Source organism: Oryctolagus cuniculus, chromosome 10, assembly GCF_964237555.1.
Source record: "Oryctolagus cuniculus chromosome 10, mOryCun1.1, whole genome shotgun sequence".
NCBI lineage: Eukaryota > Metazoa > Chordata > Mammalia > Lagomorpha > Leporidae > Oryctolagus > Oryctolagus cuniculus.
Genome location: NC_091441.1, coordinates 98,800,083 through 99,016,300, shown reverse-complemented (window position 1 = coordinate 99,016,300; position 216,218 = coordinate 98,800,083). Strand labels below are relative to the sequence as shown.

The window sequence follows — 216,218 nt, the reverse complement described above, 5'->3', positions numbered from 1 at the left end:
GAAGTCCAGGATAATTGAGTCTCCTGACAAAACTTACTTGGGGCTTGTTCTAGGATCCTGTTCATACGCTCAACTTTTCCTGAACTCTGAGGCTAGTAAGTTCCGTTTAATTGGTAGGACCTTTGCCAGTTCTTGTGTGATCTCAGCCACGAAGGCAGGTCCACTATCTGACTCGATAGAGATCAGTATCCCATACCTGGGGGAAGTCTCAGCCAGCAGAATCCTAGCAACTTCTCTGGCTTTCTCGGTTCTGGTGGGGAATGCCCCTGCCCAACCCGAGTGTGTGTAAGCCATAACCAACAGGTATCCGTACCCTCTGCTGGGCAGTAGTTCAGCAAAGCCTACCTCTAAGTCTTCAAACCGGCTTTGTCTGGTTCTTTGTATTCCTGGCAGCTGGGAGGGCCCCTGTTTGGCATCTCTGAGTTATATTTCTGCAAAGTCTGGAGAGTTTGGTTACGAAATAATACCAACTTACCAGAGCTTTTAACTTTGCTTTTCCCGTGTGAGTGTTTTCATGAAGCTGAGAAACCATGGGGTAGGCCAGGTGATCTGGGACGTGAAGGCATTTGTCAGAAAGAAGCCACCATTCCTCTGAACTGCTGACACCCATCTTTTTTCTGTTAGCCAGTTTGCTTCCTCTGAGACATACTCCGGGTGTTCAGGCAAGGCCGAGACAACCGGTATCTTGCCAGGAGAGACCTGAGGAGTTCTCGCCATGGCTGCCCGTTTTGCCTGAGTCTGCCCTCTGGTTTCTCTTGGTTATGGGGTCTTTTCCTTTATGATGTCCTTGGCAGTGGACAAAAGCAAGCAGCTGCAGGCTCCCAGACCGCTTCCGGTGCCGAATGACCGCAGTTCAGTCAGTTTTTAGTGGTCTTTCCCCTGTGGTGAGAAGTCGTCTTCAGTTTTGTAGATGTTTTCCTTTTGTCCCTGTTCAGTTTCCAGGGCTCTGATTAAGGCTAATACCTCTGCTGCTGGTGCTCACTAGCCCACTGCGAGGGCCCCTGACTCTTGTTTCTGTTAGCACTGCACACCCTGACAGGTGCTTACCGTTCAACAGGAAGTCCCTTTAGTTAACCAAGAGGAGTAGGATTGGTTCTTGTCTTTGCACAAGAAAGAATTCAGATGTGAGCTGGCGCTGCGGCTCAATAGGCTAATCCTCCGCCTTGCGGCGCCGGCACACCGGGTTCTAGTCCCGGTCAGGGCACCGGATTCTGTCCTGGTTGCCCCTCTTCCAGGCCAGCTCTCTGCTATGGCCTGGGAGTGCAGTGGAGGATGGCCCAAGTGCTTGGGCCCTGCACCCCATGGGAGACCAGGAGAAGCACCTGGCTCCTGCCTTCGGATCAGCACGGTGTGCTGGCCGCAGCGCGCTGGCCGCGGCAGCCATTGGAGGGTGAACCAACAGCAAAGGAAGACCTTTCTCTCTGTTTCTCTCTCTCACTGTCCACTCTGCCTGTCAAAAAAAGAAAAAAAAAAGAAAAAGAAATCAGCCCATGTGTCTCTGCTATGGCCTGGCAAAGCAGTAGAAGACAGCCAAAGTCCCTGGCCCCTGCGCCCATATGGGGAACCCGGAAGAGGCTCCTGACTCCAGATTGGCACATCTTGGGAGTGAAGAGCCCTCTCTCTCTCTGCCTTTCAAATAAACAAACAAATCTTAAAAAGAAAGAAAGAAATTAGCTTATGTGTATGAGAGGGGCCTGAGGAAAACCAGACACCTGCAGAAGCTCACTGGAAGCAGCTCAGCATTTTGCACTTTCCAGGTGGTCTCAGCCCTCCCCCTCCCCCTCCCCCTCCCCCTCCCCCTCAAGAGCTCCCAGGAGAACCCTCTCTGTTCAGCACCAAATGGGTCACCTGGCCTGGTAACACAGCACCTTCCCCCACCCCCAAGGCAGCTCCTCTGGCTGGCACCAGGTGGGCCCCGAGTCTGACAGCCCTCAGTAGTGAAGCCTTGGGGGGATTTCACTTAATTTACTCAGCAAATGCTTTGTCCTGGAGGAGGAAAAGGGAGAAGGAAAGGACGAACAGTGGGAAGAACCGGACCCCTTTCCCTTTTAAGCCCCAGTCTGACTATAGGGTGCACGCTCAGCTCTCCGCTCTCTCCTGAGCTGCCCGCCTGGCCTGTCACGTGCATTCTCTCCATTAAACCGTGTCAGCTTGCTTCTCCAGTCTGAGTGACTGGGCCCTCTCTCAGATTCTGTCCCATCCATTCTCACGGATCCCGACCCCAGTTAAGCTGTGCCGCCTTGCTTACCACTGCGGTCTCACATCTGAATGCTATCGTTTTTTTTTTGTTGTTGTTTTTTTTTTTTTTTTTTTTTTTTTTTTTTTTGACAGGCAGAGTGGACAGTGAGAGAGACAGAGAGGAGCCAGGTACTTCTCCTGGTCTCCCATGGGGTGCAGGGCTCAAGCACCTGGGCCATCCTCCACTGCACTCCCTGGCCAGAGCAGAGAGCTGGCCTGGAAGAGGGGCAACCGGGACAGAATCTGGCGCCCCGACCGGGACTAGAACCTGGTGTGCCGGCACCGCAGATGGAGAATTAGCCTAGTGAGCCGCGGCGCCGGACCACATGAGCTGATTTCTAACTTCCTACCTAACAGTTCGGTATCCAAATGTGACAGAAGCCTGTTGCCTCTGGAAACTCTGGACCTGTCTCTGGGTTTTCAGAGTTGGGAAGTCCCAGATAGCTTTTTTTTTTCTCCCCCATTCAGGTCCCAGGGCCTAACGTCCCTTTGAAACCCTGAGCACATGACCTTTTGATAAATCTGGGCCGTCTCGGGGGCGACGTGGTATCCAGCCCTTTGGAGCCGATCCAGCAGTGCTTCTGCTCCTGTTTCAGTCCTGCAGGCTTGTGCTTGCCGGGAGCAGGTCGTGCACATACTGCAGCAGTGCACACTTGACTTCTGCACCGGGGAGGTGGGCTGGGTCGTCTGCCGGAGCTTCTCAGAGCATTGTGAGGGAACCTTTGAGTTCTTGGGGCAGTGTAGTACGCGTTCATCGTTCCTTCGTGCTGGTAGTAGTGAAGTAGGCAGGCATATAGGTTACAATTGATGGGCCGGCGCCGCGGCTCACTAGGCTAATCCTCCGCCTTGCGGCGCCGGCACACCGGGTTCTAGTCCCGGTCGGGGCGCCGGATTCTGTCCCGGTTGCCCCTCTTCCAGGCCAGCCCTCTGCTGTGGCCAGGGAGTGCAGTGGAGGATGGCCCAGGTGCTTGGGCCCTGCACCCCATGGGAGACCAGGAAAAGCACCTGGCTCCTGGCTCCTGCCATCGGATCAGCGCGGTGTGCCGGCCGCAGCGCGCCGGCCGCGGCGGCCATTGGAGGGTGAACCAACGGCAAAGGAAGACCTTTCTCTCTGTCTCTCTCTCTCACTGTCCACTCTGCCTGTCAAAAAAAAAATAATAATAATAATAAATAAATAGGTTACAATTGATTAGGTTTGTGAGCTGGAAGACCACGCCTTCCCACGCCCCGTGTGACCTCACGCCCTACCTGATACCTTCACTACACCCTTGTGTGACCTCATGCCCCTACCTGGCCACACCTGGGTGCCCACCAGCCAATCAGGTTAATTAACCACACTCCTTTGGAAGTGGGTTAAAAGCCTGGGACAGGGTGTGTCCTGCCCTTCTCTTCCTTTCTCTGGCCTCTAGCCTGGAAGGGGCTGGCTGTAGCCTTGTGCCTCCAGGGCGTGTGGCCTTGGCCACCTGCCCTAGGCTTCCTGGCCTGGATGCTCCCACACGTGGCTGGTTCCCGATGCTCGGTATGAACCCAGATTTACCTCTCTCTCTGATGAAACTGTCACTCTTCTATGCATCTTTCTCACTAAATAAAGGCTTAAAATGTACCATGCTGCCTCATTTATCTGTGCTGGTATTTAGAATTCTTCTCTAAATATTAGGCAAGAACCCTCTCAGGCTTATTAATATTGGGGATTTATTAATAAGCGTATGGTGATATCATATGGCACCCCAAATTCCGGTAGCATGTGTGGCACCCCAGATGGCACTTCTGGGGAACTTTAAGGGGCCACATCTTTGTATAGATTTTGGGGGTCATCTCCAATATCACTCTGATTTGAAGGCAAGTAGGGGCTGGCTTGCAGGAGGCAGCCCAAGGCAGAAAACAGAATCCTTCAGGTTGAGACAGGTAAAGCATCAGGCCTCAGTGGATGTGAGGCCCAAGAGGCTGTTGGAGACCATGGGTGAGTGGTTCCTGTGGCCCTGTTGATGGCTTGCAGGTCCTGGACAGGTCTGTAGTCACCAGTGCCTGGCTTTTTTGCCCTCCCCCTTTTTTTCCTCAAGGAAGGAGGGCCCAAGCCTGAGTCTCGGCATTAAACTGGTGTGTTGGCAAGACATGCGCTACAACTCTGCTGCCGCCACAGCCTCCTATGGCTGTGTCTTAGGCTTCAGAGACAGGGGCTCCCTGTGCGTCATGGCTCTGGGTTGAGTGGAGACGTGCCTCTCTATCTGCTCAAGTTACTCAGGGTCTGGTGGGCGGTAAAACAGATGCTGTTGGACTTCAGTAGAGGAGGGGCCCCCTGTGCTTTCATTAGGTAGGACGTCAGAAATTTAGCCCACGTGTGTGAGACAGGCCTGAAGACCAGCACCTGCTACAGAAGCCCAACATTTTGCACTTCCAAGTCCTGCTCAGACCCTGATAACCTTCCAGGTGCTCCCAGCCTGGAGAAGATGGAGAGGTGGGTAAACAGACTCCCTTAAAAACCTAGGGAGTCCGAACAGACTGTGCGCTCAGTCCTCTGCCTCTCGGCTCAGCCACCCACCTGGCCTGCCCAGGTGTGTTCTCTCCATTCAACCACATAACCTCACTCTCCCCCAGTCCAAGTGACTGGGCACTCTTATCTGTCGCTTCCCAATAAAGCCTTATCGCTTCGCTCTCCATCTCACACCTGAAATCTTTGTCGTGTGAAGACAAGAACCCCATGGCTTCCAGGGCCTTTCCTCGGGTGACACTTTGACAGGGGGAGGTAGGGAGGCAGCGACGATGGGGGCTTTTTAGAGGGACTGTGGAGGTCTTGGAGGTCTCTCGACTGGAACTGAGTTCTGCCCATAAGGGTTTTGTTCTGACCCTGCCTGTCAGCACAGAACGTATCCAAGGGGGCTGAGTCAATGCAATTTGTAACCAGGAATTGTCTATTCCCGGGAACTAGTCTGGGTGGCCTCCCTATCTGCTTATCACCAGGTGCACCTTCAGTGTGACCTCTTGGGCTCCTGGGCGGGGCTCCCCCAGCATGGCAGCCCAGCAGACAGAGCAGCAATGTCACGGATCTGCTCATCTCTGCACTGCTGGGCTGGCAGGCGGCTCGGGCTCCCTGATGAGCGGGAGGGGCCATGTGCATCACAGGTGGCTGGGCACTGTGCCTACCTCCACAATGCCTGGCTCAGCACCCTAGGCCCCCAGCCTGCTGTCCAAGTGGCCTGGCCCTGCAGCCTGTGGCTGCTCACTCCTCTACACCCCAAGAAGGTTTCCCTGAAGAGCCATAGCTGCCCCCTTATATTACATGGGGAGTTGCCTCTGGCAGCTACTCTGTTAAAAGTTGGCCCTACCACTTTGCAGATTTATTTATTTATTTATTTATTGACAGGCAGAGTGCACAGTGAGAGAGAGAGAAAGGTCTTCCTTTTTCCATTGGTTCACCCTCCAATGGCTGCCGCAGCCGGTGCACTGCGGCTGGCGCACCACGCTGATCCGATGGCAGGAGCCAGGTGCTTCTCCTGGTCTCCCATGGGGTACAGGGCCCAAGCACCTGGGCCATCCTCCACTGCACTCCCTGGCCAGAGCAGAGAGCTGGCCTGGAAGAGGGGCAACCGGGACAGAATCCGGCGCCCCAACCAGGACTAGAACCTGGGGTGCCGGCACCGCAGGCAGAGGAGTAGCCTATTGAGCTGCGGCGCTGGCCAGATTTATTTATTTTTTAACGTTAAACCAAAATTTTTAATTTTGAAAATTCTACCTTAGAGACCCTAACAATAGAGCTCTGGGTACCCATTGTTATTTTGCTGAATCTGTTAAACCTGGTAACAAAACAAGTTTGGTAGATGATAAAACAACAATTTTAAAACAGTGACCTTTTTAGATGCAAAAGAGAAAATTTCTTAAACTCAGTGTCCAGTTTCATTTGCACCAACTTAGCACAGAAGCCTTTACTCTGGCATCTTTATGCGTGAGGCTGCTATTTATCAAGTGCGTCTCCCTAGATTTTCAACTGAATTTGAGCCTGGTCTTCAGACAAGTGCCTTGGGCCAACACCTAGTCAACAGTCAGATACCTGGGACTGTTGCAGAAACATACATGTGTTCAGGCAGCTGCAAGACAGGTCCCAAGGGTGACTGTGGGCCAGGAGACCATGTGTCATGGGGGAAAAGCCCACTGGGGATTGTTAACTTAGGTTCAGGGGACTTTTAAGTATCACTGCCCCAGGCTGCCGGGCAGCTGGCCTTCTCACCATTCTCAGCAAAGGGGTGGGGTTGATAGACCACAAACCCAAGAGAGGGAAAAAGTCCAAACTGCCTCTTCTTCCCCCCTCCCCTGCCACTGAACACATTTTTATGCTTGCGGCCCTGACAGTTTTAGAGCAGACGGTGAGTTTTAAATGGAGTTTTCCCATCGCTTGCCACCCCCTGGTCGGTATCACTGGGACAAGGGACAGGCCCAGATCCTGACTGTGATCACCTCGCCCACCTGGCCCTCTCCTTGTGGAGGAAACAGCCATGTGTTAGGACTCACTTGGATTCCAGGGCCACAGACATTCCCACTACACACACTCTCACACACTCTTCCGTTACAGGAGCCAGATGGGTACCTCCCTGTGAGGACCCAGCAGGAGCAATTGCTGGGCTCCTGTTTCCGCACAAAGAGGCAGACCTGAGTACTGGGCACCCCGGGGGCAGCTTACCAGGTCCAGGAGGATCGGCCTAGTCGGCTGTGGGGAGTCAGTCTGGAGGGCCTGCTAGGGCTTGGGAAGTTAGGATCCCAGATCAAAGCTCAAGGGGCCAGCCTTGTTTGAACACAGCAGGGGGTGCCCCAGCACTTGTTTATGGGCACAGCCAACCACCACATTGTTAAAAGACCTGGGGTGGGAAAACTTGCTTCAAACAGGCACCAGAGGCTACGGGCTCAGTGGGAATCCTCTCCTGAGACTGAGCCCTGAGTGTAAGTTTCTTCAAATATTGATAGATTCATCAGCATCTTACCTTAACGTTACAGTACAGACAGAACCTGAGAGAGAGTGCGCGGTTTACATTTAGGCCGGGTTTTTGTTTGTTTGTTTGTTTGTTTTTTGGCCCTGCGTAGTGTTTTATTTCGTGAAAGCAGCCATGCTGCGAACCTCGGAAACTCAGCCCCGCCCCCTGCACCGCGCCATCGCTGGGCTCCCTCAAGTCCACCTCTGCCCGGCTGCGTGGCCAGTGAGTGCTGGCCGGGGTTCAATATTGCATTTACTGTTGGCAGAGGGAGGGGGAGAGCCTGCCTCACTCTGTGCACAGGACGGCGACCCCGCGCTCCTACAAGCTGCGGGGATCTTCTTTCGTGGCAACTTCGAAGTCTACGGTGAAGATCAGGTCGGCGCGGGTGAAGTTCAGGTAGACGGGCAGGGTCACCACGCTCGCCTTCTTCTCGATGCTGGTCTGCTTAGCCCAGCGCAGCTGCGTCAGGGGCAGGGCGGTGGAGATGGCCTGGGACAGCGACAGCTTGCTGTCGCTGTACCTTAGGCCGGGGTTTTTAAGCGGATGGGTCTTGCCTTCCTGCCTCTTCTCCTTCTCCCCCTCCTGGAACAAAGGACTTTTTGGATGTAAATACGAAAACTTTGAGTTTTTCCCCTGAAGTTATCAGGCAGGGGGAAGCCTGGCTGGCATCGCACCCCTCCCCCTTAGAGGAAGGATGGTTAGCGGGTAGAAGGGGCAGGACCCCCTGGAAGGTCAGGATCCAGGCAGACACCGGGCTGCACCTGGAAGGTTATCGGGATGACCTTGAGATGCGGATGCTGGAGCTGGATGTCAATGCCTTCAGCCTTTGTCACACGCATATAAGCTCATTTCTGACTTCCTACCTAAGAAGGGAGAGATTGTTTGACAAACAATAATAAAGAAACATTGCCATGAAACAGCTGGTGGAGATAGAGTAAGAGAACCTGAGGTGTGGGTGTTGAGAGAGCTGGTCTTGAGGGTGGTTTTCTAGTATAGCAAGTGGAGTGGAGGACGAACTGGAAGAAAGAGAGGACAGTGCCACCCGATGGGCTGCCTGGTCTGCCCTGCAGTTACTGACCATGATGGCAGAATTCTCAGTCTAAGCAGCCCTACAGTGGACAAGTCTGAATTGTGTTGGGAGACAGGCTGCCTCGAGGGGAGGAGTTATGAAAGTAGCACTGGGGGCCGGTGCTGTGGCGTAGTGGGTAAAGCTGCCACCTGCAGTGCCAACATCCCATATGGGCACGGCCCCACTTCTGGTCCAGCTCTCTGCTATGGCCTGGGAAAGCAGGAGATAGGCCAAGTCCTTGAGCCCCTACACCCACGTGGGGGACATAGAAAAAGCTCCTGGCTTTGGATTGGCACAGCTCTGGCCACTGAAGCCATTTGGGGAGTGAACCAGTGGATGGAAGATCCGATGGCAGGAGCCAGGTGCCTCTACCTCTGCCTCTCTGTAACTCTTCCAAATAATAAAATAGCTAAATCTTAAAAAAAAAAAAAATGGAGATGGCTGTCTCCTTAGTAAGAAGGCCCCTTTCTTTCCAAATCACATAGTGGGATAGGAGAGTTTGGAAGGCGTATTTTGAGTCGGTATAGACAGCGATAGTTTCATTTTTTTGCCAGCACAAAGGCAAGGGTTAGGGCATGAGTTCAGCCTATTGATGAGTAGTATTGAAAGGGAGTGGTCCCACCTTACCTGTATCGGCGGTCGATGCCACAACATATCCTGCCTGTTTTATTCCCTCATGAAGGATGGAGCTGCCAGCTGTGAGCCAGACTAGAGTGGGGTTAACAAGGGGATGACCCTCTTGAATGTTTGAAGAATGAGGTAGTAAGGGTTCGATAGTCTCGGTGCAGGAGTGGACAGGAGCCGCATGATCTGGAGATGGAGATGGAGGGGGAGAGGGAAGGAGAGTTGCTAGGTTGAGGGGAGGACAAGGTTTAAGAGTGAGGGCAGGGTCCTCGATTACTGCCACCTGAAGGGCCAGAATGTGTGATGGTGGGAGAGACGGGGGGCCCTGTAAGAGAGATCTGATGGAGATCTGATGGATGGTGTGAGCAAAGACTGGTCAGCAGAGAGCCAAAGGTGAGTTTGTTTGACTCTTGTATGAGGTCCGCTGTTGAGGCTAGCATCTGCATCAGGGCGCCCAACCCTTGACTGTGGGGTCCAATGTTTTTGAATGAAAGGCTACAGGAGCAAAGGAGGGACCAAGCTGATGGCCAAGAACCCCCGAGGCTGTTCTTGGTTTTCAGTGACATAAATAAGGAAGGCCGGTGTGAGATCTGGTAAGTTAAGGCAGGGGCCTTAGAATAGCCTGTTGGAGCTTACAATGTTGGGAGGTGACGGGGGTTATGAGGGGCTCCTGGAGGGATCCCTTTGCATGTTCGTAGAGTGGCCGGGCTAGGAGGGAGAAACTTGGAATCCATGAGTGTAGGAATCCTGCCAGGCCTAGAAAGGGAAGAATCTCTTATTTGGTAGAAGGAGGTGGGAGGTTAGCTATGAGGCATTGTTTGTCAACAGTGATAGCCTTATGGGTGGGACCAAGATGTACCCTAAGATTGGTTAGCTCAGATAAGCACAACCGAAGGACACTTGATAACCTTTGGCATCTAGGAAGTTGAGAGCAGCAGTGTGTCACTGTCTTTATTTTTGAGGGGCTGCAAATGAGGAGGTTGTCGATGTACTGGAGAAGAAAGGAGGGGGATAGGTCCAGGGTACCTAGGTCATTGGCCAAACCTGACCAAACAGGATGGAGCTATTCTGGAACCCCTGGGGGAGTATGGTCCTGGTCAGTTGAGTGGACACTTGGTGTTGGGATCAGTTCAGGGGAAAGCCTAAGTGTCCTGAGAGTTAGGATGTAGAGGAATGGTGGCTAAAAAAAAATACATCTTTTAGATCCAGCATGGAGAAATGAATATGAATGCTGGAATAGAGGAGAGGAGGGTGTGTGGATTGGGGACCACCGGGCATATGGGTATTACCACTGCATTAATAAGGCAGAGGCCTTCTGCCAGATGGAAGGACCTGTTAAGGTGTTGTTGTTGTTGTTGTTGTTTTTTGACAGGCAGAGTGGACAGTGAGAGAGAGAGAGAGAGAGAAAGGTCTCCCTTTGTCTTTGGTTCACCCTCCAATGGCCACCGCGGCCAGCGCGCTGCTGCCAGTGCACCGCGCTGATCCGAAGGCAAGAGCCAGGTGCTTCTCCTGGTCTCCCATGGGGTGCAGGTCGAAGAAAGGGGTAGGGGTTTCGGCTCATCCGAAAAGTCGGATGATGAGATTGGGTTGCCAGTGGACAGGTGCCCTGAGGTAGGCAGGGTGGCTGGGATCAGGTTGTCTTGAGAGAGGAGTAGTCAAAAAGGAGGTGAGGGTGGGCTGGAGGACAAGGCCACTGGCCCGAGAGTGAAAACCTCCTGAGCGCCAAACTGATAGCGTATGTGTCTCGCCAAGAGGGTGGGTAGAACATCCAGGTGTAACGAGGAAAGAGTGAGAGGAGGATGTGGAGCAGATTGGGGGTCTGCAAAGGTCTAAGATTCTCCTTCCACTCCGACTCTGGAGGTTGAGGCAGCAGAAGTGGCCCCAGTACTGGGGAAGGACTGAGAAGGCTGCCCCTGTGGTGCCTACCCATCACCGTCCGTTAGCCCGGGCTCCTGTGGAGTGATGGCCGTAGTTGGGTGGCAGGCTTCTTCAGTCCTCAGTATCCAGCCCTGAAAGGTCCACCTGGGGCATAGGTGGGGTGCATGTTCTACAATGACTCGATGGACAAGAGGACAGTCCACTGCCCAGTGGCTCTTGTGACATTTAGGGCAAGGACCTGGTGGGTCTCTGGGGTTGGGACACATTCTGATCCAGTGGCCCATTGGGCCACATTTAAAGCATGAGCCTGGAGGAATCCTGTGGTTAGCATGGTTACTGGAGGCAGCAGGCTGCTGGAAAGCCTTGGCCAGCATTTGGAATTTTTCCTTTTGGGCTCTAATCCCTCCCATTATCTACTTTAAAGGCCACCTCTGGAATTCTGCCTGTGGAGTCAGTTGGCCCCTCTCAAGCTGTTATAACTTTGCCTTGAAAACTGGAAAACTTTGCCGGGAAAACTCTGAGCAAAGAAATGATTTGTGAGACCCTGTCGAGACTCGGGGTCTAAGTTGTTATATTGGAGGAGAGTTTGCGTTAGGTGGTGCTAAAAGGCAGAAGGACTTTCCTTTTTATCTTTAATAACTTCTCCCAGCTTATCATAATTTACAGCCTTTCTGGTGGGATTTTTTTGAGGCTAGCTAGTAAGCAGGTAACCAAGTGATTTCTGGCCGTTAGGAGAGTTGTAGTTCAATTGGGGATGGGCAGGGTCGGACTGATGGATCCCATCAGCGTGAGCTTGTCCCCAAACCCACTTGTTCCTCTGGGAGGAGGGTACTGGAGAGGATCATAAAGACATGGTGAAAAGTCGGATGATGAGATTGGGTTAAATAGCGAAACTACTTAATGGACGACATTGGGTTAGAGGTTAAGGAACCCAGTTTTCATTTGACTTGCGGAAGATCAGCAAGTGAGAAAGGAACATGGACCCTGATGATGCCCTCTGCCCCTGCCACTTCCCGCAGGGGTGACATGGAGGCCGGCTCCCTGGCTGCCATCCGAGAGCTAGTGACTCAGGGACTGGGCACGGGAGAAGGGAGGGGAAGGGCTTGAGGCAGTGGTGAGAGGGAGGGGGCAGAATGTCATTTTGGAATGCGAGAGGGCAAAGGTCGGAATGAAGATTGGGCTTGTGGTAAGGCAAAGGGCTTGGGGGGAGTAGACATGGGCAGGGAATGGTTTTGAGGAAAGGACAAGCAGGGAATTTGAGATGGGGTGCGGGGAGGTACAGTGAGAGCTGGGGTAGAGGCTAATGCCCCTCCTGGAGTTCCTGGGCAGGGGTGGGAGGGGCTGACGACAGCGAGGGCTGGTCCAGGGCGTGTGCTTGGCGGTTGTCCAGTGGGAGATTGATGGCACCAGGGCCTGAGCCCATGGGGCCCTGGGAAGCAGCTGAGCTGGTGCCTGTGGATCAGAGCAGCAAAATCAAAGGTCGAAGAAAGGGGTAGGGGTTTCGGCTCAGGCCCTGGACCTTTGGCGGGAACCTTGGAGGCCAAAAGGACCTGAGCTGGAGAACATGAGGTATAAGCAGAAGGCTTAGAGCAGAAGTAGAAAAAACCTTGAAAAAAGAAATGGAAAAAAAAAAGGCAAGAAAAAAAAGCTTGAATACATGGGATCTCCTTCCATTTTCCAGAATGCGCACAGAAGTGGTGGAGACCTTGAATGATGTTGGAGTCAGACGTGCTGTTGAGCAGCCATTTGGACTGGTTGTTGAGGTCACCCGTGGGCCACGCCTGATTACAAATTAAGAGGAGGCCACAGTGTTTGAGGTCTGGAGCCAGTTGCAGAGGAACTAAATTATTTAGGAGACAACCGAGAGGAGAATCAGACAGAACACAGGACGGAGAAGCTCCCCTGGCGACCCGTGGAGTCGGACTGGCAGATACTGGGCATCTCCGAGGTCACAGCCATCTGACGGACAGTATGGGAGCAGAAAGTGGGACCATCACCCGCACCCGCTGTAGCTCGAGGCTGTGGGAGTTGTGGTGCCTGCTACAGGACTTGGGGGTCAAAGTCCTGCAGAACCACAGCCCATAGAAAGTCGGGATGAGAGGATCCTCCGCCCGCCCAGTCTTACCTCAGGGGTTTGAAGGGCCAGTGTGTGGCTGGAGATTACGGTGCGTTCAGCGGTGTGGAAGGAGGTCCAGGGTCCTGAAGCAGCTCACACCCCCAAGGGGAGAGCAAGGTCGCCAGGAGAACCTGGTTCTGAGGCATAGGCACCAGTTTACGGCCACCACACAGCACACCAAATACTGGAGCAGGGGAAAGCGCTTACTGACGGAGGGAAATCTGACCGGCCAGAGGGAGAGGGCAAAAAAGGAGGCTGGGCCGGGAAACAGGCCTTGCTACAGACTCACAGGGAGGAGAATGGGAACAGTGAATCCTGTTAAGACTGGGGGTGGGGTTGATGCTTATGGGTGGACCATTTGGTCAACTGACTCCCAGTAAGCCAGGTTGGGTCCTGGAGAGGCCAAGATGGCATGGGGACTTGAGATGGCGCTTTTAGGTAAGATGGCACCATTCCACTAACAGTCTACGGCACCAAATGTCTGCCCTTGAAATGGGTATTTTAAAATGTATTTTAGGGGCAAGCATTTGGCACAGTAGTTCATACACCACTTGAGGTGTCCACGTCCTCTACTAGATTTAAATTTTAGCTCCACTTCCCCATCCAGCTTCCTGGTAATGAACACCCTGGGATGCAGCAGGTGATGGCTCAAGTTAGTTCAGTCTCTGCCACCCACAGGGGAGAGCCAGGTTGAGTTCTGGCTTTGGCTTGGTCCAGCCCTCACTGTTACAGGCATTTGGGGAGTAAACCAGCAGATGAGAGATCTCTCTCTGCCTTTCAAATTACATGTCTGTGTAAAAATATGAATAAAACCCACACTGGGTTCATTATTATATATGCAGTATTTATTTTGTCCTCTAATTAGAGAGTATTTTGTTGGCCCCTGAAAGCACTGTGGCCCTGGGCCCCAGCCTCCCGTAGTTGGGTAATGAGGTCCAGGCTCTGTGCCCACCCTTTGTGTATGTGCTGGGTCAGTGATTATGCCTTTTTTTTTTTTTTTTTTTTGACAGAGTTAGACAGTGAGAGAGACAGAAAGGTCTTCCTTTTTCCGTTGGTTTACTCCCAAATAGCTGGCGCACAGTGATGATCCGAAGCCAGAAGCCAGGTGCTTCCTCCTGGTCTCCCATGCGGGTGCAGGGCCCAAGCACTTGGGTCATCCTCCACTGCACTCCCGGGCTACAGCAGAGAGCTGGACTGGAAGAGGGGCAACCGGGACAGAATCCGGCGCCCCAACCAGGACTAGAACCCGGGGTGCTGGCGCTGCAGGTGGAGGATTAGCCAAGTGAGCCACAGCGCCAGCCAGTGATTGTCTTTGCGAGGCCCCAGTTGGGGGCGATCTGGGCTTCTGCAAATGGCAGTGGCATGTACACGTAAGTGTAGGACCTGCTGTCCTGTGACCATGGGACACCACGTTTGTTCCATTGAGCAGGGATTTAGCTGGGAGCACATGCTCCTTCACTCATCTGTAGTTGTGCTTTTTTTCTTCTTCTTCTTTCTGACTCAGAAGCTACCAATTGAGACCTGCTCGGTGCTCAGGCCCAGGCTTGCCTGCCAAGGTGGGGTGAAGGAAACACCATATCCCAGCCTGGGGAGAAAGTGGTGCCTGGGCCTGCAGCCGGCTGAGCCTGAGCCACTGAGCCTCCTGCCAGGGTGGCCCCTGGAGCAATTATACTCACAGTTGGCTGCCACTGGGGCTGGATCTTCCAGGCTGGCTCAGGGGGAGAAGCTGGCAGGACTGAAGGCAAGCAGGGTCCAGGTTGCTGAGGACTATGGGCACATCAACCAAGACGTGTGCATAGGACCAAGTCACACTGGAGCAGTGGCTGCTGGTTCTGTTCAGAAAGTGGCGTCTTGGTGATGCCCATGATGGCCCGGAGAGCTTGGCACAGCTCTAAAGGGCTGAGGGCACAGGAGAACAAGGGGCCCCAGGCTAGCCCTTGTTGCCCCTAGAAGGCCAGTGCTGTAGTTGGCAGAGTCCAGCTGGCTCCGTCCCAGGGAGAAGCTGTCACAGTGGGGACAGCAGGCGGAAGCCAAGGGGCCGGAAGGCCATCCGGCTGGTCTGCTGCTGCAGGGCCGCTGGATCTGTCCGAGTCGGGTGTGTGTCTGGGTGCCGTCCAGCTGGATGGTCCAGCCTTGCCTGCTCTGCCTGCCCTGCCTCGGGCCTGAGCCGCCTCACTCCCTGTCCGCTGCCCCCTTTACCCACAGGACAGTTCTGGCTGGCCCTGAGTTGTGCTTTCTCCAGGGCTGTCCACCGGGGGAAGTGATGTGAGATGGACACAGATACATATGGAGGGGTCGCAGCTTAATGGGCACAGGTCATAACTGTAGAATTCACAGCTGTGTGGGGTTACAGTAGGGGATCAAAGCTTGGCATGTAGTGAGGTTACAGGTACAGAGGGTCACAGCTAGGTGGGAGAGGTCAGAGGTGTGGGGTTGGGGATCACGGTGTTGAGGTTATAGGTTCAGGTCAGGGACTCCCGCCTGTGCGTAGGTTACATGTATGTGGGAGAGACAGAACAATGCATAGGTTACATGTATGTGGGGGAGACAGGGAACGACACTGCCTCCCTTGTCCTCCCTCCACTGCGCTCTGCTATGAGCTGTGCTACTGACCAGCACCCGAGTCTTCCCTCTGGCCTGCTGCTCTCCACTGTGGCCACGAGCATCTGGGACCCCACACTTCTGCGTCCACTTCCTCTTGTCTGGTGTGAACTTGCATTGGCCTCCTCTCCATTTTCGGCCAATTGCCAGCCAGAGGGGTTGAGTTGACATGAGTGTGGCTGGGCTGCTTTCTCCAGGATCTGCTTCGGTAGCCACACCATCCCCTGGCTGGCACTTCCCTCGGGAGCACCCTCCCGGGGCCGGTGTCTGTCTGGGCATCTGGTGACCTCCCTCTACTTCGTCACCCCCACGAGGACACGGGTCTGTGTTAGTGTGATTGGAGATTTGTCGGAGCCCAGCATATGCTACACTTGATGCTTGGTGTTTTACAGAACGGGTGACACGGTGACTGCTGTCAGAAGTCAGGCCTGACGTCACCCTGGGGCTGCCCTTCCTGCCTGTGCGTGCACTAGACGGCACGCCACACCCCAGCTGTGAACTGTGTCAGCCGGGTCCGCTTCCTCCAGCGTGCGTCCATGCTTTGTCCCTCAGCGTCCAGCTGCCCCTCCTGAAGCTCCGTGCGGGCAGCTTGCCCCGGAGGCCAGCTCCCTGAGCATGTGTGTCTGTCGCCCTCCACGCTCGGCCGGCCTTGAGTCTGCCCAGAGCCTGTGAGTCGCTGAGGGCAGGGCCGTGGGTGGGGGCCCTCAGTGACACAGAAGGGACCTCAGGTGCTGGCTGCCCAGCTAAGGGGAGGGTGAGGGAACTCCTGTCAGAGACAGGGAGCTGCCAGCAGTCTCTGCTATCCTGGCTGCTACTCCTCTGGGGCAGCTGTTGGCCCACGGCCAGGCTTGCCAAGCTGACCCATGCCCCTGTCCCCAGGAGCTCAGGGTGGCTCCCCCTGCCATGGCTCTCAGCTCCACAGTGGGACAGGGCCAGAAATTCAGTATTTAGATCTCAATCCCTCTCTTGCCTCCCACTCCTCTCCCCCACCAGACCCAAGGGAAGAGCGTGACCCAGACAGGGAGAGCCACGTACGCCGTGCTTAGGAGTGGGGAGCAGGGATGCCTCGGCCTGTGGAGACAGCAGGGACAGCACACAATGATTTCTTCATCCCTGGGTGGGTGAGGCAAGGAGGCTGTGACCAGCTGGCCAGGGACGCAAGGACAAGAAGCAAAAGCACGAAGCTGGACCCAACTCCCTTCGAATCGATCTGGGGAAAGTGAGGCCCTTGGTGCTGGGGTGGGACACGACTCCCTCCACTCCCAGCAGGACAGCTGCAGAGCAGGCACGTCTGGGCTGCCCAGATCCTGGTGAACACATTTTACCAAAGAGAAGGTTCACAGAGACGGAGCTGAGCGGGACCTCATGGGATACCCCAGAATCTGACAGGTCCTGACCCAGGTGCAGAGAAGTTCAAGCACAGACGCAGTTGTTTGTATTTAATTTATAAAAGAGACCCCAAAATAAAATATCCAGGGGCAGGGGAGCAGGGGCCTCCCAGGGGACTTCCCCTCCCCCTTAGAACAGGGGGGTGAGAGCTGGCATGGATGTCCTGGTAGGCATCCCTAGGGCTCTGCCCCTCCAGACTCCCAATCTGTATATCCCTACAGGCTCCTATGTGCCCAGGAGAGCCCTTGTGGCAGAGAGGTCAGCTCGCTTGGTAGCCAGGTGGGGGACCCCTGCTACGAGGTCCAGGTGAGGGTCAGGGCTGCCACGGCCAGCAGGCTGCTGAGGTAGGACCCAGCCCAGGCCTCACTGGCACCTCCAGCTGCCCGCCTGTTGTCCCACTGGCAATGCTCGCCACCCCAGCCCAAGTAGCACTGGCAGCGGAAGTGTGTCTGCAGGTGGTCAAGGTCAGCCCAGCTGAGCTTCCCCTCGGGTCGCAGCTGGGGCTCCCCAGGTTCATGGCCAGGCACCAGGCGGAAGCTGCTGGCACTGAGGTGCAGGAAGGTATTGGCGTTGGGGTTGCGGCGCAAGCAGCGCCCATGGCCGTGGCACTGGGTCCAGCTGCAATACTGGGTGGCCCAGGACACATTGACCACGTAGGGAACCAGCAGTCGTGTCAGGTAATCCTTGAGGTACTGGCAGGTCTCCTGGGGCAGAGGAAAGCAATCGGGTTAGCCCAGAGGTGAGGAAGGACGTTGTACCCACACCACAGTGACAGTACCTTTCTTTGACAAGACACACATGCACACACGCACACACGCACTGCCTGCTCCTCCTCACCCCAGCCGCGCAGGCAGGGAAGGGTGAAATGACAGCTGTTCACAGCATTTCCTCTTTGCTGAGAGCAGGGTGGGGTGCCCTCCTCCTCTGTCGGGACCAGGGATGTCTCATACGGGAACCCATTTGAGTGAAGGCGGAACACCCGGAGCGTCCGCCTGTCGCTGGACACTGGGCTCTGGCAGGCCGTGTGGCCCTCACTTACCGTGCTCGTGGTGTACCCTGCGTCGCCCCAGAGGATGACCCCGGCGGCACCCAGGGCCGCGCTCTCGCCGATGGTGGAGATGAGGTCCATCTGTGTGGGGAGGGCATGGTCACTGGGGGCTGAAACTGCAGGCAGAGGCTGAGTGGGCCCAGCCCCTTCTGCCTGCTGACCCCCAGCACAGGCCCCGCCCCTTCTGCCTCCAGGTAGAGACTCTCGCTTTCTGCTGAAGTGTGGAAGAAATCGCCTTGCACCTTGGGCCAAGCCGAGGGCACACCTGGGCCTCGGGCGTTTCTATCAGAATGGACTCCGAAGCCAGAGTCCCGGGGGAGGGTTGGGGGGTGTCCAAGTCTGCCCTGCCCTGGCTTAGCGGGAGAACCTGGACAGAGTGCTCAGCATCTCTGTGCCTCAACTCATCTGCAAGATGGGTACAGTGATGTCCTGCTTTTTCAGGGCCCTCGCGATGTAAGGGGCTGTGGGCCCCTGGTTCTCCGGCCCGCCGGCAGGAAGAAGGCGGGGCCCCGCAAGGCACATACCTCACTAAGCCCCGTGAGCCTGCGGCTGTAGGTGGGCCGTGTGAAGACGTAGACGGGGAGTGCATGGTTAGCGTGATGGGTGTGAGCCACGCGAAGGGCCTCCTGGACACGGAAACTGACAAAGTTGCGGCCGTGGACGGAGGAAGCCAGGGTCTCGTCCAGGTAGACGGAGGGGTAGAGGGCCGTGCTCTCGGCCCACAGCCAGACCAGCTGGTCGTTGCGGGCCACCTCCACGTCCGGGCAGCGGCCCGTGTAGCTCTCCCAGTTCTGCGTGTAATCGTGATTGTAGCAGTCGGGAAAGAGGTAGAAGCCCCAGAGGTGGTGAGGTCGCACCGCTTTGACGTAGCGTAGTGTCTCCAGCATGAACTGTCGCGCCGCGAACTCGAACTCGTACTGCGCCTGCTTGACGACGCAGTCCGCGGGCCAGTTGGGGTGACGCCCGGCCACCAGCTGGCGGGACGCCCGGCGGTACACGTCCTTGTCCTGCCAGTTGCGCACCCACACTGGCCGCCAGTCCTCCCAGTCGATGACGGCCAGTCCCGGAGGCTCCTGTGTCCGAATGTAGTGCTCCACATGCGGCTGCAGCATCTTCAGGTGTGCCCAGAGGCTGCCGTTCTGCGGCACGCCGCCGTGCACAGACTTCCCCGCTGCGTCGAAGCGCGGATACAGGCCCAGGCGGTCGTGGTAGAAGATGGTGATGTTCTGGTTCACAAAACCCTCGTTAGGGGACGCTTGTACGTCGAAGGCCTTGAGGTCCAATGGCACCTTGTGCCGTGGGCCACAATCCTGTGTGGGCACGTCCCATGCTACCACGAAGGGCCGGCCAGTGAAGATGGGTGGTGCTGTAGGCTTGAGCTCCATGGCCCATGCCACTGCCAGCACCAGGGCCAGTGTGCCGGTGGTGGGGCCGGGGCCCGCCCACATGCTGGGAGCTGCAGGGAGTGTCACCTGCCTGGCACCAGCTCAGGAACTGGAGGAAGGGTGGGGGAGAACAAGTTAGTTCAGAGAATCCTGTTGGTGCCCATCCACCATCCCAAGGCCCCTGCTGAGCAGGGCCTTGTGCCCTTGGCTGTTCAGACCACATGTCGCTGCAACAGGTTAGAAACCAGACCACTGAAGGGCAGGCCAGCACCCCTGGGACTAGCTGCCCGGAGTACAAGTCTCCTTCCTGGAGCAGGGAAGCCAACTGTCAGCTGGAATTTGATAGCTCTGCCGGCTCTGCGACCTGGATGAACCCAGCTGTCTGCATACCACGGGTACCAGGTTTCAGAGAACACTGAAGCCGTGAGGCCCACCCTGTACCCCGTGAGAAACCCTCGGGCAAGGCAGGGCATAGCCCGTCACAGACTAGAGTTGGCAGGGAAACAATGCCCGGCCGCAGACTAGGGCTGTCAGGACTCTGGTCTGGCGTGCGCGCGCTCAGCCTTGGTGGAGGCCCTGCGGGGACAAAGGGGCAGCGGACCTCCCACGGCGGCGCCGGCCCACAGACCCTCCCCTCCACCGCCACCGGGAACACGCGTGCTCCCGCCCGCTCCGGACCGGGAGAAACGCTGAGCCTGGCCTTTGTGTGGGACCCCGCCCCCGCCCCGCACGTGGGGCCTGAGCCCGGCCGAGTGGGGGTGGGGTTCCCGGCCCGCCTCTCTGGAAGCACCCCCGGGGCGTTCACAGCCCAGCCTGTCGGAGGGAGCCGCCGGGTTTGTGCCGCCCGCCCTCACCTCGCGCCGGGCGCCACCGGGACCCCCGCCAGGGCCACCGCCATCCCGGGTCTGGCCAGCTTAGCCCGCTCCGGCCGTTCGCCCAGGCACTGCCCCGGCTCGGCGCCTCTGCTGGCTCCGCCCTCAGGCTGCGGGCCCTTTAAGAATCCAGCGCGGAGGCGGGCCTGTGGCTGGACTTGCGACCCCGGCGGGAAGGTTCAGCCTTTTTTCGCTGCCGTGCCGCGTTTTGAGCTCGAGGACCCCCAGATCCTCGCAGAACAATATGATCACCCATTTGAGACCAAGAAGCCACCATGAACCCTGGTTTCTGTTGGCGTCCCAGCGGCGAACTCTAGTAAGCCAGAACTTTCCACCCCCACACGGTCGGCGGCCGGTGGTACAGTCCGCCTCGCTCGGCGGCGCCGCCAGCCTCTTAAAGGGACAGCATATAAGTGATGGAGGAGGGCGGGGGGTGGAACTAAAAGGAGGTGGCTTTCCCAGTCTAGGCCATGAGGCGGTGCTGTGGGACCCCTAGGCCTTGGCGGGGTGGCAGCGGATCAGGCCCTGCTTCCCCCAAAATCGACTTCAGCCCTGGGGCCCCTTTGTGTGGAAACAGGGACTTTGACCCGAACCGTAATGCCCCGCCTCTTACAAATCAGGGATCCCTTCCTCTTAGCGGTCTGAGGGGAAGCCCCGCCCCCTGCCAGTCAAGGGGAAGGGGCCCTGCACCGCCCCTTAACCCTCCTGGGACACAGCCAGAGGCAGCAGTTGTCCTGGCAACCCGTTCTGTGGGCTGCCGCGTGGCCCGGGGAAGCACGGCCGGGCCTGCGGTAGAACGCCCCCCACTCCCGACCAGCCTCGGGGGCCATCCTTTCCTGCCCAATCTCGGGGAAGGGCTGGTCGGGGTCCCCCGGGCTCCCTCTCAGCTCTAAGATGCGGCTCTTTGAGAGGTTCTCGCCCGACTTCGGAGAAAGCTGACAGGAGGGCCTTCCCGGATCTCCATCCGTATTCTAAGTCCTTTCTGAGAGGCTCCTGCCGAGGAGCAGGCTTGGATTTGGATCCAGAGGGCCGGGTGCTAGACCTCTGCTTTTCGTAGTTCTGCGGCCTCCTGGGGGACTCGGCTTTCCCAGAGGGGCCGCATCTATGTCGCCAGGCCCTTCCTTCCCCGTCTGGGTGCCTGTGGAGGGTGCAGGCGCAGACCAGCCGCGGGCGGTCTGTGCTCCACTCACCTGTGTGGGGAGTCCGTTGGCGGAATAGGTTGGCGGCCTCCCTTCTTCCTGGGGTGAGCCTCTTCGGCCAGACTGCGCCAGCTGCTACCCGCCGGGGACTTGATAAACCCCATTCCCTCCCATCCGCTCCAGCCTCCCCTCCTGGCCCTTTATCCTCACTTCCTGCTGCCCCTGCGAGGAAAGGGCCAGGCAGGGGGGGAGGAAGAGATTGCCTTGACCCTATTTCCCTCCGGCATGCCCTGCTGGCGGGCTGCCATCCCCTTAACAGGACCTGGCCCCACCAGCTGTGCCAGGTGACAAGCAGGCCATGGGACCACGCTCAGGTGCCAGATTCCCCCAAGTTCCCAGCTTGCTTAACACGGGGGACCGCTTCTCCCCCAGCTTCCCTTGGCTGGGGCCCAGCGGCAGGGCAGTGGAATGTCAGGGGAGGCCCTGGAGGTGGGGCTTTTTTGGGATAGCACTGCTTGGGGGGTTGTTCAGCTCACTATCCGTTACAGCAGGTGCCAAAGAAGGGAAGCAGCCCTAGGCAGAGGGCTGGGGGGACTTCCAGGGGCTGAGTCAACTTTTTCCACCGAGGGTGGAAGTATCCCAAGTGTGAGAGGACAGCGTATTGATGTGTGACTGTGTGGGTTCTGCAGGGCGCATTCCTGAGTGTACCTGGGTGTGTCTGCTGCTCCGCGTAGGGGGTGTGTTCCCGGGGCCAAGGGTCCTTAGGAGGCCAGCTCCCGTGACTGCAGCAGGGTTCCAGCAGCTCTTTCTAGAGTCAGCCGATCTGCCTACCCCTCGCCCTGGCTCAGGGGTGTTGTCCCAACAGCAGGCTGGGAGAGGCGGTGCACACCCGAGTCTGGCCCTGAGGACCGAGGAGTCCAGGCCATGGCAGGGGAGAATGCAGTGTCCCTTCTGTTACTGTGCTGGTGTCACAAGGGACACATTGGAAGCGCCCAGGGTGGGGACTCCTGGGAAAACAAAGGCAGGCCGGGCGACTGCGGCAGGGCAGGGACACTTCCTCAGGCCGTCAGCAGGAAGGAAGTGAGCACAGCCCAGCGGCATGGTGTAGGGAAGCACTGCCCTGATCCCCATTGTTTCCAGCCTCAGGGTCAGCGCCACAGGCCCAGCACAGGGAGTTCCCCCTTCTGGGATGTGGCGGCGGCGGTGGGCGATAGGGCGCCATCTAGCGGAGGAGAGCCCTGGCTTGGGTGGTTGCAGTGGGGGATGACAGGGCCCTAGCCTGGCATCTGAGGTGGGGGAAGGTACTCTGTAGAACTGGAAACCCAGGTTTCCCAGGCCGGTCCTGCTCTGGACTTGGTAAGTTTAAGCCTCTAAAAGATGAGCAGGCACCCCCTCCCCCCAGACTCAAAAACCCATGTCCTTGAACTTGCCACCCCCTCAGGTGGGAGCTAGGCCTGGCAGAGAACCGGCCTCACAGGAGGCCGTGAGGACAGGCAGACGGTCTCAAGGCAGCAGGGTGCGGGTGAGAAGAGAGGTGGCAGAGAGCCCGCCGGGGGTTGGTGTGGTGAACAGAGCGTTGCTTTAACATAACTGAGTGGTGCGGTCCTTCCTGAGGCTGTGGGGGGAGAGGGCTGCAGGACCTGGAAGCAGGCCAGGGGTGCGCCAGCACCCATTGGGCGGCTGCTCCTGTCACGCTGGGCCTTTGAAGTCCAGGCCGGGTTCTCACGTGAAGTCAGCTGGCAATGCTGAGAGGACAGCTATTCCAGAACTAGCAGTCTCCCACCGTCCACCTTAGGGCAGGCAGGTGCTGCCAATCCTGAGAGGACAGGCCAGGTCTTCCGACTCCACAGGGAATACAGAGCGCCCAACAGCAGAGGGCCCCGCCCATCTTGAGGGAACCTGCAAGGAAGTCTGTGAGGACACAGCCACCTGCTGGCCACAGCTGGGATGGCCACAGGCTGGGCTCAGGTTTGCCTTGGGTCCTTGCTGGAGACAGGGGACCTCCCAGGTGGTAGATACCCGGTGTCCCCGCCCCTGAGGACGCCATTCTCATGTGCAGGATCTACAAATAACTTTATTGAACTTGAACAAATAACACAACAGTCTTCCAATGCTGGGCGCCACCCTCCCCAAGTCATTTCCCACACTCTGGAAGCACAGAGCTCACACAGTAAGGAATTAAAAAAAAAAGTCATCTTTCTAGAGAAACCAGACTCTGCCCCAACATCGTTCTGGACTAGACTATTTACAAACCTTCACATTTTAAGTATTTCTTTGCGCGTTTCCCCTCCTTTCTATCCAGTACTTAGTCTTGCTGATCGTGAAGAGGTCCAGGGCTTCGAGGGGGTGGTGGGTTACTCACAGCTCTTGTACCAGGGATCAGCCCTAGGGATTTGTCCCTTACCACAGAGTAGTAAACAGCCCCCTCCCACTTGGGGGTCGGGGGGCTGCTGCAAAGGCAGAGGGGATGAGAATAGGTGGGTTGGGCAACTCCCCACAGGCACAGGTGCAGCCCCTCCTCACCCTGGCCTGTGCGCTCTCAGCTGGGGGCGGGGGGAAGGATCAGTCTCTATTCTTATCAACAGCCTGCAAACTCTCCGTTCATCGAGGGTGGGAACAAGTGGCAGGTAGGCAGGAAGAATCGGGCTGGTGCTGCCCCCAGTCTCTGTCCAACACAGGAGGAATCGAGGTAGCAAACGGCTGAAATGCTCCGACTAGAGGGAAGGGAAGTGCGGGGAAGGAAGCTCCCACTTGTGTAGCCCCCACAGCCCGGGGGCTGGAGGAAGGCAGATCTTGCTTATAAAGTGCTGTAGCTTCTAACAGGGCTGGGCCCTGGGCAAGCTTGGAAGAAAGCAGGCCAGGCAAGGAACCAGGCACCAGGCTTTCCTGATCAGTGGACGCCCTGCCATGCTTCCTGCAGGAGTGGCTGGGGAGGGTGGGCTGCTAACTCCACAAGTAGCCTTTGCCAGCCACCACCCACCTGCTCCACATACAACCCGATTTCCCAGTCAACACTGCACAGCCCTGCTCACAGCTGAAGGTGCTGGGCCAACAGTTTATTCAGGGCTGTGGCCCCACCTGGGCTCCTCACTGGAAGCTGCACCTTGAGCCTGGGGTGTCTTGCTGGGGCAGGGGTACTTGCGTCTGCTACTCCCCAGGCTCACACCTCATAGAGGATCACGGGGAAGTCCACGTGGATGCGAGGGGGGTCCAGCTTCACGAGGCCCTGCCGAGGAAACAGGCTGGTGAGGGGCAGCTCCGGGCTCCGCTCCAGAGAGCGTTTCTGTTCCTCCCACCTCCTCCCCCAGGAGCCCCATCTGGGTCTACCTCCACACACCTGATGGAGCTCCATGGCCCTGCCCAGCCCCTCACCTGAGGAATCAGATTCTTATGTACCCGCCTCAGCTTGGCCCGCTTCTGTCCATTCTTGGTGACGATTGTCTCCTCATAGAACTCGTGAGCCAGGTCCCCATCCTCATCGTAGAACATGGAGCTGGAAGGAGAGTGGAGGGGGCCGGCGGTTTGGCCTGATGGTTAACCTGCTGCCTGCAGCGCCAGCATCCCGTACGGGTGCCAATTTGAGTCCTGGCTGCTGCACTTCTGATCCTACTCCCGGCTAATGTGCCTGGGAAAGCAGCAGGACATAGCCCGAGTGCTTGGGCCCCTGCACCCAGGTGGGAGACCGGAAAACACTCCTGGTTTCTGGCTTCAAACTGGCCCAGCTCCAGCCATTGTGGCCCTTGCCTTCACGCGTGACTTCTAGGTAGGTGAGGTGGTGGCCTGGGCGTGTTGGTGTCACTCCAGAAAAGACTACTGGCTCAGTGCCAAGGGCTGAGCCAGCAGATGCCTGGGCTAGGAAGGAGTAGAAACGGGGGAAGCCTGCTGCCTGTTCCACCGAGTGGCTGATGCTTCCCAACGGCCACTGGTGTGTCCGTATCAGGGAGAATGGCCGTCTCCAGGAGCCAACTGGGGCCAGGCCCATCTGGTGTCCCTGTTTGGGCCCCTAAGGGAAGCGACAGGCCTAGGTCGGTGCTCTGTATCTGGAGAACGTAACCGGTGTCAATTTTTTCTTCCTCACCTTGACGCCCCAACACAAGTCCAGGCCTGCTTTCCCAGCCACTAACTACCCTTAGTAGTGCGTACCCACCCCTGCGGAAGGTACGCGGTCTAAACAGAAGGTCATTCTCCCTTGGAAGAACTGGGGGAGGGAGAGGCTAGGGGCTCTGAGCTTGCACGCTGAACTGGAAGGGATGAAAGGGAGAGGCCCTGAGGTCTCACAGAGGCCTTACTTCAGCTTTCCCGTGTGGACAGACCACGCAGAGCCAAGGCTCAAGCCTACGCTCCCCCAGGAAGAGCGGTCAGACCATTAGATTCTACTGGCCCGGCTTTCCCCACCCCTGGTTGGACGGGGGCCCGCAATTTGGGAGTTGTCCTGGTTTGGGTGTAGGGTGTTGTAGCGGAGGGCGTTCCCGCGTCGCAGAACGCCCGTCCCCCCCGGCCTGTCCCACCCCGGGTGGAACCCACGGCCTTACCCGCGGCGCGTGAATACGAAGGGCGGCACGGTTCGGCCTCGAGGCCGCACCAAAGCTTGCTCTGCACCCGCCGCTGCCACCTCCGGGCCGCCGCCCCCCGCCGCCGAGGCGAAGGGCCACAGCCCCCGAGCTTTGGAGCCGGTGGCGCCCATGTCAGGGCCGCCGGCGCATGGCGGACCCCGCGGCCGCTCAGCTCTCACAGTGCACTGGGAGCCACCATGCCCTGCCCCAGCCTCCGCTCGCAGGTGCCACCGCCGGCGCCGCCTTCCGCAGGCTCGGCTGTCTCCACGGAAACCTCACTTCCGTTTCCGCCGGCCACGCACGCTCCCTCTTCTGATTGGCTGCTGCGCCCATCCGTCCGTGGATTAGGGCCGCTGTCGGCTGGCTGGGGCTGGGCATCCCGGCATGCACTGCGAGACGCAGGTCCCAGCAGGCCGTGCTGTCTGCAGCAGGGGCTACTCCCTCCCAGGAAAGAGGCGGTGCTATGTGGCTCTGAAGACCCCTAGCGCTGCCCCGCGCCGCGCCGCACCGCGCGCTTAGATAGGAGAACCCGCTCAGACACGGAATCCCTTCCAGCTGCTCTAGGCGGGGCTGCAGGGTGCCTGGTTTTTGCCACCCCCACTGGCACAAAGGAAGAAACTGCTACACACTGAGGTCTAAAGAACTTGTGTTACTTCCCCAACCGCCAGCGTTCATTCTTTCGGAAAGCACTGTGCACCAGTGAGCTGGTCCACAGTAGCGGATCCGTACCTACTCGGATGCAGGGCTAGGCCAGTCTTCCTGCGCTTAGCATGCGTCCAGAAGCGATTTCCCTCAGCTCCAGGTGGAGCTGGTTTCAGCCCTCCTCCAACCGGGGGACCAAGTGAGGGCTGAGCACACACCCATGCTCACGAACCTTCATGGACTGGTCCCGTGTGACTTCTCAGAAGCTGCCCCGAGACAGTATATCCGCCGTGGCAGCTGCGGGCCCACAGTAAGACACCAAAATCGAGAGGATCCGCAAATCTTTATTCAGCCAATTCTCTCAGGCCGTGATGACGACTGTCCCCCACCCCATTCCCCACAGGAGGCATTCGGCTGAGGCCACCAAACATGACATACATTCACACACTCCATCGGAAATACCTGAAGGGGAGACCCCGGCTTTGACCTGCACACAGGTACGGTCCTGGCCCCGTGCCCACATTCACGCAGACCCTGCTCCAGGGCCAGCCTCCCGCGCGGAGGCACCGAGGCACTGTCACAGCACTGGGCGCCAGCACTCCCTGACCTCAGGTGTGGGAGGAGTCGGAAGGCCCCCCAGAAGGAACCGTGGACTCTTCCTGGATACCTGCTTTTTCTGAGCCCCCATAGATGAAGGCCCTCACCCCTGCAAACATGACCTTGTGTGGTCTGCAAGGTCCCCAAAAGTCTCATCTTTGAGACTCAAATTAAGGCAACTTCTGTCTGTTCCGCCCCTGCTACAAGCCTAGGGCAGCCCTGGCTCCCTCCAACCCAGTACAGGACGGGCTGAGGGCTGCAAAGCCAGGCCCCGCTAAACCCGCTGCTGGACACGGGGCCAGCCCCTCGGCTGTCGGCTCGGCTCCTTCTCCCCAGGGCAGGGCCTCCCCCCGCACTCACGCCTCAGGCCCCAGGGGCCCGGTCACACTCACACAGCACACGCTGGGCGCTGCCTACTCTCCTGCCATCCAGGGGTCACGGTCACCCCACGGGGCAGGCGTGCAGGGCCTCCTGGATCTTCTGCCGGCAGCGGGAGTACTTCTGCAGGATCCGGCGGAGGTGCTCCTCCTCCTCGCGCTGCAGGATGCGCAGGAAGTTGTGCAGCTCGGGCATGCTGAAGGCGTCCCACTGCAGAGGGCAGAGCACAGGCTCCAGCAGCTGCAGCCGCCCCAGGGAGGACCCGGACCCCGGGCCGCACCTGCTGGCATCAGGTGTTCCCCCAGGAGTCTCGTGCCCAAACAGCCTGCACGAGAAGCCCACCAGCTGTCAAACAGAAGCCAGACCTGACCAAACCGGCACCCAAGCAGGCTTTTCTCCATGGGCCCCAAACCTGGGAGCCATAAAGACTCCAGGCAAGCAGTCGTAACGCCTGAGGGATGGGTGGGGGGTGGGGGCTTCCTAGCTCCATCGGGTTTTCCACAGCACCAGGACAGCTCTTCCTGGCTCCTTGGGCTTGCCCTAGACCTTGGCCTGACAGGCCTGGAAGCCCTTCCTTTCGTTGCCCTGGGGAGGCTGTACAGGGCTTGTCTCTGTTCATTAAAAGCAGGAAACTGAGCAGGACTGGGTACTCACGTTCACCTCCCCGGAGTCATTTTCCTTCAGGATGAAGCTCAAGTCCTTCTCATTCGGTCCTGCCAGGAGCCGAAGCTGCAGGGGCTGTTCGTCATCCGCCAGCTTCCGGAAGTAGACTGCAGCCCAGGCCGGGGGAAAGAGGTGTGAGATCAGAGGTCCTGCTGCCTCCACTCCCGCAGGCACAGGGGCAGGCACAGGGGCAGGCACAGCCTAGAGGTCTTTAAAAAGCTCATGAAAAGACTGCTTCATTGGGACTGGTGCTGGGGCATCCCACATGGGTGCCGGTTCAAGTCCAGCTGCTCCACTTCCAATCCAGCTCTCTGCTGTGGCCTGGGAAAGCAGAAGAGAAACTCCCGGCTTCGGTTCGGCACAGATCTGGCCAACTGGGGAGTGAACCAGTGGATGAAGACTCTCTCTGCCTCTCCTCCTCTTTGTGTAACTTTCCAATAAATCTTTAAATCAAATCAAATAAAAAAAGTGGTTTTTGTTTGTTTGTTTGTTTTTTGTTTTTTTACAACAAAGTCTTCCAGCCGCTGGCTTACTCCCCAGATGGCCGCAACAGCCGGAGCTATGCCAAACCGAAGCCATGAGCTGCTTCCAGGTCTCCCACACGGATGCAGGGGCCTGAGGACTTGGGCCACCTTCTGCTGCTTTCCCAGGCCATAGCAGAGAGCTGGATCAGAAGCGGAGCAGGCCAGGGCGTTAACCCACTGCGCCAGCCCTGAGTTACCTTTTGAAAATACACAATGTGGGGGCCGGTGCTGTGGCGTAGCAGGTAAAGCTGCTGCCTGCAGTGCTGGCATCCCATATGGGCACCAGTTCAAGTCCCAGCTGCTCCCTTCCACTCCAGCTCTCTGCTGTGGCCTGGGAAAGCAGTGGAAGATGGCCCAAGTCCTTGGGCCCCGGCACCCATGTGGGAGACCTGGAAGAAGTTCCTGGCTTCAGATTGGCCACAACAGCTGGCCAACTGGGGTGTGAACTCTTCACTCTGCCTCTCAAATAATCAATTTTAAAAAAAAAATACATAGAGTGGTGCCTCAAGAAGCCCTCTTTTAGGGCCGGCGCCACAGCTCACTAGGCTAATCCTCCGCCTGCGGCGCCGGCACACCGGGTTCTAGTCCCGGTCAGGGTGCCGGATTCTGTCCCAGTTGCCCCTCTTCCAGGCCTGCTCTCTGCTCTGGCCAGGGAGTGCAATGGAGGATGACCCAAGTGCTTGGGCCCTGCACCCGCATGGGAGACCAGGAGAAGCACCTGGCTCCTGTCATCGGATCAGTGTGGTGCGCCAGCCGCAGCGGCCATTGGAGGGTGAACCAACAGCAAAGGAAGACCTTTCTATCATCCACTCTGTAAAAAAAAAAAAAAAAAAGCCCTCTTTTAAGCCTAGAGGGATTCGTTTTCCACTGTTTCTAATCACTAATGCCTCGATAAATTCGCTTTTTCTAAACTATACCTGGACTTCAAATCTCTTGTGTACCAACATAAGCCAAGCTTCTAATTCCCTTTTCCACAGACCTCCTGAAGCATCCTCACGGGGTGTGTGTCGGGGGGAAACACACCTTGGCCATGACGCTCGGCTCGCTCAAAGAGGGCGAACTTGCGGGGGTCGTCCACCACCAGGAACTTGCGGAGCAGGGCCTCGATGACCTCCCGGGCCCGGGTGTGAGACAGCACGTGTAGGTGCTTGACGGCGTCCTTGGGCAGGTAGAAGGAGGTGTGGCGCTTCACGGCTGTGCCCCGTGCTGGGCCCCGGCGAGCATCCTGCAAGGACGGGGGCTTCTTGCTGGAGGGCACGGACACGGGCCGGGCCAGTTTCAGCTGGACCTTGATGAAGCCGGTGTAGGAGCCATCCTTGTTCTAGAGAGAAACAAACTCAACCATGACCTAGCTGCCGGGAGACACGGAACACCCTAGGGCTAGGCTGGGTGTTGCCAAAGTGGCTGTCTGAGCCTACCACGGCTGCCCCTCCGCAGACCCCCGCCAGAGCACTGCACTCACCAGGCTCATGAAGAGGTTGCTGTTGATCTGGCCGTTGTACTCCTTGATCTTCTGCTCAACCTCAGCCTGAGAAAGATCAGGCTTCTCCCACTCCACGTGCTCGTCCTAAACAAACAGGCCAGGGGCAGGTGTTTGGTCTAGGGGCTAACATGCCAACTGCCCCCACCCGAGTGCCTGGATGCAAATCCAGGCTCTGTTCCCGATTTCAGATTCTTGCTAATGCAGACTCTGGGAGGCCGCAAGTGATGGCTCAAATACTTGGCTCCCTGACACCCATGTGGGAGACCTGCTTTGAGTTCTTGTCTCCTGACTTCAGCCTGGTCCATAGAGTGGGGAGTGAAATCAACAGATGAGGGATCTCTGTTTCTTAAATAAAAGTCAAACGGGCTGGTGCTGCGGCGTAGTGGGTAAAGCTGCCACCTGCAGTGCCGGCATCCCATATGGGTGCCAGTTCGAGTCTCGGCTGCCCCACTTCCAATCCAGCTCTCTGCTATGGCCTGGGAAGGCGGTGAAGATGGCCCAGGTCCTTGGGCCCCTGTACCCATGTGGGGAGACCCATAAGAGGCTCCCGGCTCCGGACTGGCGCGGCTCCAGCTACTGTGGCCAGCTGGGGAATGAACCAGCGGACGGAAGAGCTCGCTCTCTGTGCCTCTCCTTCTCTGACTTTCAAATAAATCACTCCTACAAAAAAAAAAAAAAAAGTCAAAAAGATGAGCACCATGGACACAGGACCCTTGAATACATGGCTTCTCTGAAAAATGCTCTTGGAAATTGACTTCCTGATGTACACAGATGCCCAGAATCAGCCATCCTGGCTGGCGCAGTGGCAAAGTAGGTTAAGCCTCCACCTGCAGCACCAGCATCCATATGGGTGCAGGTTTGAGTCCTGGCTGCTCCACTTTAAATCCTGAACTTGTCACTGTTTTTTTTTGACAGGCAGAGTGGACAGTTGGTTCACCCTCCAGTGGCTGCCGCAGCCGGCTCACCACGCTGATCCGAAGGCAGGAGCCAGGTGCTTCTCCTGGTTTCCCATGGGGTGCAGGGCCCAAGCACTTGGGCCGTCCTCCACTGCACTCCCTGGCCACGGCAGAGAGCAGGCCTGGAAGAGGGGCAACCGGGACAGAATCCGGCACCCTGACCGGGACTAGAACCCGGTGTGCCGGCACTGCCATGGCGCCGGCCACTCGTCACTGTTAAAAAAAAAAAAACTTTTAAAGATTTTATTTCATAGGCAGAGTTAGAGAGGTAGAGACAGACAGAAAGGTCTTCCATCCAACCAGTTCACTCCCCAGATAGCCGAAATGGCCAGAGCTGTGCCGCTCCAAAGCCAGGAACCAGGAGCTTCTTGCAGGTCTGCCACACAGTGCAGGGGCCCAAGCACTTGGGCCATCTTCTACTGCTTTCCCAGGCCGCAGCACAGAGCTGGATCGGAAGGGGAGCAGCTGGGATTTAAACCAGCGCCCATATGGGATGCGGGCACTGCGGGCTGGGGTTTTAACCCGCTGTGCTACAGTGGTCACTGCTCCTGATTCTGGACACTGTGAGTGAAGCCAGCAAAGGCGGAATCATGCGGCTGCTCTCCAGCACGCAACAGAGCTCCAGGGAAACCACAGAATCAGGGGCAGCTGAGGCCAGAGGCCAAGACGACGGAGGATTCCGAGGAGGGACGCCTGCCTCAACTGCATGGCCTACCCCAGGACTCTGGCTGGCTTGGCGTCAGGATGTTTTTGGAGATGGCAGCCCTTTTTTCCACTTTGCCCCAGCCAAGGGCCAGGACCCACTGTGACACAGGATGTGAGGGAACTGGTACAGTTCAGCGGCTCCACCACCAGCTGGCAGGACAGTTAGCGTCATCTCGCCATCAACACCGCTGCGGGGAGCTGGGGCCAGAGCTCGCATCTCACAGTGCTGCACGAAGGCTGCGGCAGGCCAGGCTCCGCGCTGCCCGATACACAGGCCAGTGTCTGAAGAGAGCCTGCCCCACAAATGCCAAGCAGGTGGGTTCTGTGCCTCCCCTGTTGTCTGAAGCTTAGCCCAAAGAACGCAGCCGCACTACGCACTGCCCTCCTCCCCTGCAGGGACGGGACTCCCATCAGAAGGGTGGAGCACCAACTCTCTCCTACCCAACTCCCTCGCTCCGCTGCTTCAGCTTTCCTTCCTGTTGACGTCACACTCGTCCCAGTCGGAACGGGAGTGTCACACACAGCTGAGATCACCACAGACCAATGCCGTGTCCCATGGGAACTGCCATCAGGTCTCTTCTAGAATGACTGTGTGCTCACTTAAGCACAGGGACAGCCAGGGTTTGACCTTTTGGAAAACTGGAGATCTGTAAGCTACTTTAACTAGCAGAGAAAAACTCGGGCCAGAGCTGTGCTGTGGTGGGTGAGGCTGCTGCCTGCAGTGCCAGCAAACCATATGGGCGCTGGTTTGTGTCCTGGCTTCTCCACTTCCGGTCCAGCTCCTGGCTAATGTGCCTGGGAAAGCAGCAGATGGCCCAGGTCCTTGGGCCCCTGCACTCCTGTGGGAGACCCAGAAGAAGCTCCTGGCTTTGGATCAGCCCAGCTCCGGCCGTTGCAGCCATCTGGGGAGTGAACCAGCAGACAGAAGACTTCTCTCTGCCTCTTCTATGTTAAACTCTTTCAAATAAATAAATAAAAAAACTGTCAAAAGGCTGAACCCCGCCACCTCTTGACTCTGCCTTTCAAGTAAATAAAATATTAAAACAAAAATAGAAACACTCTTCTAAAGCTGCTGGCCGGAAGAGGGTTCCAGCGGCGTTCCCGAGGGGTGAGAGCAGGGCCTGGGACTTGCCTTCCACACCACGGTGACGTGCACTGACCTATGGACTTCTTTTACACAGGAGCTGCGGCTCATTCTCCTTTTCCAGTCGGTAGTGTCTTGTGGTTCTCCCACCTTTCCACAATGGAAAATGGTTCAGGTCCCGGCTGCTCCACTTTCCATCCAGCTCCCTGCTAACTGCCCAGAAAAGCAGAGCAAGACGGCCCAAGTCCTTGTGCCCTGCACTCAACCTGGAAGCCCCCAGTGGAATTTCGGGCTCCTGTCTTCGGCCTGCCCCAGGCCCCCCATTGCGGCCACAGGGGGAGTGAACCAGCAGATGGAAGTTCACTCTCTCCTCCTCTTGCTGCAATTTTGCCTTTTTTTTTTTGCCATTTACTGTATGATTTATGTTTTCATTTTTTAAAAGACTTATTTATTTCAAAGTCAGAGTTACACAGAGAGAGGAGAAGGAGAGAGAGAGGGAGGGAGGGAGGGGTCTTCATCCGCTGGTTCACTCCCCAGTTGGCTGCAACGGCCGGATCTGCGCCGATCTGAAGCCAGGAGCCTGGAGCTTCCTCATGGTCCTACCATGCAGGTACAGGGGCCCAAGGACTTGGGCCATCTTCTACTGCTTTCCCAGGCCATAGCAGAGAGCTGGATAGGAAGTGGAGTAGCCAGGCCTCAAACTGGCACCAATATGGGATGCTGACAACACAGGTGGCCACAGCACCAGCCCCTGCAATTCTGCCTGTTGAATAAATCAATTTTTTTCCTAAAACTAAATTTTAAGAATTATTTTATTCATTTGAAATGTACAGTTAGAGATAGAGACAGAAGGAAAGACAGAGGGAGGGCTTCCATCTGCTGGTTACCTCCCCAAATCCTGGGCTGGACAAGGCCAAAGGCAGGGGCCAGCAGCTTCCTCCAGGTCTCCTACATGGGTGCAAGGACTTGGGCCATTCCCTACTGCTTTCCTAGGTGCATTAGCAGGGAGCTGCATTGGAAGTGGAGCAGCTGGGACTCGAACTGGCACCCATATGGGATGCTGTTGCTGCAGGTGGCAGCTTAACCCATTATGCCACAACTTGGGCCCCAAATAAACCTTTATGGTCTGGGAAGGCAGTAGAAGATGGCCCAAGTCCTTGGGCTCCTGCACTCGCGTGGGAGACCCGGAAGAAGCTCCTGGCTTTGGATCGGCGCAGTTCCGGCCATTGCAGCCAATTGGGGAGTGAATTATCGGATGGAAGACCTCTGTCTTGCTCTCTCTGCCTCTCCTCTCTCTGTGTTAACTCTTTCAAATAAATAAATAAATAAACTTTTAAACAAAGAAACAAAAAGAAACGTAATAAAACCTTGCACCTAAGCTCTGGGTTGAGATTCAGGGTACGGAGAGCATCACTTATTTGCTAAGAAACTTTGAAAAACTTCACCTAAAGCATCACTCCCAATGCCACTTTCTTGACTCCAATAAGCGATTTCCACCCCTTTGCTCCAAGGGACACTGAGCGCCACTGCCCCCACGGCTCTTTCCTGGTGCCCTGGCCCGGCTGCTCCCTGGAGGAATTCTGGAGATCTGAACCTGGTGGTTCCACCCGTGACACCCAGCACTGCGGTCTCCGATAATGAGGTCTCCCACGAGCCTACCAAAGATTCGGCTGCCCCGGTACCCCGCGCCTCACAGCTTTAATCACTCTTTTCACCTCTCTTGGGGCATTTTTCCAACCTGAACAGCCTCCCCTTCCCACCTCTTGGGAGAAACGCGCTCCTAAAAGCTTCTACAAGGCTTCCTTCACACCCACTCCACGTCCCTCCCTCCAGGTTCAGCCGGGGGAGGGGGAGACTAGGAGTCCTCCGCATTCTGGCAGCTGGTGACGGGCCAGGGCCGGGGGGCCTCAGCTAGCTCCATCCAGAAGAGCCGCCGGGAGAGGCCGGACTTCCCTTCGGCGCCTCCACCCCACCCCCCACCCCCCTTCTCAATTCCCGGCGAGGACTCCTCCCCTCCCACTTCCTCCTCCAGTTCCCCCGGGGAGGGAACGGGCGCGCGCAAACGCGGAATCCAGGTGCCTGTCTACACTGCACAGTCGGCTTGAGTCAGAGGTGGGGAATGCCGCTCTCCGCTCTGCCCCAAGCCACACAGCTGCTCCTCCCGGTTCTACCGGTCAGCGACGCAGCGAGCGCGCCTCGCACCCGGCACCGAGGCGCCGGAACCCACTTCTGACCCTAAGCCGAGAGCCCGACACACGGTGCCGCGCCACGCCGACGGGAAGCCGGGGTTGCCCACCCGCTCCCGCGGCGGCGGGTCGCCGGGGAGGGCGGCGTCCCAGGGGGTCAGCACCCGCGGCCCCCACCTGGTCCCGGCGCGGCCTGCGCGCCAGCGAGGTGCGCGCCGTGAAGTACTGCTCGAGCTCCGAGTCCGAGTCCTCTTGGCTGCAGTAGCCACTGCTTGTCGTGCTGCTCCAGGTCATCTCGAACGACGGGGTCTCCGCCTCGCCCATGGCCGCGCCAGCCCGGTGCCCCCGTCCCGCGCGTCCGTCCCCTCCAACCTCCGCCCGCGGCGCGTGCGTGCGTGTACGCGTGGGTCGGTGTGCGCTTGCGCCGTCCCCCGCGCCAGCTGCAACCGTTAAGACTGAAACGTAGACAGCTGGGCCCCAGCTCTTGTCTCATTGGGGGAGCAACGTGGAGGGGCGGCAACCGCTCGGGCGTCTCCGCCTAGAATGACCTCACCGCCCAGGCAGCTCCACTCAGCCCGGCCTCGGAGGCCCCACCTCCCACGGGAGCGCGTCCGCGTGTGTGCGCATGTGCACCAACGTCGCCTCGGGCCCGGAAGCGGGTGTGGGATGGTGTGCGGAGTGCGCGTGCGCTGAGCCTGGCGCGCCTCGGCGGCCGTGGGATGACTGCCCGCGGGGCCGCGCCGAGACCGGACCCCCGGGCCCCCCTCCAGGCCCACGCGCAGTTAGCCACTCTCTGGTGCCGGGCACTCGGCCATTAGAACGCTCGCGCTGGCCCTGGGGCTTCCTTGCCCGTCTGTGCTTCCCGCCATCCCGCCCCTTGCTCCCCTCGACCCCGCGCTCACCACGTTGGTGTCCCGCTCCAGCGCGGGTTCCCAGCCCAGGTCCCGGGGCCCGCAGCAGTCCAGGCACACGAGCGCGCGGCAGCGGTAGTGGCATGTGAACTTGCAGTCTGCGGGAGAGGGCCGGCGGTGAGGCTCCCGCCGTGGCTCCGGTACTGCAGAGGAGCCCGGGGCTGCGGGCCGTGGCCCGCCAGGCTCTGTGTACCCGGCCTCGCTACAGCCTCTAGGGTGGATCCCGTGCGTCTGAAAAGCTCCGGGCGGTTAGGGATGCAGGCCTGCTCAACGGCTGGGTCTGTAACGTCTAGCGCGGAGTCCCTCCTCCCACCACGCTCGCACTTCGAAGGAAAAACCTTTAACCCACGTCCCGTCTAGTACCAGCTGTCTCCTCGGACCGCAACACCCGTCCACACTAGCGTCTGGCCTTCCCCTCCCTTCTCTTACCCCTCCGGCCAGTCTTCCACTTCCCTGCAGCTCCCCTGCCGGTCTACGGTCGCCTGCCCCAGATCCAAGGTTCAGTCAGCACCAACCTCCCCCTGTGAGCCAGGACCTTCACAGACATCTCAGACACACACGGCCAATGTTTAACTCACTTGCCTCCTGGGTCTCCTACCTTTGCCAGGGTTCTTCAGTAAAAATAGCCACTGTTCCCCCAGCTGTTTCAGGCAAAACCCCGAATTCACCTATGGTCCCTCCCTTCTCTCTCCACACACAAACTATCCTGTTTCTCATCACGGTTGTCACTTGATTTCGCCTCCAGAGCAATGAAATATCCTCTCCCTTGTCCCCCACCCCCACCCAGAGCCTGCACTGAATTCCTGACAGGCACCTGTGCCCGGTGCGAGGCTCTCCACCTGCACACAGGCCTGAGCCCTGCCCCCACCCCCCAAGTTCCTAAATAGGCCTCAGCAGTGATTGTCAATCCAGGCTGCACATTGAATAACCTGGAGGCTTTTTAAAAGAAATTACTGATGCCTGGGCCGCTTCCAGCAGCTGAAGCAGGATCCAGCACAGGGGGTTGCAAAGCTGTAGAAGCTCCCTAGGCCATTTTAACTGGCGCACTGCCGGTGAGAAAGCAACCCCTACGTGAGGCCTGCGCAGGTGTAACGGGTTCCATGTTCACCTGGCTCACGGCCTGAAACAGGTGTTTGCTACAGACTGACTCAGGTCCCCCTGCTTGCGGCGGGGAGGGGGCTGCCCAAGTTCCCAACATTCTCCATCCCCTGTCCATTGCCTGGCACAGTTTCCTTTCACACCAGGGTTCTGGAGGGGGACCCGGCAAGTGAATCCCTGGGAAGAGACAGTCTGGGAGTGCGGGTTAGAGGACAGTAGGCACAGAGCCTTTCTCAAGAAGGGCCAGGGGCCTTAAAAGACAAGAAGCTTCCAGTCAGCATCCGTTACTCATGGACAGAGGTGGCTGCTCCCCTGTGCCCCAGCCGCGCGCGGGTGGACTGCCAAAAGGGGTAAACCAGCCCCTCTCCCCACCCCGCACTCTCTTTGGTGATGAGCAAAGGTAACGGACCCGGTCCGCGGGACCGTCCCCGCCAACCACCTCCACCGAGCCTGGACTCGCAAGCAGCTGCCCCTCGGGTACCCATTCTGCTCTCGCTGGTGTGCGGGGCCGCTACTCACGCGCGCACTGCAGGCCCTTGCGCACGACGCCCCAGATGAAGTCGCCGCAGAGGTCGCACCACGTGTGCGTGGCTGGGCCCGCGGGCTGGAAGCGGTGGCCGCGGCCGGGGACCAGCTGCCTAGCGGGGTTGCGCGCGGTGCCAGGCGCGATGCGCAGCGCATTGGCACGCTCCAGCCGGGTGCGGCCCGGGCCGGCCCGGCCGGCGGGTGCCAGCTCCCGCAGCTCAATGAGTTCAGGTTCCGCCGACATGGCCCAGTTGGGCCGGGGCTTCGGCCGGCTCTGGGCGCTAGCGATCTCGAGGCGGGCGGGGCTACAGGGCGGGCCGGGACTTCGGCGCCGCCCCTAGGATCCAGGCTGGGCGGCGGGAAAAAGTCGAGCAGAGCGGCGCAAGCGGCGCAATGGAAACCTGGGCTCGGGGACCGTACTGGCCCGCAGGCGGGGCGGGTCGGACGCTCTCACAGAGCTCCTGCCCTCTCTCTCTCTCTCTCCTCCCCTCCTTCACACCCGCTCAGGACGACAACGACGACCGCGACCGCAAAGCGTAACACCAAGACTGGCGTGTGCCTGGGGGCCAGCTTTATTGTGCTACAGGGAGAGGGTCCCCACATCCGGCTCCCTTCCAGTGTGCTGAGGCAGCGCCCTCCGCCTACCCGCGGGTGGGGCAGGAAGTGGGGGTGGGGGTGGGTCAGCAGATCTCTGCTGTGCGCACCAGCGGCAGGAGCCAGATGAGATCGTGAGGCTTGGGGTGGGTTGCCTTGGCCCGGGTGGTTGGCCGTTGTGCAGGCAGGCACAGCCCTCACTTGGCTCTGTCGCCCTGCCCAGCCAGGACACAAACCTTCCGGTGCTTCTCCCAGTGCTTGACTTGGCACTCCCTGTTGGCAGGGGGGCTGGTGAGGCTGGCAGTGTTTGTGGGGGACACAGGGGTGGGGTTCAGGGGTCCGCGGTCCCAGCAGACCTCACCTGCAGCAGTACCACTCATTCTGGCATCTCGAGCAGCGCTTCGAGGCCTCTGCGCTGCAGTAGGCACAGCGAGGTCGCTCCGGAGCCACCGCTTCGAGCACATCCAACCTGTACGTCTCAGCCCACCTGCCGGAGGGTCACGGGGCCTGGCTGGGCCTGGCAGGCGGGGGCCGGGGGCACCCCCGCTCACACCCATGCCTCTCGGCTCCCGTTGGCGCCCATCCCCGCTCAGCAGGCCTGACCTTGCTGCCTGCAGCCGCAGGTCGTGCTCCGAGGGGCTGAACACGTGTTGCAGCTGGTGCTTGGCGATGGCCTGCCACATGCCTTTGTTCTGCTGCTTCAGCCGCTCCCAGATTTCCGGGATCTAGGAAAGCGAAGCGGAGAGTAGCCGAGGAGGAGCTGGCAAAGTGGACCGTGGTCCCGAGCAGCGGGCTTCCCACGGCGGCCTACCTGTTCTAACACCAGGTCCTTCTTAGGGGTCTGGGGCTCGACCAGGGCCAAGTGGGCCAGGAAGTTCTTCAGGTCTGCCAGGTTGGGCAGCTGGTCCAGGAGGGTGTCTGTGAGAAAGGGCCGAAGCTGCAAGGGAATCCGGGGGAGGCCAGGGTGAAGCTGGTGCCGGCCAGGGGACCGGGGCCAGGGACCAGGGAAGGCCTGGGCTGGGCTGAGGGTACCTGCGGGGCCTGTGTCGCATTGGCTGTGTCACCTGAAGCTCAGGTCTGGAAGGAGGACTTGGGTGGGGGTGGGGAGGGGATGGGATGGGGAGGGGTGGCGCTGGGCTGGAGCAGCTGGTGCAGGGGAGCCCCCTACCTTGAGAAGCTGTCCCTTGGCAAAACTCGTGAGGCAGTAGCGGGCCCGGGCCTCAGAGCTCAGCAGCAGGTTGTACAGGGCGATCCACACCTGCCCATCCAGCTTGCTCAGCTTTTGCTGCTCCGAAGGGGCCACCGTATGCCAACGGCCGCCCTCAAATCGCTGCAGCTTGCCTGGGGAGAGGGGCGGGCAAAGCAGTCTCTGGGAGCGAGTCCGCTGTGCGGGCGGGGGAACTGACCGCTGCCTGGGCATGGTGGGAAAGCCTGGGCCCCCGTGCAAGGTGAGTCCTCAGTAGTGGACACATGGGCCCTGCCTGCTGCAGAGCCCAGCTCTAGGCCCACTTGGGATGAGGCATCCTGGTATCCTCTGTGAGCTAGGAGCAACGTTTGTGTGCAAACTGCCCACCTGCATCGGTCCTGAAGGGTGGCCTGGGAGCTGGGGCGGGTGGGGGGGGGGGCATCTTACCGCCTTCCCGCCGGCTCCAAGGACTGTGCTCCAGCAGCTGCACCAGGAGGCAGGGCAGGTTGTGCGTGCTGAGCATGCGGCTCAAGGTGCTCAGGGAAAGGCTAGGGGCCGGGGAGGGAGGAGGGAGGTGAGCGGAGGCTACAGGCGCCGCCAGCCACCTAGGCCCCCGAAGGCTGCCCACCTGTCCACGCAGTCTGTGATGTAGCGCAGCACCGACAGGGCTTTCAGTGTGATCTCAAACTCCATCAGCTCTGCCTGCTTCTGCAGCTCCTGCAGGGCCACACGGTGCTCCAGCTGTGTCGGCCCCACCCCGACCCCCTCCTGCACAGGCCTCGGGGAACCTGGACCTGTGCCTTGCCCGCTTCAGGGATTCTCAGCCCACCTGCATGGGGGTGCTGTCCTGGGACCCCTCCTCCTCCCGGAGACCACTCTGGCCACCCCGGGCCACCAGAAGAGCCAGTTTGCGGTGGCAGTAGTCCACCAGGTCCAAGACGGTGTCTTCTGCCGACTCACACACCTCCTGGGGGGCAGGCAGAGGGGCAACTTTCGGTCTCTGATGCCCTCCCCGCACAGACACAACGCCCCTCGGGCCAGGCCCCGGCCTGCACCTCACCCTGTGGAAGAACACTGTCTCAAGGAGGTTGATGATGGAGGCCTCGTGGTGTACCTGCCAGAGAGGACAAGGCCACCGGGGCTGCTGGGGAGGGGGGGGCGGGGACACCAGCTGTCCTCCCCAGTCCAGGGCCCTCCGACGGGGTGGGAAGAGGCGTGAGGTGGGGCCCAGCGCACCACCATGTATATGGGGAAGGTGTTCTGGGGCTTGAAGTCCTCCAGCTTGCACAGCACGGGCAACACTTTCTGCTTCCACATCTCCACGGTGATCAGCTCCTCCACCAGCGTCGGGATCTTCGGAGGGTGAGGGAAAGAACAAGGGTGGGCGGGCTGGCCTTAGCCTGGCAAGCTTCCCCGGTCTGCCTTGGCCCAGCTCAGCTCTTGCACTCCCCGGAGTCCCAGAGACTCCCAGGCTGCCAAAGGACACATCCCAGCATGTACCCTGTTTCCAGCTGCCGCCAGCACCTCAGTGGGGACACCCTCTGCCCCTGCAGCCGTAGCACCCCTCCCACACGCAGCCTCCATCCACTCTGTCCTCTGTCCCCTAGGGCCCTTCCCTCTCACTGTGCCCACTGCTACTGCTGGCAGAGGATCCCTTCTGCCAAGTGGCATTTCAGGTCATGTGCTGGGGCCACCCCTGGTCCACGCTCCAGCCGGGCATCGGCATGGGCTCCAACTCTCCCCTCTCGTGTTGGGGAGGCTGCCCCCGCCAATGCCAAAGTCCCACTCGCACTCCAGTGGGGAGCTCGTCAGGCCTTGCTGTCAATCCAGGGACGCCTTCAGCCCTGAGGGTGCGGTGGGAGAGGAGCGACGGGCAGCGGCCCGTCATACCTTCCCGTGGGTGACCAGCAGCTCCTGGATGGGCTCGCTCTGGCTCGCGGTGGCATCCAGGATGGCCTGCATGTTGAGCTTCTCCAGGCTCTCGTGCTGCCGCGTCCACCTGCCCCAGACGGGACGTGTGCGCATTTGGGTGCACAGGTGTGCCGTTACGTGAGGGCGGGGCTGCATCCTCCTGAATGCAGCCCGATTCTCAGGAGCGAGGGGGGCTCCGCAGCGACAAGCTTTAGCCTCCAAGATCTCTGCCTCCCGCCCGAGCCCCTGCGCACTGGGCGACCCCTTCCCCGAACGTCAAACCCAAGCTCTCCCCCACTCAAGGCCTGCCGCGGTGACTCGGTCTGACCCAGCCGCCTCACCCTTCAGTGCCCATCTCTCGCAGCGGGAAGCTGCGCAGACCCCGCACCAGCACATCAGCCTCCCCGGGCAGCAGCAGCTCCAGGTCGCCCATGTCGGGGCCAGGGTCCCCAGGCAGAGGCTGGGGAGCGGGGGGCGCTGACACACGTCAGGACGACGGACTGCAGCGGGGCCGAAGTCTGGCACAGGACGGTTGTGGGGCGGTTGCGGCGCGTGGGTCCTGGTCGCCATGTAAACGGGTGAGCCCGCGCCTGCGCAGTGCGGCCGCGGCTCCGCCCCGCCCCTGCTGTCGGCTTCGCTAGCTAGCGGAGCCCGCTGCCCTGGACAACCGCGCCTGGGCCGGACTCCGGCCGCGGCCAATACCTGGGGCCGGCACTGGGCTGGGGAATCCGGACTCCGCCAGTTCTGGCAGCCGTGCCATCCTGACCACCGGATGTCTCATCGTGGTTTCCCGCAGCCTGCTCTCCAGGTGCAGCCCAGGGCCGGCAGCGTTCTCTCCGGACCTGCTCCTGTCCCGGCCCCTCCGCCACAGCCGGGAGCCTGGAAGGTGCGCGTCACACACACGCCCTCCCTCGCACGGCGCCGCTCTGGGCTCGTCTCGGACCCTCAGAATCCAGGCCCAAGGCAGCTTCCTAGGGTCCCCCTTTCTCTCTCCTCACTCGGGACTTCGATTCTGCCGTCTCCCCTTTGCCTCCTAACCGTCTCCCCTTTGCCTCCTAACAGCCCCGAGGCTGGCCCGTGGGCTCCTTATACTCCCCAGAGTGGCTTTTGCCTTAAGTTCTGTTGTTAAGATTTACTTTATTAAAAAAAAGGATTTACTTAACTAACTTAGAGACAGAGAGATCTTCCTTTTTTTTTTTTTTTTTTTTTTTTTTTTTGACAGAGTGGATGATAGTGAGAGAGAGAGAAAGGTCTTACTTTTGCCATTGATTCACCCTCCAATGGCCGCCACAGCTAGTGCGCTGCGGCCGGCGCACCGCGCTGATCCGATGGCAGGAGCCAGGTGCTTCTCCTGGTCTCCCATGGGGTGCAGGGCCCAAGCACTTGGGCCATCCTCCACTGCCTTCCCGGGCCACAGCAGAGAGCTGGCCTGGAAGAAGGACAACCGGGACAGAATCCGGCGCCCCGACCGGGACTAGAACCCGGTGTGCTGGCGCCGCAAGGTGGAGGATTAGCCTAGTGAGCCGCTGCGCTGGCCGAGATCTTCTCTTTGCTGGTTCACTCCCCAAATGACTGCAACATCCAGAAACAGGCCAGGATGAAGCCAAGAACCCAGGTCTCCCACGTGGGTGGGTGGCAGGGGCCCAATCACTTGGGCCATCATTTACTGCCTTCCCAGGTGCATTAGCAGGGAGTTGGATCCAAAGTAGACTAGCTGAGGCCAGCGCTGTGGCACAGTAGGCTCAGCCTCCAACTCTGCACCAGCATCCCATAAGGGCACAGGTTCATGTCCAGGCTGCTCCACTTCCGATCCAGCTCTCTGTTGTGGCCTGGGAAAGCAGTAGTAGACAGCCCAAGTCCCTGGGCCCCTGCACCCACGTGGGAGACCCGGAAGAAGCTCCCGGCGGCTCCTGGCTTCAGATTGGCCCAGCTCTGGCTGTTGCAGCCATTTGGGGAGTGAACCAGCGGATGGAAGACCTCTCCCTCTCCCTTCTGTCTGTAACTCTGCCTCTCAACAGACAGTTAAAAAAAAAAAGGTGCAACAGCCGGCACTGGAACTGGCGCTCTGCTAAGGGATGCGGGCTCTCAGAGCAGCGGCTTAGCCAGCAGTGCCACAGTGCCCACCCTGCCGCAAACTTTTGCCCTTGTTTCCTCACTCGGTCCTTCGTTCGCGTTTCCGTTTGTCACCTCAGCCAGGCCTTTCTTGCCCAACTAGTCCAGAGAAGTCCCTGCTCCCACCTCATCTCATTCTTCACATCTCGGATGGTTTCTGGCCCTTTCTTTCCGTTTATAATGAGCAGGCACCTTTACTTGGCCAGCGTCGGTCCTGCCCACCAGAGGGCGCTCCAGGGCACCAACACCGTGGCGGCCGCATTCGCTGCTGTCTGGCTGGCTCAGGGGTAGGGTGAAGTGGATGACTTTATTGACAGGACTTTATTGACAGGACTGCAGGTCAATCAGATGGTAACGGACTGACCTACTGGTCTAGCCCCAGGCACCAGGCAGGGCTCAGCACCACGCAGCCACCACAGCCTCACTTCCAGCAGATGATGATGTTGGGGTCATTTTCCAGCCGCTCATCCAGCTCATGGTAACTCATGCCTGGGCGGGGTGGTGGAGGTGAGGCTGGGGCCTTGGCTCGGCCGCCCGGCCCTGACCCCACCCTGCCTGCCTCTACCTGTCTTGCAGCAGATCTCGTCGTAGCTATGGCAACCCGTGTAAAGCCGTGCCGGGTGGCTTCGCTCATCGTGAGACACTCGCACAGGGTACTTCTGTAGTCGCCGGATGAGGTTCTTCATGAGCCCAAACTGGATCAGCTTCCTGGGGTGAGAGCCGGGGTGCGGGTGATGCCCGGGCCAGGCTGGCCCCTTCCTTCCTGCAGTCCTCCCTGCAGGCTGCTGCAGTAGCCACACTGGCCTCCAAGCCCGTCACCTCCAGGAAGCCTGCCTGGACTGGCAGGGCCGTGTGATTCCGCTCACTGGGAGGCCTCTGCTTCCTCTCTGACCCAGGGCTCCTAAGAGACACCGGGGGTCTCCCTGTCCTCCACAACCCCCTCACACCCCGGGGAGTCCCCCTCTGACCGTTCATCGACATGCTGCAGCTGCTGGGGGTGGCGGCCGATGAGGTCTCGCACAGTTGTGCCAGGACTCAGGCTGCAGTACAGCTGGAACACATCCCGCAGGCTGGCCCTCTTGTGCCCTGTGGGTGCCAGGGGTCAGCTTGCCAGGAGCCCTGCTCTCCCAAGAGCTCCCTCCCCCAAGCCTGCAGTACCTTGCTTGGTCACATAGGACAGACATGCCTCCTGCAGCGACTTGTCATCTACCAGATCCTGGACCTTGGGCGTCGGGCAGTACACATTGGAGTACTAGCGGGGTAGCAGAAAGCAGGGGGGCTTGAGTGAGGGGCCTGGGAGGCTGCCAGCCTGGCTCTGGCACAGCCATAGGACCCACACCTCAGGGGACCGTACCGCAGACACCCACCTGCAGGATGGACACCAGTGTCACAACGCCATAGTACCTGCAAGAGGCGGTCGTGCTCAGCCTCCGAGCCCGCACTCAGGGCCCCTGGGCTGCTCCCCGCGGGTGGGCCCACAGCCAGCACTACTCACAGCAGGTTCTGGATGGCGATGCGCACCAGGTTGAGCTCCACGTCCGCCTCAGCCGAGATCTTCTGGACGTGCCGGAAGCCGTCTATGTAGGGCAGAATCTGGGCAGAGTAGGCAGTGTCAGAGCGGGTGGGAGAGAGGCCAGGACTGTGGCAAGTGCAGGATGACAGGCAGGGCGGGCTGGCGCACCTGTTGTGTGGTGAGGTCCCACTGCGAGTTACAGAAGTCCTCCTTGTCTTTGGTAAAGACAGGCACGTCGTACTCCTGGGCCACAGGGGGGTCCGGCCGCTGCTCAATCACCTTCAAGTGGATGGTGTTGGACTCATCTGCAGGGGACCCCCCCCCCAGACCCTCAGTCCTGTCTCCAGGAGACCCGCAATTACTTCCCGAGCCTCCCAGAATCCCTTGAGGCAGACAGGCAGCTGCGAGTACGGTCAACCTCACGGCTCCCCCTTCGTTTTAAAAACCAATTTTGTATGAAAGGCGGAGAGAGAGGGAGGCAGGCAGACAGACAGAAATTATCCATCTACCGATCCACCCCCCAAATGCCCCCGATTTGGGAAGTGAAACAAATCCGGGAGTTCAGAGCTCATTGTGGTCTCTCGCATGGGCGGCAGGGACCCAAGGACTTGAGCCATCATCTGCTGCCGCCCAGCGCATGAGCAGGAAGCTGGGTCGGAAGTGGAGGAGCCAGGACTTGAAACCCGCACTCAAATCTGACATGTTGGGGTCGCAGCGGTCTTAACTACTGCACCAAATGCCCAGCCCACTCTTCCCCTTTTATGGAACAAGAAACAGGTCCAGAGAGGGAAGGGATGTGCTCAAGGGACAGAGCGGGACACTCTCCTGTGCCCGCCCCCTGTCCCCAGTCCCACCATGTACTAGACCCTGAACACAATCACTCTTGCACACAGCTGTTCCCTGGCCACCACGCTACTCATGAGCCTTGACCTCCCCAGCGACTGGTCGCACCCTCCCCCGCCGCTCTCCCGTCCCTGCAGAGGCTGGGCCATACCAATGGGCAGAGTGCACCGGCCAGAGGCATTGAGCTCCTCCAGCAGGATGGTCATGATGGGAACCAGCTTCTGCTTGCTCTCCTCCGTGGACACGAAGCTGCTCTCCAACTGGACAGAGCAGGAACAGCATGGTGGGTACCCGCCCGGAACCCCGGCTGGCCGCCTGCCCTGTCTGGGTCCTCAGTCGGGTCTGGGGGCTTTGGAGACATAGGATCGTCCCCCCCGACTCTGCCTGCCCAAGCACCCGAGCCCATCTCGTGGCAGACCTCGAGCGTGGTCAGGTAGCCGGCCAGCTTCTTCACGATGGGCTCCAGGGCACAGGTCGTGGCCTGGGCATCGCACACAAAGCCCAGGTTGAAGAGGAGGGCATTGCGGCTGTACTTCTTGTGCTCGATGCACACGGGGCAACCAATGAGCTTCTTCTCCATGGCTGTGCTGGATGGGTGCAGCAGGATCAGGCCGGCCCTGAAGCCCGTCCCAACCTCCTGGGACCCTCGCCTCCACCCCCACCGCCACCCAGCTGGGGCCTCACACAGTGATGAGCTTGTTCTGCAGCTCTGGCTTGGTGATGATGTACACTTGGACCGTGTCAAACAGCTCTCGGGAGATGAAGTCCTCGGGGACCTGGGGGCGGGAAGATGTCCTCAGTGCACACGGAATGGGTGCAGTGCCCCGGGCTGACCGCCCGCCCCACAGTCCCAAGCCCTCTTCTCTAGCGGGGACCTCTCTGCAGCCACTCGGATCTCCTCCTCTGTGTTTCCAAACACCGCCTATGTTATCGTCCGCTTCCTGGCTTTTGCATCCGCCATGCCCTCCTGGCTGGAACACTCCCTCCTCTCTCACCACCCCCTTCCTAGACATCATTTGGGGGGGGTACTGCTGGGCACCTCCCCCTCTCGTGGGTTCTGAACTTTCTCTAGGACCCCAAAGCGTGATTTCTTGCAAACACTGTTGATGTGACATAGTATGTCTCCCCTGCACACCGGGGAGCCGGGTCTTGTTCTGAGTATCCTCCCGGTTCACGATTGTCGAAAATGAAGGAGTGGCATGCCTGCGCGCTGCACGGGCACCCAGCACCTTCCTGCAGCCGGCTGAACTCCTGAGAGCGTCCTCTATCCCCTCCAGTCCCGCGAGCCCCGGCGTCACCTGGTAAGTAATCTTGGGTCCCAGCGTGGGGTGGAACTCGCTGAAGAATATGCATTCGATGCGACAGCTGCTGCCCATGGTGCTAGCGGGGCCTGAGTCCGCGGTCCCTGTCCCTTGCGCGCGGAGGCGCCCCCACTACCGGGAACACCTGTCAGACACAGCAAGGAGGCCCTGGACCACCAGGTCGCGCCGGTTGCGCGCGCACACACACACCCCAGGAGAAGCCGTTTGCTCAACAGCGCCTGCGCAGCGCGACTCAGAGGCGTGGCCGGAGTGTGTGTGTGTGTCGGGGGGGGGGGTCGTTCCAGGAAGCCCCGATGGGTAGACGTCGCACCCGGAAGTGAAGCGGCTCCGCGACGGAGCGGCGGTGCGCACAGCAGGACCCAGAGCATCTAGGTTTCTTTGGAGAAAACTGCCTCGTCGGGTCGGCGCTGCGGGTGAGGCAGGCAAATGGCTGGTGTGGAGGGGCAGCATGCTGGCGGTACGTGGGGAGGCCCCGCGCGGAGGGATTCACGCTGTAAATGCAGCCGCAGCTGGGAACTACAACTTCCGTGGTGCTCCACGCCCGCTTAGCCTCCCCTCCCGCCCGCGTTGGCGTGGTGCACGCTGGGATTTGTAGTCTTAGAGGGCCTTGCTCCTCCTTACCTGGAAGGTGGGCCAGCCGCCTTTCAGATCCAGGTAGACGCAGACAGGCTGCCGGCCCTGGACTGGCGTGTTGTGACTATTCCTGGTGCCGGCCTTGGTACTGTACTGTTGCTGTCTGCCGTCACTTCTTGGAAGAGGGTGGCATTCCTCCCGTGCAAACCTGTCTCCTTTAAGGAGTGGCCAGTGGCACCGAGAGCCTTGCCCACGCTGCTATGCTTTCAGGCTACAGCCACAGGCCCGGCTGATCATGGCCCTTTCTGTGGAGACTGAGTCGCACATCTACCACGCTCTCCGCACTGCCTCTGGGGCTGCCGCCCACCTCGTGGCCCTGGGCTTCACCATCTTCGTGGCTGTGCTTGCCAGGCCCGGCTCCAGTAAGTAGAATTGCGAGTCGACTTTCGGGAAGGTAGGGTTGCTTCTGCTGAGAAGTCGGGACTGTAGGGAGCCTTGGGCCTGGCTGTCACGAAAGGCTTGGCTGGCTGCGGGATACTCTGTCCTGGAGAAAGGACGGGGGTGGAGCAGATGGGTGCTGGGCTTCTCCCTGACCGGGGCCCCACATGGCTGCCTCTTGGGGAGGTGGGGGGCTGCCAGAGCTTCTGCTCCGGGAGGGGGGCTCGGTGTGGGCTGCAGCCCCGCCTCAGTGATAGGTGCTGACATCCCTCAGCCTGTTGGGGTGGGCATGGCTGGTGCCGTGCCGCAGCGCCACGAGGCTTCCTCTTCTTGTTCCAGGCCTGTTTTCCTGGCACCCTGTGCTTATGTCTCTGGCCGTAAGTAGTGGGCCTGGGTGGCTCTTGGGGGTGGGAGCATGGGCATCCTTGGGGACACTGCTGTTGCCTGCTCTAACTCCTCCGTGGTAGACATCCCAGGCTGCAGCCAGTGTTTGCGACCCAGATGAACGCAGGGTTTGTCTGAGCACACATGGCGGCGTCACTGGCTTCAGGCAGGAAGCTGAGACGCTGCACTCGGGTGCACCTCTGCCCCCGTTTACTTTACTTTATGGTGCCAGTTCTAACCGTCCCTGCAGCAGCGCAGCCACACGCCGGGTCCTGCCGAGACACTGTATCCGGCCCCACGCAGGGAAGACACACCTTGTGAATCATTTATGACCGCTCTATCTCAGAGCTGTTTGCCGCAGCGGCAGAAGCCATTGCAGCGCGGCACCCGGGCAGAGAATGAGGAAGGGCAGTGGGCCCAGGCGCGCTCGGGCTGGGGGGTTCCCTGCAGGCGCCCGCGCTGTGGGACGGCGCCTCACTGACGCCTCCTGCCTGTCTCCACAGTTCTCCTTCCTGATGACCGAGGCGCTGCTGGTGTTCTCTCCGGAGAGTTCGCTGCTGCGCGCCTTCTCGCGGAAGGCCCGAGCGCGCTGCCACTGGGTGCTGCAGCTGCTGGCCCTGCTGTGCGCGCTGCTGGGCCTGGGCCTGGTCATCCTCCACAAAGAGCAGCTCGGCAAAGCGCACCTGGCCACGCGCCATGGGCAGGCGGGGCTGCTGGCTGTGCTGTGGGCGGGGCTGCAGTGCTCGGGGGGCGTGGCGCTGCTCTACCCGAAGCTGCTGCCCCGATGGCCCCTGGCGAAGCTCAAGCTGTACCACGCCACTTCTGGGCTGGTGGGCTACCTGCTGGGCAGTGCCAGCCTGCTGCTGGGCATGTGCTCACTGTGGTTCACGGCCACCGTCACGGGGGGGGCCTGGTACCTGGCTGTGCTGTGTCCCATCCTCACCAGCTTGGTCATCATGAACCAGGTGAGCAACGCCTACCTGTATCGCAAGAGGATCCAGCCGTGAGCTCTTCCAGCCTAGGCCAAGCCTGGATTTGCCCCTCAGTGCAGGGGCGAGGGCTGGGGCCCTCTTGGACGCGCTCAGCTGACTGCGTCAGTGGGACGTTACTGAAGTATTGGGAACCAGAGACCCACGTGTGACGTTTTTGCTACTCGTGCTAAGTGCCTCCCTGTCCCGTCTCAGCCAGCCTGGAGAAGCACACGGGTCCCGTGTCTGGATGAAGCTGGGCCTCCCCTGCACGGTGGCTCACATTTGTGCTGGCACGTCCAGAAATGACAGGCGAGAAAATAATAAAATGCCTGAAAAAGACTCATGGGAAGAGCAGCCCAGCCTTGGTGGTGCTTCTCTCACACCTTCAGCGTGAGCAGAGGGGAGCTGGGAGGCAGGGCCTCCCTGACCTCGGCCGCCGAGTCTCCCATGCCGCCCAGGCCGTGGCCGTGAGTGCCGTGCCCCGTCTGTCTCCGGCTGCCCCTGCACCAGGGTCTGCAGACTCGGACAAGCTGGGGCTGTCGCCATAGGTGTCAAGCACGAGTGCTGTGCACTGGGGGTGAACCATGGGGAACAGCAAATCCTCACCATGGAGGGGTCTCTGTCGTCGGGTCCCCTGGGTGCGGGTGGAGGGAGAGGAAAAGGAGTGACAGCCTGGAGAAGGCTGCCTACCAGCAGGTGTGTGGCGGCAGGGGGAAGGGAGGAGTGGTGGGCGTGCTCGCGCTCTGGGGTTGCCAGGGAGACACAGGTGGCCCGACGGAGCCCAGGAGTCAGACCTCAAAGAACTGCTTTATTGATACTGCGAGGCTGGGCCTGGCTGCCCACTCCAGTGGTCCTGTAGAAAATACCTGGGGCGTGGCTGGCTGGCTCCGAAGCAGTCAGCCACGGCAGAGGGCCACGAGGAGCCCTGACGCGAACATCGTCTTTCTGGGGGTGTGCAGGCACACGCAGCCCCTCGCCGGCTCCTGCACAACCTGTTTGGCAAATCCTCACCCGGACTCAGAACTCTCAGCGGCCAGTGTGAGACGTGAGGGGCAGCCGGGAGCTGTGGCACCGGTGTCCCTGCAGCCGCCCGCCTGCCTGGGCTGCTGATGCCTGGGGCCCCGCGCCTGGCACAGGGTCTGCAGTGGGACCAGGCAGGACTCCTGGGTAGTGTTGGTGAGAACCAGCCGAGGGCCGTGGAAACCCACGCGGAACCCCAGCAGGCCTTCTTCCCTCTCAGAGCAGTCGGTGCCACACTCCAGGCGCTCCGGTTACAGCTGCGGGGGAGCGGCCTCAAAGGTGATCAGACCGGATTCTGGGGCAGCCCCCTTCCCTGGGGGCCCAGAGGCTTTGTCTGAGGGCAGGGGGCTGTCCAGCTTGGCCCCCGCCTCCTCGTCATCGTCATCCATGCTGGGCCAGACGGACTGGTCCTCCACTCTCTTCAGCCGCTCGTTGAGGGCCTTCAGGGCCAGTTGCCTGGGGCCGGAGAAGAGAAGACAGATCACTCTGGGTCTGCCTGCCTCCTGCGATGCGCCCTTCCCAGCAGGCCGACTCCCCCCTCCCCCCCCACGCGGGGCCTGGGCCCCCCTCCAGAACGAGGACCCAGGGCTGCAGCGGCTTCCCTCTGCTGCTGGGCACTCCACACTGCTCCCAGGGCAGACGGGGAGAAGGGCAGGTCCCTGCAGATGCGGGTTCCTGCCTGGGCTCTCGCATCACTTGCAAGGAGAGGGTTAATCTTCCTCCTCTTCCTGGTTAGAGCCTCCTGGCTGGGGTCTGGGGGGGACGGCTGAAGTCAGCACCTCCCTTTGGCTCTCAGCCTAGGAAGCAGCACAGACGTCATCCTTCCCAGAATCCCCAAGACCACCAAGACCTGTGTTAGAGCAGAGCTCGGTGCAGTCCACATGGGCAGGGCCCAGGCCAGGCCCACTGTGGGGGGAGGCGGGAAGGCCCCCCAGGCAGTAATCCCCCGCCCTGGACTGCTGCCCACGCAGGGACAGCCTGTGCAGCCTTCCAGGCTCCAGCGGAGAACCAAAGCTCCCAGCAGGCCAGGCCTGGCACAGGCAGGGCGCCCTCCCTGTGCTACCTAGGCTCCATCCCAGGTGCCCGTGCCGGGCTGAGGCCTGCCGGCAGTCGCTTCCTCACAGGGTGGAAGAGGACGGAACCCTGCTTCCCCCTACTGGCAGCGCTCTGGTGGGAGTAACCCCCACCCCACGTCAGCCGACCAAAAGGCTGGGCTCAGAGCCCACCTTGACCCTGCCCCCCCGCCTCCTGTCTGCTTTCTGGTGTCCAGCGATCCTGGTAACCCAAGGTCTCTCCCTGGAGGAGGGCCGCCTGGCCCGGCCCCCCTTTAGAGCTCTGAGGGCAGCTCCCCTCCCAGCAGGCCCAGTGTCCTGGGCCCATCCCCACTGGAGAAGCTGAGCCGGACGGCTGTCTAGAGGCCTTGTCGCCCACAGCGACCCACGCTGCACGGCCCAGAGCTGGGCCCGGCGTGCCAGGTGTATTTCCAGCGCCCACCGGCTGGGCTCACAGTACTCTGGCCCGTGCCTGGCTGGAAGCGCACGGCGCCAGGTGAGAGAGGGCAGGGCCAACTCTTCAGCTCTGCTCACAGAGCTTCCTGCCAGACCCCACCTGACAGGGGGAGACGGGGAGCCCCTGACATTGCACCGGCACAAGGCCTGCCCTGGCTGCACCACTCAAGCAATTGCCTCCCAGTGACGCGGCGCTGATGACGCCCTGGGGAGAGCTGAATCAGAAAGCCAGCGGGTCACCCGGCGGGACTTGGTTTGCACCTGAGGAAAAGGGGGTTTCAGCCCTGGTGCGGGCAGCGGGCTCCCGAGGGGGTCAGGTGGCCTGTCCCCGGGCTGAGCAGCACAGCCTGCCGAGGGGGGGGGGGGAGAGTTGGCGATACCCCAGGCTGGCGAAGCAGAGTCCGGGTCAGGGGCCAGGGAGAGGCTGCAGGTCAGCACCCGGGGACTGGGCTGGCCCAGGCCAGCTCTTAGGGACCCGAGGCCTCCTTCCCTGACCCTCCCTCTCAGGGTGCAGGCCCGGGAGGCTGGCTGTGGCTCCCAGCGCGCCCACGTGGAGGACTCCGAGTCTCCCTGCCTTAGACTCGCACAGCACCTGCCGGAGCCCAGCCACCCACATGCTGATGTCCTCAACCCCAAAGACCGGCTCTCTCTCCGATCGGCTGCCCCGACACCGGCCTCGGCCCGGCACTCAGCTGGCAGGTGACTCGCGCAGCGCCCTCCTAGCCTGGCAAGGTGGGGGGAAGCTGTCACGGTACCTTCTCCGCTCGGCGTCCTGCGGGTCTGTGCCCGGGAGGCTGATGGTGATGGAGGACGGGGCGCCCACGTCGTAGCGCTTTACCGTCTTCTGGCAGACCCTGACTTTCACCAGGAGGCCGTGCACCACGTCCGCCAGCAGCCCCACCACGGGCTGCAGGATCTCGGGGAAGAAGGTGGCAAACGCGAAGTGGTCGGCCATGTCCCCTCGGCCCCGACTATGACGCTGGTAGAAACGCAGGTACACCCAGCTGGAGAGCAGGCCGAAGCCGTAGGAAGCCAGGGCCGGGCTCTGGAGCAGCGTGGCCAGCCGCAGCAGCAGCAGCAGCGCCAGCAGCAGCATGGGCACCACACTGACACGCACCTGGGGCACTCGCAGGACCACACAGTCCCCCATGGTTTGCTTGAGTGCCACCAGGACACCACCCAGGAAGCCCAGCGCGCCGTGGATGCGGATGGTGAACAGGTAGAACAAGTTGAAGGAAGCCATGTAGGTGAGGAGGTAGGCGAAGGCCCCCAGCAGCCCCACAGACACGTTCACCACTAAGAAGAAGATGAGCAGCTCCAAGGCACCCCAGAGGGGCTCCAGCAAGCGCCCGGCCACCACCACTGTGGCCAGGCTGATGGCCACGTCCCACACGTGCTGCTCCATCAGCCCGTGGGTGGCCAGGGTCCAAATCCAGAAGTTGGGCGGAAAGAGGTAGCCCGGGGTGACCGCCAGGCAGCGCGTGTCCACGGCGAAGGAGAGCAGGTAGAGGAAGAGCACCGCGGCGCACAGCGCCTTCACCACCACGCTGGCGCTGGCCAGGACGGCCCCCAGGTGCTGGCGAGCGCCAGGCAGGGCGCGCTGCATCTTCCCGGCGGGCGGCGGCCTGCAGGAACGGGGCTGGGGGCCTCCCCGGGGCTCGCCCTAGCCCGGCCCCGACGGGAGGCCCGGGTCCGGCCTAGTCACTGGTCTGTGTCCCTGGTGAAGGACCTGCTTCCGGTCGGAGAGGGCTGTGGTGCCCAGGGGCCGAACCGGGCCTTGTCGCCGGGCCGGAGCCTAGGCCCCTCGCCCAGGACCTGCGGGAAGGCCCCGGGCGGCTTCGGCGCGCCTGCCTGCCTGCCTGCCCTGTAGGCCGCGCGCCAGGCCAGCCGGGCTAGCGTTGATCTCAGGACTGCGCCTTCTCCATCCACTCCGGAGTCCTTTAGTCCGCGCAGGGCTGACGCCTTGCTCTGGGCCCGAGTCAAGCCGGGTCAGCTCCGGCTCGGCCTCGGTCTTGGCTTCGACCGTACCTCCTCCTTCTCAGGGGCCAACAAACAGGGGTGCCGCGCCTGCGCGCCCCCGGCGGCGGCGGGATGCCCTCCGCGCCTGCCTTCCGGCTCCTCGGCATGCTGGGATACTGAGTCCTTGGCCGCCGCCGGGGACGAGCGGAACGGGGTTCCTGGTGGAACTACAAGTCCCAGGAGGCTGTACGCGCGCACCATCCCCGTCGGTGATGAGAGCGTATGCTGGGAGTTGTAGTTCTGAAGACCATTTCCGCTGGTTATTGGAAAGTGGCAGGGGTAGGGTGGGGTGGGTGATGGAGTATTGCCAACCTCGGATAGCGGTGAGGCAGGTTCGGAGGCAGCACCGCCTCAGGCCACACACTTGCTGAATTGTCCGGGAAAAGTAGCTCCGTTTGTGTATGCACACCTGTCCTTGTGAGCAGGTGTGTGAACCAATGTGTGGGGACTATTGGAACCTCCGCGGTCTGGTCGATGGGCTTGGACCCAGGCTGGAATCCTTGCGCTGCTATTTGGCGGCTGTGTGACAGTGCCCGAGTTCCAGAACCTTTTTGAAACTCGAGGTCATGGGCTGTAAAATGCAGATGGTGGCAGAACCTTTCTACCCTAAGGATAAAAGGGAACAGGAGTGTAAAATGCCAGTCTACCTGGCTGCTTAGCGTGTGTGTGGCTCACGCTGCCCTGGACACAAGGAAGGTGGACCCTGAAGTGAACCCAGGACTCCCGCTCCCGAAGAGGTGAGGCTGGGCTGCCCTCCAGACTCTGCTCCCCACCAGAGGCTCCCCTACAAGCCTGGGCCCCCTACTCACGTCACAGGGGCTCCTGACAGTTTGTATCCTATGGTAGATATACGTCTCAGTTTTTAAAAATGTGTAATTAGAACATAACAGTACTTTTGGGCCCAGCGTTGATATTCAGTGGGTTAAGCAGCTGTCTCTGACGCTGCCGGCATCTTATATGGGCGCCAGTTCGAGTCCAGGCTGCTCCACTTCCAGTCAGCTCCCTACTAATATGCCTGGGAAAGCAGTGGAGGATGGCCCACGTGCTTGGGCCCCTGAACCCACATGGGAGACAGGGAAGCAGCTCCTGGCTCCTGGCTTTGGTCTGGCACAGCTCCGGCCGTTGTGGCCATTTGGGGAGTGAACCAGCAGATGGAAGACCGACCTCTGTCTCTCCCTCTCTCTGTAACTCTATAAATAAAAAAAAAATTTTAAAGTACTTTATCGTATAAAGTGTAAATCCCTTCTTTTCAGCCACTGGGCTCAGTGCACAGAGCCGCCTGCATCGCACAGGCTGCTGGTGGCTGCCACGGCCAGCTAGGATGGCCAGACTTAGAAAACCAAACTATAGGGCGCTCAAATATCAACAATACACTTTTAATATAAGCACGTCCCCTGATTTTTTAGAGTATGTGCCATGTGATATTTAAAACACACTTCCATGGTAAGAGTTGGTATCTGAAATTCAAAATTCACGGTGTGTTCTGTATTGTATCTGGCAACCCTGCCCCAGGAGCTGAGGGGCTGTCGGAGGGTGTTGGGGTTCTGCGGCCTCTGCTGATCTTTTTCCCGTTAGCAAAGCATTTCTTCTCCATTTGCTCTTCTGTGATACCCAATCCGAAGGCTGTGGCGAGGACCCAGCCACTGCCCCGAGCAGGAGTGAGCCAACTCCCCCTGCCGGCCGGGCATGTGCTGCACAAGGGCAGGGAGCTTTGGCGCCCCGTGGGGAAGCCTCCGGGCCAGGGCTTGGTGATTCTCTCACCACGCTGACCGCTGACCGCTGACCGGAGTGGACGGTTAAGAAGGTTGAGGTTAAAGTGAGCGAGGCCTCAGGCTACCTGCGCAGGCCCAGAGACTGCCACGGAGCTGGCCTCTGGGCTGCAGTAGGAGCAGCAGCGAGGCCTCTGGCTTCCGTGGGCGGACCTGTCCGTCAGGCCCAGGTAGACGGACAGCACGGCCGGGTACCCTCCCCCTTCACAGCTCTCCTCACGCTTCCCCCTTCCAGGCTTCTGGCCTTGAGGACGTGGGCGGCTTTTCCTTGCTAGACAGCTTTCTCCTGAGGCTTCTGAGAAGATGCTATCAAAGCATGTCAGAGCCTGGCCCTGAGCAAGTGCTGAGTGCGTGGAAGGGTCAGGCCCCAGGCCGTCGGGGACCGGGACTGCCAAGCAGAGCGGTGAGACCAGGGCCACCTGTCTTCATAGCTACCCAGTCCTCACCCCCAGGCCGACACAGTGCAGGAAACTGTTTGAAGTGAAAATATGAACGTTATTTAATAACTGATCTTCTGTAATAAACCATTTGAAAATATTTTACAAGGAATCACACACAACAATATTTTACAAAGTTTCTTGACTTTTTTTGTCGCTGTTGTTTTTCCGACTTGTCTGTACAAAATAGAACAACAACAAAAAAAAGGGCAGAGAGAAGGAAATGGCCCCCAGCCCCCAGCCCGAGGGGAGGGGGCAGCCGGGTCGGTGGGAGATGAGAAGGATCAGACCCGGCTGGGGGTTGGACAACTACCTGATGGGGACTGTTTTGTCTGTTTTTCTGTTTTTTTTTAAACTTAAAATATATATTTTTCTGTATATGTTGTTTCTTTTTAGTTTTTATGTTCTCCATTGAGCACCTGACTACACTACAGTTACACACACGCCCCACAGGACATGGCTGACCTCCAGGCCGGGCATATGTCAAGGACTTCCACCCTGACAGCAGCAGTGGGCATGGACCACGCGCACACACACATACACACACATACGCACACACTGAGAAAGCGACAAGCAACGTGACATTAATTAACGGAACCATTAATTAATGCATCCCCTCCCCCCTCCTCCCAGTCCATCTGAGCCCCGTGGCTACTTCCCCGTGCCCTCAGTCCCCCACCGGCCGGCCCCGGGAGGGGTGCCTTCAGGGGAAATGACCAGAATGAATGGTATGAAGTGATGTGCCTGGGCCCAGCCTCTGTGGGTGCACTGAGCATGTGTGTGTGCGCAGGTGTGTGTTCAGCAGAGAAGGGGCAGTCTGGCCTCCTGGGGGCAGGGAGAGTGTGTGTGTGTGTGTGTGTGTGCGTGTGTGTGAGGGAAGGAGACGGGGAATCGGCACAGGCCTTATACACTCAGCCAGGAGAGACCAAGTCACCCCTGCTAAGGCAAAGGGCAGCGTGGTGGGGGTCCCTCTGCGGAAGGGGCAGGCAGTAGCTGGTGGCCTTCTGGGGGGCTGACCCTAGTGAGAAATGGTTACAATGAGCACCTGGCAGGGTGAGGGGCACTTAGGGAACACTGGCGGCTAGGGGTGGGCCAGAGGGGTCTTCACCCTCTCTGCCCTAGCATTTGGCACTGTTTGACATTCAGCTTGAGAGACGGGAGGACCAGCTAGCTGCAGCTCAGGTTGGAGGTGGGCAGTGAGTACAAGATGGAGTGTGCACACCCTCCCACCAAGCCCCCGCACCCAGCCCCACCGGGTGGTGTGTGTGTGTGTGTGTGTCTGTCTGTCTGTCTTCCCAGGTATGTCAACTCTGAGTCCAGGTTCTGCTCTCAAGGCTCCCGGAGTGCAGGGGTTATGTCTGAACACATGTCGCTGTGACTTTCTTACTCCTGCGTGGCTGGGCGGAGGGGGACAGGAGCCGGCGGTGGGCTGCCCCAGGACCTCACCCCTGCGATGCACAGGCCTCAAACTGCCCCTCTCACCTTCCTCCAGTACTCTACTCTCAGGGAGACCGGTTTTGGGCTGGCTAGAGGATTCCAGCCGAGGCAGGGTCCCCCTCCAGGCAGGGTGGGCCGCGGAGGCCTGGTTTGGCACCAGCACAGCGGCCTCTGCGTCCCAGCCCACCGGGGTGGACCAGGTGGGGATGAAGGCTCCGAGGACACCTCCACAGCTCCATGTGGTGTAAGTGCCAAAGACCTGTACAGGCGCCCTCGCTGGGGACTCGCCCACCCCAAGGCTCAGACTTTCGGGCCTGGGGGGCGCAGGTTCTTCAGGGAGGGCGGGGAGCGTGGGGGGGGAGTGGGCGGGGAGAGGTGGTGAGGAGGAGGAGGAGGAGCAGGAGGCCGGGCGGACGCTCAGGGGCGCTGGGACCCATGGGCGTGGACTTGGGGCTGCGGCCTGGGCGGCAGGCCCAGGAGGAGCAGCAGCTGCAGCGAGACCAGGACGCCCAGCGACGGCGGGAAGGAGGCTCCGCGGCCACAGTCTGAGGTATCTTCCTGCGGGCACAGACGAGGGGATGGTCGGCCTGGGCGGGCGCAGGGCCGCGCAAGCCGGGCGGGACGCCCAGGCCGCCCGCTCCCCCTCACCGTCGCGTTGTAGTCGAAGCAGATGTGCGGGCCTCTCCGGTATCGCGGTCTCTGCACCAGCTCGCACTGCTCCGGGCCGTCCGCTGGGCATGGGTGGGGAGTCAAGGAGGCGGTGGCGGCGGGAGAGCGCGCGCGGGGCAGGAGGGCGGCGGGCGGCTGGGGGCGCGGGGGGCGCGGGAGCGCGGGGGCAGGATACAGTGCGTCTCCTTCTGCAGCAGCCGGCCAGCCTCGCACTGGCTGCACAGCGGCTTCTCCGCCACCACGAAGAGAAGGTTGGTGTTGGTCAGCCTCTGCGCGTGGAACAGCCTGCGGGGAGAGCAGAAAGGCGGGGCCTCGAGGCTCGCCCCGCCCCGGCCCCGCCCCGGCCCCGCCCCGCCCCGCCCCCGCGGGCACCTGGAGCAGTTTCCGCAGTCAATGATGGCGTTGTAGGAGGCGTTCACCGAGCCGAAGTAGTACTGGGTCTGTTTCATGACGCAGCTGCTCTCGCGCGTCTCGGGACTCCCCTCGGCCTCCGCGGGGTCTGCGGGGCCCAGAGCGCCTCAGCCCAGCCCCCTGGACCCCCGCGGTCTCTCTCGGGCCTTCACTTGGCTCGGCCGTAGACCCCTCCCCCTAACACACAGGGAGCCGGGGACGCCTTGCTCAGACTGGGTACTGGGACTTGAGGAGGGACCTCCGAAGCCCTACCTACCCGCCTGGAACCAGCTGTGGTAGATGAGGCCATAGAGAAGCTGCTGGAACAAGGACCTGGCAGGCACGGGGCGCGGAGTGGGGGTGGTCAGCGGAGGCCGGAGAGCACCCTCTCCACCACCTCCCCGTCAGGACTCACCAGGCCGCAGCAGAGGTCCACCAGGCCAGGTTAAGGAAATCTGCAATGGTGGGCTGCAGGGGGAGAGGGCGTGGGCTGCCACATCTGTGCCCTGCCCTCCCTTGCCCCCAGCGTGAGTAGATGTCGCAGGTGGGCGAGGGTCATTTCTGGGCGAGTCTCCCAGCCCCCCCTCCACCCCAGGCATCTCTGGGGACTCACCACAAAGACACCTCGGGGTGCAGCACCCAAGTTGCCAGGAGGCTGGGGGGCACAGGCTGCCTGGTAGTCGTAGGACTCCTTGCGGGTATAGAAGGAGTTGTTGTAGAGCGCCAGCATCAGGTTGGCATCCACCTCACTGAAGAACCTGCCCACCTGAGGACGCCGGCAGGGAGACGCGGTCAGGCGCTGGCGGTGCCACAGCCCCAGATACCACAGCCCCTCCCCCGCCCCCTCACCTGGTCCCACTGATGGTTCTGGTTCGACAGTACCAGGAATCCGCCATCATCGATGAGGACGCAGAGCAGGTCCTGAGACGTGGGGAAGGGGAGGTAGATGGAGAGGGGCTGGGACCCCCACCTTCCAGGCCCCGGCATTCCAGTGGTTCCCTGGGGGCTGGGGTACATCTCCCCCAAGTCCAGCTAAGGCAGGGCGGGGTGCTGAGACCACAGACCAAGGGGGTGGGCTCAGAGTGGCAGCTGCTACTAAGACATCTGGGAGTGGGGGAAGCTGGGGCTCAGGGCAGGGTCGGGGCACACGCACCTCGTTGTTAACCTCGCAGTCCATCTCACAGTGGCTGCTAGGGCCGCACTGCTGGTCAGAGAGTGAGGACTGTAAAGCGCCCGCCAGGTTCCCTCCCCCCATCACCCTTCGTACACCTGGCGCCCCCGGCCACTGCGGCAGCCCCTGCCTCCGCATGGGGGGCTGGCTGGGTGTCCCTGGGACTCCAGGGAGGGCACTGACTCCTGGGCTCACTGCCCCTTCCCTGGCTGCGATACCTTATGAGGCTGATCCTGGTGGGTACGGTTGCTGGCGAGCACCTTGAACTTCTCAGCCCAAGCCTCTAGGTCCAGCTTGACGCCCACCACTTTGAAGGAGAGCGAGGGGCCATCAGGGCTACTCGCCTGGGCAGTGCTCTGCCCACTGCCTCTTTCCCCACCTCTGTCCCCCGCACTCACCTGCTGGCCTCAGGGTGCGCCCGCCCAGGCTGAGCTCCACTGCCGTGCTGACGAGGATGCCCACCGTGTCGTTCTCCAGCTCCAGCTGCCTCAACAGGGCTGGGGTGGGTGGGGTCTGGAGTTAGGTCCACCACTGACCACCACACGTGGGGCCCCACCCAGGGTGGACTCCAGCCTGAGCACCCAGCCCAGGGTTCGGCCCAGCCAGCAGCCACTTCCTTTCCCCAAGTCTTTCCCGGTGGCAGCCGGCACGTGGGCAGAGCCCAGCCCCGGCTGAGCCTCCAGGAGACCGAGGCTTCCCACCTGCGGCTGGGCCCCCAGGGTGGACACTCACCATCCTGGTGTGGGGGCTTGAAGACGTAACCATGGTTATCCAGGCTGCGGCGGTAGAAACTGGCATTGAAGGGCTCGGGGTTTTCTGTCCAGTCCTCAGCCGCTCTGGAGCACCCGAGAGAGGCAGAGGTCAGTGGGTGGGCGTGACCTGAGGGGCACTGTGGTCTCAGCCTCTGGGCAGCAAGTTAGGGGTGGGGTCCCGGGCAGGGGCAAGGTTGGTCACTTACTTATTGGGGAAGACACGGGTGATGCCGCCGTCTGTGGCGGCGAACACAGACAGAAGGCTGTACCTGGGGACAGCGAGGGGGGTGGGGACGCGGCGTCACAGGGTTGCCTGCCGAGGGGCAGGGCCGGGCTCTGGGCTCATCCCAGCCTCCTGCCCCCATGGGCTGGGTGGTGCCTACGTGTTGAGATCCTGGTCCCGCCACACGCGCTCCACCAGCTGCTGGGTGATGCCCGTATCCAAGATCAGGTTGTGCAGCAGGAAGTTGTTGCCTGGAACAGGGCAGCGGCTGGACGCGACGTCTTCCTGCAGCTCCTCGCCCACCCTCGCCCCTGCCCCAGGGCTCCACCAGAACCTTGCCCATGACCTGGCCCAGGTCCTGCCCTTGACCCGGGCCGGTGTACTTCCACACCTGCCCAGGCTCTGGGTTCCTCTGGGCTGCCCTGCCAGGCACTCACACTGCTTGGAGTCTGGAGTCACTTTCTCCATGAGCTCAATGAAGTTTTTCAGGAACTCGGTGTTGTTGTCAGACGCATTCAGGTCCTTGCAGTACTCTCTGGGGGTGGGGAGGGGCGAGAAGAGTGGGCTCGGGGCTGGACGGGGCAGCGGGGCCAGGCTTCCCATTAGGCCAGTCGGCCCACTGGCTGAGCCCAGGCCCAGGCCTCGGGGAAGGTGCGTGTCTTGGGCTGTGGCCTCTCACGTGCCTGGCAGGCTGCCCAGGGGGCGGGCAGGTGGAGCTGAGGCCAGAATGAGGGTCTGCTTCCTTCACCCTGGCAGGCTCTCTGCTGGGCACGGCTCTCCTGTGTGGCTGGACCCCGATGGAGCCCCTGGGGGCTGGCTCACCCACCTCTGTGCGCTACAGCACTCGGTGCACAGAAGGTGGGCGTGAGCGCCAGCACTGGCGTCTGTGGGCCAGCTGTGCACCCCCGGGCAGCTCACTCGAGCTCCCCGAGACCCATTCTTCCCAGCATATGCAGAGGGGTGGCGAGTCCGCGGCTGGCCCCTCTGCTCAGAGCACTCGTCCCCGAGGGGCGGGCAGGCCACTCCCTTCCCTCCCGAAGGCCCTCACCGGACTCAGGCTGTGGGGCCAGAGACCGTGGGGGCTGCGGGCATGTTGCCGCCTGTGTGGGGCTCTGCTCTCTGGAAGTCCTGGCATGCGGACCCTCCTGCCCAATCCCTCTTTCTTGGACGCTTCCCATTGGCCTGTGTGATAGCAGCTCTGTGGGAATTTAAAACATATGCCACTTCCCCAGGCTGTGCTGGGCCCTGAGCTTGGTGAGGGCCCGTGGGACTGAGTCTCCGCCTCCACTCACTCCTTGGCCCCAAGGCCTCTGTGTAGTGCACAGCCTACACCTTTACCTTTGTGCCTGGACGCTGCACCTGACACACCCTGCGTGGTGCTCAGGAGCCGCCAGACTTGCAGCCCCTCCCATGCACGCAGCACGCATGTTCACAGGTGTGGGATTCACTCACCCTACACACACTTATCGGGCTCTCACAAGGCAGAGACGCAGGCGACACAAACGAACCCGGTCCCTACCCTCAGGGTCACAGTGGCCATGCAGGCCTTCACCACGGTCCCACAGTCACTACTGCCCAGAGCCCACCACGCATTTACACTTGGACTCTTACAGCCACAATGACTCACAAATACAAACACGCATCTGCAGAGCCACAGAGAGATGTGTGGGTGCATGCACACATGTGCACACACACAGCAGTCGGGGCACCCAGAGCCCCCGTGAGGTGCCCGAGAACGCCTGGGGGTTAGCTGCACCCACCTGCCCTACTTTCCCCAGGCTCAGCCCCTGCGGGGCCCAAGGCGGAGGCGTACGTGTGAGGACCCACGTGTGCATGCGTGTGTGGCCCAGCCGTGGCCCAGGTGAGGGCCTACTCTGGGCCCCAGTCCCCTACTTGCTCAAACAACTTCGCAAAGCCCTCCCTCCCTCCCCACTCTCACTCCCCCTTGTCTGAACCCCCACACTTAGACTCAGCACTGCCACCGGGGGCTCTGGCTGGCTCAGCCCCCAGACCCACACAAACACCGAGTGACACAGGACAAGGGAGGGGGAGGGGCGGGGGCAGGGGGATGGACAGGGCACCACACACCAGAGCAGCAGCTGCCCAGCAAGGGAGCGAGCCGGGCTCCTTCCTGGTTGCTTGGAGGGCAGGGACGGCGAGCAGAGTCCAGAGCCCTCCTGCCCCAGGCCCAGTGGGAGCTGGGGCTGTGGGGCCGCTGGCTGCAGCTGCCTGGTGCGGCTACATGGCCTGGGTATGCACACCGGCACGCATCCCGGGCTATGTACAGGGGCTGGGGCGACACTGCACAGGACACAGACACACACAGCTCCAGGCAGCAGTGCGGGAGGCGGGCTGGGGTGGTGGGGTGGGGGAGGACACCTCAGCAAGGCCACACGCAAGCTACCTGGGAGCAATGAAAACATGTCCTTCAGACTCAAAGCTGCTGGGGAGCAGGAACTCAAAATCTGCAACAGAAATGGGGGGTTATCCCGCGGGGGCTGGGGAGGCAGGAGGCCACGAGGCTCAGAGCCGATGGGGCTGGGGGGACGGGGTGGGGGTGGTTTGGAGGAGGAGGGGGAGACACCAGCAAAGAGGGGACCCGCCACTTCCACGTTCAGGTCTGAGCCAGAGTCAGGGCTGGCGGGGGGAGGGGTGGAGGCCTGTGGAGACTACAGCATGGCATCACGGGAGGAGGGCAGTTATAGCCAATATGTTGCCCGGGCCTGGTCCTCTGTCGGCAGTGAGTCCCTTGGCGTGGCTGTATATGCTTCCATACGGCTGTATAGCACATATACACGGACACACACACACACACATATATACACACACTGCTATATATGTGCATGGTCTGGGGGAGGCGCCAGTCTCGCTCTGATCACATCCATAATGGGAAAAAACCGCATGCGGAGCTTCCTTCGCCTCCGAAGAGACTTTGAGGAAGGGAATTGGCTTTCGGCTGCGGATTTCTCGCTCACTCTTTGCCGCAGCTGTTTGCGTTTTAGCAGGTCTCGCTTTGGTTCTATGTCAGGCATCAACATGGCCAAACCGAGGGGGGGGGGTGTCTCTTGCGGGCACAGACAGTCCAACCAGAGAGGCAGGCAGCAGTGCATTGTGGGGGTTTGGTGAAGGGAGGCCCTCAGGGCGCAGGTGTGTTTCTACAGGGTAGGAAGGGAGTCTGGGAGCTGAAAGAGGCTGGGCTTCTGTGGATGGAGCCCGCACACCTGCCTTCCAGGACTGGGGGCATGAGGAGTAGGTGGCGAAGAAGAGCTGGGTCTCTCTACCCTCTGAGGACCTGTCCAGGCTTGGAGCAGCCAGGCAGGAATTCCAGGGGCTCCAGAGGGCAGGTGCTGGACCTGTGCTTCAGGCTTAAGAGCTGTGTGCATGTGTGAGAGCATGGATGCATGACTGTGCTTACATATGTGGGAGTGTGTGCATGTGCACCAGTGTGTCCATGCATGTGGGAGTGTGTGCATGTGCATGAGTGTGTTTACCCATGTGGGAGCATGTGATGTACACAAGTGCATTTACATATGTGGGAGTGTGCGCATGTGCACAAGTGTGTTTATATGGGAGCATGTGCATGAGTGTGTTCACATAGGTGGGAGCGTGTATGCATATGCACACATGTGTTTACCCATGTGAGAGCGTGTGCATGTGCTCAAGTGTGTTTATGCATGTAGGAGTGTGTATGTGGATTGTGTTTACCCTTGTGGGAATGTGTGTATGTGCACAAGTGTGTTTACATATGTGGGGGTGTGTATGCATGTGGGAGCATGTGTACATGTGCAGGAGTGCAATTATGCATGTGGGAGCATGTGTTTGCATGACATGAGGCTAAAGATGTGGCCCCTGGAGCTCTGTGACTTCCCCCTGCCCAGCAGATCTGCACATGGGAGCAGTCCCTCCACTCCTGGCCTGACCCACTCAGGGCAGCCCACCATCCCGTCCTGTCCTGACTCAGATTCCCATCTCTTATTGCCCCCAGCGCTTTATATTCCAGGAAGTAGGATTGTTCCCTGTTCCCAAATACCCCCACAATGCACTGCGAGATCCTGGGCAGGTGGGACTTGGGGTGCTTGGAGGGGCCAGGCAGTCACTGGTTGGACTGTTCCTTTCTGATAGGACTGTGAGGCAGGTTTGGACACAAGCTGAGAGGGAGGATGGGGGCGGGGAGAGGAGGAGAAACAAAAAGGAGGGAGAAGGGGCAGGGAGGGGCCTAGGCTGTGGTTGTCACTGTTACCAGGGCCCTGCATTTCTGGGGTCACTGGGTAGGATGTGGGGGTGAGGAAAAGACAACTCAAGCCAGTGGGCGTAGGGCACATCCCCTACCCCCACCTGGGCTTGGGGAGGCTGCGTCCCCAGGCAGCATAGGCCTCGGGGGCTTCCGGGGGAGCCCTTGCTTCCCGGCCGTGGGCACATCCCCTGGGGGCTCTCCACGCCTGTCTGCCCCCTGCGTTCCCAGGACGGCATGGTTCTCTCTGCACTGGCAGCATTCATGTGCTGTCCTCTGCATCCCCTTGCTGTCTACCAGGGCCTGGAGGGCCACCGCCCAGCTTTCTGGAAGGCTCTCTGGCTTGGGCACCTTGGAGTGTCAGGACCTTCTCCTTCATACCCAGCCTTACATCTTCCATACTCCTTTGCTGGCCTTGGGGCTGACAGATCCCATTCCAGCCCTGGCTAAGCCCACAGGCCCTGGGGCAGCCTGCCTTTCCCTGTGGGAACACCTTCCCCACACCTGCTGACCCTCTCTGTGGGAGCTGCCAGTACCCCGGGCACGGCCGAACCTGCGGGAAGCAGCCGGGGCTGACAGGGCACAGGGGCTTCAGCACCTAGGCCAGTGCCCAGGATGGCAGCGTCAGCCTTGTGCTTCCAGGCTGCCCCACGCCACCCCTCAGCCCCAGGTCAACATGTGAGGCTTCCGAGGCTTCCTGCCTCCCTTCCTGGAGGGCTGTGAGCTTTGGAGCTCTAGCCGAGATCAGACGAGGGGGCTGTTCAAGAGGAAGCCAGCCTCTTCCTCAAAGCCCCTGCCCTGCTGGGTGGGAGTGGGTGTGGAGGCATGGAGCCCTGAACCCACTGTTGAGTTGTCTTGAAGGGACAGGGGAGGTGGGGTGGGGCGAGGGTCTTTCTAGAGGGAGTGAGGAATACCAGGGTATGAGGAAGGGGCCAGGGCCCCCGGATCGCGCTGGAGAACACCCTGCAGGCGGGGCTGGGGAGGGCCGTCAGCCGGAACGGGTGTAGGGGTCAGAGGAAGGCAAGAACCAGAAGAGCCAGGGGGATGCTGGGAGGGGGGCCTGGCTGGTCCTGGGTGGGAGGGGGGCAAGCAGGGGTGTGAGGGCGGGGTGGGGGTGCGCTGGTGCTGGATATACTTGCCCTTCAGTTTGCTGATTGGCACTGGGACAGTCCACCAAGAGAGAAAGCGAGGAAAACAAAAACAACACAAACACAAAAACAAACGAAAAGGGGGAGGGGAAGGGGAGGGGCACAAACAATATTTTATTCAATGGCTGTTTGAATGAAAATATTGTGTCTCATCATCATACCGAAAGGAAACTTCTTGCAAAAAACGACATGAGAGAGAAAGAGAGAGCAAGAAAACTCAAAGGAGATGAGCCCCAGGCAGCCAGGCGGCGGGGATGGGGGGGCGCCTGGTGGGGCCACAGCCCCAGCCTCCCTCCCAGTGACCTCGGGGCAGGCAGGGCCACAGGCTCTGGAGACTGGGGCCTCTCAGGAGAGGCCCAGGGGGAGCGGGCATGCAGGGCTGAGCCACAGGCAGAGGGAGGAAGGTGGGTGGGGGAGACTGATGATGGGGAGGGAGGAGACAGCACAGGGGGAGTGGGAGGGCAGGAGGGAGAGGGACAGGGACAGGGAGGGAGGGGTGTTGGGGTGGGGGGGGAAGAGCCATAGCAGAGGGAACAGGGGAGGGAGTAGGAGATGGCAGAGGCCACACAGGTGCAGGGGAAGAGGAGGGAGACAGGGAGAAAGAAGGAAGGGCAGAAAGAGCCAGAGAGGGAGAGGGGGGGTCAGAGGTGAGAGGTGAGACAGGCAGATGAGGGAGGGGCGAGAGAAGGAAATGAGGGAAATGAGAACAGACTGGGGGGGGGGTGAGGAGAGACCCTGGGGAGGGGGCACCACAGTGGGAGCTGAGCGGGGAGCATGGGCGGGAGAAAAGAGGGGAGGGGGTGTCTTCCAAAAATGCAGCCCCCAGGGGTGTTCAGGGCAGGCAGGCTTAGGAGGAAAGACACAGAAGAGGAGAAACCAAAACCAGAAACCTCAACGGAAACCATGAGAGGATGGTCTAGAACCAAATCTGAAAAGGCCAGCATGCAGAATTCCAGACTTTCGAAGGCCGGGCCTCAGCCTGCAGGCACCTGGGGTGGGCAGACTGGGCAGGAGGGGCCGCCCTGCTGGCAAGCAGCGGCTGCCTGTGCTGCCCGGGGCCGGCCAGGGTGCGGGAGGAGGCAGGGGTGCAGGGCGCAGGCAGGGGCCGGGCCACTTACACTTGACCTGCAGGATCTGGTCGCTGAGGTTGGCTTGGAGGTAGAAGGTGCTGTAGGGTGGGAGCACCAGCCCTAAGCTGGGGAGGAGGGGGAGGAGCGCAGGTTACTGCTGGGGACAGGGGTGCCCTTCCCCATAGCCTTGGAGCTGAGCAGAGAGACCCAAGCTGTGGCAACCCCTCCTCCAACCACCAGGCCAACCTGACCCTGCTTAGCTGCGGGAGATTCAGCACCTTGGAGATGCCCAGGGGCCTGGGTCTTTACCCAAGTGCTCCTGGAGGCCTCTGAACTCCAGCCCCAGAGCGAACCACCACCCCTTGCCCACCCTAGCAGCCTCCCATGACACCCGACCTGCCTGGCTGGCCTCCTCCATCTGACCAGCAGCAGACTCACAGAGGCTGGACACTGGCAGTGAGCTAGCTGCAGGGGTGGGGCTGTCACAGGAGTGGGCGCCATGGTCCCAGGACACTCAGGCCCCAGGGCCAGCTCAAGGCAGGCCAGCTCCACTATGGTGAGGGACAGTCTTAGGCTGGCCCTGGGTGGGGACAGAGGACAGCCTGTGCTGATGGGGCCTGGCCCACCAGGGGCCTGTGGTGCTGGTGGAGAGAGGGCAGTGAATGTGCTGGGGCCAGGTCCTAGGGAGCAGACACCTAGGGGTGCAGTCCAGGCGGCAGGAAGACAGGCTGCTGGGGGAGGAGCCATCGGGTGTGCTGCCCTGCCTCTGTCCTGTGCTGGTCCCAGGAGGGCCGGGGGTGTCCCAGGAGGTAGCAGGGGGCCCTGGCTGCTGGGTCGGTGGTCACAGCAGGCTGGCGGGGGGAGGGCTGCACCCGGGCTCAGACGCCGGGACCCCCGCCCTCTGCCCGCCCGCCCAGCCCCAGTCCCACTCACCTGTAGTTGGTGCTCCTTATAGGCACCCAGGTGTAGTTCCGAATCACCTCATCTACGTACCTCTGGGGGAAAGGCAGGTCAGGCACTCGGCCGTGAGGGGCGGGGGACGGGGCGGGAGGCTGGGGTAGGAGGATACCCCGCCCCTGCCTCCTCACCTCATCCAGGGACTTGACCAACGTTCGGATCTGCCTGTGGCCCCTGTTGCCGTCGATCATACTGCGACGGATCTGGAAGGCCAGAGATGTGACCCTCTGTCCGCAGCACCTGCTCCTGGCCCGCTGCCCCCCTGCTCCTCACCTCCTCCTTGTTCTCATCCTCCAGCTCTGCATCTAGGAAGTCCAGAGTCACAGGCTCCCGGAAGTTGGTGGTCTGCGGGAGGGAGGGTGGAAAGTCAGGAGTCCTGCTCTTGGAGGGGTCCCCCGCTCCCACCCCCACCCGGCCGACAGCCTGGCTCACCTGCGGCCTCAGATTGGGATGCAGCAACACGTAGCCGTTCGGGTCAATGGCAAACACATAGCCGTTGGCTCCGAGCTGAGGGTGCAGAGCAGGGGCTCAGGGGTCTGGAGGACTGGGCAGCGACCCCCTGGGCTCCAGAGCTCTTCCCCATTCTGTCTTCCATCCTGCTAGGCAGTGCTGTTTGCCTAGCTTGGCCAACATGCCACAGAGCCATAAGCTTGCCTCTCAAGCCAGGCCAGAAGGCTGGGTGTCTGCCGTACCAGCTTCTGCCAAGGCCGAGCAGCTCCACGGCCGGCATCCTGCGCTTCTGTCTCTGCTGCTGGGTCTTGTGGAGGCCTCGGTGAGCCCAACCTGACCCTCCGCCGGCCCCACAAGGCTGCTGCTCTTGCACCACCATGGCCCTCGGCTCCCCATTCCTGCCTCTGTTTTGGTCTCTTCCTTCTTTCCAGCGCAGTAGCACGCAGGGGCAGGAGGAGACCCTTGGGCGTCCTGCAGGTCTGGGGCCTCCCCTCCAGGCGGGCAGGCCTAAGTGGGAGCCTGCACCCAGCTCTTACCCCTTTGAGGCAGTTTTCTCATTGTACGTGGAGACCCACACCATGGCCTCTGCCCTTTCAGGGCCAAACAGGGGCTTCATGTGGCTGCGGCTCACAGATACGGTCACACAGGCCCCGCTCCCGCCTTTTCACATCCGAGACCCCTGCTCCCTGACCAGGGCCCTGGGCTAGTGACGCTGCCCACATCCTCCTTCCCTGATCCACGATTCTGTGTTTCATCCTCAGGCCTTTGCCCAGAGGGTTCCCTCTGCCTGCAGTACAAGCCTTCCCCTGCTCTGTGCATGGGTGAGTCTGGCCTGCCACCTGCTGGTAGGTGGCCGGTAGCTGCGAACAGTCAGTTTATACATGTTTGGAAAGAAATTAAAGAAGAATATATCTTTATATCTCATGACCCATGAAAATTACTTGAAAGTCATTGATCGGTATCTACAAATAAAACTGTTGGAACAAAGCCATGGCTGTTTCTTTACGCTCTGCCTATGGCCACTTTTGTAGTATGACAGAAGGATTGACTATAGGCTGGGAATTCAGGCAAGCGAAGACTAAAATGTTCATGCTCTGGCCCTTAATGGCTGTCCCTAGTTCGGGGCCCAAGGTCACCTCCTCAGGAAGCCTTCCCTGATTCCCTGAATGCAGAGGTCCCCATGGAGGTGCTGTCATCCTGTCTGTCTCCCGCTGCGCCCGCTGTGTCCCTGTGGCAGGCAGGGGCGCAGGAGGACACTCACTGTATAGTTGGGCGTCAGCCTCTTGATGTCGTTCAGAGCCACATCGATGCCCATCACGCCCAGGATCAGCTGGTTCTGGGAGCGGAGGTGTGGGGGAGGGGGTCTGTGATGGGCTCAGGTCCAGGGGAGAGTCCCCCCTCTGTCCACACTCAAGGCCTAGAGCTGCTCTCACAGGCAGCTGCCCGTTCCGTCCTGCCTCTGGAGACCTGCTCCAGGCACACCGACCCTCCCCAGCTATGCCCAGCCATCCTCCTGTGGAGACCTCACCTTCTTTTCTCCAGGGCCGTCCTGTGTCAGGTTGAAAACAGGGAGGGTCCCTGTTACCACCAACCCCAGCCCCTGAAGGGAGAGGAGGAGGATGGGGTCTTCTGTGGCCAGACTTGCCCTCACCCCAAGGGCTCAGGCACAGGCCACCTCTTTCTCTTCTTCTTGGGTTACCCCCATAAAGCGACCCTCAAGGGTCTTCATTCTGGGGTACATCCCTGGGAGAAGGTTGCCAGCCCAACCCCTTTCTTGCCCAGAGGCCTTACCAGCGCATCCTCATACACGTTGGTCCATTGCACCTGCTTGGCCTCCTTGCCTGCCAGCACCATAGGCCTGCCCAACACGTCTAGATATTCCTGGGGAGAGCGAGCGGCAGGAGTCACAAATGCCCTTCCTACACCTGCCCCTGTTCTACCACCCTATGCATGGGGAATTGTGTCCCAGCTCCCACCAGGGGGCGCTCCTGACCCACGGCAGCCCATTGCACACATCCTCTGGAGAAGCGAGGCGGCTGGGGGGAGGGGCTTTCCCCAACAGTCTCACCTGCGTGTTGATGCGGATGGCTCCGATGGAAGGAATCTCAAAGTAGTAACCTAGGAAGGAAGGCAAGGCCAAGGTGGGCCTGGCTAGCACTGCAGGAGATGCAGCACAGGGCCTGTGTCTGCAGCCCTGACTTGCCTTACAGGCTCCCTCTTTTGATGCTGTCCCCCCTCAAACTCACATCCCTTTGTGCTCCCTTCCTTGCCCTGTCACTAGCGGAGTGACTGGCAGTGGGTGGGGCAGAGATGGGGTGGGAGGAGGAGCCAGAAGCCTGAAGCCCCTCATTCTAGGATGGCAGGGACAGCCAGGTCCTCCCTGCACCAGGCCCAAGTGCACAGGGTGATGGACTGATCGGCAAACAGACGTGGGAATGGACTAGCTGGGAGACAGGTGGACAGCAGACAGACAAGATGTGCAGAAAGATGCTGAGTCAGGTGCACAAGTCAGGAGGCACCCCAGCTACAGAACAATGGGCAGCCACATGCATGGAAAGATGGCCAGATAGTGTGCGAGCAAACAGCTGGACACACAGCTGGACATGCCCCCGGCAGTGACATCGGGGGGGCACCTTTGTTGGCACAGGCCATCCACTGCAGCGGGGTGACGTCGTAGTTGTGCTGCCCCACGGAGAAAGTGAACACGCGCACCTGCAGGAGCTGGAGGTTACTGGCGTGGCCACCAGAGGGCAGCCTTCCCCTGTCCTGCATCCAGATCAGGGCAGCCCGCCTGGGCTGAGCCTCACCGTCCGGTTGGGCCAGTTGTACTTCTCAAAGACGTCCTGCACACGGTCCTCGCCGCCATCCGTGAACATCATGATCATCTTATTGCAGTTGGCCCGAGTGATGTTGGACTGGCCGGGGTGAGCGCGGAGTCAGGCAGCTCCCAGCCCCTCCCCGTCCAGGGGCAGGGCCTCCCTCCCCACGGTGGACCTGGCGCTCTGGTCCTCTGGCCCTCCTCCCCCATAGCAGATGGTGCTCTGTGTTCCAGCTGCCTGTTTGGTGCTAACAAGGCCATCCATCTTGATTTTCTCGGTGTCACTGAGCCTGGGCCCCTGCCTGCCCCTGGCCGCCTATCCAGCCCCCGCCCTGCCCCCACCACGGGGCTCACGTTCTGCAGCTGGTCAAAGGCGTACTCAAAGCCGGCTTTGTAGCCCGTGGTGCCCTTGGCCACCATGCCCTGCACAGCTTCCTTGAACACCTTCTTGTTGCGCACGTTGGCCTGCACCAGGTGTGTGAAGCATGACACAGGCTGTGCCTTCTCATTGAACTGCAGGACAGTGGGGTGGGGGAGGGGCGTCAGGCTGTCCAGGGCAGCAGCTGGGGCGCAAAGCTGGCGCTGGCTCTGGCAGCAGAGCGGCCGCGTTCCCGTCTGCCGCCCTGGCACTCACCGAGGCCACGTTCACGTAGTCATCGTCAGAGAGTGTGTCCAGCATTTCGCACACAGACGTCTTCATCAGCTTCAGGGTCAGGCCGCTCACGCTGCCACTCCTGGAGAGGTCAGGCGGTGGCCAGTGAGGCGCCAGGCAGGCCTCAAGTGTTCTCCTCCCCCCACCCACGATGTTCCAAGCAGCAGAGGCCAGGCCCCGGCCCCCCGGCACTGCTCACTCACACGTCCACAATGATGACCATGTCCTTGGGCGACGAGGCTCCCTGGATGTACCTGTCCAGGAGAAGCCTCAGTCAGGGCCAGCCATTCCTGCACCTCCATACTCATTCCACACAGTTCCACCGGGGAGCCCCCGCCCACGCCATGAGAGATCTGCTCTAGCAGGAGGTGAACAGGCACCAGGGGGGTGAGCAAGTGAATCCAGGGCAGGCCGGGAGGCGGCTCCCTGGCCCCAGTGGGGTGAGGCAGGTGCAGGGAAGGAGTCACTGGCTGCTGCTGCGGGAGGGGGGAGGGGCAGAGCGGAGGGAGGGGTGTCTGGGGCTCCCTGGGGTGGGGCAGGGCCAACCACCCAGCAGAGGCTACATCCGCCCTCTGGAGCTCCCATGGTCCCAGCTCTCAGTCCTGAGGGGTGGGGGTGCCAGCGGTGGCTGGGGGCAGAGGCAGCTGGGAGGCCTGCCTGGGTGATGGGCTCCATTTTCCAGTGGCAACGATGTGTGAAATGAAAATTGGATAGAGCTGGCTGCGCCCTGCTCGGAGGCCTCGATACCGGAGGGAGGCAGGCAGGAGAGGCGGGGAGCCGAGGGGGTGTCCCTGCCCAGCCCCTCCCTGCCCGCTCACCAGGGTCTCCTGCGCACATCATACAGGTCGATCTTCTTGGGGGCTCGCCAGGGGGTAGCTGTGGGAAGACAGAAGTGAGGGGGGCACCGGCAGGGAAGGGCCAGGCCCAGGGAGTCAGGCCTCCCAGGCCGCAGCTGGAGCAGGGTGGGGAGCTTGGGGGCAGGGGCCACAGCCGGCACCTACCCGGATAGTAGCGGGTGACGCCCGTGGCGCTGCCGAACACCTGCCACAGCAGCGTGGGGTCCCGCCTGCGGTTCTCGATGAACACGTTCTCCAGGGCCTCTGTCCAGTTGAGTTCGTTGAGGATGACAGTGGCTGGGGAGGGGGGAGCAGGAGGCTGGGGTGGGGAGCGCCTGCACGACACCGCGACACTCACGTGTGTGCTCCCCCCCGAGACAGCTTCTCCCGCTCTCTGCCTATCCAGATTCCCCCTCATTGCCCAGGGTCTGGCCGGGGCTGCGCCAGCTCCTCCAAGAAGACCCTGTGGTCCTTACCCCTCCCAAGTTGTCCAAGCAGCAGCTCAGCCACCCTTCAGCCAGGTCCCACGTGGGCAGGCAGGCAGCTGCGCCTCTGGCCCATGGGGAGAAAGCCACCCAGGTGGCAGGGAGCTGTGTGCCTGGACCCCCGCCCCCAGTCCATCACGCTGCCTGGAGCTCGCGGCTGTCCCCGGGGAGTCACCCACTCAGCATGCACTCCAGGCCGCAGCCACAAGAAGGCAATTAAGGGCTCGCTGATGGGGCTGGAATTATTCAGCTATTAAGGCACCTGATAAGCTGGAAGCCACTCAGCTCCATGATTAATCAACTGGGGCCAGGAGCAGGCAGAGGTGGGGGTGTGGGCTTTGGAGGGCAGGGGCGGTGCCAGGATTCTGCTCTAATACAGACGTGTGCACTTGCACGCATGCGCACACACATACAGCCAGCATCCCCGGCAGGTATACCTGCACCTGACTCCGTTTCCAGCCAGGTGTGTGATCTCCTCACTCCCAGACACACCTACCCAACAACCTGACCACTCCCACTCCCACAGACACAGGGCACACGGGCTCAAACCCCCACGCTGCTCTGCGCCTATCAGAGGACCCGGCTTGTTCTGCCCTCACGACAGCCCCACCCCTGCCCCCACAACCCCTGCAACCCCTGCAGCTGCAGGCGTGTGGTCCCTGGGCCACGCTGACCCCTCCGCAGCAGGCTGGCGCTCTTTTCAGATGAACGGGCTCCAGCCTGTGGCCCCTTGACCCGGACAGCCCCAGGATGACCTGAGCAGTCCCCCAATTGCCCTAAAAGTCTGCCCAATACCTGTGGGGCACCTGTTCTCAGGCACAGTGCACCCATGTCTGCACACCCAGAGAAAGCACCAGAAAGGGGCCCCTGCTTTTGCCAGGCCCCTGGTCTCACCCTATGTATTCCTCCAGCTTCTTCTACCTTCTCTCTGCCCGGGGGGGCCCTGCCACCATCTGTGACACCCTCCTCCCCGCCCCCACTGTGATCCTTGCCAAAGATCCACTGCGAGCGAGAACCCAAGAAGCCTTGCGGAGTTGTGATGCACCTGTCCTCGAGGCTCTGCCCACGGCCTGGGGAGCCGACACGCTCCTGGGCACCCTCTCTGCCGTCCCCGCCGGGTGCAGGGCCTCTGCTGTGCCCGATCCCTCTCCTCTGCTCTCCCTCTGTCCGTCCCCATGGCTTCCCGTAACTGATTGAAATGTGAACACAAAGCACATTTCTAGCATTGGCTCTGCCTATTGAACAGTATGTCATGGTCCTACTCCTGAATTAGAAACTTAGTGACTTGAACAATTTCTATGTTTCTTTTTAAGGAAAAAAAAAAAATAAAAGTCATGCCCTCAAATGTTTCACACACTACGTCTGCTGGGAGTCAGTCTGGCAAGTCTCAGCCCTCCCGGCCTTGGTCTTCCCACCTGGCCGGTGACAGGCTGACGGCACTGTGTTCAAGAAGCCCCTGCAGAGCCAGCAGACGGGTGTCCCTGGTGCAGCTCCGGAGCCAAAAGAAGACCCTGCTCAGGGTGGACTGCCTCCCACCCCCCCACAGCTTTGTGCCAACACCTGCCCGCCCCTCCCAGCCTGGCAAAGGCCTGCTGCTCAGCACCCCCAACCCGCACCCACGTGCACACTGAGATCACACTGAATTGGGAAACGGGGACCATGCCCCCTCAGGCAGGCGATTACAGATTTAATTAAAAGTGACACAGTAAATAAAAAACATATAAAATGTAATTTGTGTGGGTAGCGAGGGGTGACTGGGGAGGGTGGCGTGGCTCCTGTTTTAATTAGCGTGGCTGTCTGTGATAGTGCCCCTCGACTGGCTCGCGCAGGTGGCCTGCAGGCAGCCTGGGGCGGGGGTGGGGGCAGCATCCTCCCCACTCCTGCCTGAGGCTGCCCAGGAGGCAGGCTGACCAGGAGGGCAGAGGGGGTCAGGATCCCTTACATCCTGGAACCTATCCAACAGCTCTGGGCCCTTGCCTTGAGACCCCTAGGCCGGTGGGCCTAGCAGCCCGAGGCTGCCCCTCAAGAGGCCACAGAGCCGAGTCAGAGCAGCAGCCTGGGGCCTTCAGCGCTGCTGCCCAGGCTCCGCAGCCACTGTCTGACCCGGGCCTCCTCCCGCAACCCCTCCCAGGAGCTCCAGGACGCCCACAGCTCTGCGCACTCACAGCCTTTGTAGATGTCCGTGGGGATCTGCACGGCCGTGTATGAGTAGTTGACCTTGTTCTTGAAGTTCGGGTCCTCGATGAAGTCCAGCCGTAGGGTGCTGGCCTTCGAGCCCCTCTCCACATCCTCACTCTCAGGGTCGTCCTGTGGGAAGCAGGGCCCGGGCAGTGTCAGGGCTGGAAAACGGGGCTGGGGTTGGACAGGCCCACGGTGGGGGTGGGGAGGGCCTCATCCAGTAGATGGGGACATCTCTGAGAGACTGCTGCCCTCAGAGACAGAGACAGATGGACGCAGGGACCCGTGACTCCCCTGCCTGCCCCCCCCCATGCTAAACCCCAATTCTGAAACCTCCCCTTTCCCCACGTCCTTGAGAACCAATTCTCAGCTGAGGAAGCCTGGCAGCCCCCCAGGAGCTCCACACCCCCACACCTCCACGGGGCCTGCCCATCCTGTGCCCGGAGTTCGTCTGGCACCAGGAAGGGGAGGAGGCGTACGCCCTGCAGCAGGGACGCATAGGGGCTGAACTGGGGGACAGACCTGGGGGGCTGGGCTGGGGGCTGGCATTGAGTGTTAGTGACCTCCAGAGGCAGAGCCTGTGGCGCCTGCTAGCAGCAGGACTGTACGGGCCCCTGTTGATTTTCTAAAATGAGCTGCAGTCGCCTGACAGGTGCCAATTACAGCATCTCGCGGCTGGGCAGGCTGGGCATGCGCCATGAGCCCCCGCCCACCACCACAGGCTGGCGGAGTGGGCCTGTGACTGCAGTGTGCATGCCGCAGCCGGGGGGGGGGGGGGCGGCTCGGGTGCAGGTGTACCAGCGGGGGTGGGAGGAGGATGGAGGGGAGGGGAGAAGCCAGAGCCAGCAAGGGGAGGGGAACAGAGGTGGGGCAGGGAGCACAGCAGGGGGCTTTCGCACTGGAAAGAGGGAGCAGACGCAGCTGAGGCCACACCCCCCCCAGACCCTCATGACCACCCCTGGCCCAGGCTCAGCTCATTTCCTCGCCGCTGTGTCCTGGGCAGGCCCCTCCCCGGCCTTCCTGCCTGGCTGTGCCTATCTGGGGAGAGGGGGCCGAGCCTCTCCACCCAGGCAACTGTGCCCTCCACACCCCAGGGTGGGGGCTCTGGAGGGCCCGCCAGCCGCTTCAAGGGCATATTTTGTACAGCCAAATCCAAGCTGTCTGCTGCCCTCCCAGTGCCCCTCCCCCAGCGTGCCACCCCCGCACCCCTCCCTCCCCCAGCATGCCCCAGGGACCCCTGGAAGCCCCCGGGTGCTGGGGTAGAGCCAGGGCAGGCGGCGGCCGATCTGCGGCCGAGCATTCCGGCCGCCTGTGAAGCGTGCGCCGCTCACGTTCTGCTCGGAGGAGGGGGAGGTGCGGGAGAAGAAAGCCCCCGAAATGTCAACGGCAGATGAAGGGCGCTGGAAAATTTAATCTCCCAACTTTCCCAACTAATGTGACATTTGGATTCCATTCTGATAAGCTATCAGCCGGCGAACTTTTTCCTTCCTTCTCTTTCCCCCACCCCCACCTTCTGGCTGGTAATTTAAAAGTAAATGGTCTAGAAAGATCTCTAACTGTACCTCTGGCAAAGATTAAAAAAACAAAACAACACAACAAGCAGGGGAGTCGGCAAGTGTGTGCGTGCTGTTATGTACACCGGGGTGGGCCTGGCTGCGTTTTCGGCTTAGCTGATCCTAGCCCAGGCCCACCCGGGTATCAATCTGTTTTGGGGCAGCCCCTCGCCCTCCCCACCCCCAGCAGATGTCCAGGGGCTGGAGTCCTGGATACAGCCAGGGGTGCTGCTGGGAGTGTTTTGGTGGGGGGCCTGGGCACCAGGCTGGCCAAGGAGCCCCTCGATGCCACCCCAGAGCCCAGGGCCTTGGGCTAGTGGGCAGCAGCAGTCTCCGGTTTATATTTAATGCACTGATTGCTAAAATTACAGCCCGCTGCCGAGGGGGGTAAGGAATTAGATTCAGGGTCTAATTAAAGGTTCGCTCTTCATTTGAATTTCAGATTCCAGCTTTAATTTTAGCAACTTCTCCGGGAGCCACGGAGCTCAGCCAAGGGGAAGCACACCTGCTTGAGCCCACCCCCTTCCTTCTCAGGCCCCTGCTCTCCCCGAGATTCTCCCCGGCAGGCCCAAACCTGCGTGCACTGCACAGCCCTTCCACCTCCTGGTGTCATTGGCTATCTCCTGTTCGCCCCAGGAGACCCCCCCCCCCCCCCCCGCCCCACGCCCAGGCCTGGGAAAGGAAGGCTGGCTCTTGGGCCTTCTGCACTGGTGAGTACAGGTGGGATGCCACAGACTGCCACCTGGTCGCCATGAAGGCAGGCAGAGGGACTTGGGCCTTGACGAGCTCAGACATGCTGTCTTCTCCGTAGCCACCTCCCCCCAAAATGGCCACACCCCTTTCACATGAGTTCTCTGGTGACGGGGACCTCACTACCTTACAGGAGAGCTCAGACTGCAGCCGCTGTGTGACATGGAGGCAGAGGGGCTCTGGGCTCTCTGGTCAGTCTCAGTGCCACCCCTTCTCAGGGGAGTGACGCCAGCCAAGCTGAACGCATCCCCTGTAGGCTACCCCTACAGCTGGGGTAAGACGGATGGGGCTCAGGGTCCAGCAGTGAACCTGGGGCTGGGCGGGAGAACACTCAGTGCACTGTGCTGTGTCCCCGCATTCCAGAAGGGGCCTGCACAGACTGGAAATGCACCTGGGTTTCACTGGGCCCTGCTCCCCCTGCCCACCTCCAGGAAGCTCCCCCATCACTCTCTCCTCTACGCTGTGGTACCCAGGCCCCCTCCAATTGCAGGGACCTGAACTGCCCTGTAGAGGGAAGTCTAAGGGCCTCTCTGCCCTGCTCAGGCAGGGGGCCATGCCTGCCCACACCCTGCACATTTTCCAGCCCTCAGTGGCAATGGAGACACAGCCCTGGAGGGCTCGGGGTCCTGGGGGGATTACAGGAGATGGAGTGGGCAGGTGTTGCTAAGACAGACTTTGCAGGGTTGAGCTCAGAATCCTAGTCCTGAGTCCTAACACCCATTTCACAGCTGGGGCGCGGAGGCCCAGGGAGGAGGCGTAGCTCCAGCACTCTCCCCATCCCTCCCCTGTACAGCTCGGGGTACTCACCAGCTCGGCGTCGGCCTTGGCGTCATAGTACATGATGTCTTCCTCCTGGAGGGGGCGGGGGGAGAGACCTCAGCACCCACAGCCAAGCATTCCTGAGATGGGGGCATCTCAGAGTGCTCAGGGACACAGACTGTCCCCCTCCCTCCCCCCCTCCCTCCCTCCCTCCTCCATAGCCACCTGCCCCCTCCCCAGCCAGGCCCAGGAGGAAGAAGTGCCACGGTGGCTGGATCCTGCAGGATCCCCGACCTAGGGACCCAGCCCCACACTGCAGCCCTGCCGGGAGGCGGGTCCTTGGCTGGCCGCTGCACAGATGCTGGCGGAGCCAGGACGGGGAGCGAGGAAGATGGGAAAATAGCGCGGAGCCTGGGCTCGAGCGAAATAATGACTCGGCGCCGCATCTTCCAATTTCTTCTATTAAAGAGCCTGCTCATTACGGGCATGTACTTATTAATTATCTGTGATTTGTTGTGAAATGCAAAGGGGTTGACACAACAGGAGCGGGGGAAAACAAAGCCCAGACTGCACGCCTGCCTCCCGGCCTCGCCCGCCCGTCCTGGCCCGCGCCCGCCTGCCCGCCGCCCGCCGCCTGGGTTCTTGGCCATCTGCGCGTCATAATCACCGGCCGCCCCGGGGACCCGTAACACAAACGGGCTAATTTCATGTTTAATGATCTTTAATCAGAACCGAGCGCGGCTGACAGAGGCCGCCAGAAGGTGAGCCCGGTGTCAGCAAGGGCCACCTACTCAAGCGGGGCTGTGGGGCCGGCACCACGTCCAAGGCACCCTCTCCAGGTGCTCCTCAATCCTGCCGGGGACAGCCAAGGCAGCCCCTCCCTCACTCAGGGCCGGTTTCTTCCTGGCCTGCAAATGGGGGAGGTGATGGTGTCTGCTTGCGAGGGCCTGGCTATAAGGCAGCAAGCGCAGAGCCAGCACTGCTCGCACGAGGGGCAGGGGTCACCTCGGGCAGCCCCCCAAGCACTCTCTGTGTGACCCCAGGGCTGGATGATTCCCTCCCTCCCTGAGTCTCAGCCTTTTCAGGTCACGGCTCGAGGTGGTGGGCACAGGGGACAGTGTCAGGGACCTGGGACGCGCAGGCTTAGTCCGAGCATCTGGGAACACTGCCTGCATGCCTGAGCCACACATGGGCGAGGCCACAGCCCCCTGAGTGACATGAGGCCGAGTGCAGCTTGACAGCTCCCAGAGCATGAGCCATCCGGGGGTGTGGGGCTTCCTTGTGACAGCCCTATGACCCCATCATACGGATGACGTCAGAGGTAAGGAAGGTTTTGCACCCTGGCTCCAACCTGCCCTAAAAGCTCATCTTCAGCCCCACCCACACCCACCCGTCCAGGACCCCTGGAGCCCAGGTGGGCTTGGGGCAGGGGCTGGGGCTGCGGCCCGGGCTCCAGGGTGCTCAGCCTTTCCCGGTGCCGGCGCCGACGCCGACCACAGTGCATAATGAAAGCTGACATTACATCAAACACAATAAGGAGTTTCGGTTGATGAAGATCATTCCTGAACACACAAACCCATTAAACTGAGGGGGAAAAAATATCAATTCAACACACTCGCTGGCGAAAAGAAAATGTGATTTGTTATCTAAAAGGGGGTTATAAACACGGCTCTGATGCTCTCTCCCTCGGAATGAAAGCAGGCGGGCGCGCTGGGAGGACTGCAGATTACAACCTGGGGCTTCACTTGCCAACTCTGTAGGCAGAGCTTCAGCAAGGACGAGAAAGGGCGCGGGCGGGGGCCCTGGACTCCCCTCCTGGGCTGCGGTGGCAGCAGCAGCAGTGGCCTGCTTGCATTCACGGGCGCCGCCTCTCCAGCTGCCCCGACAGCTCTGTTTCTCCCTTGGTCCCACTGTTTCCCCACCTCAGTGGAAGATTAGATGTTGGTGACATCAGGGACACAGCGAGGACACAACATGCAGGATTCCTGCAGACTACAGGTGAGGCTCAGGAGTCTCTATGCTTTCTTTTCCTACGCCCCAAAACCCACATGTGTGTGGATAGCGAGGTCAGGCCATGCCCCTTCCTTGGTAGAGACAGGAGCCCAGGATGGTAGCAAGCAAGGTGACACATGTGAACTAATGCATGGTATACACACTGACTGCTATGCTTGTGTGATGTGGAGCCAGGGGTGTGGCAGGATGGGGCCATCAAGGTCAGGGTTGGGGGAAGGTCCCAGGAAGGCCTCCAGGTCTGCTTTGGCCTGCACAGTGCCACCATTGGTGGCCACCTCCTGGGTTAAGCAATAAGGTTGCGGCACTGTCCAGTGAATGAGTAGAGAGCCCTTGGCAAAGGGTCCTGGGTCCAAATTCTGACCCGGACAGGTGCGAGCTGCGCGGTCCTGCACAGTGAGTGAAGACTGAGGCTATCTCAAGGCCCCTGCCTACAGGCTTGTCTGGTAGCCCCAGGAGGACTCCCAGGGAACGCCCCCATCTCCCCGACGAGGCCAGGCAGCCAGGTTAAATCACGCCAGCTCCATGGGGCTCTCCCTCTGGGCTTCCACCTTCCACTTCCATTTGCAAAATGAAGATGATGATGCTTCCCCTGAGGGTGCCTACAGGAGGGGGAGGGAGGCAGGGCCAACCCCCCCTGGGTGGGGCCCCTTCATATTTGCACCTCCACAGGCCCCGGGAGACGCTGAGTGTAGAAAAGACCGCTGGCTAGGGTGACGGAGGTGTCTTCAATGTCAGGGCACCCTGCTCCATGACTCGGTACTTCCAGGGCCATTTTGCTCTAACTGGGCTTGGGGTGGGGTGAACTGTGCTCTCTGAGCTCACACACATCCCCCCACCAACATGGACTTGTGTACATAGGTGACAGATGAGGAGTGGGCCTGGCGGGGGCCCACATGGCCCAGTATTGGTGACACTTATGTTGGGACTTCAAAAAGTTCATGGAAAATGCACATTATAAAAAATAATGCACAGATTTCAAAATTTTTTTGTACCAAAAGAAACGTCCTTTGGGGTGGGCCATTCGCACCGTGGTGGAGTCGCCCCATGGGACACCTGCGTCCCACTCTGAAGTGCCTGGCTCCAGTCCTGGCTACTCTGCTTCCAACCCAACTTCCTGCTAATGTGCACCCCGAAAGGCAGCTGGTGATGGCTCAGGTACTTGGGCCCCTGCCGCCCAGGTGGGAGACAAGGATTGAGTTCCTGGTTGTTGCAGGCATCTGGGGAGAGAACCAGTGGATGTAAAAATGAAAATGCATAAAATATTTACACCTTCTTTTCTTTCCATTTTGCCACAAACTTTTTGAAGTCTGCTTGCACATTCTCCTTGGGAGGTGGCACTGGGGAGCAGGGGGTGGCAGGGGAGTTCGGGTGAACATGCGGAACAGTGGACTGCTGCCCTGGGAAGCAGCTGCCAAAGCTGGCCAGACACGACTGTGCCTGCCCACGAGCCCCTTGCAGGCCCTGGGGCCAGCCACCCGGCCACACCAGAGAGGAGGCCTGGCCTTCCCGCCCTGGCCCCTTGCCAGCTCGGCTCGGCTCAGCTCGGCCGACAGGACCATTTGCTGAAGAGAGCCGTCTGTTGCTGCCTTGGCAGGCAGGCAGGCAGCGGGTCCTACGACTGGGTCAGTGCCGCAGGCGGGGAGGCCACCTGTCCTATCCAGCCTGGCCCAGCCTTCCTCTAGATTCCCCAGGCAGAGCTACCTCCCCCACCAGCCTGTGTGTCAGCCCCATCAGACTCCCTAGGGAGGGCTCTTCCTTCCCTTTGACTCCTAGGCATGGTTCTGTCTCCTGCAGGCCCTCGTGTTGGCACTGAGGCCCCAGGGCCATTGGCCACTGGCCTCTCTTTCCTCCCCTCGCCATGCCCTACACCAGCGCCTCCCCGGGGGTGGCTTAGGTGGCACACAATGCTGGCACAGTGTGGTGCTGGCACCAGGTCTGGCCCGGCAGGTGGCCCATCTCATCTACCCTAAGTGTTATGGGCAGCAGAGCACCTGGGCCTGTCTGCAGGGACTGTGGAGGCGCTGCCTGGGAATTAAGGCAGCAGCCTCCCTGGTGTCCAGGGGCCTGAGCTGGCAGGGGCTGTGGCAATGGAAGGAACGTGTATGGGACCACAGCCTGGGGTCAGGAAGGAACACAGGAGGGTTTGATGTTCAGACGTGGCCCTCTGGATCTGTTGGTACAGCTTGGATCCTGCAGACTCCAGGATGCCCCTCATCCCAGGACTGGTGCTAGCAATGTTTCTGTGAGTGGGGGCACAGCCTCCTTCCTCAGAGGTCTGCATACAGACCTACTGGGTGCTGTCGACATGGCGGCAGGGCACAGGGTACACCCCACTAACTCTGGGTAATGGGATCCAGGCTGGCCCTGTGGGCCAAGCATCTCCTCTGTATCCAGAACTGCCGGGTGCTGCCCTCCCCATCTCAGCGCTACCTGTTCACTCTGTCACCAGGGCACCAAGCTGGGCACAAGGGCAGTGGTGGGCAGCACCGAGTCAGGCCCGAATGCTCCTGGCCTGGAGGAGCTGTGAGTGGGGTGGACAGATGAACCCTGGGGATGCTGGCCTGGGAAGTGTCTCTGATGCAGGCTCCAAAGGCGGGTGCTATTGGCAGTGCGCGCCAACCCCAGGGTGAGGGCCAGAGCCGGAGTCCTAGGTGGAGAACTAGAGGGAAAGGCTCTGTCTTTCTGAAGGGTGGGGTAAGGGCGTTCCTAGAAGGAAACCCAGCTTGGATCAAGGGCTTGAGTTCAAGGCTAGAGTCATGGCACAGGCCAGGTGCCTCTCCAAGGCCTTGGAGAACACGGCTCCTTGCCTGTCGCTTCCTGAAGGTCACTACAAGGACATGGTTTCTGGGGTAAGCGGTGTCTTGCCAGGGACAAAAACCACCCCTCACCAACTTTAGCTGGGCACCCCCAGCTCGAACAGCCCCCACCTGCACTCCTGCTACCAGCTCCTGGCAGCGTGTGGGCTAATGGGCCTGCATTGGCACTGGCACCTTCAGCCCAGCAGGCGTGGAGGGAAGATCAGCCGGGAAGGAGGGGGTGACAGCCATCCTGCCGTGCCCGAGACCCCCATGGGACACAGATGGGCAGCACACTGACCGGGGAGGACTGCAGGCTGGGCCCATGCCCACAGCTGGGGGCACCTCGGATCAAGCTGGGGGAAGGGTCAGCCCGGGATCACAGCCAGGGCCCGAGGGCTGGTGCGGCTAGATACTCACCCCACCATCAGCAGCTTGGCACTCACGTGGCCTGCTGTATGGCCTGTTTGTACATGGTGTCTGAGGTGATAGGCAGTACCAATACCAGCAGCCCTTGCCAAATGGGGAAACTGAGGCCCCTGCAGGGTCCCCTAGGGACTGGCCTGAAGCAGCATCTGTCTCAGCATTCTCTTGAGGTCCCTGAGACCTGGGGCACCCTCCTGGCGGGTCCCCACAGTGCCCACTCCAGCCTGGAATACACTGGGGTCATGGCAGGAAGAAAAAACAGGTTTGGGCCAAAGTAGCCTCTGTGTTCCCTGTTTGAGTCTGGACAGGGAGGGAGAGGAGGCCAGGCTATGGGTGAGTCTTCTCATTCCCTTTTCCCCAATTCTTGTGCAAAGCTGAGGGTTCTGAGGGCCCAGAAGGTGGGGGGGCTGATGGGCTGGGCAGACAGGTCAGTGCAAGCAAAGGCCATGGGGCAGGAAGGGCCCTGCAGTTCAGTGTTCAGTGTGGTGGACATGGAGCAGGCTGGCCAGGGAGGCAGGAGCAGTGGTCAGGGCTGGCCTTCAGAAGAAGCTCCCAGCACAGGGGCTGTCTGGAGGCGGTGGCATGGTCCGGGTGGTGAGTGAGAGCCAGTGGCTACTGCCATGTGCATTTCTGACCAAGGGCCCCAGGACGGGTGGTGGTGCAAGGAGGGAGGGAGAGAAGTGTCGGATCTCAGGCTCCAGGGCAGGCGATGGGCCTGGGGTCACTGGCTCATGTCATTCACCTTATAAAGTCCTCTGAGGGCAGGCATTGGTCCTGCTAGCCAACACGTGGTGACTATGCCTGCATCCCACATCAGAGTGCCTGGGCTCCATGCTCGACTCTAGCTCCCGACTGCAGCTTCCTGCTAACATGGACCTGATGAGGAAGCAGGTGACGGCTCAGGCTTGGGCTCCTGTCATCATGTGGAAGACCTGGACTGAGTTCCCGGCTCCCAGTGTTGGCCTGGGCCTGGCCCAGCCCTGGCTGTTGCAGGCAGGTAGGGAGTGAACCAGTGGGTGGAAGATCTGTTGGTTACTTTTTGTGTGTCTCTGCCTCTCAAAAAGAAAAAATAAAAATTCATCTTTCATTTCCAACTCCTAGTGAACCTGCACGGGCAGTATCTAGAACCCACCAGGTGGCAAAGGAGGGATGTGGTGAAGTTGCGGGCGAGACGGGGCAGGCTCAGGGTGACTGGGGGGTGGGGGCAGGGACTGGGGAGGAGGAGTTGGATCATAGGCATCAATCTCTGCCACCAACAAGTCACCTCAGGCAGGTCTAACCACTCTGTGTCTCAGTCTTCTCATCAGTGAAGTGGGCACAACCCACCTGCTTTCCTGGGACAAGTGTGCTCAGGTGTGCCTGGCCCAGAGCTGGGCTGAGCCAAGGGTCTGCCCTACCCCACCCTCCTTACTGATCCCTGGGTCTGAGGGGCAGCTCTGCCCTGGCCTCCCTGGTTGGGCACAGACATCACCAGGTGGTGTGGCCCTGATGCCTGAGCAGCTGTGGAGGACACAAGGCACTGGGCCTCAGTTAGAGGAGGGTAGACCCAGCCCCATACAGCTCCAAACCCAACCCGGACTGGCCGGCTGCCCCTCAGCTCCCAGGAGTATCGCCTCAGCTCTGGTGGCAGAGTGGGAGGCTTCTCTGCTGGCTGCAGCCAGGACTCCACCCAGGGAGGGAAAAGCGTCTTTCCCAGCTCCCTGTACCAAAGTCCGACGTGGCCTCCCTGGCCCAGGGGCTCTCTAGCTCCGGGTGCCTCCCTGGGGAAAGACCACCTGGCAGCCACTCGTCCACTCACGGGAGCCTCCGGCGAGAGATGGGGCGCACAGGGCACCGGGTGGCAGCGGTGGGAACCTGCACTGCGTGCTGGACATAGGCTTCTAGAGCGACTCCCAGAGCCCTTAGTGCCCCTCGGGGGCCTTGGGGCAGCCCCCCCTGCACCCTCTTCTAGCCTTGCTGGGGCTGGGCCTGCCCAAAGTGCAGCTCTGTTTAAAAAATCAGTGCATGGATTTTTAACTGAGACCTGAAACTTGTGCCCCATGGAGAGCCAGTGAAGTGCTGACAGGTGCTTCTTACCTTGATGCTGTCCTGCCAGCGGTGGGCTTTCTGGAAGCTCTCTGCAGCATCGGCCAGTCTCTGAGGGACAGAGGACAGGGAGGTCAGAGGAGGGCAAGGCCGCTTGCCCCATGCTCCCCCACCCCACCCCACCCCTTGTCCATCTCCAGACTCCAGGGCCCTGGCCGGCTCACAGGGTGGGCACTGCACCCACCACGGCCAGGTGCACTGGAAACAGAAGCCTGCACAGCAGGACTCAAGGGGCATCTCCACGGGACTCCCTGCACTTCCCCTCAGCACGGGGACCCCAGGGCTGGACCAACCCCAGTGCCACCTTCCACTCCCCACAAACGGGTGTCAGCCCAGTGTCGACAGGAAGGCCTTCCTTGCCGAGGGTGACTGCCCAAGTCGCAGAGTGCTTGCCAGGGAAGTGCCCACCGGAAGTGGAAGTACCCACTACCCACCTCCACCCACCACACCTGCTGTCCCTGTTCCTGTCCCTCCAGGGCTCCTGAGCCTTCTGTTTCCATGGGCCTGGCCCATGCTTGGGGGCCGGTTCCAGTGGCCTCCTCCTGTGAGCAGAATGCCCCATAGAGTGCAGCTGTGTGCCTGTGCAGCCCACACCTGCCACTACATACTCAGGGCCAGCCCAGGTCACTGGTGGATCCCCTCACAGACCACAGGTTACAGGGGGAACTGACACAAAATGGGGCAGAACCAGTAGGGCAGGAACCACGAGATTCAAGGAGCTTGATGCTGCGGCCTTGGCAACTCAGAGAAGGCTTCCTGGAGGAGGTGCTGGGGTCTGGTCACCCACTAGCCTTGGTTCCCCTTCGCCCTCAGGCCAAGAGCACTGAATGGTGGGAAGGCTGTGAGACCAGGGACCTAGGGAGCAGGGTGGCTGCAGCCCTCCTGGCCCTCACCTCCCTCTCCCACACAGGCTTGGCCTCTGCCACCATTTGTCCACCCTGTGCTGCCCTGCAGGGACCACAGGTCTTTCTATTCTAGGAGGCCGCCCGGCCATGTCCTACCTCCAACCTTGGCCTCTCGCGAGCTCCCGGACCTCTGCTGGAAGGGCCCTCAGACCCACAGAGCTCACCACCTCTTGCTGCACAGGCCCAGGCTCCTTGGAACCTCAGCCGCCTACCTTCCACTTCCACTTGACACTGCTCACACTGCTTTCTGTTCAGCCCCAGCTCACGCTCTGTCCCGACCCACGCATTTGTGTCCTCCCTTGTCCTTCATCCCTCCTCCACGCCGCCCTGCAGCTTCATCCAAAACCTGATCATGTCCCCGTCCCCTGCCCCCAAACCTTCCAGTAGCTCCCCACTGCTCTGCACGTATAAGGGAAGCTTCCTTGAGATTCGGTTAGGCCTGCCTGTGCCTGACTCCCGTCCTTCCTTTTCCAATTCTGGGGCGGCCTCTTGGTCTAAACTGCGGATACCCTCCCGGAGTGGGTGAGGCCCCAATTCATAAGCCTGCAGTGCCCTTCTGCAGAGGACATTACGGTGTGAGGTGTACGGCTAATAACACACGTCACTCATGTTAACTGAGCACGTACTATGCAGCAGGTGCAAGCTCAGCACTTGGCCTGCTCGATCTGTGCAGCCTTCGGCGGCAGCCCCTGAGGTCTTGACGGCTGAGCCTTGGGCAATCCCTGTGCCCCCGTTCCTTACTCAGAGGCCTGCTGCCTCCTCAGGGACCCCTGGTCTCCCTCAGAGTGGTCTGGAGCCCAGGTGGGGCTCTGTGGAGGCCACTGCCCTTCACGGGGGCTGTGGCTGGGGCACAGCATGAGCCAGATTGGGTATCTTGTTCCAGGGAAGCCACAGGATAAACAGGGCTGGAGACAGGCAACTGACACTAGTGGAAGTCCCCAAACCTGGCCATGCCCTGAGGTACTGCCCCCTCCCTCCCCTCCCTCCACTCCCAGCCAGAGGGTGCTGGCTCCTCTCGAAGGGCTCAGGGCTCAGAGCTCAGGTGTGGGTGCGACCTTGGGAGCCTTGAGGCTGCTCGGGGTCCTGACTCAGCAGACAAGGCGTGGCAGCCCCAGGGAGGGAGGGCCACAGCCCCCAGCCTCCTTTGAGCTCACGGGATCCCTTGGGCTCGGGCAGCCCGGGTCAGCCCGTTGACTCGTGAATAACGGAGTCGCAATAGCCACAGCAAAAGGATTACTTTTAATCCTCAGTAACGATCAAGCCATTATTATTTTTTCGGTGTTACAGATCAATCAGTCCATCCCCGGGCACTGGACGTGTGCGAACTGCTAAACAGGCAGGCCTGGTGGTGCGGGAGGAGGGGTGGAGTGGGCAGGCTGCGCAGTTCCCCTCAGGCCAAGGATGAGAGGCTGAGAGGATGCGGGACACCCAGCAGGGCGACAGCTCTGAGTGGGGCTCACAGCCTGGACTGAAGCCCTGGCCGGGGTTCAGAGTGCAGCTTTCGCGAGCAGTGCCTGCACTCCTCTGCCTGGAAACTGGGTATGGTCACCGCACCCCCCCCCCCAGGAGGGTGCACAGCAGCTCCGCCGGCGCCTCCTGGAGGGGTCTCAGCTGGCACTGAGGGTTCTTGCGCCCACCTTTCTATTTGGCTCAGGCTGGGCTCTCAGGGTCTTGGGCTCCTGTCCCCATGGTGCACCCAGTCAAGGCCAGCATGGCATGGCCAGGAGACCACGCTCACCCCACCCCACAACTCAGCTTCCTACTGCTTCTCTCACCTGTCCCAGGGCATCCCGAGGCAGCAGGGGCAGGCAGGCTGGGGACCGACACTGAGGCCGAGGTGTGAGCTGAGAACGCACCAGCTGGGGTCACGGCCTGGCTCTGGGGGGATGTGCTGTGCTCCTGGCTCTGACCCTGAGCACCTGTGCCCCTGGGAGTGGCTCTCGGAGCCCCTGCAGTGTCTGCTGCCAAGCCCGTGCCCCTGCTGCTCCTCCCTGTTCACTCTGCCCAGACCCCTCCTGACCACCCCCTGACTCCCGCCAACTCCCTGCGTCCCCACCCTCGCACCCTGGGAACCCTCTGCTGCATGGGCTTTTCCCGGTAGACTCAGAGCCTGGTGGGGCACTGTCTCATACCAGCCTCGGGCACACAGCAGGTGCCCAGTGAATGTCTACTAAATGAAGGCCAGAGTGTCCCTGGACTTGCGTAGAGGCTGGGTTTGAGCCTGGCCCTGCCTGGCCGGCTGTGTGACCTCAAGTGTGTTGGTTAACCTCTCTGAGCCTCTTTCTCTCACCGTATGCGGTGGGACAGGTTGAGGGCTTCCTATGAGGCTGCTGCTGCTACCAAGTCACTCATGGTGCCTTGCCTGGCATGCAATGTCCCCTTCAAGGCCATGGCATTGGAGGGGACCACGGTGGGATTGCTGAGCGGGGGCTGCTCACAGCCGAGTCCATCAGGATAACAGCAGGCATTTCAGAGGCAATTATCAGAGAGTTTCACTTAACAATCAATTTCCCTCAGCTCCAGAACCATTCTTACAAGAAAAGGCAAGAAAGAGGAGGACTGGAGCGCGCTGGGCTGTGGACAATGCTCCCCCGGGGAGCAGCCCCCTCCGCGAATGCCTTCAGATTTCACTAAGTTAAACATCGCACAATTGCAGGGAGCTGAACACACAATGACTCGAGTTAAGGGACCCGGGGCCACAGTGGGCACCCTCCGAAGTCTCTACCTGCTGGGAGGGGGCGCTTGGGGGACTGGGACCTTCAGGGGCTCTTTCTCCCCTCAGGGTGGGTGCTCCCCACTTCTCCTCATCTGTCCTTTGCCCCTCACTTCCCTGCATGCGAGCCGCCCTCCCAGTGCTGGGAACCCAAAGGCCTGGGAACAATCAGGGCTTAGTACAGTCCAGAGGGGAAGGCTGCTTCGGTCCTGTTCGGTTACAGGGTGCAGGATGCTGAGGTCTGGGGCGCTGTGGGCTGAGCTAGGGGGAGCAACCATGGCGGAAGGGGAGCTGTGAGCTGCAGGCCGGGGGCAGCAAGCCCACTGTGCAGCCCAAGCACCAAGGTGATGTCCTGAAAACGCTGCCAGAGGTTCCCAGAAAGGTAATGACGACACAATGACAAGGAAACACCAGCCTCTGCCCAGCCACCCACCTGCCCCAGGCCAGGGCTGCACTGGTCCCATGCCAGATGGATTGGGCCATCTCCCCAGCAAGATATCAAGATATGTAAAAGTGCATTTTTTTATTTGAGAGAGAGAGAAAAAGAGAGAGAGAGAGAGAGAGTGAGTGAGAGACTTCCATCTGCTGGTTCACTCCCCAAACGCCAGCAACAGTCAGGGTTGGATCAGGTCGAAGCCCCTGGTGAGGAAGTGGTGGAGGGGGCACCACATCCAGGGAAACTTGATGTCCAAGCCTAGTGGGGTTTCAGCGACTGTCCCAGAGAGGGAGCCAGGTCTGGCCAAGGTGGGCCTGGCTGGTTGGGTTCGGCTGCCCCACCCTCACAGCCGTGTCTTGCCCTTCCCTCCGGGGAGGGGATGGGTGAAGCCTCTCCCAACCTTGGTGTCACTGAGTCAAGGCCCCGGCAGGGATACCCAGCCTCCCGCTGCTGACGACATGCAGTCCCATGGGCCCTATATTAGCTCTGTATTGTGCACTGATAGGTACTAAATACACATTTCCAATTTCCAGAGCTGTTATGGTCTAATGAGTAAATAATATACATGTTTAAAACTGTCTAAAAACATATCTGCATAATTAAAATATCTGCATAATAACGAAGCGAGATGTAAGTCAGCAAGGAAGGAGCTGGAGTCCCTGGGCTGACAATAGAGGTAGAGGCAGGGTTGGTGGTACGGGCCCTGCGGGACTCTCCCTCCTGCTTCCCTGGCCTTCTGGGCATTTGTCAGTCTGTCCATAGCCTGCTCCAAGAGGTGCAGCCCCAGTCAGGAAGAATCCCGGCCTGGCTGGCCTCGGCCTGGGGGTGGCGCACGAGTGGCGACTGCGACTGAGCCACTGCAGCACACCATGGGCTCAGAGCTCCAGGCACACAGCCTTACCATGACCTTCCCGAGGGCGGGTCCTCTCCCGATTCCTCACTTTGCTGGGTTCTAAGGGATGAAGGGGGCATGCCAGGATGGCCAGAGGGGCCGACCAGGACACGTGACTTTCAGAGTGGTTGGTGGAGCCCCAAGAGCTCCTGTCCGGCAGGAGTGCTGCTGACCCCAGTGTCCCCCACCCTTTCTGAATTACTGCACCTCCAGTCTAAACAGGAAACAGCCACCAGAATTATGAAAATCAAACACTCATGCCCTGCACCACAGCTCCAGCAACCAAAAACCGTAAGGAAAGTAACCAAGGCTCCCGGTACCCGGGTGCTGCAGGAAGGGTGGGGCACCATGGGAGGCAGCCCCTGACCTTTTCCCTTCACGGCTGCATGTGCCCTCCACGAACTGGTAGAAAAACTTTAGGAAAATGGGTTCCTTCCTTCCTTCCTTCCTTCTTCTTCTTCTTCTTTTTTTTTTTTTTTTTAGAAAAAGGTCAGAATACATGTAAGAGGGAAAATCTCATTCGTGTTACCATGTCCTTGTGCCGCCTCTCCACCCCGAGCCCAGGCTTGCTGGCTTCCCGGGGGCATCGCGGGCTTGGTTATTGATTCCTGGCTCCCCCTGGCAGCCTGTGATGGAGACGGGGAGGGCGAGCGGGGCAGAGATTTGACTGGGAGTTCCCGGGACTTCCAGTGTCCCTGTGGACGGCTGCCATGCTATATTTCTTCAAGAGGAGGCATGTAAGGAAACCCCACGCTCTGCTGGCACTGTTAGCGAAAAGTGGATATCTGAACATCCGGGTGAGGGGGGCCGTGAGCTCTGAGACACGCCTTCCCAGAGATGGACACACAGGAGGCACTGAGGCATTCTCGGGTGACAACGCAAAATCCCCTGGCCTCACTGCTTTACCTCCAGGCTGGGACCATGAGCAGTACAGAAAGAATGGGGCAGTTGTGTCCATGTGAGTAGGCTGAGGGACAAGGAGAGGCGCCTCAGTGGCTGGGCAGGGGCCCGCTTGGATGTATGGACCTCGAGCCCTGAGGAAGCCCTCCCCCTGCAGAGTTCCCATCTGGCATCTGGCTGCGTCGGGGGCTGCGAGTGGACCTGGCCAGCCACATGTTGGGAGCTGCAGGACTCTGCCCTGTCACTGCTGCCACCCCTGCAAGAGCCCTAAGCTCTAAGCTGCTGGGGCGTATTCCAAGGTACAGCCCTGCCCAGTCCAGTCTCTCAGGGGCTGAGCCTGCCAACCGAGCCAGCACCTCTGCTCAGACCCCGGCGTGAACCCGTGCATCTCTGCAGGAGAATCAGCGCCTGGTGCGTGCGCCGGGTGGAATTTGTCCTAATCTTGCAAGTTTTGGCAGGTTTCCTCCCTTTGAATTACGACCCAGTGTAATTCATCAAGGGTTCCCTCATCCTTTAAAGAAACCACACTGATAGCATCAGGAGAGGATATCAGGGCCGGCTGTCAGCCGCTGCTCTCCGGTGACAGGAGCAGGGTGACACGCCATTATCTGAGTGCAGCACAGAGCACGTCGTGCCTCCTGTGCCTTCATCAGGCCACTCTCTAGACACAGGCGTGTGGGCATGGGTGTGCACGTGTGTGTGTGACAACGCCGCGCCCCCTCGCAGCGCTGGGGGCCTGGGTTCCTGCTGCTTGGCAAGCGACTCAGCACATAACTGGGGAAGCCGGCGTTGCCCCTGTGTCTCCGACTCACCCGTGGAATGGGCCCCAGACCTGGCCAGTCCCCTCCCAGGGCTGTGGGAGGCAGGAGGAGGGGTGTGGGTGGAGAGCAGCTGGAGCACTCACTTTGAAGATACAACCCCAAGCTCCTGGCTTAATCCTTCCCTGGCCTTACCACAGAAGCCTCCAGACTGCCTCCCCCAAAACCCCCAACCTCAGTTCTCTTGCGCCTTCTGACCTTGGCTCGATTTGGCCCCTTCTGAAGCTCAGAAGTACTCTCCCTCCTCAGTCCTGTCTTTGCTGGGTACTGTAGTCTGCTGCCTCCAGCATCCTGGCCTGGCCTCCGAAGTCCTGCCAGGGCCGGTACCCAGAGCCCATTTGAGTGGTCTTGTCACTCAACCCCATCCAAGCTGGGCTATCGCTTCCCAAGGTCACCATGTGGAAGCTGTTCCCCTCTGAGTCCTCTACTGTGGCCCCTCCTCGCCTCAGGACCAGAACTGTCTGGAGCCCTCAACCTTGTCTTCAGACCCCCACATCCACGCTGTCTGACACGAGCTCACCTGCTTGGGCTCCCACAGGCCCCTAGAACCCTGCCTGGTGCTCCCGGGTGCCTGGCTTCTCTTCCCCTCCTGCTGTCAGCTTGACAGGCCCCGCCAACCTCACTTCTCTTCCACCACACTGATCTTGAACTCCTGCTGTGCCCTAAGATGGGGCTGCCCTTCCTCCCTTCCTCTTCCCCTCACCTGGCCTACCCTGCCTCGTCCTTTAGGAGTCAAGGAGTGTCCATCTTCTCCAGGAAGCCAAGTGTCTGGCCAGGCTGAGTCTGAGAGCCTGCTGCAGGGCTCCCGTCACTGCACAGGTGTGTGACTGTGTGACCTCCTCCCAAATGTGGTTCCTCAAGGGCAAGGACTTGGTCCTGGGATCTGCGCGGCCCCAGTGCTGGGATAGGCCAGCTCAGCAGAGAAGCACTAAGTGGCTTCAGGCTCCCATCATGGCCAACAGGGCAAGAAGTGGTCAGGAGATGCCCTCAGGGACCTGCCAGCATGGAGGCCCTGGGATGGAGACAGAGACCAGGCCAAAAGCAGCTCTAGTGACAGAACAGGGATCCGAGACGGTGTCCGGGTGAAGGTGTGGGAAGGGTGAGTAAGTCTAAGGGAGGGCGTCACTGGGTACCCCTCACAAACAGCCCCAAGGAGCTGCTACTGGAGTCGGAGCTGCTGACCTCTGCTCCCTAAGACCCTACCCCAATTCTGGACCTTGTGAAACTGTCCCCTGCCTGCCCGATCCACCTGCTGCCAAGACAGTGAGGACATGGTCCAGAAGCAAAAGCCACTAGGACTGTGCTGGAATGAGAAGCTGGGGCTGGATGATAACTCTGGGGAGTGTGACACCCCCTGCCCTGGCCCCAGGCTAGTGTATTCTCCTGCTGTGCCCCATCAGCTTCCTCCTCCAAGAAGTCTTCTCAGATACCTCTATGCCCCCTCACAGCTCAGGGGCTGGACACAGAGGGTGGTGGTTCTCATGGGGAGGGGTAGATACGACCTTCCCTCCTCTCTATCAAGGAGCATTTACAGAGAACCTACTGTGTGCCTGACCTGGACTTGGCATGAGTGGTGCAGACGGGACCCTGCTCTCACACAGCGGCCATCAGCAAGTTCTTCTTTGTAGTGCACCTAACTTCCTCCCACTGCAACTCAGTCTCACTGCCCTGAGCTCGGAACTTGCTAGATGCCTGTGCAGTGACAGCTGTCTGGGCAGCAATTTCGCTGGCAGAACTTAGGGCCCCTCTGCTATGGAACGTGCAAGTGTTCCCACCAGAAAGCTGGGTCTGGGCCCCAAATGCAGTGAGAACAGCAGAGCCCAAGCCCCCACCCAGCCACCATGCTCCCTTTCCACGGTGTTATTTTTATACTTTTCCCTAAAACACAGCCCAAGCGGGCCCTTCTCGACTCTATTAACATTAGGAATCCAATCAGTAATCAGGCAGCTCATAATTTTCTGATTAGCTCTGATTAGGCCCAACCTCAGGAGAAGGAGTGGGACAGTGAAAAGGGAGGCGGGGCTGGGTGGGCCCTGGCATGTGCCTGAGGGGTGTGGCCGAGCTGGGGGTGAGGGGCAGAGGTGAAGGGGCCCCTGGTCCCTCTGTTGCCTGTCCTAGTGCAAGGATGTGAGCTGGAGTCATGGACTGCACTAGGCCAGGTGGGCTGCAGGGGCCAGAGTGCAAGGGGCAGCTGGAAAGGTCCCCAACCCCCACTCCACCTTGGCAGCAGGGACCCCTGGGCAGGTTGGACCCAGACTTTCAGCACCATGGACAGAACTTCCAGGCTGGCTGCTTTTGGGTCCTACCTGGGTCCTAACCTGCCTAGACCGGGAATGACCCATCATAACCTTAAGTGATTGGTGACAGTGACAGTGAGGCCCATTCAGAGGGCTGCAGGGTGTGATCTTGCATGAGGAGAACTGGACCTGGGTCACTCTTGCTGAGCACACTACAGGCAGGGCCTGGATTGAAGATGGTTAATTTCAGTGTGGAGACCAGGAGGCCAGGGGCCCGCTGGTTCCACTACACAATGGGGATCTGAGGCCTGGAGGAATGGCCCATGCCACGGTGCTATTCAGGGATGGAGTCTGGACCCCGCTGAGGCATCCTGGGCCAGGCCAGGTCTCCCTCCTGCCCAAGGTCTGCTCGGTGTTTCTGCAGCATGTACAGATGGGAACATTGGTGCTAGCCACACCAGACCCCCTAGGCCTGCTACTCATGCTCTGACCCCTGGCCTGTCCCTATCCCTGGCTAACAACGATTCCCTCTGCCCCCAACACCCCCTTCCACTGCACTTCCCCACGGGCCCAGGCTTTTGGAGCCATATGCTGGAGGCCTGCTCGGGTCAGACTCACAGCGGCCCTGCCCTGCCCCTGGCGTGGGATCACAGGTCACTGCCCCTTGTCAGATGCAGCCATCTGGGTGACCCCTGATGAAATGCACGAGCACGTTTGAGGAGACGTGCACAGCTAATGCCATGCAAATTGCCGCGGCGGCAATCAGCCTGACTCTAGAAGCTGCCCCACCGGCCGCGGGCTGCCTCATTGTCTTTTCTGTCAATTTGCATCTCATTACCCAGAAGTCTGTGCTCAGTGGAGGTTAAAAGATAAAGAGAACCAAGCAAGGCCCACTGTGTCCTACCTCCAGCTGGGGCACGCCCCATGGGTGGGAAAGGGCTGCCTGGGAGACTGCCCTGCGAGGTGCGTGCACAGGGAGCCCTGCAGCCCTATCATCCTCCTTGCCAACCAACACTAGCCCTGCCACCCCCAGAACATCACTCCCATCGCCACCATCACCGTCATCCCCACTGTCACCACTGTTCCCCTTTAACCACTGCCAACCTCCCCATGTTCACCTCCAGCATCACCACTGCTGACTTCACTCCTGGCATCATTGTCCATGTTTCTTTCATCACCATCACCACCTGCTCCACAACACTTCCATCATCACCATCACCATCACCATCCATCTTCCATCCACCAGCATCACCTCCACTATAAACCATCCACCATACCATAAACTCTACTGAGGCATCACCTTCACCATCATCATCACGCCACCATGTTATCAGCTCCACTGCCAGCATCACCAGCCACCATCACCTTTTTTTTTTTTTTAAGATTTTATTTATTTATTTGACAGGTAGAGCTACAGACAGTGAGAGGGAGAGACAGAGGAAAAGGTCTTCCTTCCATTGGTTCACTGCCCAGATGGCTGCAGCGGCTGGAGCTGCACTGATCTGAAGCCAGGAGCCAGGTGCTTCTTCCTGGTCTCCCACGCAGGTGCAGGGCCCAAGCACTTGGGACATCCTACACTGCACTCCCGGGCCACAGCAGAGAGCTGGATCGGAAGCCGGGACTATAACCGGCGCTCATATGGGATGCCAGCACCGCAGGCGGAAGATTAACCTACTGCACCATGGAGCCGGCCCCAGTCATCATCACCTTTATCACTACCACCGATCCAACTACCAAGATCACTTCCATCATCACCATCACCATCATCAACTCCACTGCCAGCATCATCCTCATCACCACCATCACTTTCATTACTGCCACCATTACAATCATCATGCACCTGCTGCCACCTCTGCTGACACATCATGTCTCTTGGTTATCACCACCTCCACTATTGCTCCCATAACTACCTGTACCATCACCTCTGCAAACCTGACAAAAGTCTGACGAGCAGAGAGAAACCTCTCACTCCTCGTCTTTCTCTGCCCATCACCCTCTCGCATAGGCAGGGGGTCAGGAGCCCTGTAAACAAATGACTCAGTGATGGGAACCTCAATTTCAGCCCACATATGGCCTGGATACCAGAGCTTGTCCCCCACTGCCTCAGGAAGGAAGCCCTCAGGCCAGAGGCTGGGCAGAGAGACATCAGGAACCATGGTGCCTGGAGCTGCATGGGTGACATGCGCAGCCTCTGTTGCTCTCTGAATCTTAATGGTCTCATGTCTGAAATGGGCCTGCTCACAGTCTCGACCTCATGATGCTGTAAGGACAAGGGTAGACAAAGAGAGGGGGGAGCCTCCAGCGCTTTGTGGGAGAGGAGGATGGTTAGGCCAAGCCCAGTGGCTTCAGGAAGAGGGGGCAGCACATAAAACACGAAGAACTAGGTCAGACAGAGGTGAGAGGGAGGTGATTGCAACTGGGAGCCTTGGCAGGGGCAGAGGTATAGAGTGAGAGTGAGTGGGCCCCTGTGCGTGTAGGTCAGGGTGGGGGCGAGCAGGGGAGGCCAGGGCAGCTGGTGTAGGCTTTGGCTCCTCCTGAGCCTTCCAGGACCCAAGAACTCATGCCTTGGGGCCAGCATTGTGCTGAGGCAGCTTAAGCCACTGCCTGCAATTTCAGCATTGGAGACATGGATGTAGTTCCAGGCTCCTGGCTTTGGCTTGGCCCAGTTCTGGACACTGCGGCCATTTGGGAGGTAAACCAGCAGATGGAAGACCTCTCTCTCTGCCACTCTGCCTGTCACACACACACACACACACACACACACACACACACATATTAAAAAAAAATACATCCTGGGTGTTGGCAGCAAGCCTCTTCCACAGGAGTGCATTTCATTGTTTCCACCTCGTTTCCCTCAGTGGTGCCTCTGAACTCCACGAAGCCCACCTACTCACTGCCCAAGACCACACAGTGATCCGATGGCAGAGCTTACAGTAGAATCCAGCTTTGCCCACACCAGGGCTGGGCTCCGACCTCTTCCTGCCTCCCTCACATCAAGGCAAAGAGATGAGGCTGGGCCAAGAGGACGTCGGGGCTTCCCCCAGGGCCCACCCAGGAGAGTGGGACTGGGATCTTTTGGCCCAGGTCATCACTCTGCTGGACGTGGATGCCCGAGACCCCACCCCACCACTGCCCACGGGCTCCGGTGGCAACAACACGGGCAGCACTCATGGCACAAAGCTGGGCACTGGCTGGCCCAGGCGTGATGCTGGGGGCCCAGGCAGGGGTGACAGGCAGACAAAGGCCTGTAGGTGGAGGGTGGGGTGGGCACAGCCCGGCTGCCAGGTGGCAACACCCAGGGTAAAAGCTGCTCTGCACACTGGCTGCGTCCCGCTGCTGCAATCAGCCTCGACACTTGGTTATTATGAGAAGTAAAGGCGGCCGGCGGGACAGCTGGAGCCGTGGCGACAACATTTAAGGCGGTTGTCAGAGCCGTGGGACACGGACTGCCAGGCACTAATGGCTTCTGTGCGCTGCTGCCAAGTGAGAGGAGGGCGGGCAGGTGGAGGCGGCCTTGCTCCTGCCCGGGCCCCGTGCCCGCCCCACGCTGCGCAGCCGCTTCACACAGGTAGGGCCCACCTGGGCTTATGGGTGCCTAGCAACGGCCACAGCGGGCAGCAGCCGCACGGCACATGCCTGCCTATTTGGGGCATCATTGCCACCGCCACCTCCATGCAGGCTGCAGTCTCTCTGCCTTGGGACAACAGAAAGGGACCCCTGAATTCAGCTGGCTTAGTCCCCATCTCCTCAGCCCATTGGGTTGGGCTTTGTGTGCGAGGGGTCCTCCTAGTGACAGACCACAGTGGACTCGGATCCACCCTGACAGAGGGATTTCAGCTTTCCTGGCCTCAGTTTTCCTCTCTCTAAACGGGGGCCGGTGTTTGGCCTGGTGGTAAAGACACCTGCACCCCATACTGAAGTGCCTGGGGTCGAGTCCCAGCTCTGCTCCTGATTCTAGTTTCCTACTAAAGCTCACTTGGGAGACAGCAGGTGATGGCTCAAGTGGTTGGGTCCCTGCCACCCAGGAAGGAGACCTGGATGGAGTTCCTAGCTCCTGGCTTCAGCTGGACTTGACCTTGGCAGTTGTGGGCATTTGGGAGTATGAACCCGGGGATGAGAGCTCTCATTCTCTTTCAAATAAAAATAATAAATAAATACAAATTTACAATAGGAAAATGGTACCATCACCCAGGGAGCCTGGCTGCGTTAAGAGGTGCCCCTGAAATATGCAGGTAGGCATGGAATTCCTGCACTTGAAAGGGCTTCTGTAAGCCCTGGCACCAGCACGGTGTGTTGTCACGGACAATGCCACCGAGTGCTGGCTGTGCCCTGGCACTGTTCATTAATCCCTACAGTAGCCCCAATAAAGCAGGTCCCATGTCTACCCATTTTGCAAACATGGAAACTGAGGCTGAGAGGTGGTTATTCTGTCTGCAGATTCAGCTCTCTGCAGGCATGGTGAGGAGTTGTTCCTGGGGCTGTGGTCACTAAGCCCCTCCCCCCATTCACTGATTCACCCACAAGAAACCAGGAGACCCCTCTGGGAAAGAAGTGGGTCTTTGACTGTGGGTTAGAGAACATGGGAGGCAGGACACAGTGTGGCTGGGGGAGGGGCTCTGGGGGCAGGGGACCTAGGCATGCCTGAGCTCCATTGCTTGAGTGATGGTCTCAGGGCATTTGTCCCCTGCTCTGTGTGGGCTCTGAGTGCATGCCAATCCCCAGGGCACAGACTGAAGCTGGAGGAGGCAGAGGGCTCCTCTGAAGAAAAGCTGGAGGGACCAGCGCTGTGGCATAGTGGGTTAAGCTGCCTCCTGCGACATCAGCATCCCATATGGGTGCTGCCTCGTGCCCTGGCTGTTCCACTTCTGATCCAGCTTCCTGCTAATATACCTGGAAAAGCAGCGGAAGAAAGCCAAGTGCTTGGGCCCCTACACACATGTAGGATATTTGAAAGAAGCTCCTGGCCCCTGGTTTTGACTTGGCCAGTGCTGGTATTTGTGGCAATCTGGGGAGTGAACCAGCAGATGAAAGATCTCTCTCACACATGCATGCACTCTGTCTGTCCCTCTGACTTTCAAAACAAATGAACAAAGCTTAAAAATAAAGGGGGGGTGCAGCAGCACAGTAGCTTAGTGGGTAAAGCCACCACCTATAGCACCAGCATCCCATAAGGGCATGGGTTCAAGACCCAGCTGCTCCACTTCTGATCCAGCTCTCTGCTATGGCCTGGGAAAGCAGTAGAAAAAGGCCCCTGTACTCACATGGGAACCGGAGGAAGATCCTGGCTCCTGGCTTCAGATTGGCACAGCTCTGGCTGTTGAGGCCAATTGAGGAGTGAACCGGTAGATGGAAGACCTCTCTCTCTCTCTCTCTCTCTACTTCTGCCTCTCTGCAGCTCTGCCTTTCAAATAAATAAGTAAATCTTAAAAAAAAATAAAGGATGGGGGCTAGTGCTGTGGTGTAGCAGGTAAAGCTGCCGCCTGGAGTGCCAGTATCCCATATAGGTGTTGGTTCAAGTCCTGGCTGCTCCACTTCCAGTCCAACTCTCTGCTATAGCCTGGGAAAGCAGTAAAAGACGGCCTAAATCCTTGGGTCTCTGTACCCGTGTGGGAGAACCAGAGGAAACTCCTGGCTCCTGGATTCAGATCAGCTCAGTTCCAGCCATTTTGGCTATCTGGGGAGTGAAACCAGTGGATGGAAGATATCTCTCTCTCTCTCTCTTTCTTTCTCTCTCTCTCTCTCTCTCTCTCTCTCTCTCTCTCTTCCTTCTGCCTCTCTGCCTTTCAAATAAATAAGTAAATCTTTAAAAAAAAAAAAAAAAAGGATGGACCTGTGTGTCTTAAAGCCTCCATGGGACTCTTATGGCCGGAGGGCAGAGGCTGAGGCACTGCTGTCAGTTTGGTCATCAGCAATGACCCCAGTGACCCCTTAGGGTCATCTGCCCCTCATGCCTGGCTACATGGATTTTCCAGGCTTTGACCTGCCTACTTTTCTTGGCTCTGCCTATATTGGAGACCACTGCCTGAAAGAAGGGCCTGGAGGGGCAGGTCAGGGCCAGGCCCACTGCCTGGAGGAGCAGACTTGAGCCCTGGGCTGGCTGGGCAGGCCCCAGGCCCATCTTTGCACACTTGTCAAAGGCTTACTGAAGTTCTGTCATGAGCCATTGCCATCCCATTTCACAGGTAGAGAAACCAAGGCTCAGCAAGAGGTGGGACTTTCTTAAGCCTGGTGAGCAGGGAGGCTGAGCCTAGAACATGCTCACACCCTTGGGCCTGCTTCCTTTCCCTGCACCCACAGAGCTGGGTGCTCTCTGGAGCAGGGAGGGTCTCCGTACCCAGTGCCAACTCTGCCTCAGCCCACACAGGGTCCTCAGGCCTCTGGGCCATCTGGTTCCCAGCCCACCCCTCTCTGCCTGGTCCTGGCCTACTGGCCCAGCCCTGGGGTTGGGCCCTCGCCAGTGTTCCAGAGCCCTGCGTTGCTCCCTTGACCCTGTGGCCACTGCAGGATTCCTCCCCAGGGAAGGACAGTAACCGGAACCCTGTAACGGGGTCTCTTGGGGCCCACTGAGGCAGGTGTTCCAGGCAGGGGCTCGCAGGGGCCTGTGGTTTTAGTGGGGGGTGGGCCACTTGGGACACCTACACCTCATACTGGGGCGTCTGGTTCCGATCCAGCTTCCTGCTAATGCACGTTCTGGGAGTCAGCAGGTGATGGCTCAAGGGCTTGGGTCCCTGCCACTCATGTGGGAGACCAGACAGAGTGACTGGCTCCTTCAAATGAAAATTGTTTTAAAAAATTATTTTTAAAATTTTCATAGAAAAAACATATTATGAAAAAGCTATACACAATTTCAATTTTTTGGGCATCAAAATAAATTCATCTTTTAATTCCATTTCCCACAAATGTTCTTAAGTACACTCTTACATGTTTGCATGCAAACACATGTGCATGTGTGCATACATGTGGAAGCATGCATGCATGGGACCACACATGTGAATATGGGGATACACATATATGTGTGCATGCCAACATGCTTGGGCACATGTGCACATGGCTGGGTCCTTACCTTTGGCCCCTGGACTACATTCATGCCTTGAACTCCCCTCTGCAGATGTAGATGGGGCAGGGGTTGGGAATGGGGTTCACTGGGTCCTGGTTCCTGGGGCCACAGGCTATTCCACCTGCCCCTCACACCTGGCTATATGGATCTTCTGGGCTGTGACCTGCCCACTTCCCAACCAGACGTCCCCCCTTAAACGTGCCCTCAATCCTTAAACGTGCCCTCAATTTGTCTATTACTTTAGCTCCCACCCGGCCCTCACTTCAGCCTCTAACCTTTTTTTTTTTTTTTTTTTTTTTTTGACAGGCAGAGTGGACAGTGAGAGAGAGAGAGACAGAGAGAAAGGTCTTCCTTTGCCGTTGGTTCACCCACCAATGGTTGCCGCGGCCGGCGCACTGCACTGATCCGAAGGCAGGAGCCAGGTGCTTCTCCTGGTTTCCCATGGGGTGCAGGGCCCAAGCACTTGGGCCATCCTCCACTGTACTCCCTGGCCACAGCAGAGAGCTGGCCTGGAAGAGGGGCAACCGGGACAGAAGCCGGCGCTCCAACCGGGACTAGAACCCGGTGTGCCGGCGCCACAAGGCAGAGGATTAGCCTAGTGAGCCGTGGCGCCGGCCCTACCTCTAACCTTTTCTTTACCATGTGAGAAGCAGAGAGGAGAAAGAGAGACAGAGATACAGAAAGAGTTCACTTATTGGTTCACTTTCCAAATACCTGCAATGGCCAGGGTTTGGGCAGATTGAAGCTAGGAGCCAAGAACCTAATCCAGGTCTCCCACATGGGTGGCAAGGACCCAACCACTTGAGTCATTACACACCGCCTCCCAGTGTCTACATTAACTGGGAGCTGGATTTATTTGAAAATTGAGTTAAACACACACACACATACACACACACACACACAGAGAGAGAGAGAGAGAGAGAGAGAGAGAGAGAGAATATCTTCCACCTGCTGGTTTACTCCCCAGATGGTAGACACATCCAGTGCTGGGCCAGGAGTTAGGAACTTCTTCCAGATCTTCCACATGGGTAGAGGGGCCCCACAACTTGGGCCATCCTTTGCTGCTTTTCCCCAGGCCATTAGCAGGAGCTGGATTGGAAGTACAGTGGCTGGGACATGAACCTACACCCATATGGGACGCTGGCCTCACAGGCAGCAGCTTTACCTGCTATGCCACAATGCCAGCCCTGGGAGTTGAATTCAGGAGCTGAGCCAGGACTTGAACTCAGGCACTCTGATATGGGATGTAGGTGTCCAAACTGGCATCTTAACTGCTAGACCAAATGCCCACCCCAGCTTGTGATCGTTTTGTTCTGTGTTATCTCAGCATGGAATAAAGGGAAAGGGCCCCTCTTCTGGGCCTGGGCCTGTGCTGAGTGCCAATGACACAGATTGTCAGACCTGGCCCTGACTCAAGAGTTCTCAGTGGAGGGGAGGGACTTCCACTCCTCTCCAAGCTCACCCTCCCCCACGCCACCCCGGACAGAGTTCAGCCAACAGCAGGCTACACAAGGAACTCTTGGGCACCAGCCCCGACCAGCTGTCCCCCAGGGGCCTTTGTGATTCCAGGTGTCACTCAGGGGTCCCTACTGTCCCCATGTGACCATCACAACCATGGCGGGAGGGAGTGCAAGGTGGGTGTCACTCGCCACTTTTCAGAGTCAGCAAAGCAGTGAGTGCTTCGGTTCACAAAGGCTGCAGGAGAAGGAGATGGGACCCAAACTTCCTGTCCAACTGCTGAGCCCTGTGATGGCTGCACCTGTGTGAACAGCGATGCCAGCCCCGCCAGTGGCCTCTGAGGCTTGGGGAGGAGGTACCTGCCCAGGGGCACATGTGAGCCCAGGCACCAGCTCCCAGCCAGGCAGGTGGGGCTGAGGGTGCCATCCTCAAGTCCCCCAAACACCATCCCATGGCAAGCCAGATGGGGCTTCCACAGAGAATTGATAGAACCCAAAACACTGGGAATCCCTTGTTCCCTTGGCTTCCAGGAGGCTCAGATCAACATCGAGGCTCAATGAGGCCAAGTGCCTGGTCCTCTGGCTGCTTCCCTCGGCCCCTCCCCTCTCCAGCCCCACTTTGAATCCCTGTGCTGCGCTTTACTGGATGGGTGCTTGTGAAGAGCTGAATTAATTAGGGGATAAACCCACTTATACTCTCCCCAGCTCGCTTCCCTCCAGCAGGGCCCTGCTCCGAGCCCAGCCACCCAACCGCCCAACCACCACGGGCAGGCTGGCATCTGGCAGGCGCAGCCATCTCCCTGGAAAACGAGACGCTTCTTATTGAGATAACGAATCGCTCCATTTAGATCCAAATTAACCTCCCCCAATTACCCCATTTTCTACCACATTTCACCAGATCGAAATCCCCTCCTGCCTGCACAATCACGTGCTGCCCCCCTTCCTCCCAGGTCACGTGCACCTCAAAGGCAGCAGGTGCCCCCACCCCCATGGTCATCATCATCTTTCTTTCTGTTTTGGGGGGTGGGAAGCTTGATGCAGCCACTGCTGTAAGGAGTGGAGATTTTTATTTATTTTTTTTAGCTCGTTCTTTGAAATAAGGATGCAATATGGGATCAATTTTTGATGACAGTGAAGTAAAAGGGGAAAATAGTAGCAATTTTCTCTTCTGAACATGCCCTATTTAATGGAAGGGTGTCACGGCAGAGTTTTACCCAGAGGAGAGGCCCGGTCCCCAGGAACACATGGTCTGTCAGGGATGCTTGGCACCATCTCAGCCACCCCCTCCCTGGTTCCACAGTGCCCTCCCATTAGGACAGCTGCCAGGGCCCAGGATTTGGGGCAGGGAGAGGCTGAGCCTCCACCTCCCCTCCCCCTGGCACCAGGGTGGCCCCTTCCCACTTTGCTCTGCTGGTCTCAGCCTGCAGCAGGATTCCGGAGCCGGCCCCCAGGGACTCCGGTGTTAATTAGGGTTATAAAATCCTGTCCAGCCACTGCAGCTGCCTTTGTGTTCAAACTGGGAAGCTGAGCTTCAGTTGGCCTGGAGCTGCTGAGTGGGAGGGAATGAGAGGGGAAGGGACAGCCTGGGTCCTAGGCAGGCAGCACGGGGGTGGTCAGTCGGTTGGTGGGTCGGTCGATTGGGGCACCTAGGCACTTGTCTCCAGGCTTGGAATAGAGAGGTGGGGCTGAGGAAGGGAGCAGAGGACAAAGCAAGAGGAGTACTCCTGCTCCTCCCTCTCCCAGGCAGGTGGAGGCCTCTGGGACCCAGCCCTGCAGGGATCTCCAGGCCTCTGCTGCGTGGGTGGAGATGCATCCCTGCTCTCAGCCGCCCCAGCTGAGGTTAAGCTCCCTGGGCGTAAGGTACGAAATTCACCCCAGGTTGATTCACCACGGAGCCCCTTGAGCCCTGGGGCTCCCTCTGCTGGTGCCCGGGCACACCCTGGCCAGTCTTGGCCCACCCTTCTGAGCCCTGGTCCTCTCTGGTCATCTGTTTCCTGATGCCTCCTTTACCTTGCAGTACAGAGACAGGGGTGGAAAGGAGTGGGACAGAACCGCACCTGGAAAGCCCCGTGGGTCATGGCACAGATGCCCTTCTCACAGACACAGACACAGACACACGCACACACGCGCGGTCAGTGATGCTGCAGGCCTGATGGGAACCACAGCCACAGCCACGTCGACGCCAGCTCTGGGGGCGGCCGCATGGCCAACGCCTTTGGCTTCACACTGGGAGAAACCCACCAGGCGGCCTGGAGTCTTCCTGTCTGATACCCACAGAACCACCAAACACGCAGTGATCCAGGGCGCCAGCTGTGACCTTCCAGAGCCCACACCAGGAAGGCACTCCATGGAACAGCAACCGAGGGGCAGGACAGCCAGGCTCCAAAATGCCCACAGCTTCCTGGAGGGCAGTGGCGGGGTGTAGGCTGGGCCCCTCGTCCCAGCACCCCCGTCACCAGATGCCTCCCAAAGCCACCCCCGCCCCTACCCCGCTCGGTCGCAGCCAGGCCTCTGCAATAATTGGCAATTCTGCTCGACAAAACGCCAGCCCGATGGGGTAATAAACTCCAACATCTGTCAGAAGAGCGAGCGCCTACGGAATTGCCAAGAGAAACATTTTTCTCCGCATTCAATCCACATTTAAATCGAAAACAACCCCTCCAAGCCTGCGCCAGGCCGGCGGCGTGCAGCTCCGGGAGCCCACAAGCTGTTCCTGGGCCTGCGAAGGGGCTCGGACGAGTGGCGATCACTCACTCAAATTAACAAATCGTTTTATTTAGAAATGAAGAGAGTTTGTAAGTGACGGATGGCTTCAGGGCCACTGAGGAGCAGGGAAAGCACCAGCCATTGGCCCGGCTGCCCTGGGGAGGGGCGCGGGGCCAGCTCCATCTTCCCCCAGCAGAAAGGCCGCAAGAGAACAGGGTCACAGGTATCAGCACTCTGCACCGTCACAGTTCCCCCGGGTGCAGGCAGCTTTGGAATTGCATGGTCATTCTGGGGTGGACACTGAGGGTCAACAAGGTGCCCAAGGGGCTGGTGCCGTGGCTCACTAGGTTAATCCTCCGCCTGTGGCACCGGCATCCCATATGGGCGCCGGTTCTAGTCCTGGTTGCTCCTCTTCCACTCCAGCTCTCTGCTGTGGCCCGGGAGGGCCGTGGAGGATGGCCCAGGTCCTTGGGCGCCTGCACCCTCATGGGAGACCAGGAAGAAGCACCTGGCTCCTGGCTTCGGATCGGCGTAGCTCTGGCCGCAGTGGTAATTTGGGGGGGGTGTGTGTGAACTAACAGAAGGAAGACCTTTCTCTCTAACTCTGTCAAATAAGAAAAAAACAAGGTGCCCAAGATCCCCAACTGCTCCTGCTGGCCTGACCAGGACACCAGCCACAGTCGGGGTGGGAGAGCAGAACCGAGGTTGACTGTACCCGCAAACAACTTCCTAGGCTTGCAATTCCACCTTTGGGCTGTAGGAGTTACTGTGCAGAGAGGCCTAAGTGCTGTGTCCAGGGCTGGGTCTGGCTATGGAACAGCATTGCCAATAGCAATTACACACCCAAAACAGGGGTCTTTGAGACCTGAATTCCAGGCCTGGGGCCACAAACTCACCATTTGTACAATGAAGGATACAGACTTGGACTGCCTCTAACTATGAGGGCCTCTGAAGACCAGGTACCAAGAAATGAAAAATACGGGGCTGGCACTGTGGTTCAGCAGGTTAAAAGCCCTGGCCTGCAGCACTGGCATCCCATATGAGCCCTGGTTCGAGTCCTAGCTGCTCCATTTCCAATCCAACTCTCTGCTATGGTTTCAGATTGGTGCAGCTCTGCTGTTGGCAGCCAATTGTGGAGTGAACCAGCAGATGGAAGACCTCTCTCTGGTTCTACCTCTATCTGCAACTCTTTCAAATAAATAAAATAAATCTTGAAAAAAAAGAAAGGCATGCTGCTCATAACAAGCCCAGTCCTGGCTAGATCCCTCTGTGGGGTTCCCACAGCACCCATATGTCTCCATCATGTCCCCCAGAGCCCCCTTGTGCCTACATGACCCCACCTGGTCTGCCCTGTGGACCTCACTGACCTATACTGCAATTTCTCATTGGGCTGTGCAGCCTCTGAGGCATGGACAATGCTGTTCTTTTCCACCTCAGTGGTCCCAGTGCCCAGCACTTGGTAACTATTTGGTGAATGAATGAATAAATGATTGAATGAACATGAGGATCCCAGCTGCAGAGACACTCAAACGCGTGAGACAGGGGCTTGATGAATGTCTGACTTTTATGACACACTCCCACACCTCCATGCTCTTGCTCATACCATGCCCTCTGCTCGGAATGCCTTTCCCTCCCTCCCCTGCCTACCTCTTACTGCCCAGCTCAGGGCCCTCTCCTGGGCCCTCTTCCAGCTTAGTCTCTCCTGCCCTGCACCCTGCCACAGCCCTGGCAGGGACTGTATGGCAGCCATTGAGCTGCCTTCTAAGCCTGGCTGCTCTGGACCAGGTTTCTTAAAGACATTTTGGGGTCCGATTCCTCCTTGTCCCTCCTCTGGTTGGGCTGGGTCTGTTGGGAACTTGGGGCAGAGCTCACTTCTGAGAGCTTCCCAGGAGGTAATGCAGCAAACTCAGAGAAGTCCTTGGAGGGCAGAGGGGTTTGTGGAGGGGGAAGAAGACAGAGATGGGGCCAGAGGGGTGTAGCCCGACAGGAGAGGTTCCTAGGCAGGCAGGAGGAGGCTGGGCTAGAGCCAGGAGCATCAGGGTCGACAGCAGAGGTCTCGCTGAGACTTTTCTTTTTTTCTGCAGGCCACCTGCATGCACGAGGCCCAGGAAGTGTTTCTCCTCCCCGAGCTGTTGGGGCTGTGAGCTCAAGGGCTCCACCCTGCTGACTCTGCGTCCTCACTGTGGACTCCAGGGTGCAGGCGGAAATGGGGCGCTCTGTCCTGGGCCTCAGGGGTTCTGCAGAGGAGGAGGTGGGAGACCTCTGCACAGGCAGTGAGGCCATGTCAGACCTAGAGGGGAACTTGGGGACCTGGAACTCAGCTGGGTTACAGTAAGGCCTTGGGCAAGTCACTTTCTCTTTCCTGAGCCATGATGTTCCATCTGTAAAACAGAGATACTCCTGCCAGACCTGCCCACTGCTAGGTACAGTGGGGAGGCGACGGAGGCAGGGATGGGACAGCTGGGACAGGGCTGCATGCCATGAGTGCGTGTGTGCATGTGCTTCCCCCTGGGGCACAGATACACACGTGGCTGTGCATGGACTGGGATGCACAGGTGAACATGATTCCACGCTCATCCGTGTGCATGTCTCTCTGCAGACTCATGGGGTGGGTGTGTACTCTGGGTGTGCTCGTGTGCTGTAGGTAGAAAGGTGGGGACACGTATGAGTGGTTGTTTTTTTTTTTTTTTTTAGATCTATTTATTTGAAAGAGTGACTGACAGAGAGAGAGAGAGAGAGAGAGAGAGAGAGAGAGAGAGATTGATTGATTGATTTTTTTATCTGCTGGTTCACTCCCAAATGCCTGTAGCAGCCAGGGCTGGGCCAGGGCTGAAGCCAGGAACCAGGAACTCCCACACGGGTGGCAGGGACCCATGTACTCGGGCCATCACCTGCTGCTTTACCAGGTACATTAGCAAGGAACTAGATCAGAGCCATAGCAGCCAGCTATGGGATGCTATGATGAAATGGGATGCTGGCATTGCAGGCAGCAGCTTAACCTGCTATGTCACAATGCCAGCCCTAGTTGGTTATTTTTAACTTAAAAATTTGTGGTGGCACTGTGGTGTAGTAGGTTAAGCCTCTGCCTGTGGTGCTGGCATTCCGCATGGGTGCTGGTTCAAGTCCCAGCTGCTCTACTTCTGATCCAGCTCCCTTCTAATGGCCTGGGAAAGCAGTGGAAGATGGCCCAAGTCCTTGGGCCCCTGAATGCACGTGGGAGACCCAGAAGCAGCTCCTGACTCCTGGATTGGTATTGGCCCAGCTCTGGCTGTTGTTGCAGCCATTTGTGTGAGTGAACCAGTGGATGGAAGCTCTCTCTCCCTCCCTCCCTAACTCTGTAACTCTGTCTCTCAAACAAATAAATAAATCTTCTAAAAAATTTAAAATTTTATTTGAGAGAGAGTAAGCTCCTATCTACCAATTCATTCCTCAAATGTCTGCAATAGTTGAGGCTTGGCCAGGTCTGGAACCACAGCCCTCGTGGGGCCACGGGCTTCAAGGCTGCCAGCTGGGTGCCTGATTCTGCACAGGGAGAATTCCCAACTTGGCACTGAGGGGCACAGGGTCAGTTCCTGGCTTACAAGGCCGGGGCCCCAGGGATGCAGGGGGCACAGGTCTTTGACCTCAGGGAACCAGAACTGCATCTCTAATTATGGGGCGGGAGCGGGGCTGGCTCCCCCACTTCCCCAGCCCTCCCCCCACCCCCCGGCCCGATACAGGAGGGAGATGCCACTCTGTCCTCAGGTCCCCACTTCAGAGTTGGAAGTTCTTCCTCATGCCTGCTGCACACGTGCCCACCATGCGCCATCTGCTTAACTCCACATTCAAAGGACTTCAGCGCAGAGGCCCACTCCACTAATCCTCCCTGCCCAGGACACAGGGCTTGAGTCACCACCTCCTCCTGGAGGGGAGGACTGCCCTCCAGGAGGCACACGTGGCCATGCAGGGATGGGCAGCAACTGTTGCCAGGTGCCTCTAGTCCTGCCCCTCCCCTGTTCCTCTGCAAGCTGAGTGCCCAGCCCTGGGGAAGCTCACCCGGATTCACGCCCATGTCCCTGCTGAGCTGGCCCCCGGACCCCCAGCACGAGGCGTCGGGTCCACACAGGACCGGTAACATGTGGCTGTGTAATGGATGTCAGGGGAGTGGCAGGGGACAGAGGCAGCAGGGAGGCCAGGAGGAGGTGGCAACACCCCTCCCCCACTTTCACTCGGGAAACCTGGGGCCCTGGCAGGATTGAGGAGGAGACAGGAGGATCCCTACCTGGGATCTCCCCTCTACACTGCTCCGTCCACTTGTGGGGGACCCTGAGGAGACAGGAGCCTGCCCCATGCCCGGAAGGCTTGCCAAGGGGGGCCAGAGAACAGGTGCCGAGAGGTTAGGCTGCGTCCTCACAAATTGCCCAGCCCCAGGGCACCTTGAGCAGCTGCTGATGGCAGCAAAAAAGAACTCCAAGGCCCCTTCAGGGTTCTCAGCAGCGGCAGCAGGCCTGCCTAGGCGGGAAACAAGCAGAGGGTGTGTGTGCACACAGGGAGCTGTTGCATGGCTGGGACACGCCCCGTGTGCACGTCAGGCACGATGCTGGGTGGACATGCGTGCTCTTATGTGTGACTGAGGGGTGGGCAGGAGCCTCTGTTGGCAGAGCTGCATCTCGCCCAATGAGAAGCCCTGCAGGCGCTTTGCCGACCTGTGCCCACAGGCAGCCTGGAGCAACGACGCAGGACGCGGCAGTCGGGAAGCCACCGAGCGGGGCGCAGGACAGAGGGTGACCGGCAGCCTACCCGGGCCTGGCTCGGCCATGATTCCTCGATTCCTTGGATGCCCTGTGAAGACTCAGGGAGGCCCGACCCCTGCTCCTCACCTGCCGTCCCCCTTCCCCTCCCATCTCTCCTTCCAAGAGGAAAATCACAGGGAGCACACCTTGCAGGGAGAAGCAATGTTTTTAATTAAAAGTGTAAGAGACTTCACTTCCCCAGGGAGTCTCCGCAGGAGAAACGGCGAGAGGCGGGGCCTGGCGGGGAATGGGAAAGTAGGCCGAGCTCCCAGCTCCCAGCAGGGGCCCCAGCATGGCGGGCTCGGAGCTACACAGGGTCCCTGCACACAGGCCCCCGCAGCCCTGGCTTTCCACTCCGGGGGCAGACAGGAGCTCAGCATCCATGGCCAGGCCAGGGTGACAGCAAATTCTGACTAAAACAGCTGAACCTGCTACTCTGGGGCAGGCATTGAAGTGAGCAGTTCAGACACTGGTTAAGGTACTTGCATTCCAAATTGGAGTCCTTGGGATCAAGGCCTGGCTCCAGATCCTGTGTCCAGCTTCCTGCTAGTGCACATCCTTGGAGGTGGTGGTGATGATTCAAATAATAGGGTCCCTGCCACCCACATGGGAGACTTGGGTTGAATTCCCAGCTCCCAGCTTCAGCCTGGCTCAGCCCCAGCATTTGGAGGGAGAACCAGCAGACGGGAGCTCTCTTTGTCTAAAAAAAGCAAAACACAAAAAAGCCAGCTGCTGCCCTGCTCACTCTGCCTGGCCCCAGCTCTTGTGGGGAGGGCAGATGTTCCTGCTCCCAGGGAGGAAGGTGAGGCCTGGGGCCCTCTGGTGGGAGCTGTCACACTTGGTCAAGACCAAGGCCTGGGCCACATGTGATTCACGGGGGTCTGCACACGTGTCTTGTCCACCGTCCACTACTCTAAGCAACCCTTGCCTCGCAGCTGAACTGTGGGGGCTGCCAGAAGTTGTCCAGCAGGTGGGGGCGGGCAGGCAGGAAATACTGAGGACCACTGGGGCTCCTGACAGCCAAGTGCTTGCTGCACACCTGGTAACAGGTGCCGCCCATCGCTGCATGGCCACGTGTGCCACAGGCCATCCTGCTATCCTACCCCCTTACCCAGCCTGCCTGCTATGCACATGCCCATCACATGCCAGGCTATGCATAGGCAATGCCACTTAAGTACCTCAGTAGTCCAGGGCTAGCATAGCTGGGGCTTGAGCAGTCCCTGGGTGTCAGCAGGGTACAGGGGTGTTCCTGGGGCAGGGCTTGGTCAGCCCCTTGGGATCCTTTCCTCCTGGCACTGGGAGGGCGCTGATACCTTGAGGCCCAGTCCACTGACTTCCACCTACACGCAGGCTCTGCAGCTGGTGCATGTATGAAGGGGGTAGGATGTATGTGTATGTGCGTGGAGGGTATGTGTGTATGGAGGGCATGTGTGTGCATATATGTGGAGTGTGTTTAGGGTGTGCCTGTGTACCTGTATGTACACACATGTATGGAGGGCATGTGCATGTGTGTGCATGTGCAGGGTGTGTCAAGGGTGCATGTGTGCACGTGCGTGTGTACTGAGGATGAGTGTTTCAAGGGTGTGCATGTGTGCATGTATGCAGGGAGTGTGTGTGCATGTGTGTGTGCAGGGGTATGTGTATGGAGGACTGCATGTGTGCATGTGCATGCTTGTATTCATTTTCATGTGTATTGAAGGGTGTGTGTAGGCAGAGGGTATGTATGAAGGGTGTGTGTGTGTAGTGTGTATACATGTGTATGGAGGGTGTGTGTATGTGAGGGTGTGCATGTGTATATGGAGGGAGTGCATGTGTGTGTGTGTAGGATGTATGTGTAGAGAGGGGTTGTGTGTGTGGAGGGTGTGCATGTGTGTGTAGAGGGTATGTGTGTGTAGGGTAGTGTGTGGAATGTGTGTGTGCATGTGTATATGGAGGGTGTGCGTGTGGAGGGTGTGTGTGTATGTGTAGAGAGGTTATGTGTGTGTAGAGGGTGTGTGTGTGTGTGTGAAAGGTGTGCATGTGTGTGGGGTGTGTGTAGGGTGTGCATGTGTGTGTAGAGGGTATGCGTGTGTAGGGTGTGTGTGTGGAATGTGTGTGTGCATGTGTATATGGAGGGTGTGCATGGGTGTGGAGGGTGTGCGTGTGTGTGTGGAGGGTGTATGTGTAGAGAGGGGCTGTGTGTGTGGAGGGTGTGCGTGTATGTGTAGAGAGGTTATGTGTGTGTAGAGGGTGTGTATGTGTGTGAAAGGTGTGCATGTGTGTGGGGTGTGTGTGTGGAGGGTGTGCATGTGTGTGTAGGGGTATGTGTGTGTAGGGTATGTGTGTGGAATGTGTGTGCACATGTGTATATGGAGGGTGTGCATGTGTATATGGAGTGTGTGTGTGCGTATATGCAGGCTGTGCTTATCTGCTGGCCCTGGGGACAGAGTCCTCCCGACTCTGCCACCAGCCCAGGGGGTTCCTCTCATCCCGTGGTGCCCTGCTCCTCAGCTCTCCAGCACTAAGCAGTACAAGTGCACAGGAAGAGGATCTGGGCCCCCAAAGTCCATCAGTCTAAAAGTCAGCCCCCAGCAGTACCTGAAGCTCCCCAGGGCCTGGAGCAAAGTTCCAAGATACAAGCTGAGGAAGGCTTCACCCCTACATCTCCTGGCAGGGGTGTGTACTAGAGGCCAAACCTGCAGCAGAACCCTGGGATGGGAGTACAGGAGCAAGACCACACCCTCCGGCCGCTGTGACTGACTTTGCACTGCTTACTTAGGGGCAGGCAGGCAGACAGGAGCAGGTGGAAATAGGACCGCTTTTCAAACGCTCCCATGGCTCCTGGGGGTCCAGCCCCCTCACCATGCAACCAGGTTCCCCTGCCCCTACAGCCACCTTCATCTCTCTCCTCTCCACGCTGGCAGCTGTCCAAGGTCCCCTCCCTTACCCAGCTGCAGCTACTCCACCTTGCTGCCTCGGCTGACCACTCTCCCAACCACCTTGGTGGCCTTCGTCCCAACTGCCCCATTTCTCATGGGCTGGACTCTAGCCGCCCAGCCCAGTTGGAGACTTGGAGGGTCTAGCTCTGCTCCATTCCCTCACACTCACCCCTCTTCAGAACGTTTGTTCCCACACTCCAGGTAGCCAGGACCCTTTTCCAAGACATCTCAAAATGGGGCCCAATGATAGGCTCTTCCTTGCCAAGTGCCCTCCTGGAGACTTGGGTCCAAAATACAAGCTCAGAAAATCCCGAGTCCCTCATTTGTGACAGCAGCACCCGTGGCGCCTGCCCATCTGCAGGATGGCCAAGCTTCAGGGCATAGGGTTGCTCCACCATCCTGCCAGGTGGACACGTGTTGCCCAGGTTACAGATAAGGAAATCCACTAAGTGCCAAACAGCTGGAGAGTCCACGCCCCCACTGCAGCCTCACCTGGCCCTTCTGCTCTTGATCCAGTTGCCTGGTCCATGCCCTGGAGGCATCTGTGCCCTGAGCCTCAATGGCTCATTTTGTCATTTCTTTTTAAAGATTTATTTATTTATTTATTTAAAAGGCAAAGTTACAGGGAGGCAGCGGCAGAGAGAGAGAGAGGTCTTCCATCTGCTGGTTCACTCTTCAGATGGCCCCAACGGCTGGAGCCGAGCTGATCTGAAGTCAGGAGCCAGGAGTTTCTTCCTGGTCTCCCATGTGGGTGCAGGGACCCAAGGACTTGGGCCATCTTCTACTGCTTTCCCAGGCCACAGCAGAGAGCTGGATCAGAAGGGAAGCAGCCAGGTCTCAAGCCGAGACTTCACCTGTTATGGCACAGCGCTGGCCCCAAGGCTCACTTTGGAAAAGCGTACTTATGAAATGGATTGGTGGTCTTATTTCAGAAGTAAACAGGAGGGGCCGGTATCGTGGCTCAGCAGGTAAGGCTGCCACCTGAGACGCCGGCATCCCATATGGGAGCTGGGTTCAAGTCCTGGCTGCTCCACTTCCAGTGCAGCTTCCTGCTAATAGCCTGGGAAAACAGTGGAAGATGACCCAAAGGATTGGGTTCCTACACCCACATGAGAGACCCGGAAAAGCTCCAGACTCCTGGCTTCAAACTGGCCCAGCCCTGGCTGCTATAGCCACTTGGGAAATGAACCAGGGAATAGAATCTCTCTCTGCCTGTCCCTCCTTCTCTGTAACTCTGCCTTTCAAAGAAATGAGTAAATAAAAAAAAAATTTTTTTTTGACAGGCAGTCAGACAGTGAGAGAGAGAGACAGAAAGGTCTTTCTTTTCCGTTGGTTCACCCCTCAAATGGCTGCTATGGCTGGCGCGCTGCACCAATCTGAAGCCAGGAGCCAGGTGCAGGGCCCAAGCACTTGGGCCCTCCTCCACTGCCTTCCCGGGCCACAGCAGAGAGCTGGACTGCAAGAGGAGCAACTGGGACAGAATCCAGCACCCTAACCGGGATGGTGCTGGTGCCGCAGGTGGAGGATTAGCCTAGTGAGCCGCGGTGCCGGCCATAGAGTAAATAAATCTTTAAAATTAAATAAAAACAAAAATTTTAATGTTCTTATAAAAAATGGAGTAAACAGTATAGGGGTGGGCATACGGGCAGTGAGTTAAGTCTCTGCTTGTGATGCATGCATCCCGTATCAGAGACTTTGGTTGAAATACAGGCTCCTCTTCTGATCCAACTACTTGCTAATGCACTTGGGAGGCAGCAGATGATGGTCTGAGTACTTGGTTCCCTGACATCCACGTGGGAGACCTGGATGGAGTGCCTGGCTCCTGGCTTTGGCCTGGCCTAACCCTGCCTGTTGCATGCATCTGATGGAAGATATCTCTGTCCCTTCTTCTGTCACTCTGCCTTGCAAGTAAATAAATAAATCTTTAAAACAAACAAACAAAAAGAAGTAGCAATAAGCAAGATGCCACGTGGCCAACTGACTCATGTGGCTGAGAGCTGTGGCTACAGGGGCAGAGCTTTCCCCAGGCTCATGGCAGCTGTCTCCCCGTCTCTGGTCCTCTGCTCTCTCATCTGTCTCTAGCAGGGCCCTCCTCGGTGCCAGCCGCCACCAAAAGCTGCCCGTCTCTGTGCTCCCCAGGGCCTAGGCTCCCCGCCCTCCTGCTGGCCCCAGCCTACACAGCTCACACGTGGATGCCCGCCTGGCTCGTGGCCTCCTCATGTCCTGCCCTGCCCCTTACCGCCTTCCTGAAGATGCATCTGTCCATCTGCCTTCCAGCTCAGGCCTTCTCAGGTGCTGCAGGACTGACAACTAGGAACACAGCAGGGGAGAAGGCTGGGCCTGGGGAGGTCGACGGGGTCGTGCACTCGGCTTTCAAAGACTTGAAGGCCACCTCTGCCAGGAGGACCCCCTGGAGGCCACCCTCCCTTTTGGCCCTTTCTAGGTCTTGGCCCCTGCCCAGGGCTGCCCTCGCTGGTCCCAGACATCTGCACAGTCCACACCTGGCAGTCCTGTGGGCTGTCCACTTGCCCACTGACCTCTACCTTGTCCGGGGAGGGGCTGGACCCCAGGCTCCTCCTGGGTGGCTGGAGGATGGGGCCTAACGCCCCTGGTTATCTCCATAACCAGGCTCCAGCTGGTGTTGACACAGCAAGCATGCCGTGACTCGCATTCACCCAGCACACAGTGGGCAAACACAGGGCGGCTGCAGCAAGGGGCTGCCAGGCGTGGGCAGCCTTACAAACAAGGCCATAGGCCTGTGCCAGGAGGACGGACGCTGAGAACAGCCTGGGCCACAGAGGTGCGAGCTGGGGGACAGAGCCCCGACCAGGCTCTCAGAGAGGAGGGGCCTCTAGTCCAGGGCTGGTCCATGTGCTGCCACTGTCCACGGGGCCATGATGTGTCCCTAGGAATGTCCCCTCCTGAATTGGTGTCACCAAGACCCACGCATAAACTGGTGACAGGTCTGTGAGGCCACGCTTGTTCCAACTGTGCAGCTAGGGAAACTGGGTTCCAGAGAGCATCAGATCTGCCAAGGGCTCAGTGGCTGCAGCAAGGGGAAGGTCAAGTCCCTGATTCTCAGCTACCTTCTGTGCCCTGGGCCCGGTCACATGCACCATGTGCCACATTACACCTGTCTGAGAAGCACGCATGGCCAGATTCTTACTGTGGGTGGTGTCAGGTGAGGATGGTCCAGTACGTGATCACCGGAAGAGGGCTCAGCTAGACCCCAAGGAGTCCCATGCACACCTCTCCTTCCCGGGCCACCTCAAGGTGCACTTGCACATGGTGCTCTGCAGGGCTGTCCAGCACTGCACGTCTGTGCCCAGACGCTCAGCCCACAGGCACTCCCTCTGCCCCGCTCTTTGTACTCCCTCTCCCTTGCTAAACTGTCCTGCCCCCAGGTCCCCTGGCCTGCGTATCACCTGGAGCACACTGCACTCCTCTAGGGAGGGTCCTCACAAGTCTGTCCCTGCGAGCCTGGTCTGGGGCCTGCACTCATGACGAGCTCAGTGCTCAGCAAACAGAGGCTGAAGTGAGCACTGAGGCACCGGGTGGCCTGGGACACAGTGAGCCACAGTCCACTGACCTCTTCCAGGACAACCTCAGGGGCCCCTGCCTGGGGCCACCACGGTACCTGGGCTGGCCTAGACCTCAGATGTGGGCATGGGGAAGATGACTGAGGGGTCCACAAGAGGCCGGAGGGGCTCCTCACCATCCCTGCACCTGGCACCAGGCTGGCGCTAGGTCCCAGGCACCACGCCCTCTGCACCAGCACCCCTGAGCCTGGTTCCTTTTGCCCAATGCACAGGGGAGGCACTGCTTGATCCGTATTCTAAGGCGCAGAGTATGAGTGAGAGAAGTGACCGCCATTCCCAGAGTGTGTGCTTCTGATGTGCAGCCACCGCTGCAGAACTCGCCTGCGTCCCCGCCACGTCCCTGTCCTGACATGCAGGCTGCGCTCACCGGCTCCCCTACTGGCCCGAGCCTAGTCAGGCTCGCTCACTGCTGTCACTGCGAGGCCAGCGCTGGAGCTAGGAGCTCTGGGAAGCTCTACCTGCCTCCTCCAGGCTGTCCCCTCAGGCTTGCTCGTACTGTGTGAACTGCCTTGCACACTTGGACCCCATAGCCCGCTGTCTGTCTTCTTGAAGTCTGGGGCCCTGGAGGGCAGGGATCAGCCTGGCTGACACGCCCCCCACTCTCCGCCAGCCCTTGAACACGAGGATTTCAGAACAAAGGGCCAGATGCTATTAAAACTCAATTAAATTTCTCACTTCTCTGATCCTAAATTAGGCTGGTCGTCCCTGCAGGCCTTCCCCTCTGCCTCCTGACATCTGCCCCCTTTGCCAGTCAGGACCCCCAGGGTGGGCACAAGCAGGAGGGGTCCTCCCTCAGTGCAGGCCTTCTCAGTGGTGGGGGGGCAGGGTCTCCCTTGGGCCCACAGTTCCTTTTCTCTGTCTGGCTGCCCCTCCCCCCCCCCGCCCTAGATTCCCTCTGCTGCGGCAGGAGGGGTGTAGGGCGCAGCTCCAGGCCTGATTTGCAGCCCTCTCCAGCCCAGCCCGGCCTCCCTCTTCAGCTGCTTCCCAGTGTCCCTTGTCGAGGTCCTGCCCCTAGTCCCTGCCTTGCTCTGCTCTCTGCCTGCAGTGCCCTCCTGCTCCTGGCCTTCCCCTCTGCGGCAGCTGCACCGCTCTGCCTCCTCCCAGACAGACCCTGGGAGCTCTGGGAGGGGCAGGCGCATGGGCTCAGGAGCCAGGAGAAGCAAGGGGATTGTGACCCTGCTTCAGCCAGTGGCCGGGGCTGGCGTCCAGTCTCTGGGCCCCTGTCTCCTCGGCCCTCAGCAAGCAGAGGTTGGCACCACACCCAGACTCAAGCCAGGCCTAGGCAATGGACGTTTGCTGAGTGACCAAGGGAACAAGTGGACGACAGGGAGCATGCGTAGTGTTCCGAGGGGGTGCACCTGGTGGCAGCAGCAGGCCATCAGCTGGAAGGGGCTCTTGGAAGTGAGTCTGGGGCCTTGGGGGTCCTCAGCCAGCGTGTCCCCAGTTGGGCAGGGAGGATGTGGAGGTTCCTGGCTCCACACAAGCCTTTGTTCAGCCTCTGGGGAGAACGCAGTGATGGTCTCTGTGTGTGTTGGGGGAGGTCATACCCTGGCCCCCAGACCTTTCTGTGGCTGGCAGCTGAGGAATGGCCACAGCTCTTCTGACTTCTCCTGAGACCCTGCACCTTGGAGGAGGTCCCAGGAGAGGGATCAGAGAAGTCCAGCCCCAAATCTGTGAGTCGTGTGCTGTGGGGAGCAGTGTAGCTGCCCAGGGCTCACACTAACCCTAAGAACCTACGGGTGTGTGGTGAGTGGACAGCAGTGGACTGTCCCTTCTGCACACATTCCGGCCACCTCCTTCAAGGAGCCCTCTCTGGCCCCCAATTCCTGAGTCCTTCTTCACACCCAAGTCCCCTCCCTCATTTCCTGGCGGGCCCGCCCTCTCTCTCATCGGGACTCCTGTGACTCAAGGCTTCCCCCATCCCCAGGGACCCCCAGTCAGCTCCTGTGGCCGGCGCCTGGCTAGGAAGCAGCAGCACCATTTGGGCACAGAGAACAATCACCGGGAAACGCCGCAATCAGGGAGAAAAGGCTGTAGGGACCCTGGGCGCCCACGCGCACACCTAGTTGGCTGCGTGTGTCTGTGGGTCCTCTCAAGAGCCGGAAAGCGGAAGGGTCAAGATCTCTTAATGCTGGTAATGGAAGGGCGGCAGAGGCCACTGTCAGCCCCACATAAACACCTTTTAATTGCTCAGGGAGGGTGGGCGGAGGCAGCCCGTGCTGCAGCTCCCCTGTCTACCCACCCCCCGACTCGCTGCTACTGTGCCTCTGAGAGGCTCCCACCAGCACCCAGGCCCACAGCACTGGTGTCTGTTGCACAAATGTTTCCGAGGCTCATCCTCCAGGCCAGGCAACAGGAGACACCTGTGACCCGGTCCACCCCCAACCCCCCCGGCCAGCTGCTTGTCTAACCCCCATCAATGAATATATCAGCTGAACTGGCCTGCGGTCGCCTCAATGCCAAAGTTTCTCCTCTGAGTCCTTGCTGCCTCCACCAGGCAGCCTTCCCTGTTATCCCTCTGGACTCTTCCCCCTGCTGATGCTGCTCCACTCTGTCCGCAGTTCTCTGAGGCCCCCAGTGTCCTTCTATTCCCGGTGGCTGCCCCTGGCTGGATCACCAGGACAGTGGCTCTCAATTGGGCAGCCTAGCCCCAGGGAACATGGGGCAATTCCTGGAGCCATTTTTGCCTATCACAGCTGGAAGCATGGTGTGCTACTGGCATCTGGTGGGCAGAGGCCAGGATGCCGCTCCATACCCCACGGTGCACAGAGCAGAATGGCTCAGCTCGGTCAGACCAAGATTTAGAAAGCAGGCTGTCAGCGGCAGCGGCGGAACGTTCTCTCCCTGACATCGGCCGCTGGGCTCCCAGCTCCCGCTCCTCTGAATGCCCAGTCCGGAGCCCAGTTCCTGAACAGAGCCGGCCAAGCTGCCAACAATGCGTCAGTTTAATTGGGTTAAGTGGCCATTAGCGGCAAAAGCAGGGCGCTGTGAGCAGAAGGGTTTTTAATTTTGCCCTTTAAATGATGCTCACTCCCCAGAGAGGCTGCGGACGGTGGGAACGCTGCCCACCGGAGCCCCCAGCACCAAGGCCAGAGCTGCGCCTCCCTTGCCCTCTGCATGTGCATCTCATGGGGGTGCGGGGGTGCTGCATGTCCTGTCTCCACTGCCCAAGGACTTGTCCAAGGTCACAGCGCCCCATGCCCTCTTGCCTCAGCCTCATCTCCCTGTGATTAGCAAATGCCACGTGGTCACTTGCAGCAGCACCCAGGAGGGCCGTCTGTGGGGTCTGAGCCCAGCTGCCTGGACCCAAAGCCCAGCTCTGCCATGAGAACTGGGGCAAGCGGCTCCTGCGTCGAGGCCCAGCACCTTTGGTGTAGCTTGGAGACAGGAGAACCCAGCGATGAGGGGCAGGACTTGGAGCAAGCGGATGTTCAGCTCAACTCAGGCCCGACATTGGCAGGCCTTCGTAAAGGAGCCAGCAACTGTAGGAGTGAATTTTCCTGCCATTTTAGGGGAATCAGCCTGAACCCTGACTGCATCTGTGCAGCACTGAAAAAATACCCCCAGCCCTGCTGCTTGGTACCCCGGGAGAGCCTGATGAGCTCCCCTGGAGGCGGGGCCTGGACAACAAGGCTTCAGGAGCTCCCAGGTGCTTCCAGTGTGCAGCCTGGGTCAGAAGACCATTGCAGTCAGGCAAAGGCGCTGGCCTCTGGGATAACAGGCAGGTCCCAAGGTGGAGCAGGGGGACCAGGAGCCTGGCAGGAAGGGCAGGGCTTAAACCCAGGTCTGGCCTCTGGCTTGTCTGGGGTTGGAGTTGAAAAGGCCTCTCGCAGTACAAAGGCTTCAAGCCACACTGGTGTCCTTCAAGAACCTGCCCTGGCCTGGGCTTCCCATTCCCTGGGAACCAGGCCCACTGAGCCACACTGCCCTCAGCCTTGTCCTAGGAGGAGGCTGGCACTGCCTCCACTGGGCCACCCCTCGCCTTAGCCAAGGGCTCTCCTCTGAGCCGCACAGCAGAGGTACAAGGGATCCCATGCCCACGGTGGCCTTGACGACAGCAGCCCCTGGACTTGTGAAACTGGAGGCTCTTGCTGGGGAGAGTGCTTCACAGAGAGGGAGACTCAAGCCTGGCAGGGGATTGGCCCCACTGCACCCCAGCACCAGCCGAGGGCCTGACATACAGGAGCCCGCGGGCCTGTTGCTGCAAGGAGGAAGCAGCTAGAACGTCTCTCCACATCCCTCCTAGGGCTCAAGACTCTAAGAGGGCAGGCTCCGGCTCTATCTCCCCAGGTAGCCACAGTTCCAAGACTGGTCCCCTCCATGTCCCTGAAGGCAAGGACCCCACTTATTCCCTGACTTGGGGATGCTGGGTGCCTGCATCCAAGGTCCCCCATCTGGCCTCCTCCTGCCTGACTCCTGGCCCCCGGAACCACTCCACACATCTTGGAAAAATCTGTTAGAAACATCTGATTGTCACTGACTAGATAAGACAATGAACTTCTCTCCTGTGCTGCTCAGCTGCCTCTTTGCAAGCCCCAAATTAAAATTCCAGACCAGAAAGAAGGATTTAAATTGGATTATTGGATGGGGTCCAGGGAGAGAGGAACAATGGAGTTGGGGGCGGGGGTCTAGGCCCCCAACACACATCTCTTCATATCAGGCTGCAAACAAATGTGGCAAAAGAGGAAGGGACCAGAGCTCGACTTAAAACATAATTAACACCAAAGGTCCTCTCGAACAATTAAGACCGAGGAGGGGGAGGGGTGGTCCATTCTCACAGGCCTGGAACCAGGAGCGCTGGTTAGGAGGAGTTACCGGCAGGGAGGGCCCTCGGGGCACAAGCACCAGCTTCAGGAACACTCAGCAGGGGGAACCAAGGGCCTGGCTCAGGGTCGGGGAGACCCAGGTTCAAATCCTGGCTCTGCCAAACCCACGTACCTCCGAGTCTTGGTGTCCTCCTCTATGTGGGGTGGCAGGGCCTCCCTCTGGGGCTGCTGTGACCATGACGTGTGGGGTGGGCATGGGGCACAGTGCGGTAAGCCTCTGCTTGCGGTGCACACACCCCATATTGGAGCACCGGCTCAAGTCCTGTGCTTCTGACCCAGCTTCCTGCGAATGCACCTGGGAGGCGGTAGAGGATGGCTCAAGTACTTGAGTCCCTGCCACTCACATGGGAGACCTGGATGGAGCTCCAGGTTCCTAGCTTTGGTCTGGCTTAGCCCTGGCTGTTGTGCCCATCTGGGGAGTGAGCCAGTAGATGGAAGATATCTCTTTCTCTCTCTGTGTGTCTGTGTGTGTGTCTTCAAAATAAATAAATCTTTATTTTTTTTTATTTGACAGGTAGAGTTATAGACAGTGAGAGATAGAGACAAAGAGAAAGGTCTTCCTTTTCTGTTGGTTCACCCCGAAAATGGCCGCTACGGCCGGCGCTGCGCCGATCCGAAGCCAGGAGCCAGGTGCTTCCTCCTGGTCTCCCATGCAGGTGCAGGGTCCAAGCACCTGGGCCATCCTCCACTGCCTTTCCGGGCCACAGCAGAGAGCTGGACTGGAAGAGGAGCAACCGGGACTAGAACCCGGTGCCCATATGGAATGCTGGCACCGCAGGCTGAGGATTAGCCAAGTAAGCCATGGCCCCAATAAATAAATCTTTAACAAAATAAAAAGAAAGAAACTGCCCAGTAGGTGTGTATTTTTGCCATCTTTCTTCCATCGAAAATAATCTGTATTAGCACTGATTGTACACCAGGCCATGGGCTGGAAAGGAGAGACATCTGTCCTCCCCTGAGGGGTAGGGTCCAGCACAGAGGGTGCAAGGAGAGGGGCGGGGCCAGGACCCCCAGGCTCTGGCTGTCCTCTGCCCCAAGCCATTCGAGCTGAATGTTCCTCTAGGGCTGGGCAAGGGGCTTGTGGGGAACTTCCAGTCCTGGGATCCCCAAGGAGCATGGCAAGAGGGTGTGGCCAGGCATCTGAGGTGCCACTGAGGCCACCAGGCCTGGAGGCTACAAATGGAAGTCCTAAAGGTCTGAAGGATGCCTCTTCCCACACAAGTTCAGGGCTGGGTGGGTCGCACTTTGTTCATGGAGCAGAGGGCAGCAAAGCTGGAATGAAGGAAGAAGGAGACAGAGAAGGAAAGGAGGGGAGGACGTCAGGTTGAGCCCAGTTCCTGGAAAGGCCAGGAGGTAGAGTGTGGTGTGCTGGCTAGGTGGGGCTAGCAGACAGGGTCCCATGACCTGTCTGGGAGGGACCTTTGGACCCCACTGGGCTGCTGTCCCAGCCAAGGGGTTGGCTTTGCCTCCTGCAACAGCTCACTTCCCCGACAGTCTCCCTGTACCTGTGGCTAGGAGATCTTGAAGACAAGGCAGGCATGCACTGCACCCAGCTGTGGATCTTCTAGGTCTGCCATGGGCAGGACAACCTTGGAGTCCACTTTCTTTTCTTTTCTTTTAAGATTTATTTTTTTCTTATTTACTTGAAAGTCAGAGTTACAGAGAGGGAGAGAGAAATTGATCTTTTATCTGCTGGTTCATTCCCTAGATGGTCACAATGGCTGGGGCCGGGCTGGGCTGAAATCAGAAGCCAGGAGCTTCTTCTGGGTCTCCCACATGAGTGCAGGGGCCCAAGCACTTGAGCCATCTTCCAATGCTTCCCCAGGCACATTAGCAGGGAGCTAGATGGGAAATGGAGCAGCTGGGACTCTAACCGGTGCTCACATGGGATACCTGCGCTGCAGGCAGAGGCTTAACCCCACACGCCACAGAGCCGGCCCTGGAATCTACTTTCTCCAGGCCTCTGACCCTAGGATGTGGCCTCTCCCCATTCTGAGACCAGGTCACAGCAGGGGTGCCCTGCTGAGGGGCAGCAGGGCCCAGTGCCTGGAGAGAGGGATTCTAGTACCCTCCTGGGGCCTGGGGATTGAGGGGTCTGGGCTGGGGTGGCAGCCCTGATTTGACCCTTCCAGCCTGGACATGGCTTGCATGGACTTTCTCATTTTTAAAAAAGCTACTTTATTGAGATACAATTCACATATCAGCAAAATCGCCCATCTAAAGCACACAATTCCGTGGTGTTTAGCATATTCAGAGTTGTATAACCATTGCCACAATCTAATTTTAGAATATTTTCATCACCCCCAAAGAAACCTTGTACCCATTAGCAAAGCTCTCCCCACCCCTACCCCTCCAGCCCCAGGCAGCCGCATATCTACTTTCCATTTCTGTTGCTTTGCCTGCTCTGGACATCTCATAGAAATGCGATCACACAACATGTGGTCTTTTGTCACCAGCTTCCTGCACTTTGCATAATGTTTTCAAGTTCATCTACGTCACTGCGTGTAGCAAGACTTCATTCTTTTTTATTGGCCCAGTCTACCTTCGACACAGGCTGCACAGCTGCAGGTACCTCTGATCTGGGGTCAGCCTGGACACCTCCTGCCTGTCTCCACAGCACCCACCTAGGGGTCTGCCTGCATTGTCAGGATGGCCCAGCAGGTCCGGGCACCCTGCAGAACCCCTGGGGCTCACAAGCACATCTCTCTAAGGCCCGGGGATGAGGGCAGAGAAATGATGTGCCAAGTCATGGGCAGAACACTTCAGCCTCCAGCCGTCCATGCCATGCCCTCCCCGTAGAGCATCCGGGGCCCCTTAGTACCACAACCCCATCATCAACAGTTCACTCTCCTGGCCAGGGCCTCGCCTAGAGCACCACCCACAAACAGCAGGGGACCCACAGCAATGGCAGACCCTCAGGCGGGGGGAAAAAGGGCTCCCACCTTCATGCCCTCACAGGGCCCCCAACACTCCAGGCCACCCCTCGTGCAGCCCACTCCAGACAAAACCCTCTCGCTCCCACCTCAGCTGCCACAGCCTATGTGGACACAGCTCTGCCCACCACAGCCTAAATTCAGAGGGCCAGGAAGCCATGTGCTGACCAAGGGTGAGGACATGGCACGCAGGACGGGGCTGCTCCACCTGGCCCTGCCTCAGTATGTCCCTAGCTCCCAGCCCCCATGCCTACCTTCAGGGCCTGCACCTTCCTGTCCAGCAGGCTCTCGATGTCCCCGGCCACCTTCTCCACCAGCTTCTGGGGCTCATTCTCCTGCACCTCAAACAGGTTCCTGTTGTCCTTGTAGATCTGGAAGGAAGCAGAGGCCGGAGGTGAGGCTAGAGTGGTCCTACGCTCCCGCGCCAGGGCCCCTGCATGCCTGCTCTGCAGTCTTCACCCCTCCCGACCCTGGCCTTGGCCCCTGAGAGTGAGCATGGAAGACCAGGGCCCTCAGGCACCATCAGGGTCAGCTCCACAGCCTGCGTCGGGGATGAGGCCACTGTGTGGTTGGTGGGATCTGGTTGTCACCGTCATCTCTGGGCCTCGGGGTTCCCCCTGCAGGACCAGGAGCAGCAGCCCCCTTCTTGCTCAGAGTGGCTGTGCAGAGTGGGGGGTGGGGGGGGGCGGTGGGCTGGCCAGAGGCAGGACGTCAGGAGTGATGGTGCCGCTAAGCACGCTATCCACCCACAGGCCCACATGGAGGTGCTCTCACGCCCATGCATGTTTGTACACGTGCACACCCACATGCACATCACACACGCACAGCCAGCCCCCTCCTCCTGCCACGGGCTCAACTAGCCACGCTCCTTGCTGCTGCTGCTACCCCCGGGCATTCCTGGAAACTGTAGCCTCTGGGGGCTTCTCTGTCACTGAGGGCATAGACCATGGAGGGCAGGGACCAGGGCAGAAGGAACAGGTCGGGGGGATGAATCTGCCCGTCCGTCCCTCCACCTGGGGCTGGGGGTCTGTGCTCATGCATATGTGATGTGAATCTGACAGCATGTGTGTGTGCATGTGGGAGACACAGACCAGGCGGGGTGTGTGTGTGGTGGGGGGGAGAGACGGCACTACACATCGGCCTGTGTGCAAGTGCACACAGTTGGGTATGGGGGTGCTTAGGACTTCTAGATGAAGCCTGGGGGCTTGCAGGACTCTCAGAAGCACATTTCTGCCAGAGCCTTTGTTTGTGGCCGGGGTCTTGAGTGTGGGCTCATGCATGCATGCACATGTGTGCGTGTATGTGATACACTCCTGCGTCTGTCTCCAAGCCTGACTGGGTCTGGGTGTCTATTCAGGTGACCTTAGGCAGTTGGGCCCCTTTCCCACGCGAGGTCACAGGCCAAACTGCCATGACTGTGCTGAGCCACCAGGCTGTGCAGAAGGAGAAAGCAGAGACAGAGAGGCGATGAGGGGAGATAAGGAGGGGGCAGAGGCAGCTGATGCAAGACAGACAGGCAGAGATCAGGTCGGCAGAGGGACAGCTGGACGGTGGGGAGATAAGGCCTCTGCCGTCCGACAGGGGGATGGGCCAGGCGCTGCCAGAGCCGCTGCCCTGCTGCCCACCAGTGCCCGGCAGTGCAAGGGTTAAAGCACTGCTCAGAGCCGGCTCAGGCAATCTTCTCCTCCCGCCACCCCCCATCCTCCCGGCTTCTCTTTTCTTTTTGTCCTTCTCTTAGAACAAAATAATTTGTGGTGAAGTCGCTCCTTCCCGCAGAGCAGTGGCAATTAGGGGGCAAGCTGCAAGGCCTGGCCGCGAGGCTGGGGAGGATGGAGGCCCCAAGTGGGCTCCAGGCCAGGCTACTCCCCAGACCCTTGGACGGGGGGCCCTCAGAGAGAGGACAGTGATAAAGACAGAGGGTAAGGAGGGGTCGGAGCCTGGGGGTCACAGGGACATGCAGGGAGCTGCAGCCCAGTGCCTTACGGCTGGGGGAACTGAGGCTCAGAAACAGGAGAGGCTAGGTCAAGGCCATGTAACCGAAGGGCAACACCAGGTCTCCCATCTGCTCTGTCCCATCCTTCCCAGGTTTGGAGACACACTCCCCTTTCTCCAGTCTCAGACCACACCCCACAGCTGTGTTGTGGCCGTGGTCTCAGCCACAAAGGCTGAAGGCTCCACCAGGTGGTACCTTGGGCCCACTTGTGCCAGAAGGGGGTGCAGCAGCCTGGCTTCCAGGGTGGGGGTGGGGGGCTGGTGATGAATTTCCCCCGTCAAGGTCATTGCCAGCGCAGCAGTAGGTCAGGGCAGACCACAGCAGCAGCCACCCCAGGATCCGAGGCTGGAGCCCACAGGTCTGACATCTCTCCTGGGGGAACCTGGGAATCCCTACCCTAGGGCCCTAGGGGCCCTTACAGCCTGGAGTAGTGCCTACACAGGGCTCAGGAGAGGAGGCCTCCAAGTGACAGGGGCTCTTCCCAGGTAACCGGCAGATGACCTGAGAGTTTAGAAGCTGAGACCCTGCCCAAAGTCACCCATCTCTGAATCTCAGTGGCCAAACTATTAGACAGAGAATGGCTGCCCCACCTCACAGGTGGACCCAGGACAGCAGCAGCCCTCTTGTCACTCCTGCTGCTGCTCAGGACTGCTAGAATTCTGCAGAAGGAGTCACAGTCCCTTCCTGCCCCCACCCTCTCTCTGCTAGATCTGTGCACTTACGGCTGTCCAAAGCCATCAGCTTCCATGCCTCTAGCCCTGCTCCCTCCTGTTGGGTCCCCACCCCCACCTCCAGTCACTGTCCTTGTCTCTGACACCCCAGCCTCAGCCCTGGAGGTGATAGCAGGAGTCCAGACGCCAGGACGCCCCTGACAGGGCACAGCAGGGCCAGCTCCCTTCCATCTCCCCCAGTTCCGTGTCTGTGTGCAGCGGATACTCGGTAAATGCATGTGCCCAACTCTCCATGTCCAAGAGCAGCTGAGAGACCTCGGAGCCCAGGGATGGGCCTCTGTCCCGCTTTGTTCCTGCTCCACTTCTACCCAAGGACGGCCTCCTGCTAGCCCTGGTGCCAGCGTTTGGGCCTCTCCGGCCCATCAACATGCCATGAGTCTGCAGGCCTGGGGGGGCCCACTGCCAGCCACTTTTTCGCATACTGCATGAGGCACAGCAGTCCTAGAAGGATGGTCCCCCAGGGCCTCACTCTTCAACGTTCTCCTGGGCCGGCTCCACTTGTCCTGTCTCCTGGGATGAGTCCTGAGCTGGGCCCAGAGTCCCGGGGTCCCTGAGTGACACAGTCCAGGACATGGCCCCACCCTGGAAGATAGGTCATTACCACATGGATATGGTCCAGGGAGGTGCTTTCCACCTGCAGGCCCTGCAGGGAGCCCAGGAGAGCTCTGAGGAACCTCAGAGTGTGGATCCTGACCAGAGCTAGTTCCCTTGGAGCCCCAGCCTCCAGCCCTGCACCTGCAGCCAGCCGGGAGGCAGCAAGAAGACCAAGGGCCACAGAGGTACGGGACCTTGTTAACCACGGCAAGACCGCACAGTGGGTGGTGTCCTTGGCCCAGAGTTAACTGGAAAGGCCCAACATCAGGGCGCCACCTCTCCTCGGGTGGTTGGATGGGGACAGTGATGGGGTCCAGCAGAGCCTTGGGGTGTTGCAGCTCCAAGCCAGCAGTGATGAGGAGAGGCAAGGGTTTCATTCTACACAGGACTGTAGAATGGTAGGGGACCTGTGGGAGAGGGCAGGTGGTACAGCGGCAAAGGGGTTGTGAAACCGGGCAGGGGGCAGGGTGCCTAAAGCCACGAAGAATAATTCTGGAGGCTGTTTGGAACCCCTCAATTCCCCCACCCTGTGCTATGTACCTATGGTCACTGCTCACCTGAATGTCCCCCTCCTTGGAGGACACACCTATCCCCCAGTCACAGAGAGACCTGTCTCTCCATCCCTCCCCTCCCCTGGTGCCAGCTCCAACCCAACCTTCGGGGCCTAGCTATTCTTTGTTAAGAGACACATCTGGGGGCCAGTGCTGTCGCGTAGCTGGTAAAGGTGCCGTCTGCAACCCAGCATCCCATATGGGTGCCAGTTCATATCCTAGCTACTCCACTTCAGACCCAGCTCCTGGATGACAGCCTGGGAAAGGCAACAGAAGATGGCTCAGGTGCTTGGGCCTCTGCACCCACACAGGAGACCAGGAGGAAGCTCCTCACTCCTGGTTTCGGCCTGGCGCAGCCCTGGCCATTGTGGCCATCTGAAGAGTGAACCAATGGATGAAGATATCTCTTTCTCTGTCTCTGCCTCTCTCTCTGTAACTTTGACCATCAAAAAAATAAATAAATCTTAAAAAAGAAGGGCATGTCAAGGCCAGCACTGTGGCATAGCAGGTAAAGCCGCTGCTTGTGGTGCCAGCATCCCATATGGGTGCCAATTCGAGACCCGGCTGCTCCACTTCCGATCCAGCTCTCTGCTGTAGCCTGGGAAAGCAGTGGAAGATGGCTCAAGTCCTTGGGCCCCTGCACCTGTGTGGGAGACCCCAAAGAAGCTCCTGGCTTCAGATCGGCACAGCTCTGGCTGTCGTGGCCAATTAGGGAGTGAACCAGCAGATGGAAGACCTCTCTCTGCCTCTCCTTCTCTCTCTGTGTAACTCTGACTTTCAAATATAATAAATACATCTTAAAAAAAAAAAAAAGAAGGGCATGTCTGACAAGTCTCGGGGTTCCTCAGCTTCCTCTGGGGTCCCAAGCACAGTGCCCAGCTTTGTACTCCCCCAGATGGCCCTGTATAAACAGGAGGACGTGTGCAGGGGCAATGACCTGGGACCGGAAGCCTGGCCCTCTCTGGGCTAAGGGGGCCACCATCATCCCCACAGCTCCCAGCAGAACTGACTGTGACAGGGGGACAAGCTAGCAGCCCCAACACGGCTACACCTGCACCTCTGTACCTCGGACAGCCTCCGGGGGAGACAAAAGGCCTCAAGACAAGTAGCCTGGGCAGATCCCCATCAGATGCATTTTGGAAGGCTCCAGAGAGCCAGCAGCAGAGGGGCCCAGACCTGAGCCAGCACCCAACCTGCCTAGGGTGAGGAGGGAGGTGGGAGGGGAGAGGAACCAGAGATGGAGGAGGGGGATAGGAAGGGAGAAGCCTCAGGAGCACCCCTGTCTGCTGAGCGTTGGCTGTGGCCACCCCGGGCAGGTACTCTACACACTCATCTCTAGCAACCCCGAGGAGAGGTCATTCCAGCGTCCTCTCTTGGCGGACAGGACACTGAGGGCCATCAGGCAAAGCCATACAGTGCAGCTGGGGCCTCACCGGCTCTGTGAGATCCAACGTCCTTGCTTTGGGTTCCAGTCTTGGTGCAGTTCTGTGCCTTGCATCTACCGTTAAACTTGAAGGTGAGGTCGGTGGGAAAAGGGGCTAAGGGATGAACAGGGTGTTCAGCAGTGGGGAGAGGGGCTGGGGCAGGTAGAGGGTGAAGGGGGACTAAGGCCACTCTGGAGGGGCAGGGGCACTGGCAGAAGCAGCCGGAGTGACTGACTGGTAGACCAACAGACCAAGCCCCCAGCCCTGGCAGTGGAAACAGGCACAGGCACGCCTGCAGCTCCTCTCCACGGCGAAGGTGAACAAGCCCCAATCTCTGGAAAATTAAATTAGAAAGCAAATGGAACAAGTGAGATGTGACACAGGCTCGGCCTCACTGCTGGCTGAGTTCTTGGAGGCCTGGGCCTGAATTGGGGTCCAGCCAGGTGGCCCAGCATCCCAGACCCCGACCCTGTTCCACCAGCCCAGGGTGCTGGCAGGGTCCGGGCACAGGGGACCTATGGTAGGGGGCCTTCAGAGCATCGGGCAGTGCCAGGAGGAGGCCCACGCCGCTCAGGGGTGTGCTCCCTCCGCAGATGCCGTGTGCCTCGCAGTCGCCGGCCCACTGCAGGTTAGGCTTGTGTTGAGTCAGCTGCATGTGGCGTCCTGTCTCAGTCAGGGTCTGTGCACTGTGACACCAGCTGTCACATTGTTAATCAGGTAAGGACTGCCTGGGAGGAACACTCTACCTGGAAGGGATCATAGATGCTAACCAGGCCATGACAATGTGGCCTGGCATGGGCTATGGCGGACACAGGGGCAGCATGGGAGCAGGGGCCAGTGCTCCTGGCCGGCTGCCTGTAGCAGGGAGGATGTGGCCCTCCGGGGTTGGGAGCCCATCAACAGCACCCTCCTCCCTGCACCCACACTAGGCACTCACTGGGATCCTCACGAGCCCAAGGTGGGTGAGAAGGGCCCAGTGGCCCCCAGGTCCCTTGGCTGCCAGAGGCAGCTTCTAGAATTTCCTGCCAGCAGGTTTCCTTTTACAAAACTCAGAGGGGCATGAAGGCCCCGCCACCACCCCCAGCAACGCCTCCCTGTTTTTAAAGTTAAAGTTTAGTTGACTGTCATCCATTACCGCAATTAGTACATTATGTCTAATTATGCAATTAGTGTAAAAAGTGCACTTGCCGCTGAGAATGGGAAATCACGCCGCCTCGTTACGCTGTAAAATCCATGTCATAAAAAGGCTCAATCTCTTGTTTTTCAAAAGACACAAAAACCAACACAAAACAATAAACCAAATCTTCCCAGCCAGCTTCCCCGTGGTGGTCCCAGCAGACCCCTACCTCCGTGAGGCCTCTGCACCCTCCGCAGCCCCCGTCTCCTATCCCAGAACACAAGGCCCATTCCTGGGCGTGGCCCTGTCCCTGCTCCTCTGACACTGACTTTGAAACTGTGGTGATACCGAGTACCCAGCTACTCTAGGCTTGGCTGGGAGCAAGCGCCCTGGTGTTAAGGCCTGGATCTCGGGCGAGAACGGTCTGGAGGGGTAACCCCTCCTACAGCTCCAGAAATGAGAGGTCTTCTCTCTGAGGTTCCTGATGGCTACTCTGAACAGATGGGTACACTCTCAAGTATACTGGAGCAAACTGGAGGGATTTTCTCACACTCAGGGCTCCCAAATCTGGGAAACACTGCCTGGATAAGTAGTGAGCACCCTGTCACAGGGAGTATGCAAGCCCAGCTGTCAGAGATTCAGCACAGAAATTCCCCCACAGCCACAGTGTTTGGCTGCTAGGTAGTCACCCTCAGGAAACAGCACTCCGTGGCAGGGTGCCTGTGTGAAGGCTACAGGCTGTGACATCATTTTCCCTAGGTTCTGGCCCCTGGTGGTTAAGGAACGCTCTGGGGACAGGTAGAAGGTAAGAGGGGAAAAATGACAGGGGATGTCTCCCCACTACTAGTAGGTGACAGCCCCAAACGGCCCAGTCCATGGAGGGGCTGAGGAGGGAACATACTCCAGTGTCCCTGCCTGTCCTTGTCAGCATGGTGCATACTCCTGTGCACCTCAAAAGCAAATGCTGCAGGACCAAAGCCACCCGCACCCCATCTCCAAGGTCACAGGCTAGGGGCCACTGAGCAGCTTCCCTGAGGCCCTGCCTCCAAGCTCTCACCACTCCTTGATGTGAGATGCTCAACTGAGGCCTGGGGGTGAGTGAGGCTATGCTGGGGAGACACTGTCACAGACAAGACCTGCCCGGGCTCGCAGGGTGACCACTGACCCCTGAGCCCAGACACTGTGTCCACAGAACAGAGGATCTGAGACACGGAGCCCCCAGCAGACCAGGGCCCATGGGACATCATGGCCTTGCAGGTGCAGCCACCAGCATTGTGTACCCTTAGGTTCTGGGTGTGCTGATATGCCTGGGTGCCGACCACACGCTTGCAGGAAGCTCTTACCAAGGCAGCTGGGTGGGGGAGAAGGGGATCCCACCAGAGAGACACCTGTTACCTAACGTCAAGATGACAGTCTCTGGACAGTTGCAGCCTATAGGGCAGGGAGGAGAGCTGTGGCATGGCCCAGCCACTTGGATGCCAGCCATGGGGACGTCTAGTGCTCCCCGTCCTCTCATTTGGCCTGGAGAGCAACAGGGGTAGGCGACTGGAGCTGGAGGGGAAACCGCACTATAGGCGAGATCCAGGGGCTCCCGCCTGCTCCCTCCCTGGGCCGGGAGCCGCGCCGGCTGTCGAGGCAGCTGGGAGGGAAGCTGTGCCCAGCACACCAGCTGGCAACGGGGGAGTGCGAGTAAACAGAGCCGCACTTTCCCGGGTGGCGGCCGGCTGGTGTGGGCGCCCGTGTTGATGGGAAACAGACTGTTTGTGTCGGTGTCTGGGCCCCCTCACCACCCACCCTGGCTCCGCTCTCTCCGCTGCCTCCACCTCCAGTTGGCCCCGCCTTCCTTCCTCCAGGATTCCTCTGAATCTCTACTGCAAAAGGACAGAGACAGTGACGGCAGGGCCCTCGGTGTGGCCAGACAGGACTCACCCCACTGAGTCATCCTACCCATCCCACGGGGCAGGCAGGGCTGGTATCCCCTAACAGCGGGAGGAAGCAGGGCACTGGAAGAGAGGCACGTGGATGGGAGACTGTGAGGCAGGGAGCGGAGGTGCCTGCCTTCCTGCGCTTCTCAGACCCCAGCCAGCAGCGCCAGGCCCTGGGTGCCCTGGGCTCTCCTGCTCCCCAGATAAGCCTGGGCTCTATAACTTAGTGCACTGTCTCCAGCAGCCCTGGCTCAGCTTGGCCTTGGTCGAGGACAGCGCCCTCGGAGCACAGCCCCCGGACCCTCCCTTCCATCCCGCAGCCCGAGGGCAGAGACCGAGGGCCTGGGTGCTGCTTGCCTTGCTGCCTCTCCAAGGCTGTCACCCTGTGAGCCTCCGTCTTTGGGCCTGTAAGATGGCGGGTTAGCACAGGGTGCTGTCCTCCCATGCCTCAGAGCAGCATGCCGGGAGGGCGAGATGAAGGCTCTGGGAGCCAGGGAGTGGGCCGGGGAGGACTCCTAGTCACCTCAGAGCCCCATCTAAGGTGGCTGACCCTGGCAGAAATTCATACCCTAAATTCTTTCACGAGTTAGATTTGTGGCTCAGCCTAAGGTATGATTCTGAGGGCTGGGGAGCAAACGACAGAACCCTGCTTCCCCGTCTGTGTGGCCTCCACTCCGCCCCCAACAGCACCGATAGCTCACGGTGGGCAACTCTCTGTAGGGCTGGGGCGGATCCCCCAGGGACTCCACAGTCACTAGAAACTGACCATGCCCCCGAGTCTCCAGCTGGGTTTCAGGGTGGGGGTGCATCTGACTTTTTCTGTTCACCTCTCCCCATGACCTGCGACACCCAGGAGTCACTCAGCAGCTGAGTACCTCCTCCTCTTCCTCCTCCTCTTCTTTTTTTTTAAGTTTTATTTATTTTACTTGAAAGTCAGAGTTACACAGAGAGAAGGAGAGGCAGAGAGAGAGAGAAAGAGAGAGAGAGAGAGAGAGAGAGAGAGAGAGGTCTTCCATCTGCTGGTTCACTCCCCAATTGACCACAACGACCGGAACTGTACCTACCCGAAGCCAGGAGCCAGGAGCTTCTTATGGGTCTCCCACATGGGTATGGAGGCCGAAGGGCTTGGGCCATCTTCTACTGCTTTCCCAGGCCATACCAGAGAGCTGGATCAGAAGTGAAGCAGCTGGGACTCGAACCGGTGCCCATATGGGATGCCAGCACTGCAGGCAATGGCTTTCGCTACTACATCACAGCGCTGGCCCCATGGCTCCTCTTTCACAGATGCAGAACCTCAGATGCCAGAGGGTCAGACTCTGTCCACAGGGGTGGACATGGTGGTAAACTGAGTTAAATCACCACTTGGAACACCCACATCCACAGGGTTGGGTTTGAGTTCCACCTCCACCTCTTATCCAGCTGCCTACTAATGCATCCTGGGAGGCAGCGGGTGATGGCTCAGGTGCTGGTTCCCTGCCACCCATGAGGGAGACGTGGATGGAGTTCCTGGCTCTTGGCTTCAGTCTGGCCCAGCCTTGGCTGTTGCAGGCATTTAGGGGAGTGAACCAATGGATGAAAGATCTCTCTCTCTCTCCACTTTTCAAATAAACAAAATTAAAATTAAAAAAAAAGAATCTGCCCAAGGGAGAGGCACCCTAGTCTCTTGTACCCATAGCCGAAAGCCCCAGGTCTGAATTCCAGCCCCTCTCTTTCCTGGCTGTGTGGACTGGCACCGGCCCTCACCCCCAGAGCCACACAGACCTCAGCCAGGCCATCCGGGACCTGCTGCCAAGGTAGAATGTCACATGTGCAGTGCTGGCTTCCGGTGGGGCCTCTCCCAGGGCTGTCCCCAAAACCCTGAGCGCCTTCCCTGCCCCATCCTGTCCTACAGGGACCAACTTTCTGGCCTCACAAGCTGGCAGTCTGCCCGTGGCCGCTGAGGCTTGCTGCTGAAGATGTCACCACCAATGACAGCACCAATGACAGCCGCGATCACAATGAGAGGCTCTGCCAGGCCCTCAGGCTGGCTGCTCTTGTGAAGGCATGACAGGTGTGGGCCATAAAGGCAGAGGCTGCCGCCTGCACGGTGTCCAGGGCCCCTTCCAGGAAAAGGCCATCCTGGGTCCTGCCCCACAACCACATACACACACACAGTTCCAGGCACATGTGCCTGACCTTGCTTGCTCGCAGACCAGGTCACACACTCCAACCTCAGGGTGCTCACACCCAAGACCCTGGAGGCCACCCGCTCATCTTGCTCTTGCCTTGCCCTTGGGCTCATGGAGAAAGCACCGACTGATGGACCTGGCCAATGCCACTGGATGCCCAGCAGACCCAGACCTGGGTCAGGCTCTCTGGGTCCCTGCCCCCATCTAAAAGGTGGTCTGTAGCCATCTGAAATGTTTTAAGCAGTGGAACTTTGCTGAGGCTGCATTTAAAGGTCATGGCCCCACATCCCCTGCTGAACACATCCTGAGAGGTTCCTTGCCTTGTGGGTGCGGGGCCTGGTGAGCGCAGGACAAGGCCTGACCGAGAGTGGCCTCTGAACCAGGGTCCTGGGAGAGCCCAGCTGAGCTCCCTGCTGTGTCCTTGCTACAGGCTGACAGCAAGGCCTGAGTGTCAGGCACTGATGAGGCCGTGGGCACCAGCGCCAGGCTGGAGCTGCCCATGGTGTGTGTGCAAGCGCACGGGTGGGGCACACCCACACCGGGCCCTCTCGTCCGGCTCCTGCCTCAGCACCTCCCGGCTCCATCTTTCTCTCTCCCTTGGTTTTCTTTTTCTTTCTCTCCTGCTCCCAGTTTATAGGCGCTTCTCGAATTTTATGTATCCTTGTAAGTGCCTTTAAATCTTCCAGAGAACAAGTCAGGAGTATAAATAAATAAACAGGACCAAGACACCATGGCTCTGCACACACCAGAGATACGCCTAGAACAGTGACACGAAGGCACTGAGGACACACACACAGTGGGGACACGCACTAGAGGGGACCGGCTCTCCCCCAAAATCCACAGCCTCTCCCTGGGCCTCCAGTAAGGCTCCTGCTCGGGACCTGAAAAATGCAGGGTGGTCGCCATCCAAAGGTTTCTCAAAGCTTGGGATCGGTGGTCTCTGGACCCAGTCTCCAGTGGGTGCTCCTAGGCAGGGCCCCCTCTCTACCTCAAATTCCCCTTACTTCACAGTGGGGGAGGGGAGCAGCCCCTGGCTTCTCTCTGTGAGCGCACAAGCCCCAGCAGCCCCAGGGGCCGGCATTTACCTTCCCTGCGTCCCTGCAGTGTTTGCCATGCAAACGAACTGTGCAAACACAACTGGCAGACGCCATGTGGGCAAACACCAGGAGGGCCCCTTGCCTGAACAGCCATGAACTTCTAAGTAAGTGTGCTGTGCTCAGGAGAGGCTGGTGCAGCACCCAGGTCCCCTCCGGGTGGGCCACCTCCTCACTGCCCAGCTTTCGGGGCCACACGGTGGGGTGATGATGTTGTGCGAATGGCTACCAACACTGAGGGTGCTTGATGAAGCATCGAATCCTCACGGGCCCCAGGGTCCCACTGCACAGACGAAAAGACGGAGGCAGGAACAATCGGCAGGGCTGGGCTTCAGTGACTCTGTGGTCTAAGCACACAATACATGCAGGGCCCATACCATGCCCTGCCCCCCACTCCCAGGAACCAGCTGTGCGGCCCACAAGATCCAAGGCTCTCCTGAAGCCCAGCTCTGCCCCACAGCCCTCCTGTGGGAAGCCACTGGGACTGCCCCTCAGCCATGCTCACTAGGCCACCAGCCCTGGGCTGTGAAAGTCAGCAAGGCACAGCTGAGTGCCCTGCTGGCAAACTCCATCCTGGTTTTAGGTTTTGTTTTGTATTGATAGAGACAGAGGGAGACAGGGAAAGAGATACAGAGAGACACAGAGAGAGGGAGAGACACAGGCAGACATACACAGAGCTGCCACCCACGGGTTAACTCCCCTATGCCTGCAGTGGCTGGGACTGGGCAAGGCTAAAGCCAGGAGTCAGGAACTCAATTCGGGTCTCCCACATAATGACAGAGACCCAGGTATTTGAGCCATCACCTGCTACCTCCCAGGATGCATACTAATAGGAAGCTGGATTGGAAGAAGGTGTAGGACTCGAACCTAGGCACTACAGATAGGACACAGGCATCCCAACCAGCATCTTAACCACTGCACCAAATGCCTGTCCTCCCTCCCCTCCCGCTGTCCATCCTGTTTTGAATGTTCATTGAGATCTCGCTCTTTTTTTTTTTTTTTTTGACAGGTAGAGTTAGAGAGAGAGAGAGTGACAGAGAGAAAGGTCTTCCTTTTCTGTTGGTTCACCCCCCAAATGACCGCTATGGCCAGTGTGCTGTGGCCAGCACACCGTGTCAATCTGAAGCCAGGAGCCAGGAGCTTCCTCTTGGTCTCCCATGCAGGTGCAGGGCCCAAGCACTTGGACCATCCTCCACTGCCTTCCCAGGCCACAGCAGAGAGTTGTCCTGGAAGAGAAGCAACTGGGACAGAATCCAACGTCAGTGCCACAACTGGGACTAGAACCCGGGGTGCCGGTGCCACAGGCGGAGGATCAGCCTAGTGAGCTGAGGCGCCAGCCGAGATCTCGCTCTTAATGAAAGCTGGGAAACCCCTCGCAGGAATCCAGCCCCTCCAGGATAATGAGCCCTAATCCTTTGCCTGTCCATTGGGCCCTCCTGAATCTTCACTCTGTTCAGGGGACTCATCCATGGGGCCACCATACCCCAAGGTATCAGAGGGAGTGGGTATGTGTGCGTGTGTGTGTGTGTGTTGAGGGGACACATGACTAGGTCTATTAAGGGGGGCTTCCACTTGCAGAAAGCCATCCTGATCATGCGAGGCTGCATGTCCAGGACCTTAGGCTACAGATGGGTAAATGGAAGGCTGAGTGGGAGGGGTGAGCATCAGACCCAGCTTCCCTTCTGCGGCCCTCCCCGGGGTTGGCTCCAGAGGAGGGTGCAGGTAGATGGGCCAAGGGCACGCTCACCTGGCAGACGCACAGCAAGCAGAGGTGGAGGCACTGAGGGCCCGCTGGAGAGAGGGGTCACAAGGGGATGGTCTGCTGGAGCGAGCTCTCTGAGAAGCTGGGGTCACCTGGCAGCCTGGGCGCTGGAGGCCGGGGTGCCCACACACTGTACGGCCTTGTACCCTCCAACTCCCACTTTTCTGTGGCCTGGGCATCCATCAGGTCCCAGCAGCAACCGTCCACTGTGCCCCCACCTCCCCTGCCCTGAAACCTCCAGCAGGAGGGAGGAGGTCTGAGCTTCCAGCTCCACCAAGGACTCCCTGAGCGGGGAGGCGGGGAGGGCAATGACGTCAGGAGGACAAGAGCAGAACAAATTGCCCCAATTATGTAAGGCAGCCCTGCGTCCCCCAGGCATGGAGAGGAAAGCTAGGAAGTCTGTCTTCCTACCCCACCCACCCGTGCCTGCCAGGCAGTCCCTCCAAGACAGCCCTCAGTGATCCCCTTAGGTCACCCAGGGGTGCTGGGCAGGGCTCAGTCACTGCTCCTCTGAGCACACCCCAGCTCTGTGGGTTTTCCTGCTGCAACCCTAGGCTGGGCAGTCTCCCTGCCTCCCTAGACCACCACCCAGGTTGCTGTGGAGCACTGAGCTCCTCCACAAACCAGCTGTGGACCTGCTGGCCACACCTGTACTACATCACAGCTCAGGCCTGCACTTCTCAGTGCCCCATAGGAATCAAAGTAGGAAGCCCCCCACTAGAACTAGGATTAGATCCCAGAACTAGGATTAGATCCAGACCAGCACGGCCTCCGGGCTGCCCTGCCACTAGAAGGGGGAAGACCCCCACTAGAACTAGGATTAGCCCAGAACTGCCACAACATGTGCACAATGTGGCTTCCCCCAGCCCTAGGGCCTGGACCCCTAGAACTCTTTTTATTTTTTATTTTTTATTTTTGGCAGGCAGAGTGGACAGTGAGAGAGAGAGAGACAGAGAGAAAGGTCTTCCTTTTGCCGTTGGTTCACCCTCCAATGGCCGCCGCGGCCAGTGCGCTGCGGCTGGCACATCGCACTGATCCGAAGCCAGGAGCCAGGTGCTTTTCCTGGTCTCCCATGCAGGTGCAGGGCCCAAGCACCTGGGCCATCCTCCACTGCACTCCCGGGCCATAGCAGAGAACCGGCCTGGAAGAGGGGCAACTGGGACAGAATCCGGCGCCCCGACCGGGACTAGAACCCAGTGTGCAGGCGCCGCAAGGCGGAGGATTAGCCTATTGAGCCACAGCACCGGCCCCCCTAGAACTCTTATCGCCCCCCCTCATCCCAAGGCCAGCCCTTGGGAAGCCCTAGAGGTGGCCCAGGCTGAAGCCGCAAGGTAATGACCATGGCTGTGCTTCCTGGCCCCTCCCCGGCTCTGCAGAGGTCCCTGTGACAGGCCTGGGAATACGCTGCCCTGCCAAGCAGGCTGGGAAACCCCATTCTACATGGAACACGCTTTGTGGAGCTGCCAGCACTCCGTGCAGCTCTGGCTATCAGGCTCTTTGCGTTTACAGTGCTGGCAGGTTTAGGGTTGCTAAACTGCAAATTTATCTCCTGCCATAAATCTAAATGATGCAGGAGCCAGCGTGTGCCTGAGCGTGCCTGTGGGTGCACGCTGGAAGCATGCTTGCATGGCACACAATGTGGCGTGCTTATGGGAAGGGCAAGGGTGTCCCTATGCCCAGGGCAGGTATGCATCCTGGGGTGCGCATGTCCAGGTTTATGTGTGCATGTGGGAGGGGCTTGCAGTGAACAAGATGGGGTGCATCCTTCCCTGAGTACAGCCCTAAGGCCCCTGTGTCCTTTGGTTCAAGTCCAGCACACACTAGGTCACCAGGAACACAGGTGTGCACAGGTCTGTGTAACCTGAAGCAGACCCTGGCCCTTTTTCCCACCATCTCAGAGGGACCGGAGCTCAGCACTAGTCACACGTTCAGAGCCAGGCTGGCCACTGAGCCCATGGACACCGAGCCCATCCCTTTCTCTTCCCTGATGTTCCAGGACAAGATTTCCCTCCTCTGAGTGTTCGGGGGGAGTGACAAGTGAGTCCCCAAAGAGGCCATCCCTCCCGCCCACCCCCACCCACAATGCTCATGGCAGGTGAGAAAAACCACTGTTCTCTAAACATGAAATATAAAGCCCAGTTTCCTTCAAACAGGGCCCGCCTCCAACACCCAACTCCACACACGGATTTGTTGAAGCTGAGAGTGCAAAACCCTCGGCTGATTACTGGAGCAAGCAGGTGCCTCCGCCCTGTGATCCAAGCCCAGATCTGGGACCACGCCGTGAGCGCAGATGATGCTGTCCGAGGCGGGCAGGAAGAGGGCAGCGGGAATCAGGTCCATATGCTCCTCGTGCCCAGCTAATGGGCTGACAAATTAGCAGGTCTTCTCTCCAAGAGGTGATGAATGAGCAGCGGCCCAGGAGAGCGGGGGTTGGGCCACCTCCCCACAGCACCTGTAGGCTCAGCCCTGATTCTGCCACAGGGAGCCCAGGGGGTAGAGGCGGGGGTCAGTGGGTGACTCTGAGCTGGGGGCAAGGGGAGGACAGAGAGGGCATAAAGGGGCAGGACCATCCCCAAACAATCCCAGCAGGAAGGCCCAAACCCCTAGGAAGGAAGCTGATCCCTGCCCACCCCAGGCTCCGTTCAGATCACCTCTGACCTGTGCAGAGTGGCCCTAATGCCTGGAAGAGAGGGGTGGCCCACCAGGGAGCCCGTCCCAGGGGACTGCCTACCACACTCCCCACGGTGTAGACTCCGCTGGGTCCTGGGGGTCACCACAGGGTGGCTGCTTCTCCCACAAGTGCTATGCAGGAGCCAGGCAGGGCTGCCAGAGCCAGCGAGAGCCCATCACAGAAGGGGACCAAGCAAAGGTGGAGCCCTAGGCTTGGCCAGTCCTCTGGGGGCAACTGGGCCCAACCGTCACTTGTCTTATTTGCCTCCTGCTCATGACAGTCTCCTGCGCCAGGCACGCAGCACACCTGAGGCGAGGAGGACTCCCACCTTCCGGTAGCCGAGCCTTGCCTGCTCCCCCTGACCCACGGCCTCTGTGCGCTCCCTGTGCAAACAGCCCCCAGCCCTGTCTGCCGTGGCCCCACCGCCCCCACCAGTGTACACAGAACCTGCCTGCTCTCTCCCAGGGGCTGCTAATTCCTCGCCAGAACTGCTCGGACGTGAAATTGGAGTGAGACAATGTGTGTTTAAGGAAATGAATCTCGAATCTTAAGAGGCTCGGGGAGCCCGCCCTGCACCCCCGGCACCCCGCCCGCCCACCCAGAGCCGGGAAAGGAGCACTCGCTCTCACGGAAGAGAAAGGCGGAGGTGACGCTTAGTGCCAAATTAACAACCGCCACAGCCAAATATTGTACTTGCCTCCAATCTTCCTTTATTTTTTGAAAGAAAAGGCTTTTACAATGCGAAAGAGGCTGTTGGCACACCAAGGCTGATGAGCGTTTTTAACAGGCGTGCTGGGCGCGCATGCCTGGCACACCTCACCTTCCCCTCGGCGTGCTGTCTCCCCCCCACCCACAGCCACACCCAGCAGGGGCCACATGGGCTGATGTCATAGGTGCTGCTGTCTGGTGTGGCTGGGAGTCTGACACTGCGCCAGTTTTGCATGTGCCACCTGCTTCTGGGCTGTGTCCCTACCTACGCGGGACCTTGCGAGCTCCCCAGAGCTGAAGTCTGAAACCACACTGCCTACAGAGGCCTCGACAAACGTGAACCCTGCAAGGGCTCCTGCCCACCCCTGCTGGCCCTGAGCGTGCCCACCATGGCGGCCACCCTGCCTGCGCTCACCCTCCCACCACCTGGGCACTGTTTCTGAGGCTGGGCCTCTGGCCTGTCTGATCCCCATTCCTTGGTCATTTTGTGGAACAAACACCACCAGTAGTGCGGGAGTCCAGTCCCTGGGACCAGCCTGACTCCCTCTGCCCCTAATTAATGAAGCCGCAGCCCGGGCTGGGCCCCTCCGTAGGAAGCACTTCTACCCCAACCACTTGGCCACGCACCTTGACTTTGGTGGGATTTTAACAGCAGTGCAGCCTTAGCCACACCTCCTGTTTCCACAAGGCCTCGATTTCTTTGTCTAGTGAGAGGAGGGGCAGCCTGTTCCGAGTCCCTGCACTCTCTCTCACCTGGATGGTGACTGGAACCTGCCCCTGCTCCACACAAGAACAGCTGTGAGCTCTTCCCACCCTCAGAGCTCAGGCCTAACCTCTTGGCAAGGTGGGGACATGAAGCGCCCCACGTACAGATGGGACACAGAGCTAAGAGAGCTCGTGGGTCTTCACAAGGTCCCAGAGCTAGTAAGGGACACCACAGAACCAAGATCGGAGCTGTGTACACCTGCACACAACGTCCATCTCAGAGCCTAATTCCGAGGGCATCGACACAGAGTGTGACAGGTGCAACCGATCAAACGTTTGCCCATTGTGAAGGAGATGGCTACCTGTGAACGGGTGCAATATTTCAGGCATTTGACAGCCACAGGCCAGTGTAATTATAAGGACTGTGGGATGGGATGGCTGTAGCTGGGGGCTATTGCTGCTTCAGAGAGAGACAATGAAAGACTCAAGTGTGATTAATCAAGAATTTAAGGTGAACCGGCAAAGAGGCCCCCTTAGCAGCTTATAAAAACTCTCCTCTCCTGCAGTCAGAGTGAGCGAAGCTGTGGGTCAGGCACAGGACTTAATTACAAGTCAAAGGCCCTCGGGGGTGGGCATGGGAACACGCTCAGCCTCAGCAAGCTGGAAGCACCAAGACCAGGAGCCTGACAGGATAAGAGTGAGGCCTTGAGCCTTGGGAGGGGAACATCTGAGTCATGGCACTCAAGAACCTGGAACCACAGACCCTCTGGGCTCCCTGAGCCTGCAGAAGGAGCCCCTTGTCTCTGGAAAGCCAGGACTCCCCCTTGGCTGGGAGAAGTCGCAGGTGCCCCATGTGCAGACCCTGTGTGTGAATCTGTTTCCAGGAACAGGGCCCAAGACAGCCTCAGTCCTCTCCCAGGGTCCAGAAAGCGTCTGTGGGCTCATCCTCCCATCACCAAGACACGCCCCCACCCCCGCACAAACCAAAGTCCTGCTGCTGCCAGGCCCTCGTCCCTCCTTTACCAGAAATGCTCAAACCTCTGCCCTCGGCTTCCTCCACGGAGCCTTCCCCTAAACCCTGATGTGCTCCTCTGTCCCCCTCCTGAGTGCTCACAGCCTCTCCGTCTGCATTCCCACCCGGCCCACAGTCGACAGCATGTCGCCTGACTTCTCCCTGCGCATCCAAATGTCCCCAGAACAAGGCAGAGCCGTGTCAGACCCAAGGCCATCTCCCCCTCTTCCAGGCCCAACCTGGGCCAGGCTACCAAGGCCTGAGAAAGCCCTACCACGGGGGCTGCTGGGCACCCAGGGACCCAGGCCTCCCCTTTTCCACCCCTAATTCTTGGATTCAAGCACCACCCCCTTTAAGGAGGTCTGATAAATTGGCCCTGGCACAGGTGAAGAAATCAAAACTCTAATGGGAAATGCCCATCCAAGGTCCCAGAGATGGGAAGGGGCTGACATGCATTTGAACTCGGTCTGTCTGAGGCTTCCTGGCCACCATCTCTGGGACTTCCACTGGAAGGGGCAGACTTCAGGTTCTGGGAGCTTGGAGGCAAGGGCTCCCCTTGGGTTAGAGATGGAAACAGAGTCCATGGAGGACATGTTGAGGGGCTCACACAGGGAACCCCAAGAAGAGGGTGCAGTGAGGGCAGGGGCCGGTTGGCAGGTGCAACCAGGGAGTCAGGACCCTGGCTTGGGGTGCTGAGTCAGGGAAGGGAGCTGTGATGGGTGGGAAGGTCGTGGTGGACACAGCCCAGGCTCGGGTCCTGCATCTGTTCCGCCCTGCCCCCCACCCTGGCTTGCTGAGCCCCATCTCGTCCCCAGGTTCCGGTGCCTGCTCTGAATGGCCAATGAGGCCATCTGATTGGCTCATCAAGGGCAAATAATAGCTTTTGCTGAATTCAGCTGCAGCCAATCAGAGGCAATCAAGCACACAAGAGGCCTGATGGGCCACGCGGGCACACCCACAGGCACCAGACTGGCCCCTCAGCCAGGCTCCGGAAGCCTCCCTCCCCCACTCCTGTGTCTGAGCACTGGGGTGGGGGTCAGGGGAACCGAGGGCAAGAGGCCTGAGGGGGAAAGAAGGGCCCGGGACCCAGCTGGACTGCACAGCATTTGCTTGGCACCTGCTGTGTACCAAGAGTGCCGAGGAAGCTGTCTGCTGCTGGAGGAGACTCAGGGCACGCAGGGGGCTCACGGGCGGCTCAGCCCCTGGTGCCTGGGGAGGAGGGGGCCCTCCACGTCAGCCGCCCCCAGCCTGCCCTTCTCCCTGTTTCTGTGCCCAGCTATCACCTCCTCCCCAAAGAGGTCCTGGGAAGCAATTTTTCAATCTCCGACTGCAAACACTAATACCGCTGAAGCTAATTTTACAGATTTCCACTCCGAAGCCTTGCCTTTGTCCCAGAATCCCTCAGCCTGGGAGATTAGCAGTTTAGAGACTGGAAAAAATAAGGTGTTTTAAAATTCAGCATAAAACTCTCTCTTAGACTCACTGAGCTAAAAAAAAATTTTTTTTTCTTTGATTGGGAAAGAGCCTGTTAGGGAGGGAGGAGCCAGGTCCAGTCCTTGCTCCACCAGGTGCTAGAGGAACGGCGTTGTGCTGGCCCCAGCCTGGCTGTTGCAGCCGGATGGGGGGGGCAGGCCCCACCCTCTGTGCTGGGCACCCCGCTTGCAGCACCCACTGGTCCTTTCTCAAGGCTCTGGGAGTGTGTCCCTCTCCAAGCCATCCAGGATTTCTCCGACCCTGTAAAGAAAGGCTTTGGCCTCAGGGATAGAGCAGGCCACAGCCTGCTGCCCACTGTGCCAGGAGGCCGAGTCCACTCCAGGGCAGGCCCATGCGGGGCCTGTCTCCCATCCAACCCCACACCAAGAGCCCCGGTGGCACCCAGCTCAGCACCGCGCACGTTCTCACTGGGACCCTGGCCCGAGAGAGGCGCGCCGAGCAGCATAATCACCGTGCTCTCGGGGGCCGCGAGCTCGGAAACGTCCTAATGAAAAATAAATGTATTTACAGGGAGCCGCCAGGACGAGTCAAAGTAATATTCCTGCGACCGGCGCGCGGACTTTTATTTCTTCCCCCTCCACGCTCCAGAGCGGCTCCTGCGGCGTGCAGAGATAAATATTTTAAATAGCGACACTTTGGCGATGCACGGTTATGCAAGACAAGGAATAATTAGAAAATAAATTACTTTTTTTAAACACAGCGTTACAAACATCAAGCGCATCGGATTACTGCGCTCCACAGGCTCGGGGAGGCCAGCGCAGCAAGGACCCCGGGGAGCAGCCGTGTCCCCACCGCCCCAAGATGGGACAGCCCCGCCCTCCTGCTCCGGGAGGCTCCCAGAATTGAGCTGAAGACCACACTTGGCAGCTTCCAGAAAATCTCAGCCATGGAAAGGCTTCCTCCAGCGTCTCACCAGCAGTAGCACAGACTAAAAATAGCTTAATCTCCTTGAAAGCAAAAGGAGCAATCAGCAAAACAGACACTCAGGCCCGCTGGCTCCCCCTCCTCCCCATGCTCTGCCCCCATCCCTCCGGGCCTATGCCCAGTGCCACGCATCATCCACTGCTGACCGACCCAGGACAGCACCCACACTGCCCTGCTGAGGGCGTCTGCTGGCCAAGCCTCCAGGACGGGGGCAGGACAAGCAGTGCTTGACAGGGGAAGAACTGCGGTCTTAGATTCATAGAGTCGTCTGCCCAACGCCAGAAAAGAGAGGGCCGGTGTTGTGGCAGAACAGGTTAAACCCAACCCCGGTATTCCATATGGGAGTGCCAGTCCATGTCCCAGCTGCTCTGCTCCCCACCCAGCTTCCTGCTGATGTGCCTGGCAAGGCAACAGAACATGGACTTAGTACTTCGGCCCCTGCTGCCCATGTGGGAGACTCAGATGGACTTCCCGGATCCTGGCTTTGGCCTGCACCAGATCTGGTGGTTGCAATCATGTGGGGAGTGAACCAGAGAATGGGAGATCTTGCTCTCTCTGTCACTCTTTCAGATAAATCTAGAAAGAAAGAAATTAAGAAAAAAGAAGGAAGGAAGGAAAAGTGAAGGGGAGGGGAGAGGAGGGGGGAAAGGGCTGTGTATGACGCAGGGCTCAGCCTCTGCACAGAGGAGCGTGATGACTTCAAATTAGTGCTAACTCGAGTCTTTGGTGCTTGGTTCTCAAGAAACAAAAGCTCCCAGAGCAAGAAGGGCAAAGGCTGACAGGCCGGGAGAGGAGGGGCACAGCTCCCTGCAGGCAGGTGGGTCTGTCCCACAGTGGCCAGAGCACACTATGACTTCATTTTCACCCACTGGCCTGTGATGGGATCTGGGTCGTGTGTTCTGGCCCCAGCTTGCTGTGTGGCTCACAGTCTGTCTTGGTCCTCAGTCCTGCCTCAGTTTCCCCAGATTGGGCAAGGTGATCTTGGAACAGCTGGCAACAGACGGTCCGGCTCAAGTCCCATTCCTGCAGGCTTAGCCCTCCCTGCTAATGCTCTCCGCCTCGCCTCACCCAGTTCCACCTCTTAGCTTCTGTCCACCTGCCCTGACTCTATGCCTAACTGCCTGGGCCAGCAGCATGGACGGGGTCCTGCCTACCACCTCGCTGTATAGGGGAAAACGGAGATTATGCACAGAGGTCAGAGGGGGCACAGCAGGCCTGCTCGCAGGCCCTCTGTGATACCCCTGAGGCCTCAGCAAGAATGCCTCCTTCTCGTCAGGGCCCAGGACTGCCTCTTCCCCTGCCCCCACGCTTCCTGGAATTAAGCCAGCACATAAAACAGTCACAACTGGACTCTGGCAGGTGGTCCAGCTCGCCTGGTCTAGGAACGCCAGCAGGGGAGTTGGAACTGAGGCCTCCTTTCCTATGAAGTACCTTTCCTTGTAGCCAGCAGTTGCCTGCAAAAAAAAATCACCCCATAACCTCAGCTCCGAGCTTTTCAAAAACAGTCTCTGGCCCCGCTGCTGGAAGGCACTGTCGAGGGAGGAGCCGCTCCTCCTCTCTGGAACCCTCTACCTTCGACTCCAGGTCTCCAGGGACCCTGGTGCTTTGGCCCAGCTGGGCCTGCAGGTCTGGGTTTGCCTCTGCTGCCCCATGTCCCACCATCACTGCCTCAGTCACACACGATCAGGCCCACTACCTGCAGCAACTGCACCTCCCTCATCACCCCAACAGGGCCTGAGGGCCGATGGCCTTCTCCTTCCTTAGGGAAGGAAACTGAGGCCTGAACACCTGAGTTAGAGGGCTTCTGCTGATTGGATTGCCCTAAATAAGGTCCTGCCCAGGACCCACCCCCTCAACAGGTCAAGGTGGGGACTGGGGATGGTATCCCAGGTGGACAGAACAGTTATGGCCAGGGCACGTCCCCATGGAGATTAGAGGCCTGGGGCAGAGCTGGAGAGAGGACCCACCCTGACTTACTCATAACCCATGGAGGCTATGGGAGCTGCCCCCGGGGAGGAGCTGCCCCTGGGGAGGAGCCCCCAGCCAGCATGGCTAGGCTCCGGGCAATGCCCTGCCTAGGCCATGAGGGCCCTGGGTGACTCCCACCTGCTGCACTCCCGGCACAGAGAAAGTGCTGGGTGGGAGAGCCACCAGGGAGCGGCTGGGCAGAGCTTGCTTTATCCACAAAGCTCTCCCACTGCAGACTGTAGGAGCCAGGCCTGCCGGGGCTCCCCAGGGCACAGATGAGTCTCGGACTGATGGGGCCCCTCACGCCAGGGAGAGAGCCAGGCTGCTCATGTGCCCCTTAAGGCCGGGTCAGCCTCCTGTCTCTGTGCCCTCTTCTAAACCCCCTCCTCTCATCTTGAGGCTTCTTGCTGCTAAATTCAAGTCAAGTCCTGTGCTGAACACACTCCTAGGCACAGGGCAGCAGTCGTCAAACTGTGTTCCCTGGAGCTTCAGGCAGTAGACAGGGGTCCCTGGCCTGCTGTGCAGGGTCAAGGGGAGCAAGAGGGAGGTCAGGAGGCTAGCCCAGGCTTGTTGGCCCCTCAGCCAGAGGCCCTCCTGTCCATCTGGTCACTGGCCAGGGCCCTGCCTCGGTTTCACTTCATCGCAAGGTAAAGGCTCAGAGGCTTCAGGCACTGAAAAGAGCAGTGCCCGCGAACTCTCCCTCTTGCCCAAAGTCCCTAAACAACAGGAAAGGGCCCTTTAAAATGGAGGGAAGAAATGATGGGGACAACATCAAGGAAGCTGGAAGCAGATGGGCATTGGCGCCTGACTTAGCAGCCCTGGATGGGGAACCCCAAAATCTAAACCCTGAAACCCCAAGTGGAGACCAGAAGAACCTTCTCCGGGCAACCTGCAGCCCAGCAGTGTAACTTGGGCAGATCACTCAGCACACACTGCCATGCCATGCCCACACTTGGTGTCCCCCTTCTCCGTTGGTCTTGAGGCCCAGGTGGCTGTGTCAGTCCCACTCCTCATCCTATCACATGACCCTCTCTGTCGGCTTAGCCAGCGGAGCACATGGAGCAGCAGACACAGAGGGGAGACGGGCACGGCGGGGCCAGAGACCAAACCAACCAATGACAAAAACAAGACAGCAACCAGACTGAGCAGGGAGAAGAACAGGTGGAAAACGCGAGGAAGCGTCAGTCACTCTTTATAGGTAGAGAGAACTGGGATGGCACTGGTGAAGCAGTCAGAGGAGGGGATGGCAGGAGCCTGGCAGGAGCCCTGCGGCACTGGACTGAAGCCACAGGCATCAGCGTGGGCGCGGTTTTGAAGCTACACGGAGAGAGAGAACACAGGTGAATATGGGTGTGTGCACACATTTCCCAGCAGGAGCAGCAACGCCGCAGCAGCCACGCATGCACTCGGCACCGGACCCTGATCTCCAAGTCCCATTCGGCAATGTACGGAGCCAGAACTCCTCAGACAAGTGGCTGATGCCACAGCTGGGATGCGAGCAATCTAAAATGAGCTTGGGGCATCTGGTGGGCATAGAAGTAAAGGAAGCGCTCAGCAGAGGATGAGGGCATCGCCCAGGGCACAGGCACCAACCTGGGAGAGCTCCCCACAGCCCAAGCCGCAGCAATCTGGGTGACAACACAAACACTGATATGACCCCGTTGTAACCTATAGAACCTATTGAGTGCCCATGAATTCATACTGACATGAACAAACAACCAATTGAAAAAAAAATCAATGAATCAGGGAAAAGAGATCATTCTTCCTTACAAGAAGAATTCTGGCTAATACATGTGGGAGAAAGGAGAGAAGTACCATCCAAACATCACGGTAATACCCACTGCAGGCAAACCCCACTGACAAAGGCTCAAATGAGTGGCCAAGAGTTTGAAGAGGAATGGGATATTTGCACAGCCTCAATGCACTTCCCCCGAGAAGTGCATTAATTACAAATGCAAAAATAGCACCTTTATAACGCAGAGCCTGGCAGACACCACTGTAACCAAGTGATCAAGGTTAACATCACCAGGAATAAAATGTACTGACAACAAAACAAAATGTACTGACGTGATATAAATCCTAATTTGACTCACGGAGGACACATCTTTTCTCTGGTGTTCTTCCTACTAACACACAGCCTCCATCTAACCACAGGGGACATTAAACAACAGAACTGGCCAGTACTGTTTTTTTTTGTTTGTTTGTTTGTTTTTAAGTTTGCTTATTTATTTTAAAGGCAGAGTTACAGAGAAAAAAAGGGAAAAAGAGGGAGAGAGGGAGAGCTACCATTCACTGGTTTACTCCCTACATGGCCGCAACAGCCAGGGCTGGGTCAGGTGAAAGCAAGGAGTCAGGAACTCCATCCTGATGTTCTATGTAAGCACAAGGAGCCCAAGCACTTGGGCCATCTTCCACCACTGCCTTAGGAGCATTAGCAGGGTGCTGGACTGGAAGTGGAGCAGCCAGGACTTGAACTGATACTCATAAAGGATGTGGGCATTGCAAGTGACAGCTTAACCCACTGTGCCACAACACTGCCCACCCACATTTTTTTTTTTTTAAATTTGAGGGACAGACAGAGAGAGCTCTATTTGCTAGTTCACTCCTCAAACACCCACAATGGCTGGGGATGGGCTGGGGCCAGAGCCAGGAGTTAGTGATACGACCCATGTCTCCCATATCTACCATGTGGGTTACTCAATCCATCACTGCTGCCTCTTAGTGTGTACATTAGCAGGAGGCTGGAATCAGGAACTAGAGTGGGGAGCCAGAGCTGGGAATTGAACCCAGGCACTCTGATGTGGGATGCAGGTGTCTTAACCACTAGACTCCCAGGACTTTTTAAAGAATTTCAAGGTCAGGGCCGGCGCTGTGGTGTAGCAGGTAAAGCCACCGCCTATGGTGCTGGCATCCCATATGGGCGCTGGTTCATGTCCTGGCTGCTCTACTTCCCATCCAGCTCTCTGCTGTGGCCTGGGAAAGTAGTAGAAGATGGCCCAAGTCCTTGGGCCCCTCCACCCACGTGGGAGACCCAGGAGAAGCTCCTGGCTCCTGGCTTTGGATCGGCACAGCTCTAGCTGTTGTGGCCAACTGGGGAGTGAACCAGTGGATGGAAGACCTCCCCCCACCCACCTCTCCTTCTCTCTGTAATTCTGACTTTCAAATAAATAAATCAATCTAAAAAAAAAAAGTGTCAAATTCTTGAAAGACAAAGAAGCATTAGAAACTGTCACAGATTTTACAGGAGACCAAGGAGATCAGACAATGAAATGCAATGTGGTATCCTGGATCTGACCCTGAATAGAAAAGGGACATTAACGTAAGAGTTGGTAAAATGCAAACTAGGTCTCCACTTTGGCTAAGAGAATTATACCAACATGAATGTCTTAATTTGGATGTTTGTACTACGGCTACGCGAGATGAGACTTCTAAAGGAAACGAGGTAAAGGGTTAGGGAATTTCTGTACTATTTTTACAGCTTCTGTGCAAGTCTAAAATTATTTCAAAATAAAATGTTCTGGTTTTTAAAAACTAGAATGCTATCCTAAAGAACACTGTGCCAAGAACAAGAAGTTACCTTGGGGGCCAGCACTGTGGCATAGCAGGTAAAGCTGCCACCTGCAGTGCTGGCATCTCAATGCGCACTGGCTCAAGTCCCGGCTGCTCCACTTCTGATCCAGCTCTCTGCTTCCTGGGAAAGCAGCAGAAGATGGCCCAAGTCTTTGGACTCCTGCACCCCATGTGGGAGACCTGGAGGATGCTCCTGGCTCCTGGCTTTGGATTGGTACAGCTCCAGCCATTGTGGCCATTTAGGAAGTGAACCAGTGGATGGAAGACCTCTCTCCTCTCTGCCTCTGCCTCTCTGTAACTCTGCCTTTCAAATAAAGTCTATTTTTTTTTAAAGTGAGATCATGGGAAATTAAAATGTGGTGGTGAAATATAAAATTAATAAAAAGATTAGAAGATAAATCTTTTGAAGAGATGGGGATTTTTTCCTTTGTTTTCTCTTAAATTTCCCAAGAGAAAACAGGAAAAAAGGGGGCAGGTTTGAATTAAGGGTTCTACAGGAGAACAACAAGAGAAGGGAAAAAACAGACAAAGAAGTCACTTAGGAGGATTTCCCAGAACCACAGGATGGCAGTACCTGGTTTGAAGGGGTCCACTGCGTGACAAGGACAGAAAACACACTCCACTAAGGCCACTCAGTGTGGAATTTCTCACCAGGCCAATGGAGAACATGAGAAAATATGTACGTTTCTGATTTTTAAAAACCCAAAACCACAAAACAGATCACAGGTGATGGATCGGGAGCCGACGCCTCCAGGCGTCTCCCAACAAGTGAGGGAACGGCAGGGAACAGGACAGGTGCTGACTTGGAAAGTCCAGGCAAGCGTCGTGGCACAGAAGTGAAACCGCCACCTGCGGTGCAGCCATCCTGCATGAGCTCCCGGCTGCTCTTCGGCTCCCTGCTGATGGTCTGGGAAAGCAGCAGAGGACTGCCCGAGTGCTTGGGTCCCTGCACCTCGAGGGAGACTGGGATGGAGATCCAACCTTCAGTCCCAGCCACGGTGGCCATCTGGTGAGCAGACCATTGGAAGGAAGATCTCTGTCTCTGTTTGTCCCTCTCCCTCTCTGTATCATTCTGTCTTTTCAAATAAATAATGCATGTTTAAAAAAGAGAGAGAAGGGACTGGCACTATGGCATAGCAGGTAGGTCGGCTACCTGTGACACTGCATCCCATGTGGGTGCTGGTTTGTGTCCCAGCTGCCCCACTTCCGATCCAGCTCCCTGCTAATGACCTGGGAAAGCAGTGGAAGTTGGTCCATGTGAGAGACCCAGATGAAGCTCCTGGCTTTTGGCCTGGCCCAGTGCTGGCCGTGTTGGGAGTGAACCTGCACATGGAAGGAAGATATCTTTCTCTGTCTCCCCCTCTCTCTGTAACTCTTTCAAAATAAACAAATACATCTTTGAAAACTATGTGTATAAAAAAGAGAGAGAGATACAGAAACGGAGGAGGGGGAGGCTCAGGAACCAGGATGGAGGGATGCCCATCTCGGGAACACGGGCTGGGACCGTAGCCAGTCTTCACTGGACAAGGGGGACTTTCAGGGCTGGAGAACTTGCTAGAGGCCCATATCCATGCAATTGTAGGAGAGGACAGGCAGAGAAAATGGCAGGGAGTCTGGGGCAGAATGAGTAGAGATTTACAGAAAACAAGTCCCAGACTCCATTGCCTGCAGGAGAAATAAAATTTAAACTCTACTAAAAAACGTACTGCAAGTGCAGGGAGCCCCAGCTCTGAAGAGCTTCTGTGGGATCAAGTGTGTCCTGACCTAGTGGTCACACAATGTGACAGTAGCACAGGGTGGGGGGCAGGGCTGTGCACGGGGGAGACCGAGGTCTCCCCCACTACCACGGTGGGAGGCTGTGCATGGGGCAGCAAGAGCAAGGTCCCCTCAGCCCACCGCAGTGGGATGCCCATGGGCAACATGCCTCACTCCCCTCTCCCCCTAGCAAGAGTGAGATCCCCCCCACTGCAGTGGGATGCCTGCAGGGCTGTGCACGGGTGAGTGAGAGTGTGCGGTCCCCCCTCCCCCCACCGCGGTAAGATGCCCATGGGTAACGCCTACAACGGAACCATGGCAGAGCAGCGACGTAAGTGTGTCATTTAGAGACACACGGGGCTTGCAGACGAGAGAGTGACAGCGCCCGGGGAGCTGGAAACAGATGGGAGGGGCCGCTGTGCCCCTCACACAACCTGCCTGGTAAAGCTATTACTTTACACCAGTGCCTGTGTGATGCTGATTTAAAACCCTAAATTATAAAATCCATCTAGAAATGAAAGAGGAAGAAAGGAGAGAGGGAGGGAAAGGGAAGAAGAAATAAAAGAGAAAAGAAAGGCAGACAGCCAGGAACAGGGTGCTAACTGCTTGGGTCCCAGCCTCAGACCTCAGGATGGAGACTCCCAGGGGGCAGCCAGCGACATCACCACCTCTGTTGATCCAACTGCAAATGAAGAGGCTTCCATCCCCTGATCGGCCCCTGTCCTCCACTCATCTGCAGGTAGACGGTATTGGTACCCCAGTCTGAGGTGCCGCCCCAATAGCTCCCAAAAGTTGGGAGAAGGGGCTTGTGCTATGGCCTAGTGGGCTAAGCCTCTGCCTGTAGCACTGGCATCCCACATGGGTGCTGGGTCAAGTCCTGGCTGCCCCTCTTCCGATCCAGCTCTCTGCTATGGCCTGAGAAAGCAGAGGAAGATGGCCCAAATCCTTGGACCCCTGCACCCATGTGGGAGACCCAGAAGAAGCTCCTAGCTCCTGGCTTCAGATAGGCTCAGCTCCAGCCATTGTGGTCACTTGGGGAGTGAATCGGTGGAAGGAACACCTCTCTCTGTGTTTCTCCTTCTCTCTGTAATTCTACCTCACAAATAAATAAAATAAACTCTTTAAAAAAAAAAAAAAAAGCTGGGAGTCATCAGAAAGCAGAGAGACAGTGGCCTCCAGGCTCTGAGGAATGATGGCCAGCCATAACGACAGCAGCAGAGGACAGCGCCAGGTGGGGAGGAAGAAGCTCCCAAGTCCCCCCACAATGCCTACGCTGCTGCAGGTGCTCTGTCTGCGCCATCCTCTGTTTACATCTGTGTTGAGGTCAGCCCTGCCTGGAGAGGGACTTGGGATGGGCATGGGTGGGATGTGGGGCCAAGTGGACTGCAAATGCACTTGCCAACTCTCACACCCTTATTGGAATTCCCATACCCTTGATGTAATTTCCAGGAAACACACAAATCCACAACCTCTCGGCTCAGTGGGCTCGGTGCACTGAATGGATATCTTCTCCCTGGAGTGGGGCAGACCTATCTCTCCCAGGGAGAGAGGACAGAGATGGGGCCTTGGAGGGGTGGCATCGTGTCACATGGAAGCTCAGACACAGTCTGAAAACAGCCCAGCCCACGGTGCTCCTTGGACAGTGGGCTCGACTTCCCCAGCAGATTAGGGTACCAGGGGAGGGCTCCCTTCATCCCCCAGGCCTTGACCAGGCCCAAGGACTTTCTTGTCCCCATCTACCTCAAAAAAACCCCAGCCCCACCAGGGACCCACAAACCTGCTGGAGCTCCAGGATGTGGGGCTGCCTCAAATATCCAACCTTTTACATCCCGAGTTCACTGGGCACTCACTTCAGAAGGGACCCAAGGTTATCAGGGCTCCCCAGGGCCCCATGGCTGGACATGACCTTTCCCAGTTCTGCCAAAGGTTTCTAAGGAGGCTCTGTGGGTGGTATGTGCGTTCCTGCAGGGCCTGCTGGCTCTGCTGCTGGTGAACCTTGTGCAGGTGGGAGAAACTGGCCTCCTTGGGCAGCCCAGGAACATGGTCCTACCCAGAGGCCAGTCTTAAGGGGAGGAAAAACCCCAGGAGGGATCCCGCGCAGCCTGCTGGAAGCCTCTGGTCTGTAGTGGGGGTGCAGCCAGGGCCTTCATAAAGCTGTGTTTCAAGGGAAGACTGTGTGTAAGCCCCAGGGGTCGCAGTCGGAGGTTGGAGGCTGCAAGCCTGGATGCACAGCTCCGGGTTTTCAGAGCTTGGTCTTCTACCTTCTCTGAGAAGGCCCCAGACCTCATTCTCCCTGAGTGGATCCTCCACCACTTAGCAACCGAGACAATTTACATAATGTATGGAGTGTGAGAGCAATAATGGCTGGGGAAGCAGGGTGCCTGTTCCTAGTTCCTCTAGTGGTTCCTTGAAAGGGAAAATATCTGCTCCCACACCACTGTTGCCTCTCTGACCACGCTCTGCCGTGAGTCTGCTAGGAACCATGTACCTTTCAGTGCTTGGCCACTGCCAAGAAGGGCCCAGAAAGGACATGCCAGCCCTGGGATTGGGAGTGCAGTGACCTCTGGACAGAGATGCACATGGGAGGAAACTTCCAAAGCACCCAATTCTGGAACATAAAGCCACCCAACCGTGCTTCTGCAATCTGCACCCCTGCTGGGCCTGGGCCCTGCATCCTGATCCTTCCCGGAGGAGGCGGCTGCTGCAGCAGGTGGGAGGCTGTAGCCAGCAGGCCAGGAGCCAGAAGCCAGGCTGCAGCTGCCCGAGAGGCGGTCACATTCAAACACAAAGGCAGCGATGGAAAGGGAGAATACATAAAAATTACCGGCACGGTAATTGCTTTTTATATAAATGTTCTTTTAAAAGTTTCCCCCAGTGTGAAAGTCCCTCTCTAAAGAGAATAAATTCACTGCACACCAATTTATTCCACGCCTGCAGATGGAGCATAATGAAGGCTGCTCTGTCAACACCTGATCCAGAGGCAAGTGGCTGCCACTTGACCCAGCTTCCGGGACCAACTGCAAGACTACGACACGGTGCGATGCAGGGCTGGGGAGCCTGGGGGCAGCAGGCCAGGAGTCAGCAGCCCTGAGACTCCACCAGTGCCTCAGGAGCTTCACGTACATGGAGGAAACCCAACACGGGCAGCTGTGACCACAGGGGGCCACAGGAGCTGGGGAGCACAGGGGCCCTCGCGTTCCAGGGACAGGAAGGGGGGGCATCGTATAGGCTTTCGGGGGATCAGATGTGGAGGCGACCTGCTGGGGACCTGCTCTGGGGGGGCTGCACGTGGGAGTGGCAAGTCCTGTGCTGCAGAAAGCTCCCCCTGGATTTCACCTCTGCTCTAAGCCCCCAGGCACCCAAACTGTTCCTTCTGCCTTCAGGTCAGTGACTGGATCACGCCCACGAACTGTGCAGCAAGCCTCTCACCAGGAGGCTCCTACTGGGTGCCTCCGTACCAGCCACAGCTCTCTCACGTGTGAAACGGGGACAAGGTCCAGGTGACCCAACCCCCACCCCAGCCTCTTGATCTCCACAGTGGGGTCCCTTGATCCAGCCCATATCCCAGGCACAAACACAATGGACTGGCATCCTGTGCCCTACACAGCCACTGAGCACAGCATCAGGCAGAGTGACTTAGGGGAGACTCGCTCGGCATGGGGAAAGGGTGTGTGAACGTGTGCGCCTCACCCACCACTGCGAAGTCTCAGCTTTGCTAATTAATCAGCTAAGTAGTTCTCGCCTGCTCGGGTGACAGAGCTCTGGACACCTGCGTCCCTGTGATCTCCCCCACCTCACACCATGGGTGGCACTCGGAGCCATGCAGTCATGCACGTGCACACACTCGCCTGCCCACACCCCTCCATGGACACACACATGCTCCCCTATTCATGCGCCCACTCATAGCACCCACATCCCCGGGATCCCACGTGTGCATGCTCACAGTCCCCCTGTAGCATCACGTGTCTTTACTACTGTCTCCACACATCCTGCGTAGCCTACAGGCCACCTCCACAGCTGCCAGGACTAGTTACCTGACTATGCCCAGGTAGGCTCCTGGCACGCTGGGCATGACTGCCCGTCAGCCATGGTCCACATCCCACATGATGGAGTCGCTGGATTGGGGCTGACCAGAGTTTCCTCTGTGTCCCCCCTGTGTGTACCCGAAGGATGCAAAAGCTGAAGGCAGTGGGGAGTCTTAGCACTGAGAGGTAAGCTGGGGGGGCGGGGCTTAAAGCTGGGGACCAGCCTGGAAGGGGTATGGTTAAATGAGGAAGGTGGCAAGTGGACTTGGAAGATGTGGCCAAGGAGCCCAGTGAGTTGGAGGGAGGCTCTCTGCACCCCTCACCAGAGACACACACCCTCGCCAGGTCTATAGTCACCCGGCCTCTCTCCAGGCCTGGGAAGCCAGCTCATGCGAGCAGCCCCTCCTCTCCAGGGCCCTCCTCCACAGCTCCTGTACTCTCCATTGCCCCCTCCAAGAACAACTGAGGGATCATCTCTGTGCAGACCCCCACCCAAACCTGCCCCTCCCAGGACATGTGGCACCAAGGCTCAGCCCACAGCGCTGGTCTCAGTGTCCCCATGTGGGGCCGGATGGTTCCCAGGCGGTGTGGGACAGAGGCAGGGCCCCAACGCTTCCTTCTCAGTCTGAGCACCTTCTCCATGCCAGCCCTGGGGCACCCGTGTACTCAGCAGGCATGGCCATTGCTGCACCCTGTGGGTGTGCACAGGCTGCCCTCCCCCAAGGCTGTACAACCGCCCCTCACCCTCATGCACACACTGTGACCGGTGCTCAAGCCCGTGGTTCCTCGATCCATGGGCACCAAGGATGGACAAGGAAGGGCCCGAGGGGTCTGCAGAGGACCTGTCCTGGCTCCGCTTCCCCCTCTGTGTGCAGCAGGTGGCGCCCTTCAAAACCACCAAGGCCAGGTCTGCGAGCAGCACAGGAAGGCCTGTGGCTCTGGAACTTTCTCCAGACACGCAGTCATGGCTGACAAGGCAAGGACGGCATCCTCAGAGAAGGGGAGGGAGCCCGCACTGGACCTCTATTTCCTGCCTGGTCGTGGTAAACGCTGCTCATGCTGCCCCTGGGGCCGGCTGTGGTTTGTCAAAACCAATTACTTCTCTGCCTCTGCCAAGTGCTTGGGGCTCCACGAATCTGAGGCGAGTGTCCCCGTGGCTGCTACTGATCCAGCGATGGACAGGAGTGGAGGAGGGGGGAGGGATTCACATCGGGTCAACCATTCCCGGGGGGACCCAGAATGGAAGCCCATTGGGTCCTCTGCTCCCCTCCTCCACCATCCAGACAGGCAGCCCTAGCACCCCTCCAGGGTGGATGCAGAGGCTGGGGGAGGGGAGCAGACCCCTGCTGTCCTGCTGAAAGGCCAGCCTCTCTGGAGACCCCAGAGGAGAGCCAGTGTGCTGGTCAGAATAGTATTTCTGTGTGGGGGTGAGGGCAGCAGGCTTTAAGGAAGCTGGGCAGATAAACTCCCCAGATTCTCAAGACGGAAAGATGCATGGGTGTTGCAACCAAGGCAAGGGTTCCAGGCAATTCTTCCAGGGAGAGCAGCACTGTCTGCTGGGACAGGTCCTGCTCGTGGTCCCCAAGTCTGCCTCTCCCCAGGGCAGGCGACTGGTACAGCAGCTAAGCTGTCACCTGGGATGCCCATATTTGATACTCAGGTTACCTGCATTCAGGTGTCTCTTCCTTAAACTGAGGGACCTCAAGGGACCCCCTTAAGAGCCCCTGACCCTTAGTGCTAGCCTTGGTCACTCTCATGCCACTGTCTGGCCCCCAGACCTCCCCATTCTCAGTGCCAATCCCTGGGGACAGCCTGGAAATCACTGGCTCTGTCCCACCCCCTAGGCCACCACCAGCCAATCTGAGTAACAAGCCAGGAGGGCAAGCTGTCAACTGCTGACTGACTGGGGCTGGGGCTCTTCCCTTTACCTCTGCCCGCCTCCTCCCAGGGCGGCCTCTGCAGATGGCTCCCTAGATTTCTGGCCTTCTCCGGGGCACAGGCCCTGGTTCTTCAAGCCCTGCCCTAGCACAGTGGCTTCTGTGCCTCTTCCAGAAAGGTGTCCCCTAGAATGTCCCAGACAGCGAGGAAGAGGGAACTGATGCCTAAACTCCTGAGCTGAGCCGAGTAGAGAGGACACCTGGACATCTCAACTTTCCAAACTGTGGCAGTGAGGGGCACAAAGTCGCCCCCGCACTGGCAGGGCTCTGTCTGCAGCCCTTCTGTGTTCCTGCTTCCTGGGGATCCTCCGTCCTCCTGTGAGGCTAGGACTGCTGAGATCCCCATTTCACAGGTGGAGAAACAGGGCTGGAGAGGCAGGGAAGTGGGCCAGGCCCCCAGTGTGCAAAAGCACAGCCCTGCCATGCCTGCCCACTTCCCTCTGTGCACCACCACTCAGCATTCAGTTGCTGCCCATGGCACAGCCCTGGGCCCAAGGCCAGCTCCGCCTCAGTTATGAGACAATCTCCCACCCCCAGCTGCTCCCCGCCGTGGGCGCTGACCTTGGATGTGCCCCCATGGTGACCTCTCGGCATAAACTGGAGGCCCCTTTCCCAGTGCCTGCATCTCCAGCCAATCCTTCACAGGGCTGTCCCAGCCACTCCACACCGCGGCCTCCTGCCCAGAAGCCTGGGGAGCCACCCCCTGCTGAGATTACCCAGAATCCCAAACCTCCTTGCGGGGATCCCTGCCCCTGCTTGGCCCTATCAAGACCCCAGGAGCAAGCTCTGAATTGGCCACTGAGGCTGCTGCTGCTGGTGCATTCCCAGCCCCCTCTGGGGTCTTCTTGTCACTGTACCCTCCCCCAGGGAGCAGAACAGGGAAGGTGTGGGAGGGGCAGAGGCTGAGAAGGGCACAGAACACGGCCCAGCCTCAAGGGCCCTAGCGGAGGCCGCTGACATGAGCCAGGGTCCCTGGGGCAGGCATCCCAGAGCTCCCCACCTCCCCGCCCCGTGCACCCCCCGCTGGGCTGTGTGGAAAGGCACAGGAGCCCTCAGTCACCCAGCCAGCCTCAGGCAGGAGTTGCTGCCCCAGATGAAGCAGAGTTTTTCTCCTGTGAGCACCAAAGGGCAGCAGGGGGACAACAACCACCCCCACCCCACCCTGAGTCTCCCAGCACGGTGCTCAGGAGAGAGCAACCTCAGACCTTGCAGGAACGGGGATGCCAGAGAGTGCCCCCACCCCCACCCAGGGCAGGGCCAGGAAGGAAAGGGGCAGGGCGGGGGGTCCGGCAGGGCTTGGGCCAGGCTCCCATGCAGCTGTCTCTCCGTACCAAATTATGCTTGAGCAGCGGCCTCGGCCTCGCCACGTTCCAGACTCCCTCCCAGGAGCCCCACCCCCCAGCCCCACGCATCCCCGCTGGGTGCCGAGCAAGAAGACCATATGGAGGGAATAATAAGACAATTAACTTTCCATTAAAGAATAATATATGTGGGTTTTAGGGAGGCAAGCGACAGCAATCCCTACCCAGCGGCATACTTCACACCCGCACCCTCCCAGCTCCTCCCAACCCCCGCCCCGAAGCACCCCACGTCCCAGTCGTCTGCACCAGGAGACAGGGGCCACCGCTGGGCCTCACCAGGAGGTGGCTGGATGGAGGATAGGACCGTGCCACGAGTTAGTGCACAGCCCCTGGGGATGGGATGACAGCTCCCAAGCTGCAGGAACCCCGAGGAGGGGCTGGGCGGTGCAGGGGTGAGGCTCACTCCCCACTCTCATCCACTTAGCATGTACACAGGGGCAGCCCGGGCCAATCCTGAGGCAGGGGTTCACATGACCCGGGAGCTGCCTGCCTGCCTGCCTCTGGGCAGGGTGCACTGAACCCCAGTACTCTGATGGGAGGACCAACCGTGGGGTGTGCAGGTCCCAGGGCTACTTCCATCTTCTGGCACATTCCTCATCTCAGCTTCCTTCCTCCTCTCCTGCCCCAGGCCCTCTACTATTTTGAGGTTCCCTGGCACCCTTGGCACTGCTGACCACCTGGGACGTCCAGATGCCCATAGCACACCCTCCCCAAGTAGGCACAGACGACAAGCCTCAGTGTGAGAGTGGGCGTGTGTTTAGGGGTTGGTGGAGTCAGCTGGGGCAGGGAAAGGCATGTCTCAAAGGCACCTGAAGGGGTACCCCGTCCCGCCTCCCGGAATGGGGCCCTGGATGTGGCCAGGCTTTGCTTCTTGCAGGGAGCCAGCTCCAGATGTGGCACTCTGCGAATATTAATTATACATTCCCAGGGAGCACTGAGCAGAAGCAGTGCAGACACGGCCAGGGGCAGACAAGATGGGGCCATTACTGGCTCCGAAACGCCACTCGTGCCTGCCCAGCAGAGGTGAGGGCACATGGACATCACGTGCCTGAACCATGACCATCCAGAGGCACACTGCAGGGCAGGGAGCAGGATCCCCAAGTCCTGGGGTCCACCTCTCTGTAGATGCAGGCCCAACACCTCCCCCTGCACACCACCACTCAGGGCTGGTCTGCCAGGGCTCCTAGATGGGACTGGCCGGTAGAGGCAGTTGGCCAGGGCCTGGGTTTCCCCATTTTGTGATAGGACCATGGTCAGATCCAGATTAAGAACCCACCCCCGAGGTGGTTCCTCCTCACATCTGATGACAATCTCTCCTGCTCTGCCTTCCCACCCGAGTCCCCGAGTCACTCTCCTTGTACCCTCGACAGCCTGCCAGAAGGGTTCCTGTGTGTACCTGTCAGAGTGACCTGGGCTTCAGAGAGGGGAGACCTGCCTATCTTCACATCCTCCCCCAAGCACCCCCAGGGACCTGATGAATTATTCATCCTGATCAGCCTCATTATGCAAATGAGCTAAGAGCCCAAGCATATGCTCCATGCTCTCCCCCAGGATGGGGACAATATGGTGCTGATGGAAGAAGGTGGAGAGGGCGCTGGAGATGGCGCTCCACTCCCAAGGGGCTCTGGAGAGGACAGACCGCAGCAGGGGCCATGCTTCTGTGGCCTGGTCCCGGCAAGAGTGGGCCAGGCTGGGGTACCCAGGAGGGTATGGCTTAGGGGACTGGGTAGCAAGAGGACAGCAATGGCAAATGACACCAGGCCTAGCAGAAGTTCCTGTCATGAGCTGGCCCTAGGTTAGATGGGGAAATGTGTGGGGGTCTTCGCAGCCGGCACCCACTTCCTGCTGAGATATGCCATGGTTTTCAACCTGCAAGTGGGCCACAATCTGCCCCCAGCCAAGCCCACAGGGTTGTGGTAAGGTCAGGAGGAGGAAAATGCCAAGGCAAGGAAAATGCTCCCAATGCCACCGTCTGCAGTTTCTGCACTTGTACAGCTGCCAGCCCTCGTGGCTCTGAGCTCCTGGGGGCGGGAGGGGCAGGCAGGGAGGACAGCCACAGAGGGGAAGAAGGCCGAGATGGCTCGGATGCCAGGACTGCTCAGCTGCGGGTGGGTGGGGCAGCTTGGACTCAGCTGTAGGAAGCCTCAGGAGGGGCTACTCCCTTGGGGACCAAGGCTGTCAGCTTGATGGAGCTGGTGCCCGAGTCCAGGGCAGCATCCACCGCTGGGCCAGGCTCTGCTCCAAGCCTCCTGACCTGTCAGAGTCATGCCTGGATCGGGTACCTAGGCCTCTCGTGTGTACTGGAAAGAGAGCAGTGGTGGCTTGGTCAGGGTCACGGGTGAGTTGTAGCAGGGCGAGGAGCCAAACCCGTTGGCTCCTTCCTATTCCCACGGGGTTGCCCTCTTCCTCTGGAACTCTACGCCGGCCTCCCACCTCTCCAGAGTGCCCTGGGCCAAGAAGCAGCCCCAGAGCTGTCAGCAGGAAGGAAGAGACTGAGGAAGCAGGTGAGAAAAACTGGGGCAGGACAGAGAGCTGGCAGTTGGCAGGCAGGGGGCTGCCAGCAAGAGCAGGACACCAGGTCAGCACTTCTCCGCTGCCTGCCGCCAGCTCAGGCCCGGCTCATCCTGTCCACCCTACCAAGAGGGGAGGCATAGCCAGGGCAGCATCCTGCAGCAGGAGTCAGGAGACCGAGCCCGGCCCCCGCTGCACGACCAGCTTGTGGGGAAGACACCCTCGCTGGCTGGAGAGTCCCACCGCATGAGAGGGAAACACATCCTAAGAGAGAACAGGACCTACCAGGGAGATTCAAACTTGCTTTCTGGAAAAGACGAGGGGTCTGCACCAGCCTGTCCACCGCCACCCTCGCACACTCTTCCCAGCCACGCCACGGTCAGGACCGACCCCCCGGGAGCACGCAGTGGCTGCTCTGGGCCAGGATCCCATCCCTGGCCTTCACCACCCAGGGAGATCAAAGGCTCACACTGGAGCCCCAGGCCTGATGTGTGCGTGGTATTTTCTCTCTGACAAACTTTCAGAACATACAATAAACAACGTCGTCCAGCTAAGGACCCGAGGCTCGGAGGGGCCCTGACCCGAGGCGCATGGGTAACCCCTTCTGTGGAGTGCACTGTAGGTCCCGCTATGTAGCCAGGAGAGGTGCACAACGCACACTGCAAGAACGCTCCTTCCTTCATTAGCCCACGCGGCTGCACTTGGCAGTGCCCACTTAGAGCCTGGTTAGTGCTGAGTGCTGTTCCTGAGCCTAAATTGACTCCTGTTCCGGAACAGCCTTTCCTACAGCGCTTTCTCTGGAAGGCTCTGCTGGCTTCCAAGTGCAGCTGAGTCATTGAGAGTTCACAGGAAGAGAGTGGGACGGGGGCTACTGCAGTTCCAGCCAGCAAACCAGGAACGGAGCAGTTCTCAGGCGCCGGGCGCAGGGCAGCGGGAGAACACGCAGCAAGCTGGTGGCTCAGACCTCCGGGCCCGGACCCCCTTCCCTGCCTTGCCCACCTTGTTAGCTGCCCTGATCAGCCCCAGGCTATGGCAGACGTCTAACATCAACACACTAACCGGCACCTCCACTTCCCACACACCTGCAAGAAGCACAGGGAAAGGACTAAGGATGCCCCCCATGCACCCTGACCCCCAGAGGTCGCATCTGCTGACCCTGGCCCTGAACAAAAAGAATGACAGGAAGGCAGGGGGCTAGCCAGTCAGAGTCCTGGGCCTGGAATCACAGTAACTCCATTTGTTCTGCTGTCCCCAGGCCAAGTATCAGCAAGGAGAGCCCCGCGAAAGCCCCTGCTCAGTTCTGGTCAGCGCCTCCTGGCCCAAGCCTCCAGCTATGAGATCCCCAGTGATCCACACCGCCCCCGGGAGCCCCACTCCCACCACCCAGGGGCACCATCTCCGAGCCTGCGTTTCCACATAAAGCGCGGCGGCTGCGGAGCCTGCAGCCTGACAGCAACACATTTGGCAGCCTTCTGGGGGAGACGGATGGGCTGCTCTCCACATCACTATTTCAAACATTAACATAATCTCCCAGGATGAATGTGGTTGCCGGCGCCCAATCAATCACCCCTCCCGCACCTTGCGCCCTCATCCCGCCTCGAGCAGGCTTCCCACTCCTCTCTCACCTGCCATGCGCCTCAAGCGCTGCTTCCCGGGGACATCTGGCCCAGCCATCCCCTTCATTTTGTGGACAGTCCCTTGGGCATCTGGGCACCCTGCCCCCACTGGCCCCTCCAGGGCCTGGGCTCCCACCGTAGTCACTGCCTCCAGCACACAGCTCACCCACCTGAACCCTCAGACACCCATGCCCTGACAGAGGCAAGTGGCAGGGTCAGAGGGGACAGCTCTTAGCACCACAGTCACAAGTGTGTGACCAGGCCAAGCAGTCCCAGGATGGGCCCGAGAGGCAGGTGGCTTGAGAGCTGTTGGGAAGGTGTGCTTGGTGGGAGGAAGGAATTAGGTGCAGGAAAGGTGACAGGTCATCAGGCACCAGGGACCACATTCACACTCAGGAAGAGCAGGCCAAGACGGGGGTGGCGGGGTGTCACTGCTTGCCCAGTCATTTCCCCCACCTGCCTCCCCACCCCCATCCAGCAGCATCCCGCCACACCGGAACCTCAACCATCCGAATACTCCCGGCTACTCAATTCTGAAGCCCCACCCCATTCCCACTAGGAAGAGTGTCCCTGCAGGCCTCACCTCCCGGAGCTGCTGGACACCTCCGAAAATGCGCATCACACCTTCGATCTCCTGCTCCAGGCGCCGGGCCCAGTGCTGCACCCTGTGTGTGGAGAAATGGAGAGCTGAGTCAGGAGGAGCCCCTGCCACCCAGGGGTGCCCCAGCAGCCACCCACTCACAGCCCAGTTTCCACTAGAGGAGAAACAGAGGCAAGGAGCCAGAGCGCGCCTGCGACTCCCCTTTGAGGCCCTCTCCCGGCACCCGGGTGCCCCTCGTGTGCTGTGGGCACCTGGGGCAGAGAGGACCGGAGAGAGAGCTCAGTGGCTCCAGGAAGCCGGCAGGGAGAGAGGTTTTCCCGGAGAAGAAGCAGGCCTTGATGTAGCCGCCTCTAAGTCCAGAGTCCAAGCCCAAGCCCCTACCCCAGCCCCCTGCTCCAGAAACCAGGGAGTCAGGGACAGGAGGGCGCTAGGTGGGGTCTGCTAGGTGCTGACCGTCGTCCCCAAGATCAGGTGGGGCCCAGGAAACACAGCTGTCACCACATCATTGTGGAGCCTGCGGCTCAGAGGGCCCTGGTTGCCCAGCAGGAACCCTGAGGGCGCCCAGGGCCCAGTGCAGGCCCTCCTTTCCCTGCTGCTCTGGGGGCCGAGTGAGTCTCATGAGCCCCAGGACCCCTTCCCTGCACTACAAGCCTGAGCAGGCCTCCCTCTCAGCGGCGCCACCTGGGATCGCTGGAGCCCCTCTCCACCCGGGCTTCCCCTCTGCAGCATGGGGTGAAGGAGGGCCCCTGAGGGCACCACAGGCACACACAAGAAAAGGGAGCCGAGGGCGCTTTTGTGAGAGGACAGGAGGGACAGGCGGTTACGGGGCCCTGCATCCCTGGCCCCACACCCCGGGAGAGAGAAGGGATCTGTGCAGAGGCCTTGTCAGGGTCCAAACCCTTCAGACTGCCGGCTCAGGTGAACTCTTGCCGGAGGTCACCAGAGGGCAGAGTTCCACCCCGGAAGCAGGGCTCCCCGGCCCCTGAAAAGGACCTTGACTTGCCCTTCCCACCTGACTCGCTGCCCGCGTAAGGACTGTGGCCCTTGTGGGCGGCCCACAGGAGAAATCACCACAAGGGTTTAAATAGGCCATGGATCAAGCATAGCCAACAAGGTGTGGTAGGGGGCAGGTGCTGACAGCCCGCCGCCCCGGAGAGGTATGCCAGGATCCATAGGGCCCAGGAGACTGCCGCTGGCCCCAGTGCCCTGCCCTGAGCCTGCCAACTCCCCTAGTGCCACTGGGGATCTAGAAGGAATTCTCTTCTAGATCTCTAAGTCCAGATTCCAATCCCTAGCCCCTACCCCAGATCCCTCCTCAGGCCTGTGGCTGGGGGGCTGGGCCAATGCCATTGTATGTGCCCGGGTCGGTTGGCATGGGAACTTGGAGCAGGAGGAGGGCGGATCACTAATTGCAATTTGCAAAGCTGAATGTCAGGACCGTGATGGAAAAAAGAATCAACATCAAAAGAAAGCGGTATTAGCTTTGGCTTGTTGCTGGGTGAGCCACAGCCTGATTCCCACCTCCGCTCCCCATCACCGGGGGAGAAACACAGCCCCGAGTCCACGTGGCGCCCAGGCTGCCGGCTGGGTTAAGGCAGGCAGGCAGGCCACAGCACCAGCCCATGGAGGCCAAGATGCAGATGAGACTCTCGAGCCGCTTGGCCCCTGGCTGCTGGCCACCAGGCGCTGCTCTCTTGGCTCTGGCTGTGGGTGGACAATGTGGCAGGTGGCTCTTTGTGCTCTTGAGATGGAGCCCTGGTGGTGAACGTTGGGAGGGGCTGCCACCAGTTCCGTGTCCAGGCAGGCAGGTGGCAGACAAATGGGCAGGGTCGAGGATCTGACCTCCAAAGGCAACAATTAGCCCTGCCCTGGCTCTGACCCCGGCTCAGCCATTCACTGGTCTAGGGGACAAAATGCCAACCGTAATCCTTCCAGATCACATCCACTGTGTGCAAGGTGCAGCACCAGTGTGTCACCCGTCCTCACAAAGCAGCAAATGTGATCACCCACAACGTACAGATGTGGAAACCGAGGCACTGAGGGTCCCAGTGACTTGCCCAAGGCCACCAGCCAGGAAGTGGGGAACATGGGACTCGACCCACAGATGTGGTGCAGTCGCAAGAGCTGCGCTCTCACCTCCACCTCGAAGCACGAATCCATCGTAGCGGGAACATTTACACCATAGAAATCATGGCTGCCTCCCTCCCAGAGAGCAAACTGCAAACATTACCAGCATGCCACCGTGCCGCCCTGGGCTGTGGATCACTTTCTGCCCCACAGGTCTCTGTTTCTAGGATTTCACGGGCAAGTGGAAGAACATTAATTGGGAAGACAGACATGGACGCCAAATTCTTATTTTCCTCAGACAACGCATGATTATAATCTCCATCATTTCCTCTAAAAAGTCTACTGCGACACCAAAATAATTTTTAGAAGAACCAAATCTCAGGACAAACGTCAATTCTTCCACAAGATACATTCTCCACCCCCTGCACCTCCCCATCACATATGCATGCAAACCAGGCTGATCAGCCCTAGATTCTGCCAGGGGCCGCGGGGCCTGGCCCACTGCAACACATCGGGACACACTCACACTCTCCTGGGCCTTGGGCTGCTCTATAGTCTGGCACTCTGGACCTCACAGCAGCCCCCAGGCCCCAGCTCCACCGCCTGTCAGCAAATGCCAGAGAAAACAAGTTACTCTGATTATTCACCTAAATCAAACCCAATTAGGAAGGCAATGTGTGTGTCCTCGAGTTAAAAAGAACATGATGGATCACTCTTCTCAGCGTCTCAGAGATGTGACTTTGTGGGTTCTCGGGTTTGGCCAGTGTCCTGGTGCCGGCTCCAGGGCTGACACAGGGGCACAGAGGAGCCAGGAGCTCACGATACACCTGCAGCATTCCAGCCTTGTGCCCACAGAAACCGCTCTCCAAGCCAAGCTCAACTCTGGCCAGACATAGTCGTCTTCACTCCAGAAGGGCGAGAGAAACACCAGGGTCAACAGCCCCACGGGGTTAAAGGCCAACTGACCAAACTGGCCCAGGTTCCCATCAGCTTGGGCCCCAGTGCCTGGCTCTGCCAGTGTGTCCCTGGCCAGATGGTGCTGCCATCGGGGAGATCCACCTATTGGCTGCCCACAGCCTTGTGACTCTCCATGCCTGTCGCTGAGATGCCACTAGTTACTCTAAGTGCTTCTACGTGCCAAGTTAACATGACGGTGAGCAGAGAGTGTCTGCGAGGAGACAAGCACGCACCAGGGCTGGGCTTCATGAATGGTGTGGCTATGAGAGGCCGGGAAATGAATCGCCTCCTCCAACGTGCCCACACCTAGGGAGGTGAAGGCACTGTGGCCCCATTTCACAGGAGAGAAAACTGAGGTCCATGCACTTAAGAGAGAAGCCAGACCTGTCCTCCTGACTCCATTAGCTCCATGATTTCCTTTTCCCGGAGCAACGCAGCCTCTGGGACGCCTCAAGGCAGAGGCGGCCTTGGCCAGCACCATGACCTTGGCATTCTGCTCCCTTGGAAGCTCAGCCTTCCCATCCGTGAATGGGCTAACAACGACTGGCTGAATAGCTTTATGGTCATATTCACTGTCCATCACTAGGCAGTCCCCTGAGGGCGAGAAACTCACCCAAAAGAGCCTCCTTCCCCAGAGCTGGGACCCTATGAGTACAGTGAACGCCTGGGGGAAGGTGGGCAGAGGGAGTGGCTGCAGGATGCCAGGGTCCACTTCAGAACAGAGAGTGGCAGGGAGAGGGGGGTGCAGGGGAGCCAAGCCATCCACGCAGACAGCCAGAGGCAGGGGAGGCCCCGGCTCTGAGGCCAGCTGCAAAGGCTCCTGCTGAGGGGAGGGGCAGGGCGGAGGGGAGAAAGGAGAGGCCGTGTGCGGATGCAGCAGCATAGATTAAACTGTTGCCAGTTGTTAATTTTATATGTGAAGTTGTTGATCAGAATGTGATTTAATTGTACAGTATAATCCAGGCTTTTGGAATAAATTATGCAGAAAACTCATCTATAATTAAACAAATCAAAAAACCAGAGACAGGTGACACTGCGGTTCACCCTCAGAGGGCACGGCATAGGGGGTGTGGGCGGCTGGACCCAGCACAGGGGCAGAAGGGAGGGCAGAGTGGCTTTGTTCAAGGGTTCGGACCCCTCAGCCCCCTCTGCAGGTCTGCCTGCCACTCATGCGGCAGCATTTTCTGCCTTCAAAGCCTGCTGCCTCTACCAGGCAGCCTGCCTGGATGGACGCTGTTCTGCAGGGCGGTCAAGTCTACGGCCATCCCCTCGCTTGGCAGGGCAGCCACGGCCTGTGTGGGGGCGAGGGGGTGGGCCCTGAGGGTAGGTGAAGTGGGAGGTGTGGACGGGGCTGGCAGTGGTGTGAGGGAACAGGCACCAAGGACACCACTTGCTGCCAAGGGCGCCGTGAACCAAACTCAGCAATGGCAGAGGCCCCAAGTCCCTTGCTTCTCCCGTGGCAGGTTGACCAGTTATTCTCCTAGCTCTGGGGGAGGCAACAATTTCGAATAAAAGGCCACTTAATTATTCTGATTATATTTCAGCTGGCCTGCCACCTCCCATCTCAGCTCCTTCGCTGATGGCTGAAAGGGAAAGAAAGCAAGACGGCAGCAGGCAGGGTGAGGCAGGGTGATAGAAAGAAAGCCTAGGGAGTCCAGCTCCGGGACTCCCTGTGTGGAGCTGACCCCGCCCTAGCAGACGAGCAGCCACTCGGAGCTCCCAGGGCAGCTGCAGTCCCTGTCGAAGCCCAAGGCCACACTCCAGGGTCAGGGCCTCTCCAGGGCCACCTCCCACGGGAGTCCTCCTTGACCATTTGGGTCATTTGGGTAGGCATCCCTCTGTGTCCAGACTCAACTCTGGCTCTTCCAAGACCATGGACCAGACACACATTCTTAGGCCTCAGTTTTGCCATCTGGAAAATGGAGCTAAAGTTCACCACCACATTCACCTCCCAGGACATAAGAGGCGGCAAGTGGGCCCCAGGGCACTGCAGACCCCCACACCCTCTAGTGCACACAGGTCCCTGGGACGGCAGGACCAGTCTCCCTCCTACCCCTGCAGCTCCCTACATGTGGGACGGCTGTGCCCCCACCTCAGGGTCCTCCACCTGGGCCGCAGCCCCTCTCTGCCCTGCGTCAGCACCCTCACAGGGGGAGGACCTGTCGCCCAGGCCTCCTCAGCATTCCTCAGGGCTCCGGGCCCAGCGGAGGACCAAGGGCTGACGCAGAGCAACGGAGCAGCCAAGGTGCCTCACTCCCCCGAGCACTATGGGACTGGGCAGCTCTGGCCTCATGCTACCTGAACCCTGGAGGGGAAGCTGAGCCAGCGTGGGAAGGGGGCACGCTGGCTCAGCGGATTCGTGGTGGAATCCCACTCCCCGGCCAGCAAAGTCAGACCCGAGCTTCCGAGGCGTGGGCCCATCGTCAACCTCCCTGGGACCCTCAGGCAGAGCGATGTGGAGCTTCCAGGAGCGCGGTCCCCACCCCCACCCACTCATCCCACGTGCCACACACACCTGGGCCAAGACAGCCTCCGATTACCCAGGGGAGGCGCCGCCGCAGCCGAAGCTTGAAGCTCGAATTAGTCCGAGTCCTCCGGCCTTGACTACGTGTGTCTTGGGACCCTGCCCAAATACTGCTCCTTAATGAGGTTATTAATTACGGGGCTGTCCCTTCCTTTTCTCTGCTGAGAGAGAACTTTTCCTTCTAATTGGCGCTTGGCTGGGAGGCAGCAAGCCTTGTGCCTCCCTCTTCAGACCCACAGTGAGCTGGCGTCCGGCTTTAATTAGGGCACCAGGTCCAGCCCAGTGTTTACCATAACAGCCTAGCGGGGAGGAGGGAGCCTGGGAGCCCCGCACCCTGAGGGGAATGGTCAATGTCCAGGGTCGCAAGGCAAATGACCTGCTCTCACCATCAGAGCAGAAGCAAGGGCCCTCAGGGGCACCGGCAGTCAGGGGAGACTGGATAGGGGCTGGAGAAGGCACAGGGAGTGAGGGGGGGCAGCAGGTGCGAGCAAGGAGGAAAACACGGGCGTGCGAGGGAGGGCATCACATGTGCACCCAGGCCCCAGATCCAGGGGAGGGCTTGGGCAGGGTGATGGGGGGCAGGCACCAGGGTCCTGTGGCTCTCCAGGTCTCAGCCTCCCTCTCTTACAGAAGAGGAGTAGCCTGGGCCTCCCAGGGCCATCTAGGCATCTGCACCCCTGCCTGGGGTCTGCCCGAGAGTGGGCGGCACAGCAGAGACAGGCCAGGAGCAGCCAGATCCCTGTCCCGTCTGTCCGGGGGAGGGGAAGCGAGCCACAGGACCACTCAGTGTTGCACCCAGGGCCCTGGACAACAGTCAGGACACACCCTGAGGGAGCTCTCGCGGGAGGCTGCGGAGGCGCGGGAGTGCAGTGGCTGCCCCAGGCTGGCCCAGGAGGCTCCGCTCCCCCGCCTCCTCTCCCTATGAATTATTAAGGCTCGTTTATGAAGGGCCGCCCAGGCCTGTGGCTTCCCTGAATAATTCATGGCTCTCCCAGAAGCGCTGGTGCTGGAGCAGCCACTTCCTCCAGGAAGCAAGGAGGAGAAAGTGCAGAGGAGGAGTGGCCCAGACACAGCTGTCCTCCTCCCTGTCTCTGTCACGCTGTCCCCACCCTGGCCCCATGATGCTTTCTCCTGCACACCACATTCTGGTTCCTGGGGCGAGGCCCGGGGTCTGTGCAGGCTCACTTGTTTGCCTGCCTGGGCCTCAGCTTCCCTTCCGTGCACAGAAGCTGGCCACGCTGGTGGTTTCCAAACTGCCCTGGCGGCGGCAGGACGGCTGGCCCGCCATCCTTCCCACAAGACCCGGTGTGGTGCCCCACTGCACGCCTGGAGTGTCGGCGTATTCTCGAAGCAGACTGCAAAACACGACTCCGTGGAACACTCGCCACAAACCCGAGGCTGTTCTGAGGGTCCCGATTCAGGACCCACAGGGCCACGGCAGCTCCCAGGAGCTTTTGTTTTCTGTGTACTGTATTGAGACACCCCTGCCCCCGCCCCTACCCCCACCTCCACCCCTGCCACACAGAGCCAGGCAGCCACACAGGTGCACAGAGGTGGGGGATCCTTTCCTGGTCCGGGAAGAAACCATTGACCTCGCTGACGGCCCAGGCCGGCGAGTCCCTAGCATCGCTGTGTGTGAATTTCTGTCTCCAGCTGGGACTCACCTTGGAGCAAGGGGAACTCATGAACCAGCTGAGGCCTCCCCAGGCAAAACCAGGGTCCTGGCGAGAAGCACCCGGACAGGTCTCTGCTGTCCCCTGTGGTCCAGGTCCAGAGTCGCCTGCCACAGGTGCCAACACTGATGATGGGCATTTTGGGGTCTGGGACAGCGCCTCTGCCCAGCACAGGCCTCAGGTAGTCAGGGGCGGTGGGGAGGCGCCCTCTGCCTGGGCCCAGCAATGAGCACACGGGAGCTCAGCCTCAGCGAGACAGCTCCCGGGAGGCGGCGTCCCCGCAGCCCTGGGTGCCCAGCCGGAGCTGTGGCAGGGGAGCTATGTCCGAGCCTGGCGTCTGTGGGCAGAGGCAGGCGGAGGCACCCGTGCAGGTCACCAGGTGAGGCAGGAGGAACCCAGGAGCTCTGGCCTCCTGTTCTCGTCCACACCAGCAGCTGCAGCCTGGCCAGAAGTGGCAAGACAGACTCTGTCCTCATGTCACCAATCACTGTAGTCAGATTCTGTGATTCACACGTCGCCATCTCCCCTCCCACCATCGTCCCCTTCCCCCAGCGTGAGTCAAATCCTGCTGCGCCACAAATAGCCGTCCTCCGTGTGTGTCCTCCACATGGCCTCCTGCTTGGAGGAGGACAGAGACCCCCCAGAGTCCTTTGGTCCCCTGAGGGCAGAGACCTCATGGAAATCGTCAGGCCTCATGCAGCTACAGAGGGGAGGCCAAGTGAAGCTCTGTCCCCTGGCCTTATCCCTCCTCTACCTGGCCTAGGCACCTCTACCAGGAAGCCTTCCTGGATTTCCCCCAGCCCCTTCTCAAACCCTGAGTGTTCCCCATCCTCTACCAAGCATCACCTTAGGCTGTGGCTACAGCCTGGTCCCACCACCAGGCAGCCTGCAGAGCTTGGCTTGGAGCCTGGCAAAGAAGAGTCTCCTGGAAACAGCCAGGGATAGGTTTTCCCAGACATCTTCCCTCATGGGAGTCCAGTGGGTGAGACGCTGGAGGGCAGGGCTAAGAAAGAGGCTCCACCTTCAGCAGGAAGCTGAGCTCCAAGAACAGGAAACAGGACTGCAGGGCCCCTACCAAGGGCTGGGTGTGATTCCTGCTGAAGTCACACCAACCCCTTGGCCAGGTACACGCCACTTCGTGCCCATCTCACGGATGAGAACTATGAAGCCTGGGAAGACACAGCCACTTGCCTATGATCACATGGCCAGTCTGTGCCAAAGCAGAACTTGAACCCAGGAAAGCCCTGGCACCTAGGCCACTGGACCTCCCTAGTCCCGACGTAGACTCCAATGCACAAAACTCTGGGAACAGTGTACAGAGGAGGGCCTTTTCCAGTTTTAGGAAAGGACCCCACTGCCTTGCCAAGCAAGCCAGGGCTGTACACGCCAGAGGTCCTCCCTCACCGCACACCAGAGTGCCCCTGTGTAGCAGCATCGATCCAGCAGGGCAGAATCCCCACCCCAATTCCCCCATGATCGCCCACTTCCTCTGAGATCTGCTCCTCACTGGTGCCAGGCTCCCCAGAGCCGGGTAAGCTATGCAGAACTCAAATGTGGGGGCTCAGCTCGACTGCAGTGCGGAAGGGGCTCCCGTGGCCTCCCCAGGGTGGTAGCCGGGCACAGAGGTGCCTCCCTGCCTGGGGCACAATCAGCAAGGCTCATTTCTGGCCCAATCCCCAGTAGCTCCCGCCCTCGTTCATTCAGACAACAGTCAGTCATGTGGCTGGTTACCAGGCACGTGCTGGGGCGGGGGCACGGATGGTCAGGCAAGCGAACAGGGCACACGTGGGCCAGCCCTTGGGAGCTGCACTCCAAGCAGAGCATGAGACATCTGACCCTTATGGGGCCTGATAAGCCCAGGGAAAGGAGTCCAGCAAGCCAGGGGGTGGGGCAGGAGTGCACAGCCACTGACCCGGCCTAGGTCTAGGGAATGAGGGGGGCTCAGCAGAGCTGCAGGGTGGCTCAGACAGAGGGCACCGCACGTGCAAGGCCTTGTAATGAGTTTTCGGTGCACACTCACAGGCTCCGGGCAGGCGGCTCCCACGCTCAGCCTCTGCGGAACCCTGAGCTTCCTGCGCGGCCAGGTTCCCGGCAGCAGGGGGGATGACGGCAGCTGTGGGCCGGGCATGGCAAACTCCGGGTTCCCAGGGCAGGGCTCTCTGCTCCGTCCTGGGCACCCAGCCTGGACAGGCACAGCTCAGCCTGGCCCCCTCCGGAGGCCCAGAGGTGTCTGGTGGGCAATTCAAACTCTGTAGGACCAAACCCGATCATGCCCCGGACCTGCTCCTCCCAGCCTCCTGCAGGTCTACAGGTGACAACTCTGTCCTTCCAGCTGCTCGAGCCAAACACCTTGGGGTCACATAGAGCCCCCTCCCTCTCTCACACCCAAATCCCTGGCATGTCTCACCACCGCCATGGCCACCACCCTGCTCATGTCCTCCTCTGCTCACTCCCTCCCATGGCTCCCAGCCCGCTCCCACAGTGGTCAAAGACTCACTAACTAAACTGGGGCTCTGCCTGACCTGGCCGCCATTACCCTCTGACGTCCTCTCCTCCATCCCTCCGTTCTCCTCCCGCTGCCCTGGCCATATTTGCCCTGGCTAGTCCTGTGCTCAGAACACTCTTCTCCCAGACACCCACAAGGCTGCTTCCAGGTATTTTTTTTTTTTTTCCTTCCCCAGACTTCCTTTTGCAGTGAAGCCCACTCTGACCCTACCCAGGTAAACTGCAACCTCCTACCAATTCACGCTGTCCCTCCTCCGTGGGACTCACCACCTTCCAACACAGCAGGTCCTGTGTCTGTGTGCCCTCCCTGCCAGTGCCTGGCACATTCAATGCTCGCATGTGCAGAGAGATGGAAGAGACAGCTGCGGTGAAGGAAGGAACACGCCCAGCGAGAACGAGCCAGGTGGAGGCCTCAGGCAGTGCCAGGACTTCACTGGGCACCGCCTGCATAGCCAAGGCCGTGGAGCCATCCCAGTGCCCTGCCTGACACCCAAGGACAGCGCACCCCCCGCTGTTCCCCAGACGGCCTGTTTCCAGCCCTCACAGCTCTTGAGAAGGGCAGCAGGATAGACGTCTCTCCCCATTGCTCAGACGAGACAAGCAAGGCTGAGAGCGGCTGCCTGTTGGCTCTGGACACTGTATTCAATGTGAGGTTATCCTGCTTATCCACGGCCCCCAATCTCCAGGAGCTCCATCTGGCAGGGGCCTGAGGGACCCTGGGCTGAGTGAGCATGGCAGCACCCAGGGGGGCTGGGCCTTCCCACTGGGACAAGGGGGAAACAGACTGGCAAGAACGATCTCTCGGAAACAGATTTCATTCATTCATTCATTCACTCCAGAGATACTAACCTGTGCCCAACACAAGGGGCCCCGGGCAGAGCCTCCTGGCCCAGGCACCCCGATGTTCTGCCCTGCGCCCTGCAATCATGTCCCTGAGGGCTGGCAGTACACAGGACAGCCCCACTGGACATCAGAGGTTGAGGATATTATCATCCCCTGACCAACCCAGCGAGATGCGAGCCCCTCTGGAAGACCCTCCTGCTGCTGCCCCCACCCCCAGAGTACCCAAAATGGCAATGTACTCACCACCCCCCAATACTTTCCGCCACAGACCGGTCCCTAGAGCCCCTTCTCCCAGGATGGGGTCGGGCACACACGGGTTGAAAGACTGCATGTTCCACCCTTATTACCAGTACACAGGAAATGGGCCCATTGTAAAGATGAGGGAACTGAGGCACAAACTGACCCAAAGGTGGTGGCACAGGGGCTATCTTTACCGTGCCCGCCCCGCCCTCCCCGGCCCCGGCTGCCTAGTGAGCAGCAGGTGTTTGCATCGAGGCCAACAGAGCCTGCAGCTCCGGTCCTGCAGCCACCGTGAAGTCCCCACCCTTCTACATTTGAGAGTAATGGCCTCCTGCATACGCCACCGGCCTGGAAATCACCTGTGAAATATATTTCCCCCGGCGCTGGCTCAGGAACCATGTAAATCACTCCGCTTAATGGCCTCTGGGATTGCTCCCCGCGCCCCTGCCCCAGCCACTCCACTCCATGCCAGGGAACTTGGGGCTGTGGGCTGCCAGGCAGCGGGGGGGGGGGGGGGGGGGGGCAGTCAGGAGTTCTGGGTGCCCAAGGCAATCCTGGGTGCCAGGAGACACGGCCCAGGGGGAACGCAGCCTCAGGGAGCATAGCTGATAGACAGACGCAGGGCCTGCCAGGAGCTTCAGGAACTGGGGCAGGAGTGCCCTGCAGGGCAAGCCTCAGCCTCCTGCCCCTGCCCCTGCCCCTGCCCCTGCCCCTGGCTATGCGCCCCATCATGGCTTCGCCTAAGGGAAGGGCAGGTCATAGGTCCTGCATCACCCTGGCCCATGGCAATGCTGTGGCTCTCAGGAGCCTGGAATATGATGTCTCAATCGGCCCTTGAAGGCTGCCTGCCGTGGCTGGATGACCTCCCTGGGACACAGCGGCCCTAGCCACATACACAGGCATTTGGGAACAGCTGGTTCCTCATGGGCAGCACAGAACCTCGGTGCCCCTTGCCGGGCAGAGGTGGGGATCCTGTGTGCATCCTACCCTCTGAGCCACAGTTCTCTCTTGTGCTTTTTCATGTTTCTGTATTTGTTTTCACCTATCTGAAAGGGAGAGAAACACGGACAGACACAGAGGTCTTCCATCTGCTTGTTCACTTCCCAGATGCCTACAACCAGGGCTGGACCAGGCTGAAGCCAGGAGCCCTGAACTCCAATCTGGGTCTCCCACGGGGGTAGCAGGGGCCCAAGCACCTGGGCCATCATCTGCTGTCTCCCAAGCACATTAGCAGGAAGCTGGATCAGAGGAAGCGGAACAGCCAGGACTCAAACTGTCCCTCCACTACGGGATGCAGGTGTCCCAAACAATTTACCCACAGTGCCACAGCAGCCACCTAGCGTTCTCTACCTTGGCTCACAGGAGGGCTCCAGAAAAGTGCTGATGGCCAGGCCCAGCCCCACTCAATGAAATCATACAGCCCCAAGGGTACCTGGTTCTCCCTTCACCTCCCTCCCCAAGGCAGTCCTCAAAGGCAGCCCTTGGGCTGGGGCAACCCCTGGCAGGAGAGCAGGGGGATGTGCAGCTGGCCTCTGCCTCCAATGCCAGCAGGGCCAGGCCCCAGCTTCCACAGGCACGGCCAGCGGGGGACTGTGGACATGTGCACAGACCATGGGCTCCAGCTCAGCAAACGCTCATGCAGCACTTGTGCTTGCTAAGCCCCCAGGGAAGAAGACACGAGCTGCCCCAGTGGGCACTGTGACATGAAGGGAGAGGGCCCCTCCTGGGGGCACCCCCAGCCTATCCGAGCAGCCTTCCTGGCTGTGGCCTCCACCTGCACCAGCTTATGGTGAGAGGACAGCGAGGGCGAGGGGGTGGCAGGGGTGGGGTGGGGAAGGGCAGGGAGCGCGGGCACCTGTGCAGAAGGACCCACGGCTCTGGAGCACACAGGGACGCAGTGGGCACTGAGGCTTGGAGGCGGGCAGAGGCTAGCCCAGACTCCCACGGTGAGCTGGACAGGCTAGCTCGGGTGAGAGGGGCAGGGCCAAGGGGAGGCCCACAGAGCCCGCCGCACCAGCACCCATCATTGGATACCTGAGTTAGTGCCTCCCTCTGTCCAAGTCTCCCTGCCTGGAAAACGCCCTGCCCAGCGCAGGGGTGGGGGAGGGGGAGGAGTACAGAGATGCGCAGTGCTCTAGACTGTCTCGCCCCTCTATTCCACGTGCACGCGGGTGACAGGGGCCACCAGCTCCCAGCAGGCACCTGGGAGAAAGCCACAGCAGCAGACCCACCTGGCGGCAGGCCTTGGGCTGCTACCTGGAGTGCATGAGCCCCCTGCTTCAGACCCAGACTCCTACTGATGAGCACCCTGGGAGGCAGCAGATGATGGCGCAAGTACTTAGGTCCCTGCCACCCACGTGGGAGATCCACGTGGAGTTCCTGACTCCTGGCCTCAGCCTGGCCTAGCCCTGGCTGTTGAGCGCATTTGGGAGTGAACCAACAGACAGAGGATCCATCTCTCTCTCTCTTTCTCTCTCTCTCTTGCTCTGCTTTTCAAATACACAAAAATGAACTTTAAGTAAATAAAGCAAACTTAAAAAAATAGCTTTCTGAACTTTTTTTCTTTCAAAGAAGATGACCTGGATCAGAGGAGGCCTGTCCCGGTCCGGGAGACCCCCAGCTCTGCCCAGTAGAGGCAGCTCCTTCCCTCCTTTCCTGCCCTCGGATGGCCCCAGAGGACCTCGCTCCTGTGGCGCAGGTGGGAGCAATGGCTGCAGGGGCACCCCGACCCAGGAGCAGGACAGGCCCAGGGCTGAGTCCAAGACCTGTGTCCCCGGCTGACCACCCCTGGACTCAGTCCAGCCAGACCCAGCACTGGTGCAGACCAAAGCTCAGAGGGCAGTGGCAAGGCCAGGTGCGGGGTGGTGAGAACGCAGCTGTGCGGGGCCGGAACGCTGTCACCCGCGTTGGGGGAACCAGCGACACAGCACAGGCCTCGCTGCAGAGTCGGAACCACGCCTCCCACACTGCCTGCCACCTCCCTCGCCCAAGACGAGAACCAAGTCTCACAGCCCAGCATCCAGCAAAGTTGGCACCTACCACCCACCTGGCAATGTCACTTCCATTGTGGTAGCCCTCAGGCCGGGCCAGCTGTGCCACTCTGTCAGCGTCGCCAGCTCTGCCTACAGGCACGGCCTGAGCTACCTCCTCCAGGCCCCGCCTGACCAAACCCAAGCCCGAGGCGCGAGGGCGCCAGCTGCTCCCGTCCTGGTTTGGGTCTAAGCTGTGCCTCAACTGTTGAGAAGCCCAAGGCAGTGCCCCTCTCTGGGACTCCTTTTCCCTACCTGTACCACTGAGGCGTTAATCTGGACCAGAAGGTCACACGGTGCCCACTGATCCACACCCAGCCCTCAGGCGAGGGTGAGGGAGACGGGGTGCCCAGGCCCTGCTTCTGGTCCCTGAGGTGTCTCCCAGGAAGCCATGATGGGGGAGTGTGATGGGGCCTGGGCTGCCCAGAGGTGAGCTGCAGAAGGGCCACGCGGGGCAGTGACCAGGTGCTGGGATCTGAGCGCCGGGCAGGTACTGCTGCCCCCACCGCTGTCCGTGTGACTTCGGCATCACTCAGCTTCGCTGAGCCTCCCGTTTTCCGGTTTGTGAAAACAAATCAAAACAGATTGACCTCGCGGCTGGTGTTTGGCCTTGTGGTTAAGACACTGCTCGTCTTAAGTCCACAGCCCATATCAGAGTGCCTGGGTTCAAGTCCTGGCTCTGTTCCCCATTCTAGCTTCCTGCTAAGGTGTACCCTGGAAGACAGCAGGTGATGGCTCAAGTCACTGGGTCCCTGCCACCCCATGGGAGACCCGGATGGAGTTCCCGTCTCCTGGCTTCGACCTCAGCCCACTGCAGTCATTTAGGCAGTGAACTCTTGGGTGGAAAATCTCCGTCTGTCTCTGCTTCTCAGAATAAAATTGAAAATAAAAACTTTAAAAAAGGACTGACCTTGTTGGATAGTGTATGTGAGATACACCACCCAGCTCCTAGACTGACGTTGTGGTTAAAACAACCACTTCCTTTACTAGGGTTCCCTGGGCACGGTTCTTGCCCTGCCCCCACCTTCTACTCAGCCACAAGCCCACCGTCGGCCTCCCGTCTCACCCTGCAAGACAGGGCTCAGTCCTCCGTCATCCCTGCCTTCTTGCTCACAAACCCTGGTCTGCAGCATCTCCCCCTCCAGCCCCAAGGTGACCCCATCCTCAGCTCAAGGGCAAATCCTGATTAGTCTGAGCCAATCACAACGTACCATCTCGACTGCCAGTGATTGGCTTACAGAGGACATGTGACCTAGTACTAGCCAATGAAGTGGGAGGGCAAGTCAGCTAGGGGCTTCTGGGGAAGGTTTCCTCCCCTCTTAAGAGAAATCCAGAGGAAGCACCTCTTCCACCCCTCATGCCTGGGTCTGCACGTGATGCCTGGAGCTGTGGCAGCCATCTTGTTGTCATTAGGGAAGTCAGTGAAGGACAGATAGCCATACCAAAAGTGAGGGCCTGGTCCCACCCAACTCTCAATGCCCTGTCAGGAGACAAAGGGCCCAACCACATGGGAAAACCACATCACACTGGGGTTGCCAAGGTGTGTACAGCAGCAGCCTTTTCTCCTTGTACTCAAACACGTTCCACGGATGCAGCTTTCGAGAGGCGGCAATGAGCCGCATGCCTGCCCCTGGAGCGCACCTGTGACCTGGCACAGAGCCACAGGAGGGGCTCAGGGTTTTGGGAGTGTCCCACAGAGGGGCAGGGAGCCAGTCTGGGAAGCCTCCTGGCCTAGCCTGGTAGAGGGCCACGGCAAGCAAGGGCCACAAGGTGGGAAGGTCAGAGAACCTCCCAGGACCTGCAAGAGGCTCCGCATGGGCGGGGGTGGAGGTGGATACTCCCAGGGTCAGTGGCCAGAGGCCAGAGGCAGCCTGGGCAGGCCCTCAGATGCCAGGCTATGAAATGGGGCTCTCTGCCCAGGCCAGATTCAGGGGTGCAAGGTCACAGGCGACCCTCAGTGGGAGACTCTGCAGCAAGCCAATGAGAGCAGGGAAGACTCCAAGGGCCCCTACCCCCGGCACACCCAGGGAAAATGTCCCTGCACGGAGACCCTGGGTGCAGAGACCTGTCTGACAGCTCGTTCTCTTTTCAAGCAAACAAAGCCGGCGCAGGGCTGGGGTGGGCTGTTTGTCGCTTGTTTGTTGGAACTGGTGGCGGCACCAGGCCTGACCTTTAAGGCTTCAAATGCAGCATTTCAAGCAGCGCCAGCGGCGGGAGAGCACGGCTGCGGAAGGAAGTTACAAGACTCAAAGGCCACAGCAGGCTGGGGCCTCACAGCAGAGGGGCGTGGCCCACCTGGCCCACCCTACTCAGCAACCAACCATTCTTCCCAAGACACCATGGCGTGACGTCACCGTGCCAGGAAGTCACCCTGGGAACAGCAAGGAGCAAGCAATAGTGCTGGGCACTGGGCCCTGCCCATCAGGGTGGCCAGCCTGCAGAACGTGTGGCCTGATGCCTACTCCCCCACCCGGGGGCCTCAGTCTATGCAATGGCGCCTCCAGGGTTGCAAGAACTGACCAGCGCGGTCCAACAGACTGAAGAGAATCAGATTTATTGAGCAGAATGCAAAGAAGCAGCAGGCTAGGGCAGCCAGAGACGCTCTGCTTCAAACACTACAACCCAAGAGGCATACTTGTAACTACAAATCTTATTAGTTAAGGTGACTTTTTCCCATGCTCCAACAGGTTTGTCCAGTTGGTGATTTGCATTTCTGGGCGGAGCTGGAGAGCTTGAACTACCCTTAGCTTTGGGACCCCCCAGGTACCCTGGGGCAACCCTGCACACTACTGGCTCCAGACAGCGAGCACTGCCTAGCACCAGGCCCCTGACTTGGCTGTGAGTAAGAATACATGAGCGAGTCGTGGAACAGCGAACAGTGAGCAGCAGGCCACTGCGTGGTCATGGTGCAGGCTCACAGGGAGGGGAGCTGAGCATGATGAGGGTTAATGACAGGGGAGGCTCACGCTAAGGAAGGGCAGGAACACTCACGCTTTTTCTGGAGAGCAGGCGGAGATTTCCCAGAATCTAATTACTGCCTTTTCTCTGTCTCTTTTTTTTTTAAGATTCATTTATTGGGGTGCCGGCACTGTGGCGTAGTAGGTTAAGCATCTGCCTGTGGCACTGGCATCCCATACGGGCACCAGTTCAAATCCTCTTCCAATCTATCTCTCTGCTAAGCCTGGGAAAGCAGGGGAAGATGGTCCAAGTGCTTGGGCCCCTGCTCCTGCGTGGGAGACCTGGAAGAAGCTCATGGCTTTGGATCGGCTCAGCTCCTCCAGGCTGTTGCATCCATTTGGGAAGTGAACCAGCAGATGGAAGACCTCTCTGTCTCTCCATCTCTCTGTTTGTAACTCCACCTCTCAAGTAAATAAATAAATCTTTTTTAAAAATTCTTTGTTGGGGCCAGCAGTGTAGCGAAATGAGTTAAGCAGCAGCACCAGCATCCATATGGACGCCATTTTGAATCCAGCTGCTCCGCTTCCCATTTAGCTCCCTGCTAATGCACCTGGGAAAGCAGCAGAGGATGGCCCAGGTCCATGGCCCCTGCACCCACGTGGGAGACCTGGATGAAGCTCCTGTCTTCGACCTGCCTGATGTGGCCATCTGGGGAGTGAACCAGAAGATGGAGGATGTCTCTCTCTTTATCTCTACCCCCTCTCTCTATAACTCTGCCTTTCAAATAAATAAAATAAATCTTTAAAAAAATCCTTCTTACATATATAATGTACATATAATGAATAAATGCCTATTTAAAAATTTATGTATTTATTTGAAAGTCAGAGTTACAGAGAGAGAGATCTTCTACCCACTGTTCACTCCCCACATGGCCAGGGCTGGACCAGGCTGAAGTCAGGGGCTTCATCCAGGTCTCCTACATGGGAGCAGGGGCCCAAGCAAGTGAGCCATCTTCTGCTGCTTTCCCAGGAGCATTAGCAGGGAGCTGGATCAGAAGTGGAGCAGCCAGGACATGAAGCAGCGCCCATATGAGAGGCTGGTGTCATTAGAGGCAGCTTTCTCCACTACACCACAACGCCAGGCCTTTTTGCTCCTTTTATGGGCCAATGCTTCCTGCCATCGCTGCTGGAAGGTGTGTAATTTAGCACGCAGATGTATTACAATAATAATAAATAAATGCCTAATGCGCTGTAGGGTAACCTGGGTCCGAGTTGTATGAACCTGGTCCAGGCATGGGATCCACACCCACAGCCTACAGGCCTTGAGAGCGCAGGGACCAGCCCCTGGTGGCTCAGCTGCCTGTCTCACTGTGGCTGTGACACGTTCTGCCACGTCAGCACCCACACGTAGCTCCCTGCCCCCACAGGAAGGCCTACAGGTTCCTGAGCCCTGGCAGCCCCTTCCGCCTTCCCTTTGCAGAAGCTCCTTCCAAATGCCAAGGACCTGGGCCAACTCAGCACCGACCACACACAGGCCCCGACAATGCCAAACTGACGGTTCTCTCAGACATCAGAATCCGATGAGCCAGGGCCCACCCAGCCCCGAGGGCCAGGTCCAGCGCGGACAGCGGGCAGCTGTGTTTAGGAAGGCTCCATCCTTGATGGACAGAATCCATCCTTGAGAAGGAAACGGCTTCTCTGGAGAGACTCAGCACAGAAGGACACACAGGGGTCAGCAGGCCTACGCTTCAACACCCCAAACCATGCCTGCAGACTGCACGGATGTCTGGCTGGGGGAGGACCCCAAACCTGCAGCTGGCGCTCCACGGGCTGCCACGCTGCTGCCCTTCAGTGTGCAAATGAGAAGCACCCACTCCCAGAGGGAAGCGCGCCAGCCAAGGTCACACAGCAAGGGTTCCGCTCTGCACAGCCGACCTCCACACCCACCCTCCAGATTCCCCCGCGGAAGGGCTGTCTGCAAAGATGCTTCACTTCACAAAGACTCACAGGCTTCTCCCAGGAATCTAAATACCACTCAATTTGCAAAAATTTGAATTACAAGGACACAGCCTCTGCGTGTTTCCTTCGCACACTGTCGCCTTGCCAGTTGGTAGGTGATCAAACTTTCCAGCTCAGCCTTAACTCAGGCTGTTCCTGACATAAAAGTTTGCAAAACACTGGTCCTGACAACCAGGAGGCTTTTCGTCCCGCTGCCAGTGTTTGCCGAGCGGAGCCCTGGCATTAACCTCAAAGGCAGGTGCAGAAGGTGGGCACTGGGAGCGCATTCTGGGCGCAGAGATAAACTGTGCCTGTGCCTGCACTAAACACACACACACACACACACACACACACACGTCCACATCTATATGTATGTACACGTGCACCCACTCACACATGTGGATGCACATGATCACACGTGTGCATACATACTGATGCACATGTATACAGTTGTGAGCACAGGCACACTCAACACACATGCACAAGCACATGCCTGCACACACAGGTGTGGAAAGTCCCACACACAAGCCTGCACAAGGACACGTGCCACAGCAATAGCCACACACAGAGTAGGGATCCCAGAAACCACAACTGCATCCTAGCAGCCCAGAGGGCCTGGCTGGACACTGGGTGCTGCGGATGAGGGGAATCCCCCTGGATCCGGGCAGGACCCACCTGCCCTTCTCACAAACACCTGCCAGGCCGATCCTGAGTTGTCATCGCACCTGAACTCTGCAAGGCAGAGGATCAGGAGAACCCATTTTACAGATGAGGCCCTAGAGGCTGTGGGAGGTCCCAGTGTGAGGCAGCTGGTGAGAGGTCTGGCAGTCTCAGTGTTCACCCAGTCAGGGCTCACTACAAAGGCTTGGGAAAGGCCGAGGCACAGGGCCCAGAGTCAGGGGTTGGGGAGAGAGAATCCTAGTGGGAGCCTCTCGTCCTTCCCACCCACTCCTCCCCTTGTTGAAGGAAGACCACTTCCAAGGAGGGAGCCAGCAGGAAAGACTGCTGTGCCCCTCTGTCTCTGGGAAACAATCAGGCTGATCAGCACTAAAAGTGGGTCAGCCTGAAAAGCAGCATCCAGACACCGATGGAGGGCCAGGGGCCAGGGTAGGAGGTCCGAAAACCCCTGTGCGGGAGGGCAAAGGGCCAGCGGGCTGGGGGTCAGGCCTCATCCATGGCGAGGGAAGTGTGGACAGGGGCAGACAGACCCCAGACGGGTCTTCTTAGGGTGCTGGAATGCCAGAGGAGGAGGGGGGCTGGGGAGGAAGAGCTTTGGCCCCAAGCAAGCGCCCAGCTGGGAAGTGGGCTGGGCCTGCCCTGACAGAGGCCCTGGGCCAAGGCAGGGAACCCCAGGGAACCAGCGGCTGGTCCGCATCACGCTGGGCTCAGCAGGCTGGGTCATCAGCACCACAGGGGCCGAGGGGGATGGGGACAGCATCAGCCCACAAGGTCAGGCTCAGGCACCGCGGGCCCAAGTGACAATGGCCGAGACTCCTTAGGCAGGTCCCAGGGCTCCCTGCGGATCCCCTGCCAGTCCCAAGGGGCATCTCAATCTCTGGTCACCAACAGACCCCCAACCGCCCCAGCTCAGGAATCTGCTCAGGTTACACAGGACAGGAGGGCACGGGAGAGCAGAAAAGCACAAACCACACACACACTTCCCTCTGGGAATACGAATATTGATTCTGTAGCTTCTTGTTTAGACAGTAGACACCAAGGAAAAACCAACAACCAGACATGAAGAGAATTCCCCCCAGCGGTGACAGGGCTGCCTGCCGGCCCCAAAGGGGAAAGCCCCACCCTGCCTTGGGTGCCCTAGGCCCCCCTCAACACACACTCTGGGCTCCAAGCCCAACCACCAGGTCTGAAGGCAAATTGTGGAGTGGAGATGGAATGGCTGGAAGGAGGAGAGAGAGAAAAGAGAGAAGAGAGAGGAGACAGAGAAGCCACTCCTCCCATAGACACCACCACCCTGCCAGAAGGGCCCACACCTGTTCGTTTTGGCTCCCGAACCTTCAGCTGCACCCAGTCCTTCTCTAGCAATGAGCCCTCACCCTTGCCCCAGCCCCCAGCTCCCCAAGTCCAGGCATGAGCCCCACCATCTACAAGGTCTGAGTCTGTCCAAGGCCCTTGAGCCTGGCAAAATGGCTGAGAAGGGCCAGCCTCAGGCTTGCGCGAACAAACCCCACCTCTTGACCATTCTTTCCAGAACCACACTGGCATCTAGAGCAAGACACCTCCAGATGGAGCCCCTCCTGCCCCAGCCGTGCCCGGGAGGCCTGGCCCTTGATTCAATGCCTCTGGAGAGGGAGAACTCTGGTTGGGCTGCTCCACGACAGCCTGGGGGCTGGCAGGGCAACCTTGGGCCAGCGAGGGCCCCTCAGGGTTGCCCAAAACCTGGAGCAGCAAAGAGGAACAGTGCCACAAGGGTCACAGCATGGAGGCCTGTGCCCACCGCCTCTTTGTTTTCTTCCCAAAGATTTGGGTTCTAGCCCCCACCCTCTTATCCTGGGCCCACTCCCCAGATGTCTCTGAGACAGACAATCCTCTCCCACTTCTGCCTCTTGTAGTTGTGGGCTTTGGACAGGTACCATCGCCTTTCTGAGTCCCAGTCGCCCTGTCCATGCAATGGGTATGACCACAGGTTCTGGGGCCTGAGCTGTTCTCAGCGAGGAGAGGTCACTGTTTGCCTGGTGACCACACACACCACAGTCAAGCAGGGCTTCAGGGAGGCTGAGAGGGACATGGCCCAGTGTCTGTCCACAAAGAGCTGGTATCCTGTGAGTGGGAACCTCCCGAGGAGGTGACGGGGGAGGCCCCGGAGGTGCAGGCATGAGACCTTGAAGCAGGGGATCTAACCCCTGAGAAGGTCATGCAGTGGCTGGGGGCGCTGAGCAGAGCAGAGACCGGAAGGCACTCAGCCCGTGGGAGGGCACTGGCAGGAGAGGACCCCTGCAGCCTCTGGGCAGGACACGGACACAATCACCGCAGCGGCACCTGACGGGAGTCCCCACGCCCACCAGAGGCTGCACGCTCTCCCGCCAATTCTCACAGCAGCCTCTTAAGCAGATTCTACTATCTCAGCTGGGGAAACTGAGGCAAGGTCATCCCAATGCAGAGGGTCCGCCCAGGAGGCTGCAGTTTAAGCCCACAGTCCCCCACACTGCCTCCTCCCAGGAGCTGGCAGAGTCCACTCATCCACACCCACCGGGTGGGGAACTCGTGGTGTTCCCTTGCACACAGGCAGAGGGCAGAGGGACCCGCTGCCTCCACGTGTGGGGCCAGCCTCACCCTGGAGGGAGCCGGTCTCTCCTCTTGACAAAAAATCCAGAGAGAGACTTGCCCTCGGACTGAGCGAGGACACATGGAGAAAGGGGCCTCCTCCCTTCTCAGAGGTTGACCTGACCCAACTGGCCAGAAGGAAGCTCCTATCAGAGGTGAGGCCCCAGGGGCAGGCACAACCAAGGGTCCCCCAAAATCCTTACTCCCAGAAGACGCAACGGGAGAGCGGCAGGAGCGCCAGCAGATCTGCGTTCTGCGACAGCAGCAGCAGGCGGCAAAACTACCCCCCCCCCCACCGCCAAAGCTGCGGCAGGTTGGGGACCCAGATGTGCAATGCTGCCTCCCTCCAACAGGGAGAGCAACAGGGAGGTGGAGACAGGGCCTCGGAGGCCCAGACAGACACACGTCACCCACCATTAACCGGGGCTAGGTTGACGCATGCCCTGTCATGGGCACTGCTCCCCATGTGTCTGCCCGCTCAGAAGGGGAGCAGGGACTCTGGCTGTCATCCACCTGCTGGGGGCTCAAACCTCAGGCCCCCCACTGCTACCCCAGAGAGAGAGGTGCTGCCCAACACCATCCCCACAGCAGAGCTGGCAGAGGAGGGCGCAGCTAGGCGGGCCCCTCGACAGCTGTTGGACACAGCATTCAGCCAAGACTCTCTGGAGCAGGAGCCAGAGAAGGGCAGGGATGCCTGAGAATGGGGTGCAGAGGCCCAAAGACAGGACAAAAGAGGTGGGCAGGGCCGGGTGGGCACAAGCTGATGAGAGGGATGGGGAAGGAAGTGGAACGAGCGGAGAAGGGGGTCAGGGGAGTGGGGTGGGGAAGATGCAGGGCGCACAAAGCAGCAGGGACTGAATGCCACCACCTGGTGGGCATAATGGGGAGGGGGAGGGGGGAGGGAGGGGGAGGCAGCGGCAGGTGAGGAGAAGTGTGCTCCAACTCCATCTCCTCCCGCCCCAGACACGCCAGGGCTCACACGCGCACGCACACGACACACCCAGGTCCGCCTCATTTGAAACCCGGATCCAGGCACTGGTGGGGGTGAGGGGGCCCCCTCCCTGCACCCGAGGACCTGTCCTCCCTCCAGGGCCTGCTTCCGTCCCCTTCTCAATCCAGCGGCAGCCTCGGTCCGCTTCTCCCGGCAGGCAGAGAGCCATGCCATCACTGCCATTACAGGAATAACGACCACACGACCATGGACCCCAGCACTTGCTGAAGCCCAAGCAGCTTGCAACACTGGGCCCCTTCATGCTGGCAGCTGGCAGACGGTAACGAGGAAATTGCTTTCACATGGCCTGCCCTCCTCACCCGGGGCTGTCACCTCAGCACCCTGAGGCCGAGGGGGCTCACCCTCCACCTTGGAAATCCACCTGTATCAAAGTGCCCGCCTGGCCTGGCTCCACTGAGCCCCCAGCAGGGTCAGGGAGGCCACTCGTCCCTGAGCAGCCCCAGGGCCCTGTGGCCGCAGCAGCAGCCTCCGCCTTTCACATCAGCTCAACAAAAGCCCCAACTCCAGCCAGCCACAGCCACGGAGGGGCGGAATCCTCAGGACGCCCTCCCCAGTCTCGTTCCGAGGATCAACGGGCACCTGCATCTGCGGGACCAGGGCAGCTGAAGGGCGCTGGTTGTCACGGCAAACCTTTCATGCCGCCTCTATTAGTCACCCCCCCCCCCCGGCCCCTCAGGGCGGTGTGCGTCCCCCCCACTCCATCCCCACTCTCATTCCCTAATTATGGTTTGCAAGATGTGGCCCAAACACTTGAATCAGCTCCAACTACATCGACGCCAGGAGAGCATCCACAGCCGTCACAGCCGCCTTGCCATCTCCCGGCTGGGGACAGGTGTCCACTTTGGTCAGGGTCTCACGCCACCCTTCCAGAGGAGACCCACACAGACCCAGCGGCTGCCTGTACCTCAGCAGGCTGCGGGAAACGGGAGTGGGGTCAGGAGCAGTGGAAGGAGACGCCTGCTTAAGCCATCACTCAAGGAGCTACGACACGGCTAGGAAAGACATCTCTGTGGCTTGCCTTGTGCCTGGCTTTGAGGAATAAAGAACAACAAAAACACAATGCTTTTGCTCAGTTCAAATGCTGTGGCTGAAGACCATTTTCATCATAACGAAAGAAAGACAATGCCCCCACCAGCCTTGAACTTCCACACGATTCTCTGCTCCCTGCGCACCCCGACACACACACGCAAGCAACCCAGACAGTTGACAGAGGACACGTTCGTGCCGCACCTGTAATTTGCCAACTGATCACCCGCCTGAGCACAGCCAGGCTGTGCAAGGAGAGAGACGACAAGACAAGGGAGGGACTCAGAGCAAAACCCTTTCCCGACTTTGCTTTGCCTTCATCCGGGAGAACCCACAGGCTGGAGTCAGCAGGGTTCCTGGCCGAGCCAGGGGCGCCTACCCTTGTGCAGAACGGGTCTAATGACGCAGGGCCAGTCCTTCCCCTTCCCGGAGGCTAGACCTTTCCCTGTGGCCCCAGGCCCCAGGCCAAGGCCCTGGTGGCAGAGTCCAGGGACAAGTGACTCCTGAGACCCAGGCACAGGAAACAGAAGCAAGGTGGTCACTGTGCCCCAAAGGGACATCTGGGCAGACATCCGGCTGGGGCATGGTGTTGGGAAACAGACAGACGATCCCTCCCAGCCCCAGACACATCTGGCCACCCTCACCAAGGGGAGGCCACTGAGTCTGCTGGCTCCTGGGAGGGTTGAGGGGCTCAGGACTCTTGGGACCGGCACAAGCTGGCAGAGCTGGGGATGCTACTGGCGGCAGCCTCGTGGCGTAGGCAGGGGCACACAGGGGTCCTTCCTGCCATTCACCTTCTGTCCTGGCCCCAACACTTGCACCTCTCAACTGGTCTGGCCAGGGGACCCTCCCCTCAGGTGGAGGAGGGCCAGGAACAGCGCTGACCCTCTGTGGTGCCCACATCCTCTGCATCCAGACCCCCCAAAAGAAAGAAGCTCATGAAGACAGGTGTGGAGGTGCCTGCACCCCTGGCTCCATAGCGCCTATCCCCACGGGTCTGGGAACGTGGAGGGACAAGCCGCCCAGCCTCTTCTGGGCTGGGGGTCCCAACCGCCCCCTTACCCAATTCCGGATTCCCCTCAGCGGGACAGTGGCAGGACAATTAGCTGACAAGCTCAGACCCCGCACCCCGCGGCTTGGAGATCTCGCCTTGCCCCGTTTCGGGGGACTGGCGGGGAAGCAGGGACACCGCGGGGAAGTTTCGCGACGCAGCCAGAAGAGCTAAGACCGCGGCTGCTGGCTCTCAGGGCTCGGGGCCGCCGCCCCCAGACGCAGCGGGTAGCGGGATCCAGCGCCCTCGCCCCAGCGGCGGGCGCGAGGAGGGACTGGCGCGGACCGCGGGGCGCAGAGGGGCGCGGAGCTCGGTCGGGGTCCCGCGGGCGACCGCGGACACTTACGTGTGCTGCTGTGGGAAGCTGTAGGCAGAGGCGCCGGGGGCGGCGAGCAGCGGGAGAAGCAGCAGCGGCAGCAGCAGCAGCAGCAGCAGCAGCGGGCGCGGGGGCCGGGACGCCGGGCGCCGGGCACTGGGGCCGGGCCGGGGGCCGCGGCCGGGCCGGGGTCGCGCAGTACGCGCGGGGCCGGGCCGAGCGGCGCCGCAGGTCCGAGCCGGCACCGCCATGTTTCCATTCAAGACGCGGCGCCGCGGGGAGGGGGGCGGCGGCGGCGGCGGCGGCGGCGGGGCGGGGGGGCGGGGGCGGGGGGCCGCAGGCGGCCTCTCCTCCGCCGCCTGCTCCGCGCGAGGCCTCTGGGATGCGCCGGCCGCAGCGCTTCTGCGGGCTGCGCGCCGCGATATCCCCGCCGCGCTGGCACCGAGCGCTCTGAGCGCCTGGCCCGGGACCTGCGCTCAAATAAGCTGCCGCCGCCAACCTGCCGGCGCCGCCCTCCCCTCTCTCCCCGCTACCCGGCCGGCCCGCCCCCGCGCGCCCCCGCGCGCCCCCGCCGCGGCCGCGCGCCCCTCGTGCCTGCGCAGCCCCGAGCCTGCCCTGGCGGCCCGTGCAGCTGACTGAAGCCCGGGCGCGCGCGTCCGGCGCCCCCGCCGCGGTCCCGGCGCCCAGGGTGCGCCCGGGCCCCTCGCCTCACCCCATGGTGTGCCTCTTCGCCCGGGTTTTTGAGCAGAGCCCCCGGGCCCTGCGACCCCTGGCGGGCGCACGTGTGACCCTTCGGGAGCTCGACCTTCAACAGGCTGAAGGCCGGGAGTCATAGGTTTAATGGTGCAACGGCAGGCTTCGGCAGGCTTCGGCAGGCCAGGAAAGAGGGCGCGGGGTCGAACTCAAAGCATACCTTGGAGGCTCAGCCCCTGACAGAAAGAAAGGGCCGGACCTACTGCTGCCCTGAGCAGCCGCGTGGGTCCGGCTTTGGGTGGGGAGCGGGTGCCGGGATGAGTTACTCCGCTGCCCTGGTCCCCCAGCCCCAGCTCCCAGAGCCTAAGAGTCTCTAAACTCCTCTAGGTCCAGGGAGCTCGCTCCTGCGCGGTCCCGACGTTTGTTTCTTCCCTCTGCGGGGAGAATGCTGAGCTGGTGTCAGTTCCAACTCTGCAGCTGGTGGGCCCCGGGGTGAATGCTGCGCGGGTGCCCACCTCCGTGGCCAGGACGAAGGAGACCGGGGAGGACTGCTTGATAAACAGCAGCTCTCTGAGCTGGGGGGCGGCATCCCTGCACAGCCCTGCAACCTGCGCCGCGACTGCCGACACCTTCTGCCTGTCGCACGGGGACGAGGGACAGTAAGCAGCCGAGCAGCACAGCTGAGTGACACCCAGGAGCCCCTGCCTCCTGCTGTCTGGTTGGGCCTCCGGTGGTCCACTTTCGCCCTGGCTCTGCAGGTGAGCAGGGAAGTGCTGCAGCCCCTGACCTGAAGAGGGCAGAGGTAGGGAGGCCGGCAACAGGGCCCAGGGCAGACTTCACTTGTTCCCAGGCCTGCCTTGGGTCCCCTCCACTCTGCAACCCCCGGCTCATCCGAGCTCATCCGAACGGCGGTTTTGTTCATTTGGGGGACTTTCCTCCTCCACTGAAGTGAGTGAGCCTCAGAGGTCAGATTAACTTTTTCCAGCAGGCCCCAAACTATGAGGCTCCCGTAACATCATAGGAAGGCAGTGCAGGGGCCATGGAGTCCTGGGCCTCAGACCCCTAATAATCCTCAGGCCCAGTGGACAGGAGAGGCCTTGAGGGCTCTGGGAGGCCAAGGGAGGCCAGCTCTAAGAGGGGAAAAGCAGGACCTCACTGAGCCAGGTGTCTGAATAAGCTAGGTGCGGCCTCTTGCCCCAGTCCTTCCAGGCTGTACAGAAGGGCAGAGGTCCTGCACAGTAGTCTCAACAAGCCAGGACTAAGCAGCCCCTCTTGCTGACGCCTGTCCTCAACACCCCTGTGTTCCACATGCCCAAGACAAGGCTGGCCTGTAGGGTCCTTCTGCACCTGTTACTGAACAGATAGCTCTGTTCATGGCCCCAGGGGACAGCACGAAAGACATCACTCCTCCTGGATGCCCTGCGAGGCACACTCTGCAGGGGCCTGAGAAATGTCCAGGGCAGCCTCCCTGCCCTTTAGCACCACAAGGACTGTCTATCCCTGAAGAGTTCCCACGCCCTCAGGCACCTGTGGCCAGCCTGGGTGCAGCGGGTGGGCATTGGCAGTTGGGCATTTCAGTTGCAGCCTCCGCAGATGTGTACCTAATTGAGGCTGCAGGCGCCGAGGGAAAGTCTGGAGACTGGGTTGACAGGCCGTTAAAGGAAGACAAATAAGGAGAGGAGGGATTAAGGGTAACTAGTGGTAAGCATCTCCACGTTCCAACTTTTGATGCTCGCAGCATCCTTCCTGGCAGCTGGCTCCAGCCAAGGGTTAAGATCTTAGGAGGAAAAAATCAAAGCTTCCCAGGAAACAGGAGGACTTCCATAGTAGGCACATTGATGGGCTCTGCAGGAACGGCTGGAGCTTACTGCTTGGCCCCAGGTTTCCGTTCTGGAAGATGTGGGGGGTGGCAGGGGCAGGTGAAGCTGCAGTCAGCAGCGAGTCACCTGACCCTAGCAGGGGGCCCGGGCTTAGGGGAGGTCAGCTCTGTGAGCCAGAAAGCACTGAGAATCTACTATGAGCCACTCCAAGGGATAGGCAGTCCATCAGGAGCCTCTGGCCCCACCTCCCGTCACCCTTTTACACCTCAAGCCGACAGGCTGGACAGCTCCTTACTCAAGACTCTTTTTTTATTTTTATTTTTTGACAGGCAGAGTGGATAGTGAGAGAGAGAGACAGAGAGAAAGGTCTTCCTTTTGCCGTTGGTCCACCCTCCAATGGCCGCCACAGCTGGCGCGCTGCGGCTGGCGCACCGCACTGATCCGAAGGCAGGAGCCAGGTGCTTATCCTGGTCTCCCATGGGGTGCAGGGCCCAAGGACTTGGGCCATCCTTCCCGGGCTACAGCAGAGAGCTGGCCTGGAAGAGGGGCAACCGGGAAAGAATCCAGTGCCCCGACCAGGACTAGAACCTGGTGTGCCGGCGCCGCTAGGTGGAGGATTAGCCTACTGAGCCACAGCGCCAGCCACTCAAGACTCTTGCACTGGGCCTTTACTCCTAAAGCGCCTTCTGCCTGCAACATTCCCCCTCCCCTTTTCTCTGCCTCTTGAACCCAAGGCATTCATGAGCACATCCATCCCCCTTGCCCCCCTGCCACTGGAGGCGCTTCACACCTCTGTCCCCTCTTTCCTGCCCCGTGCCCCAGCCACACACATAGGTGATGGCTTCTCTCTTGGGTTCAGAAACTCACTTGGACTCTGAAGTCTTGCCAAACTGAGACCCAAGGCTCCCTAGTTCCAGTCACCCCCTCCAGGCCTCAGACAGGACTTGGCCATTGAGAGGACACAGGAGGTGTTCATTTAAGGAATCATTTGAGTGGCCCATCAAGGGGCCAGGGGTATGCCCAGGAAGGGTGAACTGGCCTGGGTACCAGGGGCATTTCCTTTGGCGTCAGATATCATGGGTTACAAAGACAAATGACCGTGTCTCTCAGCACCTGATTCTTTGTCCACACACTAGGAGACGTGGTCCACAGCTGGCGGGGTTTTCTGAAGTCCCAAAGCACATGATACCCTGAAAGCAGAACTCGGCACTCAGAAAGAACTTACTGAGGGAGAGCTACAGAGAGACTCAGACATCCCCAGGAAGGGCAGACCTATGTGCAGGCAGGCAGGGAAGGCTTCCTGGAAGGGGAGGAGGAATTCCATCTTGGTCTTATAAGGCAAGCAGGATAGCATGGGCATTTACTGGGCAAGGGAGGGAGATTCCTAGGGGTGAGCGTGACTTGAGCCAGCAACTGTCCCTCCAAGCCTCATTGAGTCAGTTTTGCCTCCATCTAGGTCAGCTGGGCTGATCCCACCCCTCCCGCCTCCAGCCATCTCTGACACTGATTTTCTGCCCTGTTTGGGCTGGACTCAGTAGGTCCCAAGGCCTCCAGCCAGAATCCACTCAGGTGTGGGCTGACTACCAGCACTTGCACCTGCCAGTGGCTGCCATGGCTCAGCTGCCAGTTTCGTGGGGAAGACCCAGGGATGTGACTCCCCCATCTGAGTATGGCACAGATGCACCATGGCCTCCAGATGCAACTGATGGAGACCCACACCTCTGAACACATCAAGAATCTTTCAAGGATCCTCAGTACAGTATCAATCCACAGTTAGCTTAGTGCCATTCCTTGTAATAAATGGAGGGGGCTGGAGAGGAACCCTTTGAAGAAGTGCAAGCTGTTACCCCCCATACATCGAAGCGAGGGCTGAGTCCCAGGCTACACAGAACATCAGAGACCACGAGAACTCCATGTTAGCAAGATGACTGAAGCACAAAGAGGTGAAAAAGCTTTGCCCAAGCTTTCATCATGACCAAGAGCGAGGTCAGGGGCTGATGCTGTGGTGCAGTGGGTTAGTCATTGCCTAAGATGCTGGCATCCCTTAGGAGTGCCTGTTGGAGTCCCAGCTGCTCCAGTTCTGATCCAGCTCTTTGCTAACGTACCTATGCAGGCTTGGGCCCCTGTGCCCACATGGAAGATTCAGATGGAGTTCCTGGCTCCTTGGCTTCAGCCTGGCCCAGCCCTGTAACCATCTAGGGAGTAAACTAGCAGATGGAAGATCTCTCTCTCTCTCTCTCTCTCTCTCTCTCTCTCTCTCCCCCTCCCTCTGTCTTTTTCTCTCTCCTCTCCCACCCCCTCTTTCTCTTTCCCTCCTTCCCTCCCCTCTCCCTCTCTCTGCCTCTCCCCCCTTCTCTGTACCTCTCTTTCAAAGAAATAAATCTTTTTTTTTTTAAAAAAAGGTCAGTCAGAGCCCCTAGTCCATGGCCTTTAATGTCATATCCTGACCTCTGCCAGCAGGGAAGCCAAGAACCCATGCTGGGGCTTATGGGGGAGCCAGGCCTCCTTGTACTGCAGTGCAGGCCCCTTGGGTAGGCCTCTACCATCGTGTGTATAACCAAACCCAGAGGAGGTGACAGAGTGGTTATGCTGGTTAATCAGGTAGGTGCTGGTAGGTGTAACAGGCTTGGTCCATGGTCCAGGGAAGATTCCCACTTAGTGTGGGAAAACCACACATAATTACATCACATGAGTTAAACAGAGCGTGTGTTCACTCAGTAAGGGAAGGCCCCCCGGGGGGTGGGGGGCTTGAAAGTAGAACCAAAGGACAATAGTGCTTGGACAGCTGAATGGCTACAGGTGAGGGGAAGAGCATCCCTGGCAGAGGGTCTGAGCAAAGGACTGAGCCAGAGGTAGGTGGGACCTCTACCCTGGGGAAGGGGCACAGTCCCCCAGGAATGTGTGGAGAAAGGAGCCACTGTCAGAGGCAGGGAGGTGGGGGCAGGGGCTCTCCCATGGGCAGCAGGGGACCAGGCTCAGCTCCAAGGCAAAGATGAGAAAGGACAACTAGACAGCTGCTCGCCTCTGTTCCCCGGACTCCAGGACCCTGGGTTACCTCCTCCTTACAGAAGAGGAACACAGGAACTGGTGTCCATTTGCTGCCTTGGCCACCCTCACAACCTCAGGTCCTCCCAGCTCAGGTAGGAAGGTGACGGGCAGGGCTGCTGGGCCCAGGGCCTGCTCGCCCCAGGGTCCCCTGTCCTGACTGCAGGCAGGGCCACAGTGCCGGTTCCCACTGCAGTTGTTCTGGGCAGCCTGGGGTCTCCACAGCGAGGTCTGCACCCACCTGCTCATTTCACAGACGTAGAACCAGAGCCCAAGGGAAAGCAGCGTTAGCCTCAGGGTTACAGGCAGAGGTCTAGGTTCCGTCCTCTGCATCCCCTCCTAGGCACTGGGGTCTTTGGAGTCTTCAGGGTCAAACTGCCCCCCAACCGTGAACCCTGACCTAAATGCCTGCCCCAATGGAGTGGAAGATTGCTAGTGCCACCCCCCATCCTGCAGGGCCCTCCCTTTGGGCTTTCCTCCTGCTCTGGCAAGAGGCAGTGAGGACAAAGAGAGAAATTCTCCCCTTGGAAGAGCATTAGGTGTGTGACCGGCTTTCAAATAAATAATACTCTTCTGGGAGCCCCCAGCCAGTGCTGACAGCAGCTCTAAGTCTCTGCGAGACCCGTTTTCCTGCCTCTGGCTGGAAGGCAGAGGCAGCGCGACTCCACGGCTCCAGCAGGCAGAGCACAGGCAGCCTTGCGTCCATCACTGCCTCTGTCCCGGCCGCGCCCCGTGGAACGGCCCTGGGCGATGGCTCCTCTCACAGCCACCCCTCCACACAATCAGAAGAGGGTCAGGGTGGGCTCAGGCCTCCCACATCGAGGGTGGCAAAGAGCTTCCTGGGCAGCGCCCTGTCCTGCCTGGTGCCGGGATCCAGCTGGCAGTCACCCTAGAATTGGGTCATCTTGGTCACCCCAAATTGGTCATCTTGCAAATGCAGAAAAGGAGGCACAGAGCACCCTGAGGACTAGGAAACTGGAACCAGCAGGCTCCTGCATTAACCAGCTCTGATGCATGTGGCAGGCATCAGGGATTGTCTTGGGGCAGGGGCAGGAGCTCTCTGAGGGCAGGACCATCCTCCTGTCCCTCCCCACCTCTCCCCCCGACCCCGCAACAACAGCGGAAGGCACTTGAGTGACTGATGGATGTGAAACAGCAGGAGAGATCAAGACCAGAGGAAGCACCTGCGATGACTGGAGGAAAGCCCTCGGACTCCTGCTTCTGCTTCATTGTCGGCTCCTAGGCACTGGGGCCTCAGCTTCTGCTCGTGCTCCTCTGGAAGATCAGCTCTGCCAGGCAGTGAAGGGAGGGCAGGACCGGGCTCCACCATCACTTAATTTAACTGATGGCTGCTGTTCTGTGCGGGGCATTTAGCACTCCATTGTGGAGCCTGAAAGACAGACAAGGTGAGGTGATTCTTCTTCGATTCCTCAGGGGATGTCGAGGCTGCGTATGGTGGGATTGTCCCTGCAGCAGCTTTACGTTATGAGAGGCTAGGGGTGCCCCATTTTCTGAGGTCCCTGCTTGAAGAGGCTACCTGTTCTCAGGACCCTCCCCCTGAATTCTTCACCATTGGCAGGAAGGGGAAGGGTCACAGCCAACAGTGAATCCAGCTTTTTCACTGCGGTGTGCATCCCTCTCACTCATAGCCCCATCTGCAGTCCTCCTGGCCACTCTGCCTGGGGCTAGGCCTGCAAGATCTCTGCCAGGTCTGCAGCCGGAGGCCAGGCAGGGGAGAGAACAGGGAGGAAGGAGGCCTGTGTCCCCTCCCCAGCTGGCTGGAGTGAATCGGGGCAGTGGGTCTTGGAGGATCCTAGAGGATCCCTGTAGATCCACAGTCCCAGAAGTCAGGCTGTCAGCCTCAGACCTTCCCCAAGTGCACAGAGGTTCAGCAGCTTCCCAGGCCCTTGGAGGAGGAGGGTGACCCCCGCCCCCAGTATCCCGTGACATCCTCAATGGCGCTGACCCAAGACGGAATGGGTGAGCCATTCCCCTCTGCCCAGGGAGGCCCAACTGCCTGAGGGCACCCCTGATAGCACTGGGAAAGGTGAAACAGGCAGCAGGGCCAGGAGTTCTGGCTCCTCATGCCACACAAAGGAGTGATGCAGGTAGGGGGAGAGGGGAAGGTCCCCTCCCCAGCCTGGGTGGAAACACGGGCCTCTCTCCTCTGCTTGTACCCTGTTAGGCAATGATGGGAGAATCAGGGCTGGATGGAAGATGTGGCCTGTGAGATGTACTAGGAAATGGAGACAGCCATGGGAACTGGTGGGACAAACAGGGCAGGGGCTGGCCTGAGACCATTTTCCCCTAGGTGGGCAAGCGGAGGGAGGGGTATCACTGCCCAGAAGGGGTAGGGTGTGGAAGGGGAGGTTGTCCAGGCTTCAAGTCCCAGAATGACCATGGCTGGCCAGGATTCTGGTTCCCACCCCAATTGGGTCCAGGATTAGGGCAGGTGGGAAGTAAGCTGGCCACCTGGGGGTAAACTGCAGTCCAGAGTCTTTTTCAAAGGTCAGTGGGATCCCTGTGGACCCCTCTGTCCATCTTATAGTTGGCAAACCAAGCCTAGTAATGCTCTGAGCAAGGACCAAGTCACCCAGTAAACAGTGCCACCTCTAGACTAGAACCCAGGCGCCCTGGTCCTTGCTTGGGGCCATATATGGCCTTGTCTGGTGGTTGGAGCTGGCTCCTGACCCCAGCTGGTAAGTCTGTTTCCCACTTGCTGAGATGGGGCCAGAGTTATGGCCAGCAGAGCCAGGCGGTGCTGGGAGCCCCCAAGGCAGAGCCAGGTCTTCTTCCTGCAGAGCAAGGCCAGCAAAGAGCTTCACTGGGCTCTAGGCAGGTGGGAGATGTGCTTAGGAGGCTGCACCAAGGTGGGAAGGTGCAGAAGTTGAGGAGGCGCCTGCGTGCTTACATTGCGTCCAGCTGGAAGGGTTTCTCCACCCAGCACTGCTACGACCTTCCAGAGCCCTGCCTGGTGGCTGTGAGGCCCCCGTCTTGCTGAGGTCTTAATTTCTAAATGAGTGAGGAGGAGCTGCAGGGAGGCAGAGGCAGAGGCAGAGGCAGAGGCAGAGACTTGCTGAGAGAGACAAGGAGAAGCCTTGGGGAAGACCAGGATGTGGATGTAGCAGTTCGCAACAGGCCACCAAGGTCTTGCCAGAAAATCCAGGCCAGCTGCCACAGGGTGGCTGGGCACAGGCGGTGGACAGGAAAGCCAGCTGGTGAGTCAGACAAGGGACGAGAGTGGGGACGATCCGGGACCGGGGCAGCAGGGACGCCAGGCATGTTCAGGCCCTGTGGAGGCGGAGCACCATTGGAGCTGATGGATGAGAAAAGGACTGTGCAGTAATCCATCACCTCCAGCACGCTGGGGCCAGCCCATCCCGCAGGTCAGATCCCTGGGAGCACGGTGGACCCCGCCCTCAGAGACACACATCACCACCTCCCAGACCCCTGTGCTGATCCCTGCCAGCCACGCCCCCTCCAATCGGACTCAGGGCTCCTTGCTAGCCCCGGCCACTCAGCAGCAACCCCAACACATGCAGTCCTCTGCTGGACCCTCCAGGCAAGATGCTGCCCACTCAGGCAGCTGGTCGGTTGCCCTTACAGAAAGCTGGGCAGGTCTGCGATCTTCTCACCCTAGGCTCCATGACCCTCAGCCCTCTAGACCTGCTCTGGGCAGAGTCTTGGGACCCCCATCTGAGCCTCACTGAGTCTTGCCACACCTTCCTCATAACCAGGCACTGGAAGGTTGGACCCCACTCTGGAGCACCCTGCTCCCACCCTCCCCGGAGGACTGGATGTTCACTGTGCAGAGGAAAAGGTTGCCTGGGCCATGGCAGCCTATGATTGTTGCACAAGAATTCTTGATGCTTCCTCCTGAGAGTCCATGAGAATAAAAACTCCCATCGCCATCCCCCCTCTCCTCCAACCCCTCCGGCCTCACTTCCCACCAGGCACGGGCTCAGAAGGATGTCTGATTCTCAAAAGAGCCTTCTGAGCCGGCGCCGTGGCTCAATAGGCTAATCCTCCACCTTGCGGCGCCGGCACACCGGGTTCTAGTCCCGGTTGGGGCGCCGGATTCTGTCCCGGTTGCCCCTCTTCCAGGCCAGCTCTCTGCTATGGCCAGGGAGTGCAGGGGAGGATGGCCCAGGTGCTTGGGCCCTGCACCCCATGGGAGACCAGGAAAAGCACCTGGCTCCTGGCTCCTGCCAGGATCAGCGCGGTGCGCCGGCTGCAGCGGCGGCCATTGGAGGGTGAACCAGCGGCAAAGGAAGACCTTTCTCTCTCTGTCTCTCTCTCTCACTGTCCACTCTGCCTGTCTAAAAAAAAAAAAAAAAAAAAAAAGAGCCTTCTGCCAGCTCTCTGCTGTGGCCAGGGAGTGCAGTGGAGGATGGCCCAAGTACTTGGGCCCTGCACCCCATGGGAGACCAGGATAAGTACCTGGCTCCTGCCATCGGATCAGCGCAGTGTGCCGGCCGCAGTGCGCCGGCCGCGGCAGCCATTGGAGGGTGAACCAACGGCAAAAGGAAGACCTTTCTCTCTCTGTCTCTCTCTCTCACTGTCCACTCTGCCTGTCCAAAAAAAAAAAAAAAAAAAAAAAGCCTTCTAAGTAGGTAACATCAGTCCCTCTGGGCAGGTGAGGAAACTGAGGCCTGGGTGGTTCAGAGGGACTTTTTTAAGGCTGGCTGGGGAGCTGCAGAGATGGGCTCCACCTCTCAATCCAACTCCTCCCGGGTTGACGCAAGAGGAGCATATTGTAATCTTTCTTTTTAATAAGCCCATCTTATCTCAATATGCAAAACTGTGCACACGGCATGCAAATTAGCATTTCCTGCCCGTTCCCAGGGTGGCAGTGCAGCCTCTGAGTTTCACCAACAAACCACAGTGCAGCCTCCTCTTTCCTACTTCCACTGAGCACCCTCTGTTCTGTCTGCCCCACCAAGGCCCTCCAGGCAGGGCTTTGTGGGAAAGGGTTGGGGATTTGCTCCACAGGTGAGGCAAGGGCCCAGGCTGCCCCGTCCCTCCGCTCCAGCCTTCCAAGGACCCTGGCACAGCAGAATGGAGCGCCTGTGCTGTGGGATGCACAGGACAGGGATTGCTTCCTGTTGCTGCAACACATGCACGCTTCCTGGAGGTGGGGGAGAGGACACTCAGATGACGGGGGCATTGGGGAACCAGTGAAAGGTGTCCAGGTAGGGGCTGCTCCAGGAAAAGGCAGTGAAGCGTTGAAGGTCTGCTCTGCAGCGAGCAGCGAGCCTTCTCCTTGATGGAGGAGCCCATCGCAACGGGGCAGGCAGGCCAGGAGGCTGCAAGGCGGGTGGCAGGGCTGGATCCAAGCGATGCTGCAAATCATGGGAGAAATGTCCCATGAGCACAGGGTGGAAAGGACAGTCATCCCCGCGCCTGGGCCTGATTCATGGCTGGAGAGGCAGCGGACATCCGCTGGGCTCCGGTGACCTTGAGCTTGTTACCTAACATTACCGCACCTCAGTCTCCTTGCAGGTGAAATGGGTTCAGCAAGCCCCTCATTTCCTCTCAGAGCTGCAGGAAAGCCCCTAGAGCCCTGGCCCACTGCTGAGTCACCAAGTGTTTGGGGGAAAGCTACCCTCAACCTGTCCTCCAGGCTCTGGAGGGAGGTGAGACAAAAGGGCTGCCTCCCACCCGATATCCAGATCTGGCACATGCAAGGCAGCATGCAACTGAGCCACCAGCCAGGGACAGGACTGGGGCTGGGGCACAAGTCAGAGTGACAAATCAGTGAGGGTAGGGCCATGGGCAGAGGCCTGCCTGCTGGCTGCCCTGGTGCACAGAGAGAATGGGGTGGCATAGGGGGCGGGGCGCAGAGTCTCAGAGAGAAATATGCCAGGCAGGGACAGGGGAAAGGTGGCCCAGGTCAGTCTGGGATGGCATCTTCTGTGAGAAAGGCCTGAGGGGATGCCAGGAACTAAGCAGACGACTTGCCTCTGGCAAACTGTCAGATAGGGGTAGCTGCCAAGTTGTGTGGCGACGGCAGCAGCAGGGTTGGGGTGGGGGTGGGGGTCCGGAAGTCTTGTCTGCCTCTTCCAGGATGCTGGCTTTAAACTGGCTTTTAAGCAACAGGGGAGGCTTTATAAGCCTCATATGATGCACATCCCTGGTCTATAACAGACTGAAGTGGGGCTGCTCTGATGCAGGGTGGCAAGGGGGTCTGGAGGCTCCCAGAACAGTCAGAGGCCCACCTGCACCAAAGGTGGGTTTGGAGCTGAGGGTGGGGGAGGTGCTGGGCAGAAGTCCTCAGCGTCTAACAGAACCTGGACTGCCATTTCCAGCCTCCTGGGGCGACCTTGGGAAAAGTCTTTGCAGGTGCAGGCTGCTGCTCACATTTGCAGAATGGGAAGCTCCTGGAACCCCAGCCTTGCCTGGCCCTCAGTCGCTGGGACAGGAGTGGGGCAGAGACCTCTGTCCTAGGCTGCCCCTGTCAAGAGGAAGAGGGTATTTATCCATCTTCGTGCAGAGCTGAGGTCTTGGTGAGCTCATCTGCCTCCCTACTCAGCTAATTGGAATCGCTTCCCCCCTTTCCCTCTGCCTTTCCATGAATTATGCGAATTCCCCCAGTCAGAGGCCAGGGTGATGGACAGCCCTGTCACAGCAGCCTAAGTGTTTAGAGAGCAATTGTTCTGGCGAAGGCTGCCATCCCTCAAGCTTGTGCTGCACAAGGTGCCGTGGGGAGAGCCGGCTTGGCCCCACGCTGCCCCTGCCCCGGCCCGGCCTGTCTCGTCCCGGCCACCACAGCCTGCGCCGCCTACCCCGCCCAGCACAGGCCTCCGGGACGTTATCCTTGTCATAACAGTCAGAGCAGCCGAGAGGTATTGCTCTAAAACCCTCAACACACATTTTTATAACCTTTCTGTTTAATAAGAAAGAGACAGCTCCAATTAGCTGGGAATATTCTGCAGAAATGGAATTATTTTAAAAGCTCTGGCAATATTATAAAATAGCTTCAGCAAGTGAACAGCTGTTGCCGGCCCCGCCCGCCATGCGCACTGCGCCTCCCGCACCCTGGCACCAAGGCTGGGGCCTCTCGTCCCTCCCTGGATGTTCCAGAGTCCCTGAGATATGAGTTGTGGGGTGCAGGGCACATAGCCCCCTTACCCAGGCCTGGGGGAGGAGCAGGCAGCTTGCACGCTGCCCTGGGCTTGGACCTTGGCTTTGCTGGAATCCTGTCTTTCTCAGACAAGCCCATGTGGGCATCTCTGTATCTCTGGAAGACCTGCAGCCCACCCCACCGCCTTGGGGACCCATACACTCTCCCCACTTTTACAGGACTCCCACCTGCTCCCAGGTCTTCCCAGCCTCTACAGTTCTACAACCGAGAGGGCAGGTGGGTTAGGGCAACTACTGTGCCTTTTCTGTGTCTGCTCTGCCCAGGTCGCTCACTGGGCCAGGTGAGGTGTCACCTGGCGGCTCCCTCCTTCCTCCTTCTTGAGGCCAGTTGCCACACTCACACACACACACACACACACACACACGAGCCTCTCCCCTTTCCACAGGGCCTGCCGTGTTCCCTGTTGCCAGAAGGAGCCCTGTCTGGTTCCTCCTCCAGCACAGGGGGCTGCTTCCTCAGTCACTTTCCTGGAGGTCCCATTGTCCCCCCCGCCCCGTGCGGTATCTTCTCCGCAGCCTGGCCTGAGCCACTGGAGCCAGCCCAGCCTCTGTGTGGTGGTCCTGCCGGGCAGAGGGGAGAAGACTCTGCTCTCCTGCCCACTCGGTCCACTTGCCCCCTGGCCCCCCGGTACTGGGCCCCACAAAAGGTTCAGGATGAGCAGCTGATGACGTTTGAACAACTTTCAGGGAAGGAAAGATATTGGAAGGGGACTTCAGAGTCTGCCATTGAACTTGTTACGGAGGAGACTGTATCCTGGGACAGGATAGGAGGCAGGGTCCGGCTGTCAGCCTCAGCCCTGGCATTTGACCTTTGGGGTACAGGTGGGATTTGAACTCTCAGCCCAGGTGCAGTGGAACTCAGTGAGCCCTGCCTCAGCTGCTCAGGTGACCACAGACAACTCCTCCCCCTTTCTGAGGGCAGGACTCCTGTGGCTGATGGGTCAGGACTCAGGGCAAACTGCCAGGCAGGGTGGACTCCCGGGGGTGCTCCATGGCAGAACCGGGGCAAAGACCAGGCCACAGGGGCTCGCTGGGGTCCCAGAGCCCTACTCAGCCACCCTGCCAAGTCCCCTCTAGACCTGGCCAGGGAGTGCGGGGTCAAGGGAGGCTGCTGGGAGCAGCTGCGCGATGGGCCCCTCCCGAAGCCGCAGCCCCGGCCGCACTGGGCCCAGGTCTCAGGGACCCTGCCTGGGAAATGGGGACAGTCTTGGGGCATCCTTGGGAGGAGACCACAGCCCGGGGAACCGCAGCACGATGCAAATGCACCATGTGCTAAATGGGGAAAAATGAATTTTACACCCAGACAAAGTCACTTTTATCATGTTAACGACCATGGTTTGCTCATCGTGTCTGGTGCAGTGAAATGGGGCCTGTGGATGTGTTTCTTTTCGTTCTGCTTTTAAATGGAGGCATTTTCTCCCCTCAGAGCAGACAAGCCAAGCCCCTCAGATTGGGATGACAGAAGTGCCGATTCAGCAAAAACAAAATGGAAGGTTTTTTTCTTTTTTCTTTTTTTTTTTTTTAAATCTTCATCTGTGCCTTCCAGCAAAAAGAGAGCTCAGAACGAAGAGCCGTGGTGTGGCATGAGTCACCCTGGTGGGGGTTGGGGGGTGGGGGAGCAGCCAGAGTGTTGGGGAGGGTGGGTATGGGGCAGCACTGTGGCTCTAAGCTGGCTCATCCCGTGAAGCAGGACCTGCCTTCCCAGCTCCTGACTCAGTTTATCCACCAGAGTCAGGAGGGAGGTGGGCTGCAGGCAGAGGTTCCTTCAGTTTGAGAGCTTCTCTGCCCTGCCCCCGGCCAGACATCCACATCAAACACTTCACACTGGTCCTGGTGGGGCTCCCAGAGGGTAAGCCAGGGCAGAGTCATTGCCGAATCTGTGATGCCCCCAGTGGCCAGCACGAGGGCCTGCATGGAAGGGGCAGAGGTGCTGGCACTTGAGGCCAGGGCCACTTCCCCAACATGTGCAAGCAGTATTCAAGGGTGGGCTCTGCCAGCCAAGTCCCAAGCACCGGCTTCCAAGCTGCACACAGCGCACATTGTGGCACGTGGCAACTCCATATTGCGCCCATCAAATTTCAGGAAAACACCATCTGACGCCTTGTACAGTTGCCCAGCACGGCACCCAGTACCCAGCTCCCCAGAGGCAGCAGGAGATGGGCGCGGTGAGGGGGGCTCATCAGCGGCAAATGAAGAGGCCTTGGTGCTGGCATATCTAGGAAACCTCTGCCTTGACGCTATGCAGCACTGCCCCGGGAGGCTCGCCTGGGTCAGGCAGGCAAGACATTTGATGAGCAGAGATCAGTGGACAATTAGCCAGCCCCAGCGGAGGTAATTAATCAATGTTCGGGGCCTTCCATTGGGGCTGCCTGTCCCGGGGTGGAAGTCAGGCTGACGGGAGTGGACTCGGTAGCTATTGGCATCCTCACTGCCCGCACAGACACTGTCACCACCACTGCTCCCAGCAGCTGTCACTGGTATCATCCCCATCACTGTCACCTTGACATCACCACCAGCATTGCTTTCACCATCATGGTAGCACTGGTGCCGCCCCCCATCATCACCCACACTCACCTGTGCTCACTCTTCTCTGACCCCAGGCACTTTCCCCCGCCCCCTCATTGGATTCTCCCCACAGTCCCAAAAGCCTCACAGGTGGGAGATCAAGGTGTAGAGGGGAAGGGCCGTGGTGCAGAAGCAGAGCCAGAATTCAGCCTGCTGATCTGTAACCCCCTGCCCAACAGCGCCCACTTGCGGGGCACCCCTTCCTCCTCCATAATCCCCCAGGATGGGCTGGCTTAGGCCGCCACGACAACCTGACATCTTCATGGCTTCCAATGAGGAAGGTTGATTTCTTTCCCCTGCCAACGCCCTTCGTGGGTCAGCGGAGGCTCTGCTCCATGTCACTCTCTCCCTGGGACCAGGCTGATCAAACAGGCAAAGCCCAGAAGACTGACTGCTCTCTGGCAGAGAGGGAGAGGGTGCCTAAAGGATTCATGCCAGCTGTTCAACGCCAGGGCTTGGAAGTGCTGCCTTCGCTCACCATTCCCTAGGCCAGAACCAGCCTGGCAGCCCCACCTGACTACAAGGGGCAGGAAGGGGCAAATCCACCTTTAGCCAGGAAGCAAGCAGATCAGATCTAACAGCAACTCTCAGGGTCCCTTTCCTTCTCTCCCTGCCTCCACCTCCAGCCCATGCACTGTCCAGCAGGCTCGTGAGAGGAGTGAGCTGGACCAGTCTTCTTCAGTCCCCCCGGAATCTCAGGCTGGGCTTCCTGCAGCAGGCCCCAGCTCCCAGAGGCTGCAGAGTATTTCCTCAGTGAGACAGAGCCAGAGGCTCTGGGAACTCCATCTGTACTGGGGTGCTGGGTTCAACTTCCGGCTCTGCTTCTGGTTCCAGCTTCCTGCTAATGCATGCCCTGAGAATGCAACAAGATGATGGCCCAAGTACTTGAGTCTTTGCCACCCATATGGGAGACCTGAATGGAGTTCTTGGCTCTCAGCTTCAGCTTGGCCCAGCCCTGGCTGTTGTGGGCATTTGGGGAGAAAGTCAGCAAATGTGGGCTCTCTCTCTCCACCTCTCAAATAAATAAATACACTTTCAAATATTAAAATAAGTCAATAACCACAAAATCATCTTGATTTTTCAAAGGATGCCGCTGGGGCCGAGGCTGGGTGAGACTGTCCTGCCTCAATGCAGCTGGAGGACAGGGAGGGAGGGGCTGAACTGAGTTTCAGGCTGCGGCTCAGGCCACAGGTGCAGTGAGGGCTGCAATGCAGAAGAACAGGCAGAGACCAGCGGGGCGAGTTTCCTGGGGGTTCAGAAGGAAGAGATGTGGCCAGCTGAGGGTGAGGGCCTCAGTGGGCACAGAGGAGAAGAGTGACCAGCTAGTGGCTTCCCCAGCTGGGGACCCTTGAATCTAGTCAGGCAGTTATAAGTCACCCTCTGGGGCACCATTCACATGCTGAGCCTCCAAACCTCTAACCTGGATGAGGGTTCTCTGCTGCTCAGCCTCCCCAGAACTGGGGAGAGAAATGGAGGGGGCTTCTAGGGGGTTCTGGGCAGGTCTGCAAAGGCCTCCAAGTTCTTAATTTAGGGCTCATTTTGGTCCATCACCCCAGGTCAGGGAGGTGGCAGGAGGAGGACAGGTCCAGGGGTCTGATTCTCCTAGCACTGGGGTGCCTGTACCAAGAGATGTGGGTCCTCCCATGTCATCCGTCATGGGCCACAGAGGCTGCTCACGAGTAGTGAACTGAACAATGATCTTTCCTTACGGAGTGCAGGTCTGAGGTCAGTGCCTGCCGAGGGGGGATGCAGCCAGTGTGTGGGGAGGTCTCCAATGAGAATAGCCCATTCCTGAGGTCTTGGTCCAGGACTGGGGCTGTTTGCTGCCAAGCAGAGCTACCCCAGAGTCGGGGGCAGGGCCTGGGAGAACCAGGTCCATTTGTCTCCTGGGGGCTGCCTGATGGAAGTGGGTGGCAGGCCAGTGCACCCCCACCCAGCTGGGAGAGGAGGCCTGGACCTACCTCCTCCCTACCTCCCCATCTGGTGTCCCCCTCTTTCCTTTTCCTCCAAGCAGCCCATGTCAGGGGAAGGGGACACAGCAGGGAAGTGACCATGAAAAATCCCATGCACAAAGCAAGAGCCATCCTCTGCCTGCCCATCCACCTCCCTCAGCTCAGGACACCCAAATGCCCAGCCAAACAACAATTTGTCACTACTGCCCCTTGAGGGCCTGTCCTCCTGGCTGGTATGGAAAGCAGGGGTCTCCTGATGAGGCAGGAGCCACCAGCACCTGGAACCTGGGTCCCAGCTCCTGGCAAACACTTGGGGTCTGGTGTGGGATGGAGGAGCCACGCTCTGAGCCCCTCCGAGGGGAGGGCAGGCTTAAGGTCCTCTGCCAATAGCAGAGGAGAGCGTGGGCTGTGCAACCATGGCTGCCTTGCCCCCCACTTCTGTTCACTGTCCCGTTCCAGGCCCCACAGAGGGGAAATCTTTCTCCATCAGAGAGAAGGGACGAAAGGAGAAGTGATTTATTATTCTATTCCATTATGCCTGTTTCCAGAGAAACTAATTATGGTGCATTGTTGTATTAGATACTTTCAGAAAGATTACATTTTCTTACTTTGGCCGATAAAAAAATTAAATCCATCAGTTTTCCTAAACACATTACAGTAAAGACAGACTAGCTCCTTGTAATTATTAATCAGTCGGATTTGGGGACGCAAAGCATTTGACTTAAGCTCAATACAGCCACGAACAATGTCCCAGGATCGCATTTGGTATTGAAACAATTTTTCAATTTATTAAAAAGTCATTAAGGCGGTTGGGGTGGGAGGTGGGGGAGCTGGACTAAGCCGCTGAGTCAGGGTTGTGCATGGAGGGGTGCGTGGGCTATGCAAGCAGGAAGAAGCCCCAAGTGTGCTGCACTCCTAAGCCCCGCTTAGATCTAAGGGGTCTGTTCAAGTTGAAATGGGACCCTGAGAAGTCAGCCCTGCCCCCACCCCAGGACCCCACCCAGACCTGTCACCTGCCTAGACTCTACTCTTCCAGCTATGAGCTCCTTGGGACAAAGCGGTGACAGAAATGGGTCACCCACAAGCTACAATTTGTCCTACCGAGCCCTGAGCCCATGTTCCAGGGGTCCTGCACAGAGAGCTGAGTCAGCCCAACTCCCATCACTGGCAAGGTGAGACAGGGAAGGAGATGGGTCCTCCTGCCAGCTCAGGCCCTTGGAGCCTCCAGGTGGAGGCCATGTGCCTGTTTGGAAGGACACCTGCTGTGGCCGGGTGCCTTGTTCCGGTTGCTGGCCCTGCTCACTCAGTCATTTAATTACTCCTCTGACACTTCCTGCTCCCAGGAGGGATTTGCAAGGGTTTAGGAGGCCAGTGAGCTACAAGCCCAGCTTAGCCTGAGTCCTGGCTCAGGTCGGAGCTGAGGTGTAGCAGTGGGACCTGGGCTTAAGTCCCAGCTCAGCCACCTGCAAACCACTGACCTTGGACAAGTCAGTCCACCTCACTGAGCCTTAGTTTCCACGTTTGGAGACAGAATGTACTTCTGCCTGCCTCCTTACACAGGACAAGATGCCCACAGGAGCTGTGCCTGACCTTTCTGGGCTGGAGCTGTCATGTCAGCCCTTTGTCACTCTACTGTCATGACTAAGTCCTGTCCTCGCTTAGGGGCTGCTTCACTTGTATTGCAAATGCCTACCCCCTCCCACAGCTCTTCCTTCTGCAGAATTCCACCCATTCTTCCTTCAGGCCTCTGCTTTAATGAGTTTCCACAGATCTGGGTGAGGAGCCCTTACAGTGTTCACACTGCCCCTGGGCTGCATCTTCCTGTCACATGGTGTCCAGCCAGGGCCACCTCTGGCTGCATCAGTTCTGGGTTCCCAGAAGGCTAAGGGCTGAGGTCTGGTACCCACGCTGTATGTGCAACTGATATTGACCCAGCCTTGGACCTCGCAGGATCAGGCAGGCCTTTCCTGTGGGTGGGTCTAGGACCTCAGGACCGGGGACCAGACATGCTGGGCCCTCATAGACTCTCATGATCCAGTGCTGAGACACCCTTCCAGAACACCCAGCTCTGCCCCTAGCCAGCCCTGTCCCCTGCAGGGAGGGATCCAGCTCCACTCTCAAGATGCTCACGTCCTTGGGACAAGCAAGGGGCCAGGGCAGAATGTGCATTGCCCCTGGCTTCCAGGGAACCCTGCTCTGCCTCTGTTTACCTTAGTTTTCCCCCAAATGTACAATGCCCCCTTCCTATTAGGTGAACATAAATGGAACAGGGGATCAAATATCTGAATGGAGACAAAGACTCCAGAGAGGAATGAGGACCTGGGGTGGGGGTGCTGGGGTTTAAGCAACAATATTAATGAGGGGTGGAGTGGGGCTGGGGAGGCAGGAGCTGGATCTGAGCTCAGCTGAGTGGCAGGTCTGTTGTGCTCCCCACTGTTCCAGACCACAAGGCTTCACAGATGGACACTGGGAATCCAGCTCCTTGCCCCTCCCTGTGCCTCTCACCTGCAGGCAGGTGGAATTGAGCACGTTCCAGACACTCCATTTCCCAGGAATTTATGGAGGGTTTTATCTTCCCTCCTTGATCACTGGCGAGGGGAAGGAGAGGGCATGCTTGGCTCCCTTCCTTCCGGAGGGAGAAAAGCAGCCTGCCCTGCCCTCTTAGCTCAGAAAGCACTGTTGGACCCCACCCCAGCACCCTGCTCCCCCAAGGGGCCTCATCAGGGTCTGGCGGGTAAGGGGAGGAGATAGCAGCCATTTAAGCTGTCACTAGCTCCACCAGCAAACTTAAATCACTGACACAGAGTGACAGTACCATAGATGACAGTGCAGGAGCCACGTGGGCATAGCCCAGCAGAGGTGAGGGGGATGGGAGGGACCTCCATGGATGGGGAGGGGGTCTCCGCTGCAACTGCTCAGCAGGGAGCCTACAAACACCCTGCCCTCCCTTCTACCTATATCAGTCCCTGACAGATGTTCCCATACCCCTGGACTGCTCTGGAGCCCCTCTGCAGAATGGGACTCACCCTTCGTATCCTCCAGATAAAGGCTGAGGTCTTGGTCCACGTCTTTCCCTGCCTGACTGTGGTCCTTGCACCCCGGGGCCTCATATCCATGGGCACCCCTGAGCATGTATGTGGGGGGGCGAGGGCACCTGGCAGGGAGCCTGCCTGCTCCTGCTCACAGGCGCCCAGCCATTGTCTCTGATTGCATGGTATTAGCTGTAAATTACAGCCTTTGGGAGGCCGCATGTAAAAATAAAATAAAATAAGTGTCAAAAGACAGAGAAAATATTGATTCTTCAGGGAGAAGAAAGGATGGCTTGGTTAAATTAAAACTTTGAGGGGAAGTAGCGTGCGGGCAGAGGGTCTCCAGGACCCAAGAGCAGCCTGGGGCAGGCCATCTTTCAGGTGGCAATAGACTCACTGGTCCTGAGATCTTGGCCTGTTTGGGTCAGTGTAGGGGGACACCCAAGCAAGATGAGGCCACACCCATGGGTGCATAAGACCCACCAGGAGGGACCACAGACATTGTCTCACAGCAGAGAGGGGCAGCTGAGCTTAGTTGCAGCCTGGTAGTATTGTGGGAGCTCTCCGTGGTGCTGAACCTATCTGCGGTGGGGCTGTTGTCTAGTCTGCCCTTCCCCCCAGGGAGAATCCAGAGCCTCTCCCTCCTTGCCAAGGCCTGGGGCCTATGGGGAGGCCCACATTAGAGCTCTGCTTTCCCCCACCAACACAGCTACCACTTCACAAACACGCCTCTTCTGGTCCCTCCTCGCCCTCTTCCTACCTTCTCCCACTAAAAGATGGGAAGATTTTCCAAGATGGCCTCAAGGCTGACAGACTGATGGATGGACAGAGGCCCTGACTGCTATGCAGATGGGTCGCTCCCTGGAAAGTAGCATTTCCTACTGGGGTCCGATACAGACCTCAGACCTATGGTCCCTTGAGGTCAAGACCAGGTATTCAGCAACTTTGTACCCCCAGGCCTGTGGGATTGAGTCACATAGGGAGGACACTCAGAGTACCAGGGCTGTTGTGTCCAAGGGGCAAATAGGAGCCCCCGGACATGTTGCTGACAAGGGTTGAAGTAGCAGAAGATACTCCCACAACCACACACAGCCCAGACCTCCGGGTGGTTCTCTGTGGGGAGACAAGGGCAGTTCTTAGACTACAGCTATTTTTCTAGAAGCTGCTGGGCCTTAGATTGTGGGGCTCATTTGTTTCTTCGGTGAGCAAAATGCACTCAAAGGACATTGGACTCCCAGAAACAGCCCCTGGGTTCTTGCCTTGCCCACCATAGCCCTAGGGATGAGGGAGGCCCTGGGCAAGCCCTGCCAAGTTCCCATCGCTGTTCAGAGAGGGGAGGCACGGCAGGAACATCTGCAGGGTACTTGCCATGAGGGACATAGGAGCTGGGTGCTGAAAAGACTGGGCAGCTGGACAGGGCCTGAGCTGGCTCCTGCCCGATCAGGGAAAGGGTTCCTAGTGGCAAGCAGACCTCATCATCAGGCCCCCAAGCACCTCCTCCTGGACATCTCCCCTCTTCCAGCCCCTCACTCCAGTTATCTAGTGGCTCTCACATGCTGAGCCCACTGCCCCGGTCTGTTTGATCTCATTCTGGGGCAGGATGGGACACTGAAGCTGGACAGTCCCTCATATGGCCTGAAGTTCAGTATCTGCTCCCTCATAAGCAGGGCACCCATGTGTGCCACAGCCTAAGACCCTGTCTGGGAATGCCCCTGGCTAAGGTACCCACATGGCATCAGGATTCTGGGCTGACAGATGTCTGTCTTCCTCAAGAGAGGGGGATGGGCCGGTGCCACGGCTCACTAGGCTAATCCTCCACCTTGCAGCGCCGGCACACCGGGTTCTAGTCCCAGTCGGGGCGCCGGATTCTGTCCCGGTTGCCCCTCTTCCAGGCCAGCTCTCTGCTGTGGCCAGGGAGTGCAGTGAAGGATGGCCCAAGTACTTGGGCCCTGCACCCCATGGGAGACCAGGATAAGTACCTGGCTCCTGCCATCGGATCAGCGCAGTGTGCCAGCCACAGCGCGCTGGCTGTGGTGGCCATTGGAGGGTGAATCAACGGCAAAGGAAGAAAGGAAGACCTTTCTCTCTGTCTCTCTCTCTCACTGTCCACTCTGCCTGTCAAAAAAAAAAAAAGAGAGGGGGACAGCAGCCTCCAGCTAGGTCTCCCCTCAACCTTCCTCTTAGGTAACATGTGGCTGGTTACATTGTATTCTCCACAGGCACTGAAAGAAAAAAAAAAAGCCTTGTCTTAGCCTCCTCTCAGCACCTGGACTTTCCTGACCCTGCAGTCCATGTCTGCCTTCTCTGGATTCTCATGCAGGAAGGTAACTCCAAGACTCAGGAGGTGCCTGGCATGGGTCCCCCAAGGGCCCAGGCCTGAAAGTCCCTGCCTCCTTGACCAGTCCACCGATCCCTGGTGTCCTTGAGCCATCCCCACCTCCCTGCAGCCTTACCCCCAAGTGCCCCCTTTTCCACTGCTTCTCCCCCAGGCACCCTCACCCCAGAGTCTCTTTGAGCTCCCTCCTTTCAGTGCCCTCCCCATCTGTGCCTCGCCTTGCCCAGCCCAGGGGCCAGGCTGGCAGATTTCTCCTTGCAGCTCCCTTATCACCATCTCCATCTCCTGCTCACCTTTGCTGAAACAAAATTGTTTTCTCTGTGCCTGCCCTGAGCAGTGGGGCCAGAGTGGGTGCAGGGATGAGAATGGGCTATGGTGAGAGGAAATTCAAGGCCTAAGGTCCAGGGACCTTTTCTGCCCCCTTTCCCTGCACCCAGACCCATCTCCGTCCCATTCACCCCTGGATATCTGACTTACCCTAGTCTGCTGCTCATAGCCATGCTCATGCACCCCTCCCCCACCAGGGTGAACCTGAACCCCAAGGCCTGTGCTCACACAAGCAGATGCCTGTGTTCCTTTGGAATGCCCCCCTGCCCTTTGCATTCATGCCCCTCTCTGGGCACACACACTAAGATGTGTAACTACAAACCAGAGCTCCAGAAGGTCAGAACCCAGACAAACTAGAAGTGTGACCTCCCCTGACAAGTGCCTGGGGGAACCAGAGGCCCAGAAAGGTGGAGTGGAAGTGGAGAGCTGGCTGGGAAGTGTGGCTGCACCCAGGAAGGGGTCAAACTGGTTACCCCACTGCTTCCGAAACAGGTCCCCAGCTGAGCCATGTGCCTGGGCACATTTCCTTGCCAACCGCTTTTCCTGTCCAGAGCAAACAAGATCTCAACTCTGCCCTGGGGAGCCAAAATGCCCATGCCCTTCAACCCTTGCCTTCTACCTGCTCCTCTCTACCTCCAGCTCTCTCTCAGGACCATCTCTCCAACAGGAAAGTCATCTCAGGTCCAGCCATGCTCTGAGGTCCCAGCTCCTGCTGTGTGACCTCAGACAGGTCACCTCACCTCTCTGAGTCTCCATTTCCTTAGTAAACACAGAGACCAGCAGAGCTTACCTCATGTGCTGTCGTGAGGCAGAGAGGCTCACCTGGAAGGGACTTTGTGCAGGGCACACAGTATAATAGTAACAGCAACAATGATAAAGCCGCTGTCCTTCCCCACATCCTCCAACCCCCAGCTCCCCACCCACGGGAATCTTTTCTTCATCAGACGTCATCTTGTGCAAGGCACCACTTCCTTCCCGAGCACATACTCCTACACACTCATGCCTACTCGCGGGAATGTGCCCCTCGTGGGAATATGCCACAAACCCACACCTCCATGGGACATGCACACACATGCTCACACACATGTGCACAAATGGTAAATGAGTGTAATTCATTTGTAAAGGAGACTCCAGTCGTGCCATCCATCTTAAGCTAAAATCCAATACTTCCTGGGACTTGATGAGTGGAGAGAACAAGGCTGGCTCCCACGCACCTGCTGAGCTACCTTCTCTGCAGCAGCAGAATGCCAGCCATGAGGACCCAGCATCCCAGCCATCTTAACAGGTCAGTGTTCTAAGAGATTCCAGTAGGAAATGCTCTGACTTCAGCTATCCCACCTAACTCCCCTTCTCTGATGCTGCATTTTATTCTAGGCCTTTTGGGGAAAATGTAGCCAAGCAAGGGGGAGGGCAGGGGCACACCTGATGCCAGCCCCCACCTCCGTTCCACCTCTGTTTCTCCCTCCCAGCTTCAGGTCCTCCCTTAGCCACTACAGCAGCTTGGCTGCCCTATTCTCTCTCTCTCTCTCTTTTTTTAACTGTTGGCATTTTACTTTTTTTTAAATTTATTTATTTGTTTGAAAAGCAGAGTTACAGAGAGGCAGAGGCAGAGAGAGAAAGAGAGGTCTTTCATCCGCTTGTTCACTCCCCAGACGGCCACAATGGCCAGAGCTATGCCAATCTGCAGCCAGGAGCCAGGAGCTTCTTCTGGGTCTCCCACGCGGGTACAGGGGCCCAAGGACTTGGGCCATCTTCTACTGCTTTCCCAGGCCATAACAGAGAGCTGGATCATAAGTGGAGCAGCTGAGACTTGAACCGGCGCCCATATGGGATGCCAGCGCTGCAGGTGGTGACTTTACCTGCTATGCCACAGCGCCAGCCCCCAACTCCCCTATTCTTAAAATCTCCCCCATCCTTATGGGAACTGCACCCCCTTAGAGCCTGCAGCCACCTCTCAAGCACCTCTGGCGTTTCCAAGGCTCTTCTCCCACCCTGGGCCGCCATTCCTCCCCTTTAGTCTGGAGAACTCTTCCACGTGACTCAAAGCATAGCTCCAACATCCCTCCTCCAGGTGCCAGCCCTGGCCGTTCTGGGAACAGCCAAGTGCAGGCAGTCACCACGGTTAGAACCATGAGGTGGGGAGCAGTGACGGAGGCGGGGGGGACTGTCCCTGCGCCACCATGCAGGCTCCTGTGGGCCAGGTGCCAAGGACGAGGGAGCGGGGCAGTGCAGTCAATTTGAGATGCCTGGATGTGGCTCTGGAAAGACGCACCAGCCCTGCGCCCCGCCCGGGAAGGCTGGCACCCGGCTCGCCGAGCGGAGCGCCCTGGCTGCCGGGCTCGGGAGCTTTATGGCCCGCGGTGCTTCCTCCGCAATGGCCTGTGCTGTTTACGAACCCCTCTCCGGCTTGGAAATAGACTGTCTTTCCTG

At 59.1% G+C, this 216,218-nt stretch overlaps 8 protein-coding genes and 1 long non-coding RNA gene across 36 annotated transcripts; 2 read left to right on the top strand and 7 right to left on the bottom strand.

The window, feature by feature from the left end:
• Window positions 1–2,561: 2,561 nt before the first annotated feature.
• On the top strand, window positions 2,562–3,837 carry LOC138844161 (uncharacterized). The gene is made up of 2 exons (XR_011379700.1): window positions 2,562–3,035; window positions 3,417–3,837. It is a non-coding gene; the product is annotated as an uncharacterized lncRNA (long non-coding RNA).
• A 13,074-nt stretch (window positions 3,838–16,911) lies between these two features.
• HYAL2 (hyaluronidase 2) lies at window positions 16,912–21,766 on the bottom strand. Of its 2 annotated transcripts, none has more exons than XM_051851622.2 (4): window positions 21,372–21,766; window positions 18,449–19,418; window positions 17,916–18,005; window positions 16,912–17,580 (listed from the first exon to the last, which is right to left on the bottom strand). In XM_051851622.2, exons 2-4 carry the CDS (start codon window positions 19,370–19,372, stop codon window positions 17,170–17,172), a joined length of 1,425 nt encoding a protein of 474 aa, XP_051707582.1. In that variant the 5' UTR covers window positions 19,373–19,418; window positions 21,372–21,766; the 3' UTR covers window positions 16,912–17,169. The 2 variants fall into 2 exon arrangements, with proteins under 2 accessions (XP_051707582.1, XP_017199324.2); XM_017343835.3 differs by lacking the exon at window positions 21,372–21,766 and adding an exon at window positions 20,164–20,674.
• Window positions 21,767–23,374: 1,608 nt separating this feature from the next.
• Window positions 23,375–26,176, bottom strand: TUSC2 (tumor suppressor 2, mitochondrial calcium regulator). 2 transcript variants are annotated; one of them, XM_002713214.5, is made up of 3 exons: window positions 25,853–26,176; window positions 24,693–24,813; window positions 23,375–24,546 (listed from the first exon to the last, which is right to left on the bottom strand). In XM_002713214.5, the coding sequence occupies exons 1-3, from the start codon at window positions 26,002–26,004 to the stop codon at window positions 24,481–24,483; spliced, it is 339 nt and encodes a 112-aa protein (XP_002713260.1). In that variant the 5' UTR covers window positions 26,005–26,176; the 3' UTR covers window positions 23,375–24,480. The 2 variants fall into 2 exon arrangements, with proteins under 2 accessions (XP_002713260.1, XP_008258915.1); XM_008260693.4 differs by having other exon boundaries at window positions 24,717–24,813; window positions 25,853–26,158.
• A 663-nt stretch (window positions 26,177–26,839) lies between these two features.
• Window positions 26,840–38,018, bottom strand: RASSF1 (Ras association domain family member 1). 6 transcript variants are annotated; one of them, XM_051851625.2, is made up of 6 exons: window positions 37,620–38,018; window positions 35,994–36,100; window positions 30,140–30,244; window positions 29,701–29,998; window positions 28,145–28,260; window positions 26,840–27,700 (listed from the first exon to the last, which is right to left on the bottom strand). In XM_051851625.2, exons 1-6 carry the CDS (start codon window positions 37,867–37,869, stop codon window positions 27,554–27,556), a joined length of 1,023 nt encoding a protein of 340 aa, XP_051707585.2. In that variant the 5' UTR covers window positions 37,870–38,018; the 3' UTR covers window positions 26,840–27,553. The 6 variants fall into 6 exon arrangements, with proteins under 6 accessions (XP_051707585.2, XP_051707588.2, XP_069906875.1 ...); XM_051851628.2 differs by lacking the exon at window positions 37,620–38,018 and adding an exon at window positions 36,432–36,673; XM_070050774.1 differs by lacking the exons at window positions 35,994–36,100; window positions 37,620–38,018 and adding exons at window positions 31,126–31,329; window positions 35,269–35,936.
• Window positions 38,019–38,174: 156 nt separating this feature from the next.
• On the bottom strand, window positions 38,175–41,912 carry ZMYND10 (zinc finger MYND-type containing 10). 7 transcript variants are annotated; one of them, XM_051851620.2, is made up of 12 exons: window positions 41,658–41,912; window positions 41,296–41,404; window positions 40,642–40,758; window positions 40,466–40,519; window positions 40,235–40,372; window positions 40,034–40,122; window positions 39,853–39,953; window positions 39,388–39,560; window positions 39,031–39,156; window positions 38,823–38,944; window positions 38,581–38,706; window positions 38,175–38,492 (listed from the first exon to the last, which is right to left on the bottom strand). In XM_051851620.2, exons 1-12 carry the CDS (start codon window positions 41,747–41,749, stop codon window positions 38,417–38,419), a joined length of 1,323 nt encoding a protein of 440 aa, XP_051707580.2. In that variant the 5' UTR covers window positions 41,750–41,912; the 3' UTR covers window positions 38,175–38,416. The 7 variants fall into 7 exon arrangements, with proteins under 7 accessions (XP_051707580.2, XP_051707574.2, XP_069906874.1 ...); XM_051851614.2 differs by having other exon boundaries at window positions 38,581–38,944; window positions 41,658–41,900; XM_070050773.1 differs by lacking the exon at window positions 39,388–39,560 and having other exon boundaries at window positions 39,031–39,137; window positions 41,658–41,900.
• Window positions 41,913–43,716: 1,804 nt separating this feature from the next.
• Window positions 43,717–47,340, bottom strand: NPRL2 (NPR2 like, GATOR1 complex subunit). 2 transcript variants are annotated; one of them, XM_002713216.5, is made up of 11 exons: window positions 47,083–47,340; window positions 46,469–46,560; window positions 46,203–46,371; window positions 45,936–46,044; window positions 45,110–45,246; window positions 44,924–45,021; window positions 44,796–44,832; window positions 44,587–44,680; window positions 44,397–44,514; window positions 43,994–44,136; window positions 43,717–43,917 (listed from the first exon to the last, which is right to left on the bottom strand). In XM_002713216.5, exons 1-11 carry the CDS (start codon window positions 47,158–47,160, stop codon window positions 43,850–43,852), a joined length of 1,143 nt encoding a protein of 380 aa, XP_002713262.1. In that variant the 5' UTR covers window positions 47,161–47,340; the 3' UTR covers window positions 43,717–43,849. The 2 variants fall into 2 exon arrangements, with proteins under 2 accessions (XP_002713262.1, XP_051707573.1); XM_051851613.1 differs by having other exon boundaries at window positions 46,469–47,160.
• Window positions 47,341–47,390: 50 nt separating this feature from the next.
• On the top strand, window positions 47,391–49,826 carry CYB561D2 (cytochrome b561 family member D2). 4 transcript variants are annotated; one of them, XM_017343838.3, is made up of 4 exons: window positions 47,391–47,519; window positions 47,950–48,101; window positions 48,457–48,494; window positions 49,005–49,826. In XM_017343838.3, the coding sequence occupies exons 2-4, from the start codon at window positions 47,975–47,977 to the stop codon at window positions 49,506–49,508; spliced, it is 669 nt and encodes a 222-aa protein (XP_017199327.1). In that variant the 5' UTR covers window positions 47,391–47,519; window positions 47,950–47,974; the 3' UTR covers window positions 49,509–49,826. The 4 variants fall into 4 exon arrangements, with proteins under 4 accessions (XP_017199327.1, XP_069906877.1, XP_017199328.1 ...); XM_017343839.3 differs by having other exon boundaries at window positions 47,402–47,519; window positions 47,902–48,101; XM_017343840.3 differs by having other exon boundaries at window positions 47,431–47,563.
• Window positions 49,827–50,260: 434 nt separating this feature from the next.
• TMEM115 (transmembrane protein 115) lies at window positions 50,261–54,101 on the bottom strand. Its single transcript, XM_002713218.5, has 2 exons — window positions 52,756–54,101; window positions 50,261–50,948 (listed from the first exon to the last, which is right to left on the bottom strand). The coding sequence occupies exons 1-2, from the start codon at window positions 53,604–53,606 to the stop codon at window positions 50,744–50,746; spliced, it is 1,056 nt and encodes a 351-aa protein (XP_002713264.1). The 5' UTR covers window positions 53,607–54,101; the 3' UTR covers window positions 50,261–50,743.
• Window positions 54,102–56,262: 2,161 nt separating this feature from the next.
• Window positions 56,263–191,414, bottom strand: CACNA2D2 (calcium voltage-gated channel auxiliary subunit alpha2delta 2). Of its 11 annotated transcripts, none has more exons than XM_051851598.2 (39): window positions 190,910–191,413; window positions 165,442–165,523; window positions 125,497–125,613; window positions 86,065–86,124; window positions 78,803–78,847; window positions 75,680–75,821; window positions 73,195–73,326; window positions 73,012–73,069; window positions 72,397–72,447; window positions 72,176–72,275; window positions 71,896–72,054; window positions 71,531–71,638; window positions 71,357–71,435; window positions 70,792–70,841; window positions 70,515–70,604; window positions 70,252–70,323; window positions 69,985–70,059; window positions 68,706–68,780; window positions 68,547–68,618; window positions 68,405–68,476; window positions 68,250–68,311; window positions 67,365–67,441; window positions 66,238–66,258; window positions 63,272–63,332; window positions 61,305–61,402; window positions 61,028–61,118; window positions 60,851–60,913; window positions 60,625–60,728; window positions 60,291–60,389; window positions 60,111–60,199; window positions 59,875–59,925; window positions 59,571–59,642; window positions 59,335–59,487; window positions 59,137–59,189; window positions 58,999–59,054; window positions 58,704–58,830; window positions 58,508–58,616; window positions 58,311–58,400; window positions 56,263–58,220 (listed from the first exon to the last, which is right to left on the bottom strand). In XM_051851598.2, the coding sequence occupies exons 1-39, from the start codon at window positions 191,128–191,130 to the stop codon at window positions 58,080–58,082; spliced, it is 3,477 nt and encodes a 1,158-aa protein (XP_051707558.2). In that variant the 5' UTR covers window positions 191,131–191,413; the 3' UTR covers window positions 56,263–58,079. The 11 variants fall into 11 exon arrangements, with proteins under 11 accessions (XP_051707558.2, XP_051707559.2, XP_051707560.2 ...); XM_051851599.2 differs by having other exon boundaries at window positions 59,875–59,922; XM_051851600.2 differs by having other exon boundaries at window positions 58,311–58,393; window positions 58,507–58,616; window positions 59,875–59,922; window positions 190,910–191,412.
• Between the last annotated feature and the right edge of the window lie 24,804 nt (window positions 191,415–216,218).

Excerpts from the sequence above, each read along its gene's own strand:
- RASSF1 (XM_051851625.2), bottom strand. The coding sequence starts at position 37,869 with ATGTCGGCGGAACCTGAACTCATTGAGCTGCGGGAGCTGGCACCCGCC. Across the intron at positions 29,999-30,139 it reads GCAACCTCTTCATGAGCCTG|AACAAGGATGGCTCCTACAC; the intron begins GTGAGTGCAGTG and ends GTTTCTCTCTAG. Across the intron at positions 28,261-29,700 it reads AGCCGAGCGTCATGGCCAAG|TCTACTTCCGGAAGCTGGCG; the intron begins GTGTGTTTCCCC and ends CCTGGGCTGCAG.
- CACNA2D2 (XM_070050768.1), bottom strand. The coding sequence starts at position 191,130 with ATGGCGGTGCCGGCTCGGACCTGCGGCGCCGCTCGGCCCGGCCCCGCG. Across the intron at positions 125,614-165,441 it reads GTGTCCAGCAGCTCCGGGAG|ATCTACAAGGACAACAGGAA; the intron begins GTGAGGCCTGCA and ends GCTTCCTTCCAG. Across the intron at positions 73,327-75,679 it reads CACGGACATCTACAAAGGCT|CCACTGTCATCCTCAACGAA; the intron begins GTGAGTGCGCAG and ends CCCCCTCCCCAG.
- TMEM115 (XM_002713218.5), bottom strand. The coding sequence starts at position 53,606 with ATGCAGCGCGCCCTGCCTGGCGCTCGCCAGCACCTGGGGGCCGTCCTG. Across the intron at positions 50,949-52,755 it reads CAGGACGCCGAGCGGAGAAG|GCAACTGGCCCTGAAGGCCC; the intron begins GTACCGTGACAG and ends CTCCGGCCCCAG.
- ZMYND10 (XM_051851614.2), bottom strand. The coding sequence starts at position 41,749 with ATGGGCGACCTGGAGCTGCTGCTGCCCGGGGAGGCTGATGTGCTGGTG. Across the intron at positions 41,405-41,657 it reads CGAGAGATGGGCACTGAAGG|GTGGACGCGGCAGCACGAGA; the intron begins GTGAGGCGGCTG and ends CGTCTGGGGCAG. Across the intron at positions 40,520-40,641 it reads CCTTCCCCATATACATGGTG|GTACACCACGAGGCCTCCAT; the intron begins GTGCGCTGGGCC and ends CCTCTCTGGCAG.
- NPRL2 (XM_051851613.1), bottom strand. The coding sequence starts at position 47,160 with ATGGGCAGCAGCTGTCGCATCGAATGCATATTCTTCAGCGAGTTCCAC. Across the intron at positions 44,681-44,795 it reads CACTGGTGTCCATCCTGCAG|TACTCCAATGTGTACTGCCC; the intron begins GTGGGTGTCTGC and ends CTACCCCGCTAG. Across the intron at positions 44,515-44,586 it reads GTCCTATGTGACCAAGCAAG|GGCACAAGAGGGCCAGCCTG; the intron begins GTACTGCAGGCT and ends TGGCACCCACAG.
- TUSC2 (XM_002713214.5), bottom strand. The coding sequence starts at position 26,004 with ATGGGCGCCACCGGCTCCAAAGCTCGGGGGCTGTGGCCCTTCGCCTCG. Across the intron at positions 24,814-25,852 it reads TTCGTATTCACGCGCCGCGG|CTCCATGTTCTACGATGAGG; the intron begins GTAAGGCCGTGG and ends CTCTCCTTCCAG. Across the intron at positions 24,547-24,692 it reads ATAAGAATCTGATTCCTCAG|GGCCTCGTGAAGCTGGACCC; the intron begins GTGAGGGGCTGG and ends TTTCCTCGGCAG.
- HYAL2 (XM_051851622.2), bottom strand. The coding sequence starts at position 19,372 with ATGTGGGCGGGCCCCGGCCCCACCACCGGCACACTGGCCCTGGTGCTG. Across the intron at positions 18,006-18,448 it reads GGCTCACGGGGCTTAGTGAG|ATGGACCTCATCTCCACCAT; the intron begins GTATGTGCCTTG and ends CTCCCCACACAG. Across the intron at positions 17,581-17,915 it reads CAGGGTACACCACGAGCACG|GAGACCTGCCAGTACCTCAA; the intron begins GTAAGTGAGGGC and ends CCTCTGCCCCAG.
- CYB561D2 (XM_017343838.3), top strand. The coding sequence starts at position 47,975 with ATGGCCCTTTCTGTGGAGACTGAGTCGCACATCTACCACGCTCTCCGC. Across the intron at positions 48,102-48,456 it reads GCTTGCCAGGCCCGGCTCCA|GCCTGTTTTCCTGGCACCCT; the intron begins GTAAGTAGAATT and ends TTCTTGTTCCAG. Across the intron at positions 48,495-49,004 it reads CTGTGCTTATGTCTCTGGCC|TTCTCCTTCCTGATGACCGA; the intron begins GTAAGTAGTGGG and ends CTGTCTCCACAG.